Source organism: Brachyistius frenatus, unplaced genomic scaffold (genome assembly GCF_029030835.1).
Source record: "Brachyistius frenatus isolate BFR_SWC_R1_liver_20210118 unplaced genomic scaffold, ASM2903083v1 Contig_13, whole genome shotgun sequence".
Taxonomy (NCBI): Eukaryota; Metazoa; Chordata; class Actinopteri; family Embiotocidae; genus Brachyistius; species Brachyistius frenatus.
The window spans coordinates 5278089-5562500 of NW_027210612.1; the positions used below are offsets into that span (position 1 = coordinate 5278089).

The 284412-nt window shown below is 41.8% G+C and overlaps 9 protein-coding genes across 26 annotated transcripts; 3 read left to right on the forward strand and 6 right to left on the reverse strand.

Moving 5' to 3' along the window:
* Window positions 1-4661: 4661 nt before the first annotated feature.
* Window positions 4662-23900, reverse strand: wapla (WAPL cohesin release factor a). Its single transcript, XM_069692905.1, has 20 exons — window positions 23562-23900; window positions 22478-22894; window positions 21623-22337; window positions 20075-20382; window positions 19769-19896; window positions 17495-17590; window positions 16737-16898; window positions 15895-16031; window positions 15140-15251; window positions 13846-14076; window positions 13011-13122; window positions 12769-12866; window positions 12371-12447; window positions 11638-11813; window positions 11330-11445; window positions 10984-11199; window positions 10142-10346; window positions 9141-9229; window positions 8942-9037; window positions 4662-7889 (listed from the first exon to the last, which is right to left on the reverse strand). Exons 2-20 carry the CDS (start codon window positions 22866-22868, stop codon window positions 7824-7826), a joined length of 3531 nt encoding a protein of 1176 aa, XP_069549006.1. The 5' UTR covers window positions 22869-22894; window positions 23562-23900; the 3' UTR covers window positions 4662-7823.
* A 2921-nt stretch (window positions 23901-26821) lies between these two features.
* On the reverse strand, window positions 26822-51912 carry LOC138617700 (serine protease HTRA1A-like). Its single transcript, XM_069692906.1, has 9 exons — window positions 51237-51912; window positions 43436-43535; window positions 42573-42777; window positions 30465-30659; window positions 30350-30382; window positions 30112-30226; window positions 29568-29625; window positions 29303-29398; window positions 26822-27474 (listed from the first exon to the last, which is right to left on the reverse strand). Exons 1-9 carry the CDS (start codon window positions 51700-51702, stop codon window positions 27306-27308), a joined length of 1437 nt encoding a protein of 478 aa, XP_069549007.1. The 5' UTR covers window positions 51703-51912; the 3' UTR covers window positions 26822-27305.
* A 2704-nt stretch (window positions 51913-54616) lies between these two features.
* Window positions 54617-72911, reverse strand: LOC138617701 (pleckstrin homology domain-containing family A member 1-like). Of its 10 annotated transcripts, none has more exons than XM_069692907.1 (14): window positions 72783-72910; window positions 68477-68731; window positions 67459-67515; window positions 67289-67334; window positions 64507-64604; window positions 63843-63974; window positions 62950-63090; window positions 62396-62464; window positions 61687-61751; window positions 61477-61540; window positions 61250-61339; window positions 59891-59964; window positions 59005-59079; window positions 57488-57819 (listed from the first exon to the last, which is right to left on the reverse strand). In XM_069692907.1, exons 2-14 carry the CDS (start codon window positions 68615-68617, stop codon window positions 57582-57584), a joined length of 1290 nt encoding a protein of 429 aa, XP_069549008.1. In that variant the 5' UTR covers window positions 68618-68731; window positions 72783-72910; the 3' UTR covers window positions 57488-57581. The 10 variants fall into 10 exon arrangements, with proteins under 10 accessions (XP_069549010.1, XP_069549008.1, XP_069549011.1 ...); XM_069692911.1 differs by lacking the exon at window positions 57488-57819 and adding an exon at window positions 58055-58289 and having other exon boundaries at window positions 72783-72911; XM_069692910.1 differs by lacking the exon at window positions 59005-59079 and having other exon boundaries at window positions 72783-72909.
* Window positions 72912-75141: 2230 nt separating this feature from the next.
* Window positions 75142-119396, forward strand: phactr2 (phosphatase and actin regulator 2). 8 transcript variants are annotated; one of them, XR_011310679.1, is made up of 14 exons: window positions 75142-75277; window positions 100638-100823; window positions 103182-103256; window positions 103590-103730; window positions 105416-105661; window positions 107676-108207; window positions 108497-108675; window positions 109318-109474; window positions 109857-109912; window positions 111078-111139; window positions 111535-111672; window positions 113149-113225; window positions 115243-116989; window positions 117028-119396. XR_011310679.1 is itself a non-coding variant. In XM_069692948.1 (13 exons), the coding sequence occupies exons 1-13, from the start codon at window positions 75142-75144 to the stop codon at window positions 115256-115258; spliced, it is 2001 nt and encodes a 666-aa protein (XP_069549049.1). In that variant the 3' UTR covers window positions 115259-119396. The 8 variants fall into 8 exon arrangements, 5 of the variants coding, with proteins under 5 accessions (XP_069549049.1, XP_069549052.1, XP_069549051.1 ...); XR_011310680.1 differs by having other exon boundaries at window positions 115243-116981; XR_011310681.1 differs by having other exon boundaries at window positions 115243-116967.
* Window positions 119397-128094: 8698 nt separating this feature from the next.
* sf3b5 (splicing factor 3b, subunit 5) lies at window positions 128095-130067 on the reverse strand. The gene is made up of 2 exons (XM_069692917.1): window positions 129983-130067; window positions 128095-129527 (listed from the first exon to the last, which is right to left on the reverse strand). The coding sequence occupies exon 2, from the start codon at window positions 129499-129501 to the stop codon at window positions 129241-129243; it is 261 nt and encodes an 86-aa protein (XP_069549018.1). The 5' UTR covers window positions 129502-129527; window positions 129983-130067; the 3' UTR covers window positions 128095-129240.
* An 8380-nt stretch (window positions 130068-138447) lies between these two features.
* oprm1 (opioid receptor, mu 1) lies at window positions 138448-167221 on the reverse strand. The gene is made up of 6 exons (XM_069692918.1): window positions 166435-167221; window positions 145626-145969; window positions 144045-144220; window positions 142961-143139; window positions 142390-142573; window positions 138448-141836 (listed from the first exon to the last, which is right to left on the reverse strand). The coding sequence occupies exons 1-6, from the start codon at window positions 166686-166688 to the stop codon at window positions 141831-141833; spliced, it is 1143 nt and encodes a 380-aa protein (XP_069549019.1). The 5' UTR covers window positions 166689-167221; the 3' UTR covers window positions 138448-141830.
* A 41904-nt stretch (window positions 167222-209125) lies between these two features.
* rgs17 (regulator of G protein signaling 17) lies at window positions 209126-222009 on the forward strand. Its single transcript, XM_069692976.1, has 6 exons — window positions 209126-209285; window positions 212365-212767; window positions 215749-215879; window positions 219457-219531; window positions 219640-219871; window positions 220583-222009. The coding sequence occupies exons 2-6, from the start codon at window positions 212765-212767 to the stop codon at window positions 220769-220771; spliced, it is 630 nt and encodes a 209-aa protein (XP_069549077.1). The 5' UTR covers window positions 209126-209285; window positions 212365-212764; the 3' UTR covers window positions 220772-222009.
* A 9596-nt stretch (window positions 222010-231605) lies between these two features.
* pcnx2 (pecanex 2) lies at window positions 231606-260079 on the reverse strand. Of its 2 annotated transcripts, none has more exons than XM_069692928.1 (40): window positions 259607-260079; window positions 257948-258150; window positions 257082-257199; window positions 256940-256976; window positions 254305-254825; window positions 253995-254189; window positions 252359-252835; window positions 252080-252257; window positions 251480-251630; window positions 251013-251155; window positions 250561-250639; window positions 250083-250218; window positions 248582-248724; window positions 247898-248051; window positions 247572-247604; window positions 246963-247134; window positions 246698-246808; window positions 246359-246450; window positions 245853-245962; window positions 245295-245403; window positions 244706-244798; window positions 244427-244577; window positions 243902-244043; window positions 243628-243805; window positions 242915-243023; window positions 242619-242748; window positions 241733-241791; window positions 241340-241555; window positions 241006-241259; window positions 239471-239704; window positions 238955-239058; window positions 238111-238255; window positions 237638-237868; window positions 236294-236451; window positions 236019-236135; window positions 233751-233929; window positions 233321-233487; window positions 233158-233232; window positions 232809-232985; window positions 231606-232075 (listed from the first exon to the last, which is right to left on the reverse strand). In XM_069692928.1, exons 1-40 carry the CDS (start codon window positions 259757-259759, stop codon window positions 231902-231904), a joined length of 6408 nt encoding a protein of 2135 aa, XP_069549029.1. In that variant the 5' UTR covers window positions 259760-260079; the 3' UTR covers window positions 231606-231901. The 2 variants fall into 2 exon arrangements, with proteins under 2 accessions (XP_069549029.1, XP_069549028.1); XM_069692927.1 differs by having other exon boundaries at window positions 252359-252841; window positions 259607-260078.
* Window positions 260080-261742: 1663 nt separating this feature from the next.
* Window positions 261743-282499, forward strand: map3k21 (mitogen-activated protein kinase kinase kinase 21). The gene is made up of 10 exons (XM_069692919.1): window positions 261743-262644; window positions 273857-274037; window positions 274169-274317; window positions 275549-275724; window positions 277553-277793; window positions 278618-278740; window positions 280487-280637; window positions 280899-280993; window positions 281083-281916; window positions 282007-282499. Exons 1-10 carry the CDS (start codon window positions 261828-261830, stop codon window positions 282381-282383), a joined length of 3144 nt encoding a protein of 1047 aa, XP_069549020.1. The 5' UTR covers window positions 261743-261827; the 3' UTR covers window positions 282384-282499.
* Window positions 282500-284412: the final 1913 nt, after the last annotated feature.

Sequence of the window (284412 nt, forward strand, 5' to 3'; positions counted from 1 at the left end):
TGTCATTTCCACCGGCCAACAGGGGGCGCTATGACTATGAGCTAATATTACCCCGCAGGTGTCTTCAGGGCGGGGCTGTTATCATACCTGTGATGTTTGGAGAAGGTCGGTCCATGTACATCAGATTCAAAGCAACTCGTAGTTTCATGGCGAGACGCTCAAAATGGGCGCCTCTCACGGGCACACACATCGATGAAAACAAATTATTTTGATAACTTTTAATCCCAAACATGTTTTCTATCCATAGAACCTAAATCCAAGTCGGTGCGACAAAATGCCTCGAAGGAGTTCGACAAAGTACAACGTGTCAGAATCGGCCAAAATGGCGACTAAATTCAAAATGGTGGACTTCCTGTCGAGTTGACGTAACGGTGCGATGTAACTTTTTTTTTGTGCGTCTAGGTGTGACACACGTGTCCGCCGGATTTCGTGACATCTCTTTAGGGGGCGCTCTCGAGCCGTTTGGCCACGCCCACTCGCGACTCCACTAGAATACGACATTTTTCGCCGGGACACATATCTGTTCACTTTCATGAGTTTTTGAATATGATAAAGCCTCCGAAAAGGCAAATCGCTTTACGCAAAGAATAAGAACGTCTCGCGTCCGAGAACGACTAAGAACATTTTAACGAAAAACAATAAGGCTTTCGCCCCGATGCTCGGTGCTCGGGCCCCGATGCTCGGTGCTCGGTGCCCCGATAATGCTAAAAAAAATAAAAGTCAAGAGATTGCGCTGCTTTGTGTACGTGCAGTCTGACGGCGTTCGTGAGCGCTGTGGGAGTTTTCTTTACTTTGTGCAGAACGCACAAATATTGTGCACCGATTGTGCGTCATTGAATGAACGTGAAAAGAATCTCTTCGCAGCCGATGGAAGAACATCCATTCGAGATCAACTCCCCCCCCCCCACCCTCACCCCCTGTACACGCACACACAGACGAGAGGGGGGGGGGGGGGCAGGCAATCATAAACGCACAAACAGGCACCCCGCCAACCTCGCACAACAACACTCCTCGGGCTCCACTCTGCCGCCACAGACAAGAAGGAAGGCTCCACTGAGCCTGGAGGTGGAGAATAGCAAAAGGCGCAGGCTGTGTCGGGTAATAACACCACCGCTTTTTGCTCTGCCCCCGCCCGTGGACCAAAGCCCATCCGTTAAGAGTGCAGGTCACGCACACCAAGGAATACAGATGGGCCGGTGAGTCTTTCTGCCCCCCCCCCGCCGCCACTCACTGATTTAAAGGGGCGAGATGGGAGCAGAGCGGGACACGCTTCGGTTTGTTGAAATGCGAGTGTATTTGTATACACGTGTACCTACTCTTGTGCTTTTGTCCGCTGCTTCCATTGTGCGGTGTTTTCCAGGGACTGTGTGTATTTTTTTTTTCACATGCCTGGCTGACTGTGTGTGTACCTGCGGATTTGTTTGTTTGTTTGTGTGTGTGTGTGTGTGTGTGTGTGTGTGTGAGAGTAAACAAGACACCAGTGAAAAGCATCCGTTTAGGCTGCGGAGCACAGGGTGCTGTGGCGGCACAATAAGGCAGCACTGGCGGCAAACTGTTTTGAATAAAAAAATTTGTAGTAAAAGCTTGTACACAAATCACTGACCGAACAGCTCGGCTTTCCGGTCAAGTGCATTTAGTGGAAAGCGCGATGCTCGGGGGTCGGTTCTGGGTTCTCCTGCGGTTTCACGATAACGCGCTCAGTTCAGCGTCGCCGTTTTAGCCTCCGACTTGAACCGTCTTGACGTACAAATCGGGAGCGCTGCGAGTCGGATGGCGCTTTGAACAGCGGCGGCGAAGGGTAACACAGCGCATTTAGTCCAACGCTGTCGTTACGCACAAATCCAAGCGACTTGTACTCGCGTATTTCGACTCAATACTTTATACTTACACGTCACTTCCTCACTACATTTCACACGCGTTTAAGGCGTACTTCAACACGTTGGTACTTTCGTAAGACGGACGGACGGGACGACGGACGGATAGAAAGATGAGACGATGGGTGACTTTACCTTCGACTGTGTAAAAGAGTGGATGGAGCTTCTGGGTCTGGAAAATAAGGCAAACGCAGAACTGCCTTAAAGTGCAACACCACCGATGGCCACTAGGGGTTGGTTCCAAAAAAAAAAAAAAAGGCTCCGGCTCCATCGACTCTCATTCAACTTCTATCATGAAATACAAAGTCAGTACATTTCTTTCCACAAGTCATTATTGGTGCGATTCGTTAAAGTCACTCCTTCTTACGAGTTTGCTGGTGGTCCATCCGAAAATAATCCCGTCACTAATTAGAAATTAGGCCTCAAAAAGCAGCATTTCTGCGGGCTTGTCTCTTTGATCGACAGGCCTGTGATGCAGTCAGGTTTCCGTGATCGATGGGCGGGACGTAGCGCCCCTCGAGCTTCCAAATCGAATTGAGCGAGTTCGACCGCTCACTCCTCCTCAGCTCGTCCAAATATGGTCCCCTCTGGCTGCAAAATAGCAAGGTGGCAAAATACCGAAATCGTGGCTGCAGAATAACAGTTCACAAACAAATGGGAGACGGTTGCCGTTTGGATAGAACGTCCTGTAGTAAATATTAAAAGGTTCTTGGTTTAACATGAAGAATAGTGTCGATAAAACATGAGATTCTCTTGAAAATCAAGCTTTTTTCTTTTTTTATATATATATTGGATAATGGATGAGAATACTTCTTGCAGTAGTTTTCTCTTTGTCCAAATGCTTTAGTTTATATAAGAAGAGAGAGTGGATGTGAAACCTTGGAGAGCTACATCTGAAAAGCAGAAATGCTGTGATACAACTAAAACATCTCTGAAAGGGAAAAGACATTTGCAGGAGTCCTTTATATACATGTATGTATATATATATATATATATATATATATATATATATATATATATATATATATCTTCACCTAAATAACTGCCTTAAAAAGCACTAAGCGCTGCAAAGACTTCAGACTTGAACGAGTCCCATTTGTGTTGCATGTCTTAGCACACGTGAACACATGTTCCCATCGTGTAACACCTTCATATAAGTAAATAAGGGCGTCAATGGTCAGCAGGACAACTGTTGAGCCTCTTCATAAATGGTTCACTTCTCTCCGGGGCATGCACGTTACTGCATCCGTGAGACGAGCGCATTTTGCGACTCCAAAGACAGCCGAGTGCTTAAGGGGAAATCAGTGGGCAGCACTACTGATGAGATACGTGTGTGTGTGTGTGTGTGTGTGTGTGTTACATTTCAGTTGGTCAGAGGCTGAATACTCACGCCACCTAGTGGCACTGAGGCCTGGTGTCATTTTTGCCTTAAAGATCAAACAAGACGACACTTAAAACCTAATCTAAAGGCTAATCAAGCTTTCAATCACTTCAAAACACAACAGAGCTTCAGATAAATCATCAAATGAAATCAAAAAGCTCATTTTCGCTGGAGTAAATCTTGTACTAAAACACCACAGAAACAAGAAGATAATGCTTCCTGAAAAAGTAAAGCCGCGGATGCACGGGTGGAGAGGAAAGGCCGACAAGACAAATGACTCGAGGCTGGGAAAAATTGTGGCCAGAGACGGACGGAGGGTGAAAGGATGAATGCTGGGAAGCTTAAAAAAAATCAGTTGTAGTTCTCCGCCTTAGGCTGTGCAGCTACACCGAGAGGCTTTTGATTGACAGGTGGGAAACGGTAATCCACTGCTCGGCATCCTCTTCTCCTCCACCCTTCCCTCCCCCGCAGTTTTTTTTTTTTTTTAACCAGCAGAGGACAACCTACCAATCTTGTTAAAAGTATTGAAAACGTTTCTCCTCGGTGCGTTTATTCATCCACTTCCGTGCCACATTGATCATTACAGGGAGGTGGGGGGGGGGGGATATTCTCGCTGTCTGTGACTTCCCACAACTGCCATGAATAATGAATAGAAGGTGGATGAAAGGCAGCGGTGTCTACGTTCAACATTCCGGCTCTTCGGAATTTAAATGTGCTCCACAACCCCGAGTCTAATTACCCATTTGCATGTTGGGCAACAGAGACATAAAAGACATAATCACATGTTATGTGTTCCAACGTTTACTAAACGCGTCGCCCCGTTTTCGACAATTCCCGACATTTCCGATTTGAAGGCTGCGTTTGTGCCCGCCCGGTTGCATCACGGTCGACGCAGCCGTCGCCCGCACGGAGCCAAGTGTTGCCGAGATAGCATTTCACTACATTCCCCTCGCTCCCCGAGCTATTTGTAAGTTTGACTCCCGGCTTGCGACCGCAACAAGAATGTTTTGTTTCCATTATGCAGCAGTCAGTCAAGCTGAGGGACCACGTCCACGGGCTGTCACCGCTGAGTGCCGTTAAGTATACCGTCCACGCTCCAGACTCTCACTCCATCCCAGCCAGTTTGTCAGGGACGAGAAAGGGGGAAAAACGGGTGGGGGGGTTGTTACACACGCACACGGGCTCGGCGGGGTTACGGCCGCAGAAACCAGAGCACCAAATTTAAGGCGTTCGGCGGCTGCTGCAAACATAAAACACCGAGAGGAAGCTGAACGTTACTCGCGTTCAGTCAAGTGCTCGCCTCCCCGTAGCTCCGAATGCATAAAAAAAAAAACACACAAAAAAAAACGTTCAACTCAAGAAGTTTGGAAATGACAGAAAACAACTGAAGGAAGAAAACGCATAGGGAGTGTACTGAAAGTAGCAACCTTTTTTTTTCTTTTTTTTTTTCCTTTTGGAGATACAACTATTTACATGTAACCAAAGACAACGTCCTTGAAATGGGTACAAACAGTTTTGTTTTGTTTTTTTTTCTTTTCTCTTCCTGCAATTTTTGTTTTTCCAAACAACTCAGAAATATTGTATAAAATAAAAATATCAGCTTCAGGGAAAAAAAAAAAAAAAAAAAAAGTAGTCTAAGCATTTTAAATGTCCATTACCTGCTATATACAGGAGTATTTACATTCTAAAATTCCATTCAGACAAAAAGAACTTTGCAAAGTAATCGACAGTAAACACAGTTGCGGCGACGCCCACCGCAGCCCTACAAACCAGATAACGCTCATGTTTATACAGGTATGGCTGTCGTTCAGATCAGTGATCGTACATGGGAGCAGTACAAGACGGGAGGCCGTTTCGAAGGTTCAGGTGCTTCATCACAGGTAAAATGACACCACGGTAGAAGAAATTTAAAAAAAAAAAAAAAAAGGGGGGGGGGAGCTGAATGCACGTCGTCCAATACAGAAACATCTTGACATAATGAGTAAAGACACGACGTCGCACGTGGCTGCACATACAGAAACATGATTTCCCCCCCCCCCCTCTCCACCCCCCCGCCATTAACATCAGCATAAAATTACAGATCCCGTTTCAGCGGATGCAGTTAAGAGTTGATGAAATGTCTCGCGAGTTTAAGCCAAAACTGTCAATTTTGCACCGTGTCCCGCCACTGAGCTGGGTCACACGGGGCGGATTAACACCAGTCCCTCCAGGAAAGCGTGATCTTGCGATGGCAATAATAAGACGCAAATTTAATCAAATCTCTGGGAAATTTGCGGGAGCTCGCAAATTCTCCACCACAAAAGTACTCAATAGAAGCGCTACTGAAGGAATAACGGCACAAACTAACAAGCCTTTCCAAAATGTATCCCAAAAAAAAACAAAAAGCCCTCCTCTGTTAAGTCAGCAAGGCTCTTCAACCATCTCTCTTATCTTCAACCCAAATGCCGGGTGACCAGGAAATTTTTTTTTTTTTAAAAATAGGTTTTTTGGGGGGAAATGTGGTCTTGTGAAAATTAGGCCACAAGCCGTCACACTTCCCCTCATCACCCTCATCATACGCCAGGCATTGAATTACATGATTGCACTTCATTTTGGTACACACAGCCTGTGTTGAATTAATTTTTTTTTAAAAAGCATGCAATGCAGTTTCTTTTGCATAAGATGTTGCCAATGTAGTCTACTTTTCTGTCATTTGGTCATAATCTACCCAATGTTTTTTTATTGTTTTGACGTTTTTCTTAACGGGTAAGATAACATTCTCTAAAAACATTTTAAGAATGTTACCACGAAACATGTATTTATTCTTTTAAAAGTTCCCTACTTGAAATAATAAAATTCTGAAAAAAAGTTGGTTTTTTGGGGGGTTTTTTTCTTTTCTTTTTTTAGAGAATGTCATCTTGTCTTTAAGGATAATATTCTGAGAACAAAACCTCTCGCTAAAATCCTCCCATAAAATCCTGTAAGCATTTCTAAAACGTCCATTTCATGACTACAAAAATGTTTGTCTAACTTCGATAAAAAAAATTTATCAAGACAATGAGAAACAAAATATCCAGTTAACTGTGACGTATGGTCGAACAGGAAGTGATTATATATGGCTCCTCCTTAACTGGTTAAAAAAAAAAAAAAAAATCCTGCAACTTTACAGCGAAAAAAAAGAAATCACAAAACTCTGCAAACTGCATTAAAATGTTTGAGAGAAGCTGCTGCAAAATTGAGCACGAAGGAACTCTGCAAAATCCTGGAGGGACGGTACAATAAAACATGTCGTGGAACTTTTGACACAAATGGCATCTCACTAGGTAAAGACTTTGCATTTACACAGGAGGAGAAATTATTAAATTAAATACATTAAAAAATAACTTCATTACAAATTGAAAAGGAAGCACAACCATCATCTTTGAGTAATTCATCACATTGTGTTATACCTGTGAGGTTTAAATGCATACTGTAATTACACGCTGCTGAATTAATTGAAATTTAAATAATCTAAAACGAACTAAAATATGAGCAAACTGACAATGGGTGACGAGGAAGTCCAAATGTCGTGACATCGTGTCGTTTACCAAGACAAATAAAGAACAGCCTACCGAAGTCGGCGTGTCACGCGGTCCTGATTTCGTTAACAGCAATTCGTAACGTGGGGAATAAAAATGCCCTCAAGGAAAACAGAACGATCTAAAAAAAATATATATAATGAGAGAGCGCCTACACAAAAGCTCACAAAATTAACGGGCACAATAAAAAACATTAAAATCAAAGCTGAAAAACTCTCTTTCCCTTAAACATTCAAGCCAACCGCAAACATGTAAGGTAAAATGGATGTAAGCATTCAAAAAAAAAAAAAATCATTCCACACAAGTTTTACATATAGAGACATCATTTCTAACACCCATGAAAATGATTGTTTTTCATGCTGATCAATGATTTCACCCTTGGCTTGGACGTGGATAAGCAGGGATGAAAACGTAATGATCCATAAAATTCGATTCGGAGGTTTCGGCACTCCAGCTAAGCGACCACAAATCAAGAAACCCGACAGCGGACAAGAGACTCCTCCCCGGGGGAGGGTGAGGGTGGGGGTGGGGGTGCTGGGTGGGGGGAAGGCTGTTACTGCCAATCCTTCCGGGGGACGACGCGCGAAGAGGTCTGCGCCATTTCATTTGACATTCCACAGATTGTGGAGAAGCTCGCAGGGTATTTAAGCCAAGTCTGTGCCTGATTCCCACCTGAGGATGAATCCGGAACTGAAGAAATCTGCAGGTCCGTCCGTTAGCGGGGCTTTGGTTCAGGCTGTGCGCTCCACAGTCGGGAGGGGAAACTTTTGTGTTCCGTATCAGTGTGTGCCTTTATCTGTGAGATTTCAGAGTAATCGCAACGTCCGCGTGATCAGGTGAAGTCAAGGGAATGCTGCTGAGACTCCAAGGGCCCCGTGTGGTTCCTGTCGGGCGCGGGGGGAGGGGGGGAGGAGGAGGTGGAGGGGGCGGGGGCTGGGAGAGAAACCGGAGTAGCCTGGGATCCCTTTAATGTGCAGTCAAGAGAATGTGTTTGCTGTAGTTCGCTGTCTGTTAACAGTTCTCCAGGTAGTCGATGACCCGTGAGATGGACTTCTGTCCTGTGGTGCCCATTGCACACTGCGCGGTGGAGAGAGAGAGAGAATAGGAGGGAGGGGGAGGGGGAGGGGGGGAGAGAGACAAAAAAACAAAACAAGCATGAGAGCGCGAACATGGTCCACCGTACTCGTGAGGCGTTGACGCATCCTCGCAAATTTTGCGAGGAGGATGCTGGAGCTTCTGTTCAAAGGCGATATTTCTGAGGCAGATGGTTCCCGCCGTCAGAGCTGCTGCGAAACGCACATCTGTGACTGTGTAACTGTTCAGTTTATATTAATCTTTGAATTATATGTAAATCAAGTTTCCCGAATTCATATCACCACTTGAATTATGCCGTTCGGACAGATAAGATTCATCCACATTTTGCTGACAATTTACTGATCACATTTCGTATTATAATGGCGCATTACTGTCACAGTATTTCATAAAAGCCAAGTACCACTAGAAACTGTTGAAGTGAGTTTAAAGCAGCTATTGAGAGATGTTTCAGATGAGAAACAGTCAAAGAGGCTTTCATATATTAATATTAACAGCCTATTTCAGTCATTTTGCATTTCTCAGTCTCGCCATTAACGGAAATAAAGGGTTTCCTTTTAATCCATTTTCTGCTGGTTGCTCAGAAAGGAGCCGAGTGAAGGTGCAGAAAAAAGAGTGGAAAAATGTTGCAATTATTTGAAACTATTGGGAAATGCAAACAGAATCACTGGCCATTAAAAATGTTTGTTTAAACTGCCCACACCAGAGCACAAAAGGGCCTTTGCTCAATGGGTCCAATTAAGTGGCTTTTTGTATCTTCAATTCAATTCCCCTGGAGCTTAGGATTCCATCAACACTTGTGTTTAAAAAACAAAAATCAAAACAAAAAAAAACCAGTGGAGACCGCAGTCCCAGTATTTTATCACTTGAATATGAAGGTTCATCTTTTTCGGAGGAAAATCAATTCATTTGTCGGCATCGCGTAATTCTGATATTTAGCATGTTCCTCTCCATGTCTGTAGTTCCTTCTAGTATTCTTAGTCTCAACACTGTCGGCATCACAGTGCCCAACTGATACCAGAAGTTGTTATACTCACGGTGAGGTTCATGAAGCTCAAGAACTTCTTCAACATTTCGGTCATGATGGAGAAGTCTCCTTTAGGTAGATGCTCTCTCACAGTAGTCACATTTATCTGAGGGCGGCAGAAAGGGCGGGTGATCAATAACACGGATATCCTGGGGTATAAAAAGAATCTCCAATTACATTGTGTTTATCTGGGTTTCTTGTATTCTCACCTGACTGCCCTGGCAGAGGCAGCCCAGCAACAGAGCGGTGTAGGAGGCAGCGATGCTGTCCTCCATATGCTTGCCTGCATGCTGCAGAGCTATAGCAGACACAAGGGAGAAAATAAATGATTCAATATATATCTATCTACTAGCTATTTCAGTTACACAAGGTTATACAAGCTTCTGCGTGGCATGGACTGCTCAATAGATACACATCTTGAAAATATCGACGAAAAGGACTAACGGTGGACTTTCACAAAAATGATAATAATAATAATTACAAAAAAATAAATAAATAAGATGCGAAAGTGCATATTTTTAATTGGAAAAAGTGACATTTTCTCAGGGGAGGGACTTCCAAGTGCATTTGCCTAAATCTTTCACAGACTTAAGAGACAATGCAGTTCATCGTTACGTTGCTCGTGCGTAGTGACGATGCGTTGCGGCGACAGAATAAACACGCGAGCTGTCGACATCTGGCTGAATCTACGGCCAAGTTGACTTTTACGGTCGATTTCAATTCCCGAAGCGAAAGTCTCTTTATACTTCTGCCTCGTGAGCGTCCATGGAGTTAAATGTGAAACAAGTCATTAACATATTTAAGTGCACTTTGTTCGTCATCAAAAGATCTTCCAGTGCCAGTATTCCGTCAAAGACTGGAGAAATCACAGAAACATAATTTTTCAGCACAGACTTATCAATTACCTTTTTGATCAATTGCTGGTCTGTAAAATGTCAGAAGGTGGAACTCGGTAACGTGGGATAAATTTGGTTTGAAAACTTCTGTCATCAAAATAATTGCTGGCAAGTTTTTTTTGCCCCTTACTAATTAAATGATCATTTCAAGATCTACTTTAGATATTTCATTAACGGGCCAGTGGTTAACTGCAGTTTTATGGGTCCAAAATCTGAACCAGTTTTTTTTTTTTTATGCTCCATCCCGAATCAGCGAAGAAGCAAAAAAAAAAAAAAAAAACACAACACGACTTCAAACACGCACAAACGTCTACCTTTATTTAGGTCCAACTCTTCATCCTCCTCCTCCTCTTTTTTCTCAACCTGGCTGTCGTTGTTTTCGGCTTCCACCCACTGGATCTCTCCCGACGTCTCCTGCCACTCTCCACTTTGGTCCTGTGCCGGCTTGGGAGCCTCACTGATGAGGTCGTCGGTCTTCGCCTCAGCCAGGATGGCAGCGCGCTCCCTCTCAAGGAAGTGCTACGATTCAGAGAGAAATACACAGATATGAACTCCAAACACAAACCAAAACTGGAGCCAGGTAACACTGCGGATTTTTTATAATTTAGAGGGGAGGGGGAGAAAAAAAAAAACAGCAGTTAATGTACGAGAGTAAAGATATTTATTTATGATGAAGTCAGAAGAACCTGGATATACAAAATACTATGAAACAAGCCTTTCAGGTCTTGACCATGAAAAGTAATTGAAAAGTTTATCACAAATTTACACTGAAAGGTTGTTTTCAGACTTTCCAAGAACGGGCAAGGACTTTGGCTGAAGTAATATCAATAATAAAGGAAAACATAAATATGACATTATTATCTTGAAATTCAATTCCACCAACCAGCATGAATTGACTTACACTGTCAAAAAAGTATGTAGCCACACCTTTATGCATTTAAAAAATTTTAAAAAACACTTTGAAGGGAACACTTTACGGTTGCTAACTTGATTTTGTCAGGGAGATGGATCATTTCAAATTCCCGTCCAGTGCAAACATTTGAACTATCATAGCAATACATTTGAACAGTGAAAACACAAACTTTCCCTCACCACTGCGCATCGCTTTGTGGTCAAATTAAATTCAAAAAGTTGTGGAAAAAAAAAAAAGTCCTACCTTCACCAGGGCACCCAAAGCTCCGGAAGGCTTTGCCTTGTCAGCCACGTCTCCCTGATTCTCCGCTGACTGTGCCGATGTGTCCGATTGTGTCGGGTCAGCTGGTTGCATCAGGCTGTCTTCCAGACAGGAGTCGTCGACATAGTACTCCATGTCCACCAGACAGTGGCGGTTTCTGGAGCTGTACTCCACAAGGTTAATTAGTAGACCCAGACCCTGGAATGCACGGCAGAATACACAAATGAGAAGCACAAAAACATACAGGCACAGAGCTAATACAGGTTTGGTAGGATGGCAACACTTTTATTGTTGCAGAGATGGTTTGTTTTGTTGAAGAGAGTCTCACCAGCACTCGCACATCAAAGCGCTGCTCCTGGGGGATGTAGCGTGGGACTCGAAGGACGCAATTGAGAGCAGTCACTATTAACTGTTCCTGCTCACCTGTCTTTGTGCTTCCCCACTCTGCAGACAAAAACAATACCATAATCAACCCCTGCTCATATAAGTCAACATGACTGAAAAATAATGATAGTAATGATAATAATGATGATAATAGTACAAACAACATGCTATGATATTGAATTGTTCCAGATAGGAGCACCAAACCCAGAACAAAGGCAGAGGCAGAAATGATTAAGTTGCAAATGACGATACCATTGTCATGGGTGAGGTTGAGCAGCACTCCAATAATAGCCCTCATGCAGTCCTCCACCGCCTTGCCCACGTTACTGAAGCTGCAGTGGGGAAGCGTTGCACTCGACGATGATAGAGAGCTGTTGTTTAACGCCCTGCTGTACCGCTGGATCATATCCTCGCAGTACCGCAGAGCTCTGATCAAAGTAAGAAAAACATATTGATGAGAGAAAGGCAAAAAACAAAGACGTGACAAATGAAATAAATCAATTATTAAAATGAGAGAGGGGTAGGGGGGGGGGAGATATAAAACATAAACCGATGAAGAGAAAGGAGTTGGAAAAAAAAAAACTGATTAGCTTGATATGACGCAGCAGCTCTCACTGCTATTGTTTGCCCACAAAAACAAACTATTAAAGCCATTTTTAATCAAACAATCTAACAAAGCTTGAAAATCCTAATAGACTCCTATCGTAACAATTTTGGGACAAAACCAAGGACATGGTTATCCACGTCATTTTCTTTTATCTACAATCGGCCTCTGTAATTATTTATTTGCTTTAACAGGGTGAAGAGGTTTTCATTAGCAGGCAAGTTAAAGATCCATAATACCCTTTGAGAACGCTGCCTAATATGACGGGTACAATGACGTTACAAACGGTAACAAAGTACGCTGAATGAACTGTTGTTATAGTAGCCGGCGCCTCAGTCCGTGTCAAGTCAATAATAGCTGCAAGCGGTGGCAGCTTCTCACCTGGCAGAAGAGACGATGAGTTGTGAGTCTTTGTAGGCAATCAAGTAACCCTGGTTTTCTGGGTTCTGCACTGTCACCTGATGGCAAAAGATGAAAGACAAGCAGGATCAATAGAGGGGAAAGCGCACCGAAAAACTCGAATGCGAATCAAGAAGCAGAAAATGAGAAAAGACACTTCTTTTGGCTCAGACGTTTGATCAATGACCCTTTAAGAGATGTAATTGATAAGGAAAATTCGGTGTTTTAGACCAAGCCTTTCATCGGGTAACCCGGAAAAGTCAGCAGTCAATTCACAGCTTGGTGCTCGATTATTCTCGTCTTTGAGTGTCACTTTTCAACGACTTTGGTGAAAGAGAGAACTCAACTTGACCGAACCATACGTACAGAACTGTACTTACACTTTCAAGCACCCTCAGACATCTTTCAGCTCCCCACAAAGACGCCACGAGGTTCTCCTTGTCATCCTCTTGGCTCAGGTTCTGCACACACTCTTTCACTGTGGTGACGGAAAACACACAAAGCACGTGACTACCTTTGCAGCAAAAAGCAGGTCTTTGCACAAACACACAAGAGCAGAAACATGCACGCCGCCTACCTACTGTATGAACTTAAAACATGTTTACACCCCACACACGCCTACCTTTGTCTACAATATGATCCAGGCCTCCCAGCAGGCGAAGTTCTTCTTTGAACCAATCACCAGCTCTCTTGGAGGTCAGCGAGAGCAGCGTCTCCATGGCGAGGTGGCCCGTCTGCCAAGAAAACAAAATAAACACGCACGTCATTTGCATGCAACTCCTTATTTACTATGACGCCAATGGAAAAGCTGGAAATACATCTTGCCAAGTATAACAATGACACGAGTAATTTTTGATAATTGTTGGAAATCATTAGAAACAGATTGTTTCATAATCATGTGTCATAACAATCATCATCATCCAAAATAGAAATGCTCTATTTAGGCTGGCAGATAAGAAATATAAAGCACCAAATGTGAACAGTGCCATTAGTTCAACAAAACGATGACATGAAAAGGAACTAATGGGTTATTGTATCAATCAGTTTGTGATTAAAAAGCCGAGTGCAGCTCAACAGAATAATCTTTATGAGAATCTCTATCATCCTTCACATCAATTTCTACATAATAAAACTGATTCTCCAAAGCACAATCACCAGGATTAGCGTATGTACATTTTGTATATATCTTCCCCAAACAGGGGCTTAGTAAATACTTAAACACAGAATAGAAAAAGTAAAAAGGGTTAAAGCAAGTGAGGTGCATGCAAACCAGATTAGATTGACATGGATTTTTTTTTTCTCTCTTCTTTTTGTAAAAACATTTCCAATGAACCATTCATGCTCGTTAAAAAATGTCTTAAGAATTCGGAGAGAAGTTGGCTACTTGGTACAACTAAGACGCATCAAGACACGAGGCCTATTTGTTATGATTGTTTCATTATTCGTGGACAACTCACCGTGATGTTTTCCAAGTCGAGGTGCTTGTTGTGCACAGTCTCGCACAGCTTCCTAATCTTCTCCTTGACCTTTGCTACCTCCTTTGCCGTGAGCTGATCCTGGTGGCCCGAGTAGTCCTGGTCAAGCTCCAGCAGCTTGATCATTAGCTCCAGACATGCCCTGTCCAAATCCATATTAAGACGATCCCGACTCAGAATGTACATCAGGGCCGCCGTGCACAGAGCGAGGTTCTGTTTGAAAAGTAAGATAGCAGCTTTTACAAAGTGGTACAGATGAAGCGCATGGAGGTGAGACCAGGTGTCCGAAGATTTAAGCAGCCTGGAGCAGTTGGAAAAATCCTAATATTTGTAAACTATCACGACTGAGTTAGACAATCAGTTCTCCCCGTGCAACCAAGGGAGCTTTTCACAAAAGGTTCATACGCCACGGAAATGTTATGCTTTAATGATGACTGCAGTTGGACTTCAAATTTTCAAGGTTTTGACTTGAATATAGCAAATAACAAAGGTTTTGACTTTTGAATAACTGCTGGCATGTAGACGGTGAACTTCCATCTTTATTAGCAAATGCTGCAGGGGTGAGGATTAAGAAATTCAGACAAACATTTCCCTCTTCAGATTGAATGGAGCATTCTAATTTCTAGAAGGCTGTTTGGTCACATACACTCAAGGCCATTTAAAAACACAGATGATTTATTTATAGTACAGACTAAAAATATCAGGTTAATTACCCAATAGAAAAACAGTATCAGGCCACAGTATACACGTGAAATTTAAGTGCACATTTGAAGCAGTGACTGATTCAATTGTAAAACTAAAAAAATATATATTGACAAAAATATTGAGGATTACCAGTATAAATGTACACCTATTGGTCTATACATCTTGAGCCCAGGGGGCCCTTTGAGTCAGTGTGAGGTCTCCCTGCACTACAGGTACATTTGGATTATTTAGTAGCTAAGAACACCTGCGAAAGCTCATGATTGAAGACTTCATCCTAGATCTGTTTTTTTTTTGGTTTTTTTTGTCTTTCTCTATTCTGCTGTGACGAGTAAATTCCCCCACTGTGGGATTAATAAAGTCAAATGTAGTGTGACGTGTAAAGGTTCAGTTATAAAATAAACAATGAAAGCAGCAATTATTCAAAAGTGACAAACATTACCATCTGTTGCAACTTTCTACCATCTGTCACAACGTCAACATCATTTTAAGGAAGATGACAGGAGGAGTCTGGAGAAGCAGGTGAGGAAAGAGGGAAAAAAAAAAAAAAAAAGAATATAGCCTTTTTACTGACCGGATGTTGTGGAGCATCGCTGAGCATTTTGAAGACCTGTGCCACTTTTCCTCTGGCCCGCAGGTGCATTCTAAAACTGGGCATGGCGCAACGGGCGGCCAGGCTGATTATACTAGAGCAGAGAGAGAAACCATCATAGAGACTTTAGAGAAATATCTATCAGTTGTGTGATAAAACTTATATTAATGTGACAGAATGTGTCACAACCTTCAACAAAGTCAGCGCCGCCATTTGTGATTTCCATCTGCAACATGTTCAGTTCTGTATTTCTACTCTGTCTTTTCATCCTTTTCTCTGCGTATCTAAAGCCTGATAAACATCCTATATGAGCCAGGGCTCCCTGCAGCTTCTTTTATGAACTCAAGGCTGTCACTCCTGAGTGGATTTCATTTCCACAACAGAGTGGATGGAAGCACTGTCTCTGCATATTACTCCAACAGGCGTTGGAAAAAAAATACAAAAATAAAAAACGTTAACAGAAATGGACAGATAAGAAGACAAAATATAAAAAAATACACCGTCTTTATATATTTCAAAATAATATTTATAATCTGTGCTCCCTTACCCTATTGCTGTTAAGGATAATAATTATCATTTTTCTGTGAATAAACATTAAGGGACGGGTGCTTGTACCATTCATTCAACTAAATGGGGTTCAGTGCCTTTAAAATCTGCCAGGACAGACTTAGAACATTAAAGTGCTCCTCTGTAATGGCCCACAAAGGAGGAGGCGCCAAGTGTTCTGTTACACCTACCTAAGGCATCTTGTGTTGAGTGGCTGGCTACTCTTCAGCCCCGTCTCAAGGTACTCAAAGTCATCTGTGAACTCTTGATTCTCCCCGAACTCCACCACGTCATTGAAGTGTTTGACATGCTGCACCACCGTGTACAGCTGGCAGAAGGGGAATGGGGTTAATTACAGATAAATGGGAAGCGGTGCATCTGCCCAGCGACACAATCAGCTCACGCAAACAAACAAACAAACACACAACACACAACACACAGGGAGAGAATCGCTCAAATTGGTAAATTCCTCAGATGGGTTCCATTACCCCCAAATAGCTGACTGTGCTAAGACTCCTCATCAATAACAGCTCACCATGTGGAGTTAGGGCCTGATCAGCAGTTGGCTCAGTATGTTTACCAGAATAAACATTATCAGCAGTCATGTTGTGAGTGCACATCATGACACAGGAGAGAAGATGTGGGTTTAAGACAGCATCAGTGTATGGTGACAGCTTAGTTTATTTGAAGCTATTTGTACCTCAGGGGATCTGGCTAACAGCCTGATGTGGGGCTAGAAGGCCCATCTGTAAATGACACCATCTATAGGGGAGTTTAAATTAACAGCAGCAGTCCTCATTTGCTACCCCCAATTCACAATGGAGTTCAAAATAAATAGTGAGCTTGACATGCATTAAATGAATGTTATCCCCTGACTGTATACATCAAATGGGTAAAAGCAGCTTGGTTGAGTATGAAAACCAGATTAATCCATAACAGCATGCAGACAAATGTTGTAAGAATTGGTCACAAAACAAGCAGCTATCAGCAAAGGAGAGTCCCTCCTCACCATCTCGGTGTTCTCTGAACTCACCTCCTTGTCTTCTTTCCTGCATTTGAGTGCCGTGACAATATCCTGGTTGAGGCGTGTGGGAATGGTCTCTGACTTAATAACTTTGGGTGGCGGTGGAGGAGCTTTGAACAAGCCGTCATCTTTATGGGAGTTGCTGTCCTTGCTGCTGCTCGATAAAATGGCCTAAGGAAGAAAAGAAGCGGAGCAATGGGGCTCATGCTAAAGCAACAAAATCTGTTTAATGACATGTCCCCAAGATTTACCACAGCTGAACAGTCTGTTAAGCACACAAGTCTTTAATAAGTACTGTTAACAGATGTCAAATGAGGTAGTGCAAAGTTAACAACAACTTTTAAATCCCAGTTGCCAGACGCTGATTAGCTTGTCTTTAGACACACATTTTATTTATTTATTTTATATGAGTAAGCCTAGGTTCACTTGTCTGGGAAAATAACTACATGTAAACAGCAAGTGACTAATGAGAGCAATTAACAGAACTGTTGAATACAGAGGCCAGTAAACAATATCCTAAATTGTAGACAATAGGAAATTATGTAAACAAATCGTGTCAACTATTAGCATTTGCTTTAGAAAATACACTATAATAGTGTTTGCCTGCTTGGTGCGCAAAATTAATACATATATTCCTAATAAGGAGATCAAATGTGACAAATTCACCATTGTCTCACAGTAACTGACATTTTTTTGTGTGCATTTCTGACAATGTTGCCCACAGTTAGTGCACTAAAAACCCAATAATACCAAACACGCCATCTTACCGGAGCAGTCTGAGATCGAGGCAGTGGAGGCACAGGTATTTCTTCAGGCTCAGGTTGGTTCCAGTGGCGAGCGTTGTATACAGCTTTAGCAGGAGACTGGAACACAGTAAAAATTTAAGAATTAGTTAGTTAGCTGAACCGAATCATAGAATAACACCTGATATCTAATGGTGGATGACCATCATCACTTAAAAGCACCAAAAACATAAAAAAAAAAAAAATTAAAAAAAGACTATATACATAAACCTCCATGTTAATGTCCCAAAAACATTCTAGCATTGCACAGAAGTTGCTAAGTTAATGTTGCGAATTAGTGCAATTGAACCCATGACATGGCACGGTGCAATCATGCTGATAGACTAAGACAACAGCAGCCTCAGTGTGGAGCACAACAGTCCCCAAGGAGCACAAAACATTTCCTGAAAATGACACATTGTGGGACTCAATTATATATTACAAAGACAAGGTACAGACACAATAAGGAATACAGACAACAAATAACCCAAAGCCACTGCAAAACACGATCCAGATAAACAGAGCAAATGTGGGCATTAGACACAACACCGCGAAAATCACAAATCGGAGCTGAGTTATTAGGCCAAGAGGAAATATTCAAATCCCTTTCACATTGGAAATCTACTTCGGGTGCGTGCTACTGAACACACATTTTAACCGATTCTTGTGAGACTGCTGTCAGAAGGTAAATCCTTCAGCATTACTGTTCACAGCCTCAAGTCTTCCACTGTAGTTCCAACCTACATTACTGCTGAATCATACAATTGCATTACATGAAATGGCAACCGATGCTCTCCACTTTTGCATTATCTCAGTCTATTTTTAGACATGCTGAGTACTCGGTTATGTAAATGTCATGTAAACATCAATAAGTGGGGCTCCAGACTAACTTTTTACATTGGCTGCACTGGTGTGTCTAACTTTCTCACTTAGATGCACCAGCACATAATTTAGGTCCATCTAAAATTATCCACTGCGCCTTTTGATGGTTTACCAACACATTATGTAAACTATTATAGATTCAGAAAGTGTCCTGCTTCATTCCCCCCCCCCCCCACAGCTGGTTGAAAATCTCAAGACATCCTTACTGCCCCTTGAAATAAACTTGAGCTCATCAGAGTCAAACCAATTAGAAAAATCCTACAATAAATCTACATAAAATTTAACCATCCATGAGACAGATTCCACAGAGATACAAAAAACACTAGATGACTACTAATGCTCACTTCACAAAATTAATGAGGGCACTGGCAGATTTTGATGCGATCCCGTGAGCCATTATTAGCGGATCAGATTCTGATCATACATGTCTGTGGTCTACAGATTAGTGATAGCCTTGTGCTATTTGAAGTATATAATCATAAATACGGCATTTAATTTCGGCAAAAAGATCACACTATATCCTACATACTGTACCTTTCAGTAAAAAAAATGCATATGTGACTTTCTTTGAGTATGGTTACTGTGAAGAAGTAGTTTGCCTGAAGCCCGCAAATCACGAAATGACCCAGCCCTGATCAAAAACTGAAACTGTCAACTTTTCAGCGTCAATTTCTGAACAATACTTTGCACTTTTCACACTGTATTTATTAACAGATCCATGATAATCAACTTGTTAATGGTTACTTTTAATTATTAACCTATGTTTGAATAATTAATGAACTCTGTGTGGGTTCCAGGCTGCAAGGATATATAACTGGGCCAACAACAAACTACGAGCTAAGCAGGCAAACACTTTGCTCGATGTTTCGACGGATTGCTCTCGTTTACGCTCTTGGATGCAAAAGATTTGTTGCACTTGTGGCAAGGAGCACTGTCGTGGAGTGACGTTCCAATTCAGTCAACTAATGCTGCAACCGGGGAGGTCAGAAATACGCTTAGAATAATTGATTATGGGTAAATATCTGCAGAGCCCGGCCTGCTAATTACAGGGGCACCAGTGTGACCAATGAACTGTGTAGTGGCAGTAGACGGGTTTTTGGTCACACTCTTTAGCCTCGATAAGCCAAACAGTACCGGACTTGGATTAAACCCTGGTCAAGATGAAGGTCATGAAGTAGGTTAGATGCTCAATGTTGACCCACCCGGACTGAGTGCAGACTCCTGGTAAACCCAAGCAGATTTGAACAGACCAAGAGGTTTGTGCCTGCTCAGTTTTGTAGTTTATGTAAAAACATATACTCAAAGAAACCGTATAGTAACAAACAAAACATTACTTTGGAGTGAAACCAGTTTACCATTTCTAACATGCACAGATACCTTTTTGGGTCCACTGAAAATCTTTTTGAATCCACCAATGTCCTTGGATTTGTCACCTGGCTTCCCCGAGCGCCCCCTCTGCCCATCAGTGCCACCAGGACTGGAGTCATCAGAGAAGTCAAAATTATCTGTTGGAGAAAAAACAGATTGTTGATGGCGACAAACAACCATCAGTAAGTAAATGGGTTGAACACCAAAAAGGTTTTAACTTGGAAACTTCGGCACTAAACTGACACCATGTGACAAATGACAAGTTACACGATCACCAAATCTGCGTTTGTCTTTGTAACATCAAGCGCTGCTTACCTGTATTGCTGCTGGCCTGACTGTCCTGAGAGTCACTTGTATGGGGGCTGTCCACACTGGAGCTCAGAGCGGCTAAGGCTGCAGCCGCCTTCTTGGCCTTCTTCTCTTTGGCCTGGGTGCTCTCATCATCGCTGTCACTCTCACTCAGGTCATCGAAGCCAAAGTACTTGATCTTGTAGTTACTCTTGCCTGCCATGGCACCTTCTGAACCCTCCTCGCCCTCCTGGTCCTCTTTGTCCTCAAAGCCAAAGAACTCTAATTTGGTCTCAGTCTTGGTCTTCTTGGTCTTTGTCTGGGTGGGTCTGAACCTACAAGAATACACAAAGAGGATTTGGTATTTCTGTTTTTGTTGTTATTGCTGTGTTGTACTGGGACTGTGGAAAGAAAATGGAAAGTGGAGCAGGAAAAGCAGAACAGAAAAACACTCCTTTAGGGTAAACAAATAAAACAAAGCAGGATTCAGAAGGAGAGGCTTGAAATTTTATCAAGCTCAGTGAACAGAAACGTCAAACAGCAACAACGAGAGAAAACAAAACAATCTTACTGTTTAGAGACCACAGAAACATGGTGTACATGACGGACCTGTAATGGACCACAACCGCTACATACACTAATGACAGATTCTGGAAACAGCTGACCAAAGCAGCTTAAATTGAAAATCCGTCTCTTGTGCTTATCATAATTCAAGTCAATTTAATGTGACATTCCATACAATGATAGATCTTTGGAAATTAGCTGTGTAAAGGACAGGTTTGTATTAGCTTCTGCCACTCACGTTTTTTTTTTTTTTTTTAATCTAGTTATCATAGAGCAGGACTTGACATTGCCCTAACAAACCAAAGGCTCGCCCCCTCCTGGCCTTTATCCAACTGGTAATTCAAATTGATCTGCCTGTCAAAAACGACAACATAAAACAGCAAGAACGTGTACAAATTTTTAACTATTGTCAAAAACTCTGCAGCAGGGGACACCTACAAGCAAAGCATGTGCCTTCACAATAATAGCCAAGCAGTGAAAGCTATACTAACAATATAGTTTGAATTTTACACTTTTATTTTACTCTCAACACTTATATATATTTTATGATGGATTAAAGGGCATTAAAGATTTTCAGCGGCACACTATTATAAAGTGTGTGTGTGTGTGTGTGTCAGCCTATAATGAAGAGCAACAAAAAATGCCATACATTTATATATATTAAATTTAAAAACACCACATGTAACTGGTTTATTATATTGTGCATGCGTGGTACTATACATTTAAATTAAAAAATATTTCATGCAAGCCCAAACCTGAATGACTGATACTTAACACAAAATAATTATAGGCCTATATAAACAAATAATATATCACAAGTATCAGTTTTTTCCAATCTGTAAGAAAACTTTGGGATAATATTGTCGTCTATATTACCCATCCTCACAATTAAGAAAGCCAAAGTCAGTACTATCTTTCAGACAAAGATCTTGAAAACAACAACAATCTTTTAGTGGTTCTATCCACAATTTGGCAATTAGGACAAATAGAATATAAAAGTAAAAGACTTACCTCGTAGTTTTGGGTGGCGGTGCGTCAGACTTCTTCTTCATCTGGCCTGCTTGTCCAAGGTCAGCAGGAGCCGCTGGGGTGACCAGTTCGTCAATGCTCCGCTCTATCGAGTCCTGGATTGTGACATTGCAGACTGACAGACAGGAAGGGTGCAGAACTGTGTAATCCCGTACCCTCCCACCACCCCTGCCTGCAGGCTTGGCTGCTGTTTTAGCGCTGGCAGCAGTACTACTTGCACTAGCAGAAAGGACACTGTTGGGTTTATCTTGGGCACTGGCTGGGTCAGTGGGCCTGTTGCTGTTGTTTTCAGGAGGGTCAGATGAGGTTTTGTAAGGCCGGCCGGGCCGCTGGTATTTCTTGCTGTTTGAGGCCCTTAGGATAAATGGGGAAGTGGGAATGCTGTCCACTGGTTGTGGCGGCGGTTCTGTAGGAGGCTCCAGTTCGGCATCTTTCATCTCTTCAGACAGAAGTCCATCATCAGAGGAAAGGGTTTGGAAGTCTCTGCTACCCCCTGGTGCAACGCTGGACAGTTTGAGAGGGGTGTCTATATTAGGAGAGCTGGAGACGGGCCTCTGGGAGACTGAGAAGTTCTGATCACCGGTGGGGACCGTGTTTGAGGAAGAGGTCACATAAGCAGGTTTTTGGTGGCTATCGGATGTACTTTTGTACCGGAGCAGGTTATTTTTAACAGCCTTCTCATCTGATGTTTGCTTACCTATGAATGGAGAAGAAGAACACACAGTTGCATAAAAAGCGGAGACTGCAACGAAAGAGCAAACAGTAAATGTTGGAACATAAGAAAATCCAGGCGGTACTTTAAGGCCCATGTAGGTCAGTTGTATATTGATTACTTACTTGTGAATGTGGCTGCTGAGCGTGTAGAGCCCTGTGCAGATGACACAGCGGCAGTGGCTGTCCCACTGCCCTGCACTGCAGTCGTCTTCTTGACGTCCCCCTCATTGATTTTCGCCTGGGCCACGCCGTGAGAGGTCACGGTCTTGGACTCGTCGTCGCTGTCGAAACCAAACGGGTCTTCGTCGCTGTCGCTTTCCTCGAGCCTGGGCCTCTTGGAGACCTCGGAAATGTCAGGTTTCAACAGGGGCCTTTTGGCTCCCAGCTGAGCTTTGTAGGTGGTCTCTCCCCATTTGGTGGTCAGAGTGGGCTTTTTATTGGAGAAGACCTCTTCAAACTTTGAATTAGCCTCCCCACCTTTGCGGTTGTACGTTTTGCCGAATCTGGATGTCATGTTGGTTGCTTTATGTTACATATTCCCTGTGAAGAGAAGCAGAAAACCATTGAACAATACCACTCACGTCAGAGGACGTAAAGCAGAACGAATGTGCGTTATATATTACACGTCGAAAAGAAACACGAAACTACGCTTCAGGAAAAAAATAAAATAAAAAAAAAATAAAAAAAGCGAAGTGCGTATTCCTCAACAATCCCTTCCACGAGGTTGCGTGAATTAACGTGGCGAAGTTATCTTGTCAGCTGCTTGATGATGTAGCACACAAAGTTAGCACGGCTAGCTCGCTAGCTCACGTTTCAAAAACATCGAGTACGGGCAACACGAAAGAGAGCTAGAGTAATTTATATTAACTTTAGTAAAACAAAACTAAACTTGGGGGACTTAATTACGTTACCCGACGACGCACACCGACGGGACAGGTAACTTACCTGCGTCTTTTTTTTATTATTTTTTTATTTCTTTTTTTTTTTTTAACTCTCCCACGGCCTGCTCCGGCTTGTAAAGTTAACTACTATAAAGTTAGCCGTTAGCTTCAACGTTGCTAACGATGCTAAGTCTCCTGTTTACATTTCTCCACCGGACTGCATCAAAACGTCGGAAATCTTAAAGAGTGCGATTAAGTACAAATTTAAAATAACGATATTAATGTGTATTAAAAAAAAAAAAAAAAAAAAACAACCCACAGTTTACCTTTCAACTCCTGCGACGAGCTAAGCGTCCGCTTGTTTTTTTTTGTTTTTTTTTTGTAGCCAGCCGGCCGGGCCTGATCTCTCAACTCGCGCACAAACCAGGCGGATAAAGTCCGTTCAGCGCCGAAGAAACGACGCTAGAAACGCATCTCTCGCCCGAATACGTCCCCCACGACAACGCTCTTTCCTAACGACGGGCGTCCTCGGAGCACCCGCGGCTACAACAGTCTAAATATAGTGGATAATCCGGAGTTTTCGCATTTTGTGGTGCCACTGACGGCCATTACGATATTCCCCTCCCTCCTCGATGCTTTTGGCGAAAGACCCCCGTGTAGTGGCGCCTGCGAGAACGCAACCGGCCAATCAGGAGCGGGCTTGGTTTCCGGCGCTTGAGCGCTCCGTCAGTAAGCGCTTCTCTGATTGGTTCAGAATTGAAACCATAATAAACAATAGGGGGCGCTGGAGTACCGCGTTATTCTAGTTCAAACTTGAAGACGTGCGGAAGAGAAACTGTAAATGATCGTTTATATTCAAGGGACCATTTATGCTTGTATGTTGACGTAACTTTAAACAACACACGTGCATTGCCCCAACCGAGTAGTATAGGCTACTTGTATCTCACGAGGTTGATGTTGAGAATTGCAAATCTAATCATTTTAAACCTATATACTCTCAACGTAACACTCATACTGTAACGTGTTTAAAATACTAAAAAAAAAAATACCCATACAATTATTTTAACTACGATCTTCAACGACTTTAATAATAAAACAAATATAGCCTATGTATTTCTTTTTTTTTTTTTTTTTACATAAAAGATCAAATAAAACGATCAGTGTTTAGAGAGTAGGCTGTGTCCATCTGAAATTCAAAGTATGCTATCAGTTTTCACAGGGGCTATTTGTTAAGGGAAAAATGTTCAAATGAAAACTGTTCACATACACTAAAAGTATGTTTTAAATGGGGTTGTGTCCACAAACGTCTACTTTATTGCCTCTACTTAATGGGCTTGATACTAATGTCTCAAAACCAGGGAAAATAAAATCCAAACTGCACATGAGAGTGTACCACAAGACTTAAATGAGACAGTATATATGTTTTGTAAATTTGAGGGAACCAGCCCTTTAAACACAAGGGAATAGTCTTAGTTTTACAACCTCAAATTACCTAAGAAAATAATCACATCATAGAAGGATTCAGAATTATTCACACTATTAATATCTTGACTTCTATATCAGAAAAACATTGGAACATAAAGACAACCCATATTTAAGTGTACTACTTTACTAGTTGTCTCAATAAAAAAAATTAAAAAAAAGAAGATATTTCAGACAATCAATAGAACTGTAATTCTATACAGCTAAATTTGATTGTTGTGTGGATTGAACATTCAAACAGATATATACATCACCATCGCTGGCACTCGTCTGTGGCACAGATGGTGTCAAATGATTGAATAGTGCACTCTAAACAGGCTGGGTCGGCAGTGCAAAGTGGTCCCAACTGTATCAACACTGAAATGACCTTTACTCAGCCCGGGCAGACATCACAACATCTCCCTCAAAGCATGGAAGGCCTTTGCGGAAATGGCTGGCCTCGATTTAAAAACAGAGGAATAATAATTTCCCATGGGAGCTATTCGACATGTTTTTCAGGTCTTTTTAAGTTTATTTCTCATTCAAATAAAATTACACAACAGGACATATCATCTCTACCTCTAATATTCAGGGCTGTGAAGCCCTAATTTGTACAGTAAAGTTGTAACATACTTCTTTGTTTTTCAGATGAGTTGTAGATCACAATTAACGAAACGACCAAAGGTTTTCTTAGTCATCCGGTTTCTATCATCATTAAGAAACGTTTGGACATCGATGACACTATTCAGTCAGTGTTTAACATACAGATTCCTGGCGTTTGTCTGTGTTTGGGCCAGGAGAGAGGCTATCAGTCCACATCAAGGCCCAGAGGCAGTGAGGTAATCCGGCCATGCCCTGTGTGACTGATGGTTTTGAGCTCAGGTCTTGGCAGTCTGACAGTCATGACTTCATTAACAGGCCAACTTCACAACTGAATCCAAGGCTCCGTATGTGTACTGTAATCTCTGGATGTTTTGCAGTCTTGGAATAAATGAGTCAGGAATCTGTGGCATCGCCAAAGGAAATAAAAACATTGAATTTCAACTATGAGTGCAACATCTGGCAAAAAATATTTGCAGCCTAGTACGAAGCGTAAATTAAGATGAATAGACTGCAACACTGACACGGAACCATGAGATGGCAGCAACACTTACTGTCACATCTCTGTCTTACTGTTTTTATTGTTTTTATTTTAACATTTGGCCTTTGGTCGCAAATATATATACCCAGCAACAGGGTGCCCAGTATGTGATCATATTTAATCAAAACGGGTCAAAATATTAGTAAATGTCCAGTAGATTCTTAAAATGAAGTGTGATTGTGACACATTCCTGTGGGCTGCTTAACATCATGGTAAAGCACTTTTCTGTAATACAGCTTCCATGTGGTGTATGTGAATGGAAAAAAAGGATGGGAAGAATAAACATCCAGTGGTTATAAGAGACATGGTCTGCAATTCAAACGTAAAAACAGGGTAGCTTACCACTAAATTACAAAATATGTCTATTCAACATTGTATGGCAGTTTCGATTTCATCTTACTTCACACGGTTCAGCATACCAGACTTTACATTTCAGCAACGGTTGGTTACAATAAAGAAAAACAGAGGCTTCTGTACAGTTTTCTTTCCAAACATTTCACAGACCTTGTATATCCTGAAGCTGTTTTTGTACTTTGTGGTGGTTTCTGTAGGTCTCATGACGTCTACTTCATCATCTTCTTCCAAAATTGATGTGGTAAACAAAAATCTCTACCAAAACATTAAGTGTGTTCATGCGAGGCCCACATCTGTGGCCACGGCATCATGGGTCGGATCTCACTTTGGCTCGCACTCCTGTCTCTGAGGTCAGCCTGCAGAGACCCTGGCCCAACAATCACACCAGACCACTATCAAGCCCATATGAAGGTAATAAAATAAAATTTAAACCAGATCCCAACTGCATTCACGTCCCCTTTCTGTGTGTGCGCATGTGCGCGAACAAAGGTTTAATGAATTCTGCACACATACAAAGAAAATATTGTAATATCAGCCTGGGTGCAGTCCTTCTCAACATCTGTGTGACTGATTATGTGTGTCTAAAACCAAATGAAAGAGAGATGGAAAGAAAATGAGACAGCCAGCATGCCAAGTGTCAAAACAAATGAAGGTGAACCCTTTATTTTATTCTCAGTATACATCACATAATTAACAAAAACATTCTACAGTACTTAAAAACAGGAGTTTAGAAAACAACAATTATACAAATAAAATGTGCTCAATGTGTCTCTAAATTGTTGAAAGGTCCATATAAAAAAAATAAAAATAAAAGAGAAAGCAGGTGAAAACACTACGCCAATAACCAACTTTTTAATGTTTGTGACCAAACAGTAGCAGTGATCAAAGCATTAAAGACTAAAAGTCAAAACACAAAAAACAAAGTACAGCACTGCTTTTAGAGCATCTGTACAGTCGTTCCTTTCAAGGCAAAGCCAGAATTTTCCAGGGTGTGTGGCGCCACCGGCTTTTGGCCACAGGGAGAAGGTGTGTCAGTAGAAGCCCCCTTCAATATAAGGTCCTCTGGTGATAAGTAAAAACTAGCTCCAGCTCCTCTGGTGTGATTTACGGAGGGTCAAGGGTCGATCTCCATGGGAACAACAGTGAGGATGGCGTCCTCGTTGCCACGGCGCACAACTACTCTCAAGGTGTCACCTCTCTTGATGGCGGCGCTGACATCAGTTGCTGATGAAATCCTCTGGCCATTGATGGAGATGATGACATCATGCTCTTTGAGTCCACCACTGGAAGACAAAAGAAGAATAAATGACTGACGGAGGGCTTAATAAATGGCAAGTAGATGTTGAGTTGATATCAGCAGAACTATCTGAGTATTACACTTCTAACAGGCTAAATGCTGTTCTGCATGTCGTCTTAATCCGTATCCAGTTTGTAAAAACTTGAATTTTAAGACAATAGATATGGTACATTTATATTTGGTAAACACTATCACGTGGCCAAGATCAAAACCAGCAATGGACTGATCCTATAACAAGCATTATTTCTGTAAAAAAAAAAAAATAATAATCCTGATATATCTTATTCCTCTGTTCTTATTCTTCCACTGTGGTCAGAAAAACAATTAAAAAAAACACCAGTGACCCACATCATTACACTTGCACTGGAGTTTATTTTCTTTCTGTCCCCAGTAAATGCAGCCTTTACTTCTGCTTGAGTAATGGCTATGGAAAATGACTGAACCTCTGGCATATAAAAATCTATATCTTCAGTAAAAATTAATGCACTGGGTAAGTGCCTCAGACTGGGTAGGGAAGTCAGAAATTATTGAGACAGTCTGACACATTGTTGGTTTTGGTCTTTTGATAAAATGTGTTGATTTTATGGCAATTGCTTCCTACCCTTAAGTAATGATTTCCTCTTTAGGTTTTTGTTAAAAAGTAAAAACGGCAGGTTCATTTAATGGCATGCAGATGTAATGCTTGAGCACTTTATATAAGTATATTTAAGCTGTACTTTGGTCAGGTTTGTTTACACGCCTTTGAACACAGTCTAAATTATGGTAACATCTGTTGTAAGATTTTTAATGATGCAGCGATAATGATTCGATGATAGCGCAGCGAGGTTAAGCAAATAAAACACGTTAGCCAAACACGCATCCGCAAAGAAGAAAACAAACCAGTAAACCTGAAATCATGCACAGGCCATGGCAGAAAGAAAAATATCAAAAGTTGACTCTTAACCCAACTGCTTAATCAAAGCCACATGTAAACACAGACCACCACACCTTCACTTGTAGCAGCACCCATTTACACAACTCGGTATTCCCCCGTTACACTCAGCTGCTCCATCACATCCAGCAGAACGAATAGAAGGCTCGCTACAGCAGGGTCAAGATTTCCAAACGCAACAAACCAACACAACACAGAGCGAGATCAAAGGGGAGTTTAGAAAAGAACACAGAATATAAAAAGAACCACAGAAATCTTATTATAAAAAAAAAAAAAAGAAGCTGGGTGATTTACGCAATGAGTAAACTCTGACAAGGCCTTATAGGGGAGAGACCACTGTGGAGTGGGCTGGGTGAGCAGGCACAGGAAAACCACAGCGCAGCTAGTAACCTCCCTGCATGAGGTTTGAAGGAAATAGCTGACCTCAGCGTCTCCTGCGCCCCACTCAGCTGGAGTTGTGGTGGTGGCTGATTGGAGTGGGTTGAGATTGTGGGAGGAGGGGGATATTTTAGAGAGCCAGGCACTCCAGGCACGCCGGAGTAAGCCATTAATTTACATCCTAGTAGGACAGTTGTGTAGGAGGCTGTGCGTGTGTGCCAGTGCACACACACACTCGACAGTTGAACAAGAGAAATAAAATTAAGAAAGGAAATTAAATATACTGCCTATTTGTACTGCGGGAGGGGAGCAGGGGCTGCAAGGTGAGTGATGACAGTCTGGTGTGTTTTCACTGCACATGTATAGTTTTAGGTGCCAAAGAAAATATCCCATTGCTCAAAAACATGTCAGAGACGACTTCCATTTGCACTTCGCTGAAAACCATAAAGTTACTGTGCAGTTAGCCAATGCTTTTGGAGCCATGTGGGTGTAATATCTTCCTTACGTTGCAGCTGGTGTCTTTGCGATGACCTCCATAACATAAGCTCCCGAGGTGATGTCGGGGAAGTCACGGTGTCGAGCCTTCAGCTCTTTGGCTAGGCTAATGGTAGAAAGAGGGAGAGAAGATTCAGCAGCCAATCAGCATTTTTATCGAGCGCTAAACAAACAAAGTGTAAAAATGGCATTTTCCTATCGTCTACGCAAAATAAAAACGCTCATTCGATACGTTCTGGAGATTACTGGACTGCTAATAAGAGTGTGCAACTTACGCTGGAGTGAGAGTCATCATCCTCACGCCAATATACTTCTTCTTAGCATCTGTCCGCCCTAAAGATAAACAACACAGTTCAATCATTCATCGTTTCACCTCCTGGTCTTTTCTCAGTATGTGACCGATAGAAATATTACTTTAGATCATCGACATAATCCCTCTTTTATGTATTTCATCATTTTTTTTTAGCTGAGTCTTGTTTTGTAGTTTATTCACCATATAGACAAATCAAAGGAGTTGGCAGCCACATATGAAATACTGTTATAAAACAGGGCGAAAAACAGTCAAATAAAAAACAGACCAATAGATTCTGGCATTTTTCTTTTTCATTTACTTGTGATGTTAAAATTCTATTAGGTAATGCTCGGCACGGATTTATAAAGCTGCAAATCTAGTGAATATATCTCGAGAGAGCACACAGAGATGACAAATAACATCCAAGGGGGATCTTTGTCCAGCTCTTTTGCCTTCTACACTTTGTCTTGGTGATTGAGGAGAAGCAGTGAAATGAAATCAAGGAATAATTTGTGAGAGTTCATTACCTCTGGACTGCCTGTCGTAGGACTCGGCCAGGAACTGTCGAATCTTATCGGAGGGAATGGCGAAGGAGATGCCAGCCGTCACTTTCAACGTGTTAATCCCAATCACTTCGCCATCCTAAAACGGCAAACCTCAATTTAGTATCAAGTAACAAACTGTGAATCATTGCATGGATTTTAACAAGTCATGGGAACATACAAATTTGGTTCTGTTTGCCACCAAAAATAAGAAATAACTCACCAGATTTACCAGAGGCCCTCCAGAGTTGCCGTACTGTGAATCAAAAAGATTGATCGCTGATTACCTGAGAATAGCAAAGTCTATGCATAATGATAATACATCTTCATTCACTTACGTTGATGATGGCATCGGTCTGAATGTAGTCCATATCGGAGTTACGCAGGCCCAGCTCTCTGCCCCCTCGCTGAGTGGTGCTGACGATTCCTGTTGTGACTGTATTCTGGAGGGAAAACGGGCTGCCAATAGCGACCACAAACTCCCCCGGCCTCAGGTCTGACGAACGGCCCAGCAACAATACAGGAAGCTTGGTCTGCCCGTGGGAAACACAGAAGGACAACATACTCATATGATTGGGATCGTGCATGAATTGCATGCAGTATTTTTTTAAGCAATGCTAATAGTTTGCCTGGCAATAGCGGATGGTCGACTATGGCCAGACATACATCCATGACTACCTCAGGAAAAGCTATTGCTTTTATCGATCCCCTCTCACTTTTCATACCCAGAAAAACTTTAGTTTATGACCAAAAAAAGTTCCTATCAGCATCACCTTGTGATTTGCACATTCTCACATGCTAAACCAAAATGGTAAACTTGTTTGCATGTTGCATTGTCACAGCTGGTATTTAAGCATACTGGTGTCACCATTTAAATGCGCAGCCTCACAGAGCTGCTAGCTTGGCTGGAATCTCTTCTTTTTGTTACCCAAATTTTGCCTAGCTTTTTTTTGTGATTTGACAAATTGGAAATGGCATAGCCTAAACTTCTTCAAGTCAAGATAACAAGTCATTCTAATTTTCATGTGAGAGAAAGTGAACAAAGGATGTGTTTGACATCTGCATAAACTTTCATATAGTATCAATGTGTTTCATTGTGTTTGATGCTGGTATAGAAAAGAAAATGCATTTTCAACTGTCCTAGCCAGCAGCTACTCTAAAAGAAACATTCAGTGTTGCTTCACTCTAGTGAGCTTTAACGAGTTCTCGTGATCATGTGTTTTACGAGTGGACAGTAGGAAAATAATTACATCTAAACCACAAGTCTTCTAAAGACAACCCACTCAGCGCTGCATAGCTGTACTCCCACACAAAAACAATTACTTCTTTACCGCCGCAGGAAGAAGTGACATTAAGCCAAACAACTCAACTCAAAATACTAATAATCAAGATCAAAAGCTTATTTCTTGGGCTGAAATTGAAGCCCAGCTGACAAATCATTCCTAATGGCAAATGTGTGCCAACAGACCACAGATGCTGGAAAATGGACTTTTATACAGTAAATAATGACTACCTTAAGCTCTGGTTGAGCCTGTTTCACTGAGCAGTGGAAACCAGGCTACTGAGAGCATGCCTCTACAGACAGACACAGAAAGGATATATTTATTCATCTGCTGTGACAGTTTCCTTCTCTGAATGAAATCATCTCTGCTGGGCAGCACGCAGTCAACGCTCATGTACCGCCACATCACATTGAATGTGTGCACAGACTGTACCCAACGACCTGACAGCAGGCGAGGACGGCCTAAGAAATAAACAAAAATTACTGAGTCGTGGTTGTATGCCTCTGCCAACCAGTCGAGTTGCAGTTTACATCCATGTCTGTCCAGACTCATAGAATATACTGTATGTAGTGAAGACTTTTAAGGAATTTGGCCTTTAAATCTGATTCTGATAAAAAAAAAAAAACAAAGTTGCATTTATGACAGTAGACCATGTTTCAAATATGGATGTTGATATAAAGAAGCTACAAATTCTAAAATGTGGATGCTTCACTCACATATTCGACCAAACGGCACGGAAGATCTATACAATCACAGTATCAAGATTAGTGTCACCAATTCATTTGGATAGTGAATTGGAAAGCATTACGATGTCACAGTGAAGTTGACCTTTGAGTCTTTGGATATAAACTGTCATCACTCTATCGCGATTAGACATTTGTGTCAAATTCTGTCAAAATCAGCATGGGGATTCTTAAGTTATGGTGAAAAAACCTGATTTGACCTTTGACCTTTGGCCACCAAATTCTAATCAATTCAGCTTTGAGACCGACAGAACGTTTTGCCAAATTTGAAGGAAGTCCCTCAAGTTGTTTTTCAGATATCGTGTTCATGAGAATAGGCCGCAGCAGACCCATTGGGTGAACCTGTCCCGAACGCTCATCCTGTGTATCAATTTTGTTTACTCAGCGTTATAAATAGGAGCCAGTGGAGGCTGCAAGGTAACCAAGACAGTGACACAAGTTGGCACACACAGACAAAAGGATCTATGTGAAATATGCGTCCCAAGCTGAACAATTAGACGTAACAAGCAAATCCCAAATTTTAATATTCTCAGTCATGAACCATGACACCTCACTGGCCAACATGCTTCTGGTGTCCTCAGACATAGACACAATAAACAGATAGATAAACATATGATTTATAAACTTGTGTAAATACAATTTGGAAAATTAGGCCATGGGAAAGCGTCGAAGACAAACCTTTCGGATTCAGTGTTGCTATGCTAAACCTGGCTGTAAACGATCTTGACCCTTGAGGTGAAGTTATTATTAGAAGATGACAAAGATAGCAATAGCCCGTAACCGTAACTGAGGATAACAACCTTTCAACCTTACCGCACATGCACACACACGCACGCTGGTACACAAATACGAACACATACACAACTAACAAACATGTCCGAGGCCGCGTCCCTGATTCCTGCGGGCTTCTTCGAACAGTACGGGGATGTTATAAAGCAAGCGCACACGCGCACACAAACACATGCCAAAGAGGTGCATACATTAACCAATAAACATGCATCTGGCATGCACAAACACACAAACAGACACCTGACACAGGAGTCGCAGTCTGTGTAATGAACCCTCCCCCCTACTTCCTCTTCTCCTGTCACACTCCATGTGAGATAAGGGAATAACCAGATGGAGGGAGGAAGCCAGGAAAAACGCACACAGCTGAGGGAGAGAGAGAGAGAGGACATCAGGTGGATGTGAGTCTCTGCCAAGACATTAAGGACTCGGCCGGTGCCCCTCACCGTGCTGATGATAGCAGTTAGTGATACCGGTTGTGTCATGGCGACTGTTGCTATCACGTGAAAACCTTGCAGCCTCAACTGCAGTCAATATTAATATGATATGAATAAATGGGGCCTGTTTATAGGGGTCTTTATCTGACCCCGTGCCACTCACGCCTACACAAACTCACACTGCATTCAGAAGAATCATGTACATACAGCGGAGTGCAAAATGTAGGAGTAGGCTGAAAAGCAAACAGCATCTAGGTGAGAAGGCAGAACAAACAGTAACATGCAGACTACCCAACGGTTCGAAAGACCCCGAGCTTACATATCGCTTACTAATTGTTACTAGTCAGCAATCTGGAACGACTCACGGAAAATCCTCCCGCCATGCGAGTCCGCCTCTCTCCTGACCACCCAAGTGACTCACCCGGCTATTTCAGACGAAGGTTACGATGCACTGGCTCTTCACCCAACAGCACTATAGCCACACGTAAAGGAGGGAGGTAAGGTGAAAGAAGGGAACAACAAACACCACAAACCGCAGGAAGAGAGTCGGAGAATGTGAGACGAGGGAGTCAAATGGAGTTTTGTTTGAAATGACGGTGATGCATGCAGCCGGAGTTGGCGGAAACCATCTTATGAGCAAAAGCATATTTTTGGTTTAAGACCTAAAAAAAAAAAAGAGAAAAAAAACATAGAATGTATAAGAAAAATAAACCCGCTGCGACGTTTTTGAAAATGTGGTCTATGAAGACGGCATCTTCTCTCTGAAAATGAAAGGCTCTGGTTTTGTTAGGCCGGAGACGACTCCATCGCCTCACATTGATGATGTCGTAGAATATTCTCTTTCATGTCACAAGGGAAGCCATGTTTTCTACTTTCTCGGAGAGAGAGAGAGAGAGAGAGAGAGAGGGGTATGAGATCGGGGGGGAGGGAGGACTAAACCATTTTGTTTGCTTTGACCAAAGAGGTAGTTGTGAGGGATGTGCTGAGAAAAATTCCAGACATTTTTCCATCTTTTGTCGCCGAGCTGAGCTGAGCTTCGATTCAGTCTCCCGCACACAGACAGATTTTATAACGCCGTGACGGAGGGACAAGCTGGCGGACAAACAAACAGCTTGCTCTGACAAAAGCTGCAGAGCTGCTCTAGAGATTTATCATTGTTTAATGTTACAGCTTCGGCCATTTGGAGCCTCATTTAAAAGCCATTACGCTAACTACCTTTTTATGACTAGACCAGGTGCAAACCTCCAGCTCCAGTCGAGCTGCGATGGACTGTGGCTTAATCGTTTCTGAGACACATGTGGACACGCATACGGACACACAGAGCGAGGGAGGAGGTCGCCTGGGCATGAACCCTCACAAACTGAAGTCTGTAAATGATAAAACCCACACACCTGGCACTGCTCGCATATACAGCCAGACCACTTCAAAATACACACATTCACACACAGAGCCTTTGGTTGACCCGTGAACTGTATATAAGCTCGACTGCAGTCACTTAAGCGTCCCCCTGTTTCTTTCATGCAGGTGACTTCAAAGCAGGAAACATACTTTTATAAGTTCTGCTTTACAAAATTCATAAGTATACTAAGGTATAGGGTTTTACTGCTTGGATCTGAAATTGTTCCCTCGGGATTGTGCGAATGGCGATAAAAAAAATGGGGCAGGATTTAGCATGCTCACGCAGTACATAACATTAAGTCAGAGGATCAGATGATCAGGTGGAGGGGATGGAAAGAGGGGACACTGTGTGTGTGTGTGTAATTTCAGTCTGAGTGCTTGTATGGCATTTAAGAAATGCATTTATGTGTGCTTTGAAGCCTGTTTGTGCATGTTTGGTACTGTTGAATGACAAAAAATGAAATGTAGGTGAATGTTGTAATTATTTTTTCAGAACATAACAGAAGTATGTGTAAATCAAAGTCAACACATAAAGTAGGTCTTTCTCCACTGAGCAGTTCCTCGCTTTGTAGGTAAATTAACATGTTAACATGCGCTGGGTAAAACCATATCCTTGCCAATACCAGTATGGAAACCACTATGGGTTCCATATGTTGTTGAGAAGGTTTTTGGTCGGTATAAGAGCAAACATATGTCTGTGAGTTTTCGTGTGTACGTTCCAATCTGTGTATAGCTTTGCATGAAAGCTCCAGAGGACTCGAGGGCGTCTCAGTTTTGGCGAGACACCACAAAACTTTGAACTGCACAAATCACAATGATGAGAGGAGATGAGGTCCAATGTGTTCATTTGCTTCAGGAAAACTTCCTACTGTATATGTATTATTTTCTCTTCCACCAAAAGGTCATACCCATGAGAGCATACTTTTAATTATATGGAGCTGAACGTGAACTCCATAAGGGCTGGTGACCCAGAACAGCAAGATGCTTAGAAAATGGATCAACAAGTCCTTCAATTCAATTACAAAATACTACGTGTATGTACACTAAAACTGTAGAACAATACCGTTTAGTTTTATAATGTGACAAGGTTTAGTTAGGTTTGGGCTCAGAAATGGCTTGGTTAGGTTTAGGGAAAGTACTTTTTTCAGGGACCTTTGTTGTCATGGTTACTATAATCAAAACTCGATGAAGGTTTGAAAAGCTGATTGTGGTCTTATTCAAAGACGGAAGGGTTTTACATATGGATAACGTTTTAGCCATACTGTGCAAACTTAAACAGCACCATTACTTTGTCTTTTGGTCTCATCATATATTCTACAGCCATTAAAAGTCTTCTTCACTCACCGTTTTAGGACGCTCGCTGAAACCACTCATTTTTCTTAGTAGGACAGTCTCCAACTAGTTTCAAATTGAAAGATGTTTCAGTGGCTGCACCGTGCCTGCAGAGATAATCATGGCCAAACCTAATTACTAATTCCTATAGGTTTTATATGTCTAGGGGCAGTTGTGGTCTAGACTATTTGTTATATGGGTGGAGGAGCTCACCAGAATCTCTTCAACCGAGCAGAAGCTTATAGACCTGCCTGTATATGCCAGACCCAGACAAGTATAAAACTTGCATTATATGAGTTGGTAGATAATAAAGGGCACAACTTGCTAAGTTGTTAAAAGTTATATATATATATATATATATATATATATATATATATATATATAAAAAAAACAAAAAACATTTTCTCATTTACCTCTTGTAGTATTGAGCTGTTTGTTCAAATTTTGAGATATATCTGCCTCTGATAATACAATAAAATAAAAAATAAAATGTCGACCTAAAACAAATCAACATCACTTTATGTATACGGTCTGTTTAGAATATTTTCAATGCTTTACTTTGGTGTCAAGCAGCCTGATCCGATGGGGAACTGAAACCGAACTATGCCTTTAAATCTACTTACTTTGTCTACATTATTCATGGTGACAATTTCATCGACCGAGAGGAGTTCAATCAGCATGAGATTTGTGGACTAGTAAAACGGTTTCTTGTAAGACATGTTGCTTCTGCTGATGGAACAAAACTCCACTCACTGTGAGTGTACTGGGCTTGAGAGGATGGTTAAAATCAGGCCAATTAAAACAAAATGTCTGCATATCTACATGCCAATGACGTAAATGTGTCTTTTTCCACTGATGCAGGTGACCCAAAGGGCCTGATGATATATTATAGGCTCCCAACACCCTTTAAAAGTAGCCAGCAGTTGTCACATAATTACATCGCCAAAAGATGCATCATAGCTGTCTCATTTAGGGCAAGAATAAATGTAATTGATAGTCAGGATTGCGTCAAATACACTGTTAGTTATCAGACTTCTGACTAGCTATGGCTGATTTGAAACTTTGTTTTCATGTCTTATAATTGTCTACAGTGACGTCAATGACTGGTAAGCCCAAACACTTTTAGGCAAGACTGCTGCCTGTCCGGCAGGCCTGGAAAACAATGACGTAGCCAAAAAGTAGGCCAAGATAATGTGTATCAAGGCCCAGCAGGGTGGAACTGTGTGTGTGTGTGTGTGTGTGTGTGTGTGTGTGTGTGTGTGTGTGTGTGTGTGTGTGTGTGTGTGTGTGTGTGTGTGTGTGTGTGTGTGTGTGTGTGTGTGTGTGTGTGTCCATTTTTCTTGGCTCTTTTCCCACCCAACTGCATCCTTAAGCATGGGAACCATTTTGGTTACAGGGGCAAGAAATGAAGGAGAAAAGATGGGTCAGGAAAGGAGGAGAATGTGATTCATTCCCCTTCTGCCTGTCTCCGAAGGACGCCATGCAGTGTCTTTCCACTGGCAATGAAGCGTGTCCTCCACGTCCCCACAGTGAGCTGACTTAAACCCATCCATGTGCACACACACACACACACACACATGCACACTGATTTGAATAATTGATAGCAAATTTCACTAGTGTTCATCGAGGCACCGCAGACGAAATCTAGAAATCTCCTGCGGAAACATTTAGCCAGTGTTACTGATCAACAGATAAATGCAGAAACACATGGCCGCATGGAGGCTCAGTCCTCCTCTTTCTTCACTGCATATAAACACAGACACACACAAATACATACTCCATTAAAAGCCCAGTCCAAACCAGCACCAGGCAAATTTCCACGAGAGGCTCTTAATACCAGGTGATGGGTGATACAAACAGTGCCATTGTTTCAGGGGACCATATGGGAAACATGAGGCCCGGTTTGCCTGCCACAATACAACACTTGTAAAGCTGATTTTAGCATAAGGGTTAAATTAATGACTCATCCAAGAGTTTCAGTAGGCTAAGTCTTTTTTAAGTTACCTCATCTTCTCACTGTTCTCTTTCCATTCTAGTATAGCATATGTAATGTTTACAGTAACAATGATAACAGACTTACCTCTCAACATTTAAAGTAATCTTTGACTTCAGATGGAAGTACAAAAAAGTAGCTTCTAATTTAGTCTGCGAATGTCAGATGTGGATGAAGATATTTAAAATGGAAAAAAAAAAAAACTCTCAAAAGGCCCTTAAATATGACTTTCATGGCTTCATGACACGATATAAAAGCTGCATTAAACACGATTAAAGCTGCATGTCAGGAGAAAACTGCTTGAAGATTCGTGAAGAAGTCAGAAATAAAAGAGCAGTTTGGTCTTGTTAAGCACTTATATTAGGGCAGTAATATACATAAAATACTTTCAAACTGCTTGAACGGTTAAACTTACTTGGACAAAAACAAAACAGGTGAGATTCCTGATTTGCTTTAAATCTTTGACTAAGACTTGTTGAGCTAACGCTTTCTCTGCTAACACGTTTACTGCAGCTACAGTTGCCGGTATGTAAAGAAGACACGAAGCATTCAGATCTTCTTCCAGATTGCATCTGAGGATTGAGCGGGAGTCACACCCTAAAACAACCTGCACACAACAGTTCCCCCTGAGCCACTGCAATTCTTTACTGTCCCTCCGTTCAGTCCGTGTGTTTAAATTACATTCTGTAATTATTACTTAAATTCCTAAGCTCATATGCTACATATTAAGTTGCTACAAATAAACAATGACAAATTAAATCACAAATTAACATAAATGTGGTCACATTTTTGGGTGTGCCCAGAAGTGTGGAAGAACCCTTAAGCTGCATGGTGAACAAAGCAAAGCTGCAGTCAGCTGCATCTGCTTGATTCATATGCACCTAGATCCAGTGTAAATGACTGCACGGGCCACTTGAAATACATGAAAAGGTACAAGGTACTGTGCAGGGAATGTGTTTTGAAGTTGCTTCCAAGTCTGCGGGGGTCAATATCATTCAACACGGTTAAATGAATGTCAGTAGTCTTTCCAGCTAGACTGAATCCTTCCAAGTGAAAGTGAATACGCCCAAACGTGAGGACGACATAACTTTAAAAACCTGAAGCGCGATGATTTCGGTCTTCATTGTGCTGTTGCCACATCACACAATGCCCTCATTAGCCTATTAGCTCACAAAGTCCTCCAGACATACGGGTGCATTTTCCAGGCCTGCCCTGCATCGCCCGCTCTTTCGCTGTCATTCTCGCTTTCTCTCTTCCCCCCATATCGCCTACACAGGAACAAGTGAGTGCAGCACTTTTTTCCCCCTTCCCTTCCTCTCTGAAGTTCCAGCTGCTGTAGACAGACTAATGTGTTCCCCAGAGCTGAGGGGCAGACCACAGCACCGGGAACCGATGGGGCTTTGCTACCAATAAACTCTAATTTCACATGGAGAAGGAAAGAGAAAGAAGAGGGAAGAGAGTCATTACAGTCAAGAAAAAAAAATTAACTTTAAACTTTCTCACTCGTAAACAATTGCACCATTGTACAATTATATTGATTATCTTTGGCTGCTTCTGGAGTGCTGATGTTGACAACACTATGATGATTGGAGGAGCAGAGAGGAACGGCAAATGGGAACGATGGAGGGAGAACAGAAGACGAAAGGGATCAATTCAGTAGCAGAAATGGTAATTTTGCTTCAAAATACTCAAATTCCTGCTTGTGGACACAGAGATTTTCATGAAAAAATAAATAAATGTAAAAGATAAAACACCCACAAAAACCAGACATTTGTGAACTTTTAAAAATCAGATCCAATGGTCTCAGCTTGGCCTGCAACTCAACTATTTTTACAACCAATCGATCTGCCTCATTGATTGTTCGGCTTTTATGACATCAAAAAAACCGCTAAAATGCCCGTTCCTGATCACCAATGCAAAATCTAAAGAAATTTTCAATTTACGATAATGTTAAAATGAGGAAAACGGTGAAACTGTCATATTTAGAATACCTATATGCTAAATTGACAAATCGTTGAAGCTCTAATCTCAGCTATGTACACTTAACACAATTAATGCCGTCTTATTCTGGAGCTTTTGACTGTGTCACACAGTCTTTACCAGCAGATGAGCTCATTAAATGTCCACGAGTCAGTCTTTTGAGGACGTCTCATCCATGATGGTTTAAAGTTGAACTTCACAGTTTTCTTGACCCACAAAACAATCCTCACTTAAGAAGACGGTGTGATCCGGTCAAAAGCTGCAGAACAAGCAAATGAGGGACCTTAAGTGAAGATTGCATTGTCAAGTTGAGCTATTTAACAGCTTTGAAGGGAAAATACTGTCTGATTTTAATGGTCCTGATTTGGAGACTCAATGACAGATTTACAGGCTTCTTATAAAGACGTACAATTGACTTTTTTTGGCCTCCAAAGACTCCAGATTTGACATCACTTGGTTATCTATACCCTTAGTGAACTGTGCTTGAATAAAAGAAGAATATTTTCAAGTTGTAATTCACAGTTTTTACTCCTCAGGTACTGAAACTAAACACCCTGCAACATTACATTTAAATACAAGAGGTTTGGATGACTGTAATTACCAGTTTAAATGTAATCCACAACATCCTCTCATTATAATTCAATCATCCTCTAATCTCCTCAATGTATTAACTCTCACTAGTTCCAAATATCACACATGCTAACTGCACCGCATTAGTAGAAATGCCACTTCCATCTAAATCATGTGGCCTTTCCAAAGTGGCCACAGGTCGTCTGGGGCTTCGTCACTGACTCATGGCCTGAAGAACTTACTCAGACTTCACACTCTTTATCCAAACACGAATACTCATGATGCTGAATGTGTTTCCCACCAGTATGATACATCTGACTGTCATTTAATTGCAACAACCCTGCTTTATTACTCTCACCTGTTGTTTACCAGCCAGTTAAATCCTGGTGTCATGTAGAGAAATGCTTCGTATAAATTCTAGGTGAAAAGCTGGGAAATATTTCAGCACGCAGCGTATAAACAAAGACCTCTGCGATGATGAACTGTATACAATTGTTGGATCGTGACGGTAAGATATTTTTCAAGCTACAATCCCACAAAGTATCATTCATGCCTGAATTGGCACAGGCTGTACACACAGAGCATGTAGTGCAAACAAACAGGGGAAATGAAGACCCCCGAATGAGACCGGCCTGTCATCAACCGACGGAGCAGCTTTTATTATAGGATGAACAAACACAAAGCATCTGTCACTGCTCTTTTCCGCACCCTCTGCTCACAATGTTCGGCCGCACAAAACCCGAACGGTCGGACCTCTTGAGAATTGGAGGTCTTTGTCATACACCTTGTGTTGCAGTCATGAACATCTTTTCAGCTGCGTCACCCAGCCATGAGAGTGAGCGCCATAATGCACTCAGCTCTGCTATGACTCGCAGTCAATAGGCCCCTGGCTCTCCGCCACACATTCCTTCACATGACTGGCTGCGATTAACATAAAACGTGGATCCCACAAGTCCAGAGGACGGAGAAACAAACACACACAGACAGACAGACAGACAGACAGACGGGGACATGCAGGGTGCCGGAGAGAAAATGGAACAAACATATGTCCCGTGGAGCAAAGTGTTTTCCATTCGATATAAACGCAGGCTTTAAACTGACCGCAGGTTTTTACCTGTCAGCGAGAAGCGAGTGTCTCTGTGAGTTTCTCGTGAGAAGACTCGTGTAATATGGCAGTTGTTTTTGCAGCTTGTTGTGTCTGAACATCAACAGGATGTGGACCTACGGCCAGCCAGCTGTCTTTTAAAGACTCATCTGGTTGCACCTTTATTCTCACTTTACTTCACTTGTACTGAATAATCTGCAAGATTTAATTCATGTTAATGCCCGACTTCAATCCTCCAACCTTTGAAATTGACCACAACAGTTACATGATAATTTTAGAAGGTCAATCCCAATCTCACGTCTGTAGGCTGATTGATAAATGAATCCAGTCAGTCAAGTTTAGATTTGCATGGAGACTGGAAGCGGAGGGAAACGGCATGCCTGGCTCTGTCTCATTTGTTTTAATTCATGCTTAAATGTAAGAAATGACAAGCTGTGTTGTGAACAAGGAGTTAAAATCTCTCATTATTTCTTGGGGACCAGAGGCGATGGGACTCCGCTGGTAAATCTTTACACTTAAACCAGGCTAATTGACTTGTGACTCTGGCTCCATGTTTAACTTATGGACAGGAAAGTGGTATTGATCCTATTTTTCTCACTCTTTGCAAGAAAGTGAATGAGCAGATTTTCTAAAATGTCAAACTATTTCTTTAAGGGAGATCTGGCCAAAACAAATATAAAAGCAAGCAGGGTTTTCAGGGTGTTTCACAACATTTTACTCTCGAGATATAAAACTTAAGAGACCTCTAACTTGGTAGTTAGAGCTGTCCGAAGTTTTATTTCTTTGCAGTTCTTCGGACTGTTTCGCTCATCCACTAACCGGTGGATCAATCTTGATGAGGGCGATGTCCGATTTCTCGTCCACGTCTTTGATTTTGGCATCGTAGGAGGCGCCGCTCTTCAGTTCCACTTTCACTCTGTGTTTATTGGCCACGACGTGGGCATTGGTCACAATCTGACCATCTTCTGAGACAACAAAACCAGAACCACTGGCCACTGCCACCTCCCTCTTGGAATAGGTCATCCTGCGGAGAAGACGAAGAGGAGGGTGCGAGGGAGTAAGAAGGGATTAGAGTTTTGCTATTCTTTCTCTTCTCTTTCAGCATGTTTCTTCTAGATAAACAAACAAAACAATGCATGATGGAACAGCGTTGTAAGACTTGAAGGTTGAAAGCAAACAACGTTTAAAGCATGCGAGTGAGGTTTTGCGAATACAAGTTAAATGTATAAACAGTGAGAAGATATTCAGAGGTGAGCTGGAGAGATTAAGGAAACGTAAAACGAGAGACAGATGTGAGTGAGGCAAAGCTGGAAGAGGATGAGGCAGAAAAAGGTGGAAATCACAGAGCTGCAGACATTGAACCACTTTACAAACCACAGTGACAGACAGACCGGAGATGCCGCAGATGAAGAATCGAGGTGCCAAAGAACGACGAAGAGCAGAGATAAAAGAGCATGAAAGCTGGTGAGACGATGAAAAGGAAAGACGTTGAAAGACTGAAGTGGAGATTAAGGGGCTTCATCAGTCGCTGTGCTCTGGTTAAGCACACAGGTGGGCTGTAAATTCAAGTGTGTTTCAGTGTAGCCCCTCAAGACGCACGCGCGCACACGCACACACACACACACACACACACACACACACACACACACACACACACACACACACACACACACGGCTCGTACTTGCGGTAAAGTTCAATGTGAACCACAGCTGGAGCAATTCTCTCCACCACGTCGGCGATGAAGTTGTATTTGTGCCTCAGGCTGTTTGGGTTGTCCTGAGCTGGAAATACATTAAACACACACACAAACACACACACACACACACACACACACACACACACACACACACACACACACACACACACACACACACACACACACACACACACACACACACACACACACAGGATGTCAGACAAGTAAAAAACAAACAAAAGATGCACTGAAATACTGCATGATGTAAGAGCTGTGTGAGAATAGAAAATGCTGCCCTTCGTCATAACACATCGAGGAAAAAGAAAAGATGACAGTTCATCTGCGGTTGAGACTGTCTCGGTCAGGTCTGACACGTTTGCACACACACTCATGAACAAACTCTGGCCAAATCCTTTCCAAGTAAATACTTCATTTTGACCTTTACCTTCATCTTACCCCATGTTTGAGGGTATCCTGGATTCCACAGGTGTTAAACCATCAGGTAGTAACTGTCAGGTATAACAATCACACGTACACACACTGTCTGACGCTGCATGTATGAGGACTGCCAAATACACTGAATCACCCATCCCGCACTGGGCAAGTCAGGAAATGTTGACTGATTTACCTGGTAATTAAATCCCACGCAAATGACAGTGAAAGCAAAGCTATGAATCAACAATCCCGAGACCTTTTCATCCCTCCATTCCTAAGCCCTCATTTTGCCACGTGGCTTGAACTATTTAGTCTGACAAGGACAATTTTCAGCCGTTACTTTCTCCCGCAGGACAGATTTTGTGAGAGTGAAAGGTCCCTATGAGCCCTGGGACATCATTGATTGCAGTGCGAGGTTAAAGAATGAGGGAGAGACTTTCCACTTGAGGTGCCGTTAAGCTAACGCAAGCGTGGAATGAGCACCGACCTGCCACGGCGAATTCCACTAAATTACACGGTATGAAAACATTTGTCGACCCACAGACGGGAAATTGTGGTGATATACGTTCACCTGATCTGTCTCACTGTCAGACACCAGATTTAACGACAACCCAACCATTAGCTGTTGAGACGTTTCACAGAAAGCCACAAGCATTAACCCGAGTGCTGCGCAAGAGGAAAAGTCAAAAGGATCTCCGAAGTCATTAAGACTCATTCTCTAAGAACAACTAAAAACCAAAAACCTGCACAGGGCGCTAAAGAGAAGTAATTGATCACTGAAGTCATTGGTTCTCATTTTCTGAATTTCTGTGCCAAACTTCAGGTCAGTCCATCTAATAGTCATCAAGACATTTTTTGAAAGGTTGGTGCTAGATTTGATCTGCCGGAGAGACGCACGCTTTTATTTCTACGCCGATTGGTTGTTTACTCGTCAAATCAGCCGGTCCCTAGCCCCGTCCTTACACCTATCACAGAGTAACAACCAATCAGAGGCAGAGTGTCCCTTCTGCTGGTCCAATCTCGCCCCAGCCTTCACTATAAGACAGAAATGTCTACCTCATGGTGGCACCAGAGGAAAAAAAAATCAAGCTGCATCCCCCAGGGCAAAAAAAAAGTAGAAGCCAAAGCAGCATGAAAAAAAAAAAAAAACTTCGCTCCTCAAACTGCCATTAGAGGCTGGGTCCAAAAGTAAGTCAATCACCACATGTTAAAATGCCCAACTTAAAATAAGATATAAACATGTTAACAGTCTGGTACAGAAACACATTTTGGTCTCTGTAGCTAATTCCCCTGTTTTAAATTGTATTAAGGCTCAAAGTTATACATAATTTAGGATGGGGCTGCTTTGAGTGACAGATGGATGCTATTAGAGTGGGTAAGCGTCCAGCAGGTTGCAGATCAGGCTTCATTCGGCTTATTCGACCTGTTAGTCCGTTTTTGAATTTGTTTGAGTCAGGCGCCACCAAGATGGTCGCGGCCTGCACCACCTTGAACTGAGCTTCAAACTTCTTTCCAGGAAACCGATGGGTGATGACATGAAGACAAAATCCATTTTTTTTATACAAGTCTATGGGAAAAGTCATGGGATCACCAACGTCAGATGTTTTTCGTCATCTGGGGAGCATGAATGCCTGTACACAATTTCATCCTAATCCATCTAATAGTCGTTGAAATATTTCAGTTGGGGCGAAAATGATGAGGTGACTGCGGTCTTTAGAGCCAATAGCCGAGAGCTAAAAAAAAAAAAAAAGAAGCCGCTCATAAACAAATGGAACTGCTTTCTTCCAAACACCACATACGTTTTTGTTGTTGAACTTTAAAACAAGTATTGCATTTTGATAAATGCCACACAACTTTCTCACCACAGCATGAAAGAGCAGTAATGGAAATGTTTGAGTCATTTTCTCCATGATACAGAAGCTTCACACCCTGGGGGGCCCCGTGGTCAGCTCTGATAGGATTACGGTTAGAGAAAGCAGGCCCGGTGTCCAGAACCTGTGTTGTTTCTGGAGCGTCCATATATCCTCCGAGTCTCTTCCACTTCACCATGTTATGATGAGTGAGGCCTCCTCGCGCACACACACACACACGGGGAAATTTACTACCATGGATGCTCGACTACCGCTGCAAAGATGGGAGGCCCGGTGGTGAGGATATCATGGGTCGGCTGTTGTGCACATCAGTTACATTAAAGAGCACCGCCAAGCCATTGTTGCTTGATTTATGGACGGAGACCGACCATTTCACTGCTTAACTGAGTTTAGGAAGACTTTACTGTGGTAGAGTTCAGTTGACATTGGAGCCAAACTGAAATTCCGCTATCTACTTAAATGCCAAAAAATTACTCATTCATCTTTGACCCCAAGAATCCTGAATATCGCTGACGTGTGGAGAGAAAGTTGGGATTATAAGATTTACGGTCTAATCATCACATTGCTTTTGAAATATCCCTCCATCGGCCAAATTGTTACCATACTGAGACGAAGAAGATCCTTAATTGCACCATCATGCAGTAAACAGCTAGCTATTGCCGTATGTGTAACATTTATACATTTAAAAATGTAGGGCCAAATAAAGGTAAATCCCTCTGACAGAGTACAACAGAACAAAAGAACCTTTATTGTATTTCAAAGTTCTCCCAACTGTGTTTAATCCACAGAGCCCAAGGTTGTTCATTTGGCTTTACAGCTGTGGAGCTGCTACTGACTGAATTGTGGTATGTTTTTTCAGGTGGAAATAAAAAAATAAAAAAATTTAAAAAACGGCAGTGGGTCTTAAGAGGGTTAAGTCAAATTAAACAGAGATGACTTATAGTTGCACAGTAGCTCACTATGGAACTGGAAACTTCTTCCAGTCACATCTGCATGCTACCTGTATGTGAGCTGTAGCGTAGCTCAACTTCACCAGCTCACTTGTGGAAATCAATTGTTGGTCAATGACCGATGACGGATACTAGACGGCAAACGTCTTTATTTGAAATCAAATACAAAAGCTGAATTGGGTAAGAAAAGCCGTTTTGATTTGGATTTTTAGAGGCGTTTGAAACACGATATAATTTTAAGCCCAAAAATCCCCGAGATATTTCATATGTGGGACACAATCAAATAATCAAAAATCAGCAATATCCTGAAGGCCCTGATATTTGTGTGTCAAATAAGAGTGTTTCGATGACGTGCTGACAAACGCTGTGACCTGATGAAGTAAAGATTTCACCCACATGGAAGACACATTGAGGAGTGTGGTGACTCCTAATGAAAGAGTCTAATAAAGTTAAGTATCCGCTAACAATAATCAGATGTCTTGCAAAGATTGTTTCTGGGGGCAGTTCAAGCATTAAATGTGATGAAAACAGTTCAAACACAACATTAAGTAAAACAAATAAAAAATAAAGTTCATATAAAAGCATTATTTATTTTCCCTCTCTCTCTGACACAAACACATACACACCCTCTATCCTCCAATACCCCCATTACCCCTCCCCACAGCCCACTTTTGAGATCTCAACAATTTTCCCATACAAACTGCTCTCTGTTTTATTGGTGCCTGCAGACTGAAGTGTTTTTCTATAAAAAAAAAAATAAATAAATTTTAAAAAGTGAACGATATGAGAAGGTAGAAGTCACCTTCTCCTCTTCACGCACTGTCACTCGGAGTCTTTATTGCTGGACGAACTGAGTCTCTATAAAGCCAGGCTAATGCTGAAGCAAAGATTTTCTATGGTCATTGTCAAAGACGTGGTAATAAAAAAATTTTTTAAAAAAAAGTAAATAAAATGCAGATGTTGCCGTTTCCTTTTTGGTCTTAACCAGCTTTATGGAGGAAATTCAGCAACTGAGGCTTTGAGAATCATGGCAGGCAATGGGAAGTTATTGGTATGTTATTATATAATAATTTCCAGAAGGTCATTGATTTTGGCTCAGTACACAACTTAAATGACTCAACATTGAACATTTGCCGATGTTTATAACACTAAAATGACACAATGGCAACATTTGGAGGTGAACAACAGTGTGAGTAACTCTGTATAACCTCATTTTTCCATCTTTAATTTGATTCCATTTTAATACGGTTTAGTGTGGGACACATAAATTCGTGTCTGTTCATCCAGCCCTTACCAAATGAGTTAACTCTATCTTCTGCAGATAAAACTCTCTGTGTTTTATAGTGTATAAAGTTGTTATCTGGTGTCTGTTGAGACATTCTCATCCTGGCCAAAATAATGTAAACTGACCGTGCTTGATGGGTACGGCCATCAAGCACTGTTTACCAGAGACTACACTCCTTACACTAACTGAATTCGACACTAAACATAACATCAGATAAAAAAAAAAAAAAAAAAACATCATCCACAAGATCAGAAAAGAATGTAGTGCCTCTTTTATGTCCTCAAACCTTCACCCTGCGCTCTCAGCCCACAGAGGGTGAAATGGATCTGCTATGATATTGCTGTGAGCTAAAGTCATGGTGTACTGCTCTGTCATGTAAAGTGATATTGCACATTGGTTCCCCAGTTTATCTCGCCACCAAGTTTAACAACGCTGTTCAGTTTGTTTTTGTGTCTTTACAGACAATGTCCCCCTCACCCCAAACACCGAATACAGAAGGTCAATATACTCTGGTACGTTTTTTTTTGTTGTTTTTTTTTAGCATCAATGCAACACACAGTGCAACGCTTGGTGAGATTTACCGAGGCCCCAACAGTGACAACGCTGGCAGAAACAAGAGCACGGAGAGCAAATAGGAGGTAATGTGGAGGAATTTGGAGGAAGAGGACATACAAATGGGATGTTTTCCTGCTGCAGTGAGAATAACGTGACACACGCACACGACAGCATTAAAGTAAAGAATGTGTCAGAAAGAGGCTGCAGCAACTGTAGTTGAGCAGAAAGAGGAATAAAAGTAGCAAAGAGATTTGCAGGCATCAAGAACAGGAAGGGACATAGATGAGAAAACCAGACAGACAGACATGCAGGAACAGGAGCAGAGACAGGCTGATAGAAACGACATAAAATTTAAAAAAAAAAGTATAACACGCATGCACAAAGATGATGGTTTAATGTTATGAGCGGCTGAGACAAGCTGAGGAAGAATGTGCACATTCAGCAAATATCACCCGCCGGAGTCACAGAGTGAATTGAGCAACATGAGCGAGCAATGAAATAAAAGAGCAGGGGAGTCACTGAGCGGCTACAAACTGAACTAGGATTTCAACTGAAGTAAAGTCCAAACAGATTTTGGAGAAAGCACTGTGAGAATCATCTCCATGCTCACACCTTTATTTACTCCTCTTAACCGTTTAGTTTTGTCTACATGCACTTCTGTGTCCAGATTTGTGGCACCTCTGTAGTTTCTAGTCCAGATATATTAAGCGCAACGCTGTCAGCATCAGTAAAGGCTTTTAAACTCCCTAAAACCTGATGTCTATTAAAAAATTGGGTCACTTTTAACATGTGACCCAAAGGTCACAGCCAAGATTTTGACCTAGTTTTCTTTTCCAAAACAAATTACTTTCATAATTAACATCTTTACCATCCAGACACGAAATGACATCATGCAACTAAACTTGCACATGTTTTCTTAACATGGGGCCAGGTTGCGGGGTAGCTCAAGTCCCTCAGAGGGGGTCGACTTTCTTTTCAGTTATCGCCTCTGGCGGTTCTGAAACTCTTCAGCCTTGATCACAACTTGTGCTAAAGTTCATTTGAAGGAAAGAGATGCCACTGCAGACAGAGTCCCAGCTGATGCAGCAAATGAAACGCGACTCGTTTTATTGCATCTACGGAAATATTCGCCGGGTGCCTCGGAAAAATCAATAGCACTCACCACAGTCTTGCTCTGTTTCAGACATGGTTAGCTGCCTGACTTAACCATTTCGGTTGCTTACATGACTGACAAACAAATGTGGCGATGCAGTCTGCCCTACCAAAGCGCCCACACGGTTTCTGACGTCCATGTAAACCTTTCCCACCGAAAATATGGGTTGCTAATTTTGTATTTTTGCTCAGTGTCTGCTGCCTGTTTTAAACGGTCTTCAACAGAGGAGGAATCGAAGGCTTTGAATCGGAGCCAGGAATTCCTTCATGTGACTGTTAACCGTGATTTACGGGTGACAACAGAAACACGGAGCGAGCGAGCGAGAGACGCCGAGAGAAGAAGAAGAAGAAGAAGAAGAAGAAGAAGAAGAAGAAGAAGAAGAAGAAGAAGAAGAAGAAGAAGCGAGAGGAAGGAGTTGGAGGGTTGTAGCAAAAGAGTTGCGGGAGAGGGAGGGGGGGGGGGGTTTCCAAGCCTTGAGGGAAGTTATAGGTCTTTGAGGCGACAGGTGTTGAAGCCGTTCACCCCGAGGTTTTCAAGTGCAAGCGCACACGTGGTGCCCACTTCAGATGGACACGCGTGAAATACATGCACACCAAAAAGCAGAGGGAGGATTTCGATGTCTTTACCACCTGTGACCTCACAAGTGTGCGTTTCAGTTTGACCATTTTTCATCCCCGAATGTTTCATTGTGTGTTTTAAGATACGGCACTCATGATGACGAATGACTCACTGATGTTGGGCTGGGGAGTTTCACAGAGGAGTGAGAGGAACAATGTCTGTTTATAATAGAGCTTCGCTGATTAGGGGGGGGGGGGTACTTGTCACATGACACTCTGACAAAGCACAGGTCCACTGAAACGCTCACATATTCCAAATATTGCAAACGTCCCTTCAGAACTATTTAATAACAGCGTATATCAAACTTATCAGGCTTTGAAAATTATTTTCTGTGAAGCTTAATGCAGACCACCCTGCCACGAACTACGCTCTATAAAACAATCCAGCGGATTACAGCCATGTGACTGTTGGATATGCCAGAGATTGTCCAAAGTTCTCACATCGGGGGACAACTCATGACTTCATTCAGCCAGGCCAAAGTAAAAGAAACAGTTCTCTGATCGAGTCTAATTGTAATGCAGGAACAAGAGATGGAAACCCACTTGAATAGTGGCTCTTGTTGTCACAGACACATGGGGATTGTGTGCCTCTGAGTGCAGTTTAAAGCTACAACATCTGCCTGAACTTCAAACCACAGATGTCCAGTGAGGATTGAGGGGTCAGGTTCAAGAAGTGACCTGTGAAGGATGAAGATCAAACGGGCCAAAAATAAATAAATAAATAAACGGCTCATGATTGGCATGAGGACTTCTGCTGCAAAAGTACAGAGTTTTTGTTGCACAATGGTTTTATGTCAAAGGAAAGTATCCAAACACAGAATAATGGCTCTTCATGCAACACTCGTCTAACTTCCTAATATTTCATACCAACATCTCTCTGTGTTTTGAACTCTTATTGATCAAAACAACCTGAGCGTTACCTTTCCCGCAGGCTCCCCGCTGAATGAAAAGGACAGGTGGCTGCTGCAGTTTCTGCGCCCGGCGGCTGACCCTCTTCAACTCGCAGATATTACGGTAGGACACCCCGTCGCTTCCGCACACCGGCTCTGTGGTTTTGCAGACGCAAATCCCACTCTTGCTTCTCCTCCTCACGGTGACCGTGTACGCCACCCCGCCGGGGACCGAGCACTCCAGCCCTTCCCCGCAAACGGGGTCTCCGAGCTTTCCGTTGCCGCCGCAGGCTTCACCTTCCCCGGACCCGCACACCGGGCAGCACTGGCAGACGTCGAGGGTTTGTCCCGCCAGGCAGTCCGCTGGTAACCGAGGACACATCGACTTGTCACACCGGGCAGGACATCCGATAACGTACCGGCTGGGGATTTGCGCATCTGCCGGCACGGACGCACGGGCTGCGATTATTACGCTCAACAGCAGTGACAAAAACATGATAAAAACTTTAAAAAAAAATAAAAATAAAATAAGTTGTTTAAAAAAAAGTCAAGGAGAAAAGTTGAAAAGAGTTCCAAAAGTTCGCTCTCTGCTTGCAGTGTTATGGGATGAGGGAGCTCAGTGCTGAGGGGGGGGAAGTCATCGCAGCTGGAGAGGCATTTAACAGAAACTTCACTTGCGCAACCAATTACGCGGCTTTACGTTTTCGCTGGCAGCGCATCATAGAGGCAACTCACTTTCTAGGCAATCACAACACGGCTGGTGATTGGTGCGTTTACGTGACGTGCTTGAACGGAAGAGCCGAGTTATTGTGGCGTCTCCCGAAAGGTTAACAAAACAGACGGAAGAGCAGAACATAGGCATGTAAAGGAAGCGGTGTAAAACATTCGGTTTTTTATTTTTTATTATTTCAGGGAGACACAAAACCTTTACATGTTTTTGGTGTAACAGCACTGCAAAGAAAGTAGTTCTGTGGATCCATTCCTCTCCGTTGCTTCCCTCCATGGGGAGGAGGGGGGGGGGAATGAAGGAGGTCAGGGTCAGCTTTAGAAAAGCACTTGAACCTCTGGAGCTTGAAGACACTCAGAAAAAAAAAAAAAGGACTTGGCAGTGTCTCCTGCTAAGACTCTGATTTGATCCACAAAAAAAAAGAAAAAAAAAGTTAATAATAATAATAGAACATCCAGTGATATAAGGAGCCATGATGTTTTACAGCCCTCCACACACCCTCCAGGACTATTTCCTTATTTATGCTTTTGCTTTACTGCTCCCTCTTGAATTAGTCGCTCCTGGCATCGACACAAGCTTCATGGCTAATTAGAAAAATGAGTGGTGGAAAAAAAAAAATAATAATAAAGCTGGATGGATTGTAGGATTTGTGGAGCGAATGCAGTGCATTCATGTCGCATTTATAAACAGCCAAATTTGCTCTCATTGGAAGACTGCAAGAGAACATAATTTATCCATTCGGTTTGATGCAGGGTCATAACTTCCCATGTCAAAAAAAATAAATAAATAAATAATTGGCTGCCAAGTTAAAGTGTAAATCACTAAAAAATTGTGCCTCTACCTCAAACATTTTTTTCTTCTTAAAAAAATACCATAAATTCACCTTAAACATTGTTTGTTGGACTGACGCATTTCCAGTATTAAAGGAACAAATTTGAGTGCTGCTGAACAACAAGCCTCTGTTAGGTTTAGATGTCTGCGGTGAGCTGTAAGAGTCCAGTCAACTCGGCGGCCATAAATCAGCGTCATAAAACGCCTCGACATAATGTGATCGATTGTGTGTGCAGGGTTCTTTTAATGGCTCTTGGTGGATGAATGCGGGGAGGAGGAAGGCGCTTCTCTGGGCCGCTGCCGCCTGGGAGTGGTGGGACTTGAGCGACGAGGCACCCTGTGGCGCACCGGCGCTCCGGGTTACACAAGCTTCTGTATCGAAAGGGCAATTAGAAAGGGGGCGCAGAGGGATGGAGGGCAGTCGGACTGGTCGGCCTTGTGCAGGACAGGAAACGGTAAGAGGTAGGACTCTAAACCAGAATTCAAGGCTAATTGTTTTGAGTTAAATGAGAGGGCACAGTATGTATGTATATATACACACTTGTATGTAAAGACACTTTATATATATGTAAAACCTCTGGAGCTTGAAGACACTCAGAAAAAAGTGTCTTTACATACGTGTATATATATATATATATGAGAAAAGAAACACACATTGTTGGCTCATGTAAAAATGAACGAAAGTCACACACAGCAGCAGCAGCAGCAGCAGCAGCGAGACCTTCCAGCATCATCATTAGTCCGGTTATGTGGCAGCACGTAGGCGAGAAGTGGTGGGAAAATCTGCAGATGAAAACAACCTCATCTATAAAGGAACACCCACTCTCCGACCGAGGCTCAGCCAAAGATGGACGCCGCCGAGGTCTGTGTGATCTCTCCTCGCCAGTCTGCGTTGAGGTCTGGGGCCGTGAGAGAGGCCCTCGAAAGGACCAAATTGAGGGCCTTATTTCCACGTCACAAGCCACACCAAAGCCTTGCGTCCTCCCCCCGAGGGAGCCGAGAGCTACCGTATATGTACGTTGGAGCCTCAAGGAAAGCAAGCGGGCTGTACCCGTTTCTCCTCTTTCCGCGGGCAGCACCCTCATCATCTCCAGAGTCCTACACGCGCAGCACATCCACAGCAAGCTGTACATCCAAACACCGAAGCCTGGAACGAGCCACGGCTCACAGTTATGCGGCTGATTAAAGAGCCTTTAAATATTCAGAGCTGCTCCTTGACCTCAACTCTTGTTAATCCATCTGCACACAGAGCATGAAGCCGAAGGCCCAATGTGTACGAGGCACCTCATTAAGAGATGATGACACACACGCACACACACCCACACACACACACACACAAATCATCAGCCATACCAGCCGATGAGCAGCAGGGCGGAGTGCGATGCTATACTTCAGCGTATTTGACTTTATCTCCGTTTCATACTGCAAACTGTTTTTTGTTTTTGTTTTGTACAAAAACTGTTTAAAAAAAATATAAAAAAATCAATCCAACTCTCCCGTCTTCTTTGATTGGCTGTTACGCACTCGAGGAACCAGTCGTGCCACGGCAGACTCGGTCAAAAGAAAACGGTAAATTACACATTTCTCCCGACAGCTTTACATATAGAAGATACAAAAGTTGGACAACAACAAAATGATTCAGACTCTTTTATTAGTTCAGAAAAACGGACCGCAGTTCGATGGAAATATTCCTTTTTGTTTACTTTGCGTCACTACACGTGTAACGAGCAAACGGTCGCCTGTATCTCCACCACGGTAACAAATACTTAGAAAGTAATGCATCGGTTATTTAAAAAAAAAAAAAAAGCACGTGATGCTAAAACATTTTCAGGGGCATTCCCGCCCCCCCCCCCCCCCCCATCATTTTTCATAACTAATTGGGACTTTTGAAACTTTTGATATTCTTGTGTTTTATGGGCTTAATCTTGTTTTGGCTTCAAATTTAAAAAGTCTTCGACGGCTGAAATGACCAAATGCTTCCTGATTGTTTTGTGTCTGAAGTTGTGCTGCAATTTGGTCAATTTTTGTTGTATCTAAACGTGCTATATAACTAAAACTGACTTTGAGTACATATTGCGAACACTTTTTTTAATTTTTTTTTTAAAATAAAGTACTATTATCAGTGCGGGGCTTTTATTCATCGTGTCGTTGCTGCTTTTCCTTAAGTATCTAAACAGTTTCCGTTTGATAGATCTAAACTTATAATATGAATAAGTGTGGTTTGTTCTAATGTTGGCTGCTAATTCTGCAAAACACAGATAATTAGGGCATCAAAGTTTGTGTGGCTTTTGGAGCTTCGTACTAAATTGATCGTATGTGGTGTCGTATACATTTGCCAAATCCTGATATACGGAATATGTATCGTGCCTCTGTGTTTATTACAGAAGTAGTAGAAAAAAAAACTTTGCAGCTCCTGTGCAAAAAAAAAAAAATGGGAGACAAAAATGAATCAATGAGTCGGCAGAAACGCTATTTGTTTCGGGGGATTTGGTGGATCTTCTGTTTGTAGCCTGTTTTTTTTTTTTTCATGCTTACGGTGATTATATTTCCTGTCCTTCTCAGTCCCGTGAAGTGTTTCCTGGGACTCTGCGTGTGCTGTTGCCTTCTTGCATTTTCCGTTGATCTTTTACTTTCTTTTCTTTTCATGCGAGGAGCTTTGAACGGCTTAAATTTCCACTTTGGTGTAACAAAACGCTCCCGTCACTGATGAATACATAACGAGTGACTTATTGAGTTTAGTGGCTTGTTAATGGAAGTGGATCAAAGTGAAGGTTTTGTTCTCACCACCAGAGGGCAGAAGAAGCTTTGAGGAGGCACCAAAGACTCGCATCCAGCTGAGAGCGCTGCTGAATTTCTTTTTCTCCAGACTTTGGAAACCTCTCATGTTCCACCGCAGACAGATCCTGTTCTTTGGAGACTGATGAGCACAATACTGAAACCCGAGCACATTTTCAGTGTTTATTTCTTTCAAGTCATCCACATAATAAATAGAGACAATTCAAACCGATTACACCAGACTGAAAAGGGGGGGGGGTGAAGTTGCTTGGCTTTGCTGGGCTAAAATAAAGCAGGCACTTAACAAAAAAAAAACAACAAAAAAAAGATTAGTGTGTATTATTTAGCAGGATTACAGTGGGACATTTTTAAATTACACCATGAGGCAACTGCCTGCTACTGGGCCGGCGACACAGATACAAGAGAAGAGGATCAGGACACATCTTAAAAGCATATAAAAAAATAAATCTGTTTCTAGTCAGCGAACACACGACAACCAGAGCGTCTGTAGATGAACGGAAAGACAATCTGAAGACTCTTTCAAAAATGTTAGCATGCAACGGAAGAGCTTTTCTGTTAAACCATGACCCAAAATGTTTAAGATGGTGTTCGTACAGTATTATCTTCAAACTACGGACTGCAGGTTATAACTCATGAGCCTGACTGTCAGGACATGAAGAAGATCTATAGCTGATCCTGCCTTATAGTTGGTTGTATTTATCAATATGAAATTACAAAATGCATACAAGCCCAGTCCTCGCTTTCTTCTTCCCGTTTACTCAAATGTTGTTGCTCCTTTCCCACGTCATCACGAGTACACAAAGTTTGATGCACTGAAATGTAGTTCAGGGTGTGAAGTGAAGCGCTGTGAAAGCTTTTCTTTGTTTTTTCCCTTTGCGCTTCTGCTCTCATTTGACTACCGGCGGTGGATTAACTGTAAAAACTATTCACTGCAGATTTACATGCAAGTGTAGTTTAGCTTGCGGTCATTAATAGTCAAAAACTCAATGAGGACACCACTATATGAACAAGTGACCCTCCTGTATATCGAAAAACAAAAATAATTCAAGTCGATGTTTTGGCAGCTGTTAAAAACAATCGGGACACAAAGTGGCTGCAAAACATTTGGTCTCGTATAATTATACGCATCAGCTCATACGCGCGTTGTTTTCAGTCGAGTCCGAGCCCAGTCCGGAATCTTTGATTACTAATTTGCATTAAATGAGGATTTGATCTCTGACTAGGCTTGATCCGTAACCATAACACTGGCCGACAACAGCAGACAAATCCAGTGTTAGAATAACGAGTATGAACGGCCAACACAGTTTAGTATTAGTAGATTTGAGAGGTGACAAAATGCCAGTCCTCAGGTTGAACACTCTTTTCAGACATGAGGAAATTAGCTTACACGTTTAAAAGCTCCCTTATTTTCTTGGCACAAAGTGGTTTACAAAAATCCTCTGCCTATAAATACCATTGAATGCATCGTTGTGCCTGCACAGGTTCAAATAAAGCTTCGTCGTTGAATTCTAATCAGCACAACTAAAATAGAATGTGTAGTTTTGTTTTGACGACAACAACAACAACAACAACAACAACTCCGGGGAAGTAACTATGTCGTTGGAACTGCGACAGCGTGGGAGGCAGCGGGGCGTGGGTGGAGACTGGGTCATCTTTGGCACACGAGTGCAGTTCTGGGCTGACCCCGACTTATTTCTCTGGCACACTCATGGAGAAGCTCCAACGTTTGTGAAACGGCTTTGATTTCCTAATCAAAGCCTGCTAAACAGTTGCACCTGGTTCACAGGTTGTTGTTGTTTTTTTCCTCTTTTTCTCTGCGTCCGTCCAGAGAAGCATGTTTTTTTGTGTTTTTTTTTTTTGTTTTGTGTGTTTTTTTTGTTTGTTTTAAACATCCAGTTAAACGGGTCATACCTCGCTCACTGGCAGATCAGCATCCTCTAGGTCCAGGGGTGTTTCTGGCACGTGGGGCTCAAAGCTGCTCCGCCGTCGCCATGGCGACTCCTCGGAGTTCGCGACGGCGGTCACTTCGCCAGGCGCGTCTCCTGCAGGGAGAGGCGTGCTGGCGTGTGGCTGTGGCTGTGACTGGGGCGTGGCAGCAGGCTCATGAAGTGCTCGCTGTCCCACGCCAGGCTGCGAGCATGTGCCGCACGTGACAGCAGCCCCCCACTCGGGGTAGCATGGTGGCATGGCAGATATGGGCGAGCGAGGGACGGGGGGACCCGCGGGGCTGCGGTAGAAAGTGGAACGGCTGCCGTGTTCCTGCAGCAGAAAACAGCAGGAGGACAGAGAGGTGGGGGGGGGGAGAGAGAGAGAGAGAGAGAGAGAGAGAGAGAGAGAGAGAGAGAGAGAGAGGAGAGTCGTTGTTAGGAAGAAAAGTCAACCCCTGATATGTGAAGAGTATTTAAGAAGAGCCAAAGGGAGTTACAGACTTGGAATTAGCACCAGCATGTTGGGCCTGATGCAGCTTCAAGGTTGTGGGTGCTGAAGAATGTAGCATTGCTAGAGAGTGGAGATGGTGGTGGTGGTGGTGGTAGTAGTGGTAGTGGTAGCAGTAGTAGTAGTAGTAGTAGTAGTAGTAGTAGTAGAGGTAGCAGGAAGAGTAGTGTCAGCAGGTTTTAGTTTGGGTAGTCTCAATAGGTTGCAGTGGAAGTTCAAACAGAATGCCATAGGAAGCAGTGGTTGGTTGGTTGCTCATTATTTCACAGCTTTTCATTGTCAGATTTCAATCTCTGAAAAAAACAGAGGAATGAGCAGAAAGAACAAAAACACAACAGAGGTAGTGAAAGCAAAGATGGGTAGCGATCGGTTAGACAAACTTCCCACCATAAAGCACCAAGAGACTCAAAGTATCTGTCATCTTTAAGGTTCCTTATTTTGCTTCTCCCACATGACGCTACTTTGGCAGGGAGACGCCATGTGACTTTACAGGCTTGCGCAACTTCTGATCGCTAAATCCTAATTATCGCTGAAGCATCACAAGATTTAAGAATCAGGCCCACAGCACGAACGTGTCTAAGAACCTGAGTAAAGAGGCACAAAGGTATTAAGAAATGCTTTATGTCGAATCTAAACATCCAACATCAAACTCAGGCAGAATTTTAGGGACGTTAGGCCGACAATCAGATAATCCACCACACCGAAGACTTGGGAGAATTGCCTGCTCTTCATTGCAGTACTGAATAACTGATATGAACACATAACACCAGCATGTCCCATTAGCCCCTTGTACAATATATTAGCTCTTACAAATCTAAATATTATCATCACTAAACATATCACTACAAAGACACATAGTTTGTACTTCTGGATGTGTGGATTCAGCTCCGGTGAGTCCTCATTTCAAAGCTGTTCAACATTTAGCACATAAAGGGTATGTATAGGAAGTCAACATGGAAACAAGTATCTTATTATCGTGTGTATGAGAGAGAAAAAAACAAAACATACAGGCAGCGAACAGGAGGGAAGAGGAGAGACAAGCAGGATGTCACACATCTAAGACAGGTACACAGCTGCAGCAGACTGCAGAGATAACAGGGCACGAAGGGGAGAGAAACAGAAGGTGTGAAAGACACAGTAATAAGGACACAGGTAGAAACAGGCTTAAGCTATTCACAGCTAGGCTGGTCAGATAGTTCATGCAGTCAATGTATGTTTTTGCATGGCTTCGACATGTATATTTAAATTTTGACACTAAAAAAAACCAACAATCACGATAAGTGGTGGAGACAGGCGGAAGCTGTGCAAAGTGAAGCTATAACGGAGGGAGCGGGGAACAGCAGGTCTTTCAGATGGTCATATCCCAGCTTTTTAAAAGTCATTCTGGACCTGGGCAAAAATCAAACTTTATAGCATTTGACTTGTGTGTGTGTGTGTGTTGATTTGAGTTGCCATGCCTGTGGCCACAGCCATCAACATGCAAGAGAATTAAGCACACATTGAGCAGTCAAATCCCCGAAACAAGATTTCTGTTTAGTATCTATCTATCTGAATGCAAAGTACCTACAACTTTAAGCCGACCTTCATGTGACAGTACAGCAAAAAGAAAAGTGGAGGAGGAGGAGGAGGAGGAGAGGTGAATGAGAGAAGCAGCGAGGATGAGGGCGTGAAGGGAGGAGCGCTTGTTGGGTTATCACAGCCATACTTAGGGTGTGGTTGGCTCTTAGCAAAAAAACAAAACAACAACAAAAAAAAAAGAGCATCAGATTTGAAGTCAGATCTGATGTGCTCTCGAAGTGTCTACAACCAAAAGGGCCAGCCAGTGAGTGGGGAAAAAAAGTATTAAAAAGGTGAACTTATAGTTTCAAAGGGGGATTTAGACGAGCCGACATACGTGCTGCTGCACTCCCCGATTCGAGACGTATACCTCTGTATACAGGGGTTCGACAGCCGTCTGGCCTGCCGCATCTGCAACAACACAGTGCAAAGCAGGATTAGACCAGATGGGCCGTCTGCCCACTGGGAGAGGATGTGACAAAGAGAGAAAGGGGGGGGGTAAAAAAAAAAAAAAAAAAGAAGAGGTAGAGGAGAGTGAAAAACAAGCAAGAGAGACAGAAAGACACAGGAGGCATGAGAGGGAAGTGTAGAGAAACAGACGCAGCGCAGAGGACGAATCCAGTCCAGCCAGATGGGACCGACTGTGGCAGAAGCCCATTTTTCCTCTGCAGCCACGACTACAGAAGTGGTTTACTCCTCCTCTCACCTGCGAGGTCTAAGCTGTCCGTCTCTCTGCGCGGAGACTCTTGACAGGACTAACTCGCGTAGTTTCATGTACTGCCGAAGGGTAAAAGCTGGTGATGACTGAACGTGTTATGTTGCATACTGATTACCTACTTTAGATTAAAAAAAAAAAAAAAAAAAAAACAGGCGCCCTGGTGGGTCTGAAGGGGAAGTGTCATCCGTGAACCACAACGTCTCCAGTTTGGGTCCAGATGGGAATTCTTTCACTTCGCATTCTCTCATTTAATGTCATCTATAAACTATTGATTGTCTAATAACATCCAGAAAATGTACTGTAAGAAAATCAGTATATTCTGTTGGTGGGTGGCGATGGGGAGAGAAAATGCAGAACAGGCTGTCCCAAGTTAAAGATAAAAATCTGCAAAAATGGCCAAAAACAGCTGATTAAATTACATGATAATCAGCTTTTTTTTTTGTTTGTTGGGTGAATTAATGATTCTGTTTATGTTTCTTTGCAGCCTGATGGCTCATGTCCCAAAGGCCAAGTACCGGTCCGCAGCTAGGGAGTAGAGAACTACTACTGTAGGCTACACAGAACATAAGTTAGCTTTACCGATATTGATTTTGGACTACACCACCACAGCTTTATATTGTTCATAACTTAATAACGTTGAACTAAACCTGAAAACCTGAAACATAAAGCCAAACTACCCTTTCTTCTATTATGCACCTGTGATACTTATAGCTGCCCATGAGAGGAAAAAGAAACTAAAATCAAAAATCCATAAATGACATGAGTGAAAGAAAACAAATAAGTCTCGTGTATAGTCTCGACTTGACTCTTGCAGCCACCAGATGTCACTCAGTGAGTCTCAAATTGTGCTCATGCAAGACAGAGTTAAGTTTGAAGTTATTTTCTCTGCTGAATTTGTGACTGCAGTCAGAATTAAGTTAATGACTAATTGTAATGACCACAGTGGCCTTGCGGTGTGCTGTAGTGCAGGATACATACTGTGGCAGCTGACCTCCCCGGCCCCCGTTGGGCCACAATGGCCCCAGAGACAGCCTTGATCCAGCTGTGCATCTCCTCTGGACTATCCGCCTGGTGGAAACACAGGAAAGGAGAGAAGGGAATGAGAGAGTGAGACGAGGCAATGGGAAGTAGGCAAGAGATGAAAGGGGAAACATGCAGGTAAAGACGCAAACATTAAGCGAGTAGAGAATTTACAGAAGACGTACCTGTATGTAAAACGTCCTCGATGTGGTCACAACTTCAAACAGATTATCTCTCATCATAATGTCACTACAACAAAGAAGAAGAAAACAAGTTGTCTCACGTTTATCTCAACTAGATCTGTATCTGAATTTATCTTTATCAGAAACACATTCCTGTTGGACAAACAAAAATTTTTTTTGCACAATGAGAAAATGTCAGGACATGTTAAATACCTCTGTTTGCACTCCTGGACTTTGTGAACTTCCTTTAGTGGGATCATTCTCAGAGGCTCTTTCTCCTAAAGACACGAAAAGAACTGGTCATAACACAGGATGGATATCATTATTTGTGTGTACATTGCGGATGCCCTTTCTAATATGCTGCTAAAAGTGAGGCCGACTTGCTGAGTTTGTTTTACGTTTCACTGGAAGGAAAGAAATTGATCTTTCCTAGAAGAAGCAGACTGCAAAGAATCAAATAAAAACCCCGATGGCTGTAACTTTCTTGACCCGGACATTTGAGCCAGCAGACAGGGAGTCTGTGTCCTCGGGGCCTGTTGATAGCCAAATATACAGATACAGTTGTCAAATAAGGGCAGACCGTGACAAGGACGTGGTGTGGGACGTTCAGTATTATCCTGAGAACAGTCTGTCTGTGTGTGTGTGTGTGTGTGTGTGTGTGTGTGTGTGTGTGTGTGTGTGTGTGTGTGTGTGTGTGTGTGTGTGTGCGCGCGCGCGCGCGTGCAAGAAAGGCAGAGGGGGAAGGAGGCATGACAGGACATGCGAAGTAAAGGCAATGAATTCCACAGCCTGCAGATAAAACATGTTGTAACTTAGACTGTGTTGGCTCTTACCTCAGACTGTGGGGGTGAATGAAATCCACATATCGTCAATAAAAAAACATTTCTTAAAAGCTTCATGGAATGTAATCAGAACTAGTTACCAAATCGGACTTGAAGTAGCTCATCGAGTTTTCTTCCAGGAGGAAATATCGTCTCTTCCAGTTCCTCATCTGCGGAGGAAGAGGATAAGATGTTCAGACTTTTTATTTTTGATTCCAAGAACTGTCACATTTGCCAATTTGCTCCCATAATAGAAGCATTTATTCTCGTACCTACGCATTTCACATTCTTTTTTGTTTTTCTTTTTTTAAGTGCAGAACTTAACATTGAAGAAGTAGCATTTCCTTCGATGAATAATAATGGCCTCATTATTTATGATGGAACTGAAACCTCATCATTCCAGAAGTCATGAGACATTTCCTCCCACATGACGGCGCTGATTATTTTTGTTGGTGCCACTTTAGCTGAAATGTTGCCTTTATTTTTGCGGAAGTTGCTTTAACTGCAGCTGTTCCTCGGATCATAACCGCGTTACGTATTCTGCCTGAGCGCAGTCGATTTTTCGGAGACCGTCCCCGATTTGAGATACCGAAGTGACGAACCGAAAGGTCCAGTCAAACCAAAACAGAAAGACGAGACCGCGGCAGTTACTCACCACAGCTCCCTGCTTGACGCAGTAGCCTGACTTGATGACGGTGTGCTCCTGAGCCGGCCTGCCCAAGAAGTACGGCAGCTGGCTGTGGGAGCGATGCATGGCCTCCCGCTCCGCTCGGTCTGCACAGTCACTGCCTTCATGCTGGAGGGAGAAGGACACCACAAGTTTTACAATCTGAGGTTTCCTTTTGATAAACAGCAAACACAGATTTTGTACTTTCCAAAGACTCATTTAGATGTTGTTGTAGATTCTGCGACGAGGAAACCCCATCAGCCGCAGCCCATGTTAGAAATCTTTTTAATGTGTAATTTCACTGCTATCAATAAAAAGTTAATAACACAAACAAAGTTTTTCCCTCAGATGTAGCACAGAATATAGTGAAATATTGCACCGTCTTGGAGCCAGAAGTGATGTCGTAAAATTGTTTATTTGTCCGACCAAAAGTCCAAACTCACTTTAAAGTGATATTTAACAACTTTCTGTTTTTTTATGCAAATAAATCTCACATTTGAAAAGCTGGAAGCAACCCCCCCCTTTGAGCAATAATAGATGACATCCCTTTAATGGCTTTTCGACAAAATAAACGTACTTTTTTTTTTTTTTAAATAATCAACACTTTGCTTTGGGTTTAGGCTGGACATATTGTAAAGGCCCCTGAGGCAAACTGGTGACATTGGGCTGTACAAATAAAAAACAAAAACAACAGAATCCTTACTTTACGTCTGTATATTTGTTCTACCGACATCATTTTCTACTTCACAGCTTTTTGGCATTGGTGAGTTTCCTTGCAGGTGTCTTTGAATCTTTGAATGTAATACTTTAAACCTGATGAACAGAGAGCTCATGTGCATGGAAATCCAGCGTGTGGTGCAGCATTTGTGGGTCACGTTTACCTGCGTCTGGGTGACTATGGGCACTCCTCCAATGATCTCTGTCTTATAGGAAACCTGTTTCTTGGGTCCTACGACATCTGGCAGAGCCTTCTGGTTCTCCGAGTTCTGCTGGCCATCGGGCAACTTTGGCACCTTTGGAAACAACATGCACACACAAGAAGTTGGAGGGCATTTTTGAAGTTAGCGCACGAATGTTACAGAGAAATAGAGGTTCTGCAGAACGGGAAATACACAGTACGGTTTCTCCACAGTTAAAGGAGAGTACGTAACTTTATGTACGCAGTTGACACATTTTATATCCATTTCCTCTCTGCATGGCTGAGGCTTCATGGAGAACAATGGAAATGGTCCTTCATCCCCGAACTCCGTACAATAACGCAGCATCCTGTTAGTCAGGCTGTGACTCACTTCTATCTAGTTTCTTGACAGTCTTCTCATTCGTTTTAACAGAAGAGGAGGAAATAAAAGCATTTCCAAGTGAAAACACATGAGCCAAAAAGAACAGATTAGATCAGCTGTATCAGGGATGGAGTGTGTCTTGTGTTAATCTGTGGACACTGTGTGTGTGTGTGTGTGTGTGTGTGTGTGTGTGTGTGTGTGTGTGTGTGTGTGTGTGTGTGTGTGTGTGTGTGTGTGTGTGTGTGTGTGTGTGTGTGTGTCTCACAGTGATCTTGGTGGCATTATTGAGAGCGTTGACCCAGTCCACAAGGTCCTGCTGATCATTGGCCTGCAGGAAGAACTTCCTCATCCCAGCATTGATGACTAATAGATCATAAAAAAACAGCAGCGGGAACAATAAAAAGTAATTCAAGTAAATAAATTCAGGACTACATGCTCTCCACCACACAATCTGATTCATTCTGTGTATGAGATGAATCACACCCAATAAAAGATTTACTAGGAAGCGATGATTAACAGGTATTATGGCCTTTTTTTTGTATTGGAAATATGATGAGCGTCACAGCGCATCCACTGCCACAGATTTCTCTGGAAGTGAAAAACAACCGAGCCCGAGACTTTCCCACAGCAGTTACTCTCTGTAGATGATGACCCAGCTAGTTTTAGGCGCCTCAGTCGGCAAACCACCTACCCACTTCTAAACGTGACGGGGGGGGGGGGGGGGACAAAATCCCGCCGCTACCAACCATCAAATATCCTCGCACATTTTCACACCCATGTGAACACGAGCGCACCCCATTTTCAATCACAAAGAACATTTTTGGGTCAAATGCTGATTAGCTATGGATCAGGGTTTAAGAGCTGAAAGAACTCAAGTCTCTCGCTCACTCTCTTCACCATAAATCCTTCAGTTCTGCAGCTCAAACCGTTCGTGTGTCTTCCCCATTTCCATTCGACACCATGGCAATAAATTACACTAAAGCTGGACTGGTAAATCTGGCGGGGGCGAGCTGTAAAAGGCAAAAACTCTGTGGCACAATGAGGATCATTCTTCCTTGTTCTGTGGGTTTGGTCCAGCGCTAAGACACATGCAAGACCAAACTCTGTTTTTTTTCCACTTCCCTGTAAATAAATCTGTCTGTCTGGTATCATTCAGCATGAAATAATCCAACGGTATTGACCTACATGCGTGTTCACTGTAGAGCTTCGATGATTAATCGCCAACTATTTTAATTAGCAATTCATTGTTTTGAGTCGTTTCAATAACAAAAAAAAAAGTGTTAAATTCTCTTATTCAAGCTTCTTATATGTTATCGTTTCTGGTTCTTTTAGTCCTCGACAATAAAGTGAATGTGTTTAGGTTGTGGACTGTTGGGCGGGACAAAACCAAAGATTGTGGGCTGCACTTTGAACTTTAGGAAACACTGGTTGACTTTTTTTTTTTCTCAATTCTCTGACGTTGTAAAGCCGAGACAGCTTATTGCTTTATCAAAATAATAAAAAGCACATTTATAGATAATGAAAATAATCATTTCCACGATATGCGGAGGAAGTAAACTGGTCGGCAGTGGGGAAAGTGCAGTGGGATGACAAATTTAGGAGAGGGAGTATCAGATCTGACTCACAGTTACACATTCCGAAACAATGCATGCGGCTGGGAAATGCAGCCGAGCACCAAAGCCCACACAAATGCTCTCTGACCATCACACACAGGACACCGACTACCAGCCATCATCAATCACAGAATCCAACAAGTCTTTCTTACAATGAAGGGATCTCTACGTGTGACCGCCATGACCTCACTTTTCTAAATAACCTCTTCCTGGTACGTCTCTTCGTGAGTTGCTACATGCAGGAAGAGGGGGAGCAGCAGGATTCATAGATACCAGCTAAACATGCGGCTCACAAACTGCAGTTTAAAAATAGCTTCATACATCTCTGAATCAGGTTCCGATTAGGATGCCGGCATCCTGTCAAAACCTCAACAAGGCAACTGGTGTGCGCGCGCACACACACACACACACACACACACACAAAACAGCCACTGTAGTCAAGTTCTTGTCACACACTCGTATTTCCTGCTATTGAATTGCATGGAAGAGGAGGAGAGGGGCTGGTAAACACTAACAGAGATGGATATTTACTTCTAAATAAACAGATGATGGTTATTATTCAGCCAACATTTTTCCATTTCCCTACAGAGTGAGAAGAGTGTGTCTGTGTCAACGTGAGGTGGCAGTAGCAACGCACCAGTAAAACACAGGAAGAAAAAGACCACTGATGTAAACGATGAAGGTTTAAAACTTTGAAAAAGTTTTGGCGGGCGTATCAGACAGGCTTGTGAGGCTTTAAGGATGTGTGCAGTCTGTTTTCAATGAAAGCGCCGCAGGGTTCCTTTAGACTTCTCTGCAGCAGAATATATATAGAGGACTGTTATAAAACAGGGCTTTCAGAAGACATGTCTAATTTATGATAGTCTGGAATCAACAATCTAAAAACGAATCTAAAACGCACAAACAATCCTACAACAGCTTAACCAGGTCGACACGAAACCCAGATCGTGAACGGCTTTAGCCTCCTGCATGTCTGTGTGTTGACTAAAAACACCGTGTTGAACAAGGCTGCCCGGTCAGTGGTGGAGAAAATATATGGAGAGGAGTGCTTGACCAGGTTTAGGGGGCAGACAAGGACAGCAAACATTCTTCCCTTAGGTTATATTAAGTGTACTCAGCTTAGTCAACATGCGATTAAGCACACACACAGCGGCACAGCGCACTTTTGTTAAGTTCTCTTCTTTTAAAAGATTCGGTAACACGTTGAATTCCTGTTGAACGTGATTAATAGTATCAATCATTCCCATTAGCTGCACCACGCCCGCGGAGAAAAACTATTTGTACGACAAGGATTTAGGAAGATCAGTGAACTCTTTGTTGCCGTGTCCATATTTTTCTGTAACCATACCGCTCCAGTAAACTATCGATATGGTAGTATTAATGCGGAGAAATGAATAACAGACAGAAAAATTGTGATGATCTGCGTTTTCTTACCGAAGCAGAATTCCGCTTTAGGCCTGAGCTTAGTGGCATCGCTGACCTAAGGGAGGACAAAGCCCACGACCGTTAGCCTCCCACTTCAACAAAATACTGTAAATTGATTCTATTTATACGTAATCTTATCATGGTGGTGTCAGATAAACCTGGGTGGCAATTCAGTTTACCTTCGAGATGTAGGTGAGCTTGAGGGAGCCAACACAGTCTGCACCGACAGGAAGGTTCTGATGGAGAACGGCAAAAAAGAAAAACATATGCAATAAAAAGGAAGCTAACGCTACAATTACACGGCGCAAATGGTATTAAGGCCTCTTATTATTATGTTATTAAGAGCCTTCGCAGTGGAGAGGCAGTGAAGTGAAGTTCCGCAAAGCGAGTCAATATTATAGAGTAAGTACAGTATACTTTGGATGTACTCCATGAAAGTTCATTTCAGTGCCTCGCTGTGTTTCCGAAACTAGGGGGATCCAAATTTAACGTCATTAAAATTTAACCTTTTTTTCAATCTATAAAAAGAAAGGGACCCACTGAATAATTCAAAATGTCTCCTGCACTACATCATTTATGAATACTTTATGTAACAGCGCACTTACAAATACGGCGAACCAGCACGCTGTACAAACTAAGAGGAGAGTGAAAACTGTTGACACCGGGGGTCACGGAGCAGACGACGATGACCGCCACGGTCAGTGCAAATATAACCGCTGACTTCATGGACTCGTCCGGACGGACAGGAAGACGAGAAGCTCGTCGCAGGTTCAGAGTTAAAACGTGAGTTTCTTCTGTCCTCGTTCAGAATGATTTAGAGCAAAGTCTGCCGACAGCCCGGACCGAGGCACGCTGTTGGCCCTGGGATACTCCTGTGCCTGTAATATGTGCTTCCTAATTCTGTCAACTAGAATTACATAATTACAAGTTCTCCCATCCTTGTAAGGCTTTCTGGCAGCGGAAACGTTTAGAGTGTACTTAATTTTGTGCTCATAATGAATGGAGACAGCTTTAGCCGTAAGTGGCCTGCAGTCAGCATACAGTTGCATGAGGGTTAATCGTCTTTAACTGACGCTAGCTGGCAGGTAGCAGCCTGTAGATTGTCCAGTTTAACATCAACAAATCAAACATCTGTCTGTTTAGTTACCTGGGGGGGGGGGGTGGAGCTAAGAGCTAAGCTAACACAGCTATAATTACCTGCGGGTTGTCCATGAACCACACCAAGCTCCCCTGCTGTGTGTCCAGTATGAAGTAACGGCGCAGGAACTTGCCGCTGCTCTCATTCTCCTCGATGTCCAGAAAGCCACAGAAGCGGTTCTGTCGGTCCACGTAAGGCATCTCGTCGCCGGGACATTCCCTGGCCTGCTGAGGCCGGGAGCGGGGAGAGAGGAGCCTGGGGTGTGGGGGGGTGGGGCGGTGGGGTGGGCGGGTGGGGGGGGGGGGCAAACGGGACTGGTCACAGAGAAAAAGGAGTGGAAACAGAGATGTGTGAGGCACAGGGGAAGGAGGAAATGAGGAATTTCAGTTGTCTTTGTGGTGTGCCTCGCTCCCTCTTTCTCTCTGTATCTACTGTATCTGTGGTCTCTCTGCCACCTGGAGCTCACCAGGCTACAGCCAGTGAGGGGATCATGTGACACAAACCACAACCCCGCCTTTATCCTTTTATATCGGCCTCACCCACGCTCTCTCTCTCTCTGAGTCTCTTTTTTTCTTTTTTTTTTTCTTTCTGTAACACATACTCCACACTGTCACTCTCTCTCGTACCTCCTCCACCCACCCCGGCTCTTTCTTTCTTTATCCCTCTTCCCTTACAGTCCTCTCCTCTCTCAGCGCTATCTCCTCCCAACTGCTCTCTCATCCGATTTGGCAAGCCTCTGGCCAGCCCCTTCTATCCCCTCCCTCCTTCCCTGCCTGCCTTGCCTGCCTCCACAGCTGAGCACCCGCTTGAGCATTGTAAAAAAAAAAAAAAAAAAAAAAAAAAAAAAAAACACCACTGAGCTCAGCCATGTTCGACACAAAGAAATAAAACACAAACACTCACAGGAGCTGCGCAGGAGAGAACGTGCAATAATTAACCTTAACATCCTTAAAAACCTGCTGCTCTCTGTCAATCAACAAACAAAGTAAATGATTAGAGTGCATCTGTTTAGTCCTACGTGTGTGTGTGTGTGTGTGTGTGTGTGTGTGTGTGTGTGTGTGTGTGTGTGTGTGTGTGGTGTGTGTGTGTGTGTGTGCGTGCGTGCGTGCCTGCATCTCAATGTCAAAGCTCGTGTGGGTGGGCGCAGCGTTACTGTAGGCATATTGTCGCAATAGTCTGTTTAAGCGGCTGCCTTTTTGGACCGAGCCGAAAATATGCGAGTGAGATGAGTCTGTGCAAGGCGAAGATAAAGACGCTCTTTCTCCACAACATTATGAGCACTGTGTGGGCGGGGGGGGGGGGGGGGGTAAAGGAGGGACAAAAGGCCCGGTTGTTGTGGATGGACTCTGGGCTGGGAGCATCTCAGTTAGCCCCCTGCATCCACCCCGGTCGTCCCATTTGACACACAGGCATAAGAAAGGAGCAACACTGTCAGAGGCGACTATCTCAGCGCTGCACAAACACTGACTGTCATGTGAGAGACGACTCTGTGGAGTCTAGAGATCCCGTAAAGGAAGTACTGTGCGCAAGCTGGGCTCCAAGCGTGCCGGTACATTTCAGCGATGCAGAAATGTAGATAATGCAAAACAGAATCCTGACACGGTGCAACCGTGAACACTGTTGAGGTTTTTGAGTCAACAGGCAAACTGGTGGCCTGTTTTTGAAGGTCTTAAGAAAAAAAAAACGCTAACTATACAATGACTAACGCTGGACTGTCGTTACCGAAACGGATTATTTTGAAAAACCTGACAGCGATATATTCACCTGCGTTCTTTGTTTACATAAAACATAGAAAGAAACATTTTCTTTACGTGGCTTTTTGTTTGTAAATAATTGTGAGCGAGTTATGTACAGAGCATGACTTTTAAACTGACTATAACAGATGGTTGTTTTTGATAATGAATCATAAATAAAAATTAAAAAAAAGGAGTCGCTGAGTCCTCAGAGAATTATGACCTCTGCAGCTCTCCTCTCCTTTATGAACTTTTATAGTGAGTTTTTAGCTCACTGCTTAGCGTCCAGCCCACAGCTCTACTGTTCCGGTTCGCTCTCACCACTTTCACTGCGTCAGGCAGCTATTTACTGCTCGGCATCGAACAGTGCACAGACACGGTTAGTGACGAGCTGGTGAACATAGTGAAACATTTACCAGGTAAGGAGGCCTCGGGAGGCCCGAAGCAAAGCCGCAAGAAAAAGAATAAGTTCGACAGGTGGACGGAAACACGACTCCCGATGAATAATAATGACGCTGCTGTTACACATGGGTACCAATATAAGTGCAGGCCCACGTATCTGTCTAATTCTAACTTATTTTGATTGATTCGGGCGGTTTACACCCAAATTCCTTCTTAAAAGAACCAGTGAAAAGTCTACGTGCTCACCAGTGCCGATCTTATTCTGGACATGATTATAATGTGGCACATGAGGAAACATCATTTCTCACTTGTATGCACACACAAGTTGAACTTCGTGCACTTTTTGTAATTGACAGCTAATGCAGACAATGTCTCTCTGACAGCTTCACGTCAAAGCAACCTCTATCATCACCGAGTCAACAGGATTGACCTGTAACTCCCCTACTACTACTACTAGAGGTGAAGGGCACTTTAGTTTCTGGCAGTTGAACACGATTACATTTACTACTGTGATAGATTTGTTCTCTTCATTTCGTCGCCAGTAATCAAAGAATTAACCTGGAAATGAACTCTACGCAGCGATGCTAAATATATATATATATGTATACATAAAATATGTGTAAGAACATAAGAAGATCATCATTTACTTTTTTTTTTTTTTAGCAATTACTTCAAGCAATGTGCTGAGAAAAGCCCCGTGCACATGGCAGACAGTGATTAGATCAACATAAGGTGTTTATATGACACACTATCCCAACTTTCTATTTGAGTCCTCCTGGCAGCATATTTGGGTTTCTGTCGGCAGGATATGAGGTTTACATGGTCAAACACATTACCAGGATACTTTAGAGACAGATCATTGCCAGGATACTCGTGCACACATCTAAATGCTCTCTTTCTCTCTGAGCTCACAGAGCAAAGGTGCAACGGCTGTAAAAAAAAAAAAAAAAAAAAAAAAAAAAAAGAGTATGAACAGGAGAAACGAGAGGGACGAAATTAATGTTAAAAAACGCAACGGGAGAACGAGAAGTTTAAAGGTCAAACTCTGAAGATAAGGTTGCATGATAATAGACGACTTCTTTCTAGGTCAGACACACCCCAGGTAAACCTATTCTTTACAGTTGCCGGAGGGCTGCGTCCACCATCACATGGCAGAAAGTTATAAGTCAACAAGCAAGGAGTGAAGGGTCAGTATTTTTGGCCTCCGCGATGTTAGACCACAGCTGGATCATCAAAAGAGACGCAAACATCTGGAGACAGCAACTGTGGAGCAGAAAGTTTGTGATGTTTTTTTTTTTTTGGGGGGGGGGTTTAACCCCCGTATGGACAACAGAGCCATTCACTAATCTGGGTGTCAAGAGAGACTACAGCAGGAGTTATGGTTTTGTTTTCAGATTGAAAGTTGAAGGGGGGGGGGGGAGAAATAAAACACACTGAGGTGCAAATGCTTAGAGAGGAGCAGAGGCTCTCTGCAGGTCAAAAAAGGTGGGAACAGGTCATTCCGGTTCAGCTGAGAGGAGTCACGTCTGGTCAGAGTCCGGCTCTTTGAATGGATCCCATCAGGCCAGCAGGTCCGACAATAGCTCGGGTCGGACATGGGGTTGTGGTGTTTTTGGGATGTCCGGAGTCTAAATGGCTAAAATGAAGATGCTCACTCGACGTGTTTAAAAAAAAAAAAAAAAAAAAAAAACGAACAGCTGACGAGCGTCCTCAATCCAAGCAACAACAACAACAACAACAACAACAATACAGATCGCAATAAATAAAAAATAATAACTTTACCGTCACAGACAGTTTAAGTGAGCTGACGTTAAGCACCGGAGACACCGTCAGTGTTAGCAGCATCAGCAGCTGTGGCCTCAACTTCACCGGGAGGTGGAGGAGGAGGAGGAGGAGGAGGAGGAGGGGGGTGGGGGCGCTCAGGTTAGCTTGCTATTAGCACACGGCAAACTTGTAAAACAATACGTATACGCGTATTTACGTTATTTACCGGCATCCCTGTGTCGTTGGACCTGTTACAAAAAAACCAACAACTGGCTGATATTTAACCGCGCTCGGGGGGAAAAGAAGTTTAGTCATCCGCGTTAACGTGAACTCAGGCTAACGCTCGCGACTCCTGTTAGCCGAGCCTCGTAAAATATTAACGGACAACTTTAACCGGAACGAAACAACAAAGTTAAGAGACTTTCGTCTCTAAATTCATTCAGTCAAACGCTCCGGGTCGTCTTACCCCGAGTTCTTCCCTTCCTGCGAAGTGCTATACGCTCAACGGCGGCCGTGGGTGTCGGTTGCTGGTGGGTCTGTCCTCTGCGCCTCTCAGCCCATCTCCTCTGATCCAGGACACGGCTCACACAGATGGTCTATTAGGAAGAGGATCACTCTGAGGGGAAAACAAAAGATTGATGCGAGAATATTGAGAATATTGAGAATATTGAGAATATTAATATTGAGAATATTAATATTGAGAATATTGAGATAGATAGATTTTTATTTTTTTTTAATTGAAAAATGTAGACTAGTGTTTCCCAAAGCCTATAAAAGGTCTGGTTTTGTCCCTATCAACAGTCCACAACAAAGATAGTCACTCTATTATTGTAGGAGACTATAGGGACCAAAAAAAATAAAAAAAATAGCTGGAATCAATGAATCTGAACTTTTTCCACGTTAAAAAGTAACCCAAACTGATTGATCTATATCATCCCAGTAATAATAATAATTAATTAATCGGCAAATGATTGCAGCTACCACGTGAGTGCAAGTTAAGTGGACGTTCCTGTAAGCTGCACGGCAAGGCGCAAGACTGTCCATGGATGTTAAACCGATTTATTTATGTTGTAGGCCTGTAATGCATAATATACATACTGTGACTGGATATAAAGAGTGAATTTGTAACATTATCAGCAGAGAGGTGTTCAAAAGATGATCAATCCTGTGATCATCATCCTTATATGTTCTGAGAGACTTGCCAGTAAATAGATACAAAACTCACACTGTGAGCAACAGATGGAGCAGCTTGCTCTGCTTGCCAGCCAGTAGGATCCTTCTCCACTGTCGGTGGCACAGATCATTGACTGTAGGAGACCCGCATGGAAAGACAGAGCTGCACTGAGGTCTTCTTCTCTCATAATGTTTCAGGATGCTACCCCAGTGTTATTATTTTCTTTTTATAGTAGCATGAAGTACACTTTTATTTTATTTTTAATCTTTTGCTTGAGGCAGTGCGACGCACAAGGTGGACCATTTTTCAAAAAAAATATCACCAGTTTTATTCTATTTAGGTCCAAACCAGCTGAAACTACCAGCCAGTAAATTCGGTGCTGCAGATGCTGTGTTACAAGCTGAGAAATATCGTTATGTGAGGAGACCACAAGCACAAACCAGTGCACATTGTCGACATGTTTGGTGTGGTGAGAGGCTACACGATGAACAAACTCAATTGTGTTCAGTCTGGATCAGACCTGTGAGCTCTGGATGTCAACATCTGTTTCTTATTATAATCTGCTCCGTTAAAATGTATCAATAACACTGAATCTGCCTGATGTTTTTTTTTTTTTTAATTCTAGTGCCACGGAAAAGGAGCTCAGAGTGAGAGCTCTTTAGTTTTATCACCTCTGAGTGTAACGCGTGAAACAAGCACTGGGAGTCAACATGGGTGGAAAGCAGAATATTCACACACAGTGGTAATTTAGCGACACCTAACGTTTCAAAGCTGCAGCCACTGAGGCCTGTCTATTTTTCCATGATGTTAGATTGATATTTGTAATTGCGTAACATCTATTTGGCAATCCACTTTCTTCATGCACACTTACCTCATTTTGTCTGTCAACAAGATCACATAATATTCAGTTTTCCACTGATTGTAAGAAAATAAGAACTATAGATTGTTTGTAAGTGGTTCTGGTCCTTATGTGCTTTGCAGGGTTTTATGTGTATGCTTTTTTTTTTAAATTCAAGGCCTGGGATTCAAAGTAATTAAAACAGTTGATCTGAAATCCAGCATATTTTTAATGAAGATATGTGGAGCATATATTGTATGAAGATGTAAGATGTATTGAAAAAAAATTCATTTTGCACGCAAACAAGATTAAAATTGCATGTGATGCATGTGAATGCAGTCAATACTACACCTAACATACAAATTAATACCTGCACTATAAAAAAAAATAAGAAATAAAAGTTTATTCTGCAATTTATAATCTTAAAAATGAAAAGAACAGGTTTAGCTGTCAGTCAGATAATGGACTGCCTTTCACATTCACTCTTACTCGGATCCCATTTCAAACAGCCATTAGTCAACCTGTCTTTCAGAGGCGAATGGTTGTTAACAAAGACAGAAACACACACACACACACACACACACACACACACACACACACACACACACACACACACACACACACACACACACACACACACACACACACACACACACACACACACACACACCACACACCACACACTGTCTGCCTACTGCAGAGCTAAAGCTTGAAGAGGAAGAGGAGGAGGGGTTCATGTGAAGTTTCTTGTCCTCTCCTCACTGTGTATCTGAGAACTGTGTCTTGGCGGGGCTGAGAACAGAGAAGGTGACCATGGAAGAGGAGGAGGACACCTATCCAGCGCTGAAGACTTTCCCTCAGCTGTGGCCTCTCCCCAGGTTCCGCTCTCACAGTGACACCTCCGGATTTCGCTCCAGAGTGTTGTTCAGACTCCGGGGAGCCCTCTCAGGTAGGAGAAACCACACTGCTTCACCAAAAACTGGACACACACACAGGCCAGTCTATAGCAGATAGTTGTATAAGCCCCATCAAATGACATTATGGCTGAATAAGAAAAGAAAATCAACCCATCCACTGAATGAATGAATTCCTGCTACATATTGCAATATGGTGTGCCTCTGTCTATCATTACCTGTATAAAATGGTTTTGGTGTTGCATAGTAATACCAACTTCTTGTGACTAGATAGGATCTTCAAATGACTGATAAAGCAAAAGTGGCTTCCTGTCCTCTTACAAAGAAAAAAATGTCCCCCTCTCTTACTTTAACTCCTGAACTCTTAATACTTAAAAAAAAAAAGCAACAACAAAAAAGTTCTTTAATGATTCCTTGCTTTCTTTTTTCCTGTCTTTGTTTCTTCATGCTGTATTTACAGTTCACATTTAGTAGTAAAGTTAAGAGCACAATGGTTAACTGAATTTACTGCTTCATTATGACACACCTCATTCGTCAGTGGTGCACCCAATTGTTTTTATAAATCATACAGTATAATTAGTTGAATGGAGATTACCTGTAATTAAGGTGTGACAAGTAATTTAAGGATAAGCACGCCAGCAACTGACAGATCCAAGTTGTACTCACATTTGTATTATATTATGTGTCAATAATACTATGAATGTGCACCTTTATTGAAAGCGTAAAACAGTAGGGTCCAAGAGGAAGGGTATTAAAATGACAGACCTCAGCCACAGTGTTAACCAACTTTGTGTCCTCAGAATCTTACTTAAATGTCATTGTCGCTGTGTTGTTCGTGGCAGTCGAGCACTGACAAGCTTTTACATTGAGTCAGTGGTTAGAACCACTTCCTATCAGCCGTCTTCAGTGTTTCAGCCTTCAACCCATCCTGCAGCGGTGCTCTCTGCCCGACCCACACACTTACTTTAACATCTACTGCACACATGAAGTTTAGTAACACACTTCTTTTCCACGAGGGCTGTGCTGTTAAGCAGTCTGATTAATCTGTTTTAACATTACAGTCGTGCTAGAAGTTGCAGTTATTTTGTCCGTCTTAAGTTGCCAAAGGAAGTGCTCTGTGCTCATGGTTAAGTTGTAATTACAGGAAATGATTGTAGTTGCAGTTAGCAAATTAGATCTCCACAGTTATGTATGTCTCCTGCCAGCTCAGAATTTAAGCTTCAGGGTTTTGTAATCTCTAAAAGCTTAACTTGAAAATTAAACAGTAGATGTACCTATTTTTTACATATTAGCATCCTCTCCTTAAATCTTCAATTTGCTTTTGCTTTTTTTTTTTACATTAGTTTTACTTTTATATAGTAAAGACAGACATTTTTTTTTATAATCAATTGGAGATTTATTCTTTATATTATAATGTTCAGTACATTGAGCAAATTTGCACATTAAGCAGCAGAGGGTGCTGTTCTACTTTTATTTTATTTTTTTAACATAGATCCTTAAACAGTGTGCAGTTAAATTGCACCTCAGACACATAGTGATTTTCTATATTTCACCAGTCAAACTTTTTGTTGCCGGGTGCATTTTGTCTGAAACGATGTGAAATGATTAGAACTGACGAGACGATCTAAACTGCAAGTAACACAAATGTCTCTCAAATATCGCTAAAATCGTCTCTAAAAATATTCTCTGAGTAACAGCTTTTGTTGTTGTTGTTGTTTTTAACTAGAAGGGATGAGGTTGACCATGTGGTACGGAAAATTGCCACTGTGGGGAATCTTAACCGAATCAATGGTGTCTTTTTCACATACAATAAGGTGTTGTTGATTTTTTTACTCATAGACGGAAAATGCAGCCTACAGCCTCGAGAGTGAAGCATTAAAAAAAACACAAAGAAGACAATTTTAGGTCAAAAAGAAGTCTTTGAATTGCCAGATGAGCATCAACAATCCATCCCAACTCCAACTGTTTATTCTTCATGTCAATGCTTGTCACTGTTGTAGAGGGCTTGATCTCGATTCACAGACACATCTTTGATCTTTTGGAAAGCTGGTAAAGGTCTTTGGTATATTTTAAAAGCAACTCTATAGCTTGTTTGACATTTGTATGCTTCTATTCCTGCCAATTGTAAGGTATAGCAGAAAATAAGAGCAACTGAAGTAAACCCTGTGAGATTTTTTTTTGTCAGCTAAAAGATACTTAAAGTTCTTAGACATCCAAAACAAGAACATTATTGTTTACCTTTTAATGATTTTAATGTGTATAAGAATATCAGAATGTGCATTAATGTGTTTCTGCATGTGGATTTGTGCCCTCACTTGTGCACTTGTGTATGTGTTTGTGAAAAAAAAAAAAAAAAAAAAAATCCCTTTGGGTTAATGTGTAGGTTGAGATGGTCTTTGCTGTCCCTTGTAAATAGCATGCTGTCCTCCAGATGGGCGGTATATCGCTCTTGTAATTAGAGGGGGGATGAAGGGGAGGAAGAGATAAAATAGCAGGAGAGGATGAAAAAGAGAGGAGAGATATGGAAAGGAAGGCCAAGAGGCAAGCAGACAAGATATATTAAGACAAAAGAGAGCAATAATGGACAGAGCAAGGAGAGGGAAGCGAGTCAAAGAGTGGAAAGTAAACGAGACAGTTGGCTGGAGCGAAGGGAAAATTATGAAAACGGTGAAGAGAGGAGAGGAGGGGAGGCATAAGGGAATACAAGGATGAGATGATGAAGGAGAAGGAGAGGACAGAAGAAAAGAGGAGGACAACAGAGGAGTGTCAGCTTGCTGGTTGGCTCTGCTCCCCGAACATTGATTACATACCCTTTCAGTCTGCAGTAACCACTTGTTAAAATGTATTGTAATGCAGAGAGCAGCCCTTCCCCCTTCACTGCCCACACAGTCCTCTCTCAGCCATGCTGTGGCTTCTGCAACTGCTGCTGAAATACCAGGAAGTTATGGTTAAGGTTTGCATCAGTAACAAAAAGACCCTAACTGTAATTGTGTTGCAGTGTTCACATATTATCACCATCTCAAGTTGGAACTTCAGGAGTAAAATCACAAAATCAGTGGTGTAATTACTGCAGCACAGTTATAGATATATTTTGCAGATAAATAAACCTGAACTTGGGTCTGTGTGTCCGTCCCATTCTTGTGAAAGCAATATCGCAAGAACACATTAAGGAAATTGCTTCAAATTTGGTGCAAATGTCCACTTAAAGACTTATTAACTGAGTAGAATTTGATGGCCAAAGATCAAAGGTCACTCTGATCTCACAAAACACATTTGTGGCCGTTACTCAAGAATTTATGTGATAATTAGGACATCATTTCACACAAATGTCTAACAGGATAAAATGGTGAAGTAATGACACTTTATATCCAAAAGTTCAAAGGCTCTGTGATATCAAAATGCCCTGTAAAAGCAATTGTCTGGCTATTATTCAACACCATTACTCAGGAACAGAAGGAGAGATTGTAACCATATTTCACATTTGGTTGGTTACCGAGTTGATGACACTGATCTTTGATAACCACCTTCAAACTATACTGATTGTTTACATCAGGGGTCTCTGACCTTTTTTCCCTCTGAGAGCTACTTTGGTAAAATGAACGTGACACTGTAACATTTATTCATATAGCTGAGCTCCACCAAACCTTCTTTTATGTGAAGAACAACAAACCGATACTTAACAAACACATAGTCAACCAGCGGCGACTGGGTGGAGACCCCTGGTTTAGATGTTCTGTGCTGTCGGGTTAAAGATATGTGTGAAGTGTCCGACGTCAGACATGGATGAAAACGGGAACTTGACAAGCGGAGGGAGGATGTGGTGATTCTAGTTTCACAATGGGTGATTAGAGAAATCCAAAATGTGACATTGCATTGAGTTACAATAGTGGGTGAAACAAAACATACAGGTTAACAGAAGCTCTCTGTAGAGTCACAAATTCTGCAGTAGCAGGAGGTCGAGGTGGATGGACGGGACCATGAAACAGTGAATTTTAACATGGGAAACTGCTTATTTGGTTTCCGGTTTGTAACTGACAGTAAATGCTGGTTACTTCAGTCATTTCCTGATGTTTTAGGGACCTAATTTTGCCCTAAATCTAATTTAAAACCAAACCACTAAGCATCTCTAATCCTAAACAAGTCACATTTGTGTCTAAACCTAACCAAACCTTAGCTACAGTGGAGCCATATCAGCGTATTTACTTTTCAGAGGTGTTGGAGGGCATTGGTTGAGAAAACAATCCTGTTTGTTGTTCTGAAGGGCAGTTGCAAACTTTTTCTGATGCTCAGTTTGGAGAACTCATTGGCCTGCTGTTGCTTCATTTTAAATATGCCTCACCACACGATTACACTGGTAGACAAACAATAGGTAATTGAAATCCAATAATTGCTCTGATTCCACAAAACATGTTTATTCTCATGAACAAACCTACATATTATTGCTTTTGAAAATGGACTTTCCCACTCTTGGCACACTCAGTCCCTGGTTATTTTTGGTCAAACTATACTGTATGTGCTGCTCTCACATTTAATGGTGAGAAAAGAAGTTAAGATTACATGTCGTTTTAAATACCAGTTGACCTTATGAGATACAGGCGTTTTTTTCGCCTTTTAGTTTCCTTTGCAATCGTGTGTGTGCCTGTGTGGGAGGGTGTTGTTGGAGCTGATGAGCCAGTTGTTGTTCTTCTCACTTGTTGTGAGCCGCTTCATTGGACTACATCAAAACTCAAAGTCTCACTATCTCTATGTCTCTCCCCCTCCATCTGTCTATCAGTAACTGTGTGTGGTTACTTACTAAGCCCTTAACTCTATTAACAGTCGTTGAAACGCCTAAGCAGCAAATTAACAGGATGTTAATATTACCTAGCGCAGCCTCTAATAACCCTGTGTACATACAATAAGTGTATGTTTGCACGTAACGGAAATTTAATAATAACTTGGTGGGTCAGTTTGAAAAAAAAAAAAAGCCTGCGGAGGAGAGAGACGTCAGTGCCAAAAATAACAGATTCAAGATTTTATTTGAGGAAAACGTGAACATATATAATACAATAACAACAAGAGCAAAATACTGGAGGGTGTATAGCTGCTCTTATGTTGTCAATAACCTAATGGTTGTGTGGACATTATGTCTGTTCTCAGACCAGTTTACAATGTTTACATTGGCTTACACACACACACACACACACACACACACACACACACACACACACACACACACACACACACACACACACACACACACACACACACACACACACACACACACACACACACACACACACACACACACACACACACACACACACACACACACACGTTACTTTCAGTCCATCAGTGTATTTTATAATGTCTTTCTCCACTTTTTCTTTCTATAGGTTGAACTTTGATATCAAAAAAATTCTGATAAAGAACAGGAAATTAAAAATCAGTTTGATACTCACACAGACACACAAATATACTGTAGCTGTGTGTGTGTGTGTGTGTGTGTGTGTGTGTGTGTGTGTGTGTGTGTGTGTGTGTGTGTGTGTGTGTGTGTGTGTGTGTGTGTGTGTGTGTGTGTGTGTGTGTGTGTGTGTGTGTGTTTGTGTTTGTGTGTATCTAAAAGTCTAAAAGGGACATACAATTCCAGTCATGATTTGTCTGGCGCTATACAGCGAGCTGTGACGTCCAACATCACACCTTCACCAGCATACAGATGACATATTTACCACGTTGTTTGGCTCTTCACAACACTTAAGGGAGAAAATGACCATCTGTCTGCTTCTTTGATTCCTCTCTGTCTCGTGTCTCTTTCAGAGTCTGTGTCTATTGATTTATTTGGTGTTGCGATTATTACTGATGCCATGGAAATAATCTGTGGGTTTAATATCTGTTGTTGTGATCAAGGTGCAGTCACTGCGATGCCATGGTCTTCAGGTGTGTTTTCAATTAGTAAGCAATAATATGTGTTACTTAGCAACAGCCAAGGTTAGAAAAATAGATATTACTTATTAGGAGCTAACACACAACTAATGTGACATTGTGGGTCTGGTCAAAGCAAATGTAATTGACAGTGATTAAACAGCCCACCAGCTATCAGATCCTCTGATTGGTGCTTAATGGTGGTTGCATTGCTTTAAAACTAAACCCCGCCCACTATGATCCATGAGCTCCTCCCTCATGGATGCAAGAGGAAAAAGAAATGCAGAAATTTCTTGTTTGAAATCCTGGCAGAAAAAATCCTGTCCCAGAAAGAAAACATGTATTATGTATTATCACAAAAACTTGAATTTAACTGTTTTCATTTCTGATTAAAAATGATGTCTAAGTCTCCTATATTTATATTTCAGTCATTTGTTCCAATAAAAATGTTAAACATTTTCTGGATCCTTCGTTTCAAATAGACAAGTTTACTGCTTTTTTGCGGTTTTATATGTAAATTCAACACATGTATAATTTCTTTTAAAACATGCCATTCAAATAATTCCCTTTCGTGTCTGAGAAATTGTGATGAGCATCGTGCAACATTTTTGACTAAAGCAATACATGAAAAGATAATCAACAGATTAATCGATAATGGAAATAATTAATGGTTGAATCCCTTGTTAAAATTAAATGAAATAAAGTAAAAAAAAAAAAATGCTTTTCTGGACTGTCACGTGGGGCTGATCACCTTTCGATTAAGAAATCACATTCTCACTGACATAATCGTACTCTAACCTACATGTCTTCTATCTACCATAGCATGTTGTTATGCAGTCAGGTCTGATCATATCAGCCTGGCCCCGAAGGTGACTGACAGCAATATAAATATAGAAGAGAAGTTCACCAAGGAAAAGTTAAAACACTAACCATCTCTTGCTTATTAGATACACTCTCTATTATTTTTCCACTTTTTCTACCCTCATCTCCTCTCTTCTCCTCTCCTTATTTCTTACGTCACTGTGGGACTTCAGCACATGGAGGAGAGAGTAAAAAAAAAAAAAAAAAAAAAAAAAAGGATGAAACTGGAGCCAGACTCAGTAGCCAGAAGAAAGAGGAAAAAAATCTTGACAGGCAGGGAGATGGAGATCGACACAAGACAAGACTCAGATGGGGAGGGAGAACGAGGACCTGAGATGGAAACAAACATTAACTTTTAATGGTCTTTATTGGACAGAGGGAGGGAGAGAGAGAGAGAGAGAGAAAGGTAGAGAGAGAGAGAGAGAGAGAGAGAGAGAAAGAGAGGGTAGAGAGAATAGGAGAAGAAGGGAGGCAGTGAGAAGGGAGGAGGGGAAGTTAATGGGGGGACGGAGGGAGGGAGGTTGTGTGTCGGGAAGAGGCAAGAATCATCGCACACTGCTGATAATATTCCCTGGGTCAAGTCATGGAACATGATGGTGAGTTACCTCCTTATATAATAAGCTGCACTTCCTCCTGTATGTTTGTCTTGGTGAATGTGTCAAGCGTCTCGTTGACATTATGTGACAGAAGCCATGGAAGAAAAGAGATTGTTTCCACTTGTTCTTCTTCCTTTCACATACTGTCTCAGCTCCAGTTGTCACCTGTTAGCCAGTGACTGCTTTACAAAATCCTAAGTCTATGTTGCCTGAGTTGCGAACCAGCCTGCGTGCAGTTCCAGTGTGTAGTTTGAAGACAGCTCTTTTAAGGACCACTCAGCTTACAAATCAGAAAGGGGATCATACTGCATTAAATGTGCACATGACTCCGTGCTGGAGCGTCTGATTGTTTTGCAACATGATCTATGGTGTAAGTGTCGGATCCATTGTTGTCAAAGATCCCTTGACTGGGTGGCAGTCATGCAGCCGGAGCAGGTTTTTCTGGTACTCCTTTGCCTTGTTTCATCATCTCAAATAAATCTGTGACATATCACAATATGTAATTTGTACATGTCCACCAGTTTAGAGATAAAAACAACTGTGTGCAATATTAATAAGATGCTAATGCTGCAAATGGAACATTTAAAACCATTAAGGTATGCTACATCTTCACTTAACCAGGCTTCTGGCGTGCTGCGAGAGCCAGATTTGCTGATGATCCTTTTGTTAAAGGATTCTTTGGCAATGCTTTTGAGGCAATGATGAGTGTGTGCTTAACTTTAAAAGGAGTTATTGGTTTTGTAAGTCTGCCCACAGTTGCATTATAGCATTAGAGTTTTTTATGTGACTAAGATTAAACCGCATCTTATCAATATTTCTACAGAAGATAGAAAACTTATTAAGACGAATAATTCCTGGGTGGTAGCCATCTTTGGTGTGTTAGACTAAATGACAATAGTCCGTCGGTGTATTAGTTGGTGTCACACTCAGCCAGAGGAGGCAGGCAGGCTATATCAGGCTCTTGTTATCTAATATAGTTTAATTACTGTTTGCAGAGGTTGTCATAACATGTCAGTGTTTAATAGGCAAAGCCCCTGCTGCAGTGTGTCAATAAAGAAAGACAGAAATTCAGGGCAGAGATGATCTTTCCACTTTATTATCATCTCAGGTAATCCTTACAGAAAGAAACACCAGTCCTTCTTTGTGTGTGCTTTTGTCTGTTGGGCTGAATGGGCGCACAGCAAATTATTGCTGTTGTAAATTTGTGAAATGCCACTTTGCAAAGCAAAGCAGCACCTGTGAGCGTGCGCACATGCATGTGCATGTGTTGTGTGTGCATTTGCAGCGAACACTGTGGTCGCTCATAAGGCTAGTGTGTATTTTCACTGCCTGTTGTTAAACGTATATGTGTCACAGTGTGTTTTGGAGACAATGTAAATTGACCCTGAATATGCAAATTTCCACGTCTATATGAGTAAAGTAAATGACCACTGCAGTCGGCACTATAAGAAGACATTCCAGTCTGTATATTAAGGACACTTTGTACAAATCAGACTTTAAATTGGTTGACGGACCATCAACCTCTGCACTCAGGGCTACTCAAGTTAAAAGGGAAGTCACTCCTCATCTCTCTTATGCCACAAATCTTGCTTTTCATTTTAATTTGTTTCTATTGCTTATTTCTCTTTAGTATCAAGTCTATTTGACTGTTTTGAATCTGTTTCATTAAGAGCAGCACTTTAAAAAAAAAAAGTGCTATATAAATATATATAACTTGACTTGACAAATGCAGCTGTGTTTGAGAGAGAGATGTATGATTTTCTCTCATACATGAATATTCAATTTGATAGTGACATTTGCTCTGGTAAAACAATATAATTCAAGATTGACAGTTCAATCTACTTGTCTGACGGGGGCTTAACGAACATGCTTGTATTTTGAAAGAGAACTATCCTCATGTTGCTCTGGTGATTCACTGAATGACTCACTATGGGAGAACACATGATATTGTTCTATCTTGGCTGTTAAATCTAAACTACCTTTTTCCATTTGCTGGTTTTATGGCACTTGTATCATAAAAACCTGGAATTAATGTGTCCGGTGAATACACCAAAACCTCATCTCAGACCTTTTGTGCCACACACTGGTAAAACAAACCTCTCCTCAGTCTGTCAGTAGAGCTGGACAGTGTCCAAAGCAACCATCATTAACCGGTGGCCGTCTACTTTAAAACAAACCACGCTGAGCCTAGAAAAGAGTAGTAAAGTCTTGGCTAACAACCACACAACACAACTGAGCAAACACAACTGACATGCTAAGGTTTTTGTAATAGACAGTGGCTCTCGGGTAAATCTGTGCCGATATGACCTCATATACTGTAGTTACAATAGGAAAGTGTAGAAAGATACGATAGCTGCTGTTTGTTTACTCTCTCCATTTGCTGTCCTCTTATGGCCTCATGTCACACACTTCCAAAACACAGTCACGCCTTGCTTTATGTGTTGTTGTTTCTACAGTTTCCTGCAACTGAGGCCTTTTCAGTTTTTTTCGAAGACCCCACCAGGACAGTAGCAGTTTTTCCCTCCAGTTCAGTTTGTCACCACCTCTGCCTCTTTTCCTCTCTCTCTCTCTCTCTCTCTCTCTCTCTCTCTCTCTCTCTCTCTCTCTCTCTCTCTCTCTCTCTCATAAGGTCTCTGACTGCCTGTCTGGCAGGATGTCAATTATTGATTTATACAGGCAACATTTTAGCAGTGATGGCGGCTCATGGGTTGTGCCAAACAGAATACAACAAACAGGGGATCAAGTTTCAGACAAGCTGGCAGGCAGATGGGAAGAGGAAGAGAAATGACAGTAACCATTACTGTGATGTTACATTATAAGACTGTACTGTTATTATTATCAGGTAAAAATGCTTTTAATGGGTGTGTATGGCCAAACAAGAAAAAATAAACTTGTGTTTGTTAGAACTAGCACTGGCTAGATTCAGGTACTAAATACAAGTTTTCATTCCCTGTGTGGAGTGTGGCTCATGTGCAGGAACAGAATTGTCCAATATGAAATTACTTTTTTCATTTATTTATGATTTTTATTATTAGCACAGCCACAAGATTGCAATTTATTCTCAAAGCAATTTCATCCACACACAGGTGAGGAATAAATGTCAGTCTGCGATTTATATTTGGTGGCAACATTGCAAAAACACCAAGAAAGTCAGACTTATTGAAAGCAGAGGTAGCTTTGGGCTAAAATTTCACTTCACTGAAGTCCCTGAAAACCTTAAATTCATACAGTTTTTCTCTGTGACATTAAACTAAATAAACATGACTAAATTCATGACTAAAAAAACAGAGTTAAAATTACAAAACTGAAGTGGAAAATTTGGTGTATTGATAGAAACAAAAAGCATCAAACTGTATTGAAAACAGATGTTATGGATAAACGGTGACATACGAGATGCAAACAAAAAGTTCAGAGACTGTTCCTGTTGCGCACAATTGTAGTGGAGCACAGTAATGCGCATGGAGAAGGGAAAAGCACTAACCTTCAGGAGTAAGTATTACAAGTTACATCACTTGATCAACATCAGCATCTGAGTGTAGATTTGTTTTTGGTACATGCACATTTGTGATATAGCTATCAAATCTAATCTCAAACGCAGGAAATTAACAACAGAGACCCTTGAGATGACTTGGCTATAGAAAGACTACTACTAATTAATTCTAGAGCAAAATTGGCTAATGACCGGGAGTACCTATACATATGAGCGTGGTCAGTAAATTTTACAGGCCATTTTAAATCCCAACAATGGCATGCAATACACTGCAAATTTTGCCATTTATATTTAAAGACACTGCTTTAAAGCAATGAAACGCCGCATAAGGCCAATGAGATCTCACTGGTTCTGTATTGAAACCATGGAGCTACAGTTCCTCTTGGTTCTGCTTGGTTTGCTTGTATAGCAGAGTCTGTTCCCTGTTGAGTCACACTTAACTGTTATAACAGTTTGCAGTCTGAATCACGATCTTAGTACAGAGTTGTCTGGTCCCCGACTCTTGAAAAGGTTAGGTTGTCTGTAACACAGAATGCCACTCGTGTAACTTCACATATACTTAAACCATTCAACCACATACAACTTGCTTTGAATGTGTTCTTTTCTTTTTCAGACAATTACAGTCTGACAGCCATGAAAGCACCAAATCAGCTTTAGTTATGACAACACAATGAGACATGGCAGAAATTGGGTTTAATAAATAAATCAAAGGGAGGGAAGAAATGCCCTGAGAAGTAGCACTTAAACAATTATTATCCATGCTCTGCTGAGGCTACTACTTAATATTTGATGACTCTCTTTCTTCCTTCTAGCCCCTCTCTTCCTTTACCTCTCCTGTCTCTCTTTTTGCAGTTCCGTTCAATGAAAAGGTCAGGCCCTCCTCAGCTGATCTCTGTTATTTAGTGTCAGGACAAACACAACCCATTTCCTGAAAAGTGTTACCTTAACATACAAATTTGCTTACTCAAAAAGGAGCATCCTCTTGACTTTGAACATACAGTACTCCCAAAGATCCCCTCTTTGGATAGTGTATTCTTGCAGATTTACAGTGAAAGCATCAAAGAGATCCGAGCAAAATCCAGAGGGAGCTTTTCCCTACATTTGATCAGTAATTGTCACAAAGGTACAAAGTAATAGGAAATATTTGAAGCAGTGGTAGAAACCCAGATTTGCATGGGGCCAAAAGAAAACTAAAAACCAAAAAAGCAAGAGGAAGTCCAGAATGTTCCTCGGGACGTCAGCGAACATGTTCCCTTGTCAAAAATCCGTTCAACAGTAGAGACTTGGAACAAAGTTCAATGGACCACCTCATCTGTCAAACATGGTGGTGCTTCTGTTGTGGCTTAGGCGTGCATGGCTGCCAATAGAAGTCGCACACTAACATCGCATTCGCTGTTGTGGAAGTATAAATACACTCGAACTGTGTAATCATGATGTCATATTTGTGCTCGGGCTGGGTCAGGTAGGATCAAGGATCTGTGTGTCAATATGTGTAATACACGAGCGGATCTGTGATCACATTACAGGAGAACAGTGTGTTTTATGACGAGAACAACATCACCATCATCACTCCGTTAGACCCGGCTTTTGGTAATCTTCATTCCAAACCCTTTCTATTTGGGTCAAGTTAACTTCACATGATCTTTGGATCCTGTTCAAGTTTTTTTTATTATTTTTTATTTTAATTAGCCTATTAGCCTCGGAATTTTTTTTTTTTTCTCAAAAAGCCTGCAATAGAACATGGTGGGGCAAAGTCTAAAAGAAGTGCAAAGGCAAGCAGGTTATATTATGTAAACTGTATTATCCAGTGACCCTCTGTAACTACTTGTTTAGGCTCTGTGTTGAGTTGTCTTATGCACAAATGCACTGAGCATGAGTGTGCTGGGTAAGTACACCCCGTCACCTGTTACATTCCAGCTTTCTTCTCTGCATCGTAATAGTATTTTAACACGTGTAGCCTCAAAAAAATTCAGTATGCATGCATTGTAGATACTGTAGTAAAATGACATTACCTCCCAGTCAATGCTAACACACTCATGTTCCTCTGTTAACCTCTCTAAGTACTTGCATCTTCCTGTTTTATCCTCCCACCTCACTGACTTCCTTCCTGTTCAATTATCCACTTCCATCTTATTCACTAATGACTGTCCCGTAAGACTGTGGTTGTCTTGGCTGCTGAATGTGTAATGAAGGGCATTATTGCATATGACAAACAGAACTGGATTTGGAGTCTTTGAAACGGATCAGAAATATGAAGGCGAAAGCAAATGTAGCATGTTCAAAATATTTTAAGTTTGATGGCATCCATGTCACCTAAAGAGCCACGTTATGATTAGAAGAGGTAGATCCGCCATACTCAAAGTGCAAATCAAAAAAAAAAAAATGAAACCAATCATATGATATTACTATCTGACTACAGATGAGTCAGGTGACTGTATTAAGAGGTGTTGAGTGAGGCTATACAAAAATTTATAACAACTCCATTCTCCATTTGCTGCTGCAAGATCCAGATACAAAGATTTTCTGCTGGCTGCCCATTCTGCAGCAATTCGTAGCAAGACTGCTCTATTTTGGAATTGCATAAACGCTAGGACTGTTTGTGCCTTCTTACTCTTTAATGACTTTGAGAAGCGAAGGGAGGGGTGGACTGCGTTGACGTGGACAGGCAGACATAAAAGTTTCACATTAAGAATGAACAAGAGTTTCTCATCTTTAATTAACCTGAAGTCTTCTGACTTATGTAGTTGACACTAGATGGCAGTCTTGGCCTTAATGGGATGTCATTTCACTTCCAGGTCAGCCAAGTTTAATTTGCTCATGTTTCACTGTGTGTGTGTGTGTGTGTGTGTGTGTGTGTGTGTGTGTGTGTGTGTGTGTGTGTGTGTGTGTGTGTGTGTGTGTGTGTGTGTGTGTGCGTGTGTCGTGACAATTCATTTCTGTCAAGCCGTATTCTGCAAGGTCTCAACTGACACACAGTGGCAGTGATGATTGCTAAGCGCACACACACACACACACACACACACACACACACACACACACACACACACACACACACACACACACACACACACACACACACACACACACACACACAAACTAGTCGACTCCCGTGTTGACAGTCTGAGGCTAGAGTGTTTGGCTCGGTTTGCCACGGTCGTCAGAGAGCAGTGGTGTGAACTCAAGTATCTAATATGGAGCAGATATTACTTCTCTGTCCCACAATCAAAGGATTTCATGGCCATGCAGACAAACCATCAACAGATTTTGCTCTCTTTTGACCTTTCTCACAGCGGGCTTCAGGGTTCACTGTCATCTCCTTTTTCCATAATAAATTGCCTTCAGGGCAGAGCTGACTGTACTGACCCTCCTCCTGAACCAGAGGCTCTGTCCGGACCGGATAAGCTAATTTAGTCATTATGGACCATTATCTAAATATATATTCGATGATTCCATGATGCTTGGTCCCTTAGTTATCTTTAAATCATTTATTTTCACGCAAAAATGTGATTATTGTTCTGGTGCAATGTCTATAATTCAACATTTAGACTCCTGGTGTGACTGGATTCATGGTTGAGGAATTTGTCAACAAAGCACTGATGTACAGAATCAGTTCAACCCTTTGCAATTCTGTACTTTGTGATACCATACCGTACTAAGGGTACATTTTAGCTTTCTTATGTCCATTTCTAGCAAGACCACGGTGGAAAGAAAACTGCCAAAGAAAGAAACATATATTGCCGCGATTTAGAATGTTTTTCCGTAAGGTTTGTGTCGTCATTCGCTCCACTAAAGTTGCAGAATTGTCCAAACGTCGTCAGTACCGTCCGGTTTGTTTGCGACATAAAACTGCCCCAGTGTAGCAGGCAGCTAGATGTTGAGCTAGTCACATTTACCAGTTGTTCTAACTGGTCTGAAACTGTGTATCAACAAACAGCTGACACTAACAAACTTATTAATGCTGTAACATTGCTTTGGCGAAGTGCACCGAATCCGTTGTGATATTCGCGTATTGGGAGAAACCACGGAATTCTGTAGAGATGCCTCTGAAGCGTTCTGCAGTAGAATGTTCATCTGAGTTTAGAGGAAGAGAATCTGATGATGTCACAGAAGCGAATCCGATGATGTCACAGAAGAGAATCCGATGATGTCGCAGAAGCGAATCCGATGATGTCGCAGAAGAGAATCCGATGATGTCACAGAAGAGAATCCGATGAGGTCACAGAAGAGTAGTGTCACAGCTGAACAGTAGAAGTGCGGCTCCATGAGTGTCAGAAAACATCTACAGCTGGTCTGAACAACCTCTCACAAACAGCGAGGTTTATTGTCAAGTCAGCATGGAAGAGCAACGCAACCAAACACGCCGCAGAAACCTGCATCTAAGAAAAGATACCTGCAGTTTGCGGGCACTGCGCAGAAATAGTGGCTGGGACGCAACTTATAGCTGCGTGGTGAAGACGGTAGGAGGTTTTAGATTTTTCTGCTTTACGTCTCAAATTCACTTTGTAAAGCGACACAGTGCGAGCGAGTCCCGACTATCAATGTGTGTGTCGCAAAAAAGAGATGAAACTGTCGATGTCGATACCCAAAGATGATTCCCAGAAAGATAAGAAACAGTAGCTGAGATAACTCCTGATCACCACACTGTGCAGCATCCCAACCATGCAGGTCAGCAGACTGTGGTGGTAAACTGGCACCGCATAAAAACGTTTACTGTGAAACTTCACACTTCCTTTTATTCTTACCGTACTTACTTCCCGTGGGAGATTGGAAAGTTGCTTTTTTTTTTTTTTTTTTTTATTGTTTAGTCCTTCAGCATGTGACCTAACCTGTGACCTAACTTGAAACCAAAAGTATTGGTAACATGTCGCATTTTCTCCCACACAAACATACTCTTTGCCCCACATTTGGTTTGTTGAGATCTGGTCACCCCAAACAGAGGTGCGGACAAATCCGGGGTTTAAGAACATGTTGTGAATCTGACGTGCACTTTTTCCTAAGAACAAATTGAAGAAAAATCTTCAGAAGATATTGGTGAATGAGGCCCAGTGTTAGTCGCGGTATACTCACCAGTCGACAAGAAATGTTACGAGTTCCACATCAAACTTTATTCTTTTACTTCCTGAGAGCTATCTGCAGTGGTGGAAAGCACCGGCCCGTGCTGGCTACGTGTTGCTTCCTCTTTTTTTCTTTTTAACTTCAGCCGTCGTTTTACTATTTGACTTTACTCATTCTACTCCGACAGGAGATCATAATAGGCCACTCCGTCCTCCTCTTATGTTTGACTGAGAGCGGTCTGGATGATAAAGTGACTCACCATCGCCTTTTGAGGTTGAATGGTTGTATTACAGGATGGGACGGGCCGGGGCTATCTGAAAATACAATGAATACAAAATGTTAAAACTCCTATTTTTTTTTCTCTATCTTTTCTTTTCTTTTTCTGTAGGTAATTTAAGTCACTCTCGTCACTTATGTATTGTCGACCAGTGTTAAAACTAAAGGCTGAAGGCGTCGCACCTCGCCGTCCTTTGACCCCAGCAGCAGCAGCAGCACTAATCTGCACCAAGGAATGAGAAGCATTTTTCAGCTGCTCGCGGGAGGGGGGGAGGAGGAGGAGGAGGAGGGAGGTAGGGAGGGAGGAGGAGGCGGTGGGAGATGGGAGGGGAAGTTACGACGTAGTAGCGACCCAGTCAGTCAGTCAGTGAGTGAGTGAGTGAACCAAGTTTCCAGCGACTCAGCCATCACGGTGTGAAACTTTTTTTTTTTTAGTCTTGAAATGAACTCACTCAGCGGACGCGGACAGGGTTTATGCGGGGATAGAAGGCCGTGATAGCGGGTTCGGGGGACCCCCCCCCCCCCCCCACCCCCGGTCCGGCCCGGTGCTCCAGCAGAATATGGGTCAGACCGCCGTGTCTGCTGTGTCTCAGCCTGCGAGCGGTGAGTGTGTGTGCGTGCGTGCGTGTGCGCGCGTGTGTGTGTAGTAGTCTCCCGCATACACACTCAACCCGCTATCTTTATTCAGGAAGTCTGTTCGTATGTTGCTTTTCTTTCGTTTACATTTCTGTCGGAGAACTTCCGACACCAGTTGAACACAAACAAATGCGCTGAAGCTAAGTGGTTGCTAATGGAGAGCTGGCTAACTAAGGGTTTAAATTAATTCTTGCATCGTTTTACGCAGTGTGTGCGTGTGTGTGTGTGTGTGTGTGTGTGTCTAAATTTATCGCTGGCTGTGCTACCCAGCTGTTGTAAAAGTAGTCACAGCGCCTGGTGTTTCAGGAGACTTAAAAGTGTTGTAAAAGCTGTTTATAAGGCTGCATTGTTGCCGCCGGGTAATGAAGACTTTATGTTTGACACATGTCCAAGATGAGATGAGGGAGAGCCGATTCGTTTTCTTTAACCCAGTTTGTGAACAAACAAAAAAAAACTGCAGCTCGGGAGGACCGTGGACGTTTGCGTTTAATTCACGGACGAGAAGTCATTATGAGCAAGACAACAACCAGTCGTTCAACAAGTAAGCCTGCTCATCTCTACGAAGACATCACGGAAATATCATCACTCATTGTTTTGCGGTTTGACATTTTGCAAATCTCAAGTTTGTACTTTCGTCCAAGTAGAAGAAGTGCAGGCGCTCTCCATATCACGCACATTTATTTTCATTATCGACCAATCCGGTGATTATTTTTCTTGATTTTATTCCAATTTAAAAAGTTCCAGATATTGTTATCATTTTTTTTTTTTTTTGGTTCCTCTAACCAGAAATATAAAGTTTACAATCAATCAATGAATCACTTGACGAGACTTATCAGTGTCAGAAAATAGTGAACAATGAAAATTAAGCTTGATTAGATTGACAAGCCCAAAGCAAATCCTCAAAAATGACACACTTGAACTACAGCGAGTTGTTAATTAATTAATTGATTACTTGATTGACAGAAAATTCATTGCCAGCTATTTTGGTGATAAATTAATAATCTCGAGTCCTTTTTTTTTTTTCAATGAAAAATGCAAAAATCCTTTGATTGCAGCTTTTTATCTGTAAATATTTTCTGGTTCCTTTAATTCTTCATGATTATAAACTGATTATCTTCTAGTTGTGGACTGTTGCCAGGTGGAAACTGGTTGGCGTTGTTTGGCATTTTCAGACATAATCAGTTAATCGAGAAAGAAATTGACTGACTAGTCAATAATGAAAATAATTTGCTTCTCCGACTTGAAACATGAAATCTCTCACAGTCGACAAAGTTCGTGACGGTTTCCTCAGTCAGAGACATTAGAAGTTGTGAACATTCACATCGGTTAACCTGCCGACTATTTTTTGCGTTACTTGATGAATCGCTTTGTCTCGAAACGGACAGAAAACACTGAAACAGTTGAAATCTCCCTCAGCCTCAGGTCATATCTTCCGCTGCATTTTTCTGAATAATTCCCAAACATTCAGTTTACCAGTTTTGTAATATATGAACAAAAAAAATGATCAAATATTCACTTTTTTTTCCCGTGTTGAAATCACGTTTTCTTGCAACTGTAGTCCTTGTGCTGTCTGTGAGCCATAAAAGTAAACGGTTTACCATTAATTTACCATTTTTATGGGAAACGCTTTAAGGCAGTGAGGTACAGGAAGGGACACGACTCCAGGATGAAAACAAAACTGGACCGTTTTTATGACACAGTCAGCATTTTAAGCAAAAACCCTGACTGTTTTGTTGCGCACTGAAGCCAAAATGCATAGGAACCTGTGGCCATAATGATGATCTACTGTTTTTGCCCAGCGTGACTGCATTACGAGTTACATGATGGTGTTGTGGTGTGCTTTAAATGCTGAATCTACAGTACTACGAGCAGGAGGGGAAGTGTGCCTATCACGGTCTCATTGAAAGATCAATAACATAGAACTGATATCCTGTGAGCCCCTGAACCTCCGACTGTACACAAATACACGGTCGAGATGCAGTTTCCTGTTTGATTTCTTTTTGGTCTGTTTGTCTTTACTTAATCCGAGCTGCTCAGTCCTGTGCGTATCATGAGTTAAGCTGTACTTTGCTTCTCCGGCCTTCGCTGGAGAAAGATGTGGAATAAATGACCCGAGTGTTAAAACTGCGGCTAATGCCCAGCGTCGCCCCTCCCTCCGCTCTCGTCCAACACCTCCTGTTTTGCCTTCTTCTTTCCTTTTCTCTGTTCCTGCCCTCCTCGTTCCCACGTTTTGCCCCACCTCAGCGTCCACCTCTCCCCTTCGTTCCCTGATTTTCTTCTCCTCTCTTTTTCTCTTTTGCCCCCCCCCCCCCCCTCCCCATCCCACCCATCCCTCTTCCTCTGTTCGTGACGTCTGCTTCTTTTCCCTCCCCGGTGACTTGCAGCGAAGGAAGGAAGCCTCTCCCTTTCCCCTCCTCCTCAACACATGTTCCTGCTATAATGTCTGAAAAAAAAAAAAAAAAAATCACGCTGGCTTTGTCACAATACATCGCTTTCACCCTTTAACTTTGTACCAGACAATATATCCCATACCATGTAGGAAAACAACCACTCGGTGACTAAAGTCTTAAAGTTCGGGATATTAAAATACTTTAGTTAGTTAATGGATTGTGCAGTTTAAGATGACAGGCATCCTTGGTCGGTCTTGGCTCGATAGTTGTAGTACTGAATATATCCAGTGTGGGATTTCTTGACTGAGATGTCTGTTGCGTCTGAAATTGTGTTTTTGATTATCCCACCCAGTCCCACAGCTGCTATAGATCCAAATCCTGACTCACCCTTCGAGCATGACATCGTAGTTCATCTGTTTCAAAATAAAATGCCTCTGTGTGAAATCCAGCGTGGAATCATGCAGTTGAGTCAGCAGTCATGCAAAACAACATCCCTGAAACAAGCCGAGGTGGATTTGAGCCATATTGTTGTAGTTTAAAAGATTTAGCCAGCATCATCTGCGTTAAACTGACCCATGTTTGCTTAAACATACTTACCATTATAAGCAGATTAACAAACTAAACCACTGAATTGGCCTCATTTCACCTTTTCTGGCAGCCAAATCAATGAGGGTTTAAAGTTTACAGTATGTCTGATGTCATCAGTCGCATTATAAGGTGCAGGTTTGTGTTTCTTGTGCTTTATGAGCTGTAAGTGCTTGTGCTGTCACTTCTTCCTTAATTGTGGGCAGTTGATTTCTGTATTTATATGATGGCGGGGGGCATCAGTGCCAACCAAACCTCTTTCACAGCACAACTGAAAAAGATATTTGTGAAGTCAATAGAGATGGTTGAGAATTTTTCGAATAGTCAAATAGTCTCTAAAATATACAAAGTTGAATAGTATATGCGACTATAGCCTGGTTGTAATGCGAGTCTCCGGTCAGAAGGTGGCTGTACAGGAGGACAGAATTATTGGACTTTCTCTGAAGAAGAAAGGAAAATAACTGTTGTAAAGAAACCCGTATAATAAATTGGCTGCAGATGTAATTTATCAACCCAGAAAAGCTGATGTAGTGTTAAGTTGCTCCTGTGAGGTTTTTGCAGTTGACACACTCATTGTAAATGTATGCATGGCATGCATGTGTCATAGAAATGTAGGATTTAGATTTCCTGTGTTGCTATATGACATGAATCTTCCATTTGTTCTTGCAGCACCCAGATACAGTGCATCCAGAAAGTATTCACAGCGCTTCACTTTTTCTACATTTTGTTGTCACAGCCTTATTCCAAAATGGATTAAATTCATTTTTTTCCCTCAAAATTCTACACACAATACCCCATTATGACAGCGTGAAATACTTTTTTTTTTCTTCTTTTTTTAAATTTTTGCAAATCTATTAAAAATAAAAACCGAAAAAAATCACGTTCCTACAGTGAAGCATGGTGGTGGCAGCATCATGCTGTGGGGATGTTTTTCAGTGGCAGGAACTGGGAGAATAGTCAGGGTGGAGGGAAAGATGAATGCAGCAATGTACAGAGACATCCTTGTGGGATTTCTTCACTGAGACCTTCGACTGAGGTGAAGGTTCATCTTCCAACAGGATAACGACCCGAAGCACACAGCCAAGATAACAAAGGAGTGTCTTCGGGACAACTCTGTGAATGTCTTTGAGAGGCCCAGGCAGAGCCCAGACTTCAACCTGATTGAACATCTCTGGAGAGATCTGAAAATGGCTGTGCACCGACGCTCCCCATCCAACCTGATGGCGCTTGAGAGGTCCTGCAAAGAAGAACGGGAGAAACTGCCCAAGAATAGGTGCCAAGCTTGTAGCATCATACTCAAAAAGACTTGAGGCTGTAACTGCTGCCAAAGGTGCTTCAACAAAGTATTGAGCAAAGGCTGTGAATACTTATGTACGTGTTATATTTTCGTTCTTTATTTTTAATAGATTTGCAAAAATTTTAAACAAACTTTTTCCACTTTGTCATTATGGGGTATTGTGTGTAGAATGTTGAGGAGAAAGTGAATTTAATCCATTTTGGAATAAAGCTGTAACATAACGTGGAAAAAGCGAAGCGCTGTGACTACTTTCCGGATGCACCGTATGATAAGAGATAACATGTCTGTGGCTTCCTCTATTCCAGTTTTCTTTTCTCTCTTCTCTAAACTCAACAACAAGCTTCATTTTGCTCTTCTCCACTGCCTCGTCTTCTTTCTCTTCTCTCGGCTCTCCAAGTAATAAGTCGGTCCATTGTCCCCGTTTGGTTCCCACTGGAGGTTTGATAGTTGGTCTAATGGTGTTGATAATCAGAGTTACTGATTTTCCCATCATTAGTGGCACAAAGCAGCTGCTGAAAATGCATCTACTGTTGTGATGTGATATCAACACAGGAACAGGAAATGAATGAATGAATGAGTGTGTGTATGTGCGTGCTTGAGCGAGAGAGAGAGCTAAATTGGTGTCTAGGGAGATCATGTACGGCGCTCTGCACTGCCCTTTTCCATGTCTTCGCTCTTAATTGTTATGTTGTGTATGCACATGCTGTTTTCTGCTGTAACCGTGAGGTCACAAGGTGTGCAAAATCCAGTTGGGAGCAATAACACTTGACTGGATTTACTGTGATTTCACAATGCATACTTGAACAAAAGGAAAGTGCTTCAGTAATTACATCCTCTGGTCTCATTGCTTTTTACTGTTCGAGGGCCATTTTACAGTTTAGGCTAATGAGGCGTCTGGTTCTTGTCATAATAACCTCAGTTTACCCAGTTTAACTCTTCGAAGTGTTTTAGCACCACTGCTTTAAATCATAACTATTTATTAAGACAAATGAGAGACTCAGTGGGAACGTGGTTTGATCAGATTTGATCAACAGTGATAAAAAAAACAAAAAACGTTTAAGTTTTAAACAGCTAAATCCTCATGCAGGGATATACGGCATCATATTTTCCTATCTTCAAACCAGTGGGGGAAAAAAAAGAAGAAAAAACTTGATTCTCTGTGTAAAATTACCAAAACTGATGGACTGAATGTCCGTATGTCGACTCTCATTACTCTGATTGAGGAAATAAGCACATAAACAATGTATTGATCCATCACCACCAGTAAGCAGCAGTCAGAGGTAATTCATGCTCATCAGCGTCAGCTCAGTTTCCATCAGCGTATTGAGCAGCAGATGGCCACCAACATGGAGTATTGGCAACAACAATCTGTCGGCGCTGGTGACGTCTAACCAATCAGCTGGGTATCGATTGTTTTCAATTGAACCAAAGGCTAAGATATGGATTTTCTCCACCTGGTGCTCATTGAGAAAATATCACAGATGAGTTTAAAATGTGAATTTTGTTTTATCTTCCAAACAATGGTTGTGGGGATATTGGACAAATAGTTACGAAACAAATAACTCCTTCATGCTAAAATGTGCTGAACATCTGGCTCATCTGCTTAGCTGAGTGTTTTTTCAGCTTTGGTCTGAGTGAAACCTGGCAATGTTTTTTTTTTTTGCTGACTGTGTTTGCGGCACAAGCATCTTAAATAGAACGAAGAAAACTCTGGACTGGAGCCTTTTCAACCAAACTCTATTGTCTTTCCGTCAGTATGGATTGAGAGTGACATGAGCTGAGGTTGCGAGTATTCAATTTTGTTCATAACTGATGGTAATAGCAGCCACAGTCTTGATAGTCTGCATGTGCAGATTGCATTTGTGACTGCATGACTGGTCTGTTTTTCTGCTTTAACAAGACTGTTTCACACACAGCATCCTTGTTAAGACAATGTTTTAATTATTTGAAAGAACAACTATTGGAATCAGATTTTCCATCATGTTCTAATTAAATCTCGAATACTTTGTCAAACATTAACTGACATGCAGCCAGTCAGTTCAGGATGTTAGGGAGTGTTCTGATAGATTGATCAGTAGAGGGGTTTTTTTTTGTTTGTTTTTTTACAAACCTTGAAAATATTGTGCAAGTTAGGACATGCCATTCTTAAATCCAGCGTTTTGAAGGTTTGATGAATGCTGATGTTGCTGACAAATATTGTATGCGGAAAAAAAAAAATCAACGCACAGTTGGTCTTCTCAACAAAGTGTTTAGTTTCAGCGATCAACACTACATGCAAGTATCTTGTTTAAAGTATCTAATAATCAGAGATTTGCACATATGAGTGAATAGGTTGTCTGTGTCAAAGGTGGCACATGCATCTCGGTCTGAAAAACAGAAAGGCATCGAACACTTTGCGTCGGCCTGATCTGAAGTTTTGTAATAAGACAGAAGTGCAAATAAATAGAGCGGAGCGGATCAGCCATGTTGGATTTTGATGAGGTTTTTCCAATTTTGTGAGTTGTAAATCTGACTTCGGGGGGCGTTCCAGTTGGAAATAGGAAATTCCAACTTCCCACTTCAAATGGAGCACACCATCGCTCCTCATCTCAGCTTAAAGCTACATTGGCTCGTAATACCATAACACACCCCACTTTCCAACTTAACTTTCAGCGATGCATTGTGGGTAATGTAGGCACCAGGCTTTGACAAGGAAGAAGGATACATGGGGGGGGGGGGGGGGGCAGCTTTGTCACCAGTGGTGTGAGTGTGTGAGGCAAATTGTAAAGCGATTTGAGACCGCTATGTTGAAAAGGCATGAAAGCAGTTTAAGAACAAAAAACTATCTGAAAAAAAAAAAAAAACTTCCATAAAGAATTCCTTAAAGTTCGTCCACAGAAATGATAAAGATTTGATCCCCACTAGTCTTGATTCAGTCAGGAGTGATTCAGTAGTGTTATGTAGCTGAAAAAAAGAAGAAAAAAAAACTTCCTCTGCTTGAATGTTTGGAATCACACACCACTTCTCTTTCCTCTGGACGCTTCCCGCACACACGCACATAAACACGAGCACACGTTCACACACTGTGTGCAGTATTCCAGAAAGTTCACAGCACTTCTAATCTTTCAGCAGGAAGAGGAAGAGGAGGAGTTGAGGAAGGACAGGGATCTCACCAAAACACACACACACACACACACACACACACACACACACACACACACACACACACACAAGCACACACACCGCAAATACTCTGGAGTCAGAAATATTCCCACTCTGCTGTTGAAAGCTGAGGGCGACTGATATATGACAAGAATATAGTTCATGACAGTATTTCCTAGCTTTTTTTTTTTTTTTTAAACCTGCTGCTTACCTTATGTTTTTACAGCCACAAATGTGGATTCATTTTCAACTGCAGCATCATTATTTTATCTTGAAGAATATTTAGTTCGCGGGCAGGCGTCGACACTGGGGTCACAGGAATGCCCGGTTGACAATGAACACCAACAATCGATACTCAAAGACCTGTATGTATAGTATAATAATACATAACAACTGGAATAATTAAGAAAATATCAAATAAAAAGAATATACCCGCAAAAAAAAATGCCAAACCAAGTGCAGGTGTGAAGGTTTCTATAACTTTAAGAGAAACGGTGTTTAAGGGGCTTCAGCCACAGACTTAAGTGCTGCGTCTCTATTTTGAGCGTCGTGTAGCAGCGACCTGAAAGAAAGAGGTCAGACGACTGTGTGTGTCTGAGTGCGTCGACCACTTCAAGCAAAGAGGGGTCGTCACCCCCTCAGTGGAGTGATTTCCAGCATCGCGAGGAAATGAATCTCTGCAGTATTTCACAAGAAAACTAAAGCAACAATTATTTTTGAAAAAGTCCGAGAAACATGTGGAAAATGTTGTTTTTTTTGTTGGTTTTTTTTCGAATTTAACCGATCATGTTCCACATCCTGACTCCCCTGCTCATTATATTATATGTGCACTAGGATTTAAATTGCAATCTGCTCTCGTGACCTGTTAACGTATGCAAGATACTGGGATCCGAGTGCATTGGGAGTTACCCTGTGATTTGAGCCACATTATTTGCCTAATGGAAAACGGTGCGGTGCAGAATGAACGAATGTCCTTACTTACAGATTTAAGTGTTTGCAATTACCTGACTGCATGATGTTGTTTACTAATACAATACATTTTATAAATGGGTATGATTCATCAACCTTCATCTGGTGCATATACAGAGCTGTAGAGCACGTGCATGTTTTAGTCCGAGTCATGATGCTGATGTTGATTTTTCCTGTTTATATTTGTGTGTCCCCTAGTTGATGGGCTGGAGAAATCTTCGTCTCTGGCCAGCTGTGAAGTGGCAGTGGACAGCGCTACCAATACCCAGAATGCCCCTGCGTCACGGCAGCAGCGAGGCAAGCTGTCGTCGTTTGGAAAACTGTTTAAACCCTGGAAGTGGAGGAAGAAGAAGACCAGCGACAAGTTCCAGGACCTTTCCAAAGGTAAGCTGAATCTCCCGTGTGTGCGCGTCTGCGTTCATGACACGGTAGGAACAAGTTGATCAATAGCTTCTGATTTGCTCTCCTCAATCAAGTGTCTGGACAACATCAGGTCTTGGATTTCGTTGGAACATCCGTTGCGAACATCAGCAGTGTTGCTCCCAGAAGAGCTTTAAAAGGAAAAAAGTGAACGCTTGTTTGTCGCTCTGACTGATTAGCTCATGACGTGTTGGCTAGGAAATCACAAGGGACAGAAGTAAATACAAAAACCAGACACTCTGTTTCTGCATGGCTGGCAGGCGTTATCTTTTGCTTATTGCGTATCTGATATTTACGTTTTGTAGCTCCGTGTCGCTGTAGTTGGTATCAGGCTCGTGTCTCGGACCATTTAGAGATAGAGATGGAGAGAGATCTTGCAGCATTTGCGTTCAGTTAGCTTTTAGTTTCGCAACTATTGTACCAAGAAGGCAATTTTCTGGATGTAAGAGTTTAGAGTCAGCCAGCGAGGGAGTTAGTAGAAATTCAGTGGCTGATATTCTGAACCCTAAGAGTGTTTCATGTTTCCTCCTTTCTATTAACTCACTGTCGATATGTTAACACCCTGTTTTGTCAGGCCTCTTTAATTCGATATACATATCAGTGTCTTCTCCACTTGATTATCTTTCTCTGATGCAATCTGCTCAGGTGTTATCTAGCTGCGCTCTGTTGATTCTGATTCTCTGGTTTAGTGTAAAAAGGGCCTATAAAGTAGCATTAAATGTTGGATATTACGTTGCCTTGTGGTGATTATGCTGATGGCATTACTTTATAAAAATGTTTAAACCATGTATTTGAAACTAAAATCAAATCTGGACATCACATTTATTTTTAACATTGTTTGGAACCTTTTGCATCAGCTGGCCGTTGTTTTATTGGTATTTACGGAGTGTACCGATCTAGAAACATAATCTAAAGGCCAGTTCAGACCAGCGATGCACAATAACAACAAACTTGCAGCTACAGAGGTCAGAACTCCAAAAACACGTGTGGTATATAGAAGAACTGGACTCCCACAAAGGCCATAAGCCGAAACATGTTGGTCTGACATTAAAGTTCTTCTATAAACTACCTGTGTTGCTGGAGTTTGGACCTATGCAGATTCTCTTTCACTCTTGGTGCAGCTCGGCCGTAGCTGAAGTTGTGCCAGAAACTCCTATCTTGCTTCTATAGCTACTCCCAGCGGTCCAGTCTGCAACCCGCCAGTTTACACCGAAGCAACATGACGAGACGGTGTAACATTTCCACGGCAACGACTCTCTGTACTTCTGTTTTAATTGCCTGCTTTTTAGGCTTTTATTTGTAGCTGGATATAATTTGTCGCGTCTTAAGGCACCAGTGATTAATAAGTGATTACTTGCACTTTTAGTAGGGATGCAATGGTGAAAACACTCAGCCGTTGTGCAACGTGACAAAGGGCAGTTTGTTTTGAGTCTTGTGTAATTCAAAACAAGAGGTGATCCTCTTTTTCTTCTGTTTCAAACCAGCCATTTCAATCAGCTTACGGTTTGTACACATTGTTTGCAGTTTGCTTACACTGAGCCGCTGAGTTTGCTACAAGCTGATTGGCTGTGGAAAGAGGCGACGTCCCTCGCGTTTAAAAACTGCCCGCTGGCAATTTGACCAGCTGAGTCTCAGGCGACATCGGCAGCTGGTTTAAGTGGAGCTGAGAGTGAACAGTTTAACCTGCTGCTACTTTTCCCTGCAACGTTCCAGCTTGTCGCCAATTCTTGGTCTGAACTGAGCTTAAGGTTTATTAGTGGCGTTGCATTTTTTTTTGGCAATCGAGTAAATATCCAAAGAATAAAGAAAAAAGGCCGTAATTCTTTCGCCAAGCTTAAATCGGTGTCCTCAGATTCACTATGTTATCCAACCATCTATCCAAAACACAAACATATTCACTTTACTCTGATACAATGAAAAGACAAGGAGTCAGTCCTTATATTTGAGAAAATATGTTGTATTTTGCTGGAGAAACAATACGTTTTTAACTTATTGACTAATCTCTATTGCTCTAATTGTGGGATCAGCTCTCAGCATGCTCTCCTATATGAGCAAGGCAGATTGGTTTCTCATGATTTTTCTTTTCGAGAGAGGTTTCAGAGAAAATTCGGCTGCAGTGACATGGCAGAATTAGTTCAGTTCCTCATCTGTGACAGCGCCGGGCGAGGATTGCGATGACGTTTCCGCAACGCAGCTGTTGAGCAATGCTTTTGTTGACCCTCGTGTAAATCAATGGCGGCAGCTAGAGGACTGAATAAAGGAAGACCAAATTAAATTCGCACATTAAATCTTACTGTAAAATGTATCCTGTTCATCATTTAGTTCTAGAGAGGAAAATCTCCACCAGACAAACGAGGGAGGAACTCATCAGGAAAGGGGTTCTCATCCCTGAGCAAGGTTTGTCCGATGATTCATTCGCATGTTTCTTCTTTCATTTATCATTATTTTAGTCATTAATACCATGATTTGGGAAGAGAAGAAATCAATGCATTGTCCAGCAACAGCTCAAAACTTTTCATTTATAAATCCCGTTGGAGTCTTTGTTATTTGTGAGATGTGACATCTGAACTGGTTCCCTAATGATTTATATTTTTCTAATACTAAGCACTTTCAGTGTCCGTTTACATTTTAAAGCCTGTTCACCGTCATCAAATTCGATTACTTTTGACCGTTGTAATACCAGAAAAAGCAGAACATTATTAAGGGAAACATGAACTTCTTCTCTCCTAGATGAACCAATCAGCAGTGAAAATCAGAACGGCCATGCGACATCCAGTTTGACGTCAGAGGAGGTCAAAGTCGACATCGAGTCTCCGGAGGCACTGCTGGAGGAACAGGCCAGCGGGCCGGTCAGCACTGACGACAAAACCGGTAACTTTTGGATCAGCTGCTGTGTAACCTTTTGTCTTGCTGTGACCTGTAATCTGTGGCTAATAGGAGTCCTTAACGTTTGGAGTTCTGCACTAAAAATCTTCCACCGGCATATAGTGAGGATTCATTTTACTCGGAGGTTTTATTTTGTTCTTGAATGTGATTGACACAATGTTTGTGGAAATAAGAATTTGCCCGACCTACAGAGAAAGGGAAAAGTAAGGGGTTCCCAGATTTGAGGGCAAAGTAAAAATGTTTAGGGAAAACCTTGTTAGAATTAAGCTTTTTTTTTTTCTCCATTTTTATTATGAAGTTGTGGTTCAAGTTTATACATCTTTTCCTAAACGTGGAGATTTCTGAATCACCAGTGATATTTATATGCACAGTACACGACAAAGGTCATCCTTAAATCTATTAGGTTGAACAAAATTTCTACTGTACTTCTTGAACAGGAAACTATTGGACTATTGTTAGAACAGTCACGCTCCTGTACACAAAGGGAGAGAGACAGAGTCACTCGCGCTGTTTGCGCTGCAAATACCATCAAACTGTGAAAACTCTCAGGAAGCATGTGTTTAGTTCTTTGCTCTGCACGTTGAACGTCTAACTTTCTTCTTCTGGCCTTCGACTATCGATCTGTGGGTGGACAGTCTGCTCGTTGCTTCGCTCTCAAATGACACTGCATTTCTGTGGTAGATTTATGATACGCTAGCTTTACCAAACATAAACTAAAGATCATGACCATCCCTAGTCACTTCATAGAAATAATAATCATCAAAATAGTGTGATTCTAGATTGTGGAGACAAAAAAGGATGGTTTTCTTCTTTACCCCAAAAGAGACAGACAAACTGCGTTGTGGCTAGCTGTGGAATTATTTGCAGGCTAATGAGCGTGAACTGGAAATAATGTCGTCTGCTCAGCAGCTAATGAATGTTGCATTGTGTGATTGTCAATCGATAGGGCTTCACTCCTCCAAACGAAGTGCTGAAACATGTCATGTTTCTCAGGAATGTGGGACTTTTACAGTCCTTTAGCAGTTCCATATTTATACCCTCAAACTAAATGTTGCAGCTTTTTTTAGATGCTTTGAAGTATTTTCCTCTCGGCCGTGGAATGCATTTGTATCTCCAGCCGTTTTCTGGTCGACACTGAATCCTCTGGGATCTGTGAGCGGGTCTAATGTGCTCAAATAGATATTCCCATTATATCAGCCCACAGTATGCCTTTACAGTCTGAGCAGAGCAGTATCGCCTTCTGCTAATGCCTCCCTCTCCCTCAGGAGACCGGCCGCTGTTCTGGTGTCTGATGCTGCTTAAGTGTTGTGCTGTTTTCATCTCAATCGTGTTAGCATTGAACTTGTAGCCATTTGTTTGTTTCGTTTGTCAATAATCAGAAAGGCACAGGCAACATAGGCTGCTAATACAGCAACAGAACACCTATACCGTCATACTGAAGGTTGGGAAGGTTAATGGGTGCATTCTATCTATCCGTCTAATGGAAAATCTGCACAAGACTCTTTTATCATCATCAGCTCTGTCCACCTCTTTATCTGTCAGTGTCTCCTCTGTCTCCGTTTGCTTGTCTGCACGACATGAGCACCTTTTTTTTTATCTTGCTTTCAATCTCTGTCTTGGCCTGTAAACACTGCACTTCTTTTCCTTCCCGCTTCCTCTCATCTGCTCAGAGAGGTGTGATACTAAACCCGTCACCCGGGCAAACCAGGTGCGACTGCGGGACGCTCAAGCCAAAAAACAGCAAAGTGCCACCCCGCCCGCCTCTTCCAAAACTGCCGGTGGCACCACAGCCACAGCAAGGCACAAAGATGGTGCGTCTGGGACTAAAAAGACGGCTAAAGCCACAGTCAAGACAGGCTCCTCCACACAAGCTAAAGCTAACCCACGGAGCACTAACAACACTAGTCGCGGGACTGGTAAGTTGGGACTGTAGCCAGTTGGCCCGTCGATGTTCTTGCCTGCCCCCCTGCATGGAGCGTGCACTTGTATCATTGTTTGAAGAGAAAGGGGACTCGCCATAAAGTCATCTGCACCTGTAAACCATGACTTCCTGTACACAGCCCTAATGTACTTAAAGTGTCAGTCAAGTTTCTGTCAAGTTGCAACAAAATAGTATGTCCCTGTTTCTTCCTTTTGATGGTGTCCTTTCTTAATTTGAAGGGACTTCCAGTGAAGTGAGTAACTGTCAAAGTGTTGGATTTAAGATCTCTGTTTGTTCTGGGAAAGCAGAAGTGAAGATTTATTGTTTCTCTGGAAAGTACGTATCTATCTGTGTGTGTGTGTGTGTGTGTGTGTGTGTGTGTGTGTGTGTGTGTGTGTGTGTGTGTGTGTGTGTGTGTGTGTGTGTGTGTGTGTGTGTGTGTGTGTGTGTGTTAGAGAGAAAGAAAGCACAGGGGTTTGAGTATGGTCAGTATGGCTTTACTCATAAAATGAGCTAAGATGAGTTTGTGTGGTTATTGATGGCATGATCATCCCCCTTTGTCCAGTGTGTGTGTGTGTGTGTGTGTGTGTGTGTGTGTGTGTGTGTGTTTAATGTACAGCATGGTTAAACAAAGCAACACACAAAACCCAGAATGGTGCATGTGATGTTCATGCAGTGTTTTCTGAGGACGTCTGCGTATTATATGCTGAGTTATTGGGGATGTGGTACAAAAGTTGTTTCATTAGTGTATGAATAGCACTGTAAGTTCATCCCTTTCCTCGGGCTGCTTTCAGCAGAACACAAAGACACTTCACAGACGCTTAAAAAGCTGCTTCAGTCAGAATTACCTCAGGTGTTCTGTATCTGCCGCAAATTGGAGATGTGTTTAGAAACGGTTATTCTGATACAACTATATTATGGCTGCGGGCATGTTCGAACAAAGCAGTTACTATTTTAACCTAGATACATTGTAGAATGCATTTTTAACTGTACTCAATTGCTAGTGTGAATATGTTTTAGAAAATTTGGGCATTTAACAGCCTTAACAAAAATAATCAGTCGCGATGGTTAAACTAATGAAAACAATCAGTAGGTGCACTGTGCATACTATTTTAAGTACAACTGAAACTAGCCAGCATTTGTTTTTGAGCTCCAGCATGCACGTCTGCACTGTAAATCACATGTCCTGTGTTCCTCTTTGAGTACAGCTGAAACCACAAAGGGGTACATTTTGTATGCTTTGTTTTCCCTTTTTGGCGCCCTCTAGTTTTGCATAATTTGTTTTCTATACAGCCAATCAAAATGCTTTTCTTCAGTTAGAGTAGTAAACTCGCTCAGTCAGGCAGATGGAAACGCTGGCTGACATGTGGACAACAGCTACGCCAAATCCAACGTCTTAGAACAATAACAAGAAGTTGTATCAAATGAAGCCTCTCTCTCTGACTTATCAGACCATAGTCTTATCCTTCCCTTACTTACTGAACAAGGGACCAAACAAACATTAAACATAGAAAAGTGTACTAGTATCATAAGGTAGCTAAATAGGACAGCTGCAGTGCTATAAGAAGCATGGAAACATAACTGCTAATACCCCTTGAATTTTATTCAATAGTAGTGTTAAGAACATATCTTCTGCTCAGTTTGTCAGCTAAAGCACAAGTTAGTTCATTTCCCCCCTTTGTTCCCCTGCTGAGGTGCAAACTGCAGGCTGCTGTAAATCGAATACAGTCATGGCTCTCCAGCCAGCTGAGACATAAAGGAACTGAGGTCCTCAATAACTGTCATTTTTCTTCCTTTTAATAATACAGAAATAATAACAGTACATTTTAAAAACACATTGAAAGTATTTTTTTTTACTCCAAAAAGAGATACCCAAATGTAACTTCATTTGAATTTGTATAAAACATAAAATGTGTGCAGTTTTAACCACATTCACGAACCTAGAGGAAAGACAAATCTAAATTTGTATCTTTCCCTTTACACGTTTGCTTGTCCCCTCTTCTCCACAGCCAAATCCTTTCATCCAAAGAAGACAGGATGCACAACAAAAACCACCTCCACACCTCGTTCTCGTGCGTCTAAGGACGCCAGCGCTGCAGCACAGACTCGTGGAATAGATGCAAAGACCAACCGGAAATCAGACACTCCCACCTCTTCATCTGTACCTCCAAAACCCTCCACAGAGACTCCTAGCCAGCCTGGGGAGTTAAAGCCCTCTCCCCGCACCTCAGACACCAAGCCTCTCTCGTGTAACGCCTCAGGCAGTGAGACAGAGGGAACTCGGGCTACTTCTCAGCCTGGTCCAGAGCCTAAATCGGTCCCCAATGGCTCGGCAACAGGTGAGGAGACCCACAGCGGTCTGGCTCCTGAAACCACAGCCCAGTCTTCCCATGTCAACACTGCTACAGAGGACACATCCTTCACAGAGGGAGAGACCGACTGCAGCTCTGGGGGAGAAAGACAGGGGAGGACAGAAGGGGAGGCACCCGAAGACAGAAAGAAGAAAGGAGAAACGGACTGTGCTGTAGAGAACAGCCTGAGGTAAAAATCTAGTTGGTACAGGCAATATTGTGATTCCTTACATTCCATATTTTCTCCTTCTCTGTATTTTGGTTTTATATAGTACATTACAGTAGTCTAGTTGGAGTTGTATAACAAAATCCCAAAATGATTAGGAAGGAAGGAATGAGTTGATTGACAAAATATAGTTTAAATAGTGTCCAACTTCACGTATATATTAATACTTGGTTGCTAAAGCTTTTCAGTCTCACTGTATGTTTCGTTTCCACATATTTGTGCACTCATAATTTATTGTTATTGTGTCCTGCAGGTCAGCAGAGAACCAAACAGAAAAACCGCACAGCCTCAGTGTGAAAACGGAGCAGGCCGAGGTGACCGTGATCCCTGATCGACCGAGAGACAGCCAGACTAGTGACTCTGACTCTGATGGACCAATCCTGTACCGGGACGAGGACGAAGAAGAGGAGGAGGACGACGAGTACACAAACAGTATGGCGCTAGTAATGTTTGTTTGTAATATATAATACAACCGTGGAGATGCTACAACAGTGGAAATTATAAAGTTTTGCAACAAATGTTTGGGAGTCCTCAAATCCCCCAAACAGCCTTTCAGGAGCACTGGAATCTGGAAACAGCCGTTCAGAAGTTCTGGGACCTTGCAACACTTGTTTAGGGGTTTTTAGTGTCCCCCAACATCCCTCTAGTAGTTTGAGAATCTTAAAACAATTGTTCGGGAGTTCTAGAATCCCCTAACTCCTTAGTTATAGAATACTGAAAAAGTAGTTTGGGCATTCTAGAATATTGCAACTGTCATTTGTGAGTTCTGGAATCTTGCAACAGTTGTTTGGGCGTTTTAGAAGCTCGCAGATTGGCGGCGGGGGGGGAGGGGGTAGTAGAGGAAGGGATGTGGTTGGCAGGGGTAGTAGCGGGGCGGGGGGGGATGGGGGGGGAGTGAGGGCGGCTGGGGAAAGGTAGGGTTTCGTAGAGGGTTGGGGTGGGGAGGTGTGGGGGTGATTGAGAAAAGGTAGGAGTAGTAGAGGAAGGCTGGGGTCGGGGGGGGGTCGTCAATCATCTTCACCCTTCCTCTACTACTCCTCAATACTGGTTGTCCCTGTTGAATATCTGCTGCAGGCTCTCTGGCCAGCAAGATCCGCCGACGAGACACCCTGAACATTAAGCTGCGGAACCGACCCAGCAAGACAGAGCTGGAGGAGAAAAACATTCTGCCACGGAGCTCCGAGACAGAGAGGCTTGAGCTGCGCCAGCAGATAGGCAGCAAACTAGTCAGGTACACACTCACAGACACACATACACACACCATGCTGTGAAAGTGTAGGTAGGTGTTGCTTTTCATCATAGTTGTGGGATAATTACAGAGATTGTTCATTATTTGTTTTAGTGTAGTTGTGGGTGGTGTACTGATACACATGATGGCCAGTAAAAATCTGTGAAGAAGTTTGGCCTTTTCTACCAGCTGAGACAGAAAGGCTTTTGGCAAACAGTATTTGGATTATCTACAACTAAAGGTGTAAAGGAGGAAAAAAACACACACACACACACTGATGTTGTTGTGATAATTCATGTTGTTTGTAGAAATCGGCGAAATGTTTAAACCCTTTCTTATCTGCTCCTTGTAGAAAAGTGTGTGAACATAGCTTTTCTCTTTTCAGGCGCCTGAGCCAAAGACCCACCACAGACGAGCTGGAGCAGAGAAACATCCTCAAACGTGAGTTTCTGAAGTACACTCTCAAACTGATGGGTGATACAGTGCAGTATATTTATAATTATCATAATGTAATGAGCTGGTTTAATCAGATGGACGAGACAGAACTTTCAGCAACAATTGCCTTAGATTACTTTTTCTTTCTTTGATCACAATATACCACAGTGGTAAAAGTTAGCTCAGGTTATTTAAGTAACATTTGTCAGTCATTTGGAAGCTTGTAGTATCAACTTGTTATTCCACATGGACTTTTAGAGGCTTTTAAAAACTGGGTATTTCTTATTTCTTACCGCTGTTTTGCCGGCTGAGTAACTGAGTGTTTCTGTGCATAATCACCAGCTTGCATTCAGTGGATAAAGCACAGGAAATTAAAATCAAAAATTAAACTTAGAAATCACCCAACACATAGAGACACAGTAACAATGGCACAATTCAAGTGGAATTGTAATATAACCAAATTACCGCAACAAAAAACATGACTACAAAAGAACCGAACATAGTTTCTGATCAATTTGATCCCTTTTTGGCAACAATTATTTCATCAATAGATGCTTGTGGTGATGATCAACTGAAATAAAAAAAAATGTCAAAATGTCCTGCTAAAAAAAAAACTTTGCATGTGAAGTTAGGATTTGTGATAAGTTTGTTTGCAGCTTCAGCGGGCTATGTCCATCTGGAGATGTTGATACTTTGCAGTGTCATGGTTTACAGACCAAACATACAGCTTCAGTCAGGAAAACAGCTGGACGAGTCACGTTTATTGCACGTGAAGAAGCACAGAGAGGGAAAAAATGTGTCTCTCCTAAGTTCTGGTTGTGGGAAAAGAAGAGGTAGGCAACTGGTTTCTGTCCCATGAATACGACATGGCTTGTATTTCAATCTCTGATGGGACCACTGGGGGGGTCGAGGGGTTCACGAGCGCAGCAGGCCAAGAGTCGCTCACAAGTTGTTTACACACATTTATATACTACACATCCACGAAGACACCGCCAGGATATGTGCAATGCCGATTTGAGCTCAGATGATTGATATACTTCCTCTTGATGACACTACGACGACACTGACGTACTTTGATATCACAAATCACATCTCCGGGTTAGTAATAGAAGAAGGAACTTGTTGCAGACATAGGAGGTGTGAAATGACACTGCTGGTTCTCTGTGTGCAGAAAAGAATGATGCTGAGCAGCAAGAGGCCAAGCGAGAGATTAAAAGGAGGCTCTCCAGAAAGGTACTGTAAACACTGAGCGCACACACACACGCACGCACGCACGCACGCACGCACGCACGCACACACACACACACACACACACACACACACACACACACACACACACACACACACACACACACACATAAAGGAGAAGTGAGAGGACACAGCGATTCTATATTTAGCTGCTAATATGTTTTGCTCCACCTTATGAGTCATGGTACGAGGCAGAGAAGATGCTTTACACAGAGATCAGTCCATCTAGTGGACGCAGCTGGAACTGAGACTTTACTTTGAGCTGAGAAAACTTTTCACTTAAAACTCAAGAAAAACAGTGGAAAGAGCATTTTTGAATGTTGATGTTTACAGAGTTTCTCTCCCTGTGTGTGTGTGTGTGTGTGTGTGTGTGTGTGTAGCTGAGTGTGAGGCCTACAGTGGCAGAGCTGGTCGCTCGGAGGATCCTGTGCTTTAATGAGTATGTGGAGGTAACAGACGCCAAGGACTATGACCGGCGGGCAGACAAACCCTGGACACGGCTCACTCCTGCGGACAAGGTACTGCTGTTAATACAATGCAATATAAAATGTTTCCTTTTAATTTGATCACACGACCTGCTTCTCCACTAGTCAGTAGTGCATATTCTGTGAATCGCTGACACTGAGCATATTACAACATATGGATGCCTGAACAGTATGTCCACATGTGATTGTTGAATACGTCACTCTAAAACAATGGACAGTAATAACGGCCTCTACTTTTCTGGGAAGGCGTTGCGTAAGATTTTGGCACCTGGCTGCAAGAATTTGAGCTCGTTCAGCCGCAAGAGCATTACCCAAAGTCGGACGCCGATGTTGCCTGGCTCACGGTCGGTGTTCCAGCTCATCCCAAAGGTGTTGGATGGGATTGAGGTCAGAGCTCCGTGCAGGCTCTTAAAATTCTTCCACACCTTGTTGTTGTTGTGGTCATGTGGAAACAGTCCTGCCACCAAGCTGTGCCATACACTGTTGTCTAACATATGTTTGTATGCGGTAGCATGAAGGTTTCTCCAAATTCCACCTCAATGTAAACTAAACCATGAAAACCAAACCCAGACTGATGCACTGTGTGTGTGTGTGTGGGTGGGGGTTGGGGGGGAGCTCTACTGTTCAAATGTCTTCTATGACTTAGTAAAACGACCTTGTAGAGGAAGAAAGACCCTCAAGGTGTGCTGGAGCACAATTTCTGCGTCAAAGCTGCCCCCTGCTGTTCATGGTCAGAACTACACAACACACAGAAATCACACCCTCTGCCTTTCACACTTTTAACCCTCGTGTTGTCCTCGGGTCAAAATGACCCACAGCTGTGTTCAACCAAGTTCTATTTTATTTCAATATTTTCATATTTTGGGGGATTTTTTTTTTGGTTTAAAGAAACCCTCACAGCATCCTTGTCACCAATGATCCCCAAAAAATATGAAAATATAGAAATAAAATAGAACTTGGTTGAACACAGATGCGGGTCATTTTGACCCAGGGACAACAGGAGGGTTAAAAACGTAGAAGACAACAGACATAACGAGATTTAACCAAGTTTTGCTCTCTTGTAAGAACAAATTATTTGTAAAGAGCTTGGTACTGACATCACAATTATTTAAATGATTAATTATTGTTGTTTAATAATAACAGACTAAAACTAAATTAGTATGACCCTGCCCTCGGGGAATAAGACACATTTGTGTCGCTTGTAATTTTTTGAATTGTGAATAGTTCCCTGAAGCAAAGTCTGCCAGAGTGGAGGTTTATGGCAATTGTACATAAGTCAAAAGTCCAAATGAGAGCCAGGAAATCAGGAGCCCTTATAGACCTATTGATGAGTCAGCAAGGTGGACTCTGTCAATGAGCCTCTGACTGGAGAAGAAAACACAGGGGAGTTTTAACCCTGGTGTGTGTGTGTGTGTGTGTGTGTGTGTGTGTGTGTGTGTGTGTGTGTGTGTGTGTGTGTGTGTGTGTGTGTGTGTGTGTGTGTGTGTGTGTGTGTATTTTGCCCCGCAGGCTGCTATCCGTAAAGAGCTGAATGAGTTTAAGACCCGAGAGATGGAGGTTCACGAAGACAGCAAACAGTTCACCAGGTACTCAAGCGGTCGATGGCCTCCACCATTTAACTCTGAAGCTTCATTAGTAATTTATCAACATAAATTATGTTGTTTATTAGCTCACATTGATCAATATTTTTACTATTCTGGTCCCCTAAAGCCATTTCCACTCTCCACATTAAAGTCATGATGTACACCTGACTGGACTGCAGTTCATTAGCCTCAGGCTCTGCCAGTAAAGTTCAGGCCGCTGTCTCAGATGTTATTAGATCCGTGTTATAGGTTTATATCCGTACAGAGATGAGTCCACCAGTAAGAACTAATATATTTATAATGACAGTATATTGCTAAAACTATAGAACTATATAATGCTTTACTGATATCATTTCTGTGTGTGTTCACTACCATTGTGTGGAGTTAAATGCTAAATTACACTGTGTTGATTTTTGAAGTGAGACAAAGTTTTATTCAAACCCTTGCAGCAATTGGAGCATAAAACAATTAGCATTTCTTTATTACTTTTTATTTCATTGACTTATAAAATAGTAAAAAAAAAAAAAATCAATCGTAATTGTTGCATCGGGTTCAAAAGTTTCCCACCTTTCTACTCAGAAAGTCTCAGAACTTCTTAGGATTTGTGGGCGTCAAGAATTGCCATCAGATATGATCCGCTGATGACAATTTTAAAACTCGATGCTGTGAAATATGAGACTTCTCAAACCTTAACAACTATGAGCTCCTCTGAGCACCTGACTAAGGATCTGACAATGAGGTTAATGGATACGTACAAAGCAGGGGAAGGCTATAAAAAGATATCAAAGTGCTTCCAGCTTGTAATTTCCACTGTCTGCCGTAGAAGTCAAGATCAGGTCTAAGAGAAATAAAGCCTTTATGTATAACTGCACGTCTCCTGGGCAGCGCCGATGCACAAACAGGGTCCACATGGAAAAGTTGGCAAAAAGAAGCCGTACGTTCAGGAAAAAAATTAAAAATAAAAACGATATCCTGATAAGAATGGTGGTTTTGGAAACTGTGGACAGATGAAGTTCAAATTTAGCTATTTGGCCACAATCAGCAAAAGGTATGTTTGGGGGAAAATAACATTTTCAACTGTTAAGTATGGGGTTGGAAGTGTTTGTTCTTTAGTGTTAGTTTGCTGCAGGGCTTTTATTTATTTCTTTTCACTTCGACAATCGACAAAACATGTAATTTTCACACGGTGCCCAAATACTTAGTTTATGTGGGTAAATTTTAGACCAAATTACAATGTGTTTCGTACTCCATAAAAACGTATGAAACGTATAGGACCTTTATCCTGTCAGTTGTAAACGCACACACACACAAAAAAAGGACACAATCATAACACCAGCTGTATTTTCGTTTTCTAAAGTCAGTGGCTGTAGCTCAAGATTGAAGACTGTTTCCAGGTTAAGCAGTTCAAACAGTGTTCAGATTGTTAGTTTTGCCTTGTGTAGTTCTTCTTTTATTCAAACACCTGAATGGAACCCCTGTAGTCTAACACTAAACGATGTTGTCAAATGCATTTATTTATTCACAACACATCGACGGCCTCAATCAGGTGAAAAGATAATAATGCTATAAGGCATTTTATTTTTAAAAAGTCAGCAAATAACCACGCCTATGTTTTCAAGTGTTCTTGTATCTGAAAGGCTTCTTTCCCATCGCTTCTCTGATTGTCATTTATATGTCGAGCAGCTCAGTAGTTTACAACATTTTGTGTTTTCAAAGACAATAAAAAAAAAAAAAAAGCCTGCAGATTTTTTAATTTTTTTTTAATTGTCTTTGATAATACGGGGCAGGTTGTAAATTCTCCAAATAAAAGCTGGCAGCCCCACTGAGTGTATATCTTTGGTCTGCAGTGACAGCAACTTTAACATATTTAGTTAGATACTGTACATAAATTCCACTCAAGAAGTTTTTCAAGCTCTAAAAAGAGATTCGTAGTAATTGATTCATACATTTCTATTATGTTGCGTGTGTATGTGCATGCTTTGTTTTCACGGACTATGAGTCCGTGTGTTTGTGCTTTCAGATTCCATCGGCCCTGACAGCCCTCAGTGCCACCTGGATGTCAGCAGTGCAAAGCTCCTCTGTGAGCTCTCCCGGCTGTCCCCCGACCCTCCAGACCCTCGGTCCACCTCGCTTTGGGATCCAGTTGACCTTTTTCACAGCAGACGTTTTTGTCCTGCCTTAGCAGGAAAAGCACGGGTGCAGTGGTTGCTGGCTTAGTGGGACACTGGATGGATCTGAGCCGCTGTTACAGCGACAGTACGCCAAAAAGTCTTCAGTGAAAAAGGTCCATTGCTCCTTATATGTATTTATGTCTATAATGACGGCTACAGGTGTGTCTTAAGGCCTCGGCCATGCGAAGGCACCGGTGAAACATTTGCACATATAGTCAGACCAGTGGTGTGTACAGCGCTCTGATTACAACCATTTATTTATACCATGTTTTTTGGGGGGAAAAATTTGCCTTGTAATAGTGAATGTGGCTCAAGTGCACTCGAGAGTTTGTGTACTTGCCAAGGGTTGCCTCGTCATAAACTGACAAATGGCCATATATGGGCATCCTCCCAGAGCAGGAAATTGGGGGGATTGGACGGTTTCATGCTGATGTCAGTGCCTATGTCACAGATCACAGGGGAGGAGAGGCAGTTTGTTCTGCTCTGATGTGTCTCTCGGATTCGTGTCGGAGATAATGCATCATTTTTAGACATACTTAAAAGTATATTGCCACTAGGGGGCATTATATCACAGGAGTCACAGAGGGGGATGATGATGTGTATGTAGGTAAAGAAGAACCTGCAAGTGTTATATTTATACCCGCTGAAGCCGAGGGAGCGATGGGCCCCCCGAGGCTTTGATAGTGAAGTGCAATGGAAATCACCCCCTTCAGGCCAATTCTAACCCCCTTAAGCTCATTTCCCAGTAATACGTGATCATATGTCATCATATGTCCTGTGTTGAGTCTCCCAAGTGCAAACCTCTGATCACCAAGTGCTGGACTTGCTGTTTAGAGGAGCTATTTTTTTAGTTTTTTTTTTTTAAACTTTCATTTCAGGCTTTTGGCCGGGGCTCGTCACACTGAGCGACTCGGTGCCAAAGAAAAGGCAGAAATTTGATTGTACGTGGGTCTTCTTTCTGGTTCGATTTCGTCGGGTGGACTTTAATTAAAGGTTTAATGAATGCTGAATAGACACTGAGCATTTAAACCACTGACCCAATCAACTGGCCTCTCAAAGAAGCAGGGAAATACTTTAATTTCCATTTCCTTGAACATGCTTTTGCAATTTAGGCAAGTCAGTTTATTTATAGAGCGCATTTATAAACCAACAAATGTTAACCAAAGTGCTTTAATCTGTCCTCCTGTGATGGTTAGGTGAAGACAGGTGCACTCTTTACACCTCGCCTCAACATGCATCTTGAATCCAGCGATGCAGGTCAGATTCTTTTGCAAATTTTAACATCAACCTGAAAATTTGAAGGAAAAGTTCCACTTTGACAGAAAATTCATCTGCAACTATACTGATAATCAATTATTTAAATAATGTCAGCCCATTTTATAGTTTTTTGCCCTTAGGGATCAAGGATGTGTTTTATTCACTTGGAAAGATGTTTAGACCTTAAGTCTGAACCGATTTTAATTTTTTGGCATTCAATACAGTCAAGAAGATTTTCTTAGTTTAAATCAGCAGATAAACTGAAGCTTTGGTGTGTGTGTGTGTGTGTGTGTGTGTGTGTGTGTGTGTGTGTGTGTGTGTGTGTGTGTGTGTGTGTGTGTGCGCGCGTGTGTGTGTGTGTGTGTGTGTGTGTGAAGATTTATGTGGCTGAGGTTTGGTCATTATTCATCTTTGGTCATTATTCATCTTTGGTAGATTTTCTGCCTCGAAGCGATCTGTTGAGATAAGATCCAAGAAGTCGAGATGCGTTTTAATGCAGAGTGTAAAGAGGAGCCATTCAAAAAAAAAAAAAAAAAAAAAAACTCTTCCTGTGCAAATGCCAGAATATTCGGCCGAGCTTTTATTCACATTTTATCCCCGGCTGCACTTGATCAGGCGAGGAACAAGTTGGCTGACGAGTGATTGACAGATTGAGCCTGCTGACCTCCAAAAGTCTGCGTTCTCACAATGGAGCCCCAACCTCCACAAAACGCGTCATTCTCACACACGCAGTCGCTGAAAAGGACCGATTTATTCTTCCTGCTTCTGAATGTGCGGGGGTTGTAAATTGAAATTATCTACAGCGGTGGAACAGAACCAACAGTATTCATTGACGTCCATGTCTATGTTGTTATATGTTGATTATTTTGTACAGAATGTATATCAAGCATGTGCATACATTGAAATCAGTTTTACTACCAATATGATACAATACAACTTTGATGTGAATGTTTTAAGCGCTAACTATAGTTGTCTTTTTTTTTTTTTGCTTGTTTTTTTAAATCGTCCCCTGAACACTGTTAAAGAAATGAGCCTATCAAGCACAGTCTTTACCAAACCTTCGACATCATGGAGGTAGCGACAACTCTCTCCGATCACTTCGCATGCAGATGCATCCAGTTCACTCTGCACCAACTAGAACGACGAGGAACGTTGACGTGACCGTTCCTAGTTCAATTTTATCCACATTTGTTTTGATATCAAATCCAGTTACGTCAGTAAATAAGTAGACGTGAGTGTGGTGCCTTCCTGTACAGGTCAACATGGTCCATACCAACAACAAATACTCTAATAAAAGACTAGAAAGGGATTTTATTTTTAGATATAAAAATTCAAAGTCTGACCTGGTGGTGCAGCTTTTATCCCGCCGTGTCAGAGTAAACATGAACATTGCTGCTTGCGTCACACGTAAAAACACAAATTAATCTGGTGATATTTTATCTTTGTGTATTTACCGTTTATAAGCAGGATACAGTCAATTGATAAATGTATTTAGCAGAGCAGATATAAAGACATTGTGGTTTTTTTTTGTTTTTTTATATGTTTGTTTACATCTTGACCTCTATTATGAAGCATCCAAAAGTGCTCTATTTAGTGCTCAGTCACATAATTCAGCATGTTTTTTTAATAATACAATGATCTCGCTTCATGAGTTTTAAACCCACTTATAAACTATTAAAAACCTGCGTATGATTAAAGGCCTTATAACGCACTGTAATGTCATGATAAAACTTGTGTTATTCGGTTTTATCAATCATTCATTATCTACTAGTTATGGATGTTTTAAATAGAAAGTTCAAATCGGAGACAAAGTCAATTACTGAACACTTGAAATGACCTTAAATTTCCTTATAACTACATTATAGTATCTTATAACCATCTCTGCTTATCGGTGCTAAATAGAGAGGTTGAAATCACCTAATAGGAATCTTACATTAGACCTCGTTGTCTCTTTTAACACACAGGGGACTTTCTAATACTGAAACTACTTACAGTGGTGTCCTCGTCTGGACTATCACCACATTTATGTTGAAGGCACTTGACGCACAAGTTCACATTTTAGTCCAAATGTAGACATGTCGGTGTTTCGTGACACCCAGTTAGTATTCATCACGAAGAGCGAGCCCTGTAAAACTGTTTATGGCTGCGCTCTGTTTCATCTCAACTGAAGGGTGAATGTAAAATAAGCATGATAAATCCAAAGAAACCTTTAGCCCACAATTTCAAAATGTATTTCTCTTAAGATTCCAGTTGGGTCTCTGTAAAACATTCACATCCACTTTGACACTTAAAAAAAAATAAAAATAAAAATGCTGGCTGTTGCTATCGATCTGTAATGTCGTCGACTTCCACCAGTTTACATTAGAGAATGTGTGATGGTGCTTCTTTGGTCACCTGCGGAAACTGAACCCCCGACCTTCAGACTGTAGCCATAATCAGACTGCTGCTGTCGATCGAAAGCCTTTCACCATGAATGTGTCATCTTTTCCTGATCGTGTGACGTTCACAGTCATTTTCTGCAGATTGACAAGTGTCACACTGTAAATCCTCCAGCTTTAAATGTAGAAACGGTCAAAGCAGCAAAGACCCCGGGACTGGATATTTAAAATGGACTCCTATACTGTATTTTTGCCATCAATAATTCCTCCAATAATACAATGATGTTAAACAGTGTATCCCCAGAACAGCTTCTGCTACATCCAAACTGTGTATAGTGTTTTTGTATATAAAGAGTCATGAAAAACCATCTGTTTTGTTGTTCTGTTTTTTCTCGTCAGGTTATCTGTATTTTTTTTTTTTTTTTTTTTTTTTTTAGGAATTGAGCCTGTTAAAGAAGAATTCCTGAATAAAAATGAGTGGATGCTAAGAGGCAGGATTATTATGAAGAATGTGGACTTTTACAAAATGTCAGTATTCTTCAACAAGAGGGAACATCATTAAAAAAACAAACTGGTATTCTCTTCACTATATTACAGTTGACTTGAATAGGAAATCTGCATATGTCCAACCAGCATAAAAGTTCAAATTAATTGATGTAATTTTCTATTTCCAACTGAACTGTGGTTTGAGGAAGCAGATTTCAGAGTCTTAATGGCCACTATTCAGAGACGTGGACCGGGAAGCGCATAACACTCAGTAGAGTTTCATTTTGAAATGCATTACCTCATTCCTCGCAGATTTGCTGAAGTAATTAAAAACTCTGCCAATTTTTTTTTTTTTTTTTTTTTTAAATTTCCCTTGAGATTACAAGGACAGGCTGTGGGAGAAATTTACAGCCCATCTAAAGATTCAAAAGAACAGCAAGTATTGCCAATTGAGCCTTCCTTGGTTTTAAACCAAAGTCTTTCACTCAGCTTCTCTCGTGACCTTCCATCGGCTTTTATTTTAGCAGTGTCGAGGATGACTGCATAATTCCTCTTGACAAACCTGCACTGGACCTCTTAAATTGCCTTTTGGCTTTGTCTTTCACTAAAAGGACAAATGATTCTGCAAAAACGAGGATGACGCGTGGATTTTTTTTTAGTAGCCACATTAGAGGTGTGGCTCAAGGCAACGTGGGTCTGTCGGTCGTTCTCTCGATGAGCGCGCCACTTTGGTTTGGGGTGACCAGATCTCAACAAAAGTTTTGATATGTTTACCCAACTTAAAATACACAATTAATAGACTTTTGGTTTCAGGATAGGCTGTTAGCATGTGAAGGTCTAAACCAAATGTTTTTTCATTTGAGAGCAACTTTCCAATCTCCCACGGGAAGTAAGTACGGTAAGAATAAAAGGAAGTGTGAAGTTTCACAGTAAATGGCCAGTTTACCACCACAGTCTGCTGACCTGCATGGTTGGGATGCTGCACAGTGTGGTGATCAGGAGTTATCTCAGCTACTGTTTCTTATCTTTCTGGGAATCATCTTTGGGTATCGACATCGACAGTTTCATCTCTTTTTTGCGACACACACATTGATAGTCGGGACTCGCTCGCACTGTGTCGCTTTACAAAGTGAATTTGAGACGTAAAGCAGAAAAATCTAAAACCTCCTACCGTCTTCACCACGCAGCTATAAGTTGCGTCCCAGCCACTATTTCTGCGCAGTGCCCGCAAACTGCAGGTATCTTTTCTTAGATGCAGGTTTCTGCGGCGTGTTTGGTTGCGTTGCTCTTCCATGCTGACTTGACAATAAACCTCGCTGTTTGTGAGAGGTTGTTCAGACCAGCTGTAGATGTTTTCTGACACTCATGGAGCCGCACTTCTACTGTTCAGCTGTGACACTACTCTTCTGTGACCTCATCAGATTCTCTTCTGCGACATCATCGGATTCTCTTCTGCGACATCATCGGATTCTCTTCTGTGACATCATCGGATTCTCTTCTGTGACATCATCGGATTCTCTTCCTCTAAACTCAGATGAACATTCTACTGCAGAACGCTTCAGAGGCATCTCTACAGAATTCTGTGGTTTCTCCCAATACGCGAATATCACAACGGATTCTGTGCACTTCGCCGTGGATTACTTTGTGTTCACACCGTGGTAAACACCGAGAGACGTAGAAACGTCATGCTCACGTTCACCTCCAGGCAATTTAGAGTCTCCAGTTAATTTAGAGCCCTACGTGGTAGCTATAGAAATCGATGTCTGAGTGTGTGTGAAAGAGAAATTGGATTAAAAAAAACAAAAACAGGTGGAACACATTCACTCTTAATGAAGTCTTTATTTCCCGATGAACCTAATTCTGGTAAATCTTTGATAAAATTATAAATATAGTTAGATTTCTGTTGGTTTTTTGGTTTTTTTTTTTTGCTTCATTCCTATGTATCTATAGGTTCCCAGTGCGTGCGTGCGCTTTTAGTTACGTGATGTGTAAAAGATAAGCAATCAGTTTCCAATCGAAATGTGGGACATCTTTAAGATATACCACCTTCAAGGGTTGCCATGAGAACAAACATTAATGGTGGCCAACAGATGAACTCTTAGGATTTTAGTGATCCTCTGAATGTTTCCTCTCACGCCACCCTCAGGTCATTTGGGATTTTGAGTGAAATGACTACAGCTTTTAGATGAAACTCATGTCACCTTCTTGAATTGAAACGACCTTAAATTTGGAATTCAATGACCTTAAATTTGGACCTTGCGCCACCATGAGGTCAGATTTTTAATTACTTAATTTGGTTTGTGGCATAAACAGTATGCACAAAGTGATGTAGTCCCCAGGTCAGAAAAGTGAAGCCAAGTAAGTGTCTTAAAGTTCAATACCACTGAGGGCCACTAGGGTCTGGCTCCAAAAAAATGTTAGGGCTCCAATAGACTTCCATTCAAAGAAGTTGAATTTCTTTCATGAAATACATTTATTTCCACAAATCAATATGGTGTCATTAGATAAATTCACCCCTTCTGATCAGTGCTCTGGTGGTCCTTATAAAAATAATTCCACTAGTAATTAGATATTAGACCTCAAAGAGAGCCTAGTTTTATTGACATGCCTGGGGTGCAGTCACGTTACCGGTATAGGTGGGTCTAGTGTCCTCAGGTTCTCGGTCAGATTCACTCCTTGCTCGGTCTCACCTCGCCCAAACGTGGTCACATCTGACTCCAAAAAAACCCAGATGGCGACCACAAAAATGAGTGTGAGCGAGTGTGTACTTGGGAGGTTTCAATGTGACCATTAAAGTCATATTCCAGCCCATTTACCTCAACCGGAGTACGAGCTTTCAAGATTTTAGAGGGGACGTGGGTGTAAAGGAGTCGGTTCTGAAGAAGAGGGGAAAATGAGAACTAGAAATGGAAGTAAATGAGGGGAGGAGAGAGACTGCAGAAAACAGACGGTAGGAAATGAGAGACGGCGGAAGATGTGACTCACCAATCAACACTGTGATGACATGCTAGCTTTGGGACTGACTTGGCAATACTAATGTGGTACAGCTTGACCTCGGTGACAGGAAGAGTACAAATGAATATGGATGGCTGGATAGAGATATATGACGGTAATCAATTTTAAAGTGCAAAGGAGGACAACAAGATAACTGTGTAGCAGCTGGTGCTCATATTTGAAAGATGGCTGTCTGGAACACAGTGATCATAAACCTTCTGCTCTCTGTCTCGCTTCCACTCGCACACACACTTTTTTTTCCGCCAGTGAGGACCAACGCTCATCCTCACCTTTATCTTCAACTTCACCGCAGCCGTATATTTCCCACCTGAACTTTAAAACAAAAACCTTAAATCTGAACGGAGCCCTTTTCTCAAAGTGTTGGAAAAACCGATCAGCCCCAAAAAGTGTAAAACACACACACACACACACACACACACACACGCACGCACACGCAATGCAACGCACATAAACTCCCTGCTTTAATGAAGTTTCGCAGGATGAGAAGGCGGTTTTGTCCCTGGCACACTGCCTGGAGGTCTCGGCTGCGATGCAGACCCACTACAATTGGAAAGGGGTGGATATTGCTCATCGGCCTAATACGTTCTGTCCAAGGTTATAAAAAGTGTGATTATTAGAGGGTTTTTCTGCCCTGTCATACCGTTCATAGTGCAGTCATTGAACCTCTTAAATTACTAACGTTTTTTTACACACACACACAAAAAAAGATATTAACAATGCAAGAAAGAAGAAAAGTTCTAAAACCAAGTCAGCCTCATTTAATATGCTCAGAAATGTTCTAAAAACGTAATTGTTTGGTAAGGTGATGACCTTCATTTCAGTTCAAACCAAAGAATTGTTTCGATATTTTTGCTTTGGTGGTCCAGCATCCGCTCACTTTCTCCCTCCGAGTGCCGTTAATCCGCAGGATTTCTATCACAAAAGCAAGACACGCGCAAAATATTGATGTGTTTTTTTTCACCGCTGCAGCCTCATAACATGCTGTTTCTCATCTTGGATATTTCCACTCCGCCGGTACCCGAGCAGCAGAGATAGAGAGCGAAAGAAGAAGCAGAAAGGGGGAAGTGACGGGGTTCACAGGAGCGGGTGTGAGCAGCGAAGGAGACGTGGGCGAGGAGTTTAACAGAGGAGAACAATGGAGAAGAAGAGTTAAGAGTTATGCATTAAACAGGACGGGCGGCATCGGGCAAAGATAATTGAATTTGGGGAGCTTTTATATTTAATGAGGTCGATTGTGCTTCCTGGACCTTTGCGCCGTTTGGCCGGGCTCCTGTGTAATCAGAGAAGAGAGCAGATGTGGACGAGCAGCCAAACGAGGAGCTCACATCAGCATGAACACAGAAAGGCCAAGTGGATATTAGTAGGTGCCATTTATTGTGTCAAGCACCGTTTATGAATCCAAACACACGCCGCTGCCAACGCAGTTTCCAGTCCAGTTATCATTTCAAAGGGCCGTGTGCCAGAATAGAAACGACGGCCTCGGCCATCTGGACAACGATGCGTCCTGAGTGGTCACAGAGGTCAGGTGAAAATGAGATTTGATGGATTCGTTAGGTGTTAAGGCCGTGAGATTATTTTTGACTGATATTTTTACTGACTGGTGCGACGGGGGCCTCACCATCGAAGGAGAGCTACTGCTGCCGAACTTCTTTAAGTGGAGCCGAACCCGAGCTATTTAACGTGGTATGCACGATAATGTGAGACTGCGGAAAAATGCGAGGACTCTTCGTTGATTAGACGTCAACGTACCAGCGGGTTTCAGACGCCGGCGGCGGCGGCGGAGCAGGGGTGACGACAGACGGGGGAGTCGGTGATGGATGTGATGTGGAGCAGGACTACTGATGAACTCCGTGGCTCTGATAAAAAAAAATAATAATAAACTGGAGGTTAATGGGGTGGAGGAGAGTCGCATCGGCTGACACCGAAATGACAGGCAACAGCGGCAGAGAGGGGGACTGTTTTAAGATTTGACAGCAGTGAAACGTCGGGCTCGCGGAGGACGATTTCGAAATATGAACGCTTCAAGCGAGGAGAGAGCGCACTCAGTTGACGTGATGAGTTCAGAGCAGGAATGAAGAATGAAATGGTTTTCCTGACTGAACTTTATGCTGTGTTTCTCTACAAGTTTCAGCTCGAGCCTGCAGGTATTTAAAACTTTCGATTTCCCCCTTGTATCTGCGTTCAAATGGGGTTAACCGTGTACGCCAGAATAATCCATATGAACGATCCCCTCATTGTTCGCGATGATGGAGCTCAAGATTTTCTATAAGCCCGAGTTCACGTGTTGTGACATGTTTGCTGACGGAAATGGCGAAGGCCATGGAATTTAATTTTTTTTTATTGGATGTTAAGCTAATATATTGTAATTTCAGCCACGTTAAATAATCGCCTACATCTGAGGAAAATGTTGATCTTCCCAATGGCCTCATCGTTTCCCTCTGCCTGCGCAGTTCCTGCATTATGTTAGCCCTGTTAGCTTGCTAAATTGTTAGCCTCTGTGGCTTCTAGACGGCGTCCATGTTGCTGTTGCCTAGCAACGGTGTTTTCAGGACTTAACCACTCGAACGCCGGGCATACGATGCACACGACTTCCTACGTTGTAACCACGAGCTCACGAGTTCCATTTGAACACAGCATTTGTCTCCGTTGTACACTGCTTTGTGTCTTTATTCTGCTTTTTTTCCCCTCGGTATTGTGTTCACCTGCCGGCTTTTGTATGTTCAACAAATCGCTGTGAGTGGAGTTTTCCATTTGCTTCACACCTGCCTCAGCGTCGTGCATTAGGGTCAGCCTTTCCTCTGTTGAATCCAGACCAAAAAAAACACAAATCTCAACATTGTGATGGCTTGAGAGGAAGGATTCATCCTCTCGGGGAAAATAAAAGCCTGTATATGATTTCATGTCTATCCCTCCTGGAGTTCTTCAGACATGTCAGTCTTAGGTGATGTCATTCCTCAAGCTACGCTGATAGTGCAGCAACGTGTCCATGCCACCAGGTAAAGAAAAGGGTTGTGACACAAAAGTTTGAACCATCTGATCGAAACCTTCAGGGATCAAATAGACCAATCAGAATACAAGCCTCACAGAAAGGCGATGGAGCTGGAAACTGAGGAGCAGATGTCTATTTATGGGATCGTGTCTCAGAGAGAAGAAGTCAAGCAGTTTATGCGAGTGTTTTTGTGTGTGTGTGTGTGTGTGTGTGTGTGTGTGTGTGTGTGTGTGTGTGTGTGTGTGACGGCACACCGACAGGCCTCATGCTGCTATCACCATTGACTTGGCAACGCCGTCTCCCCGACTCTCACAGTGAGGACAGATGGCAAGGACTTACCCCACAAAGAAAACCTCCAACACAAACACACACATACACATCGCCATCGTGCACAAAGCAAGAACTTCCCTGGCACCCACTGGCGAGTCTCTCTCAATCCAACAATGACTCATGTGCAGCATCCTCTCCCACCAACAGCCTGTATTTGCGGGTGAAATTTGTGTGGCAGCATGCTTTGATAAATCGCCTTCAGTCAGCAAGTCAGACTACCTGCAGCTGCTGCTCTTTTCTAGTCGCACATCTCACAGCGCCCGCTTCCCCCTTCAGTCCTGACAAAAGCCTCGTATCGACCTGCACTTCAAACATCGAATCGACCCTAACCAGCCCGAAGCAATTTGCATCGTAGAAACATTTTCTCAGCTAGCAGCATATTAAACCCACTGATTAAAGGCACTGTTTAAAATTCAACTCTGCTATTATGTTCTTCATGTCTACTTTGAGCTGAGTTACACTGCAGGCTTTAAATCAGAGCCACTGATTGAGAACCTAATTTGCATTCTACACATGATTTGTGTACACCTGAAAGATGTAAATCAGAAAACGGCAGTTTTTAGCTCTGTCAATCATGAACGTCATGTATGACGGTCGGACATCTTTTTAAAATAAGACGCGGCATGTCGAGGCTGATCTCTGCGTATTCAAATGTTCAAAAGTGTGGGTGGACAATTAGGTACAAAATATGTTTGTGTGTGTGTGTGTGTGTGTGTGTGTGTGAGAGAGAGAGAGAGAGAGAGAGAGACCGTGTAGGTGGACAACAGTTTGTTGAATCTGCAAGACCAAACAAATGCTGAAATATACCGCTGTGCACTATACAACACGCAGGACGAGCATCACGCCTGTGCTGTTACGTGTTTTAGCGCGCAGTTTATTTTCTGACCTCCTTATCAGTTCATTGTAGAAAACAAATGTCAGAGAATTGGCAGAAATTGCAATTGTTGTACGACTGTTTATCGAAACAAATTTGCTCTGCTCTTAAGCTTTAAATACAGTCCAGACCGTAAGTATTTGGACAGTTACAATTTTGTTATTTGGGCTTGTTTTTCCACTCATTCTTTTAAATAAATATTTTAAATACAATAATGGAGACTGCACTCAAGTAAAAAGTCTTAACTTCACCCTCAGTATTCAACATGGAAAGAATCATGTGGGCAATAATAGTCCTGTGGACACCTAGTGGCCAAAGTTTAAAGGTTTAAAAGTAATTGAAGAGATACACGTGAAGTAGAAAAAAAACCCCCCAAAAAACCATATTTATTATTCTATGGAAAAATCCTTTGCACTCGACGACTGCCTGAAGTCTTCATCAGCAGATGCTGCCACTCTGGTGCCTCCTCTCGTCAACCGACAAATCTCTGCGGTTGCTTTGGTCGTATGTTTGGGGGATTGTTGACCTGCCGAACGAAAAATTCAGCAAATTTCGGCCAATGACTTTGGTCCATTTGGCTGAATGTAAGCGCACAGAATGCTCCTGTAAATCCCTTTCAATTCACCTTCTTGCTTCTATCAGCAGTGAAAACGATAACCGCCAGCTGTACACGCACCATGTTTGATAGATGAGGCGCTTTGATTCATGAAATGTTCTTCTCTCAAGCATTCTGACAAGGGTTTGATTTCATGGTGTTTGCATCTTGTCCTCTTGAGATTCTGGTCATTAAAACCTGCTCTTGATTGTTCACGTACATCCTGGAGAGTATCCCCGACTTGCGATGCATAAATAAACAGTTTTGTTTTTTTCTCCAAATCTAAATGACTTATTTTTCCCCTCACTTTTTTCACAAGACTTTGTGCTGCTCGGTCCGCCAACTTGTTTGACTTTTTCTTCTTTTACAGTTTTATTGTGCACACTTGGTTTTTAAGAATTTGCTAAGCTGCTTTTGGTAAACAACTACCTTTAAATTTCACCCTCCTGCTGACACATTTGTGCTTTTTTCAGCCCCACAGTTCATCTTTACACAGTTCATTCAGATTTGCAAACATTTCCAAAAGAAATGTTTTTCACATTATCATTATGGGGTATTGTGTGTAGAATTTAAGATATTTTTTTTTATTTAATCCATTTTGGAATAAGGCTCTAACATAACAACATGTGGAAAAAGTGAAGCGCTGGGAATACTTTCCAGATGCGCTGTATTATTAGCTTTTTCACTTGCTGTCACCTCTTGCTCTCCCTATTCTTCTTACTTTACATATATTTATGTACACAGAAAGATGCCCAAGAAACATGCAGCAGCCAAATGTCCAATTACTTTTAAATCTTTGTATTTGGGGTACTTTGTGTAAAAACTGCAATATTTCCAACACAGTTCTTTCAACACTGATGTAAACCAACTCCAATTAAAAGCTGAGACGTGGCACTTCATCATTAATATTTCAAATCGAATGTGCTTAAGGCCCTGAGAAACAAGATTTCCATGCTGTTTTCCCCCCTCACACTTGATTATCTACTGTATTCTGGCCCTATAAAAGGTATTTTCAATTTTACAGTCTGTCATTTCCATTCCTCATTCATTCTTGTTTATTGCTTTTGTCTCAAATTTAGACCGAAGCACAAAATGTCCTGGCTTTGAAAATTGTATTACGTCCCTATAATAAATCAAATATTTCCATGCCCAGTTTAGTGAACTGTCATCTACTGTTTATAGACTTTTTCTCGTATTCTTCCTGGTCACATGGGTGTCAAATTAAAAATGAATAAACCTGCATCGGGGGAAAAACATTTAAAAATGAAAATGCCTCCTTGCGGTCGTTGACTAATTTGATGGGTATTAATATGAAATGGCCTTTTCAGTGACCAACTTTAAACCCAGCTGAACACCAATGGGGCATCAAGGGCCGACTCAGACTTTCCACCAAATAAGGGAAGATCTAAATTGTATTTGTTGCCCACCTGCATGTAAGCCTGGGCACAAACTAGGATTTGATGAATTATTTTTGTTTTAACACCTGAATGGCTGAGGAGGTATTAGCAGGTAATATTTTTTTTTTTTTATTATTAAACCAAAAGAGAATTTTAAATCCAGAATACATCTCCATGAGTAAATACAAACACTCGACAGATTACAGTGCATCACTTTCTACACGTACTGTCCAGTTACTTCTCTCCACGTTGGTCTTGAAGAGCTTCTTTCTCGGTAAATTCTCTGAAAGGTGTCCTGGCAAGAACATGTTTTCACTGGTAGTATATGCAAACAACATTCGAATCTGTTCTGGGTATCTTTCTTTTGCATTAAGAGCACAATGCAGTCCGGGATCATACGAGGGATTTTGAAGCAGTTCTGATTTCATGGCGACAAATTTGTAGCAGAAAAATATGTGGAAAGTCTGACCGAAGGTTAAAAAAAAAAAAAACAAAAAAAAACCCCCACAGCTCACTCCGGCGTCATCTAGGCGTCGTCGGGTTTGTCTGCCGGCGGTCCGCATGGCTGAAGCATCTTCTCCATCAGGTTGAAGCGGACTCGGGCTTTGCTCTCGTTTTCAGAGACGGAGAAGTAGTTGAGCAGGTCAAAGTGTCCCATGTAGGAGCAGTAAGAGTCACGGTGCTGGTTCACCAACCATTCCCACTTGCTGGTGTCGGCGTGTCCCGTGCCGATGTACTTGGACTGGAGATGCTCCAGCTGGCTGTGGATGTTGTATCGGTCTGTCATTGTCACCGAGATGTGTCCTGGCAGCTCTACACAGAGGAGGAGGGGGAAAAAAAAAAGAAAAAAAAAAGGTGAGATCATAAATATAAAGGTTGACACAGAATTCATACGCAGGCAGACAGACAGGGCGAAATGAGAGAAGATGGCAAAACAGGAGACCTTTTCGTTGTTTTCCCAAAGTAATGTACAGCATTAACAATATATGAATTAGCACGTGAACAATGAACCAGTTTGTCTGTGCATTACTCGTTTTTTCCTCATTATAAACTTAAAAGTAAAAAAAAAAAAGAAGCTCCCCCGCTCTGCTTGTTGTTTGTACGCTGACGTTGCTTTCAAAGGCTTTTAACGTGAGGTCAGCTCACCGTTGTTCGCTCATTGTAAGTCTTGAGCCTGAGCTGCTCTTTCAGCTAAATGCTCGTTTCCAAGTAATTATATATATATATATATATATATATATTTTTTTTTAAAAGCAAAAAATACTTACGTCAACGATAAAGAGTTCAATAGCGACGGCAGAAAATGTTAGAACGGATACAGTAACACGATGGAACAACGAGTTCCGTTGTCGGTCCCCTTCGCAAAATGAACCGGAGAGGAACAAACGGTTTTCTTTTCTGTTCCCCCCTCCCCACACACACACACACACGCCATCACAGTACGCGTGAACAGCGGCGGAAGAAGCACTCCGGTCTTTTACATTAGAAAAATAAAGAACAAGTGGTAAAGACACGAAAAGACATGTTAAAGTAAACAACAACAACAACAACAACAATTTCCTGTATTTAAATCTCACTTCAGTAAAAGTACACACCTTTTGTAAAACAAAAATATTTTATTCAAAATATGTATGTTTATATCTCTAAAAGTACTCTTTTAGAGACGTAATATTTCGTGGTAAAATGTGTTTCTCTGCCGTTAAAACGAAATTCGGAAATTCAATTGAACTGTTTTACAGCGTTCAACCGATAGGTGGCGCCGGAGGGATTTAGCGCAGGTCAAAGTGGAGGAAACGAAAAGATGGCGCGATGAAGACGGGAAGGTAAACAACGGAGTGCCGCGTATGAAAGCTGAATATGTTTTAACAGCTTCAAAGTGTATTTGAAACGTTGAAACGTGCTTTGTTGTTTTACGGCGGACCAGAACTTGACGTGCTTTGATGGTAAATCTAAAGTGAGTGTATTTAAGTTTATTTTCATAGCCGTGAATACAAAATTCAAAAAAAAATACACAACCGGAGAAACTAAACAAATGACCGTGTTTAAAAGATTTTAAAGAGCTGTTTTATTGCTGTAGACGTGTTTGTTCTGGATTTGAGAACCTTTAAATTAGTAATGGGGGTGATTTATAAAAAAATAAATAAATACATAATAAAAAAAAAAAGTGACAGATTGATAACTGCAAACTATCAGCATATTTGAAAATCCTGCGTAATTAATTTAAATGTAAACTGTACTGTACACATTTTGTTGTTGTTGTTGTTGTCTAGTTGATTTCTGAGAGAGGACAAGAGGATCTGCAGTGGTTCGTGTGGAGGAGCTGCTCCATGGGTTTGGACACACCTGATTCTTCAGGTACGTTTTAACAGATGTATAAGGGACCTTTAAGTAAACTGAAACTATGTTGTTGACAGTAGAAACAAAATAAATTAAAAAAAAAATAGACTGAATCAAACCAAACTTTTGATTTAGCTTTTTTTTTGATTTTTAACCTTTCATCGAAACTTTCTATTCTGTTTTCACACGGCGGTTTAGTGTCTGATTTACCATCGTCCCTACTGGGCCTAGTAGACCCAGACTTAAGCTACTTGTGTGTGTCTATTTGATTGTCTTTTAACCCATTTTAAGACAACAAGTAGCATCATTTGCATCACGCCTTAAAAGCAACAGAAATCGTCGTCGGCATCAAAACGCAATAGTTTACAGAATCTCCAGAGACGTTATGTAGTAAATTAGATTAGATGGAATAGATTTCTATCCTTCACCTATATGATCTCATGTACGTTATGTGCATGACTTACACAGCAACAAGCACGACTGAAAACGGTTGAATATTGAACACTTATTTGTATTGCAATTTTTGAAATTGCTGATAAAAATAGTTACGGTATTTTTGTCAAATCATTGACAATGTTATTATTGCAAATATTATTTTAGGGCCGTATCACTCAACTATGGTGTCAAACTCTTGGTCGTTGTGCTTTTAATTAGGTAAATAACCCGTTTAAACAGGAACGACTAATCTGTCTCTTGTGCACTGCCGACGTCGCCGGTTTTCTTTTTAATATTCGTTTTCTGTTCATTGCCGGGGTTGTCTTGCGTGTCCACCAACGCTTCGGTCTCTCAGTATGTAATTCGCGCCTTTCTCGCAGCGCTCAGATAATCTGCCACGTTGCCGAGTTTCGGAGCAGGCATTCTGCGGTCCGTATTTTTTTTTTTTTTTGTGGCACCGGTGTGTGAGAGTGCTTTGGTGAGGCTGCGGGCCATTACAGGAGCACAGACTCATTACTCCTCTACCTGCAGTTGGTTACGGTTGAAAGCTCTGTTGCCAGCGGCAACCACGACCGACCGGCACCGCTCTGCAGCAGGTGATGGTTTAACTGGCAACTTCAGTCGTTTTTTTTTTTTTTTTTGTGTGTGTTTTTTTCCCCCAGATATGTGAACAAGAATATAGTTTGCCAGCCGTCCGAATGGGCTCGTCGCACCGTCTTCTTTCGGTAATCCAATTTGTGGCTGTTGTTTGAAATTTGAGATGCTAAATTCGGGTTAGTTTATTGCGAGCCATTAGCTTTTGAGGCTGATGTGTTGCTAGGTAACGTTCTAAGTAGACCCATTTGTGACCTCGGTGCCCCAGAGGTCATCCCAGGATTTAATCATCGAGCGTTGCCAATAAAAGCTTCGGGAACAGGAAGGAATATTCAAATCTCCTCGGAAAAGCAAGTGTTCCTCTGTGTGTTAGTTGGGTTGGTCGGCGTAATATTTACCAGTGGTACTCTTGGGCTTTGTTTCAATTGTCCACTTCCAAACTACGTATTTCGCCATTTGGTGCATCGGACATTTTGTAGTGCTGTTTGAAATCTCATCTGTAAATTTAATTCACTATGTAGTGCACTACCAAATTGTTGTGAGCCACATCAAGATATAGTATACGGAAGGTGTACCCTACGTCTATCTCCCTAGACCATCATGCATTGCAGCCTGTCTCCTGAGTGTTGTTGTTGAAGAAGAAGAGCCATCAAAAGTGTACAACAGGGAGCGCATGCTGTACTCCTGGGTTTTCTTTATTGTCTGAACTCTGTAATTACACACTTTTTTTGTGTGTCTACACACTTTTGAAGGAACATAATTATATTTCTCGGCCGTCTCCACCGTGTAGTGACTCGTCTCTTCCTCTGCCTGAGCAGCAGGATTTCAGAAAATATTAGTAAAACAGCTCTCTGAACCATATTTAAGGAATGTTAGTTGCTCAGTCCAAACTCAACACATTTTTTTTTTATTAAGGAAAGAAGCTAAAAAAATGCTTTCACAGGAGGTAAAACAACAGTGGCAGGGCTACCACAGCCTTACAAAATATTGGATTGCTCTGCATGCATAATGTTGCTTCACCATTAATAGGCTATATTGAAGATTTGTATATTAAAACGTATTTACAACTGCAGTCCCCGTCACAGGCAGGTGGATACAACACAACCAAAGCAAGTTTTAAAAAGAGTTACGAGTGCATAGATTTGTGTTTTATGTAATTATTTGCAGCAGAACATTCAAATTGTGTCTGAAATGTATGAACAGCTGTGTGCCATTATCCCCTAGTGAGTGTTCAATGTAGCAAACACTCGAGTGAGTGAGTGAGTGAGTGAGTGAGTGAGGGAGTGAGTGAGTGAGTGAGTGAGTGAGTGAGTGAGTGGACAAGTCAAACACAGCACTGGTGATGCTGTACCATTAATTAAAAGTGCCACCTCAGCTAAAGTGTCAATGTCGTTGACATCAGCTCATCACATTTCAGTGACTCAAGCTGTAACAAACCTGGCAGCTGCAGTTATATTTTTTATATTATATGTTATATCTATATTATTTAAAATCTTTTTACATGAATATATTTTCACAGTAATTTTGCTTGCAGTGCTACAATTTTTGAGCAGCTATGTATTCCAAGTTCACCCTAAGCACACTAACATTTTCTAATTAACACTAAACATAATATACAGCTGAGGCTGGAATGTTTTTATTTGGTCATAAAGCAGAGTACTGGACCTGACCTGATGATGACAGTGCATAAAATGTCATTCATTTATCCTGAGGGGCAACGTGACTGTCTGTACCCCATTAAGGACACAAGTAAAAGTCATTAACGCCGTAGGATTGAAATCCTCCTCTGGGAGCCATGTCTTGTACCAACTTTCATTGAAATCCATCTAGTAGTTATGTTTTACTGTCCTGCTGAGTGCTATAAAATGTTTGTTTCGGGAAAACTGATGTTTTCTTCTCTGAGGATGATCGTTCATCCCTAAGGCTCTGTAAGGAGAGGAAAGGTGTGACTGTTTTATTCAGGTTATCTGAAGGTAAATTAGAACTATTGCGGTAGTTTGTTTTTAATTGGCAAACTTATTTCCAACTGCAGTCCTTTTATGGGAACACTTTTGTCTTTGGATAATTACCAGAATTTTAGCACCAGTTCTTTTTGTTTTCAATTTGTTAGTTATGAAGCTGAACCAATTCCTTATGTTGTTGTTTCCCATTACGCTAAATAAACCTCTCATGCATTAAACTTTTTGCGGGCTGTACCCAGGAATGTTACTGCTTTTCCTCCCACCAGAGCAACGGTGAGAAATTTCCAGCTATTTTTCCAGAGCTTGTTCTGGCAATTTGTAAGTAGAAAATGATCTTCAGCTGTTCCCACAAGACACACAAGGAGGAAATGAAATCGACGGAGCACTTACAAGTCAAGGTGCATGTGGGACAGAGGCTGAGTTTGTCCATAGATGTGGATGAGGCGGAGAATCAACAAAGTTTTCCATGATAAGGGAACAAAAGTGTGAAAGTGTGTAGAGTGAAGTTAGTTTACTGTACTGACAGCAAAGCAGTCAAATCATTGTTAGTTTTAGGTGACTTCATTGAGGTTTTACTTTCACGTGCGATTAAGCTTGAGTGAACAACATACCCGATTCAGTTGGGCCCCGTGAGGGCTGCTGTTCATGACTAATGATTGTTCTGTAGGACTCACTATGTCTGTAGGAAAATACCTGATGAAAATAACTTGATATGAAGAATAACAATAATAAAACAAGAAGGTCCATTTATCCAGCCGCACCGTAGATATCTACGCCGATAGCGATTACATTCTTATATATATATCCCAGAAACCGCTGGGAGAGAGAGAGGTCAAAGCCGTGTGACTCCTGGAGATGCGATGTTGTTTTTATTTTAATTAAGAGGAAAAAAAGCAGCAGTGCCCCGAGGAATGTGTGAGTCTTGATTAGTTTCCACGACATCTGCCCGACTGCAGAGTTTTTCTGTGTAAATCAGAAAGCAGAAGGATTTCAGTGTAGTTTAAAGGATAAAACTGGATGGTGTATCAAGTCTCTCAGCAGAAAATGAGCTGAATGCACAATTGGGGTAGCATATAGTTGAGAAGGCATTTGCATCTGAATGGGAATAAAGATATAATTATTCCCATGTCATTAGTTCTCTGATGTCCACTTTTGGAGGGGAAATGAGATCGAAGAGAGGATAGAATAATAAGTACGGCCTCTTTGCATTATGCTACTGCTTTCCATCAACATGGCCATTATTACCAGAATTGAATTTCCATTACATCTCAGTCTGCAACACTCCCCAGGCCTAAGTATTCACCAGTTTGCATAGCAAGATATGCTTTTTAAGTAGTGGACACTGGAGATATTACTGGAACAAAAATCATGAAATGAAGAGAGCAATCGTTGAATGTGCGCTCATTAGATAGAGAGTGTGTTTGCAATTCAAATATTACAGAAATATTTTACGGGGCCCATAGTGTCCTATATTTTGCTAGTAAGGAATTGATATTAACTCTAAATTGTCTGGAAGGTTCCCGTAAATAATTTAATTTGGTGCTAATTACTGGGACGGTGTTTGGTACAATTCATTCCATTATTACGTTTTCATTCACCTGAAACTGAGAATTGCTGTTCCACCTTAAAATGAGTTCTTCATATCTACATTGAGAGCAGGTCCTCTTCCAGGGCCTGGAGGATCGATTCAGAGTTCATGGTTTTCCTCTCGGGGTTTGTTTTTCCGCTCCATTAGAAGTGAAAGAGGTGCCGTTTTATCTCATTTTTGCAGAGGTACACCGATGGTAAAATGAAAGTCACAGAGGCATGGTAATCAAACTTTGGTAGCCAATCTTTTAGTGTGCAGACCGGGGAGCTGCAAAACAAAGTGCTAGCAGGAGGACAGGGTAATGAAATCAGGAGGGATGGATGGGAATATTACCTGACTGGATGGCTCCTGTGGCCCCACAGTCCTGCTGAATGATTGCCCTGTGAAAAATAGAGTCAGCAATATTTCCAGTGATTTAAACGAACTGCCTGAAACGGGGCCCATTCCCAACCACCAGGCGTCGGAGGAAGACGGAGAGAAGAAGTCAAAACAAACCAGACCCTGTTGGGTTGTCGTAGCGACAGCTGGTTAGCCAACTGACGAACCGAGGCAGCTTATTGGTCAGCTGTCCAACTCCCTCCCTTTGCTGCATGCCTCGTTTATTGGCAATCGGGCCGATGAGATGGATGGCAGTTTTGTAGGCCTCTGCGATCCGGTCCAGTCATTTGCTTTCTGGTTCATAAGCTCGACGAGCTGAAAGGGGTTTCCTTCCGTCGGCACAGTCCATGCAAGCATGTCCCCTCACCACACCTGAGATTCTGTCTGGAGCGTCCGCCTCTCATTCTCTTGATGTGCTGTGAATCACACCACCAAAAAAAACAAACAATGCTCTTCCCGGTTAGGTGATGAGAGCCGGGCAGCCATTAATTTCGAGTGTGAAATAGCCGAAGGAAACCACTGCTCTGTGACAGCGCTGAGCTGGTATCAAGGCACGGAGGAGTTCAATTTGGGTTCGGCACGGCTCTGAACACACTCCTCCTTGTCCCTCCCGTTCGGGGTTTCGTGTAGGATTTTTTTTTTTTCTGTAATCAGATTATAGCCTGTGTAAGTGAGGCTCCGGTTATGACCACAGCAAGGCCACGTGTCGCAGGGGCTTTTTCCCTTCAGTCCTCAGAGCAGAACAGCAATACACAGTATGAGGCAGATAGGATCCAAATGACTCTCTTAAATAAGTTGGAGTCACATTTCCTGCTTAATCTGATTATTTAAACCATGACAGCTGCAGGTTTGACAATATCCCACTGTTTATATGACACTCAAACTTTTTTTAAATATGATTCAGGGATGTACACAATGCGCACCTTATTAATCCGTTCATAATTACACTCCGTGGTGTACACCTGTGAAAAGTGATTGTAAATATGTTTACTTGCATTGTTAGAATCCAATCAAATATGTCCAATTTAGAGAAAAGGTTTACATTTGCAGACGTAAGTTACCACCTCTTCCCTGCAAGCAAAACAGCATTTTACAGTTCCACACAGAAGAAAGAGATCGGCCACGGTAGGGCATATCCGTCTGGTTGGATAAGTGTTTTTCAATCTTCACATGCAGGCTCTCATTTCTGTCCTCAAGACTAAGCATTGACCTTTTTTTTTTTTTTTTTTTTTTACACGAGGTCATTAAACCTAGATTTGGTGAATTAGCTTTGATTAGCAGTTTTACAGCATCGGGTCTGACCGGGAGCTCCGTCTCTGCAGGGTTGAGGGCACCGTCAACGTCACTTGGTGATAATCGCTCTGACGGGACTAATCATGCTGCCAGCTCCAATAATCCAATACGTGGCTTCTCGGCATTCCCACACATGACAGCACAGAGTTGTAGACAAATACGTAGAGACGCATGCCGTGAAACTACCTGTGCAGTTCAGAGACCACACCGAGGATGTTTTCCTGCACAGACACCAGCGAAAGAACCTCACGCTCACTACACCGGCATGCATACGTATTCTTGGATATTATGTGCAAACACGCTGAACGGAATTTAGGTTGATAATGTTCACACATTACTTTTTGAATGCATTTGTATTTTAGATTAAATCTGAAGTGACATTCATTCGCATCTTTCCTCAGTGTTTGGAAGCAGCCTTGGTAAATCAGTTCACTTTTTGTAATAGAGGGATCGAAGCTGACGAGGCTATCACAATCCCTGTGTAAAAAAAAAATAACAGAACATGTTTCATTCAGTCTGCTTCAGTTAATACCCTCTTTCACTTCCCCTCGACGTCCATCCATCCATCCATCCATCCATCCATCCATCCATCCATCTATCCATCTATCTATCTCACAAGCAAACAAACCTCAATTACTAGAGCTGAAAAAAAAAAAAAAAAAAATCAACAAAGGCTTGTTTAGTCACTGCTTAAATATGCAGGTGAGGTTGGGTTCAAATTTCCTCACAGACCACCTCTAAACCAGTTCCCGGGTCCTGATATTGGGCATGCTTGCTCATTGTGGCCTAATGAAGACGGTTGGATTTAAAGTCATTTGCGCTGAGATAACTCGATCCAGAGCCAAACTCGCATGCAGTCACTGAGCTGATGCAGAATTTTGTAGCTGAATAATGGAGCTCACCAAATGTCACAGCAAAACTGTAAGTTTTCATCATTCGGGAATAAATAATAAACATGATTGATGGGGGGAAATGCTGCAACCTCACACTGTGGCTTGCTCAATATGAGTTAATTCTTTTTTTTTTTTTTTTTTTTTTAATAATTTCTTGTTTATCCTCCTCATCTGTGTTTTTACAGAAAAGAAAACCTTTATTGTGTTTTAGACTGAGAATGAAAAACGTGCACGTATTTGACAAAAGAACAGACCACAATGCAAATGACACTTTATTCAGATGCAAGAAAAAAGGCATTCAGTGAGATTCAGAATTGCATTTTATTCCATAGACGATGCACTGGTTAGTTGTACTATTATATGTTCAGTGTTACAGAGTGTCGGCCATAAATCATAAATTATTGTTTACACATTAGATTATAAGAAATGACATTTCAAGACTACAGTACATGGTATAATAAGTCATAATTGAGTCATATGTCATGTAAAGCAGATGATAGAAAAGACAGAGTTAAATGGCATAGCCTGTACAGATTATGAACAGTATTAAATTAATTTTAAGTAGTATATTCTGTACATGTTGCACATTGGATGCCAAATGCCCCTTTTATGCAACAGAATGTATGTATGTATATTCACTTTAATCATCTCATTATAAACTAATACAATTAAAATATTGTTATAATAATGATCTGCTATGCTCCGTCCCGTTAGTTACTGTTGCTATGCCTGTCAATCTCTCTGTTGTTGCAGTTTTCAGTGGTAAAGGTGGCAGATTTACGGCTCAGCTGTCATTCAAACAGTCATTCGTAGCGACCCTGTTTTTTAGACCAAAGTCACAGCTGTGTCTGGCAGACTTTATCAGCTGCCTAGCAAACTAAGATATTCTAATGTAAACAAATGTTGTCATCGTTTTTTGAAGAGAGAACTTTAATGCACATTCTTACCAGCTAACTATCCGTGGGAAATATGGAGAAAAATGCATTTTATCATTTAGACTACGTAGGCCGTCGTATTTTTTTGCAAGCTATGGTCAGACTGTAATTTATTTCTAACATAACCCTGTTTACTTGTTTAACTTTGTGGACTTTTTTGTTGGTCCAAACAATATGATCCCGATTTCAACGTTAAAAGAGAAAAAAGGCTTTTAAGATTAGAACTAACAGATGTAATGCTATCCTGGGTTGGCCGTAGTTGCTACAGTTTAAAGTTCCCCATAATCAATCGAAAATACTACTGCTGCTACTGTAGCAAGCTCGGTAGGTGGACCGGGCCTTTTGCAAAGGCTCGAGATACCTCTCTCCACGTTCTTAAAATACAGACTAACACAGGCTCAGCACATAGAGGACTATTAAGAGAAGGTCCGACTGGGTCGGGGACTCACTTTTGTGAACAATGAAAATGTTGGTATACAATGTGAAGAGTCTAACAGTTAGGATACACCCTGAGGAGTTCACCAATGTATGACACGACTAACGTGGACAGACAACACATTCATACTCGCAGCTATGAGCATTACAGAGTTCCCAGTGCTCTGTACCATCATTTCTCAGATTGAAACACCTTCTTGTTGTGAGCTGACGTTGTTTACGACGACAACATTTTCTTCCCAGTCCAAATTATCCGCCTGAAATACATTCTATAGCGTGAAACGTGACATTTGGCTCCTCGACGTTTTGTCGCACGGAAAAACACGTGCATGAAATACAACATGTGACAGCTCATGGCCCCCACACGGCAAACTCTGCTGCTATTTTTGAAGCTATTTATTTTGAAGCCTGCAGCCTGAAAGACTGAAAAGAACATTAATCTTCTATATTCCTTCAAAATTGACTGAACTTCAACTTCAACTTCTTCAAAATCAATCCACCATGTGCCATACAGACATGCAGATGGATCGAAAAACCGTTTCTCACAGTCCCACTTTGTCCAAACAAAGCAGTGATACCAGAAAATGTACCAATCACAGATCAGTTTTCCATCGCAAAACAAAACAAATGACAGTTAAACTCTGTATATTTTCAAGTTTTACACACATTGTTTTCTGATTCATACGCGGCTCTTAATACAGCAAGGCAGATTCAATATGACAAAATGTAAATTTAGGAACACCGACTTTTTCTTTTAGTTCACATTTATAAAAAAAAACAACAACAACAACAACAACGGAATACTTACAGTATTTTACATTGAAGATTAATACAATCATGTTCAGCTTTACAGATCTTTAGAAAAAAATACTGGTACACAGAATATCGCTACTCAAAAAAGGCATCTGGCAAGTGTAGCATACTGCACAACACGTAAAAGCACAAGCATTTCAAAAGGTTACAACAGATGTACAATCCTGCTTGGCTCACTTGTCTTCAGAGGAGAATTGACTGCTTTTAAACCCATTCCTGTTGTAATGGCTGTCGGGTCGGTGGTTAACCATACACCGGTCAATTCACGTGTTTGCACTACGGCTGCAGCTCGCTCTGTGCACTGTGCAAACAGGCTGACGCATCTTCTTTGCTGGTTTAGAGCCTCCTCAGTTAAGCGCAAGGATCCACTGTGATAAACACAGATGGTTTTCCCTTCTGCACATTCAGAAGTTTGATAGATTTTGTAGAGAGATGCTCTGCTATGTGTCTGCTCGACGATTAAATATTTACTGAGGAAAAGGAAACGGACTTGTACGTGGAGAAGAGAGGGAGTGTAGTTGTACAACGACGCAGTCCACAATCCTGACGTGGTCAGAGAGCCGGCGTGGTCCCTGCTGGATTCACGAGAAACAGGATGACGAGCACAGTTGGTGCAGAAGATGACTTTGAATAACGCCTCCTGTCCAGTGATGTTTTCATGTGGTGGGAGAGCCGCAGAGTCTTTGAGCAAGAGCCTTTATCACGCAGTGACCCCCGTAAATCCACATCTCACTTCGCGCTGTCCTCACACGTGACAATAATTCGATTAAAGGACACCCAGAGGAAAATCACTGACCCGTATGAGCTCTGCAAATACAATTATTTGATCTGTTTTACAACTTCAATAATTAGAGATAAGCGGAGGGTTGGACCAACGAGGCAGCTCTGCACTAATCAGAAATAAACCATATATCAGTGGCTTGTAAAAGTGGATTTTGTAGATCTGTCGGATTACTGCGCAAATTCAGTCTGTGGTGTAATAATGATTATCATAATAATACTATTAAAACTCGATTAAACATTTTAGGTACGATTTAGTGCAACAACTTCTTCAGCCAGGAGGCCACGGTGTTGTAATGGTGCTAGTTTTTCTGTTTGGTCGAATGCCTCCCCGCTCCGTATCTGTTTCAGGGGGCGCCGTGCTCTTACTTCCCCCGGCTGGCAGGTTAACGGCCCGACTCGCAGCACTTCAATTAAGCTTTCAATACATCGTTACAACGGTTTGTGCTCTGGAGTATCAGTCGTGCCCCGGATTTTTGTTTTGTGTGTGTGTGTGTGTGTGTGTGTGTGTGTGTGTGTGTGTGTGTGTGTGTGTGTGTGTGTGCGCGCGCGCGCGCGCGCGCGCATGTGTGTGATCAGAGCCCGGTGGTGATTTGCGTGACCTCCGAGTTGAGGTCGTCGTTGGCAACGCCACCACAACAGCGAGAGTCCACCGACGACCCCTCCAAGGCTAGTCATACCTGCAGAGAGAGGAGGGGCAGTATGTTTCTGTCGTGTTGTAGACTTCATTGTAAGCCAGCATGAGCGTTTGCCCAGCGCCCCGCAACCATACCCACAAATGTAATAAATTCAAAGTTGAATATTTGGGGAAATATGCTTACTTGCTTTCTTGCTCAGAGTTAGATGAGAAGATCGATATCACACAGACACGCAGGTCTGTAAAGTAAATATGACACTACAACCAGCAGCTAGTGAGCTTAGCTTAGCATTTACCCGGGAACAGGGAGAAGCGAGTAGTTTAGTCCTGTGCAAAGCAAAAAAAAAAAAAAAAAAAAAAAGTATCTATATATTTTGTGGTTTTATGGGAGTTTTAAGTGGCACACTTTTTCGAGACTGGGGGCAGTCCATGCAGTCTGCTGGCTACCTGGCAACTTATGCTAAGCTAACCAGCTGCAAATTATTCAAATTCACTATTCAGGTAATGATCTTCTCATTTAACTGCTGAAAGAGAGTGAATGACTCCTAAAATGCCCGACGGTCCCTTTAAACAGATAGACGTACTGGTACTACTACCTGTTGATTGGACCTTTCCCCGGTGTTTGCACTGATGTGTTCGCGCTGCGGCTGCTTGCGGCTGGTGGCTCCGGTCCTGGATGAGTTCTGCATCTCCAACACCGAAGGACTCGGGGTGCAGAATTCACGGAAACAACGCTTGAAGTTCTCATCCAGGTACCCGTAAAGAACCGGGTTCAGACTACTACAAGGAGCAGAATCAAGGTCCACGTTTAACACCAGAAAAGCCAAGAATCAACTCGCCAACATCATTTTCACTTTTATATTCAGTATAATGTAGAGAGTAAAACTACAGACCACCTAATTCATTGTAAAAAAAAAAAAAAAAAATGTCTTTCATCAAATTTTAAAAAGTCAAATTCACCTTTTCTTATAACTAAATCACTAAGAATATCAAGTTACGTAAGCCTAATCAGGCCTTTCTCTCCTAAATAATAACACGAAAAAAAAATCAAATCAGTTAGAAAACTCAAGCAAACTCTCATATTATTACTTTAAAAAAAAGACTTGAATTATTAACATTAATATTTTCAAACGTTTGAAAGTTTCTTTGTTCCTGCGGGGTGCGTACCTGTTTGTGTAGCCCAGTGCGATGCAGAAATGCCAGGTGATAGTTTGCAGCGTGGAGCTGGGGATGTTGATAAGAGCTGTGATGATGACAAAGATGTGGATTGGGGTCCAGCAGACGATGAAGACGGCAACCACCACCAGGACCATGCGGGTGATCCGACGCAGGTTCCTGTCCTTCTCCTGTGTGTGTGTGTGTGTGTGTGTGTGTGTGTGTGTGTGTGTGTGTGTGTGTGTGTGTGTGTGTGTGTGTGTGTGTGTGTGTGTGTGTGTGTGTGTGTGTAAAAGAGGTCGGTAGTTAAGTATTGGAGATAAGAGGCAACACAAGATGGGAAAAATAGGAGAAGGCGGAGTAGGGGAGATAATAACAACGGAAGAAGGAGAGTGGACGATAAAAGAAGAAAGAGAAGGTGGAGGGGGAAGATATGGACAGAGAAATAAGAGGATGTATGAGGGAGGATGTGAGCGTATCAGAGGGTAATTGGACAGAACTGAGAGATCTTTTTTTTTTTTTTTTCAAAAAGACTAAAAGCTTGAAAGCAGTTTGTTTGTTCGACTATTATGGTGAAAATAGTGAGCAGCACATAGTGATTCAACCGTATTTGCCCCTGGAGATGACAAAAAAACATTCTAGAAATGTTCTATTGCTGCTTCATGTTATTTTAAAAACAGTTTGAGTGGCGAAGCTCAGTGCCAGGTAATATTTGTTAAATTCATGATGGGCCAATGCCATTTAAAACAACTGCAGAATTTCTATGCTGCCAGGGTTCAGGCCTGTGAGTGCTCAGGTTAATCAAAACTCAGCCTCAACCGCAGGCTTTAGTTGATTTTTCGCTAATTGCTTGGTCTTGAGGGAAGTGAGCACACCGTATTTGAAAGCATGCTCTGGGCATTCTTGGATTTTGCTTCATTAGTTTGAAAAATAAAATCAATTAGCTGTTGGGTAAATAGCAAAGGTCATGTAGATGGTAGACCAAAGCTTTTAAAATTCCACAAACTGATCTCTTTGGCACAACGTGTAGCAAAATACCTGAATACACGCACTAACTGCGACTCACATTTGTGAAGGAACACAATTTTTTCTTTACCTGGGAGCCCGATAACATGCGCACGCTCTTGAGCCGCAGGATCATGAGGCCGTAGCAGACAGTGATGATGAGGACGGGCATGATGAAGGCAAAGATGAACACGCAGATCTTCAGCAGGGTGTCCCAGTACCAGGAGGGGTGAGGGAAAATCAGCTTGCAGTCAACAATGCTGGAGGCTGTGCAGAGTGAGGAGACAGACGTGCATATATATATATATATGTACACACATTTATTACATACGTGCTCACAAGCTTTTTTTTTTATTCATTTCCTTTTCACTTGATAACCTACAACAGTCCCTCCAGGAAATTGCCATCCTACGATCACAATATTTATATCAAATTCAAACAGTCTCTGCATATTTGCAGGAACTTTCAATTTTGCAATATTTCTGTGATTTTTCTATTTACTCAAGCATTTAATGCCCTTATTTTAACTGCGGACGTAGCCTATGTATTATATGTTAACTTTGAGCCAATGGTTCTCTAAGTTGAAGTAACATTTTTCTTTGAGGTGCAGCATGCTGAGAGGAAGTGAATATGTATTACTGTTTATCTGGGAGTTAAAAAAAACAAAAAAACAACAAAAAACAACCTCACTAATAACTGGCAGAAAAGCCACTGCAAAATCAAGCATTTTTGATCACAGCAATCATAAAAACATCTCTGAAATGTTTAATCTGTTTTCAACCAAACAGTGAACTGATTAGTAAGTGTAATATTAGTATTTAAGCGCTGCAACTTGTCAAAGTTAACTTTTTAATAGAAACAGAATTATTACATCCATTAATCATCAAGCAACACAGTTGAGGTCAACACAGGTCAATGTGTTGCTTCTGCAGCCTCACAAAAATAGTTTTTTAATAAATGTGCTGCGATGAACTGAACTCTTCACTGAAAACGATGTTCGTGTGGAGCCGAAATAAAAATATCTTAAAGCAACTTGCCTTGCTTACGGCTTCACACATCTCATATTACTTTCTTTTCACCAGCATGGAATCGCATCTCCATAATTTCAGTGGCAATTCTCTCTTCATTACCACTGCAGTTACACGGAGACATCTTGTCAGAGAGGCCAGTCCTTGCAGGCAGGACAGTTCTACTACTCAAAGCATTTAGCATGAAATAGTTGTGCTAGATGCCAAATTGCTCTTTAAAGCTGGAATGAAAAGACTGAACTGAACTGTTTCTTACTGTTTTGTGCTTTCTGCACTTTCGGTGAACTCTACAAGGACAGAGACGAAAAGAAACCTTTTTGCGACAATTTCCTATGCATGGCTGCATTAATACTACTTTGTATTGTTTTAGTTTTCTCTATTCGTTTCTTTAAAAAGAAAGATGATGAATGAAATGCGCAGAATTTACCAGAAAAATGTTACTTGCCTTTAACATATTTCAAGAAGAGCTAATTTGATCTGTTCATTGTAGTTTTCTGAAAGGATAGATAGTGTATCTAATTGTACTTAACATCCTAAATGGTTAGAGATATTTTGTGTAAGTTCTATTCCTTGTAAAATTATTATTCAACAGTTTTACTCAGAAGCGTAGGATTAATGGTGCGCGCCTGCGCGCTCGTGCTTACGAGTGGTAGAAGCCATGAACATGACGGGCAACCCGATGGCCGAGGAGAGAATCCAGTTGCAGACGTTGACAATCTTGGCGTTGCGTGGGGTCCTGAAGTCCAGCGCCTTGACGGGGTGGCACACGGCCACGTAGCGGTCAATGCTCATGGTGGTGAGTGTGAAGATGGAGGTGAACATGTTGTAGTAGTCGATGGACATCACCATCTTGCAGAGCATGTCCCCGAACGGCCAGGTCCCCATCAGGTAGTTGACGCTCTGGAACGGTAGCGTGCTGGTGACCAAGGCGTCGGCCAGAGCGAGGTTGAAGATGTAGATGTTGGTGGCTGTCTTCATTTTAGTGTACCTGCACGGAGAGTGTGGATTCATTATAAGATAATGGGCCCCTGGGTACGGACATGTGAAAGGTCCACCCCCACACCCCCGCGCTCCACCATGGCAGCAGGGCATTGTGGGTCTGTTTGTAGTTGTTTCTAAACATGATCAGGGTGCTCGTACGTTTTTACTCAGCTTTGTGACTTTCCAGCATCACCAGTCAGGACCCCGGATCCCCTGACCTTTTGGATCTGGTAGGCTCATTCAGTAATTCAAGCTTGACATTTCAAATTCAATGTAAAACCTTCGGGCTCATTTCAGAGCTCTGTGCCTCTCTGATTCCACAAGATACTGTACACACCAACTCCAGCAAAATGTACACTTAAATGAAATGGCCTTTTGAAACATTATAAAAGTTGCCTTTTTGCATCTGTGAAGGACTACTGGCTGTACAATATGCAAATCATCCAAACAGCAGCAACATAAACGGATCTTAAAAATAACAAAGAAGACGGCACCACCAGGACATGCGTAAAGGTCTTTTAAATACCATTTGCAGAATCAGAATAAGCAGTTGACAGTTTCCTTGCAACTCAAAGCTGGTTGCAATACTAGCAGTAGGAACTGTATGATCTGGGCTGAGATTGTTTTCGTAGTTGTTACCAATATCACCTGAAATGACTCTCCATACCAGTTTTAGTATCACGGCAAAAAACGTAACCAATGAAATGAGTGAGTTTCAACGTGAACTCTTTAGTTTGAAAGAACATTCCAGGCACATAAGTATGAAGGAGCCTTCAAGTAATAGTTAAGTTAAAGAAAAAAATTATTGTATTTATTGGCGGAGAATTCTACAGTACTGCAAAGTCCAGCTGCCTGAAATAGGAAAAAAGAATGGAAATAAAAAAATAGCTTTATAAAAAGAGTGGCATGTAGCCTTCAAGCATTTAAAACAAACAATACCATGTAATACAAGTCTGTGAACTTGTGGCAGCATTTGGACTGTGGTACCAGTCAGGACAAACAGGTTGATTAAATAAGAAGACTCCTTCGAGTGTCAACCTTAAGTTGAGCAGTGGCACCTAACGTTTACATAGAAATGCACCACACCCAGGCACAAACAAAGAACTGAACGGTAATGCCGGTACGGTAGCTGCTCCTAATATCAAACAAACCTGAGCAAGCTAACGTTGCATAAACAGCTGTCACAGTTTACGAACAGTAAAGGCAACATTCAGGCTTCGAACGTTGTGACATGTTCTTAACTTAAATTTAACATCTAAAACGCTCAGCTTGATTTCCTTGTACAGCTCTGCATGCCTGTTTGTGAGGTGCTTAGATAGATTTGAATTGTATCCTCCGTTTGTTTGAAACTTTTGGTCATCTGCAACTTTTCCACGATCATGGCCTCAAACACAAACAACCTGTTACCACAGCTGCACCAAAGTATCGCTTCTTGTGACGTCCTAAATGTGGACAGTGTACCCTGGAATGTTTTGTAAAAAGGTTTAGGTGTACCAGCCTATTTTAAGATAACAGACTTCTTGTTGAATCGGTTCGAGTGGCTCAAGTTAAGGAGCTGCGCACAAGAGTAAAACCCCAAGAATCCCTCAGACCGTTCAGAGGATTGTGCGCTGAATGTTTGATGAAATGGAAATCATCACAAATTCTGTAAATAGTTTCTTACAGAAAAAAAATGTATTAAGTGCTTGTATTTTTATTAAATATCTTGTGTTCATATGATGGAACAAAAGTAACCACTAGGGCATAGACATATTGACATTTTTGGAGCGTTACATAAAAGACATGCCGTCCCCTAAAAGTCCCCAAATTGAAAACCCCAAATAGCCTAATTTCCACCAAATTGACTGAAAAAAAAAAAAGGAAGATTACGGTTAAGTAAACCGGCTCCTTTGTAGGTTTGTCATTGATCAAAGCATTTTTAAAGACAGTCTCTTTCATAGTATTTCAAATGTCCCTTCAATCAATATGGTGGGAAACTGAGCAAAGAGGAGAGGAAGTTCAAAGAGAATGGAGGATTATGGAGTGTTTATAGAAAACAAGATGAAATCGTTTGGATCCGTGAGCAGCGAGAGGAGAGGACAGAACGCAGACGACTGAAGCTGCTCGACTGTTTAGAGCTCTTGTCAGTAAAGAAATATTGGATGTCCTCCCAATGAGGCAAGGGTGACGCTATATCCCGTCAAAAACAAATCTGAAATGATTTACGTGGTATCTCATAACCCACATGCCCACGATGGCATCCAGTGTTTATTGGAAACGTTTAACATGTAGCGATAATGATGGGAAAAGCTCAGCCACACCAGTTTAAGACCACGTTGTAACATTTTATAAGAGAAGTCTGGCATTTACTGGAGCTGTTTTTGTCTTCTGTAATGTTCCATATAAGAAGGGTTCCTACGGTTGTGTTCCCCAACGAGGCCTGTTTACCTGCTAGCTATTACAGAGCTCCTCAGAGTGGCATCATAGAGGAAAGAGATAATCAGCCCATATAATGAAGCTATCGAGTAGGGATGTGCCATATCACATTGCTTACAATAAAACCGGTGTATTTTTCAATAAGACAGAAACAAATCACATTGTGATAATGGCAATAATCTGACTTACTGAAGTAATGACGTCATACAGATGGGCAGCGCACCCGCCAGACATACGTCTACAGTTTATCCAGCAACTAGCGCGGCTGGAAGCGTCTGTATTCTACAGTGAGGTTCACTGAAGGTCGTGTTCTCTGACCTCTGTTTGTCCTCTACGTGTTTCGCACAGGGAGTCGCCACCCCTGCAGTTCCCATGAAGCTCCGCAGACGCGGAGCGAAGCACAGGCTCAGGCCAACAACTCCACTTGTTATGACAGAAAAGATCAATAATTGCCCAAAAAGAATTAATTAATGGTCATTAAATAATTTACGTCAACCCTAGACTTCAGAAAACCAGGCCTAAAGTTTTAGCTTGGCTTAACTTGGCATAAAAATAACAATTAAGGAACATTACGCTTTTTCATTTCAAAAATGCTAAAAGGTAACGAGCATCAAATTTGTTGGGCTGTTTCTCAGCTCTGAAGAGTTGCGCTAGATCTGTTGCTGCCTGCAACAGACGGACAATGAGAGTCATGAAACGTCCCCGCCTAACTTTCCTTTCACAAAGTGAACAAACACGTTTCCCCAAAACGTCCAACTGCTCTTTAACTTCAGCTCCAAAGCACAACTAGGATTGTATCGTCGCTACACTGTTCCACGTAAAGATGCACATCCCTGCTGTGATCTTATTGAATTAAGTTGAATACACAAAGTGACAATGAAGACATTACACCCTCTGGCCTTCACTTTATTAAACCCCGGCCGTCAGTCCACCATCGAGGTAATTTACGTCTGTTTTGTTCTCGCACTCTCCGCAATAATCCCAAATCCTCTTAGCAACTAGACCTGACAGTTAGTTCATTAAATTCTGATTACCTTTAACACTGACAGCTCGGTGTGTTTGTTATTTCAGACTTTATTTGCACGGGGACCGATGAGACGCTGTACGCCGCAGTAAAAGCTGTCACTCTGCAGTGCACTCTGAGTGGTGTGCTGGAGCTTCAGGTAATTTCCAACATCCCGTTATTGTGACCCCTACGAGCCCACTTGCGGATGATAGCTCGGGCTTCTCCTGTGTGCTGTATGTGTCTGAGGCGTAGCCATGTGCATTATATGCCGGTGAAAGGCCTCATCTCATCTAAATGAACCGAATGTTTTTTTTTTTTTATTTTTTATTTTTTTTAATAATGAGGTTTCAGTTTTAATTCATGCGTTGTCCTCGAGGTTCGTCACACTGATCACCCGTTTATAGTCAATATACTTTTTATTACATAAAGTGACTAGATTGCTTTGAGTATTTGTAATTTGGATCTCAAAAACAAAACAGCTTTTGCTACCCAGATGTTTGTATTAATCCCCGTGGAGTAGAAAGCTTGAGCTGATCTGCTTGTGTTGCACATGTAAACATCTTATTCTGGTTTCGGAGACCTTGATAGGGTCTCATTCTGGTTTTGAGAAATTTGATAATATAAATATAAATATAAAACCAGGATACTGTGACATGTAAACACCTGATCCAGGTTTGGGACTATTCTCTCCTGGTTAGGATCACAGTGGCTGAGATGGTGAGAAATCAGACGCACAACTGTTCACACATGACCATGTATACTGGGATATGAATAACTACATATTCCATGTAAACACGTATCCCAAACGATCAAAACCAGGACAAGACTTAGAAATGCGAGGCTAACGCTGACAAAATAGCGGAGAGGGACTGTACTTTGTTCAGTGAAGTGGAACTCTAATCTGCTCTTTTCCACTGAGAGTGTAATAACAGCCATCAGCTCATAACAAAACAATGGCCTCCAAAAGTGGAGTGATGTTTTAGCTACTTCAGGGATCAAAACACGATAATGACTCAAAAACAGGGACCGGCTTTAGCTTTTAACTCGCATGTTCCTGTAGGTGTGATTGACTATCAATCTGTCTCTTTGTCACATACTGCGCTGCCAAGCCGCTGCACAGCTGACGGTCACCTTTTTCAAAGAACTGGTTGATTGGCAGAAATCAGGGGTGTACCTAACCATTAATTCAACCTTTCATTCTAAAGTCTTCTTTTCCTCGTTATTTGACAGATAAACAAGCATGCCTGTATTTTGATGGTTTTGCTGCTGACTTCCCCAATTTCTCTTCCATTTAAAACACAAAACACTCTTTTGTCAATCCTTTCTATTTACCTTTATGTAGGACTAATTTATTTTTGCCAGGTACATTTAAAGGGGTACATGCAGTTAATTTCTGCCTGTATTTTGTTTAGTAAAAGTAAAACTCAGTTGCTATAACCATAAAAACTGTTAATTATGTTTAAATTGCTGTGATCAGATATCGGTAAAAAGTGTTTTGAAATTTGTTGTGTTGGAAGATATGTTTGTTAAAATGTTTCCTCATCGTGTGGATTTAAAAAATTCATTCAATTGGCATTACATTTCAATGAATACATACTTTTGCAGAATATACAGGGAGACACACTCGCAGAGATTTCATCAAATTTAATACACTTTTAGCAGATGTGCTTGAATGACTTGTTATATTAATTAGCAACACGGAGTTACAAAATTATATTTGCTGCGGAAATTACACAATATCACTGGATAAAGTTTAAAATTAATAATTTTCGTACCAGCAGCAATAATAGATAAGTATCATTGATAAAGAGGAGACAGATCTCCCACAGAGGGTTTCTCATTTTCCAAGATAACTTTGACAACTCGCATAAACAGAAGATAAGGTTAATGTTCATTACTCTTCATTATATTTCAGTAAACAGAAGTAAAAATGTTTACAGAAAATATTCAGCATCTTGTTGACAGGAAGTGACAGTGATAAGGAAGCCACAGAGAAACCGGACAGAAGTAATTATCTGACAAGTGTAAACCTTCATTATGCAGCTTCTGTGAATAAACAACCTTCATCAACAGAAACTTACTGGACCTCTAAATCACAGAGGCAGCGGACAGATGTGCATAATTGAGCTTAAAATCATATAAAGCAGTCCTTTCAGTGAGAATGAATAATTCATAGCCTTCCATCAAGTCCAGACACCCTCTCATCCCTCCTGTTTCTTTAATATCCTTATTCCTTTTTAAATGAGAAAAACACATTTGATAATGAATGGAAATTTGCGAGACAATTCTCATAAAATGCAAACTCATCACACCTGCTCACACTTGACAGAGAAACAAGGCGTCTTCTAGGATTCATTATTCAAACATTTGAATCATTTCAAGGTGGTCAAACTGTATTAATTTCCTCATTTTCATAATTTTCCATAAAGTGCTCTATAACAGCTGGCAGTTAAAAATTGGTTATTTTGATACACACAAATTGAGCAGAGCTTCATGTGGCCCTTTAATAAAAAATGTTTTAATGATTAATGACAGCATGACAAATTGATAAAAAGAAAATTAGAATAACCTCCAGCCTGCCTTACTAATGAGCCTCATTTGTTCCTGAAACTGTAATTTAGAAACACGAAATACCTATTTAATGGATCTATTCTTCTGAATAAGAAGTGTTTCCTGTTTTGGGCCCTTGTAATGTTAAAATGTCACCGGCAGTTTGAGCTGGCTACTGAACTTCAAGAATAACCTAACCCAAATTTTGATAACTGAATTCACATTTTAATTTTAAAAAGCATAACTTTTGCTACATTTACAGAGGAGTATATCTCATCAGTGTTAATGCGTGACTGAATTGACCATAAATGGCCTTTACTTGGGCCCACGTAGATCAAATCATTTAGGGGACATCGGTAAATTGTATGATCTACCAATAGTCTGCATGTGAGGTGTTTAGGGGACATCTGTTAATTGTAGCTACAGAAAACAACCAGACTTACACTTTCCCCCTCTAAACTGCATGAAAACCAAAGATCTGTACTTGAAAGTGACACGTCATGTTCTTTTTCTTAAAATGGATTTAATTAAATTAGTAATCGAAAAGAGTAAAAGTCAGGAACTGGTATGAAAGTCAAGCTATCGGCACTGATATCAAAACTTTTTGAACGATACCCTTCATGCTATACATTTAGATTTTGTCCGTAATGTCTGTACAAATTTCACGGAAAAGTCATCCCACCGTGGCTGCTATCTCTTTAGAGCTATACTGCTATAATGTGGCTAAAAACAAGGAAAAGAAGGGAACCAACAATGTAAACGTGCAAAGCATGAATTTGTGTAAATACTCTGACTCTCCATTGGTGGCAGTAATTGTTGCAGGTGTTGTCTGCATAATTGTGCTGAATCAGGCTAACCCCCGGTGTTCAACAACAAAGGATGAACACCGGCTCAATTATACCTCGCTACCGATCATGTCTGAGTCTCGTTTCCTTCTGCTTTCATTAAAGAAACACTGAGTGTGTCTTTTGACATGGACTGTAACTGACGTTAACGCTTGAAAATGCATTCTGCCCTCACAGCATGTTCCCTGTTCATGAAAATGGTGCACAGCGTGGAGCCGTTCACATGGTCCTGAATGTAAATTAGTTGTTAACTGTGTTGCCACATGCGTGTGTGTCGTGTTTCACTGTGGCAACAACTGTGACCAGGCCAGCGAGAATCATAAAGCAGGCGCGATTAACATAACATGACAAAATAAGAACATTAAACTTGCTGTTTGTTGTATTCATTCTTAGGCTTTGATGTTCCTGTGTCAATTAAAGAAATCTCAATTTTAATGCAGCAGCGACGAGAAACCTTTTATTTCTTTGTTGGCGAAAACCCGCGTCATCTACAAACTAGGACAGACACCTGGCATTTATGTTTGGAAGTTTTGGTTGAACATTTGGTGTTTTTCAAGCTGATGCTGTTCAATGTTTTCAACATCAGACAGTCAATATCACCTCCACTCTTGTATAATTCGCAGAAGGGTTACATCTTGATAGATCAAAAAATAAACCTCAACTCACCCCAACCTTTGAAAATGTGTTAAATCTATGAGGAAAAAATTATAAGAAAATAATTATTTATTGTATTATAATATTTACAAGTGAAAAAAGATTCATTATGGTTATATGCCCTGTTCTTTGCTCTAAAGTAAACATTTCCTCAGAATTTTGGTTGCCCGCTTTGGTGATTGATGTGTCAAATTGATCATCTTGGAATGATAACGGATATTAAGAGACTAATAACTTGGCAGACATTTAAGGCTGCACTCTAAGAACCGGTATTAGCTTTGATTTTGAGCAAGCCAGCCGTGAATTGACAGTCTTGTCCCCATATTTCGACAAATGTCAAAATCAAACCCACACACTTGTGGTCAACAGTTTGGAACAGAAACTGATTACATTTGATGGCTTTTAACCAAAACATAATTCATCATTAGTCGCAGAAGCAGGCCAGTGTGTTTGCAGCCTCGTGTTTGATTGATGAGCTGCTGCTGGCTTCAGATAAACCATTAAGTCCCGGCTGCAGAAACAGAGGCTGCTCATGTGAACACACAGCTGTATGCCTCTGGCTCCGACCAGTAACACTGTCGATGCACACTGTGAGGAGCGTGATGGATGGGGATGCTCAGGGTGTAACTGTGTGCATGGCTCACTGCTGGGCATGTGTTTCTGTGGCGAGCAGTGATGGGATGTTGAGAATTGTCCATGCTTTTAGCATGTGTCTTGTGTCAGGAGAAATTCTGTTTACCAAGAAATCCATTGAGTATATCCAGTGTCATGATATAGTTCATTGGAAAATCTGGAAAGTAACCAGACGGAATTTGTGGGACTGAATCAGTTAATTAAACATGTTCATTTCAACATGCTGTATTTTGTATGTTTCGGGGTCGACCCGACAAGGCCCACTGCTAGAGCCGCTTATTTCGCTAGCTTCCATCTGCCGTCTTAAATAATGTTGTGTGAGGCGTCTTTTTTCCGCCACGTCCTCGAGTTAACACATGACGGCACAAAATAAATTTGTTCTGTTTTTGTTTTGCGTGTATTTAATGGGGTCGTCATTAGTATCTGATGTGAGTCACAGCTGTGGTCCTTTGTGAAACTGCAAAGTCTCTGGAGCTAACATTACTTCAGGGATTGAGAGTTTCAGTATTCCATAAAGTTTGCCTCCACAAAGGATTATTCAAGTTTAATTTAATTCTGCTATAAAAAGGTGGCAATGACTTGTAAGGTATTTTATTAAAGATGAAGTAAATTATGCTCTATGTAGCACGTGAAGTAATAGAACGCTTTAAAAAAAAGAAAACTTGCAACTCTTGATTGCAAAACCTATACTGTGTTTTATCATTGAATTATTCATCTTAACAACCACAAGGCATGTGTAGATGTTAAAAATCCCCTCACTCTTAAGTGAGCGGTATGGAAGAGCCTGAGAGTGATACACTAGATATGGAATTGAAAAGGAGAGAAAATGTAAATAATACAGTATAAATATATTTGTTCCATGTCGCAGCCTTGTGTCGGAAAACACTGAAATATATATCAGGCTTTAACTGGTAGAGGCAATTTATCTATTGCCTTTCTGTTTACGTGGCAGTGGATAATTAATGCTCTATTAGCGTTAACCCTGTTTGCAAACCATATTTCCCTTGTGGTTGAAGCTGAATTGCAGTAAACTGAAATTATTATTATTATTTTTTTTTTTATACTCTCTTGGAAATCATTTCAGTAAATGGAAATCATTAGACAGGCAGAGCAGGAACCTCGCTACAGTAGAGACAGATCCCAATACACACTTAAAGTAATAATCTAGAAAATCTTCATTTAAATAATGTCTTGTTGTCCTGTTAAGTCACAATCGATCATTGAATGACGTAACACAATAGTGATTGAGCCTATGGCTCACTGGTGAAAGCTCTTGTCTTTGCAGTATTACTGAATTACACGGCTCATGTGTCTGGTGACATTCCAGGGAAAAATCACAAGCGGCGCACAGTGACGGACACATTTCTTCTCACCCGGCAGTGGTTGTTCTACCAGAGAGGGTAGGCGGAGCTAACGCAACACCGTATTCAAATTACTTGTGTGTAAAGCGGCAAAACTGACTGTGAAGCAACAATGTTTGGCTCACTGGGAAATAAAGTCCATAAACACATCTGAAATTACTGTTGGTCGCCACAAGTGCATAGTTTTATTTTTATTTTTTATTTTTTTAAAGTTTTTTTGCAGCCAGCACCTAGTGGCCATCAGTAGTATTGCACTTCAAGCTCCTTCTGCATTGGCTTAACTTCTCTGACCAGGATTGATGTGAATGGCTAGCAAGTACTGAAAGCCAGAAAAAAAGCTTTCAGTTTATTAACTAGGAACTGACAAACCAAAATAATCCTGGCATGTATAAATCTTAGGATATATTGACACCAGTATGGATAAATGGTTCAAAAGACCTTTAACTTCAACACAGATTTAGTTATATTTAAAGACACTACAGTTGTCATTTGAATCCAAAACACGTTGTTTCTATAACTTTAACGTATTTTAACCCAACCCATGATCTTTCCCTTGTCAAGCCATGTTACACCTAATCCAAACAATTTTTCAACAGAGATTTGTGTGTTTCAGCCTAGTTGTATTATTGTCTAGTTGAATTATTGTCTACTTGAACATGTCCACAAGCCAACAACATTGATTTTAACTATTATGTACAAGACAGGTCGTCTCTCATACCAATATTGATGCTACTGGCACCCTGTAATGCTATTTAAGAAAAACCTCAAAAGCAAGACTTGAATGGGTAAAAGTCAAAGCGGCTCTTTACTTGACTAAAACAGCTTTCAGGGACGGGTGGTCAATCGACAGCTACAGACAAAACGGAAAAGGAGAACAAAAGTCAAGGGGCAAAAATCAGGTTCAAGAAAGGTCAGAAAAAAGATAGAGCGCTAGAACTATCAGTACCAAGACGGTCTGGCATCTGACAGGCATGAAAAGGTTGGTACATGTATACTAGAGCAGTAATGAGGGAATGAGCAGCAGTTGTGCAGGAGGTCAGATGATGCAGGTGGCAGGAACACACTGATGTTACTGACAGGGAAGATAGATATGATCAAAGTAAGAAAAAGTATTAGAAAAATCATCCGAAGAACTTTTACATTTCTTCTGCAGGATAATTCTTCTGGTTTCCTTTCCATCTGTACAACCAGTGTGTATACGGCTTAATATTTAACTTCTAGCAGAAGCTTAGGCGGGTCAAGAGGATGCTTTTATTCTTTTTTTTAATTAACTGCTGTGCAACAATTGGACAGTCGTCAATAGTCTTGAATGAAACAAAAATCCAAGAAAGGAATAAAAGCACGCAGTAATTGGGAACAGGCAGGAAGCGTTCTCGAGGCACAATGTTGAGTAGCTGATAATGGGCTCTCATCACAGTCTGGAATCCAGTTTTAGAAACGTGGGATTCAACACAGTCATGCAGAGAAAGATTCATGGGTTTTCCATGCCGCACCATGTCTGATCTGACCACTTCATTAAACTCATGCACCTTTTTATCCTTAAAAACTGTGTTGTCATAGAAACTCTCGATGGGTGAGGAAATTTGTAGTGCGTCACAATGAGAAAAAGGCGTCATTTAAAGATTGATAACTTCATCACAGTCTGTTTCTGCAGAGCAATCAAAAAGGAGAGCACAAAGCAGCGGGCCATGTGTGCAAACAGTGACAGTGATGTCAAGCACCAGCCATATGTGGATTAGGGCTGGGTGGAGTGGAGCCAAAATAGGAGGGTGTGGAGCTTATGCATCATTCTCTCAGCCTAAAATACTAAGGTAACATGTAAAGTGTGTTTTAGGAGCAAAAAGTGACAACATGATGCACCGGTTGCTTTAATCTTACATTAGTATGGAAACTTCACTCCTCTTTATTAAGCAAGACACAACAAGCACACATTTTAAGTAATAGATATGATCATTAAACTTCCTCAACTCATTACTTGTATTAAGACAATTATTCAAGGCAGTGCAAGTTTTCTGAAATGTTAGATTTGAATGTGTAATATATTTATTGTCTTATGAAATATTTGCTAATTTGCATACATTTCCAAAGTAGAAATCTGAACCCTGGATGAAGCCAGGTTCAAAATCCTTGTTGACACATTAAAGTCAATGGTTTTCACAGAGGGGATTATGAATATGCCTCTTTATCAATCCATAAATCTGAAAATACTTTAAAAAGCCATAGAAAAGATTTTGCCATGTTTTTACGAATAAAATGAAATCCGGCAAAGATGATATATAGACAAACCCCTCGGAAAAACGTTCAAGGTATAAATGTGCATAAAACGAGAAAGTTTGCAAGTGCCACTGCAATTAAGATTTAAAGCTTGGAGCCTCCGGAAAAACGACCTGTAAAGATGTGTATTGTAAAATGAACTTTGGTGAATTTAGAAGAAATCTAGAGAACCAATTGCACAACATGTACTACAAAAAAGACCTAACTGTATACTTTAAATGTTTTATTTCCACCAGTCTGAAAGAGATCTTGTCAAAACAAAGTAACCCAATATCTCAAATTGACCAGCAGTGTCTCGACCTAAATCCTTTATTTAAGCTAACTTACTTGCGTTATTACATTAACGCAGAGAGCAGACAGACAAACCCGCTGAATAAACTCATAAACCTAACTGATCAAAAGTACAGAGGATTGTGTGTTTGCATAGACGCTTTCTGTGCATGTGTGTCTCGGTATACCGTAGCAGTCGTCTCTGAAATTGACGGAAGGAGCCTGTATTCGTCTTGACAACACACATTTCCCGAGCTGTCACAGAGCATCTGCTGTGACTCACATACACACTGAGAAACAGATGTGTAAACACACATGCACACACACAAAACTGCCAGAGAAACAGAAGGGATTGTAAATCCATAAGACTACCGCTCAGTGAGACAGATGGACAGTGTTGTGACAGATGTGCTCCTCAGGTTAAAGGTCGAGGTGATGCAAACACACAAGACCCCACTCAAGTAAAAACCCTGTTTATACTCTTTGCAGAGGCTCGGTATGATTTTTCAAGGACAAAAACAACCCAATTAAGGCATTTCTGTCTATTTCCCACTGTATTGAATTCTATCTGATTCAATTGAATATTGCTGTCTATGAGCTAAAACCTTCCTTTAAAGGTATTTACAGGCGTCCAAATATTTTTTCGAACCGTTTTTGTTGTCACGAGTACTTTCACAAAGAGCGCGGATATTACCTGTCGAAAAAGTTAGCAGTTTATGTACTTTACTTTTGGAGGTAGTAGAGTTGGTCGTGAGTGGGAAACAGTGTCACAGCAGGTTTGGTTAACAAACCAAATGAGGAGGAGCAGGACAAAATCTTCAAACTGGATGATGTTGAAACCATCATTTTTGGAAACGAGAAGCTGATGAGAATCTATTCAAACCTTTTTTTGAACATCTGACATGATTTCGCTTTGCTTCCGGTATGAATAGTTTTGATGGAAAATATTTGCAGGTGAGTGTTTTGCATTTTGGGGTTTATTCCTCCTGGCCCGCGGTGTGTAATGGCCTAAAGGTTTGTCTGCGTTTTTTTTTTAAAACATTTCTCTCAATGTGTTAAAATGCTGCCCAGCCCAGTTAACATTTAAATCAGTAATTCAAATGCATTCCCAGCTTAGTTAATAAACTCGTACCTCGTCTTAGTCCCACACAGCTGGTGTTTCTGGCTACATCTAACATACCTCCCTTGCCAGTGTAGGCAGTGGGAAACCAGTAGAGGGACGGCGAGAACGAGCAATGAGGTTGCTTTTAATCTTTCGGAAGGTTTAATTCTGCCTTTCCCTTTTTTATGATGTATAGCGCATAAATTGTTGCCTTACCAAAGCAAACACACACCAAGTTGATGAGAATATTTCCTCCTCTCTCCCGCCTCTGCATGACCAATCATGTGCTCGGTGATGGAAAAATGTGATAAAAGCTTCCATCAGCGGCGAGAGGTGACATTCTGCATTGGAATGTTCCTGGTAGGCCGGACTGAGAGCGATGGAAGGAGATCAATATCCATGAACACACAAAGATGGACCCTAGTGGGGATAGAAACTCAGCAGTGTGTTTTAGTAGCACACGTATTTTCATCCGACTTTGAGGGCAGAAGCTTCATGTCCCTGAGAGCTGATTGTCACATTCATTTCAACCACGGATGAAAGAATCTGTAGGAAGTGACAGCAGTCACGAGAGATTTGGATGTAACTGTCAAAATCATGGAATATAGACAATTAAGAAAGCTGAAATTGTGGTTGATATGCAAATTGCTATGGGATGTTAATATTTTGACAACTATTCGTAGGATTTACGTTAAAAAATAAAAACTTTCAAAGAATGTGCACCTATAAATGAGTATTTTATTACTCAATTGTCCATCTTGCAATGAAAACTACTTCAATTGAAAGTTGGCCCAGTTGAAGAGAAGCTCAAATTTAGTTTGCAAAACATTTCGAAAAACCTCTAAATTGCAATGACAAATCGAACACATTGCATGTATTCAACAAACCACTGCAATGTGTTCTGTATGTGGGTTAGACCATCTCTGTCCACTTCACTGATTTATTCCCCTAATGGTTTTCCATCTCCGCAAATATGACGAATGGAAATAGAGAACCAACCAAGGTTCAAATCCAGATCTGCAGTTTGTTGCTTAGGAACACTGTTTTTAATGTGCAAAAGACATTTTTCGAAAGGATCTCTTTGTGCCCCCGAACCATGTCAGGAAGTGCAACTGTTGCGCACAGCAATGGAAAGGTTTGGCGGCTGTCAAACTGTAATGAATTTCTCTATGCATGAGGTTATCGGTTGACCTTTTTCGTATGTTGTGTTTGCTCATCTTTGGGACTTTACGACAATAAAGTATTCTTGTGAAAAAAATCACGCTTTTGATAATTAAGAACAAAAACACCTACAGAAGAACAAAAGCTGCTGATACTTGAAATGTCAGCTTTGATGAAGAAAAGACAGAAAGACACTGCACCACAATCTGGGTGAGTGAGTGAGTCACTTTGGAAATGACAGATGGATAAAAGAGCCAAGAGCTCCCATCAATCAGCGATTAAAAAAAAAAAAAAAAAAAAAAGGATTTAATCTGTCTTGTGTTTAATTGATCATCATTTCTTTGCTCTCCTTCTAAAGCCCAGTTCAGACCAGAGACCCGTGGGGAGATAAAACGTTGCAGGGTAAAGTTGCAGCAGTGGCCAGACTAAGGCTGGCTGATGTTGTCACTTGTCGTCCATTCGCAGTTTTAAAAATGTAAGGCATGATAGTTTGTGTTTTTTCTGCTCATTGGAAAAGAGACACCACCTTCTCGAAATGACGAAACGGCTCCAGAAAAAGATGAGAGAAATGGACAAAACGGTATGGATTTGCATTAGCTACCTCCGCTTAGACACCCGTGAATGGCTTCAAATTTTCTACCCTCTCCTTTATTTTATTAAAAAAAAATTATGTTTTCACTGTTTCGTCACAAAAAACAACAACAAAGCAAACTGTTGTAACTCACTGTCACTATATTCATCAATGTTTTTAAAATTATATCCAGCTACTGGAAAGCCTGAAAAGCTTGGCCGTTGAAACGAAAGTACTCATCTCGGATGCGTTGGTGTAAACCGCTGGTTTCAGAATGTTGCAGAAGTTGTTGCAAGTTTCAAACCATCTCGTCGTTAATCGTTGGTCTGTACTGGTGCTCCCTTTTTTCAGTTCGTACAGCAACAATGACAGCAACAGTCCTCCAAAAATTACCTTTTTATTTATTTATTTTTTTCCCCCTGAGGTCCCTTTTGTCGGCACATCCTAGTTAAACTTTCCCTTAATGTCTTTGTCTGTCTGTCTTTGTTGTCTTCCTGTCTTTTCAAACCAGACTGACAAGCACTTTAATTCCCCAGCAGTGTCCAGTGGTGTTACGGGGCTCATTACTCACAGACACACACATGTAAGAAGGGCAAGTCTAATTAGCTCTCTGCACTCGTTACACATAATTGTCTCCTTAGTAAGACATTACACTCCGTACCACCCCGTTGTGAGCAGATACGCAAATTTGGTAAGAGCAGCATGCAGAGTTCCCTTTTCTCCGAGTCTCACAGTGTGCTGTCAAACTACCAAACTGATAATAATTACGATCGCTGAAACTCAGGCAGCTTCGGGTAAACGCACCAGTCAAATAATGAATCTTCATTAGCAGCTGATGGTTTTTATTGTTGCCGAGGTCTGACTTTAGTCCCTGATTACATTTGTCGCATTTTATTCCAGGTGGGCTTGTCAGTACTTTAAAGCAAACACGGTAATTGGCGTATAAAATTGACGTGCGAGCGGTAATTATCAAGCTGTCCGCTGGTGATCGAGTCCAGGGTACACAATGGCTGAATGTCTCGTGCTGCGCAGCTGTTACAAAAGTGAGGTCAGAGCATCGTGTCTCAGATGTCGGCTGTGAGGAAGTAAGAGTTGTACGTGCCCCCAGTAAGGTGTGCTGCATGCAACTCGGAGAGGAGTTGATACGCAAACGTCTGCTCTTGTTTCAGTCGGTCTACCTTCTTTTGCGTACGCCTGAAAAAAGACTGCATATTCTGAACTCTCCTCCTGGATGCCTCCATCACTGTCTACGTGTGAACGCCCACATAAGCAGAACTCACATTTATAATGCATGAGGATGTTCATGAATTCACATGAAAGCTATATGGGCAGCCAAAGACCTACACACACAGAGAGGGGAGTTCAAGAGAGGAAAGTCAGTGATGCTGGGGGACACTTCTTTTTTTGTTTTGTTTTTTTTTTGCATTGTGAACCCAGTGACTAATTTGTGTTAATGAGGGAGAAGTCATTCTCTTTTATCCCACACAACCGAGCTCCTGTTAATTGCAGTTGTTTACTGTCATCTGTAAAACAATTTTAAGCATTTAATTGCAGTACTTCCTAGTTTTGGGTCCTAAACTCTGATACTTTTATGGCACTGACTGAAATAGATTTTTGGCCATATGTCTGTGCTGCAGTGACTTAAGGCGTCTCTGTGTGCATCCTGACAGTTCGCTTCTACAAATAGCATGAGATGTTTAGGGAACATTGTTAAATTGTAGCATCTAGCGAGAACTTGAACACATGACATCTGTAAATTGTTGTGTTTTGCTGTAACTTGCATGTAAAGAGTTTAGGGAACGTGTAAATTGTAGCCACAGAAAACAACCCGGCTTACACTCACAAAATAGGTATTGATCAGGAACTGGCATCAAAGTCAAGGCAACAACACCAGTGTGGAAAATTACAGAGCACGACTAACTCCAAAAATGCAAAATTTTTGTTCTGCATAAGGTTTTAAAGGAGAGGCTCACATTTTCCAGGTCTATCTTAAAACGGACTGGCCCATGTCACAGTAAAAGCTGATTGTTTGCTTTAATTATTCCACCTGTTCATTTAAGAAATCATCCCAATGTACTAATGTGCCATCATGCATTGCGAAGTTTAATATGAGGCTTCTGCAGTCTGTCTGAAATAAACCAATCAGGTGTTAATCTTCAAAAGTTACAGTCGTTTTAGTGTGCGTCTCCCCTGCAGTGTTTGCCTCCTGGGGGATGATAACACATAAAGAGGAAATTTGCTACTAAAAAGACACCCACTTGATTGTCTAACCCACTGAAAAGTCACATTAACTTTAAAGGACCTTTACAAGTAAGTTATACATGAAATGAGGATTTTTCTAGCCCTGTCGCTTGCACTGAAAAAACGAAAAAAAACATTCATTGGAAATTGTTTTAAGAAATGCTTTGAGCTGTCGAGGTCGTTGCTGAGCATTAACCTGGCTGCCAGGTGACTAAAAGTTATTTATGTGCATTAGCGTGGATCTAAACTATTAGTCTTTTGAACCAGATTGTCGTCGTAACTTCGAATTTCATGTGACTGGGTTCAAACTCTCATATGAACAACGGGGATGGTTAGAAGTTACTTTGACTTTCAGAGAGCAGAGTCATAAACAATTTAAGCTGCAGAATTATACAACACGCGTGTTGCACAGGTACATGTAGTACAAAGGAGGGGTAAGAGTAGGATGGGAAATAGGATGGGAAAGGCAGGGGTTTGGGGAGGTGGTGGAGTCCCTTCGCAGTCATCAAGCTCCAAACACCTCCCAGTGTTTCCATGGTAACAGGAAGTACTCTGAACTGATGGCGATTCGCTCGTGGAGCCCTGCGGTTTCTGTTCAACTGGGATTGATTTTTCCAATTGAACGTGCAGTTCTCTGGTCATGTTTGTTTGCTCACAAGAAGTTTGCGGATGTTTGCAGAGTTTTGCGGAGGGGCACAAAGAGAGGTATCAAAAGGGCAGAGAGAGAGAGAGAGAAATGTTTTATGGCTTTGAGGTCATCATTACCCGACTGTAAGGGAGATAAACCATCTCTCATCCAACTGCTGTCGCTATTTAATCGAGCCACACCGCGTTCAAGGCCATGACTATAAAACGGAGGAGAGAGGCTTCAAGACTGCATCTCCATTAACCAGTAAATATCCACGGTGTGTCATTGGCTAAATGACAGTTCACTCTCAGTCAGCAAACGGAGAGGAAAGACCAAGAGACAGGTAGGAGACAGAGAGAAAGACAAAGAGACGGATGACCCTGATGGATTTTGCTTTTCAGAGGAATGAGACAAATCCTTAACTTTCCTCGCAAATCTCTTGAAGTCTCTAGCTGAAAAATTCACAGACAAAATTCTGACAAAACGTTTCTTGGTTACAAAAACAGCTGCACCGACTCCCGGTTCTATGTCAGGATCAGTGCTGATACCCCTTTCATTACGGTTGGCAGAAGGCAAAGGAATGGGAGGGTCATCCTAAATGTGTTCAAACATAAATGATGACAAGGGTAAAAGTTCAAGTAATGCCCTTCACCATCTATCATGTCCTTTGCTGACAAACCACTTAAAAATACACAATGCGAGCCAGTTCATCAACTCGTACATCTTAAACACAGACAGGTGCAGGCATATATCTCCTCATTAAAACAATACTGGTGCATCACTTATTTTTGGAAAGATGCTGTCTCTTTGTTCATTTTGTTGCTATGGAGTCACCAGGGAGCAGATCTGCCGCAAGTAATTTGGGTTAGAAAGCATTCAGCATGCAGTAGATTCTTTACCGAAACAGATGCATTTCAGGATGCACTCAGATTGACATGAAAGTGGATTGATGTGTGCAGTCTGGCAAGTAAGCATTCATCTGCACTAAAACTGTGGACAAGTGAGGAGAGGCGAAGGTGTAACAAACTAATCACGCTATAATAGACACCCACACTGAAACTCTCCTATAAAGGGGTGGGATTGCAATTTCCAAGCTATTGAAGCACCTGTCACCTGACGAGTTCAGCCCAGCAGAGCCACCGCTCCGCCACTACTTACTGACTATCGGAGCAATAAAGTGGTTAATCACCTGGTGGAAAGAATGAAGGCTGACCGACCTCACCTTTATCGCTGTGCTCCTCACACACAAGCTTTCTCCATCAATCTTCCTCTCCTCAGCACTTCCACTCATGCCCAGCTCTTTTTCAAGTGCACTTGTTTTGCCCCTTATTTTCCTGCTCCACCTTTCAATCCTCTCCACAAAAATAGTGGCTTTTATAATCTCAAGGACCTTCATCTGGACTGACGTAGCATCAGCTAGGGGGCATTTAATTACAAATGTCAGGTATTCATGTTTAATTAAAGACCAGCAAAACCCTGCTTTTCACAATCTAATCCACCTCACTGAGCAGATATACTGCAATTAACACAGTGGATGATTTAAAAAAAAAAAATTTTACATTTTTTTTTATGTAAATGTACTGCAGCTTGCCATGAAAGTGGATTCTGCTCGATTCCCTCAATGATTATCAATTTGATTTGTTTATTGCATTAGTGTGTGAAAACAGGAAATGTCCAGCTTGTGTGAGACTCAGTAGACATTTAATACTGAGTTATTTCTGCCTGCTAGAAGCCTCACCCAAATAAGTTGACATAAGCTTATTTACAGTGTGAACGGACAAAGAAATCAGAAGTCTCACCTCGTCTGTACAAAGAGGAAGTGGCCTTGACATTTTCTCATTTTGGCCTATCTACCACTCATCATGTATTATTACCCTTTACTCCTTGTGACAGGTGATTAAAGAGGATAAAAGCTTCCTGTGTGATGGGGATCTTGAAAGTGTGACATTTGTTTGAAAAAGTTTCAAATTCTAATTAATGAGATGTGAACTAAGTGGCGTTTATTTGGCCTAGATTTAGTAGGAGGAAGCCATGGAGGACATGTTGGAAGAGTTTGTCCCTTTTAAAAAAAAATTGTTTTTTGTTTTACAGCCCGAAGAGTCACAAATCGTCTCATCTGAGAGCAACTTCCAGCACTTATCGGCTGTCTGCCAGTTGTTTGTTTTAACAGCATTTTAGAACATTTATGGACTCATCTAATTTGCATGACAACACTGAACCCACTGTGCAAATGAAGACAGCTGCATCTAACGCGCTTCGTGGTGCATATTGTTTTTGTTCAGCACTCACATGGGAGGAAAATGGCTGCATCAGCGTGATTTTTCACTTTTGGTACAGGATGGTGTGGGGGAAAACAGGCAGATGGAAGAGATATTGGCTGTTTTTGTTTGACAGTGAAAAGAGGTATTTTTGTGCAGCAGCTTTTCTTCCCTGCGCCCCATCGCTCTGCATGCGTTCTGCGCACTGGAGCAATTTGTCCCCCGTCCCCCCTCCCCCCGGGTTGGAGTTATTTTACGCACGAACGGCAGCTGTGCTGGAAGCGCTGTCAACAGTGCATTCACATGGGCACACAAAACACACACGCTTAAACACACACCTCTACGTCCAACATGTCCAATACAGCAACAGGTTAGAAGTCGAGAGAAAAGAACACTAGTTTGTTTATAAAGTGTAAACGGCCTAATTTACGTGTCAGGCTGAGAACACCACTCATGTCAGTGTTTTGGCGAGGTTTTTTTTTTTTTTTTTTTCTCTGTCTTACCTGACGATGATATACATGACCAGCACGTTTCCAACCAGCCCCACCACGCACACTATGGAGTAGAGAGCGGTGATAACAATCGCTATGATAACCGGGTTGGTGTCGTCGTCCGGGCTGCCGGTCCGGACGCGGTCCTCTTCGCACGGCGCCAGTGGGAAGCTCGTGCTGTCGGTGAAGTTTCGACAGAAGCTGTTGTTAAACAAGGGGAGCTCGCTCCGGTACTCCGGGTCCGAGCCGTTGATGGCGCTCTCCATGGTCCTCTCTTGGTATCAGCGGTCGGTGCTGCGCGCGTTTTGTCACCTCTCAGGTGTCTGTTGGCGGACTCGGTGTCTGCGTCGCCCCGCTGGGTGCTTGTCTCTCGATTGGCTCGGAGAAGCGCTGCGTTTTACAGGCGCGGGACGGACCGCCGGTCACGTTGAACCTCAGTGTGTTGAAGAATGCGGCGTGGTGTATATGTGGTGTATATGTGGTGAGGGTGGACGGCAGCCTGCGCGACTTTACTGACGACCCTCGCGCGGCACAGCGAGCCTGCACGGGACAGAAGCGACGGCGTGAAAATGAATCAGTTTGCTTCCTTTCTTCCTTCCACCCTTCAGTCCTTTCTTTCTTCTCTCCTTCCTTCCCTCGTTTTGCTCACATGTGTTTACTCCTTTATTCTTTCCTTCCCTATCCGTGCTACTCTACCTCCTCCCTTGCTTCCATCCTTGCTTCCTTCCTCCCACTTCCATTCTCTGTTTTCCTTCATCTTTGTTCATTCCATTCATTCTTTCTTCCTCTTTGCTTCATCTTTCTTTTCTTCCATCCCGTCTTCTTTTCTTTCTTTTACTTACTTTCTTCTTCTTATCTTTCCGTACTTTCTATCCTTCTTTGCATCTCTTTTCATCCTTTCTTGCTTCTTTCCTTTCTTCATTGCTTCTTTTCTGTTCTTTCACCTCCCTTTTTTTCTCTTCTATCTCCATTCCTTCATTCTTTCCTTCTTTTTCTCTTCTCCACTTCTTTCCTATCATCCATTCCTTGCTTGCTCTCCTCCTCATTGCTTTTGTTCACCCTTCTTCCTTTCTTTTGTCCCTTATTTGCTTCCTTTCATGTTTTTTTCCCACCTTTTCTTCCTTTTTCTCCTCTCTTGTACTTTTCTCTTTTTGCTCATCTTTGCCCATCCTCTTCTTTCCTTCATTCCTTCTTTCCTCCTACCACCTTCATTCCCTTTTTTTCTTGTTCCTCTCCTTCCTTCTTTTCTTGGTACTTTTTTTTTTTCCCATTCTTAATTAAGATTGATGTTTTTTGTTGTTTCGTTTCTCATTCAGACCCAAGGAAAGTGAAAATGATTTTAAAATACCTTCATCTCAGTGTGTCGTTAATATACTGCACTATTCAGTGAAACAACCAACAATACAGTAATAGTCACGCAAAACCTGTAAAAACGCCATGACAGAAACACGTTGTCTGAGTGAGATTTAATGACAGTAAAGGCGGAGTCCAGGGATTATCTGTCAAGTGGCCTCTGCATGCACATGTACCACTTTGATGAGACTTCTCACTTCTGATTTCTGTTTTCTATGCTGCACTCTAATGAGTGGAGCCAAGCGAGGGACTGTAGCACACGGTGTAATCCAATAGGGATTGATTTTAATCAAGATAATGTCCCTGCTTCTCTCATTACTGTTTCAGAGAGGCACAAAATGGGCAAAGATCATTTACTGAACGTGCTGGAGGCCGGTTTGGAGTAAAACTTCGCAACACTAGCATTACTAGTACTCAAAGTCATTGTTGTAATTTTGTTTTTAACAGTTGCTTTAATCCATAATGTCCACATAATAAAACACATCAGCTAATTGCATCAGTGATTTAGCTGTTAAATTGGAGAGGGCTTTGTGGCTGCTTTACAGGAGGAAGAATTTAAATCTCACTCAGCAGTGATTTGACAAACTCAATCCAGTCACTAAATTGTTTTCCTCATTATGTTGTAATGAAAATTTTAATTTCTGGTTGGATTATGTTCTAAAGCAGAGTGGGTATTTTTGGCTAACTTCATCTGAAGTGCACAGAAGGAGAAAAAGCCTTGATAAAATGAGTGTTGCTGCAGTTTTGACCTCTTCATGATTGAAGTGCTGCATTAATGTGTCACACTGTCGTTGTTGGCACCAGGGTTCAGATCCTGAATCCTGTTTGTTATTAAATTCAACAAAAACCTTGTGTTTTGTAATACCTTGTCATTTGTAATAACTTGCGTTGGCACAGTGACTTCTCTTCTTCCAATGGACAAGAAGTCAGAAGCATGGGCTCCATGTTTGCATGTTTGTGCGTACGCGCATGTGTGCTCGTGTTTGGGGCGAGATAACAGGCCCAAGAAAAAATATTTACACCGGTGCCAGCCAGATAGAAGATCAGATATTTAGGCAGCAAACAAATAATTCCTGGTTCATTCAGTATCAACATTTTAGCAATTTCAGACACGTCAATCAGCAGCATTTCCTCATTATGTCAACAGAATATGTATTTGGATCTGCTGCTGCTGATTAGTTGTTGATATAAACATCATTTCCAGGAGATGGTGTTGCATCACTTTGCTCCTGCTGCCCCACTGATTGGTTTCAGATAAGAAATGCTGCCTTTCACTTCTGACTTTGATCGTGAATATTTACTTCTGTGGCCAAAAGGCTTTTTTAAAAAGCTTAAAGCTGAGCACCTTTTTATTTTAATAAGGTCAACTTCCTTCCTGGGTGTGTTTTGTGCTAATAGGTACATCATGATTCTGTGGTGGCAGACTGACTAGTGTTGCACTAAGAGGTGCTACGGTTCCTGTTAACATAAACATGTCAAAGATGGTAGCTAGACTTTACAGATATGTACAAATTGGTCATGTCAATCTTAATAGAAGAAAGAAAAAGACTGCAACACTGAAAGTTCTGTCAATAATATTGGAGTCATTTTAGGATCTAGTAGAGCTGCGATTACTTTTGAGGAAACATGAGGTCATGTCTTCAGTATTGTCTCGGGGAATTTGGGGGTTTTCGCAACCTGGGGGGAGTTAACGTCTCAGTTATGAATTCACATTTTTCACGTTTTAGGATAAGTATTTTCCACCAGGATGCAGTGGACCTTTATGTTGAGGGATAATCCGTATGAAAATTTTGTCATTTCCCATTCAATTTTGTGAAAAAATACCTGAAAGTAGTGTGTATTGAAGTCTTTTTTATGGAGTGGCATAATCAAGAGAATGTCTTAAAAGGCATATTTAATAACAACAAGCAGGAATAAGGTTTAGAACCAATGAATAAAAGGCATAGTATTTAAAAAAAAGTTAAAAAAAAAAAAGACTTATTATTCAATATTGAAATGCTTAAGTGCATATTTTCAGTGTATTTTGGTCAGGGTATACTTGTGCTGATTTTACAAGTGTGTTGTGTACATTTTTGAAATTCACACATAACCACTTCATTTAAAGGAGCAGTCTGTAGGACTTTAGTGACGTAGCTGTGAACTGAAGACCCCTCTCCTCTGCCTCCCTTTCCAAGTCTGTAAGAAAAGCAACTGTGACCCTGAAACTCTGCAAAAGTGCAAAAGAGCCTCTCTAGATTCAGTTATTAGTTTATCCCTTCTGGGCTAATGTGAAAAATTGGCAGTGAAACACTGTGGGCTTTGTGGAAGAGGACAAACTACCTATATAGATATGAAGAGCTCATTCTAAAGTAAAAGAAGAAAACAACAACAACAATAATTCTTAGTTTCAGGTGATGATAAACTGATGAAAACATTTTAATATATATATTATCCCATTGCCAAAAAAAAAAAAAAAAAAAAAAGATGTATTCATTTTCTGCCTGTTAAAAGTGAGAATAAGATCAACTTTTGAATCTTTGCTCCTCTTCTGCTGTTTAGCATCACACATTACCGGTTATTTAGGTTGTTGTTGAGTTGTGACTTCATATACGTGACTCCAGTAAATGCACCAAAGAGAGAAGCTGTTGGCGTTGGATGGGTTTGTAAAATCTTCACTGTGTAATTCCACCAAAGCATTGCCGCCTCATTTGTGTATCTCGAGGGAAGTGGTTGGAGGTCGGGGCTTCACCCTGTTGCCATGGTGAAGGATGAACATTAGAGCTCCCAGAGAAAACACTTCTGCAGCTCTGCGGGTGGATGTTAGTTCTGTAGAATGCAAAATGTTCCTTTCAGTAACTGTACATGTTAAATTCACTGCACTTCACCTGCCTGCACAGGTGACCTATTCATTGTTTTGTTTTGTTAAATCTTTACAACTACAACCAACTGCAAGCTTCCAGCTTCTTTTTCATTTATTTATTTCACTTATGTAATATATGCCTGCTTTTCTTAAGGGGTGGTAATGCTGAATCAAAGCAGCGATGTATTCTAAGAAACCAGAAACACACAAACAGGAGCACTTTGCAGGCAATTTGAGGCAATTTGAATTGCAGCTCTTTGTCAGTTATAAGGTAGGTAGGTAGGTATATACTTTATTAATCCCCGAGGGGAAATTAAAAAAAAAATAATAATAATTCCCCTCGGGGATTAATAAAGTATATACCTACCTATCTACCTTATAACTGACAAAGAGCTGCAATTCAATCAAATTTTTCCAGTGTTTGACATGCAGTTCTCTGTGAGCATGCTAACTTAATGTTGTTTTAAACCAATCTTTACTTGTTTGAATGCCATCTCTTCTGCCTCAACTAATGATGTTACACAATGTGAGCAGGGGACAAACTTACACGAAGGTAGGTAGGTAGGTATATACTTTATTAATCCCCGAGGGGAATTATTATTTTTTTTTTTTTAATTTCCCCTCGGGGATTAATAAAGTATATACCTACCTACCTTATAACTGACAAAGAGCTGCAATTCAAATTGCCTCAAATTGCCTGCAAAGTGCTCCTGTTTGTGTGTTTCTGGTTTCTTAGAATACATCGCTGCTTTGATTCAGCATTACCACCCCTTAAGAAAAGCAGGCATATATTACATAAGTGAAATAAATAAATGAAAAAGAAGCTGGAAGCTTGCAGTTGGTTGTAGTTGTAAAGATTTAACAAAACAAAACAATGAATAGGTCACCTGTGCAGGCAGGTGAAGTGCAGTGAATTTAACATGTACAGTTACTGAAAGGAACATTTTGCATTCTACAGAATTAAACAAGTACATAATAAAATAAGTAAATAAGTGAACAAGAACAGACTAAAGGGGTCTTCACATGTCAAAAATTTTAGACCCATCCTGAAAAGGACACATGAAACTGCAACTACAATCTGCATTAAAACATTTTTTTTAAATATAAGAAAAAAAGACCAAATTCAAAAGAAGCCTGAAGTACACCTGAGGATGAATAAACACCAAATCCAACACCATCACCAGAAGTCTTTCCATCCACCAGCTTTTATCCATATTTTCAATTTGTGCTAATCTAAAGGTAAATTCCAGGAGTCAAAAACCACATAAAACTCAAAGACATTCTTAAAATTGTACACCTTTTACAACCTACATTTTGCTGAGATGGAAAAGTTTGTCCCGAAAAAAACAAATGTGACGAAGTACAATGGAGACCGACTTACTGAATAGATCGTAAAAAACTTGAAGAATGTGACTTCAATATCAGATCTGTGAGGCGCAACAATGAGACGGCAGCGTTCCTCAGATTGATGCATTAAACAAACATAAATATTGTGGTTCTCTTTATTTGAAGTTAGACTGGTGCTCTTTGAACTTATCTCATCATGCAATCCTTTTCTGCAGTGGGTTATTGGCATTTCACTGGAGAGTTACCACCACCACCAGCTATTTATCTCAGTCAACCAGATCCTAATATTTGCAGTACTGTAATGGATTTTTAAGTTTTTTTGAATATTTTTTTGGTAAATTTGGTTTAATTTTTGTGCCAAATCTAAAATTTAGCTGCACTTCATTGAGCAAGCACAGTGAGGAAGTAGTAGTCATATCTTTTTCCTGCACTTCACAGTTGACACCACAAAAATCACATTTTCTGCCACAATGATTTTTTTACACGATGATCCACTTGGATGTCACACTTTCAACCATAGACCAGGGCCATAGTTGATCATTCAAAGGGCCTACCCGCGCTTTCCAACTTGGCTTCGCAGTGGGTCATGACAGCTTAGGATAATAGTCATTTTCAATAGGAATGTTATTACGTGGGGCTACCATCTTTTCCGCCCTCTCTCCAAGGGTGTCATGATCCCTGATCTAACCCTGGTGATTGGTTTGAAAAGAGGTTTGAAAGAGGTATTAGACTCTTGCAAAGCAGGCTCTGGTTCGGGCCGATGGCGAAAGCACTTTTAAACCTTTAGTAAGGTTGTGTAAATCCAGCCAGTGAACCCCGGGACATCTCTTCTGTCTGATGGCATTTCCTTATGAAAACACTAAGCATGTGGTGTGACTTTTAAAGTTGTTCAAATAAAGGATATAGTCAATGTACAAAATAGATTTAATACACATTCAGTAGGAAATACTTCCAGAGCTGTCAGAAAACCTTTACACTTTTCCAAGTTCTTAATTGCCCTGTAGAATCAAATTATCTTTTTATATGTAGATAATTACAGAACATTTCAATGTCAGATATAAAATATATTTAAGCAGTTTTACAACTAGCCCCAAATACCTTAAAGTAGCAAAAAAAAAAAAAGTCTTTGTCACAAAGCAGCTGACCTCTAACTGGTGTCTGTTACTTAATACAAACACAGACACATGCATCACCAGTATGCCAGAAGTATTATTCTACCAGCCTCCACTGTTTTGTCAGACATCTCCTTATAATACTCAGACTCATGTATTTATACAAGCTAAATATTTATTCATTGTAGCTAGCTACATGTATTTGTCACACTGAATTTGATGAAATAGGCTTCATCTAGGGATGTTTATGTAACCAACTTCAGGCATTGGGCATGTGAGTCTTCAGACTGCATGCATGATTATCCTGATGTTATCTCAAGTGAGTGGCATTTAGTATTCAGAACAAAGGCTCAAATTAAAGCATGTTTGTTCTGAGAAACTATAAAGCATCACAGTGGTTGTTTATACTGTGGAAGATGTTCCTTTTATGTCAGGAACAAGAAAGACGACAGCAGCAGGCAGAAAGAAGCAGTTTAGAAGAAAAAAATAATAATGTTTCATAAAAAAGGAATTCAACCCTAAATATGATCTTTCAGCTATTTAAAAAGGTCTGGAATTAGACATAAAAACAACAACAACAGAGCTCTGATTTGTACCCAAACTGGGGGGTCAACAACCACTCATTGATTTAGTGGGTCAAGAGGAAAATCATGATTTCATCTGACCGACAAAGAGCACTGACAAAGAAGAACTATTGTCATAATTTAAGTAATAAACACAACTGATCTAAAATCTAGGAACGCATGTGAATGCATTTATAAGACTACACATTAGTATAACTAAATAAATGTTTGTTATATGATAACTCCGTTTGAAATCATATTTGGTTCAATAGACAGTGATGAAGCCAGATTCTTTGATGCACAACAATATAACAAGTGGTGTTACATGTGAAAGCAATCTTTACTGCCTTATCATTATCATTTTAATGACTTAAGAATGAAAAGGAGGAAAGAGGAAACACTAACAAGACAAAAACATAAAATTTTTCACAATCCTCGTGCATGACCCTGCATTAATGCCAGCATTTTCACATTTCTCACTTTCTCTGGTATCTGGTAACTGGAATTATAGGCACAGATCATGTTAATGGTAAATACAATAACTGGGCTGCCAGAGGAGATGACATTCATTGGGTTTTTTTAAACACTGAGTAGTGTCTGCATATTTTCCTCAGTCAGCTCCACCAAATAGTCGGCTTTGTATGAAAAAAAAACAAGGTCAAGGAAAGACAGAAAGCGCGGGCAGCTGTGAGTGTACAGCAACAACCGAAGGCAATCAGTTTCAGCATTTTTTTTTTTATTTTTTTTAATCAGGTCCTCTTTTCTTCAATGAAAGCTGGTCAATTAGACAACACCTCAGCTTTTTGCCTTTGAGCCACTCAAACTGTGAAAGTTTGACAAAATAAGGGAGACTTGTACCCCTGCACTGCAGTGAACGCTATCTAACTGCGTACAAGATGTTGGACCAATATGCACAACTGCAAATTATAAACCATCTTTGTAGTTTTGTCTGCAAATTTTTAATGAAGTGTCTTTTTTTTGGGGGGGGGGATAAAATTTCACACAGAAGATGAAAATGAATTAAAGTGAAGAAAAGTAATAAGGGAAAGAAAAGAAAGGAAAGCAAAACATAAATATAGCTCCAAGCGGCAATGATCGGGGTCCAAGGAAATTGCAGGCAGTAGAAGACAAGAAGCACATGATAGTAAATCGCATGCACACATTGCAACACAGTGGGTAGTGGATTTTAACCGTGGATCTTTGGGTCTCCGGAGAAGGTGACTTACAGACTGCTCCACTGGGGAGATATGTTGGCTTTAATAATCATTTAGTTCACGTTAATTAGGGTATCAATTCATGCCTTACTTAATAGTTATTAAGGGTGATATTGGCAGATGCAGATACATTCAGAGATTACAAAAGTGAACGAATTTTTTATTTTGTCCAAGCAGGTTTCGAGATAATCACAAAACCGTAAAGTTGATTCTGGCAGCGCCACCTTGAGGTCAATGTGTGTCATTTCAATATATACAGTTCCACCCGTCATTCAAACGTCGCAGTTCACAGAAAATCTAACTCTACTGAGCCTAAACAGTCACAGACAATCTTTTGGCTGCATCTTACATGAGATATTTCTAAATCATTTTCCAAAGAGGGTTGAACTAAACCAACAGCTGTTGACTCACCTTGAACAGCATCTATAGACACGTTCAACACTTCTCAAAGTAAAGATTGTGAAAAGAGGAGGCTCGCTGTTTTAAATATAAACTATTTATGTGCTCATCATCAGGTAATTTCTTAGTTCCAGTGACGCTGTCTTGATAGTTTAAAAAGTTCATTGTTCTCATAAAGAGTTATTTTCTATTTTCCCTGAAAAGTATATTTTCTACAAATGGTTGATTTCAGCTGATTCCATTGTTGTAAGTAATAGCGAGCAGTGCAGTATTGTTGACCTTCTATACTCTAATAAAGTATGTCTGTCGTGACGATGAGGACATTTGTTAAACTGTGTGATTCTCCTGCACTTAAAGTCGTTTTTGGAAGGTCCCTCTGTCTCTTTGCTTCACGCAGCTCTTACCCTCCATACTTCCACAGATTTACAGATTGTCACTTTGATGGAATATATTACACTCTTTAAAGTGAGGGCGACAAAACATTTTGACATTGATAGTCGCTGATGACGGCACATTTGGCAAGCACAATGAATAATGCTTTGATAAAAGAATGTGAATGTTGGAGGAAGGAATGTCGGCTGCTAAAATTAAATTACAAATTACAGGAAGTTACATTTCATCTGAATGGCTTCTGGAAATAAAAGCCATAGAACTTACTGAAATGCAGTGATAAGATTAAAGGTTTTAATCAGCAATGTCTGTCTGTGCCTCTATATGAGATGACTTTCCAAGGTTACTAAGATTAATCCTGCGGGGAACTTGAATGTCTCAAAAACAGTTTGTACCAATCAATTGAGTTGATGTTGAGACATGTTTCTGGCCTGCTGCTGGAGGGAAACCCATGAGCCTTACAGCAATAGTGTTTGAGATATTTCAGTCCAGATCAAAGTGGATCGACTTACCGAGCAGCTGATTTTGCCATCATGCCTCTAGCATGGATAATAAGTGCACGCAAATACGCATATTAATGCTAATAATTGTAATCGTTTACATGTAACACCATCAGTTTCTGCATCACCTCTGTCATCAGCATAATTTTTATTTTAAACATAAAACTAAGCATTGTCATAATACTACTTTTTCTGGTTTCCTGTGATAACATTTGATTAATTTACCACCCCTAAAATCATTCTAACAAGTGTAAACAAATGACATGCAGGTACTTATTTGTACTGCAGAGGAAGCCGCCTACATCAGCCTGTGTACAGTTTGTCTTTCTGTAGTGTAAATATTGTCAAACAAAGCGAGGATTGCCGGAGGGACAACCGGGTTAGGGGGGGGTAACACCTTCCTCTTCCTCCTCTTTACATCAGCGTACTTCTTTCAGTAAAATGAAAGCAAGACAGACTTATTTTTTCTTCTTTCCTGTTCACTGCTTTCATGCTTTGTTCAAAAGAGTGTAACTGCATTTACCTAAACTCACTTTAATACAATCCCATTAATTTGCCATTCAATTCAGTTCATTTCAGTTCTCCTCATTTGAATGCGGTATTGTTCACTCGACCAGAGTTTAATTCTCTTCCGTTCAACTTCACGATTTCTTTCCTCATTTAAATCCGAGTTCTGAGGGCAGAGGGTGTATCCTCAGGACTGTAAAAGCCTTTAAGGAGAATTTATGACTTGTGATGTTGGGCTATATAATTAAAATTGAGTTGGCTTAAATTCAGCTCACTTTAAGGCAACTGTTGGCTTACACACTGACAAACCACATGTTGTGTTTGCAGCTTTTTCTACTAAACCAAACTGGCCAAATCTATGACATAATAACAATATAGCGGGCTAATTAATTTCATTAAAAATAACTTGTTTAACTGTTGAAGAGATGAGCCACAAAACTTCTATTTTCATTCTGTTTCCCCATAATAGGGATACTTTGTTTAAATATGACTCACAGATTGCTCCTTTAAAGGTGTCTGACAGAGGTGTTGACCACTGGAGGCGCTATGGAGCACTGTTTTAGTGAGTGTCTGGTTTGTTTGAATCTTGCGCAATCGTGCACTACAAGCAAACTCACTGACACACTTACAGAAACTTTGAAGGTGGTAATGCAAATGTGCAGTGAATGAAAGGCACAGTATTTTAGCTATAGGCAGCAACCTGCCAGCCTCATTTTTCCAGACCCACATTCCCTGTGTAAATATATTGGTCTGGATACACTCAGTTGAGGAGTGTTTCCAGTCGTTTCATCCTAATGGGTGAAGACCGCGCGGAGCAGCCCTGAATCAGTCGGCATTGACCACCATGTGACATATGTTGTGCGCTTAATCTCACAAAACGGTAAACAGTAAAAAAAAAAAAAAAAAGTATTTCCAGGATTGTTTTTGCCCTGGCTTCAGTTCCTCGATATTTGCTTGCGTTACCACAACTATTCATATCGGTTGATTTACTGTAGCTCTACCATCACTGCCATTGTTGGAACTATATTTTGAAAGGAAGGTCAACATAATCCCTCTTAGCCATCCTTATTGGTTGCTGATTGATCCCCCTTCAGAGTGGCTGAGCAAACTTTTATGCGAACAAGGTTTCCAGACTACAGTAACAGCAAAAACTTACGTTAGACGGGTGAAAACGAGGCTTATGACGAGCCAGGGGGCACAGCAGTTATTGAGACCGGCTGTCTTGTGCTCAGAGGAGTGAGGGTGGGTCAAACGAAGAGGACAGGATGGGTTGTCTGAACTGTAGCCTTGCTTTGCACTCCTATTGGTCAATGTCTCCACAAGATTGCCAGCTCCAAAAAAAACCTCTGGCTACAGTAGACTCCCATTCAAATAACATCAACTTCTCTCATTAAATACAAAGTCAACAATTTTTTTCCTCAGATGTCATATTACCTAAAGTCACTTCTTCTGATCATTGCTCTGGTGGTCTTTCCGAAAATAATTCAATAGCTAATTAGATATTAGGCCTCAAAAATAGGTATGGTTTGTGGGCGTTTCTGTTTTGATTGACATGCCTGGGATGCAGTCAGGTTTCTGGTGTTGGTGGGCGGGGCGTAGTGTCCTCAGGCTCTCAGTCAGATCAAGTCAAATTCATTGCTCACGCCAAAGGGACTCATTGGGTGAATCCCTTTGCTGCTGTAATTACTTTGTGACCTTCTGTCATTTTTACAGCAACATGTTATTCTTTCAAAACTGTCAGTCTGTTTTTGGAGACGGAGACAGACGGAGTCATTTTTTTTTAATAAAGTTTGACAGCGGCTGCTGGGGATTGTTCAGTTTTAATTATTTCAGATATCAAAGTAGCCTTCAACACTATCTGTGACTTGAGTTAGAAGCACTGAGCGAGCAACAGAAGCCCTGCTGTTGGCTGGTGGCCCACATCTGTCAGTCTTTCCAATTAATAGTCTGCATAACAATGAACAATCTAGCAATCAATTCTTGGCATCATCTCATTTCTTACTGCACTCCAGAAGCAAAAACAGAAGAGTGCCCCTACCAGCAACATAGCAGTGGGAGTCTTGATTTAATATGCAGATTGTAGGTTAAGATGAGGACTCACTGTTGTTATTTATAATAATTTATAATAGACACGTTTGTGGATTGCAGACAAAAAATGACAAAGACCCAAACACATCTCCTTAAATGTTTACATACAACCAATTTGCATTCGTGAACACTGAACTTAACTTCAAAGTGTTTACTGTTGGCATTTATTTTACTGATCCAGGCAGCTAAAGCATGTTTTATTCACCAAACATTTGTGCCTGTTTGTAGACTCCTATTGGTTTTATTTTGTTCAGTAACAGCAGGAATTTCTTTGTTTCATTAACCCTTTGGAGGTTTTGTGAAAGGATGGATGTTTTAAGGTCAGCTGCAGAGCGACTTTGACATTAGTTTGGGCTATTAATACGTAGTGAGAGATCGAGGATATTTGAATATCCTGTCCTTTTAAAAACTAGGTTGAAAAAAATAGAAGAACACTTCTTCCTCTTCTATGTTTTGTATTTATGGTCATTTATATTTCCATTTAAAATCCTTGAAAAAAAAAACACAATACAGCCTCACAGGTTCAGCAACTCAAAGTATTGGGTTGCATTTATGTTGGTGCAGTTTAAATTACATTTCTTCAAAATGCATGCAAATCCAAGAAAGTAACCAGTACATTTGTAATAGTTCGGGCTTTTCTGTCTCTGTTAGTGTTTGTTTAATTCAAGTTTTAAGCGTTTTAGGAGCATTGTCTTATTTGCTTCCTTCCTCATTTTTCAGTCCCTGAATGACACTTATGTTTTAGAAGAAAAACACAAATCACAGCAAGGATTGCAGATCACGTTTGTAAGTGGATATCCTTAACGACCTAATGTCTATTTAGGAAAACAAGTGAGCCAGACTGATGGATGGATGGCGGGAGCCAGAAATCGATAGAAGGGAGAAGTACTATCCGTTGATGAGAGAAAACGAGCGAGACTTTTTCTCTCAACACTGTTGCACATTGTTACACCATCTCTCTGGCCCTCAGTCCATTCATCTTCACGTCACCAGCATCGTCAAGGATTGTCTCTTGAACCTCATTTATCCTTCTTTGTATTCAACCCTTCACTGTGTGAAGGCACTTTTGTGCCGTTCAGTATTCTCTGCGTCACCTCAGCCGTGCACCACATACTATTTTATGCCCCGACTCTTGAGTGATGCCAAACAGGCAAAGGGAAAGGATGAGTAATAGCTCCATGTACAGTAAAAGGGAACACCGAGAGGCAAGTGTGAGCGGACGTCACTCACTGTTCCCTATTAGAGGACACCCTGTCTGACTCAACATTTGTTAGGCAGCGTGACAAGCATTGTTCCATTCTGCTTCTTTCAGTCAAACAGGATTGAAGCCATCGTTGAACTTCTCTAATGACAAGTAAAGCTGCTGAAGGAAAATTCACACTTCAAAATAAAGTTTTGCAAAATTGAGAAACTGATCTTCATCTGTTTTTAAACTTTTTCCTGCCCACACGAAAAGCTCCAAAATAGAAATCAACACAGTGCTCCAAGATGGTGCTGTGTTGTTTTCGTTTAGAATTGAGTCGTTCCGCTCCTCACACACAAACAAATTAAACTAAATATATTTCACTTCCAGAAAGCACCTTTTTTTGTAAATTTTGTTTGAACCAACATATTGATTAATTCAAGTTTTAAGCGTTTTATAGGTATCTTCCACTTGATCTCATTTACTTAATATAAAAATACGTTGTTGCCCCAAATGACTGCTTGAATGGTAAATGATTCCTGACATGAACCAAGCAGTCAACCATGGAGCTTATTTTGCCAGTTTGATTCCTGCATAGATAAGTTAAGCAATGCAAATCCCCACATTCCCTCATTCATATTCAGTGGCGATACTTTTTCCTTATAAACTTTACATAAAAAATAACAATATATATTTAATATATGGAGGTCTGTGGTTGCTATAGTGTAATCTCAGTCATTTTTCTCCTCTTGATTTTAACACAGTTTTTCAACCCAGTCTCCTAGAGATTACATTCTTATAAACTGCAACTGTAAATACATCACAAACGGCAGGTAATTAATTATATGTTGTTGTTACAGAATGATTTTTAATTCGATTTTGATAAAACTGTCATATTTTGCACATATATTCTTTAAAGGGTCTATTGCTGATATGGTTTGCTCAAATGTATATTTTGCTCATAAGAGGTGTAAATTTGACATAAATCAATATAAAACCTAATATTACCCTAACTTATCCAGCATCAACAAAAGCATTAACTTTGTGTGAACTGGGAGTCAAAGCTCTAAAATTAGAGAAAACGTTTGGATTAATTAGAAATGTCATGGTTCGTTCTTTACTGTGGCCTCTGTTAGGCCCGTCGTCCTGCCTGTTTCCGTTTTTTTCTTGGATTTGTTTAGTTTAGGTAAAACCTTTTTATTTACTTTCACCTCTTGTTTGTTGTGTATTTGGGTCCTCATTTCCCTCTTTCTTCAACTCGACTTTAATATTGATTCACTTGGACTTTTTTTAATTGGAATGACTTGACCCAAAACCAAAGATTGAAATTATTATTTTAAAAACGTAGAGAAAATCGGCCTTTCATTTTCCTGACAACCTGAATCAATAATAGTGCATAAGTAGGGTCGAAGGCGCATTCTGCTCTGCAGACTAGCATACTGACTATTCATGATTATCATGTTTGGATGTAAATACTAAATAGAAACATTCAAATCAGAAATTACAAACACAAGATGATTGTAATTGTGTCAACATAATCGAGACACACCAGATCAGTTTGCTTATAAATGTTTATTTTTAAATTTAAATGGAATTTGTATGACTGTTTAGCAATTTAAACTGCCATTAAATTTTGTAAGGAGCGCACAGTGATGTGTTTAGGACCCACCAACAGTTTATTGTTTGGCATCTCTATGCTGCCTTTTTCTCTCTTCCTCTCCTCAACCTGTCGAGGCAGAAGGCTGTCCACCTCTCCCGGTTCTGTCGGAGAGTTTTCTTTCTGCTAAAGAGGATTTTTTTTTTTTACCTTCTGGCTATTGCTCATGTGGGAATTGTTGGGTTCCTCTCTATATTGTTGAAAGGTTCTTTTATAAGGACTTTAATATGTCAGGTGCCTTGAATAATCTTTGGCACCATATATATAAAATTTAATTCAAATTGAAAAAAACTTAGGACATGGGATTTGTTTTTCTTCCAGGCTTCAAATTCAACTTCACCTCCTCTGAGGCGTTCGTCATCTCCAGTCTGACCTTCATCCCGTCATATTCTCCCCTCATTCTTTCAGTTTCTCTCGTTATTCACAACCGCTTTGTCTTTGATTTCAGTTTGTAATTCGCTTACAGCGGTGAACTTGATGATAGAGTTTCAAACAGCATCTCCAGCAAGTACCTACTTACCTTCCCTCCTACAAACACACACACACACACACACACACACACACACACACACACACACACACACACACACACACACACACACACACACACACACACACACACACACACACACACATCCAGTCCTCTGAATGTATTCTATTATCCTCCATACTGACGCACTGTTCTTGTCGTCTCATTGCTATTATCATGATAAATTTCAGTTTTCTTTGAAATGGAAAATCTCTGGTTAGAATCAGAATAACTGAGACATGGTGTCCATGTTCATTTTATCACACTTATAACTTGTCAGTTCTTAGTATCCCAAACAAATTTTCCTTAACTCCAGACACACCCACAGACTCTCATGCAAACTTTGCTCCACGTGCATCCGGTAACTCATCAGTTTTTACTGTTTAATGCCACCGGAATGAGTTTTAATGAATAACCTTTAGGAGAGTTTGCTTCTTCCTACCCGATGAGACACTCGCTGTCCGCAGAGCAGGAAAAGCGCTGTTAATTTTAACATCAGCTTATTGTGAACTCATCATTTCATTAGGTCAGTTTAAGGTTGGGTTGTCATCAGGCATTGGTGGACAGTGACTGCACAACACACAGCTCACAGAGGGTTTTTATGATATAACAGCAGGGTCAGGTGGGGACAAACAGGCGTATCGTTAGGAGATGCTTTTTAAAATGGTTTTAGTCGAGATCTGGTCCGATCAGTTAATTTATAATTACAATTACAACAGCTTTCCAAAAGTCCTTCCAAAGTTATTTTCTTCCTCTTTAAAAAATTGGTTCACATTTGAACAACAACAAAAAAAATAACATGACAGATGACGAGATGGCACAAAGGGGAAAATACCGGAAGGCATTTTTAGCTCATTTATAATCAGCCAGCTGTTACACATCTGGACCAATAAAATAATGAAGCTGAGTAGCAGCTTAACAGCCATTTCCACACAGACAGAAATCCGATTATTTTCTACAACAACAGACAAGTGTGGGTTTTTTTTAACGAAGGCCATCTCAACCAGCAGATGTCATGGTTTTAAAAATATTTATTGTATAAATTGCAGTGTTTTTTTCAGTTTTGTTAAACAATCTAAACCAGAGTTTTTAACATTCTTGTTCTCTATCTTTGCATGGCAGCTACAGTCTGGTTAAGTTAGAGAAATAAATGTGGTTTAGAAAAGTAAAGACATGGTGATTGTAACATCAGGGTTTGGCCACTAAAACACTCACTGGTGTGATAAAACGTTTGTGGGCTAAACTGTGAGGGTTAATTGCGCTTCTGTTATGAGACGTTGTCACCGGAGTGAGGTGCATTTTTGTTACCTTTGGACAGTCCTTGCTGTTTTCTATTTCTTTATGCTATGAGTTAAAGTATTAAGTGCGTTAATCTTTCTGCACAGTACTACACAGAGTGTATTCTTTCCTTTAGTCACTGCAGAGATTACTAGAGAGTGGACTGACATGTATTCTAGATCATTTCGGTTCAGTACATCAAGGTTCCATTTGTACTATAATTGCCACTTTACTCCCACCAAGCCTATTTGATAGAAAGCAGCAGGTAAACACTGAATTCCATTTTCAGTAAATTGAATATTCATTTGATTCATTCTTAATGCAGGCAAATAAAAACATCCTGTAAACATCTTTTCCTGAATTAATGCTCTGTCAACTGTTTATGTTTTTTGCATTGCCGCTCTTTTAACTTTCACGGTTACTAATGTCCTTTTGTAAGACCTTTTTTTTTCCACTCCTCCGCATCTGCAAATTCAATTTCCTTGTGAATCACACCGGTGTCTCCTTTCTTTTACCAAGGTTAACAAAGGATAATCAGTTATCCTTTCCTTTTAAGATGGTGTTTATGAGTGTGTCCCCAAGAGGCACTCTGGCACACCCATTTTGATTAATTTGTGTTCAATTACAATCACATCTACTTTGCTTTCAGAGATTAAAAAGCACCTTTGTTGAACAGCAAAACAGTAGCATTTACTGGTGAGTGGAGGAGATAAGAAGAAATCTATTGTCAGGTGGTATAAACAATTAGCCCAGATGATGTGGATAAAAGGTCTGAAATTCTGCTCTCGGCCACAGAATGGCGAGATAATGTTAATTTAAACCACTATGTGATCCAAGAACGTACCATTTATTAACATTTAACTGCAGTGCAACTTCTCAGAAGCTGCACAGATAGTATTATCAAAACCTTGAAGAGCAATCCACTTTGGCTTCAATCAGAGAAGAAGACGCTAGAAATAGACAACAATAAAACACCTGCACAATAAAGCACTTGTTAATATACCTTTAATATTTTAGCTGTTTAAAAATAACATTATTTGGATAGATACAGTTTAAAGTGTGCACTTGTTGTCGTATGTTGCATTGACCAAAGACAGCTTGTCATTGAAACAATGGGTCATGTTGTGTGAGGCACCTGTGAGTAGGGCTGTTGATTTTTAGTTAATGATTCATTATCATACAAATTACTGCGATTAACGAATTAATTAATTGTTTTATGTCATTATTATAGTATAAGCCCAATCACAGTTTAACATTACACATGTACCTAATAAGGAATAAAAACCCATTTATAGGCATTAAACATTGGAACAAGTGAATGAAATATTATTATATTTCTGTTTGACTTTTAGTTTTTGTAAACAAACATTTTGCAGCACAGATATGGCATGAATAATAGCTTACAAATTCAAAGCCTATCACTGGAATATACAAAGAAATCACAGACAATGAGAGGTACCAATAATCAAATCATGTACTTGGATGTAACTAAGTCTTGTGACATATTAAGCAAGATGACATCATTAAAGGAGTGCCACTTAAACAAAGAAAGATTTTGAAAATTAGTTTCCCGCAGCTATTTTTAGACAGACGAATGGATAGGACAATTATCTAACGATTATGCCAAGTGATTGCGGTCGACACAAATAATTAATCAGGCGACTGTGTAATAATTGTGACAGGCCTACTAGTGAGAGAGCATTTAAAGGTCTAACAGAATACAGTACAGTTATTTGTAATACTGACAATCAGGATTACAACTCTGGAAATTTACCAGCAACTATATCTTTTGTATAGGCAATCAAAAGGTAAACAGAAATGACAGTCAGTGTCCTCTAACATTTATTTGGTCGACCCAGATTCATCCTAATGATGTTTCTTTGTGTCAGAGCAAACTTTTCTTCCCCAATATTGGCAACTGCAAAGCTTAAATGGACCGACACCATTCAATTATATAAGAATGTTTCCATTTTCCCACAGAGCTTTTGCATTAAGCTATAGACAAATTAATGCACTTACCTTTGCATTATGCAAGCTAATTTTCACCAGGATGGCAGTTTTCTCTTTTAGTCGTTGGTCTCCGGTGTGTCTTACACTTAATTTGCAGTCGTCTTGAGACGTTTTAGGAGGACCTCTGCTTCGGCCTTCACTTCATAAACAATTACGCTGGAATAACCCAGACAGAAACGACTCCCATGTGAATTTCACTTCTCACACCGGAGCAGGCCGGCTGTACACAGTGCTCGTCCTGCACTCTGTACATTTAAGTCATGGACAAAGACAAATGTCAGGCACTGACGGCAGCATTACAACTGCTTCCTGCGATGTGAATGAAATGCAAACAGACAATGAAGAAAAATAAATTCTTCAATCAAACCTCAAGTTGAATATTAATGAAACCCAAAGTTTACAGTGTATGTAAGGATGAAAAGCCAGTCACCATAAGGTTAACCATTAAATTTCATTTTCAGTTATTTTGCCTGATTAAACTCCTTCTAAACTCAAGTTGGGTGGTCATTTTCATCAGCTGTGTCACAAGAGGCCTCTGTCACAGAAGACATGTTGACATGTGACAGCAGGAAAATTACACCTATAAATCATCAAAATAATTTAGGTGCTACAGTTTCCGTCCCTAGTTGTTGTTCATGATGGCTCATTGTCACACTGGAACACAGAGTCACTATTATGCTGCGTTGAAGTGAAACCTTTGAGCTCATTGGTTACAACATAGGAAGTTGTGCTCACTGTATGATTGTCGTGCAAGAGTCATGAGAACACATGGACAGCGTCTAGAAGCCACAGCTAACAGTTTAGCAAACTAGAAGGCGGGTATGCAGGAAATGCAAAGACATAAAGACAAAGGGGGAAAATGAGGTTGTTTGAACGTCAACATTTTTTATAGACTTATAATTATTATTATGACTAAAATTAGCTTAACATTCAATAGATATTAAACATTGCACAGGTTAAGAGCACAGAAGCTCTGATAACATAATTAGATGAATACAACTTCTGGCAGCGTGGTTTTCATCAGCTAGTAGTTACTCTGGTTTGTTTACCCTCCACCTGCGTGTGTGTCACATAATGACATAACCTGGGAACCGATACCGGTGTGTCTCCACCAACAACAAAGCTGACAGAAGAGTGAGTAGAGCTGGTAAATTACAGTCTGCACATGCCCACACAGTCCTCATCCAGTGAAACCACCTGTGTAGGTGTAATGGTTATACAGAGCCTGCAACGTATAAGTGAGTCTCTGGTAAAAAAAAAAAAAAAATGCCAGTGAATATGCTGCATTAGTGTGAAAAACAAATGGGTTCAAACGCTCTGTGTGTTTTGTGTAAATTTGTGTATGCAGCGAATTCCTCCTTGTTTGAAGAGTAGCCTGTGTGGGTGTGTTTCTGACAATGTGATATCCTGGTGATGATGTTTAAACTAAAAGAAACATTCAAATATCTTTAGCTCGAAACACAAATGTTTTTCGAGCAATTTTCGCTGGTCAATAACTAAAACAGACTGGTTATATTTATAAAATCAGGTGGAATACCGAGAGCACCCAAACAGAAAAAAAAGATCGCATTCTGTCTTCCTCAATGATGTTGTTTTAATGAGCCATCTTTTACACTTGAACACTGAATCCAGCCCCCTCTGATGGTATTATATGTAAATAAAATGCCTTCATCTGTCATCCTTACCTGCTGTATTCTGTGCAGGGTCACGGGGACGTTGGAGTCTATCCCAGCTGATTTTGGATAAAAGAGAAGGAAACCCTGGAAAGGTCATCGGTATGTAAGTAAAATGTGTAAAGAAATGAATAATGTGCTTGAAGGTAAACACCAAGGCTGCTAATCTCCGCAAATTTCTTCAGTGTGATATTACAGTCATTTGTCACACTTTGTTGGCTGTGCTACAATGTGAAATACTACGTGTGAATATTTTGGTCTTGAAAACTACAATGGAATAAAAGCTGAGGTAAAAGCCTTGAGCAAGTTTCAATAGAACAAGTTTGTAATATGCATAAAGAAAAATATAAACGCAGTCCTATAAATAGTCTGTACTTGTATAGCGCTTTATCACCTTTCAGTCTTAAAGCGCTTTAACATGGTTTTCCCATTCACACTAATGAGACAGATCACCATGCAAGGTGCTGCCATCAGGAGCACATTCACACACCGATGGTACACCGTCGGGAGCAACTTAGGGTTCAGTGTCTTGCTCAAGGACACTTAGGCATGTGGACAGGAGGAGCGAACCACCAACCTTCTGATTAGTATGCAACCCACTCTACCGTCTGAGCCACAGCCTCCCATAACATGTGGGATGTATAGAAATCATAGATAAACTCAGATCAAAGGTTGTTTTGTCACATATTTGAGTTTGACTCTTTGTCTCTTCTGCTTAAGGACAGAAACATATTTCTTCTGCGACAATAAACAAGGGAGGAAGATTTAACTGTGCATATCATTTATTTATTTAGCAGCACAGTTCACTGGTAAACACCTTATTGTCTAATTTATGATGCCATTAAATCGTAAATTGAACATTATATCTCTGTTCATTTCATAAAAGCAGAGGGAAGTGGAATGGACAGCGTTTTCCTTCTCCAAAAAGAATAATGTTTTTTTTTTTAAGGTGCCTTTAAGCAAGGTCACAATAAACCATTCAGCTGTGCCAAAATGTGTATTTCCTTAAACTAATTGAACTTGAAGTGCTTTTTTCTGTTGCACCGCAATAAACATTTGTGGATAATGAGCCTCCCCAGGAAAAGACAGATCAATACTGCAGCAGAGGGCAGGAAAGAAAGAGTACAAACTCATAATTTTTTACATATTTTGCACATATTATTTTCTGTTTTGCAGTGTATTAGCCTGACATTATCAGACCTACATTCACTTAGGGAATCAGTAGGGTCTTTCCACAGTCCATTAATGTTTGTTTTCAGGTGTCGCATCCTGATGGGCGTCAACCTCGGGTTCATTTTTAAAACTATTCAAACAGCCTTTAGCCAATGCGTATTGACCACCATATGATGAATGTTGTTACCAAAACTCACTAAGCTGTAAACAACAGAGAGCATCCCCCAATGTGAGCAGAGTGTACATTAAAGACAATAAATAAATAAAAATAATTTGGCATTGCTCTTGCTCACGCTTCAATTCCTTGATATTTATTACAGCTGTTTGCGTCGCTTCTGATTGGGAACTTGACACATCCCCAAAAATACAGCTTTTCTGGGCCTAATATCAAATTAATGATTATTTTCATACGGACCACCAGAAACTAACGTACTGGACCCAGAAGTTTCTCCTATATTACAGTCTATGGTCTCTGTCTACCTGATGAATTCAGGTCCAGTATTTCGCCCCTTTCAGCTGTTTTGGTCTCCTGTAACTACATTCACTAACTTGTTTGATGCTGAGCAGTAAAACGGTTGTCTCTTGTGGCCGAACACATGGTCACATCTGACCACATACATGACAGCAGCCCTTTGAATGTTATGTTTGCGTATCCATGGCAACAACATTCCACCATTTCCCAAGCTCTTTTCGTCTGCTGCAGGGACAGCGGAGCACTTTTTCCCAATAGACTCCTCCAGCTGCGCTGCCACAAGGACAGATACAGCAGATCATTCCTGCCCACTGCAATAAGACTGTACAATAAATCACCTCTGGTTAAATCCATCACCTAACGATAATACCGTTGGTTGCATGTTTGCTGCTTAAATCTTTGCACTATTGTTTAGTTAGTTTAACTTAATATTATTCTATTTTATTGTATATATTGTGCATTTTCATATTTAATATTTTTTTACTCTGTTATTTTTATTTCTTGACCTGTGACTATAATGCTGCTGTAGCGGAAAAAAAATGGCCCTTGTGGGATTAATAAAGTAACTATCTATCTATCTATCTATCTATCTATCTATCTATCTATCTATCTATCTATCTATCTATCTATCTATCTATCTATCTATCTGTCTGTCTGTCTGTCTGTCTGTCTGTCTGTCTGTCTGTCTGTCTGTCTGTCTGTCTGTCTGTCTATCTGTCTATCTTTCACTTCGATATACCGATTTTTTTTTTCCCCCCAGCCTTGTCCACGTGTATGTCATGCACTGTGGTTTGATAAACATGTGTCAGATGTGACACACAAGCACACGTTCCCTGACAGTATTTTGCTCCAGCGTTGAAAGGAAGCGCTGCCATCACCTCATCTCGTTTTGACAGATGTGTCAACACGTCATTGTGTGCCGTGGCTGATTAGAGCTGATGTTGAGAAGAGATTGAAACCCCGGTAGAAAGCCTGGTTTATGGACATTTTGATCACCTCCGGTGCACTGACTGGCACAAAGGCCTTTATATTTGATGCTCAATCATCCAATCTTGACTCTTAATCTTTCCTCTCTTTTACGTTCTGGTGACAAAAACCACTCTTGGTTGGGGAGAAGATAATGGTTTGGGTTAAAATAACTTCAAACCTGTTTTAGTTTAAAGTTACTTCCTCCCTAAAGCAATGCAACCTTCATTGTCATGGCAACAGTAAAAATGTTTTTAAAACCCTGAAGCCTCCGCCTAACAAGGAAAAACTCACATTATAAAGACGTTGTCCGAACTGTGGCACTTCTACAAGACACCAGATTGTCGTTACATATATGACTTCTAGAGTTCGCTTAATTTTAAAACGTAGCTGCGTGTCGTAATTAAACTGCATGCGCAAAAGACCAATGTTTTTTTTTGGAGGACTGTCTCAAACATAAACATAAAATTTTTTTACGACTTAATAGTTCATTATTTAACAGGTCAATATTCATAATGTCAATAGTAATCAACTGTACTTAAATACTTCTTTCACTTTGATATGTTGCTTTTTACTTTGAGTCAAAAATGCCAGCAAAACTGCTGAGTTATGTTTTACATTTTCAAAATTAACATAATTACACACACATTTTCAGATAATTGGTTTTACATTAGTGACCTAAAAGTCAACATGCAAATCGCTGTGATTCATTTTAGGAGGAAATCTGTGTAAGGCACAGGACAAATGGGGTTTTATCTGCAGTCACGAGAGCATATTAACTCATATTTATGTGGACATAAGATTTATGGTTGTAGCTGTTTTTATTTTTACTATATATTAACTTTGAGTTCAACTGGATTTAAATCCAGTCGTTTCCATACATTAATAAAGATGTTCAAGTATTTGTGCTTGGTTGATTTATCTTTATTTCTAACATTTGGTAGAAGATTAAAAAAAAGATATGCAAGATGAAGAAATATACATATAGACAGATACAGATATATGCAGCGTTTCACATTATTCTCTGTGATCCTTTCACCATTCAGTCCTGCTGTTGCTGCAGCTGACTCCGTTACAAAATGTGTCGCTTGTATAGATGATGCAGGAGAGCCTTTTCACCACTTTGGCTCAGATTACAGGCTGACGCTATCAGCTGCAGTTGTCAGGTGAGCAGTCGTTTAGTGCAAAACATCCAATACATGGTGTCTGAGAGACAAGAGTGGAAAGGAACAAAGGAGCAAAGAGCGATAAAAGGGTTTTCCTTCACAACAACCCTTCACATGTGGACACACATACAAACAAACACATGCAGACTCACCGTGTTCCAGGAAAAGCATCAGGGAGTCTCTTCTCATCGCCTACACAGTCAAGCCGAAGTGATGAGGGTAATAAACCCCAAAGATGCTGACTCATTTTATTGATGAGCACACGCACACGCACACACACACACACACACACACACACACACACACACACACACACACACACACACACACACACACACACACACACACACACACACACACACACACACACACACACACACACACACACACACACACACACACACACACACACTGTTCTTGCTTCTGCAGTTGTTTTTGCCTGCTCAGCCGAAGCGGTTCAGTTTAAGGTCTGTTGGGGATTTGCATTGATGCCCCTACACAGTTATTGGTGAATACACACTTACACTTTCTGCATTGAATCACCATCTTCCTTGAAACCAACTGCAGCAATAACGTCCTGACAGTCCTGACAGTAACCTGCTTAACGCCAGGCAGGATTTAAAAACAGTCAAGCCCCACTTTTTCCTTAAAACTTTCATGGTTATTTCAGTGAAATAAATAGTGACCAAATGGACAATCCTGTCAATATTGGAGACTCTGTATCATAATTTTGCTGCAACATAAGTGTTAGAATATATTTGAAACTTCAGAGCACAAAGAAGATAAAAAGAAGGTAATATTCTCCGTTACAGAAAAGAGTGTGGCAGAAAAATCCACCTCTGATAAGTAAAGCGATAAATATGATATCAATAAAAAACAAGTGTGCAGGTGATATGAAACTATCGTGTTATATACTGTGCGAAAGCTTTGGGCACTAAAATCAAAGTGAGGATGCTTTCAAAAATATTACCAATATCAGTTGCATTTATCACTTAACTTAAAAGTGCAGTCAAAAAAAATAAAAAATAAATCAAACCAACTTTGGTTTGACCTCTTTTTGTCTAAAATGGCAGCCATCCTCCTGGGTGCCCGCAGCTGTAATCTGCACCATGCGTACATTTAAAAGAAACAATTTAACATCCTTTGTTGAAATTAAAATTATAACATCGGTAGATTTTTTTTTTTTTTTTTTTACTGCATCCACTCACTTATGTTATGATCGTTAACATCTCCCAGCATGCCTCCTTCCTTCTGAACTTTTGACACCAAAGCAACAATTTAAATAGGTGAGTTATGAGTAAAAATATGACTCAAAGCCATAAGTATGGGCAGGCAGGACATTTAACCTGTTACGCTTTGGAAAATCTTTTACCTGTGAATCTAAATAGATATTTAGTACTTTTGACATTAGGGGTCAGATACGGTCCAAGAGATCCCGCTTGATCATTAGTTCACATGCCGCTATCGTGCGCACTCGAAATCATACCTCTGTAGGGGCAAACTGCTCTCAGTTTTTCTAGTGACTTGATAACTTGCCACAGTCCCTCCGTGTCTTCATGTAATCCTGGAGCGACCCCGTGACTCATCAGCTGAGTTCAGCGGGGCCACACCATCTGTCGCTGGACTGCTTGTTGTCCTTGTCGCTGAAGATGGTTCTGGCTGCCTGATGGCATGATGGATCAGAATCCAACATCCAAAGTGGCTACAAGAACAATTTGCCTCTTTTGAAGTGGGTGTGCATTTAGTGTTGATGGTAAATGTAGCAAAACGTCTTCCAACGCACATATAGGTTGTTTGTTCTTCCTCTAAAATACGACCCACGTGAGTGTTTCTTAAATTAGCGAATTAATGAAAATTGGACATTTTAGAAAGCTCTCTACAACAATGGAGATGCAGAACACGTACAGTGAGATCGTGAATTGCAGATTGGCTGATCTCATCTCTGAAACTGAATTTATTTAAAGGGATTATCATAGTAAAAGTTGTTTATACGTGTCAATCGCTTATAAAAAAAATGGATTAAAGAAATTATGTGCACAAGCATAAACGTGTGGGTAGTGGCAGGGTATCACTGTTTACATCTTCACAAGTCTAATCTTTCATTTTGGAGTTCACAGCTTTACTTCACGCTTAAATAATTTAGAAATAGGCTAAATATTTCCCAGCCTTGTGTGTGTTTGAGTTCACATAATGTCTCTTAGACTGAACTGAATCAGAAGATCTGCTCGTCCAGATGGCAGATGCTTGATTATTGGACAGTGACAAGACTGAATTCTTTCCCCCTTATTTCGTCTGCATTGTGCTCTGCGTCTGCCATTATGTGCCGCTCCAATAATTTCTTCTTGGTTTCATATTGTAGGTCTGTCTTTCAGATCTGCTGCTTCACATGGTGTTTATAAAGGTCCTTTATCCTCTTATCTTTATTTTGAAGATTACAGAGAAAAGAGACTGATAATTTTCACGGTAATATGTGTGATGATGTCATTTCTGAGCCACATGGACGGTGTGGTAATGCCAAACGGTCGGTTGGTCAGAAATCATCTGAAACATGTGAACATATGAGGGACAAATACAGAGGCTCAGGTTCAGGAGAGTGAACAGTCTGATGTGCAATCCTGGTTTTGACCGATTGGGCCTGTGGGGGTTGCTGTGCCGAGGGGCCACAGCCGGCTCACGGGCTTGATTTTGCAGGAGCCACATGAAGTATGTTAGAATTTAAAGAGGCTGTTACGGTGAATAGAGAAGCAGTCGAGATGATGACTATCAACTCGGCCCCGCCCCGGCTCAGACTCCCGGCAGATTGTTAGTCCGTGACGCTGCCGACAGCCTCGCCAGGAGAGGTTTCTCACGGCTGCGTCTCCCTGCCTCTCTCTGCTCTGAGGGTGCACACGGGACTTAGACAAAGATCATCCCTCTGGTTTTAATTAGGCTTTTTTTAATTATAGAGTGAAGATGCTTTTCACAGACACTTTTGCTTATGTAACGCTTGAGCAGAGGCAGTAGCAAAGGATGGGTAAGCGTGTCACTGCCAAAGATTTCAAAATTTGCCAAGCTGAATTCCCACTAAATAATAGATAGCTCATTATTAATATTATCAAAATAATTCAAGTTTAAGTAAAAGTCCTGTCTCAGGGAACCATCTCTTTCCTGCTGGTACAAGCAGTGTCAAGGGCCTTGAGTCAAGTATGAGTCATACTTGTACATACAGCTTGGTCCAGTCATAATTCGTACTTTGTGCCTGTAAGGGGTACAGTAATTGCATCTCAATAATTGCGGTAATTATATAAATTTAATTTCAGAAATGGAGTACTGCCATTTTCACAAATTGCTCCATGACGAGGCAAAAAGGAATTCCTCGTATTCACTTACGGTAGATATAGAGTCAATATTTAATTTGTGATGATTCACTTCCATTGATCATAATTCTGGGGAACAATAATTAGTCAGAACGTCCTGCTTTAAAATACGGCCATATATATCGTCTGTCAATGAATCTATTGCGAACTCTCGTAGCCAAAATAATGATGATCGAGAGGGACAAATGGACATGTAACCATGACAATCAGTGTTAAGTGTTAAAATGATGTGAAAATGGCACAAATGAGACTAAAGCATGACGTTGTTGACTAAAGTTTTTTTTTTTAAATCTAATAATTAACATGTGACTAAAACATTTTTTTTTTTTGTCAAAACACTCAAACTTGAATTGAATCAATATGGGGTGTCAAAATATACTTTGGAACAAAAAGTGATAAAGCTGGCATAGTGAGGACTGTGTTGAGTGTTGGATGGATCAAACACAGGACTTTAACCCAGAAGACAGCTGACAGTGTCCCCTATGAAAACGAAAGTCAGTATTGATTTATTTGAACTTGCATACGTAAGTTAACTCAACATTTTACGTATTTAATGTAACTTGCATAAAAAAACATACTTAACTTAAACCATTATCTTTTCCTAAATCTAGCCAAGTAATTTTGTTGCCTACACCTAACCAAATTGCGACTGTTTGTTATTGTCACCATGACAACAGAGATCTGGTACAACTGTTGCTCATGGTGTCCAACGATCATACAGGCATCATTAATAATGACCTCCTGAGCTTACTGGTAGGTATAGTAAGCCCTTATTAACCCGTATATTTGGGACAGATGTGTGATGATAACTCGATGGTGTGAAAACAGTCAAACCAGGTGCGTAAGCAGTGGCTGATGCAGATCTCAGGTTCAGTGTTGATAAGATGGAGCTCGTGTAGAGGAGTGAAAAGGAGATGAGAGCCTGAATATCTAGATGTTGAGAAAGACAAGAGGCTGTAAAAGCTAGTTTGATGGATGGATGTATTGTAATAATAGAGCCAGAGGAGAACAGGGCAAAAGGGACTTAATAAGATGTCAAAGATTAGCAAAGTGAAGCTGGAGGGGTCTTTTTAAATTATACCACGAACAAGTGCAAACTGGCCAAAAAACAAACACAATGTTGCAAATGAATACACATCAGAGAGACTTTGCATACTCTCTACACAGCACTCATAATGGCTTAAAAGAAATATTAACACAGGCATAAATGCTGGACTCATTAACAACAAGGGCTGCAGTGAAGAGAATACACAACAGCAAAGACATCTTACATTTAAGACCTGATGAAAAATGCGTTTTACTAATTTTTACAACATGCAGCATACGTGTGTTGTGAAAACCAAAAGCCTCAGTGCACATACACTACAGTGAGAATAGAACTCTCATTAAAGTAGGAAATATCTTGTGTTAAGCCGTTTTTAACCATGAAAAACGGAAAGTTTTGTTTTGTTTACGACCGCCTGCCTTCGATGTCGTGCATTTGGGTCTTCTCTTTTTTATTTGAAAACACACAACACTGTGGAGTCAAAGGTGTGCAACCTCTCACTTCCCACCTCCAGCATGGTGCACAAACAATTAAAACTACCTTACTGTAGTTACTCAGAGTAAATACAGTGAACGGTATGAATAGTACCAATAATTAGGTTAGAAGAATATATCAGTAACTTTAAGGTATCTTCAACATTAAACTATTCAGTCGACCATCAGGTTATGTGACTGAATACACAGAGGGAGAGGGGATCCTGCATAATTTCATCTGCAGGATATGAATCCGACGCAGCTTTCAGCTGTTTTTCTATTTGACCTTTTGCCTATAGCTGAAAGTAATTTCCAGTGCAGGTCATTTATGTCAGAGTTGTGATGTGAAGACGTGAGAGGAGGTGAAAAGGTCATAGGTAGAGAGAGAGGACGGAGATAAGGAGGAGGATACAATTGTGATTTATTGATGTGTTGTCCCCACGGTAAAATAGACATGAGAATAACCATGGAAACCAACAAGCATATGAGTCAGGAGGAGCAACATTTGGATGGGGACTGGGCAAAGATTGGATGAGGTTTCAAATGTTATCAAAGGCTATAAAGCAAGCAAGAGGGAAATTATTGTTGTTTGAATCACCAGCGCAGGATTTATTTTCAAAATCGGAAGTTGGAAACCATGGTTCGATTATCATATTTCTTGTTATTTGCCAGATAAATATGTTTTAGTCAGAAGTGGGACTGAGGGAATTCAATTCTGATCTGCTCCTCTTTTTCATTTTTATTCCTGCTGAGTCAATTTCAATAAATAAACTAGTCCATGCTGACAAGTTGCAGGGAGATTGGATTTATTTTTATATTTTCTTAGTTTGAAGAATCAGTTTGTCTGAAAGGACAACCTCTGGAGAGATTTTGACAAAATGCATGCTGGGAAATCTTGCTACTACTGAGTCTCAGTGTGAATGTACTATTCAGTCTTCTTCAAGCCAAAAGACACATTTATATAATTATGTTAGATTAGTTGAGTCAACAAACATCCTGTCCTGCTTGATCTTTCACAGAGTTCAGTTGTTTTTTTTTAAAACCCTACCATTGTTTAATGTTTAATGTAACGCTGAACGCACGTTTGACTGCCGTATTGTCAGCAGTCAATGTTGGAAGAAGCCTCTCGTGCAGCATGCACGTCTGGCATTTGACAGTGATGATGTCACTCTGGCATCACTTTATGACATGTGTAGTTCGAACTCAGAAAAGAGGAATGTTGTTGATATTTTCTTTGTCTGTTACAGCTGCCATTCACGACTAGATGACACGCTGAAGCATGCAATACATCATTTTTTGCTTTTGCTTAAATATATCCCAAACAATGAAATATGCACATAGATTGAAATAGTAATATACTGTGGAATATATATGTCAAACATACATTTATAAGGCAGCACTTTTAGAGATTAGACTGTATTTTAGAGATATTAAATTGTGCACTTTACTTCTTTTCACAAAAGTGGACGTAAAATGTTGATATAAAATCTATAAATACACACCTGACAGCTGAAGTATGAAGCTAAGCACGGTGAGCAATAAAACCACTCTTCTTTCATTATTATGAAGGAGTCTTAGAACAGGATGTGACACACACCTGCTTAATCAGTTGATATTTACGTAATATAACAAGCCTCTAAGAAATGTCACATAAATAATAAATCAACTGCATCTTTAAAACACTTTGTGCACAGATAATCATATCCTTAATCAATTCCTTAAGGCACCATCCAGAAAAAAAAGACTTTCTCGTTTGCAGAAACTTAATCATCTTAATGAGAAACTTGCCAAGGATTTTTTTTTTTGGGTGGCAGAAAAGCTCTGCCGTAAACACTTGACCGAAACATTGTCCAATTTAAACCATCATAAACCAACACTTCAAGGAGACTGTAAATCCCGTCACCAAAACTACACAGAGGAAATGTTGAGTTTCATTGACACAACAGCTCAGTGTACATGCTGAGTCGGATGGACAATACCGGAAGATGTATCTGAAATACAACACAAATACTCACTGGCACACCAGTATTTCCTCCACTGTCATGTTCTTCTTTAGTGTATCTGGTTTCCTCTTGGAGAATATTTCCATCACTAAAATATATGGTACCAATAATCCAGGCAGGAGTGCTGCTGGAGGGCAAAAGATGAATGGCCCGATCCATATTTACAATGTGACAAAAAAGAATTCCTTGCAAAAACTTAAAGAGGTGTCAGTTTTTAGTATGTGACATTAAGTGAGGGATTGCAGTAGATAAAGCAATGTTATATTCCAATGGACTGGAGTCTAGCATCAATGCCATTTATTATAACCTGTATCTCTAAACTATTAATTCAAATGAAAAAAAAAATACCTCTACTCCTAAATTGAGAAACTGTTTCACTGTGAAGAGTTTCAGATAAATTGTAAAAGTTTGGGATGTTTGTAACACAAGTTTTTGGAGGATGCAGTTTTCAAACTCATGTCGAGCGCAATGGAAATAAGTTTGTCAAAATTGACCTTTGGTGCTAACTGTAGCTGGCTATTATGTTTTCAGGTCCCATTCTCACGTTATCTGAAGGACACCCTGATGGAATTCCTTCAAATTTGGCACAGACGTTCACTTGGTACTGAGGATGAACGGAATAGATTTCGGGGGTCAAAGGTCAATGTTACTGTGTCTCACATCCATCCCATCCCCCTGCTTCATATCCGTCCCATTCTGACAATCAAAATATACAACATAAAATATAACGTGAAACAAAACAAAAAAAATCCACAGTAAAGCGGTTAATTAAACACTTTAGCCTCCCAAGAAAGACAACTACGTCTCATTCGCCACATTCTTTATGATACACTTCAAATTTTTCATTGGATATAAATGAATCTAATTTCAGATCTTTCTCCACATTATTCTAAAAGTAACCAGGAGCGTAACTTGTAATTACTCCAGCCAATGCAGAACAGTGTATAGTTTCAGGCTGGGGGTTTGTCTTATATCACTTGATAGATAAAAAATAACTTAATATAAGCAGAATACCAATAACAGACTATTACATTAAATTGTTGTTTAAGAAAAGTTTCAAAGTTTCTGTCTTGCAGAGAGATATGCAGGAAAAGATGCTGAAAGACTCTAAATATGATATGATGATATGATAAAAAATAATATAAGACTTTAGAAAGTCCTTTTCTAAATGTGAATTTTCCAGAAATGACCATATCTGACATTTTGCATCAGGAAAGAAAATTCTGACGTTTATCTCAAATGATCATCTTCTAAATTTGGTAATTAGCCACAAGCAGATTGGAAGCATCATTAATCTGGAAAACTGCTGTGGATTTTCAAGTGTCTCTCGTAGACTCAAAGAATGATGAATTTCATGCACAGCTTCGCAGCAATGAAAATAAATGATTTTATGCTGTTTTAAGGAGGAGACCCTAAGAGAGAGCTGGGAAAACAGAGGTAGTGTGAAAATGTTTGTGTGTGTGTGTGTGTGTGTGTGTGTGTGTGTGTGTGTGTGTGTGTGTGTGTGTGTGTGTGTGTGTGTGTGTGTGTGTGTGTGTGTGTGTGTGTGTGTGTGTGTGTGTGTGTGTGTGTGTGTGTCTCTGCTGATATTGATGCTGCTGCAGCACCCAAACAAGTGTTGACATTTCAATAATAAATGATGAGATGACAACTGAAAAGCACTGACCCGTCAAACTTTACTGCAAAACGTAGCTGTATATCACTGATGTCAAATGAAAAAATTTCCATCTTCAAAATGTCAAGTAAAAAAAAAAAAAAAAAAAAGAAGCGACGTATACCTTTAGGACCAAAACAAAAAACCCACACATCACTGAAGAGTTTGCATAAATGTCAACAACAACATTGTCAGGAAATAGAATTTGATGTATGTCTTTACAATGTTGGACTTTCCCTCCAGGCATAGCGTTCACCTGCCTGTTTTTTGTTATTGCACCAGTTGTTTGGAAGTAAAGTTGCTTCACAATCTGCCTTTGTGTTGTTTCACCGTTGTGACAGCAGCCACTTTTATCTTTTGTTATTTGTGGGGTCTCTCTGCCCTCAGTCAGGTCTTCAGCCAGTGAAATGCAGTCTGAATAATATCCACTGACACGGCCAGTCTAAGATATTCCACCTGAATGTCAACAATCATTGTCCTGCTGTCTTATAAAACGTCATCCAAAGAGATTTGATGCGTTTGCACAAACTCTGAGCACCCAGAATCCTCCTGTATACGTCTAGATGAATTCATTTGCTTCTGTTAGCAGTAAAATCATCAACAGATAACCGTGTCTCAGTTGTATCGGCAGCCATACATGCCCATAACAGAAGCAGCATATTTGACAGACGAGCTGCTTTGGGTTTTTCCCTTTTTTTTTTTCCCTCCACATCACGTCTCTCCATCATTTTGATAGAGGTTGATTTTTGTTTCGTCAGTTGGTAGAACTCTGTCAGTCATGAAGTCTTTTTGATCTTCGACAGGGGAACATGTATCCTGGAGAGAACTTTTGATTTGCTCTGCAGTCATTAAAAGGTTTTTCTTCATGGTGGACATGATTTTTCAATCGTCCACAAGACCGTCAGTTTCTCTGTTCAAACCTGCTTTTTTTTTTATTTTAGCCCTATGGCTTTCACAACCAACTAACTTTACCTCGTTGATTTTTGCTCTTTTGAGCCTCATTAGTATCTTTTTTACTTGCACGGTCATGTCCTTAGTCTTCATATTGACAGTCAACTCCACAACATTCAAACTCTTAATCAACTCTGAGCCTCGTGTATGCTCTTTTGTCCATCAACACGCAGCGTTTAGCAACCTTAGTGTCCGATTAATTTTGAACCCTTGCAGGTTAGACACTGTTTGGTAAAAGAGCTCCATCTCACATATTGAAATAAACCCATTCAAATTCATGCTGAGACTCCCCCTCCACTCAAAAATGTGTTTTTCATTTTTGTTTCCATACTTTGATGTTTAAGATTCTCTCTGCAGAATTATGTGCAGAGTTTAAAAGAGCTGAGTTGAAACACATTCATCTGCTGAGGGAGAAAGTTTCTCTGCGCTCACGGAAAATCCGATTTTAAGGGGCGGGCCTACAGTCATGATTTGTGACATCACAAATTGTTCGAAAGCCGATCCTGGTCCAATTTTCAATTTAAACAAGTATTATGTGGAAACCTGAAAGTTCCAGTGCACACACACACTGACAATGGATTTACATTGAAATACGAGTCTTCCAGTATCCAGCAGTTAAACTTTAATAATGGAATATATTTGCATAAATATACTCAGGAAATTTTAATAAGTGAAAAGGACGAGCCTTTAACAACAGGATCTGTATAGTAGTTCTGTACTGTTCTGACAGTGATGCTGTTTTCACACAATGTGATGTGTGTCTTTCAGTTGATAATAGCTCTATATAAGTAAATGCTTAAATTCAATTAAATTTAGTTGATAATAAGACGTATTGAACCTTCTGCTGAAGCTGTTCCAGGAGTCCTTTGTGTGCATCTCTGAATGTTTTATCTACAGGTCACGTACCTGGTTGTTAATAAAGTTATATGTGCCGAGAGAAACACTTAATTTCAGGGCACGACTACCGGTCTGTTTTAATGGCTGTGGTGACTGAGAGCACGAGCCTTCAGAGAAATATGTCCAATTAAATGTGAAACACGGCGCACACAGTGGATTTATTTTCAAAAAAATCTGAACTTGAACTGTACCGGCCGAGGTCCATTTCCACAGAAACTCATTTCAAATTCTGACAGTGCTTTTTTTTCCCTCTTCCTTCCACTTCAGAGGCGAGTTGGGTGAAATATGCTGTATTCATCCTCAACACCTCTCAGAGTAAATCCAGTTCTCATGTGGGCTTACACTCTGACCGAGCACCTAATGTTTGGAGACTCACTTATCTTCCTGTGTGTTTCAGCCTGAAAAACAATTAACTTTTTATCGTATTACTGGAAATGCTGAGAAGGTCTTTGTTAATTCTATCAATTAGCCATATGTTCCAGTGAGATTTTGAAACACCATTAAAATAATAAGCCTTAGTTTTAGCATCGTAAAAACGTATTAATGACTTGTGTTTCGGTGGCACAGTGGTCAAGTGGTCAGCACTGTTGCCTCGCAGCGAGAAAGTTGAGGGTTCAATCATGGGTAAAATGGGTATAGATAATGGATATATTCTGTATCTGCTCGCTGCTGCTTTATATTTTAAACCTCGAAATTTAACAATGCAGAAGCCTTTCGTGGACAAATACTCACTGATATAGGACCCGTCAGATGCTTTTCCTATTTGAAAAATGCTTCAGGGTTGGAGATTATTTTTCTTTTGCACTAGATTCTCCTTCTTATCTCCCTCTGACTATCAGTCTCTCAGAAACATGCTGCACCTTTACTGTATCATTCGTAATACAATATTCATCATAGCTGCCTGCTCGAAGCAGAGAAAGAATAGGAAAACAAAGTATAATAAAAGAAGTTTGCGCTTATTTTCTAGCATCAATGATTCTTTAATAATCTCTTTGTTGCAAAGATCATCTACAGCAGATGTGCAGGCCATTCCCATGACTCTCACATACTGAAATGATACGCTCCTTATAATTAATAATACATTGATAATGTAAAGAAGACATAAAACAGCTGTATTAATGCACCTGTAACCAGGCATGTTTTGATGAATCCGCTTTGACAGTCAGGCCTCAGGAAAGCAGTGGAGTGACAACAAAGTGATAAAAGAAGCCTTGTTTAAAACAAATTTTTAAAAAAGGGAATTTTTTTTTTTGTTAGTGACATATAGAGATTGCTGGATTTTATACTATTTGCTCCGAGCTAATCAACAAGGTCATATGTTATCGTGATGTTGCGAATTGTGTAGATTGTCACAAAAGTTTCACTTCTAAGATGATTTAAACCTTTGTGATGTTTTATAGTAGTTATTTTAACTATTTTGGTGCCTACATCTGAGGCAGCGTTCTCCGTATCCAAGTCAAATTTGAAAAATAACCGGCCTTTATTAAGTGAATGCTGATTCAGCATTTTCACTATTGAGATCTCGTTTCTGACTTTTTCCACACGTTTTTTCTTTGGTCGCTAACTGCTTGTGCATACTCACTGATTTCAACCATTCAAATTTTTTTAAGTGTTCAACTCTTTCAGGACATTTATGCTAACACTCAACTTTTTCAAACATTTAGCATTTTCAAAATATTTAGCATTTCTTAACATATTTGTAACATTTGAGTGAATAAGGAGATTCTCCTCTAAAACTTTCTGTCATTGTCACAACAGCAGCACAGACATCATCTCGCTCAGATTCCTCATGTTTCCCGTTTCCGGTGTTTCTTTGTCTGACTCTGATTATTTGTCCAACGTGGGCCGGGCCGTCCTCTCCTGAGTCGCAGCTCCGCCTCACCGGCTCCTGATCACAAGTGACAAAACTGCAATCAGTGTACTCATCAGCTTCTCCTGCTGAAATTATCTGGTCCTTCAGCAACTCTATGCCAAATGAAGTCATGCTAGGTGGTAGTTTCAGTCTTTGTGTACCTTGCTTAACTTGTTTTTTGTTGTTGCATCCTGGATTGCAGCCTGTTCAGTCATCAACTCCTGTCTGCCTCACCTCATATGCGTCTTTTGTTAAGTTTGATTATAAAAATGCATTTCTTTTTGTTAAATCCCTGGTGTGCTTCGTCTTTGCTGTGGCCAAGAACCGGGCCATAACACAAAATATACAAAATTATATAAAATACTCGTCAAAACATTTCAACATTTTAGGTTTTGACATAAACAGCAACAGAATTCCTCATAATGCTTGTAGGTAAGATTGGAGGGATTTAATTTTAGAGCAAAACTTCTTTGTCATTTAAACTATCAGTAGTTGTAATGCTAATCCTTTCCTTCCAGTGTCCTTTTTACCATTAGTCACAGGTTGGTGTTGAAGTGACCTTTCACCACACTTTGCAGAACGCTTGCCCAAATCAGCTTCTGTGGACACGATCTTAACTCTCCTGTTTCCCAGCGAGTGATTTATCCCACCGCTATCTCACAAGGCCTTGAGTGAAGGGCTGAACCACAATCTTTGATTGGATTGTTTGGTGTTCTTGCTATCGTTTCATTAGATTAGAAGGAAAGTTTTTTTGTTGTTGTTGTCATTTTTACGTTTTCTAATACATTTTTACACTTTGTTGATTTTACTCAAATCCCACAAAACACCAGAAAGGACTTAATGTCGCAGAGCAGGTTCCTGCTTTCAAGATGTTTACACCAGGAAATGAGGGCGTTGTTTTGGTCATCTGCATCATGTTGGCTGAGGTTGAATGATGTGACTGACAGCTGTTCTCCAAGATTTGGTATCAGTGTCATCAAAGCATGTATTTAACCGATTGGTATCGGCTATACTAAACTGTACTCTGCTCTTTTGTTTTACGTCAAGTCTCATGAACAGAGAGCACAATTTGTGGCAGCATGCAGAAGTGTACTCTGCATTGTGACATGTTCAGCTAACGTGTGCAATGAAGGAAACTGGTGTCTTAATGTCACTCTCATGCTTGTGGTGACTTAAGGTGGATCACTTACAGTTTACGGTTACAAAAGGCCATAATACAAAACGACATACGGTATATCCATTACTGTCCATTTAAAGTATAAGCACAACTGTGCAGAAGTGAACATTATAAACCTAATAACTGTTGAAATGTTTGCTGTTTCAGGTGTAAATCTCTGTGGTAAGGGTTTCAAGGTAAGATAAGAAAAGTGAGAGACAGAAGACTTGTGGGGAGTCCAGTGAAGCTGAACTGAAAAAAAAAAAGCTGGAAAATGTAATAGCTCTGTAGTTGCTAGCTCTATATGTTCCAGTTGTGCTTTGACTGCTGTCATTAACTTGGTGACTTACAAAGATCTGTGTGCTCTGTGGTTGAAGGCTGACCTTCTTGACACAATACCCTATATGTTTGCTAAACAGTGATTGCATGGACATTGTTTGATTCTGGGCCATTGCAGTATATATGCGGAGACTTGGTTCTTTGCAGACGAAACAGTCGTTTGATCATGGAGGCCTATTATCTTACGAACTGATATGAGATAAGACTGATATACTGATAAGAGGCGGGACAAAGGACACTTCCTGTGACCAATGGGGCCACCTGATTGATCGAAATCAGAAAAGGGGCAGGGCTTAGGATCATAAATCAATCAATGAAGTCATCGATCATCAATCTGACAGGTTGTAGGGCATACCTCTCTGTCTGCGCTGAAGCGAGCAGAAGCATAATGGAAACCTTCTTTATAAGAGAGCTAAAATTATATTTCCATTTCCCCGTGGAAATGAACGTATTGTATCTCTGAAAGACATGAATAGAACAAACTGTGCCTGTGATTCTAACATGATTCAGGATGCTATTTGAAGCGCAGCAGTTTGGAGATGGTCAGTAATGTAGAAGATTTTTCTGGAGGACGTTGAGACTGACTCAGATTTACTGAGACGTTCGTGCCTGTCCTTCAGGTGCAGATATGACACACTGTTTTTGTCAAACAGACACCAAAAGTTGTAGTTTGCATTACATTTGTTTGAGTGTCTGAAAAGTACGTCTCTCTCCTTATTTTATACGCATATAAGGGAATCCAGGAAATAAGGAGGAGGTTGTCAGCGGGGAAAACATATTGTATTCTGCTGAAAGGTCCTGCAATTTTGAATGCATTACATACCACAGAACCTTTGGCAAAGTACCCACAGATCTAATGGTACAATCATGTATTACACGGTGTTCTGCAGCAGAAAATCTTTGGAAGTAAGAAATATCCTTTTTACCACTCGCAGTTCAGAAGCAGAATGCAAAATGATCTGCTGTCCTTGTAAATCAGGAGCTAAATACACATAGATTGCAGTTATACATCCATTGAGAACCGCCATTTTCCCAAACACCATTTTCTTAGTAAATTTGGCCCTGCGTGTCTTAACAAACTGGATGTGTTTAACAGCTTGTCAAAATCTACTGTAAATGTCTGCTGGGTACGACGTGTGCATGCTGATGTCCAGCAGGTAATGTTTACCCCGTTCACCATCTTAGTTGAGCTTGTTAACATTTGCTGATTTCCTGATGTTGATGCTAAGTTATTAAAACAGCACAAAATTTAATGGCAATTTATCTTATAGTTGTTGAGATAGTTCAGAACCAAAGTGGACTGACTGACACTTCAGTCCCCAGAAGCACACTGCTGGTTCCGCTAAGAAGAATCATTCACTTTTTGTAAAAATCTAGGTTTTGAGAGGTAAAAGAAGTCGAACTGAATAGGATGAGAAAATAAGTGTCGAAGAAGACGTTCAGCTACTGCAAGTCGCCATGTTAAGGTGCTTGAAAGAGAGTCCAACTTTTGAAGCAGCATTGAAGTACATGTTATTGAAGATAAATAAAGTGCTGTGAATGCTGTTTGAAAAATATATAGCAGGTGTTATCATATATATTACATCTCTTAGCTCTTAATCTAGACCGAAATCAAATCTCCTTTGATCTTGTTTATGAACTCAACCAGGTAAAGTTGTTTTCCCCAGAGTGACCTGAGTGCGCACACACACACACACACACACACAGGAGAAGCCAGACGCTCTTCTCCTGTTCTGAGCTATTGGTTTTACCAGGCCTGTTATGTTTGTGTAAATGTGCATTCAGCCCTCATTCTTTCTCTGTGAGACTCTCAGACTCTCAGACAGGTACCATAACTATGACTGCCGGCTCCGGCATCTGCCCCGCCACGAACGTCCATCTGTCATTCAGCTCCTCTCTTCCTCTCTTCGTCTCCCCGCTGACCCTCACACACACACACACACACACACACACACAAACACACTCAGGATACATGCAGCAGTCAAACAAATTATCTCCAGAAGAGTCCCAGGTGGCTGTCTGGGCTCAGCTCGATAAATCACACAAAGCACACGATGACTACAGGGTGACAGATAAACTGCAGGTGCGTCCTGGAGTGGAGATGCTACTGGGGTCTGCAGGTTACAGTCTGGTTGAAAGTAAACAAATTGTCTTTTTTTTTTTTTTTTTAGCCTTGCTGGCTGAATGAGTCCGTAGAAGGCAAAGTTGGCCTGCGGCTTCATCCAACACGGACTGAAATTAGACGAGGTTAGATTCACCTTCGTGGTCATCGCACAAGTGCTGAGACAAACAAACGAAACTCGGTATCTAGCAAGAGGTGCAAATCGAAGCAAACGTTACCGCCTTGTTGTTTTCCCTCTGCCAACCAGTGAAGTTGCACGGGAGCAGCTTTGTGCCTTAGCTTAACTTCACAGTGCTGCAGACATTGCTACGCATGCTGCTGGAAGGCGGGGTGAAAAGCGGGTCATCACAGAGAGAGGCAGACTTGACAATTGTTTAAATACGGGTGATACTGATGTTCATTTTCACACCTGGAAAATGTGCTTCTTTGTTCATGTTCACAGGCCCGGACAGTCGCCACATTATGTAGGTGTGAATGTCAAACTGCCCGCCTTGGAAAGTTGCTGAAATTTTTGCACACAGCCGTGCCCTGAAGGCAGTCTGACAGGCAGCTCTGTTGAAGCGCAGCGGGCTCCTTGATATCCCTCCACAGATAACTTGCACACTCACGTTTCGTCTCATTACAATCCATTACACATAGAGCATATGACATTAAGATTCACAGACGCGTTTGTACATGCAGGTTCGTCTTAAACACACACTTGTCTGGGTTATTTTTTTTTTTTATTTCACTTTATTAATCCCCGAGGGGAAATTTCTTTATTTGACGCTGCTAGCTTTCTTCACTGCTGGAGAATTTATACGCCTGTTTGAGAGCCATGATGACGCAGAGTGGCGCTTTGGTAGCTCATCTTGACCTTTTCGCATGCAAATCAGGGCAGTCGTCCCCAGCATGAGAAGAAAACAGGAGTTGATCGAGGGCACTTTGGATCCTCATTAATGATCCGACAATGTCAAGGAACACACACATGTTCCATCTCGGCCTCCCTGACATGCTCTTTTCATTATTCTCCCTCTAGAGAGTCCCAGTTCCTCATATCTAAATACTGATGCATGAAGATGGGTGACTGCCAGACAGTAAATCGATAAATCAAATGCATCCATTCCAGTCACATTTCCACGCAGCGCTCACGTCAGTATACTTCTTCTTTATGCGCTCTTGTGTTTTATTGTGGGAACATAAAGGGTGAGCTATGAGCCTCTAATTGTTAGTGTTGTCATTTTTGTTCACAGGGTGTTAACAAGTAGACACACAGCTGCATCAAAAAAAAAGGCGTGTGTGTGTGTGTGTGTGTGTGTGTGTGTGTGAGAGAGAGAGAGAGAGAGAGAGAGAGAGAGAGAGAGAGAGCAGAGTTTTGGTGCCCCCCTGTGTTAACATCAGGAAAATATATTTACTGAGTCTCACTGGATTATGTGCTTCATGCTGCGGGGATGGACATTTATTGACTGAAACATCCAATAAAAAAAATAAAGTAAATCACCGAGAGACACCAAGAAGAATGCTTTGAGCAACGACTATTAAAAAGATGACAGAAGCTATAGAATAACTTGACTTAAGTCGTCTGGGTCTCTGGTCCTATACAGCCGAGATAAATGAGTCAATGGGTCAGCGGAAACTGCACTCAGCTGTTTGTGATTTTCAAATTATAAGTGTAATTATCACCCTTCATCTGTCCCTGTTTCTCGTCGAGTTCGACATCAACTTCCCGCAAGCTGTGAAAAATAAGTTAGAGTCATTGCTGTTTGACCTCAAATAAAATGATTCCCTGTTTAAAATGCCTGAAGGAAAATGTGCTTTCATCTGTGGAGTGTCAATATGACATTATAACATTTTCGATTAAACACAGGTACAGTCTCAAACTGACTGGAGTTATTCGCAGTCCTCTGCAAGCTATTCTGTTGTATAGGTGGAGAAACCATGCAATTATTAAGAAGCCCTGAGGCTGTATACATCTGCTCATAAACGTCCACTAATCATAGACTGGCGATATGTGGTAAGAATACCAGATATATATGCATCACAAAGTCTAAAATCACTGTATTGCATTAACAATAGCCATCAGTAATAGTAAGCTGCACTGCATATTAAAACACCGATTTTTTTTTGTTGTTGTATTGATTCTATTAATTGATTTGATATGACATTTAAAAAAAAAAAATAAAGTTTTTGTAACATGACTGAAGTAACGATTTCAGACAGAAATTGCTGATAGGAAAGTTTAATTCTTTACAGGTTTGTAACCTGAGGATACATCTGGAAGAATGGTGACCCTCCCAACAAACTTACTGTGAGCGCCTTTCTTTAGGTGCACTCACTCACTTCACTCCTTACGATGTGCGCGCGTGTGTGTGCGCGCGCGCGCGTGGCAGTGCATCTTCTCACTAACTGCAGCCACAGAGCAACGGTGGCAGCGCGCCTGCGCAGTGCATCCAGGGGCTCGGCGGCGTTCGGTGCTGAAGTGGGGCGGATGGCAGAAAAACAGCGGCGATGGACGTTACACCGCGGGATCCCCGCGTACGATGTCGTTAAATGAGCATCGGGACATCGCGTTTTCACACCCGTCACCCTCGGACGCTGACAGCCCGACACAAAAGGGGTAAGACGCCGATTCTTTCTGGCGCTAGTGCGCTTAGCCGACGTTAGCACGGCGCTAGCTGTTGCTCGGCTGCCGCCGCCGCCGCCGCCTCCTCTCGCAGCGGCAGATAGCGGGTCTCCGGTTGTCGGCTAACGCTAGCGAGAAGAAAGTGGGTGGTGGTGTTTGATTTGTGGGGAGAGAGAGGAAAAAAACCAAACCAAAAAAAAATGTCTGCGCGACAGTTAGCACTGCGCAGCCCTCTTGTCTAATTGCGTTATCATCCCTCGGTGGTGTCAGCTGGGAGGGGATCCCCCCCCCCTCTCTCTCTCTCTCCCCCCTCTCTCTCTCTCTCCCGGCTGGACGGACCTGCAGCGGCGGGCTCGGATGGTTCGGCCAGCTGCAGCAGAAACCATGCAACAACAACAAATAATAATAATTAAAAAAAATTAAAATTAAAAAAAAAAAAACCACAAGTCCAGCCGAGCAGTTAGCCAGCAGAGGCTAGTGTCTTTACTTCTTATCTGGAGATACGCACGGGCCTTCGGGCAGATGCAACAGATCCGGCGTTTGCGGCAGTGCATCCACCATCTGACGACTTCCTCACTTTGAAGAGCACCCTGCATCTGCCGAGACTTTTTTTTTTTTTTGGGGGGGGGGGAGCACCCTCACACTGCAGTCTCCCATGGGTGTGTTGAGTCAGAGGAGGGTCCAGGTTGTGTTGCAGCTACATCCTGGGAGACTTCCTGATTAATCGCATTAAAGCTGCTTCATACAAGGTGGTGGTGGTGGTGGTGGTGGTGGGGTTAACACGATAACAGCTGGTCTTATCAACATGGTGTGGATGGATGTTATCTGCTGGTTGGATGGAGGATGTTCAGTACACTTCAAGCAGCACCGGTTTGTACGTTTGAAGCAACATTTGAAAGACCCCTGTGAGCATTGAGTGATGTATTGTGGGCTCCCAGCTGCTTTTACATTTTTAAATAAACAATAACACCATTTGATTATCTACTTTTTAGTAAAAAAAAAAAAAATAATTCTCTGGTTCAATCTAAGCCTGCAAATAAAAATGACTTCCGTTACTGATTACCAGCCAACTATTGTCTCGATTAATTGATCAGCATTTTAGCCAATTCATTGTTAGACATTTGTAAAAAAAAAAAAAAAAATCCAGCTTTAAGTCTTCAAATATCTTGTATTGTGTGTTCAACCGTTACAAACCCAAATAAATAACATTTTCATTGATTTAAAGCTGATAAAGACTCGATAACTTGCTTAAAATTAACTTGACAGATATATTCCTTTTCAATATAGTTAAAGATTAGTTTGCCTCCAGTTGACCAATCGATTAATCAGCATGACAGGCGTCTGGCCACTTTCATGTAAACGTTTCCCAATCCTGTAATCATTTCCTTCTTTTTTTAATTTTAGGAAGGACTTTATTAAAGTTACTGCGTGGCCGTCTCAGTCCTGGGAAGAGGCAGCGGAAAATCTCCCAAGTACAATGCAAAAGCCTTATCTTTGCACACAGCTACGCAAAATCATTTTTCATAGCATTTTGATATACAAGGGAAACTTTTGTTTTCAGACCAGTTTAAACTGGCACGATCCGATGCTGGTGCTCTCCCTCACCGAGTGACTAGCTTTACAGCAGTGCAGCGCTGAGCCGAGCCAGTGTGTTGGGTCATATGGGGAGGGATGGTCACGACATGTGAACTCTCGGTTTTGCTTCGCGCTGCGGTTTGTCTCGTTCGACGGCAACAGGGTGGAAATGAGCTGCAGCGTGTTGAGACAGAAATGAAGGATAATTCAAACAGGGCATTACACAAACATAAGTGGCTGCAAATCGACTATCTACAAGGATGTTTGAGGCAGCTGTAATAGATTTGAATAGTTGATTTAGAGAATATCTGTTGTTCTTCTGTGTTTTTAACTTGCTAATTTGAGTGTCTTAAGCTGCAACAGACTAGTGATGGCTCGCAACATAAAGAGTCTCCAGGGTTGAGGTCAGCATGTGAACACTTCTAAGCTCGCTGTTATGAGTAAGCACTTTGTTGGAACAGTAATTCCTGTATGAAAAACAGGCAGCGTGAGGGCAACCAGGGAGGCTCTGCAGCCATGAAGCTTCCTTCAGGGACACAATCCAGCGCATACGGCATCTGACTGTAAAAGAGTGTTTCCGTAAGCAGCTCCAATGATGAGCCGGATACTTTCCAGGATGAATGTTTAAACTAAATGTATTGATGATCCGTTGTTTTCTGCATTCTGTTCATTTCCTGATTTTTGTTTTTTGTTTTCTCGTCTTATTTTGACCACATCCCTTTGCTTATCACAGTTCAATATCCGTGTGGATTTTGGCTGCTGAAGTGTCGAAAATATGTTTGAGGTACTCGGATGATTTAAAAAAAATATATTATTATTATTATTGATTAATACTGTGTCAGTTTTCAAATACATTCACTATTGATTTAGTTTGGAGATAGTTTTCCAAAGCGTATGGAAATGTCTTAAATTAACTTAAATGTATCCAATTTCCAAAGATATGAAACTACCAAATCTTCAAATTTTTACCAGAAATAAATGGAGAAATAACTTTAATATTTAACTGATGACGACTTTGTCCACAATAATGTTTTTGTCAATCAACTACTCGATTAATCAGCAATTTATTTTAGCCCTTAAACAGTGTGCCTTCTGCACAGTTAGTCCACTAGAGAGCATTTTGTTTGAAAAGTCGGTACATACAGTATCTCTATCACAATTCTGGTGAAAGAAAAGATATTATGGGATTCTCATCCAAAATGTTTTTAATATGTGATATTTGGCTGTTACATTATTATTAGTTTGTTTTAAACTGTTGAATATTTAAATAATATAATTTTTTTTTTAAACACTGTTGTTGGAGCTATAAATCTCACTTTATAAATCTGGTCAGATGACATTACGTTTTTCGAAACTCACTGTAGCATTTGCCACTGTGCGCTTGTGTTATGTAAAATGTATTTCTCACCAAAGATAATAATCTTTGTTACTTTGCGTATAAATTGATTCTGTTCTCTGACCGGGAAGCCTGTTTTTCTTCGCCCTGTGTGTTTTTCAGATGCTGTACTTTCACTGCACCCTGTACACTGAAGTCCATAAATGACCCTTTCCCCGAGACCCGAGAAAGCCTAGGAGGCCACAGCGAGAGAAGCAACAGGAGCGAGTGAATTAAGGAAACGAGGGAAGGAAGTAATTTCATTTCACCTCAGCTCTCTGGTCTCTTTCTGTGCCAGTCGGTCAGGGATGGTGACAGCAGTAACCTCTCTTCCCTGTGGTGAAAACAACCTCCTCGCCTTGTCCTGCTTCTCCAGCACGCCAACAGTCAGTCCGTCAGCCAAACAGACACTCGGACAGTCCACCAGTCAGTCACCTCGTCAACCAGCCTGCACTCATCCAGCAACCTATTACCTCACACCATGACTGCTTTGTCTGACCTGTGTTTAGGAACTCACTAATTCATGGTAAGTTTGACGTCCATCCAGTATGATTGTTGTCAATACCCGTGTGCCTTAAGGTGCAATACCACTGATGGTCACTAGGGGCTGTCATTCACTAAGTGTTCTGGTGGTCCGTCGGAAAATAATTCCACAATTACATATTAGGCCTCAAAGAGAGGTATGTTTGAGGGCGTGTGTGGTCTGACTGACATGCTTGGGATGCAGTCAGGTTTCGGGTACATTCAATTCAATTTATTTGTATTAATATAGCCCCAAAGCACAACATGAGTCATTTCAGGGCACTTAACACAGTAAGGTCCTTTACAACAAATTCTTACATGAGCAACAGCCGTAAGGAAAAACTTCCTTTAATCAGCAAGAAACCTCAGACCGAACCAGATTCAGAGGGAGGGTTGGGTTGAGGGGAGAGCAGAGAGAGAAAAGAACAGCATAGAGAGACAACAAACTGTGTCGTGGCCGTAGGGTTCTCTGTCAGATTTAGTCTGACAGATCCAGCGGTTCAAGTCGCAGCTTGCATGTTGCAAAGCTCATAAAACGAACCCCTACTGGCCGGGGGCGGTTTTGCACTATGAGGCACTTCTGCATTGGTTTAACTTTTCAGACCCGAAAACTACATCCACTTTTATATACAGTCTATGGATCGTATGCAAACTTGAGAGAGGCTGTTGAACTTGCAAACGTGTCTACAACTTGCTATTTTTGAAATGAAACATTTGATGGTGAGGCAAAGTGAAGTCTTCAACGTAGAGCCAGTGATTGGATGACATCCTTTATTTTGGTAGCTTAAATCTTACGTTACCCTCCACATGAAACATGAAGGAGGTCATCTGAATACTTTACAAAACCACTGGATGTATGGCAGATGTTGTCGCTCTCTTTTTCCTTATGTCTTTTTGTTCCCTGTCATCTCATTGTGTTTGTATTTCCACTCCATATTTGCATGTCCTGTCAATGCGGCCTCCTTCTCTGGGTTTGGAACAAAGCCGTACCCTCGCTGTCGTTTTGCATCTAGCTGCCCTTTTTTTTTTTTTTCCCCCACCGGTACGACCTATTTGCTGAATAACTGACGTGCCGATCCGCTGGTCACGCGTCAACATTTGCATATCATGTACGTCCTTACCCTGCCATGTGTCATCATTGTAGAAAATAACTACATGTGTGACAGAGTAGGACATAAAAGAACGAGCGCTCCTCTGATGGTACTGAAGCGCAGTTATTTTCATTTTACATTTTTTTGTTCTTAAATGAGACTTTTAATTTGAACCATGACTGTACAGGTAAGAGTTCTGTTTCATTAATTCTATTTAGTTATACCAAGACTGCAATTAATCAGGGCATTTTTCATGCTACAACCCTCGGTGAAATAAAAGCTGAAATGCCCCAAACTGTGGAGTGCAGTCTGTGGTAACAAAAGAAGAATTTGTTCTGATACGGCGTCCTCATCTCAGCTGATCTTTGAAGTGTTTCCTGGTGTAGATTTTGGCTGTTGAAGGAGCTGGTATAGTTTCAGCCTATACTGCACTGTGGGATGCAGGTTTTCCCGGCCTGTTAAGCTCATGAGAAGCGTGATTAGAGGAAGATGATAAAGGGCACTGCTAGACTCTATGTTACTGTTTCAGGCATCAGAATGAGTTCTTAGAGAGTGGTGTTTTTATTTAGACTAGCCTAAATGGTTTTAAAGCACTATGAAAGACTGGTGTGTTGGTAAAGTGTTTCTTCTCACCGCTTCTACCTACAAGGGCGACGCTACTTGTACGTTCACCGTCAAACTGTCTCTAAAGGCTTAGATGACCAGCTCAGGATTGTCCATGATGACTTTAAGGCAGAAAAAGATGGTACTGTGTAGTTCTTGGTGCACAGTTCTGCTACCCGAGGTTGAGAAGTACAACTGCAATGGCAGAGAAAGAAGTCTTGCATGGTTTGTACCCAGGTTTGTTGAAACTTAGTAGCCGAGTGATATTTTATGAAATCATAACAAATAGTTTTTCCCTGCTCACATTTTAGAACAATATTGGTCCTCTCTTTTTATTCAGTAACATTATTGATCTTTTAGGTAGAAAAGTGTCCTAATGAAATATGGTGAGAGTGAGGTTTAAAGTTGAGATGAGTCGTCAACCAACTGAAAATGCTTACGATGACTTGCTGTTGACTAAAGTGTTTTTTTTTTAATTATTATTTTATCTATGTTTCACTCTATAAAGAGAAAATTTAAGATACAAACATCAAAGTGTTAGCAGAAAACGACACGATGCTTTGGTGTCACTTAAAACAAGTCCGTCAGACTTCAGCATTAAATTCAACGTGACGACCGGGTCGCTGTTAAAAAGATGCAGCACATTATTTAAATTTGTATGATCTATCCCTGTTTAAATCTTTATCTCCTGCTTGTGGATGCTGGTTGTTCCACATTCTGAGGCAGCAACCAACCAGACAGAAGATACATGTAGAAAGAGCTGAAAAGCTTAATATGTATGTATGCGTGCATGAATGTGTATTTATTGTGCATGTGTGACTGTTTGTGTATGTGATCTGTGGATCCTGTTTTTCTCTCTTGTGTGTGCACCCATTGAAATGCATGTGTACAGTCTGTCAAAGATGAGTGAAAGACTTGACTTCATGCCAGAAACCCTCGTACCGTACAAGGAAGGGAATCCTCTCTGTCCTGCCTGAGTGCTCCCTCTCAATCACTCTCACACTCTCTCTCACACACACACACACACACACACACACACACACACACACACACACACACACACACACACACACACACACACACACATGCGCACTCGCACACTCACTCATCACACAAGTTTCTTTGATTTTTTTTTTTTTTTTTTTTTTTTTTCCCCCCTCCCTCTAGTATAATGTACTGCTGGTAGGTAAAAATGTAAAACACAGAGCCCAAATTTCCAACCGTGTTCTCCGTTCTGGTGTTGTTCGTAGTATTTAGCTGTGTTTATTCTCTTTGTGTATCCACCGTGAAGCCCCGCAGTGTGAGTGGAGTGGAGATGAGAAAAAGGCAGGCGGCTCATATCGAGGCCCCACCCCAGGCCCCCGGACAACCCCGGCCCAACACCTGCTGCCTCTGCTGGTGCGGCTGCTGCAAGTGTCTCTGGTAAGAAAGCGCTATACTTTAGCATACTACACAGTGGTACTACTACGGGCGGTTCCGAGACGGCTCCTGTTGCATGCGAACGGTGCGCAGCATCGTGACGTGCACGCAGCAGGGGGGGGAAGCTCTGACCTTTGTCTCATCACTTCATTGAAAACAGCACCCGAGTCGCACGTTGTTGTTTTTTTTGGTGACCGTCGGTCCGTGCGTATCTGCGATTTCTCCATGCATCTGAAACTTCAGCAGAGAGCCGCATCAAATTTTGTGTCGAAGTTTTGGGGAACCGAGAGAAGTTGCAGGGAGTCTCCTGTTCAGTGAGTAGGGGTGGTGGAGAGGGACGTTTATGTTGTTGCTGGTAAGAAACTCGTGCGTTTGTCACGTTTGTAAATCCAAGTGCCGTCGCACCATTTAGGTTGTTTGCACCCAATGGTTTCCCTCAGACGCCTCAGAATGTCACAGTGGAACTCGGTGTTGACGGTCTGACCCCGGGGGGACGGGGGCGGGACGAATTAACGGTGAATACCAAAGAAAACTCACCTGGTAGCGCTTCTGACTGCATGCCGTTGTTTCGGCCTTGGACAGTAACGTTCTTCCCATCTGAAACGCGAAGGTCACTCAAAATACCTCGCCCGGCTCATTGATTCGTCCCCCGTAGACTTTATGAAGCATTTCAAGGGTCTCTGTTGCTAAGAGTCAAAATAGTGCACGTCAAAATCTGATTTGGTCAAAGAGACATCTAATAGGTAATTATGATGAGCGGGTGTTTTTGTGTAATAGTTGGTTGTTTATTTTTTTTTACCACAGCCACAAAAGCGACATGCACACGGACTTTCATTTAAAGCAGCAGTCTTTTGGGCTTTTGTGGAGGAATGAAAAGAAACTGTAAAAAATGTGTTTGTTAAGAGATGGGATTCAACCCCAGTGTCTTAAGTTCAGCGATGGCCAGTCCCCTTCCCACAGCACCATGCGGCCACAGACACACACACACACACACACACACACACACACACACACACACACACACACACACACACACACACACACACACACACACACAGCAGATGAGATGAGATGGTATCAAAGGCAAGGCCGTGGCAGCTCGACTACAATTAATACCAGAACTGAAAGAACCAACTAGTAGGTTGACAAAAAAAAATAAATGGACAGTTTTGGTAATTATTCTTTCAACAAAAAGATCAAAAATTCTCAAAATAGGAATATTTGCTGCTTTTTGTTTTGTCCCGTATTAATGTGAACTGAACGAGCCCTTTAAAAATGTCAACTTTGGTAAATAATTCAGTGGCGCCCGGATCATTTTTGAAACATTCAACAAGCAAAAATGAATTAGTGAAGAAAATGATGGAAATATGAGTTGATATTGAAATGAGAATTTGCTGCGGCTTTAATTTCTACCTTCTTCTGAAGCGCATTTAAACGGCCTCAAATTAAAGAGCGCGCGCCGGCATCCCAACGCGTAGAGACTGCAGGTCAGAGACTCGCGCAAAGACCTCGCCGCACCACATCGCCCCTGAGCAAGGCACCAAAACCAGGAGCCGGTATGTAACTCCCACAGCTGCCTCTGCTGTGGCTCCACTGTGGCCGGGAGAGAGGAGTGAATGAAACATTGTTTACAGGCAGTGAATGGTGAATGCGCTGCTTCTTTCACACCACTTCATCTGAAGTGGTGGCAGCTTGTGGACTGTGACTCCGCTGTGTGTTTCTCAGTCAGATGCTGGTGTCGGATCTCCAGAAAGAGCCTGGAAAATTGTCCTCGGTGCCCTAGATGTTTATTTATTTTAGTGTTTAAGGCTGGAAAGGATACTTTGTCCGGCTTATGTGACACAGTTAAGACTTTTGTACGAGCTACATGTAAATCGCTGAATGCCGTCTTTGTCAGTTTTCTTCTTTTTTTTTTTTTTTTTTTTTTTTTACTATCATGCCAAGTCAAGTTGAAGAGATGTGGTGTGTGTATCGGAGATCTCCATGTCTGACGCTGCGGTGAAGTCTTAGGACTTGGGAGTGAGCGTGTGCAAAAGTACCAACGGGTCACAGCCCATTTTACATTTTGTTCCCCGCCCCTCCCAAGGCCCTTATCTGGTTGGGGTTCCTTCTATTTCCATCCACACATCACATGCAAAACAGCTGTGAAGAACAGCCTGTATATTTAGCTGTATTGTGAGTGCGCTGGGGGGGCTGTGGCTAGCTTAGCCCATTACTGCCGCACAATGGGGACTTTGACAAGAGACAGCAAGAGGAAGGAAAGATCTTCCATGGTGGGACAAAAATAGACAGCTCAGTGTGTGTTGCATTGTGGACTCGGGCGAGTGTGACTGAGCTACGATAGACAGAGAGGCTGCCGTGTGTGTTTGGAGTGTTTGCATAAAGACTTTAACTGAAGCCTTATTGTTTCACCCCACTGCGATTAACAGCTGAAAGACTTGAACGGAGTAAAACTTAACACTAACGGCGGCTTTTATTATTGATTTATCTGCCCGCTATTTTCTTGAGCAATAATTTCCTACAACAGATTAATGAGAAGCTGTTATTAAATATATTGATCACATAATCAATGAAGGTAATCGGGTGGCAATTTTAGCTATTGAAAGACATAATTATGCAACAAATTTTCACAGTATTAGTCTTCGTAACAAGCCGACTAAACTTCACCTGTAAAGTCAGTAAATCTAATCAAAGAAGAATCAGTAGTCTCAAGGCTCTAACATGGAAAAGTAGAACTTATACCTGTACAAACATTTTGAAGATGAAATAAGTTTGAGAGCAAGATCTTCAGCTTTACTAGTATACGCGTCGTACGTCATAGTCTAAAATATGAAGGGGTTATATGCTCGTGTACTTCTTGCTGTAACCTCTCCAAGGATATCTGTGAATGCATTTCTCTGCGCGGCGTTTCTGATCGTCAGGATTGTGGGGCCTTTCTTTATCTGCTGATGCTCAGTCCCGGCCCTATATTTAAACCACATATCTCCCTCATCTATTCGCTTCCACACGAAGCGGCTGCACAGCACAAATTTAGCTTAATGCGGGCCTGCATGAAAGACCAATCTACTGCTGAACAGCAGTGCACAAAGCGAACTGCATCACAGGTTTCGTTTAATGGTTTCGGGTGGCGTCTTGTGTTTCGCCCTGTAGTGTTTTGAATTATATCTGTGGAGAGTGAAGTTACGAAATCTTCATGGAGGAAGGTTGAGACCGTTTCAGATGCTGGGAAACTGAAATGTAGAAAGTGTTTATTGACCCAGAGGTGCTATGCTCACTGACAGTTGCTGGTGCATGCTGTCAGTTTAGATAGAATTGATTTGAAACGCCCGGCTGCCGTCTATGCGCCCGTTCAGCTGCATGATTCACCTGCTCATGACGCTGCACATTATAAAGGTTTAACAGAGTTCAATGGGGTATTTTGGCAGCTGGTAAAGTGGACCGAAACGTATTCAGATGTAACTTGAACCCTCTTATCTACACGTTGATCTTATAGTAACTCAAATCAGATCCGTTTTAACTGACGGAAACATGACCGGGCTTTTGTTTTGGCAAGCGTAATCATTTCCAGTCTCTCCTCCAGGAATGACGACAGGATTGAGAGGAGCGAACGACAGACCTGCACCAAGATGGACAGTATTGAAGCTGCTGAAGAACAGTAAGTACAGCCGTCGTCCCTCCAGCGTTGCCTGTCGGCGTGATTGTGCTGGTGTGCCTCTGTTAATCTCACGCCACGGTGTGTGTGTGTGTGTGTGTTCACTTGTAGACACCCCAGTCTCGAAGAGTTGCTATCGTGGGCGCGGAGCTTTGAGATGATGCTGTGCTCGTTGGAGGGCCGGGAGGTCTTCCGGGAGTTCCTGCGCTCCGAGTACAGCGAGGACAACCTGCTGTTCTGGCTGGCCTGTGAAGAGTTGAAAAAGGAGACGAATCCCTCGGTGGTGGATGAGAAGGCCAGGATCATATACGAAGATTACGTGTCCATATTATCGCCCAAAGAGGTGAGCCGCACAGAAATGGATCTTGAAAGTTGAAACGTGAAATCAAGAACCTTTCGCAGTAGCATGCGAGCAGCGGGGCTGTCGAGTCGGTCTTTGGTCCAGACTGACGTATCTCAGCAACTCCTTGATGAATTGCTGCGAAATTTGGTGCGGATGTTTATTGTCCCCAGCGGATTAATTCTACAGACACTCTTCTGACTTTTCTTCTATAGCTGTAGATTCTTGGTCTTGTTCAGAATGACGATGTTGTTTTTTGTTTTTTGTTTTTTTTGTTTTTTAAACAAAGTGCCAATCAGAGACTTGTCCAGCTGCCTGGTTCACCCTTATACGTCATTGAAACTATTCAAATTCATCCATTGTATGTGGTTGATCGCAGCTCTGTTACTACCGTCTTGCCAAATGCTCGTATTGCAGACAGGAGGCTGTTGTGCTGTTTCTGCATGCATTTTTATCTCAGAATTTACATCCCGCCACAAATTGTACTCTCGGTTTATGACACCTGCACGACAGCTGACGAACAACAATGAATTGGGTTAAATGTAGGTCAGCGATACCGATCAGTTAAAAATGCCTCCGTTGACCCTGATACTGATTCTCTTGGGACATCCCTAAATCAAATGTTCTGCACATCTTCCTGTGGACTCTTGTGTCATGTCTCGATAAAGCCACGAACACACCAGTTACTAAATGACTTTTGTTCACTTCGTCTAGGTGAGTCTAGACTCGCGGGTAAGAGAAGGAATAAACCTGAGCCTGGCGGAGCCCAGCAACGTGATGTACGAGGAGGCCCAGCTCCAGATCTACACCCTGATGCACCGCGACTCCTTCCCCCGTTTCCTCAACTCCTCCGTTTACAGAGACCTCCTGGCCAACAGGAGGCGCACCTGCCTCGACCCCTAGGCCCCGCCACCCTCCGTCATTGCCATCGTACGCCAACAAGACTACTACTTAAACTTCAAATACTACTATGGTGCCAGAAGTCGGGTTTGAAAAATCTCTCCCTCTTTTTTGATTGAAAAGACTGAATGACATCCGAGATAGCTGGTTGGTTTTTTTATTTATATTTTTTAAGCAATTTGTATCCAGTTCTCCACTGGAGCCAGGTCGGCCTTTGCTGGTTGGTTATTGGTCAGTTTGAGACCATTAATGCTGGCCAGTGATTGTTTTAATAGCAATTTGTGCTGTTTGTTTCGGGTGACTGGCCGACCCACGTGTCAGCTGTCGGTTGAAAACGGCCGACCTAATGGCCGGATGTTGGTTAACTGTGGACAAGGACTCCTCAGGCGGTGGGGACAGAAAGAGAGAGAGAGAGAGACACAAAGGACAAGCCCACTGTTCCTGTACTGTAATATTTAGACCTCATGATTTTTACCCTCACTTTAATATTCTCTGTCTTTACTCATTCTCGTTCACATTTTATTTCTTGTTTTTCTACGTCTGCCCAAATTCCTCAGATGTGCTGAATTCTGTTCTGCTTTTAATTTCTTCACTGTCCAAACATGACGCCCAGTTGTTTGGTGGGAGTTGGGGGCGTCTCTGCCCATTTTAACCAGTAATGGCTCCGCATGCAACTCTCTCTCGACAGTAGCTTGACGATTTAAGCCGCGGACTGCAACCGTTTTTGGTTTTTTTTGAATATCGGGAGTTATTAAGGCGGGGAGGTCGTCTCTCTGTCGGGCTGTCTGTGTTCAGTGAAGGGAAAGAAAGAAAGAAAAAAAAAAAAAAAGTACACTTTTTCACGATTTTGAGCTTACCGCAGTTTTTTATTGAGGAGATTTGAAGGCGTCTGCAGCACAGGCAGCAGCGCCCGTCCGTCCGTCCGTCCGTCCAAGCACTTTCCTTCTTTAGGATTCTTTAACTGGGAGAAGTAAGGGCTAGAATTGTGGTTGGGCAGCTACATCTATTATTATTACTCATGAACTTGTAAACAAACAAAAAAAAATCTCCTACTGAGAAAATCACAATGCCTTTACACGTAAGGAAAGGCAGCACAAGCGCTGCTGGAGTTCTTCTGGAAAGCAACCACAGTTTGTCCAATGATCCCTGCCTCCCATCTTTTTTCCCCCTCCCTCCCTCCCTCCCCCTCCGACCATCACAGCCTGACAAGCACAGGTGCACAGTGTGTGTGTGTGGGGGGGGGGACACAGCTGGAGAAAATATAGAGACCCAAACTGACTCCAGATAGTCATCTACGTTGTAAATTCTTGAGCAGAAAATGAGGATTTTACTTTTTAGTGTTTTCCAACGAATTAAGCATTACGGAAAGCTTGGCAGAAACGGTAGCAGACGCCGCGGGCGCCGATGTAATGCCGAGGTTTACCGCGCCCTGGCCTCTGTCTGTAAGGCTTCAGCTTCAGATGCTGTAGATAAACACGATAGTTCTTTGTTCCCGGGCGTCCAGTGCGAGCGGATGTGTTAGTCGGGTGCCAAACATGATGTCAAAGATGCTGTGAAAAGATATTCGATGTGACTTGTCGCCAAGCTGTAGTCTCGGTCATTTCGGCGCGTGGTAGTCCTTCAGTCAGCTACTGCCTGTTCAAGACACACGGTTTTTTTTTTTTTTGTTGTTGTTTTTTCTACCAGAGCTAGTGAAGAGGGTTGGTATTATAATGCTAACGTGCTACCGTGCCAGGCGGGCAAAAAAAAAAAAAAAAAAAGAAAAGTAGTCCTGCTACACACTAGCCTTTTTTTTTTTTTTTTTTTTTTTTACAAAGCCAACTAGGTTTCAGCATGCTGTAGGCAAGCCGTTAGCATGGTTGTGCTAGCCATGCTAATCCTCCACCCCACTGCCAGCCCTCACGCACTCTGCTTTGTTTTTCTAATCTGACTTTGACAGCATGCATTGATGGTGTGTGCGTGTGCGTGCGTGCGCGCGGTACAGTTACACACTTAACAGAAAACAGTTTCAAAGGGGGTTCTTGCCAAATGTCCCGTTAACATTTTTAGTATATAAAAGGACTTTTTTTTTTTTTTTTTTTTTTTTAACGATGTGAACATTTGAACTTCGTTCCTGGCCTGTTGATGTGCAGTAGAAAGTGCATGAGTGCAGTATATGCTTCTTTTTTTTTTTTTTTTTAATTAACTGAGCCTCCAAGTACGTTCATCTTGTCATTTGATGCACAGCTTGACCTCCCGGTTTGGTTGGTCGTTCGTGCAGTCTTAAAAGTGTCAACGTCAACGGTGCCATTCCTCACCGGTAAACGTAGGCGGCCCGTGTTGCCGCCTCATTTGACTACCTGAAGTTCACGTGCCAAGCTCGGTCGAAATCAAATTTTAAGATCGGATGGCGCAGGGTGTTTTGGCAGGCTACTGAAGTGCGATTGGATGCGGTCGGTGATGACAGCTCGGAGTCGATTTGAGACCGCGTCTCACCGTGCTGGATTGGTTTTGAATTGTCAGAAAGTTAGACATTTCTATCCGCGAGACCTTCGGGATATGAAAATGCCGACGTAGGGTTGTTTGAGAAATTGGCTATCTCCAGTTGGCGCTCGCAAGTTTTCCTCGAGGAAATAAACAAGGAAACGGATAATTCAGTTTGATCTTTTTCAAAACAGAAGTCCGGGTCCTTTCCTCCAGATTTATTTTTCACTTGCGATGTTCAAAATGCTAACTCACTGCAGATGAAACCGCCAGCTCAGCCGTCACATCGCCGCACGAGCTGTCGATTTGTGCTTTTATTTAGTTGTAAATCAATAACGATCAACAATTATTCATATTTACTCCAGCTAACCTTTTGGCAATACAGTACTCACACGCAGACTGCATTATTATCCACAAAGGGCTCGATTGACGATGCTCGACCGCTTCAACGACGAGCTGCGCGTTGCGCGCGCCCAGCTGATCAGAAGCGGAGGGATGCGGAGTAATCGAACCGGTTCTGGAGAGCTTTCCGCTCGTTTCTTTCCCAGGAAACGCAAAGAATTTTCCACGTCGCGTCCGGACCAACTCCGGAGCTCTTCGACTCGGCGGAGAACGCCCGTCACTCGCGGAGCCCCCTCGCAGACAAAAAAAAAAAAAAAAAAAAAAAAAATCCCCCCCCCCTCCCCCTCCGTCCCTCTGCGCAGTACAGCTGTGTTTTCCTTGTCGCTGAAGTCCACACGGTACGCAAATTAACGCCAGAATGTTTTCACCGAGAACCGGATAATTAAATCAAGGTGCAATCAAACCAAGTTTACATTTATAAATTGTGAGATGTGTGTACCTTTTTATTAAATACTCGCAAAACAGCGGGGAGCTTGACAGCCGGCAGGTTTTGGAGAGCTGGCGTGCGTGTCTGCCCAGTGCTAACAGACAAGTCTTTGAGTTTAAAACTGGGGAGTGTTTTACAGGGAGGACAGACACTTTCGTCCTTTCCTCTTAATTTATTGTGACTTTCACGCAGTGTGGCGGGCGGGAGGAGGGAGGGAGGGAGGGAGGGGGGAGGGGAGGGGGGGGGTTAAGTACAGAGTTGTTTGTTTTTTAATAATTTTCACAAGCAATGACGATGATGTGAAGTGATGTAGTGTCATCGCAGAGTTTCGATTTTTGTCTTTTAAATCTCCGCGGGTTCCAAGTGAGTGAGCGGGTCTTTTTGAAACGCGGCTGTAGTTTTATTGACTGAAACAAAGGTTGAGAGCTGAAGTGTCCTGACGGGATGGAGGAGGTTTGCGAAGCTTTAGCCTTACTGACACGTTTTTTTTTTTCCTTTGTATTAAAAAAAAAAAAAGAAGTAAATAAAAAAAAAAAAAAAAGAGAGAAAACGACAAACGTCTCTGTAGGCTTTTCACTACCTCTCATGTTGGTTAATTTATTTCACATCTAGTTGTCAATGTACAAGTTGTTTTTAGATCTACTTGAAGCCTAACACTGTAAACAAAAATGTGCACAGAAAATGACTATGTATATGACCAGAGGGGGTTAAAGAGAGCTTGGCCTAATCAACATTTTTTTTTTTTTTTTTGTTTTGGTTTGTTTGTATGTATGTTTATTTTTAATTGTATTGAGCTGAAGTAGATTTTGCATCTCTATAAAGAATTCAGGAATCCACTGTCTAAGGGCTAAACCCATTTTTGCCTATGCAAATCTGTTACTGTGGGTGAGTTGGGAAAGGGCGAGCTATCGCACCTTTCACCTGTTTTAGATGGACCATGGTTTACATTGCCCTCTGCTGATATTCTTCAATCTTATTCAGCAAAAATGTACGCTTATTTTTGTTTCTATAGAAATATTATATATATATATAATATATATATATATATATATATATTATATATATATATATATATATATATATATATATCTCTAAACAAGTAATATACAGAGAAAATAGTATATGCCTTCGTGATGATAAAAAAAAAAAAAACCTTGCTGAAAACAAATAAATGTGTTGTCTGACATTATGTGGCTGTGTGCTGGAGTCTTGCTAAGATAGATGACTGGAAGTCTACTGACAGTTGAATAACTGTCAGGAAAACTCTCATTACTCAGCCTACAACAGTAGCAGCTGACCCCGTGCAGTATTTCCTATCTGAGGGGGAAGAAAATCTTCTGTGTTTATTGAAGGAGCAACCACATCACAAGTTTCTGTGACTAACAGTGTTACCCAGCCCCAACCTGTGAGGTGGAAGAAAAAAAAAAAAAGGTATTCGGGCCACCCAGGGCTTCACTGTATTTCATCAATTTAAAGCAAGACTATGTAACTTTTCGCTGAAGAAAGATCGCTGTCGCCACACGTAAAACGACGAGAAACGTCACGCAGAAGTAGCACAGGCAGAGTCAAAGGATTGGTGCGTAGGATTTAAGGGATCTACTGGCAGAAATGGAATATAGTTATCCTGATTTAAGTTTTCAGGGCAATCAAAAAGTTCAGAGACCGCTCCTGTCGTGCACCAACGGAGGAGCTGTAACCTTTTGTGAGTAGGTACTCCAAGTCCCGTCGCTCGATCAAAATCGGCACCCGAGGTGCGCACGGTTTTGCAACCGCTGGTCCGAGCGCATCTGTTATTTCACCGCGGACCTCGGCAGAGAGCGAACGTCCGGCGTTGGGTCAAACCCTGGAAATGAGCAAAAGCGCCGGAGACGGGAGGTTTATCCGAAGGGGGCGGAACTTGACTTTCTAAAACCGCTCGTTTCTCAGTACGGAGTACCGCTGGGGATCGGGCAAGTTTGATAACCCCCAGGTTGGTCGTGCACCGTGAATTCGTCCCGCGTGGTCAGACCGTCGACACCGAGTTCATCAAAAGCAAATCTAAGGCTCAAACCGCCTGAACTGTGGCGCGACGGCACTCGAAGTTATCCGAGACGCCATCGCCCTCGCTCTTACGCTTGTCGCCCGCGACAACGCCGCCGTCGCCAATTCGCCGCTACTCGCCGGATTTGACTCTCTTCCCCCCCCCCCCCTCTGTGAAATCCTTTTGGTCGACGAACAATTTAGATAAAAAAAATCTGATGAAGTTTCAGGTCCGTGGCGAAATCGCAAATGTGCACGTACCCGCGCTCACTTATGACGAAGTAGCTGATTTTAATAAAGTGAGGAAACTTGGGGAGTACTTTCCGACGAAGGTTATTGCTTCTCTGTGCCTAATGCTCGTCACAGCGCTGCGCATCTGTTTGTACACGGTCAGGAACACTTTTTGATTGCCCCCCCACCCCTCTTGTATCACCTGAAACAATGAATTGTGTTTGTTTGTTTGTTTGTTTGTTTGTTTTTTTCCACAGCTGTTTCTGTTGTAGCCCAGAGCAGACAAGCCAAACAGAAACTCTAGAGAAGGCCCTCTGCGTTTTTCGTGAGTTTTCGCAACCACCGTCTTGCACACTTGGAAAAGGGAGGGTGGTGCAATCTTAAACTTCACCAGTAGAGGCCACTAAACCCTACACGCTGCTCCCTCTAGTCACAAACGCAGCAAACAAGACACACACCCCCCCCCCCGTCCCAAAAACAAAAACAAAAAAAGCCTGTGCTGAACTGAGCAGAGGGTTTTCCTTGCTGCATATTTTATTTGTAAAAGCGGGACTGGTATTTCTTCACTCCAAAGTTACATCGTCTCACTTTGAAGGGTTGAGTTGGAGCAAACCTGGAAACGAGCTAGCCAAGTCATAAATGGTACCTGCCTTTTGAGATGTGCACTGTCCATACATACTTCACATTCACTCATGAATAAAAGAAAAATTCCACTCCTCATGAAACAATTAACATTTTGACTGCGATTTATGTTTTTGTTGTCGGTGGACACGGCACAACTGTTGTGAATTTGTGATTTTAAACGAGTGCAGCGCCGCGTTGTCGGGGAAAACAACGGCAACTTATTTTTCTATTTCGCAACTATCTCGGTTCTTTTTGTAGCCTCATCCAGTCAGACTATCACTGTGTTAATACAGTAGCGTTGATGTGCAGCAGAAGTGGGTTCAATGCTCCACCGACGCAGGGTGTAAAACAAGTCGGAAATAAGTTACTCAGCTCTCACGGGTCACTTTTAGCTTTGAGTTTAGGTCTCATAATTTATTTTTAAACTTTCTTTTTGTACAAAAAAAAATGTAAAACAAAAAAAGTACCCTCTGATGGTAAGGAATAGAGAACGACCGTTGATGTTGTATAGATATATATATATATATTTTTTTTTTTTTTTTTCCCACAGTGCAACATGGCTAAAGAAAGACGGTTTTTATTGACCGATGTTGGTTTGTCTGTTCCCTCGGTTGGACTCGGTGCCTCTTTAAGCTTCACAACAGACCTCAAGATCTCTTTCTCTGTCTGTCTCCCTCTCCCTCTCTCGGGCTCTCACTTCCTCTCTCTTGTAACATCACACTTACGACGGTCATTAGCAGTCGGAGCGGACACGGCCCCCGTTTTACAGCAAAACTCACACCGGTGGGGTTTTTTTTTTTATTATTCCTCCTACGTGACGCCCTCATATCGTCTCTTTCGTACCTCCTCCGGAGGCGTTTGTGCTACTTTGGGAAAGAGATCATGTTTGTGCAGGTTACTGTGTGAAGTTGGTACTCAACAGTTTTAGGCAATCACTTTTCTCTTCATTGATTTAGATGCCTAATCCTCTTGGTTGTTTTTTTTGTTGTTTTTTTTGTCATGCCTTTGTAGATAGATCACAGTTGTTGAGAAATTATCTGCAGGTGAAAATAAAAAATACTTTTACTGTCACTTTGGGCGATTTAAAAAAAAAAAAAGGAAAAAAAAAAGTGACATTTTTTTCTATTCAGCATGCTTTGTGCTAAATAAATGAAATAATTCAGTTATTTGCTATAAACGATACTGTATGAGTATGTATTCAAGTACTGCAGTATGCAGACAATTAAAAATATGAGAAACTCTTTTGAGAGATTCATATTTTTCTTCTAGTATGTTTGACTAATATTGACGGTTATGGGTACTTAATTCTTGTTTTGAGTGTCTCATGAATTGCCAGAGTTACTAAATGACCCTCTTTGTATAAACAATTATAGACTATGGTTGGTCATTTCCACATGCATGACTTGCAGTGAAATTTTACCTGGACAGAGCTTTTAAATCAAGAGTTTGGTCAACTTTTCACTATTTTCCACTGGTTGCCAGACAACTTTTGACGATGACCGATATCTTGATTGTTTCATTCGCATCGAGACAGGAGAAATGTTATCTAAATGGTCAACAAGGAGGTGTAGAGTGAAATGTAATTTCCCTTGCGAAGCCTCATCTCGCCACACAAAGCAGATGCGACCTCCATTTTAAAGATCTAAAGTGCAGAGATGAGGAAAAACGACCGTTGAGCTTTAAACAGTAGCTGGATTAAGGGTGAACTCATGAGTCCAATAGAAAACAGAGCACCGTGTCCCTATCCTTCCTTCAGGGTCGTGGTGCCCAAGAATATGATTGCTTTTCATCAAGATATTGAAATTTAGCAGACGAAATCCATATCCGTAGCAGTGAAAATACCTTCTTCGTTGATGAAAAACCACAGTAGCACAGGAGGGTCTCATCTCATTCAGCCTCATTTTACAGCAATGTTAATCTGAACATTAGTGAATTTGTACTTTGGGGAAAAACCTCAAATTATTGCCAAGAATTGCCGATTCTCTGCACGATAGTACAATACAGACAGGAAAGTAGGCTCGGTCGTGTTAAAGAAATACCTGCACCCGATTCTGATTTGACAACGTCGACGCGAGTGGATTTCTTGCATTTGCATAAATGTGTGAAATTGCTGCGAAAGGTGTGATGGGTTTTAAACGTAAGGAAACACCGAGTCCCTTTTTGCAGGGTTAGAAAGATCATGTGAACTATGAAGCTCCAGCCAAAAGCCAGTTAACTTAGCTTGCTAAGGCGTGAACGTGTTCGCTTGGCTATAAGCTATTTAATTTATATAATAGATACAAAAAAAAACAACACATGAAACAAATATAAAAACAAATATTTGTGCTTTTATGGCCGATAAAGTGTCAAAATATGAAATGACGGGTCGAGACGTGGGCTGGCTAAGCTAACCAGCTGCTGGCTCTGGCTTCGCGCTTATAGTCTTGCGTGTCATCGAGAAAATCTAATATTTGCCAAACATCCGTCATTTAAAACGATTAATAAAAAAAAAAAAAGAAGAAGAAAAACACTTGGAAACATTTTGAAACAAAAGTGGGGAAAATCAAGGTTGAATTTTCTGACACAGTGCAGCTGTCCAAATACTGTAAGTACAACCACGTCTCTTTGTTGGATAAAATGTGCCAAAACTATAATCTATATTTATTTTTGTTTAAATGTAAAGAGGTCAAAGCAGTTTTTTTGGAATATAAAAATCACATGTTCTGTTGGATGCAAAATGTTCCCGGTGAAACACATTTTGTGACCCGTCTTTTCATCTTGCCGTCGTGGGTTTGAATCATCTTCACTTAATCTGCTTACGAAACATGTAACCAACAAACCTTTTGTAAACGGGCACTGGACATTTTGGCGACGTGACCGATGTCGATCTCGAGCAACCGCGTCAGATCTCATCCCGCTGAAATTGTAACCCCGTCAACAAAAGAAGCCGATCACCTTATTTTCTATTTGTTTTGTACCGTTTATTGCAGCCGGAGGTTTATATTTCCGTCACTGTTTTTTGTTTGTTTGTTTGTTTGTTTTATCTCAAAAGACGCAAAAAAAAACTGTTGTTCATCAGCCTTTGACTTCATGAGTCAGCGTCACGTTAACAAAGTGCTGTGGTACATTTTTAATCTACGGTTCTGTTTACACGATGACATCTTGCATTAAAAGAAAACTCCAACCTATGTTAACTGCCCTTGAATATCTGTAATTTAAATAGTGCTGCTAGAGAAAGAAATCTAAATGTAACAACTTACAATAAATACTTAATAGATTTTTGCCAAATGTGTTGTGTCTTTCTTTGACAGAGTGTGTGGGAGATGACCAGCAGCTACAACCTGCAGATTTTGTTGCAAACACTAATTGTGAGTGTTTTATTTATTATTATTATTATTATTATTTGGATTTTTGAAAAGCATTTTAGGCAATCAAAAGATAGTGATGTTTCTGTATGGGATGGCAATATTTGTCCCTTCATCGGTCCACCAATTTGGTCCAGATTGTTAACCCAATTGCCTGGTAATGTAATTTTCTGTACGTTCACCTGGATCACCTAACGGCTAAGTTGAAGGCGGAGCTTAACCGTCCAAGTGAAGCTCACGCTTTGGGCTCCGGACACTCGCCGAGAAGGGTCTGGGTACAACCGTGTATTATTTTGGCACAAGGGAAACAAAAACCGTCCGGCTTGTGTGTACTTCTTTAGACCAGTCACCATCGTCTCGGGCAGTATTAAACCCAGATTGCAGGGACCGTAAAATGGTGTCATTTTGCTGAAAAGGAGACAATAAGTGGGGGGAAAACTTGAGTTAAATAAGTATGGTGAACATGAGTGAAGTAACTAAGGTAAACTTGAGTTAAGTGAGTATGGTCGACTTGATTTGAAAAAGGTCAGGTAATCGTCGGGGCGGGCTTGACCATATTTTTTTTAAATTGAGTGGATTTACTTCAGTCGTCACGTCTTACTTTGTTGTTTAGTGCTAATTACCCATTCTAGATGGCTGACAGATTAAAGTAATATGCTGAATATGAACAATACACCCTCTTACCGTCACCGTAAGCACGGTCATTATGAACTAACAGCCCTTTTCATAGCGGGTACTAAGTGGCTGTCATGACCTATATTTAGAGTTGTTCAGTTGTACTTTATGTACTTTAATTCTAAGAAGAAGGTCTGAGTGCCATTTCAAAGTTGCCTCCACACTATACATTTCTGGAGAAAAATGCTGAAACGTTTATTCGTTTGTTTGCCTAAGAGTAGACAAATTTACACAAACTGAATTAAAAAAAAAATCGGAAAGCTCATAAAATATGGCCCATGCAGTCAGCCAACACCCCTGGCTTAATACCACAGGCCTGTCGGAGCCATTCTAGGAATCAGAATCCTCCACCATGTATATATTATTTTCAGTTTCAGTCCGCTATAGCGTAAAACTATTCATCACAAGTATGCACAGTGAAGTCCTCAGTACTGTTTCCTTTGCCCCGCGGAAGGTCAGGAATCACATGCTGGCTTCAAACAATATGCCCTTGCCTTCGTATCTTTGGAGACAATACAAGACGGTTTCAAGTGAAATGTTTAAATACAAAAAAGGTTAATAAAATGAGTACGTTTACCATTTAAAACCACAAAATGTCCCTTTCCAAACACAGATGTAAAGGAAAACTGTTCAACTGTACAGAAAGGCCGCCTCATTTAAAAACGTCTTTTATTTCGTCAACCGGATCCGAGATCTTGTTTTCAGACTTTACATTCAAACAAACAGGGTGAGACCACATGCTGAGGACAACGAGAGGAGGCAGGTTTGTGTGCATGGGTGCTCTCATACAATCCTCTGTATGTACGTGTGTATGTATAACTTTTCATACAGTCCTCTCTGTGTATGGGCAGAAGTGTGGGCTCTCTCGTGTGTGTGTGTGTGTGTGTGTGCGTGTGTGTGTGTGTGTGTGTGTGTGTGTGAGTGTGTGTGTCTGTCTGTCTCCCTTTCTCAGACAGTCTTTTGATCAGTCGGCTCTGGAGCCGTTGAGGCAGATACCGAGTCGTCCTGGGTCTTGTCTAATCCCTGGCTGCAGACTCGGTCACTTGACTGCGTGCCGTCTTTCACCGTGACGGCGGCGTTGGAATCGGTCGCGTCTATACTCTCATATGGCTCTGATGTCCACTGAGGAAGAACGCAAGAGAGAGGAGGTGAGAATCAGACGCAGCGGGGGGTGGAGGGGGGGGAACATTAGAGCAATATTCTTTGTTTACCGGACACAATAAGCACTTTTTTAATTTACCACAGAACTTAAATATCCTTATTATCTGTGACGGTTTGAGAAGATTTCTGATCAACACTTTTGCCGTACTGTTTTTTTTTTTTTTCCCAGCAAATTTTGAAATGAATACAATGTACATGTGATTAACACACAGGTCCTGTGATGTCTAATTGACAAGACTAAGCCCCACCGGCGACCCTCAAAGGCTGCAACGCTCACTGCACCTCAAAATTCAAAGAACAAACGATGTACTATTTCTGTGTCTTTTGCGTGGATCCAATTGCTTATAGTGACACGTGAGCGCTTATTCACTTTCTGGGTGAGATGATCGAAACCGCTCTCACTCTCCCTCTACGTGCTCATTATAAAGCTACAGCCGGGAGACGGTTATCTTAGCTCGGTGAAAAGAATGGAAACCGAGTGATAAAACATCCAGCTCCCTTGAACCGAATTAATTAACGCGTCAAATGTTGTTTGTTTAAAACGCGTTTTACGAAGGCCGTGGGCCAGAGCGTTTCTTGGTAGACGGCGGATATGAGAGTGATGTTGATCTTTGTAAACCTCACCAAGAAAGAAAATTCCCGTAACACTGAGTAGAAAGCACTTTGCGTGTCTGCCTGTTAATCTGTTCCCTACCTGTGTGGCTCTGCTGCTGGACCTGTGTGAGGGCCCGATAGCAATGTTGACGCTGGACGAGGATTGCGTGTCGGTGGTGTTTCCCCCTTCGGCAGCGGACAGCCCGGAGATGACCAGGCCGCTGGAGAAGCTCCGCTTCCCAAACAGCAGGCTGAGCGTGGATGAAGAGGAGGAGACCTGGAACCGCAAAGGAAATAACGCACTTCGGGTATTGTACAGGAAACACCGAGATGGTCTGTGAGTGCACGAAAACGCAAATTTGTTTGTCATGGACCTCCATTTTTCAGACCTCCCACCTGACCGCCGTGTGTCGCTGTGTGCTGTCCCGCACGTACAGAGGAGTACCAACCTGACTGGAGCGCTGCTGATGCTGCGCCGCCTGGAGCTGCGAGCTGATCCCACCTGCTCCGGAGAGACGAGGGACCTGAACACAGAAACACGTCCTCTTTACTGTATTAGTAAGGACTCTGAAGACTTTACGAGGTAGGTCATTTAACAAGGTGTGTGTTTACCTGGGAGAATATCGAGGCTATGGAAGTGTTAAAGGACAGCTGACTGTTGGACAGACGCTGGACGAACCCGTGGGTGGAGCCCGAGTCCAGGATCGGCCCTGATTGGCTGGTGACGGGGGGACGTTGACTCTGAGGCTGCACTGACCGACTGCGGTACTCTCTCCTCGCTGAAGAAACAACCAGACATGAACAGTCAACCAGAGAAATACATACTTCTATAACCGAATATACAAATAAGAGAAATTTAAAAAAAAACATACTTTAAGGAGGAAAAAAAAACTGCGTAAACTCGCTTTTAAAAATAAATAAAACCTGTTCAACCCATCAAAACGAATAAAAACACCAGTTGTATGTGGTTCTGATTAGGGTTAGTCCACAGAGATTTCCCTCAAAAACACAGACGCACGTGTGAGAGTGTGTTGATTTGCACCTGCGTTGTGATGTCTGTGGCTGTGTGTCGTCCGGGCTCGGTGCTGGTAGAGACTCAGGCTGTTGGACGTGACGGAGGACGGACGGTTGTGGCTCAGCGAGGACGAACCACCGGCACCGCAGTCCACGTCCTCCATGTTCACGCCGCTGTTACAGCTGGTCAGGTTGTCCTTACGCACTCTGCAGAGTACACACACGCACACGCGCACGCACACGCGCGCACACACACACACACACACACACACACACACACACACACACACACACACACACACACACACACACACACACACACACAGCTCTGATTTATTTATCTATGTCCACATCAGTGCCATCAAAAATTCAGTAAGCCCCGACTCTCCCAGATGGTAAACCACACACACACACACACACACACACACACACACACACACACACACACACACACACACACACACACACACACACACACACACACACACACACACACACACACACACACACACACTCTCACACTCAGAGAGAGGGAGATGTTTTATAACTGCTAGCATATGTGACACACAATTTCTCTTAAATTAGTTAAATGTGTTTCGGCTGCCGAGGCACAATCCACCTCCTCAGCTCCTTTACTACTTAGTGAAATCAAGACAACGCCTTTTAACTCAAAGCCAAGGAAACAGGATTAACAATCTAATCTAATCTGAAAGGGAAACTCGGCTCCTAAGGAGCTTAAGAGAGCCGCACAGTCAGACACACACACACACACACACACACATTCCCGCACGAACCATGAGCTGACCTGCAGAGGGTAAAGCAGAGCCTCTACGATAAATTATGCTGAAGGTAAATGTGTAAAAGAGGGATTGAGAAACAAAAGGAAGGTTATAGAGAGGGAAGCAACGTTGCAGCAACGGCAGAAAGTCTGAGCTGTTGGCCGCCCTCCCACTCTCTCATCCAGCCGTCTCTTTCTTTCAAGCCTCCCTGTATTTAAAACTATATTAGGTTGGCAGAGAAGTCTCTCCCCGGCACTGACTTCCACCAAGTCAATATCTGTAAATCCACAGAGAAGCACTCACTCAGCTGGCAGCCGCAGCATTACACTGCAGGTTGCATCTTATCCACAGTGATTTATACCAAATTCAAGCAGCCGAACGACTGATCGTTAGAAAGTTAACGTAATCTCGCCTCTTGAGACCCGAAGCCTTCTTTAAGGGCTCGGAAACACATTTACCAGAGTGATACTTCACGACTTTGACTTACTTACAAACACAGCTTTTAAATGATAATATGTTTCATGAATCTGCTGCAGGAAAACGGGAGATGTTGGCTCTTTTGGAGTACTGGCAATGCTTTATGCAAATTACTGTATTCAGACACCATTAAATGTGCAGTTTGTGGCAAAGAGAATTACCATTTTAATGCTTTTCTACATTTTGGGTTTTATTAAACTCAGTGGAAAAGAAAATATGATGACAAATTCTTGATTCTTTTTGAATAAATACAGCTTCTTACCTGAAACAATGTGGAATAAATCCAGTGCCGACAAAACAGGAGTGAAACAAGAGCGGAAGAGACAGAAACGTCCCAAAGAACCTGAAAAATGACTTCACGCATAAATTCTGCGACAAAGCTGAGTCACATCAGGTTCGGTGACAGTTCGAGGCATTTGTCAGTGAACTAAAACTATGTTTTTAGTTGTTGTTTTTTCATGAATCAAAACTTAATATGTGGAGGGGAATATTCTCAAAAATGGTAACATCTGCCAGTGATGCACATGAAGAGACTGAAAACAGCAGCCACAAACTGAAACTATCCGCTCAGCCTAAGAGGAGGTGAGGGACACGGTCAAATTTACACTGTGTGCTCCAAATACAACTTTCTTTGCAGCAGTGTTTGTAAGTTATTTAGCCATTTCAAAATCAAAATCTTCTCTCTTGATGTGATATTTTGTCCACAGAGTGAGGCTGAGACCAGATGATTGAGAGAAGCATGAAAGTATTTACTGTATGCGTGTCCTCCAAATAATGGCAAATAAATTAAACGGAGCCTCTTATCGAAAGTGTCTTATTCAAGACTGAACCCACGACCTTTCAGTTACAGCATCATCTTCTTACCCACCGGACTGAACTCGATGGAGTCTGTTTTCTGTTTATTTTTAGCCCGTGAAGATTCCTAACCATGGAGCTCAGTCACAGGGAGAGTTTATAGGAAGGTTGAGCCTGAGGAAGTGCGGGACGAAAAGATTCACAGACCGCGTTGGAGACCAAAAAAAAAAAAAAAAAGTACTGACCGTAACCATTTAGAGCAGAGCCAGGAACGAATGGCATCCAGGCTTAAAGCTCCGCCTCCAATGCTGCGGAGAGTACGGTGTGTTCCTGCGTATGATGTCGTCAGCGGTGACACATACCTTAAAAAAAAAAAAAAAAAAAGGAAACAAATATCTTATGAAAGGGAGTAAAAATACCTGAATAGGATTTTTCAAAACCATACCAGCTGCATGGTTGAAGCGAGCGCAGGTTTCCCTTCAGTGTAAACTATTAATTCAGGGTTGTGAAGGACACATACATGGGGTAGCCCAACGGCTGGTCGCAGGACGAGTTGACCATGTTCCTCAGCGCCTGCTTTGAGTTCTGGATGCTGCCACGCTCCGGGTTTCGGTTCCGTAAAAACACCAGTTCTTGCTGCTGTCCCGCCCACAGGCCTCGCACACACTCCTTATTGATCTGCAGAGAGAGATGAGGGAAGACAGGAAATCATATGGGAGGGAAGAGGAAAGACCTGGAGAACATTAATTTACACAGAACATCTTGCTCTGTATAGAAAGTGATGTGATAATCAGTGACCTTCAGAGGTGCTTACGGGAGGATTTTGTTTTATTTAGTTGGCTACTCTCAGGAGCTTTTCTGTGTTGTACAAATTTAACTGGACTTGTTTGAGGCTCTCGAAGATGTTTCACCTCTTTCACCTCATTTCAGAGGCTTCCAGGATCTGGGTTTTTAAACTTTTTGTTGTTAACACTTTGAGAAACACCTCAACAACTCTCAAGTTGCTAACGACTCCACGAGAGGCTAAAAACCTGAATCTACCCACCAGTCAGAGGGAACTGTATTTGTGTCTTTAAGGCGATGATATGAATGAGCCTCTCTTCTGATTGGCTGACTCTTTTCTAAATGACACACGCCCCGGCCAACTACGGGGTTGCTTCGGTGTTTTAGAGTGAAATTCAGTGTTTTCTTTCACATTGAGGGTGAACGGTGGGCCGTGTTGCAGCGGACTTATTACATTAGTTTAAGTTTGTGACATCACAAACTTAAGGAAGTCTGCTCTGTCAAACAGCTCAGTTGCTGAATACAGAGTTCAGTCTTCATGGACTAAACATTTTGACACTTTCACAGCATTTATGTAGCAATTAGACCTGCTTTATAATCCAAAAACAAATCTGAAGTTATACAATATGGGATCTTTAAGGCATCTTTAATGTTAAGAAATTCTACTTTTCAAGCCGGTGTTTTTCTGGCGTGGGTCTCTGTTGACCATTTGTGATCTTATTTTTATGTTCCGATTTGATTTGTTAAAAATGAAACTGCAGCTGCTTTTAAACAGATATTCACGTTTGTGTTCAGTCATACAGCTAGAAAATCATCTGTTGTGGTTGTTTGGTGCCCGACGAGCAGGGGGAACCTGTCCCAGGTGGCAGGTTTGTCATGCTGTGTACATACTACAAAGCTGACTAAACAAACCGCACAGGCAGTCCGACACATCTGAATTCAAACCGCACGCATGCGATCTCTGGCATTTGTCGCGTCCTCACATTACTCGGGCACCCAACACATTCTAACTCCGAGCCGTAGCTGGAGTCTGAAAGTTGAAAAACTCTTCGCTTATACGAATCACCTCATCTCCCTTTACCTTGATGACCTTGAAGCTGAGGTGGCGTTTGTACAGCATGATGATCTTATACTCATCCGTGCCGTCATCGATCATGTGCCTCAGGGTGAGCAGCGTGTCGCGGCTGGAAAGCACCGCCTTGCGCCAGGCGGGGTCGCTCTCGTGGCAGATCACCAGGCTGCTGCGGTAGTTTGTGATGGCTTCGTACAAGATAGATGCCTCCTCGGTCTCCTCCAGACAAGTAAAGTGATCCTGAAAGGGCAGAGAGGTCGTCGTGAAGCACTTCACCAGACTTTAGGACAACGGGATGGTGAAAATATTATTAGGAACTCTAAATGATGCACAAATGTCGACAATAGAGTTACGGAGACATATAGAGGACTCTGAGCAAGAGAACAAAAATCGAGATAAAAACACACGAGCGGAGAGAGACAGGGTCCTGTGTTACAGCATGAGTGCACAGCAGCAGCCATTTAAAGCGCAGGCCTCTTTACCTGATGCAGCTTGAGGCTCATTCTGACCGCAGGAGCCACCACCTTCTGCAGGAGGTCCAGATCAGTGAAAACCCACTCGTCTTTCGTGGCGATGCGGAAGTCCCCTTTAAACAGGGTGTTGAAACCGTACAGAAAAGATTCCAGGCTTTATAAGGTGGGAGGCAGGGGATTGTGGGGAAGAGAGAAATAAAGGGAGGATTATTCTGAAACTGTGCAGTATTTTTAGAATATAAACCACATAAAACTTACAAGTCATTTGACTGCAGACACACAAAAAAAAAAAAATCTGTTTCAAAAAATGTGGATGTTTAAAGATTAAGTTGCTGGCGCCCCCTTCTGGTGTATCTGTCTAGCTGCAGGTAAATATCGACTGCTACTGGAATCTAATGCAACCTATTCTTCAACACAATTTATAAAAAAATAACATGAAACAGACAATCTAAACTATTTCTGCATGAAAACCTTAATCCATAAAAAAAACATTTTTTTTCTGAATTTTGGAGTACTTGCTTTTCAGCGGCATGTTGTCATTTTCCTGGCGTTAAATAAACACAAAATACAGTTAAAAAGTAGTGTACATCTTCCTGGAAACAACACACCTGAACAAATCACAAGCACTAATCTCTCTTTACGCATCTACAACTAAGCACCCAGCAGGAATTGTCCTTCAGTCATCTCACTGCAGCCCTTCACTTTGGTCTGTTCGTAGTTTTATCTGATAAAAGATCAACTTCATATGGTCTTCCACACTAAACACATAATATTCTAATATTCTAATTTTTCCCACAACACTCTTCAGAGAGTGATGCCCGTTGGCTCATAAATGTGTTTGAAGCTGGTTTACCTGTTGGACATGTTGTGTGACGCCGTGCCGAGGGACCTCCTCCCCAGGACCGAGAGAGCGTAAGACAGGGTCACCAGAGAAGAATCTTCATCACTGTCCAAGGGCTGGACACACATACAGAAACAAAGATGAAGATATTAGTTTACAGGTCAAACATAAAAGTAAGGACAGATTCAGAATTTTCCAATGTGCATTTATGGTGAAAAAAAATGTTGCGTCGCTCTTTGTATGAGTTTATAAGACTAGCGTGACAATTTGCAACTGGGAATTGTGGTTTAATTTTTACTGTAATGCAACTGTTGCAAAATTATTTTATTTTTTTTACAGAAGAAAAACATAAATTCACAGTTTCCAGCTTCGCAAATGCGAATTATTTGCTATTTTTCCACCTCTATCAGTGTTTTACACTTTTGTCCTGTTTGTGTGGTTGATCATCTAATTAAATCTAAGTTGCATCCACGATAAACAGCAGTAGAAAATCACACTTATAGTCAACATATCTACAAAGTGCTGTACCGTCTCCATCTTCCCAGCACAGTGCTGGATCCACTCCAGGTAGACGTTGCAGAAGCTGGCGCGCGTCACCCCCTGCAGGCAGTGCACGTAGTCTTCATCGATCTTCACGCTGAAGACCTGAGGGTCCCGCTCGATGTGGTGCCACTTGGTGTAGGACTGGAGCGCCTCCTGAATGGTGGCATCCTTGAGCCAGGTGGACAGTTTGGGCGAGTGGACCAGGTAGTAGATGATACTCTGAGAGGAGACACGGAGGGACGGGGGGGGGGGATCAGACAAATACTAAATGCAAAGAAAACAAAAGAGTAAGATGGTGCACTTTATATTTAATATTTTTTTCTGTTATTTTATTTCTTTCCTGTATCTATAAATGCTGCTGTAGCGAAATAATTTCCCCTTGGGGATTAATAAAGTAACTATCTATCTATCTATCTATCTATCTATCTATCTATCTATCTATCTATCTATCTATCTATCTATCTATCTATCTATCTATCTATCTATCTATCTATCTATCTATCTATCTATCTATCTATCTATCTATCTATCTATCTATCTTATACATGCTGATGTGTTGTAGCTGCTGGCCACATCTGGACTCACTATAGGCAAGCTGCCGTTTGTAATTATGATTAATGCATAAGATCCCAGTTTATTTGCCAATTAAACTACTTAACCTTTAGGCAGGCAAATCTTTAAGAGCCTGTCGAGACAAGTTGAATATTCAATTTTCAGTTTGCCACTGAAGAGAGGCTGATTGAATGAATCGGGACTGAATGACTTATTAAATAGCAACGGCTCGCTTGAATTTATCTTAAGATAACAAAACCTGTTTCATGATGATCCGTCCAGTAGTTATTGTGATATTTCTGTCAGGGTCTGAAAGTGGTGGAGTTCAACATCCCAACACCAAACATATTTCTGGTAGCTCTTGATGTGTTTGTTTTTGTTTAGGCTGAAGAAAGCGGCGTACTTCACTTGCACAAAGCTCTAATTTTTGTTTCACTGCATTTAGACAAGTGTGTTTGCTTTTCTGCCCACGACCAGCATCCAACTTCCAAGTCCTTACCGAAAAAAAACCAAATGATTTTCCATTGTTTTCCACACATATGTTGCAACATGTGATAACTTGGGGGGGGGGAATATGTGGAAAAGTTTTTACATGAGAATCTAAACGGGCTCTAAACATCACATGTTCCAAAGCCACGTTTCCCGTGGGCATTTGATCACGTGAGTTTTTGCACATGTGAAATTCATGTGTTTTTTTTCTCTAAAGAAATGCAGCAGGGTTCAGCAATATGTCAAAGATGCATTAAAAAAAAATTCAAGTAGTATACAAATATGAATGTAGTAAATGCATTACATTTTGAGAGAGAGTGAATTTGCTCATCACAATAAAGGAAAGTCAAACATGAGCATTTGTTTTCTATTCTTTCTTCTTCAAAAATATACACATGATGAATATCCATGTGTTGCCAAGACACAGTAAGCTGGAAATACACTCTAACAACCGGCTGGTGTTTGAGATGGGAGCGTACCTTCAGGTAGTAGGTGATGAGCAGCTTTCGAAGGTCGTACACTTGCAGCATGGTGGCGGCGTTGTTCTCACTGATGCTGTAGCCCTCCAGCAGGTACTTGGTGGCCATCACCTCCCAGGCCAGCCAGCGCAGGTTGAAGGCAGCGTTGCACGACAGCATGTGAGGCAGGTGGCCCGGCTCGCAGCAGCAGCAGGCGTCGTCCTCCTCCACGCCCTCCGTGATGGCCTCCACCTCCCGCTGCTGGCAGTACGTACCTGGGACGGAGGAGACACGGAGGTGATCAGCGAGACGGCCTGTTATGTTGTCGGGGACGGGATGAGCGGTGAAGCTGTACCTCGGAACTCCAGACCCCTCAGCTGAAACGTGACCAACCCGTTGCCGATCTCGATGAGGTGGACCAGGGCGTTGAGGTAGTCAGAGGCCAGAATGAAACAGTCCCCGGCGCTGTAGTTGCCCCATCGGCCCAGCATGAGGTCGCCGCAAAGGGAGTTCTGCAGCGAGCGCGTCAGGTACTCGTAAAAGATGGAGTTCAGGTTGTTGTCGTCGCAACCTGCGAGAGGAAGGAGGGACAGCTTACGGTCAGATCGATGGACGTGTGTCGGGAAAGAACAGAAATGGTGCCAAAACACAAAATAAATGTGTCTGCTGATTCTAAACTACAAGATTTAGAGCTTCACAAGCAATCTTTCAGATGTGTGACAGCATGTAAATGATGTAACGGACTCACCTGTCTCCTTGTCCACCTGAGACACCAGTCTGCTGTTGGAGTTGTCAATACGTTTTGTGCTGCAAAGGATAAAGAGACAGAAACAAGTTGGTACAATATATCCTCTTGATATCCTTCGAGGACAGAATTACTGGATTGCATCTCATTTGGTGCAGCTTGAGAGGCAAAACAGATCAATCTGCAGCCTCCACAGCCAGCCGACACACTTGAAACTGAATATTTCAGGGCTGACCCGTTCTGTTGAGTCAGTTTGTTGAACTTTTTGTTGTCATGTTGTCTTGGTGTTTGGCTGGTTTTCACAACAACTGCTGCCTAAAGATGTGACTCCAGCTGAGATGATGCTGTCAGTGATTTCAAAGTCATGAGTTTTACTTCCAATACTGACAACGACGTCTCTAAATATAATCACATGCCGAGTTTGCACGACGGAGCAGTGGGAGTATTTCTGGAGTGCTTTCAGGGAGTTGAAGTGCCCACAGTCTCTCACATCAATAAGTCAGAGGGAGCAAAGAGGTGAGGTTGTGTAAGTGAGTGAAACAGGGGGGGGCTCAGCTCAGAGGGATGGGAATAATTCCTCCCTCAGTAAATAAAACTTTGAAAAAGTTCATAAATTACATGAAAAAAAAAGTCCTAATGCAATATTTTCTAACAATGGAGCTGTAGGGAACAGAGAAATAAGTTATGTGAGGCGAGCGAACAACACCTGATCATATGATGAACTAATTCATGTTTTGTTTTGTTTTTTTTATGGGATTTGTTGACAATTCAACCTGTTCTTTAAATAGGAGCTTTTCCAGACTGGACTCTGGACTCACATGTTCACACACCTATATGCTGTTTAATAAACTGACTCCACACGGTCTCTCTCTCTTTGTCAGGGCCTTACTTGTAGTTTCGCTCCCAGAACTTGATGGGCCGCGGATAAGAGGAGATGAATATGGCACTGCCCAGGAAGGGCGCCAGCGGGGTGTAGAAGACGGTGGTGAGCAGAGTCTGGAGCAGCAGCATGGCTGAATCTAAACACACACACACACACACCAGTGAAGGAACAAAAAAGCAAGTAGTGATGCACTCTCACACACACACACACACACACACACACACACACACACACACACACACACACACACACACACACACACACACACACACACACACACAGAGGCCTCAGAGAAAGGATACGAGGCACGGCAAACGGCTGAGCGAAGGCATGGAAAGCGCTGCCCCAGGCGATCTGCCAGGGAGCGATGTAAACCAGGATGAAATGGAGTTTCAGCAACAACTCGCGCATCTGGACAGAAACAGATTCAAACAGTCAGTCCGCTGTAAACACAGCTCAAAAGAACAGTGCTTGTATTAAAGGGAGGCTGAAACCTTTGACGTTAGTCATTTAACTCACTGAACCCTCTGTGATCAACTGAAATTCATTTATTCAGCCGGGTTTGTGAGAAAATGTGAAATTTCAGCAACATATCAGTCCAGATCTTTAATGTCTGTCACAAAAAAAAAACTGAAAAATTGAACCAATCTAATTGCTTTCATTAACGATCATTTTTTAAAGGGCATGTTCACGTATTTAGTGACTGCACTTATATAAAGTTGAGGTCAATAATGAAGTCACAGAGGTCGAGACATTCTGGCTTTTCATCAGCGATATTTTCTTAGATTTAATGAAGCTCCTTCAGAGCAACAGAAACAACAAAGAACTGCTTCTACAAAGTAAAACTCCCTGTGATGTAACGTGAACTTTACTGTTTCCACTCATCACTGTGTGTGAGATAACTGTCTTCTGTATCTCTGAATGAACTCTCATACGCAGCATGTCATTTTAGAGACAAAAACACACACAGATGTCGTCAAATTGAACTAACTAATGAACTAAACTTTTCTTTTACCTTGTGGAAAACGATAGACATGATGAAGAAGTCCAGCAGGAAGCTCTCGGAGGCGTGAGGACAGTCGAAGTGGAAAAAAACGAGCGTGAACAGCAGAGTGAGGAACTGAAAGCTCGGGTCGCAGAAGGACGAACGCAGGAGTTTCAGTCCGGCAACCGTCGTCAGGAGGACGTCACAGCTGGAGGCAACACAAGCACGGGGTTAAACAGGTAGTTCACACTGCCCGACACTCTGGAGGTGATGTGTGGTGCTGTGTTTTTATGTGTCCACTCACTGCATTCCCAGCTTCTTGCGGTGACTGAGGGCAAAGCCGTCATTGGTGAGCGCGCTCAGCACGATGGCGGGGTACACCACGTACTTCTCAAAGCACAGGAGCCCCACGTACAGACGCTCAAACCACATGAGCACAGCGTCCTCTGTAACACAAGCAGGAATAACAAAAGTTACAAAAGCAGATCAGACTTTTCTTGCTCAGTAAGTAACTGATACTTCATATTTTTGATGAAAAGACTGCAGAGTGTCCAGGATTCATCATCCGGGGACTGTGAAGGTCAATAATACATTTTTACCGATGCATCCTGTAGATGTCCAGATATTTTTCTTGATAACTGAAAACTTTGACTTGCTGGAGTTACAGAACAAAAAAATCACGAGGTCACCAGAATTACAGATATTTACAGCAAATTTCATGGCCAACCAACAGACTCTGACATCCCCTGAGCCCCTTCGCAAACAAAACCATATCTGTCAATCACCATGCAGACTGCAGAAGATTAATTATAAAGTCTGGACTACTGACCTCTGGGTTCAAATTGGTGGTACTCCTTGGTCTTGAGGACCGGATGGGAGATCCACAACCACGGGTGATGCTTCCTCAGCTGGGGGATCAGGTAATGGGTTACAAACCCCACCGTTCCCGCCAGAGCGTACAGCACGATGGTCACAAAGGGCTGCATACGAGTAGGTGTATAAAACAAGAAGATGAATAATTAGATAAACCTCCTGTATTCCTGGAAATTTGACAGAAACCAAAAGTAAAAGACGGTGTGCGAATATAAGCAACAAGGTAGACTCTCACCTTGAGAGACAGAAACACGGTGCTGGCTGTGATGGCGAAGGTTAGGATGTAAGCAACAGAGCACACGATGACATCCGACAGCAGAATCTCCTTCTGCGGAGCACGAAAGAGAGCGAGAGCGTCAATCACTCATAATCCATGTGAAAAAGTGTACATTTGTCAGGCTCATTTAGGTGCGTGATTATTTCTGTGTAATCGTTCTGAGCCCTCCGTTTTTGGAGATCAAAGACACTGGCAGCTTCAGGAGAGTTAAGAGCTTCACAATCCCCATTAATACTGTAAAAGGCGGTGGGAGGCTTGTGTTCTCTGATGCATAATTCCCTGTAATCACACAATGATCGACGGCGAGCGTTGTTTCATTATCTCGCTCGCAACACCGCGTTTAGTGCAGTCTGCTTCCTCACATCCAGCATGTATGGAGTCGCAGGTGCACTGTTAATGAGCAGTGATTGTCTGATGGTCATTATTATGAGCTCTGGGCTGGATTGTTTTTATTAACGCTCACGGGAGACACTGGAAAGAGCTGCAATCCAGTAATAACCTGAACCTAGTCTTCCTCCACTCACATAACTGATTAATGCTTAGTTACCATGGAGTTCTGCAGCTTCTCAGGCAGCGGGTCTTTACTCTCCGTATCTTCCTCCTCCTCTTCGTCACTCTCCACCAGCACAGGCATTATCTTTGACTTGATCAGAGATCTGTAAAACAAAAATGTGTTGGGATGGGACATTATAAACGACATGCTTTTATATGTCGAACAGCGTGAGCAGATTTTTGTTACAAAACGTAAAGCGATTGAGAGCAGAAAAACAATTTAAAACTCAATATTTACAAATGTTTGAATATTCGCTTGTAAAATATTTACATTTTACATGGTATGTGTACCAAATTCAAATGTACCTTTTTTTTATTTCTGATATAATCTTCGTTTGGCTTTTAACAGCTTGAAATAAAATGACTGAGAATCATGTTTGTATTCACACTTAACTGCCAGTGGGAGTGAAAAATACTCAACAAATGTATCAACATTTTTCATCAGATTTTTGTCGATACATAAACCGTCCGCTTTAATTTCTCAGTGCTATTGATTTCATGCTTATTTCCCAACGTGTGCATGCAAACCTCACACACACACAGTGTTACTTACAGCAGTACGCAGGGATCACTGCTTTGTCGACTGAGGTGGTAGGAGAACACCACCAGAAGGCCACAGAAACCAGAGAACAGGGCCGGCGTGTGCTGCTCATCCCATGGCTCCTGTAATCCCACACAAACACACTTAACAAACACACTTACACTGCTGTGAATCATACCATCTTGTTTTTTTTTTTGTTTTTTTTTTTTAAAGCTGCTGCTTTTAGATCTTTCACTGTGTAAAAGCTTTTTCACCCAGCTTCAGTCTTGCAGTCACTTGTGAAGGATGATTAGCGGCACTTTGTATTTCACTGCAGCTCCTCTTCATCACTGAAACTCCTTCTCGCTGCAGGTTATTAATAACTGAGCTACGCACCTTTATCTATTTCTTTAAACCAGGAGAATGACCGTGAACACAAATTCAATTCAACACCGAAGACTATAGGAGGAGAGGAGATGAAGAGTGAATGTATTTACATCCTCTACCTCCTCTTCCGCTGTTTGTGTTTTGTTTCCTACCTTGAGAGCGCCGAAGCAGAAACCGTAGAGCAGAGACAGAGCGATCAGACTGCGTAGGATGCTGTAGATCGCAGAGATGAGACTCGTAGCAGCTGAGAGACGCAGAATAGAATGAGGATGAAAATGCCTGTCGCCATCTTGAACACTTAAAACTCAGCAGATTCACATTTACTTAAAGAAGCTGAGAACTCATCACGCACCAATCAGGATTTAGACACATAAGCATAATCTGATGACAACATGTAGGTTGTTTGGTCACTGTCAATCAAATCTGATTAAGCCACGCCCACACGGTATTGATAAAGCAGGTTAGCTGAGATCAGGAACACTTTCATTTACCTGTTCCTCCAAAAAAGTGCATGTCAATCTGCTCCAGCAGGTAGATGGTGAAGGTGTTGACCTGAGGGAAAAAGCCCACCAGGAAGGTGATGGGGAAGCAGTAGGTAAAACCTGTTCAATGCATAAAACATAAGATAAATCTCAGTATATGTCAAGGACAGATCATTGTTTTGAACAGGAAATAAAATGAATAATTAACACATAAACAGGTGCTGTGTGAAAACAGCTGTTTCATTGCACGTCTCTCCTTTATATTTGTCCGTACCCACTAGCATGTCTCGTAAGAAGTGCAGTACATCGTAGCAGACGATGGTGACTCCGTAAAGGGTGGAAACAGGGAGGTCCTTAATCCTCAGAAGCTGCTCCAGCAGCCAGATCAGAGCACAGAAAATGCAGAAGTAGGCCGCGCGGCTGTAGGCCACCATCTGGTTGTGACCCTGGAGACAAACACACATGAACGCTCACAGATAAGATACACGGGTTCACCCTGATTTCCATGACAACGAGATAATACCGTTCACGTTAACAAGCTCTGAGACAAAATTCTGGCAGGCACTCTAGGTTCATGTCCATATTCCTTTCACTTTAGCGTGTTTTCACAATAACATTACACAACTAACGAGGTCAGATCCTCTGCAAACACATTGCTGGTGCATCTGTCAAAAAACAGCAAAATTATTCATATGGGAAAAGGAACTGTGTTGAAATCTATGACAGTAACAGTAACGGTAACAACATGCATCAGTAAAGAGGAAGACCCGTCACACGCAGGGACATATTGAATGTACATGTGTTTGAAAAAAATCTATAATCATCATGCAACCTAATGTGATCTTATAAAAAACAGTTTGTTTAGAGAAAGACACAAACTCACGTGTGTTGGGGAAGCTGCATCTGGTTGAACACTCTGGAAAACAAACCCACAGAAGTCGGCACTGAACCGCCATTCATTTAACCCCAAAACAACTGAAAACTGTGATGAAAGCAGGTTTATCAGAGAGGAAGTGAGTGGCAGCAAACAGGAGCTGGCAGGTATAAATAAGGTCACCATTACTTTTAGTCTTCATTAGATCACCATGGCACACATTTTGAGCTCACACCTTTGAGCTCCTCAAACGCAAAATGAACTGCGAGATGGTTACGTGTTCACTCAGCCTATAGTAAACAAACAATCATCCACTGCCTTCCATAGACGTTTACCTTCAGTAATGAATACTGGCAGCTGGCGATGACCAGGCAGAACTGGAAGATCCAAAAGTCTTTAAAACAGCCGTGGTTGAGCAGCACAAAACCCAGAAAGGAAACCAGGAAGGCCATAAAGACTGCAACTAGATTCTCCAGAACATCTTGGTTTCTATACAAAAACAGCACAAAGGACGAGACGGGTTACAGGAGTGCATCCGGTAGCTTATTCGGCATATAACGCTGGTCATGAAGAACATCATGCACAAAATATGACTCACTGGACAGCGGAGAATAACAATAAAGGGCTGAATTGCTGCTGAACTGATGTTTACGTTAGGAAAACATTTAAATCATTAGCTAAATTAGCCAAAGCAGAGTGATATTAACGGAAAGGACAACGCTGCAAGACCCATGAAAGGCCCAACAGTGTTTTAGATTTAAAGACACAAGACAACAAACATCCAGTGAGCGACATCCTAATGGGTGAAATCAGATGGTTAATCAGTTACTGAACGCTACAGGAGAGAATCACGCTAACAGCATACACATAAAGTGGCGAGTGACGCAAAACAATGCAGCATTTTTACGTACAAACATCTGTCAAAACTGTATTTAAATTAGATTTTGTTTTTAGAGTATGTAGTTCAACAGTAGAAAGAGTTTGCAGGCAGCTTTCTTTTTTTTTTTTTTTAGGGTTACCTGTCCAAAAGGGCGAGCAGGGTGAGCCGGTCGTATAAAATGTCGATCCACTTCCCAGGGAACAGTTTGAGTTTATAATATATTTTCCTGGTCGGCTTCTCCTGAGTGGAAGTCTCTGATGACTCGTCCAAGGAGTCTTCTTCCTGACACACACACATGCAAACAAACACAAACAATTTACACCAGCATGAATTCAACAGCAATAACACAGGAAATCAAAAACAATCTGCTTTTGGAAACCTACAGGATTCCCCAAACACGGTGAGTTCATCGCAGATACACAGAGCAACATCTTTTTCACCATGTAAAACACACACACAGAAAGTGGTGCAGTAATAATTCAGCGGAGAGTCTGTGTTGTTTCCAACAACTGATCCAAACAGCTTATGTCACCCCTGCTGGTCTGCATCCAGCAGGGATGCAGGCTGATTCAGGACTGATCTTGTGGCCAGTGATTCAAACAGCAGCAGCAACTATTGATGTCAACACAGTTGATCACAGTTTGACAAAGAAAACACTAATTACATTTTGTAGAAATGCAGACTAAAAAAAGGAATCACTTTCGGGACTCTAATTAAATTTTTTCTTGACCTAATTTGGAATTATTTTAAGTGTTCATTTCTGAATGTTTTTTTTTTCATATAACCTATTTATTGATGAATTCATGAATTAATTTGGTGATTCTTTTAATTATTTATTTAAAGGTACACTGTTAAGTTTTTTTTTGTTGTTGTTGTTTTTTTTTTAAAGAAACAGATGTGGTTTCATTCTTCCATCATGTTTAAAGGTCCAAAATTCTATAAATTCAGATTTAAATATTTTTTTAATTAAAAAGTAAGCATAGGTGCCATATAGATAATGTTACTGTGTTGAAACCCTCAATCCACATATATATGCACACAGCTCGTATTTAACTGTGACGTTTAGACTTCTGGAAGTTCGTGATGTCATATGCCCACCGTCAGCACGGCCCACTGTCCAACCTGTTATGCTAAAGAAAACAATCAGTGGTCATTCTATTGCGAAGTTGTACCCTAAAAGACCTGTGATTGGCCCGGACGTGCATAGCTGAAAAAAGAGTCAGCCAATCAGAGGTTATCACTGATATCAACACGTCTTAAAGACACAGACACAGAACATGCTGTTCTTGGTCAAGCTCCGGAGAGAAGCTTAAGAATTGAGATGGAAAACTATAGGAAGACGGTTTTTGGTACTTAATGGTACTCTTATGGGTACCAATACTGCAAATAAAACCACAGAAAAGTGTAAAATACGGGACCTTTAAACCGGTATGTCCGGTATGCAGTCTTCTGGTTGACTCCCTTTACTACATTTGTTGCCACTTGTCAGTGAAGGAGCATACCGCCATGCACATTCTGTAAAGCTTTAAAAGCATGCATACAGTTTATTTATCATCCTGTCTTTAGTCTTAACATATCTAGTTTAGTAGATAACATTGATACTGTTGTCTTGCAGAATAAAAACAAAAAGTGACGGGCACCTGGAAGATCTCGGGGTGCGTCCTTCGTGGCCGAAGCCTGTGTGCGGGGATGATGCGTCGCTGGAAAGGGCAGTCAGTGTGACCGCCCGCTGGACCGTCCTGACACTCCGAGTTGGAGGAAGTTGACAGCAGGTCACTGAATACACACACACACACACACACACACACACACACACACACACACACACACACACACACACACACACACACACACACACACACACACACACACACACACACACACAGAGCAGGCTGATGTTAATATGTGGAATAACCTTGATTAAACACAGACAGAGATTATAGTTTAGAAAAAGATGGAAAAAGGCATGTAGAGATAAGCACGTCGAAGCAGGTGAGGAGAACATACAGGAAAAATAACAGGATTATTTTTTTTTTAAATGGTAACTTCTTGCAGGTAAAAGAGGAGATGATGAAGAGGGGAAGAAAAAAAGGTGAAATGAAGGTTTGACAGCAGTACCACATGTTGCCTGTAATGAGCTCTGCTCCGAGGGGCAGGTTGAGAGCTCTCTCTGCATACAGCTTACGAGGTCTGTCTCCTGGTGAGGCAATCAGATACATGAAACTCGTCAGACATTTTCTGTTTGGATAAGGAGCATGCAATAACTGATATGCGTGATTTGTTTAGCATTACAGACAGACTGAACAGCTGAAACATCTTGGAGCCATTCCAGAAAAATGTCATTTAATCTGAGCTGTTTCAAAAAGTCAAGCTGTCAGCTTCTGGCAGTGCCTCCCAAATACACTGTGTAACTGTGCAAAAGATGAAAATATTAAACTATCCCAGCACACTGATTGAGAGTATCAACAGCACACTTTTGTTATCTTTGACTATATATGACTCTCAGTTTGTCTCTTGCACAAAAAACATCACATTTCTAAGAACTAATAGAAGAATGAGGAGCTGCTTACTGTGTACAGTGTGGAAGGTGTAGGCATCTTCTTTGTTGGTGGCCTCTGGTCTGCAGATGACCTGCAGCATGGAGCTCTCAGACTGAGACGTTTGTGAGGGCAGGGAATCATAGTCTGGATCCTTTTCTCTGTCTGTCTGTGGACTGGAGACAGGAAACAAAATCAACAGGAGATCATGGGTGCTAGAGGCTTAAATCTATTAGAGTGTGTAAGAGCTATAAATGTGTGTGTGTGTGTGTGTGTGTGTGTGTGTGTGTGTGTGTGTGTGTGTGTGTGTGTGTGTGTGTGTGTGTGTGTGTGTGTGTGTGTGTGTGTGTGTGTGTGTGTGTGTGCGCGCGCGCGTGTGTGTGTGCATGAGTGAGTGTGTGTGTGTGTGAGTGAGTGAGTGAGTGAGTGAGTGAGTGAGTGAGTGAGGGAATTCAGCTAGATATTTTTACTGAAACCTGTAATTCTACAGGCATGCGTACCTGTCAGGAGAGACTATTGGGATGTGTGTGGGTAGTATGGCCCGTAGTGTGTTGGTAGGCAGACTGGTGGGTGGTTTGGGTCTCTCCAGTTTGTTGTCAGTGTTGGTCTCTGTTATCGTTTCATCTGGTCTGGACGTTGCGCTCTGATTCTCTGTGCACAGACAAAACGGAAATGCTTTTTTATCAAATTAACTCGCTTATATAAAATGTCAAAAACACAAATCCCCATTATGTTGAGGCAATTCATATTTAGTTTCTCCAATGTAAAGACTGGAATATTCAATCATTTCAACAATCCTTAAATTTTTTAAGGAGCAAATGGACAAACCCAAGAAACATGACTTCTAAACAAATTATAATGCTGCTCAGTGGCTTCGGTTGCTACCAAATGGTCAGAAAATATGTTAAGTCATGTTTAAATAACACAAAAACAATCACCATTTTAACTTGATTCAAAGCCTCTACAAGCTAGGCTGTTTGCTCAGTGTCTGACTGTCCAACATGATTATCCTCAGAGTCTAGTGGGTCTCAAAAGCACCACATTCATATAAACAGCTGAAACTCACACTTTAAACATGTAAATAAATAAAGTGGAGTCACCTTCCTCTGCAGCTTCCCGTTCCTCCTTGCGCTCTGGCCCCTCCTCTTCCTGTGTGATGGCACCTACCCCTCTCGTACTGAGGGACCCCAACAAGGAAACAAACTCCAGGAAGTTGGATTCATTGGGAATCTGTCCCTCCTTCGCCTCCAGGTCTGACTTGGAACTGGTCATGGTGGTCTGATAGGCAAACAGGCATTTGTATGTGTGTATCGTCAGACGGATGGAGATTACCAGAACACACAGACAGAAATAGAAACGGAGTAAAACTGCCAACATACTGTGTTATGTGAGCAGTCTGAAAGCAGAACGGCATCTTTCCCACTGTCCATGCTCAGCCCTCGGATGTGAGTCCTTCCACCAGGCCCGCAGCGGTTCAGAGTCTGAGGCAGACGCAGGAAGCCTTGCGAATCCACATTAGGATCCAGAGGGTCCGTGTCATCATGGTGGGAGTGGACGTCGATACCTGACGAGCTGTTATCGTTTGTCACCTGTGGGCTCGGCGTGCTGTCAGAAGTGATTTGCAGACCGAGATGTTCCTGGTCGGGATTTGGACAGTCCAGTGTGGTGGACTCAGAACTGGTTGTCTCTCGACATAAGTGAAACTCTTCACTTTGGCTTGTGATCTTTTGCTGTTTGGGTGTGGGGTCGTCCTCGGAGCAGGTCGCCTCTTCTCCCTCCTCCGACTCAAGCTTCTCCTCCTCCGGGGAGTCGAAGGTGATGACGGGGATCTTGATGTGACATTCTCCTGCGTCCTTCTGAGCCTTGCAGGACAAACACGGACATGTCACAAACTCTATCCCTTAAATGTTACAGCACCTCAGACATACATCTGTGTATTATTTGACAGCAGTGTTGCCATCAGTAGCAGCACAGAGACAAAAGTTATAGTATAAAACTAATATGTTAAGCTGTTTTAACATTTAATAGCAAAATCTGGCCGCCCAGAATTAACTACGGATATCAACAATGCCATTTTGACTCTTTGTAATTACATCGTGACAAGCCAGAACTTGTATTCAAGATATTCTGACTAGTTAAAATGTAATTTAAACATGTGAAAAGGACAAAGTAGATATGTTGAACTGAGGAGGATTAACGATATCTTGAAGAAGAATTCAGATTTATCTAAATGTAATAACAGATATCTTTAATTACAGTTTTGAGCAGGCAAAATGATGATGCAGATATCGGTAATGAGAATTCACATGAATGGCAAAAGTGACGCCATTTGTCCTCGGAAGAATTACAGATATCTGCAAAACATATTAAGTCTAGCTATCAAATGTTAAAACAGCCAAACCATGACACAGGCAGAAACCAGAACCTGCACGTCCACATACATTTGGTGCCTTTACAGAGATGTTCGATTGTCTAGTGCTGCTTCTGCTATTCTGTTATTTTCCGAGTCTAATGAAGACTTGTTGCAGTCTGTTTCGCATTTGTTCTTAGACTAAGTGTAACACCACAGATATGTATGTATGGGAAAAGTCAAGATTTGTAAGTAGATTCTAATCAATAGTTCTACTGTAGGAGCTTTAATCTCATACATATATTCATAAATAGAGAAGAAAAAGTGAACTATCATTGAATCAGTTATTGGAAAGTTGTTCCACCACCAGAAATCTATATTCAGCCTAAGTGGAGATCACAATGTTTCTTTGCATAGAAAATATGTCTGGTGTTGATTTTAGAATGCTTCGATTTGATGGGAAAATGCAGTCATAAAAACATGGACTCTTGGATTTGAATACTTCAAAAATGATGTAGATTCAATGTTACACAGTTTACTGTTGGGCAGTGGAATGAGATCATTTTAAGAGGTTGAAAGCTATTTAAAGGGGAGCCACATGGGCTAACAGTAGATATTAGGAGGTTAAAAGTATTTCATAGAGAAGATTTAAACTGACGTCTGACCTGTGCATTCTCCAAAAGGCTCTGCTTGACGCTCTCCTCCAACTGAGCTGCCATCTGAGGGTCACAGCTCATGGTGATGATGATCTTAACCGTGTCGCTGTCGTCCAGGTGAACCGACGCAGGACCGGGCCCAGAGTTATCCACCAGAACCACCTCTATCTCATCAGAGCAGTACGTCTCCTCCACCGGCTCTGCCTGAGAGACATAACACGAAACGAGACATAAAACACTCACAAATCAGTGATCATTTATTTGATTTCTCTCAAACACAACAACCTTCTCCTCTGTCCATGTCTGCAGATAGGCCTACCTGCGCAGGAGGTTCTGGGATGTCGATGAAATCATCCTGGTCGTCCTGGGGAGTCTCCAGCGAGTTATTGTTGGCATCTGACGGCTCTTTTTGCCCCTCACTCTCCTCACTCTCGTCTTCACTTCCCTTGGAAGGAGGTAAGCCTTCATCCACCGTTTCCCTGTCGGCACTGTCTATATCCTCGCAGTCTTTTTCCTCTGCTCTGACCTGCTCCGGGTCTTTCTCCGTAGTCCTGTCCCGCTCTGTCTGGTCTCTGTCTGCCGCTGTCAAAGAGCTCTGAATATCCATTCCTTCTCTCACGGCCTCAGTTTCAATTATTTCTGTATCCATTTTCGCCGTCCCACCAGCAGATCCAGGCCGCGTCTCTTCTCTCTCAGCTCGGGATGGGGGCCTCTGCTGGGCCTGCAGCAGGGGGGCGGCCTGGTCTGGATTGGGGCTGGAGAGATCATCCGGGGAGGGCTCTGGGCTCGGGTGCAGGCCTCTCCCCAAAGGCTTGTCCTCTGTAGTCGTCTCACCCTGTCCTAGAATGAAATCAAAATGCAAATTCAAATGGTAACTTTTAAGTGTAATATTAGTAAAAGGGCTCTAATCCTAAAATATAGAATTATTGTCGTCTTTTATTTTGCAGATGTAACACACAGATAGAAATCTTCCCCCTGCAATAAAAGGAACTACAGACGGATGATCGATCCATCTACTTTTAAAATGGAATTTAAAAAAATACCAACATATTGTAAAATTGTGCAATCATCTGATGTAATGCACCACAGTGTTTATATCTTTTTTTTTTTTTTTTTTTTCGATTAGCTGACTTTGCTCTGACTAATCACCAGCGCATTAGGTCATAAATTTACTGGAAGCAGTCAGCTGGTCTTGTTGGCCGGCTAACTGCATGGCCGGCTGCTAGTTCTGTGCTTGTCTGAGCATATTTACAACAGTGATGTGTTTGCAGAAAAGGAAGTTGTTGGTCTGGATTGTCTAAGGAACCATCCAGTGCATTAGGGAAGAGGAACAGAGCTCGCTTCCAGCACACACTAATTCGGATAATACGTGTAAGAGGACGCTTGTTCCTCCGAAGCACGTGTACCTCATTTCCTATCAATTGATGATAAAGATTAAATGTTAGACTGCAGTTCCTGCTTTTCTTGTCTTTTCTTTTCTACATCCTGTCCTCATTATGTAAGTGCATACTTATGACTTAGTCATTTTTAACATCCCACAGAATCAGTAGGAAGTCATCCTTCAAAAAATGTAACAACTAATTTGTGTGCTATTCACGCTGCGGATTATCGGGAATGTCAGCTGCCAAACTGGGTCCACAGTTTGAAACACAAATGGAAAAAACAACCCGGTGCCCCCATTTCTGTTGACTCCACTATTCCAAAATAAAACTGCGCAAAATCAAGCGAGATGTTTTTTCCTGCCAGTCAGAAGTTACTTTAAACCTCAGATGTGTTCGTGTGTTTCTAAAATTCAAATCCCTTTGTTTTTTTGTTGTTTTTGTTTTTAGTTCTGAGATCATTGCCTCTGATCTACAACATGCTACTGATCAACATTCGATCATTTGAATTAATAGTAAATTTGACTACAGCTCAGAAACATCCTTTCCTGTTTGCTCATTACAGCAAAAAAAAAAAAAAAACATGAATACACACATATCACAAGAAAACTACTGTATCAATTAAGATCCTACATGTGTAATGCTTTAAAACCAAATTCTTTCAATCTGATGGAATTTGGCAAAACCGAATTAAGTTGCTAAAAGCTTGAAACTGAAGGAGATATTCAGAGTGTAATATTTCGGAGCTTTAACAGTTAAATATATACAGCTCTCAAAAACCTCCCACTATCTTTGTAGGATGTTTCTACTTTGATGTGTGTTCAGGTGCATTTTCACACTCTGAGAACTGAGAAGTGTCCCACTTCCCAGTTGCTCATGAACGCACCATAAGACCAGCATTTCCATGGTAACACTCGGTGACACCTGCAGACCAAAGGCTCCGAAGCACAAAAGAGAGGAAAATGTGGCTCATAATTAAGGTTTAAATAAAAGTTATAGAATTACTAATGAGAAGATAAAGAGACGACAGAAACCTCTTTGAAATATACATCAATGTCGATCAGATTCCTTTTCCCAGGGAAACTGTCCTCCGCCTCAATGGTGAATTAGCAGAAGTACCCTGCTGCATAAAGAGACCACAGCATCTCAGCTCTACTGTACATCTGCACTGTGTCAGCATTAAGGTGTTTTTTTTTTTAATGAATTTTCACGGTAAAATGCCCACATAACTGTAACTGACCGATATACTGTAATGTCTCCTGCTCGGTCAGCCATGATTTTTATTTTAAATAAAATCTTATTTTACCCAAAATTCACTGAAAATGTATCAGTCCTGCTTAAGATAGTTAAGAACAAAGAACGGCTTTGTGAATTTAGACGTATATCTGAAGTGTGACTGGTAGTTATCTTTGTGAAATTGACCAAACTCAGAGGTCAAAGCATATCATTGAAAGCCTTTGACTCCTCCTTACACATATGGAAGCATCTGCATTTATGTTTCTAATTTATCCAGATTTTTCCTTTAGTAGTTGATCACTTGTATCCTAGTCAGAGCTACAGAAAGATCGGCCTCACCTTCCACAGTCTTCACCTCATCTGACTTTGAGCAGTCCTGCATGGAAGAGAAACCCCAAACACAGGATTAAAATGTGGACACACTGAAGGTCAACGCAGTGTTTTCATACTGACAGGTGTTCATCTGTTAACCTTCACTCACCACTCCAATCAGTCCCGGGTCTGTTTCAGTCTGTTTCACCGTCACCTGGATCACCGGGCTCGGACGCTTCCGAGCCAACATCGTCATGGCAACACTGTCAGGGACTGTGCTGCTCTTCCTATTGGACAAAAGACGAGAGACGGAGGAGAAATTAAATGATGAAGACACATGGATGGAGACATTTGGGAGTCTCTGGAAGTCCACACATCAATACATCGCTTTCACATTAAATCATCTCAACTTCATAGCGGCCTCTCGTGTTTTGAATACTTATATACACTGATGTATAGAGCTGAGAGAGAAGGAAAGTGCACGTGTCTGGACTTTCTGTTTCATCTCATCTCAATTAAAAGAAATGCAGCTGCACAGAGAGCAGGAAGTGACGGATTTTCTTTTATCAGTCTCAGCGCAGATCGAGTGTGTCGTGGCGGCTGGGCCGACTGAAGATCACTGACCTCCCTCATTAGCTCGCTCATTCACCAAAGCTGCACTGAGTCTTTCAAATGAAGTAGAGTCTGTTTCCCACTCTGAGACACTTGATCACGAAACCAATGTGATCTCAAAGAAAGAGCGGACTGAGAAAAATAGACCCATTCAGAGGGAGAAAGTGAAGACTAAAAATGGAAGCTCATACTTACTTATACTTCGCTTTAATGGCATTGTTCTAAAAGGAGGTCTCAGGCCTAAATGTACAATTTAATGTTATTAATTAAGTTGTATCATTGGGGATTTAGTCCTCTGGCCTAGATTTTGTGACAACTAACCTGGCAGAGAAGAAACTCGAGGTGCAAGGAGCAAAAATATTTTGTCAGCTACTTTGAATTGATGTCCTTGACTGGATTTTCAGCATTACAAGTGTGTTTCACCTGATGTTGGCGGGCAGGCAGGAGTCCGAGGCGTTACTTTTTTTCTCCGGAGCCTTGCTGAGGTCAGAGAGGCTGCTGCGGACCACCGCCTCGCCCTCGTCGAACATCAGGTGCAGCCGGTAGTTGGCCATCTTGATGAGGATGAAGAAGACGGTGATGGAGGTACAGTAGATGCTCAGAGCCATGGTGGTCGGAGGCAGGGCCTGCGGAGAAGAGAGGAGGAGAGCTGCATCATATTCAAATCAACATCTCCAGGGTCTCCTGACTCCACCGGGACCGTGTTTGAGTTAATGCTTCAGGCTCCAGCACCACCTATCTGCCCTCATGCGGTTGGTCACACGGCCACTCGGACGTATTACAGGTTCAGTGAACCACAAGGTCTGGTTTGATATACTGGTGGACTGATGAAGTTTAGTGATCCCCAAGGGAGGAATGGCCCATCGCAAAGAACGGGAAGATTACAGACGAAGCAACATCATCATGCTGATACATGAGTCACGCTGTTCTGGAGAGAGCTCTTCCTCACTGTATGTCGGAAGGTGAAGATTTACAGCCTAAATTTACAGCTTTGTAGCATTTGTGCTCATACTTGATTGGGCTTTCTTTCATCGTTTATCCTGTGCTGTGTGCCCCCTTCAGAGAAAATGTCAGTGGACTTGAAATTTGAAACATCTGTGTCAGGAAGCCTGTGTTGTTTTTGCAGGGGAAGCAGTGGATGTTTTAACACAAACTGCAATGGAGTTTAGGGGAGATTTAGTGTCAAAGCGCTTAAACATCTGAGGTGTCACTCATGTGTTACTTTGCCTTATTGGATGGCATAGTTTAGGGTTATCTGCACCTACAACGTAGTCACATAATCTGCACTATCTCATCTGGGTACGACTGGAAAAAATGCACAGGATACGGAAGTTATTTCACATACAATAACAGAAAGCTGCCATTGTACAGCGTGCACTGTCAGATCACATTCATCCTTACAGTACATGTCAACGGCTGCCATTATATCTTTATTTTAAGAAGTATAAGACTCCTTTATACATCATCACAGCTAAGGTCAAGGTGTTCCACCTACTCAGGAAGTCTACTGTATCCGTGCAGCCCTCCTTACTGTGTGAAAGAAGGGCAAAGGTCACTGAGAATATCTGGACTCTTATCCTTCAGTTGAGGTTGGGTAGTAAGAAAAAAAAAAAGCCAGGAATACTTCTATCATTTAGAAACATGGGTTTTCTTACTCCGTGTATCTCCAACAGCCCACTTGACAAATGGTCCCGTGCATTGTTTTATCATGTGGAGTAATGCAGCCTGTTTTTCACCTACTACGAAGGCCACAGCATGAAAATATCAGTGAACCACAGTTTCACGCTTCCTGGCACCATCACATCCAGGAGCAGCCATGCGTTCCGTCACTGCGTGCGGGGAAAAAAAAAAAATACTGCGACAGTGCCCCCTTTTTTTTTTTTTTTTTTTTTTTTTTCCAGCCTATGTATTTCTCACAGCGGTAACAACCGGGCAGGAATAATGTGATTCTCGCTGAGCTGCTCGTTGTTTATCCAAGGAAAGGTAAACGGGCGGCACGAATAAAAACGTTACCTCGGTACCGTGGCCACCTCACACCCCCTTCGCGGCCTTGAACGTCACGTTCCCCAAGAAAAAACTCACCAGATGGAGAGATAGGGGAAACATCAGGAGAAATATCCACAGATAGAGGTGGCACGAGTTGTTGAATTTGTTCTGGTCCGGGTCGTGGTACCAGCCCCCGGTCAGAGATGCCCACACTCCCTGACGCAGGGTCTGCACGACCTGGGAGCCCATCTCTCCTCCTCTCTCCTCCTCTCCGCTCAGGTTGGATGGACAGATGATGATGGTGATGATGATGATGATGCTGCTGCTAGGCTACAATGAAATGATCTCCTCTAAAGCATGCTACTATCGCTACGCCTCCATGTTGGAGCGGTGCAGCGCGTCTCGCGAGCCTTCTCCTTCATGCCTCATCGGTCTTCTCCGGTGTTGTCCTCTCGTCTACCTTCTCCCATCCCAATGTCGCTTCGTGCATTTCTGCTGCCGCGGTCCTCATCTTGTCCTGTTCGTCTCTCTCCTTCCTCCCCTCCCTCTCTCTCTCTCCTCTCTATAGCTGCCTTGTACAGATGCGCAGCTCTGACCGCCCCTCCCTTCCCACTCCGCCTCATCCATCCTTTCCTATTATGCGAGTCCCACCTTCAGCATTCAGGATTTGTGCGCACAGCCGAGCGGTGAGCAGGGGACAATCAAGACATGCAATCAAGCCACATTGTTCATTACATGCAGGCTGTGCGTTGACGACATGCGTACACAGTATTTAGAGGTAGCTTATGTGTACAAGAGTAAAGCAGGCTGCACCAAGTCTGCATACATGGTTGGAATGAGAGTTATATTATATAAATAAAAAAAATTTAATTAAAAAAAAAGAAGATCAAAATCTACAATACATTTTTGGAACTGTTACTCTTCACATGTTCTCTCCACCCTCAGTATATTATATTATACCATATTATATTATGTAGCTATATATAGCCCTCATATTGGTAGAAGCGTGTGTGTGCGTGTGCGTGCGTGTGCGCGCGTGTGCGCGTCAGTGTCATTATATGGTCCACTATTCCCATAATTTCCCTGAAGGCGCGCGGGCTCTCCTCACACATTCCTACGGTAGCTCCTCCCCCTCCCCCTTTTTTTTTTTTTTTTTTTTTTACTGCTGCGGCGGTCACGTGTCACGCAGTCCCTCCAATCAGAGCGCATCCCAGTCGGCAGCGAGAGCAGCAAGCGGCGTCCCGAGCTCCTCGTCCGGCCACTGCGAGGTCCGACTCCGTCTGGCGACGACGACGGCAGCGGGGGGCTTGTTTTGATTAAAGTATTCCATGTTTGGTTTTTTTTTTTTTTTTTTTTTTTGTCTTTTCCACCCCCACCAACCAACCAACCAACCAACCCTCTCTCTTGCGTCGAAATCCGGGATGTTCGTCCCTCGAAGGAGACATAAAACTTTGGGAGTAAACTATCTTAAAGCGGAGAGGAGCAACTTTTTTTTTTTTTTTTTTTTTTCTCCCCCAACTGCCGTACTTAGTCAAAACGGGCTGACCTATGCTAAGCTAACCCGCTAGCACCTCCTCCTCCTCCTCCTCTACACACACACACACACAAAAAGTCTGGAATTACAGTTGAAACTCCGATTAAAAAGTCCACAAACGAGCAGGCGGACTTTGCGTTTCGCGTTTTTTTTTTTTTTTCGGGTACCGTATGAGTGTTTACCGGCTTCCACCTTTCGAAGCGAAAGCGAGTCCCGCGGAGCTTCTCCTCCCCGTGTCCGGTCGGAGGGGGGACGGTGCAGGTGCACTTCTTCTGGCACCTGCGGGGGAAACTTGTTCATCGGCAGAGAGCTAACTTTAGCCTGTTCAGGTTAGCTTTTTTTTTTATTTTTTTTTTTTTTATTTAATCATAGTTTTAATTGTTTAGGATAATATTTGTTTATTTCTAGTTTTATATTTAACACGTAAAAGCGGTGGTATTAGCTGAACCTTATTTCGGCTAACCTTAGACCTCGCTAGCTTGTTATTGACCCTCACTTTTACCGGAGTGGCGACGTGGATGAAGGGTTGTAGACTGTGTCTCTGTGTCTCTGTCTGTCTCTGTGTCTCTCTCTGTCTCCCACAGGACGTTACTCTGCCGCAGGGAAATCCGCTTCTACTCGTATCGGATAGTCTTAGTAGATGTGACAGTATGAGGATTTCAAAAAGTTACATTTCACCGTTTTAAAGTTTTTTTTTTTATTTATTTTTTTTCCATTTTGATCTTAAAAAAAAAAAAAAAAAAAAAGCTCCGCACCCTATGGTGCCGCTACGGCCACCGAGAAATGGATGTCTCGCAGGCCGCTTTCCCAAACGGTGAAGGGCGGCCGGGCGGCGGCGGTGGTGGTGGTGGTGATGGTGGGGGGACCGGGGAGCACGCATGGACGGAGTCCCCCGCTGTTCGGGCGTGGGCTCACTCTGCCCCGCTGTGCTCGACGCGATCCCTGTGGACAGCCGCGTATGACTACGAGGCAAGCGGCGAGGACGAGCTCAGTCTCAGACGAGGGGACGTGGTAGAGGTCCTGTCCAAGGACGCTGCGATCTCCGGGGATGAGGGGTGGTGGACAGGCAAAATCAACCACCGGGTCGGGATTTTCCCCTCCAATTATGTCACCTACCAGCCCGCTATTTACCGTCTCCCAGCTACGAGTGGGTCGGTGGGGGAACGAGAGACAGTCCCGGGCTCCCCCGTCCAGATTCCCTTCAGTGAACTGGTATTAGAGGAGATCATAGGCGTGGGTGGATTTGGCAAAGTTTACCGGGGCACATGGAAAGATCAGGAGGTCGCCGTGAAGGCTGCTCGGCAAGACCCAGATGAAGACATAACAGCCACCGCCGGCAGTGTTAAACAAGAAGCGAAGCTTTTCTCCATGCTGCAGCACCCCAACATTATTAAACTGGAAGGGCATTGTTTGGAGGAGCCCAACCTGTGCCTGGTCATGGAATATGCCCGTGGCGGGACACTGAACCGGGTGTTGACCGGAAGGCGCATCCCTCCGCACATCCTGGTCAACTGGGCCGTGCAGATCGCACGCGGGATGCACTATCTGCACGAGGAGGCCGTGGTACCCATCATCCATCGTGACCTGAAGTCCAGCAACAGTAAGTAAAGATTAAAGTCTACGTATTTAAAAAAAAAAAAAAGAGAGAAACTGAGATAACTTTCGAAAGTCCTGGTGGGGACCGAGGAGGGCCACGCACCTGTTGCACATGCAGCTCACCACCTCCTGTTAGTTATAGTAATGTTTTATGTCTGCTGTAACTATGATAGTGTTAACTAACTTCCCAGCCTCTTTTAAAGCAATTGTTATGTTATGTCTACTTCTCCAAATCTCTCAATTCTGTTCAGCAAATCCACAGCATGTATCAGCAAGTCCCACAAACAGTGATTCACTAATAACATTGGGAAATGTTTACCTTATGCTTATAAGTTATTCGGAAAACAATCTGTCATTACAGAATAAAGCGGGTTTGATGAAAATTTATAATCCACTTATAGCTCCCCCACAACCTGGTGCAGTACTGGACCACACTCAGGATAGATTTAAAACAGTGTACTGTGTGTGTGAGAGAGAGAGAGAGAGAGAGTGTGTGTTTGTGTGTGGGGGTGGGAGGGTGCGCCATTGAGAGGATGTGAAATAGAGTCAGAGTTTGCTCAGCTGGCCCCCCATGCACTCACTCTCCCTCACCCTTTAACACACACACACACACACACACACACACACACACACACACACACCTCCCCAGCCCCCTCTCCACCAAAAGCTGAAATGTTGTTCAAATAAAGTCAGTGATTTACCAAACACATAAGGAGTCACACTCGGTACACACTGTCAGGCCATGTGCTCAACCAACCACAGCTCATACCACAGTTCAGAGAGGAAAAACAAGTCAGTCAGAGTACCTGCCTGGATATATTAATACAGAGATTAGGATTTGCTTATGGACTTAATGCAGTGCAAGAATGATGACTTATTCAGCAGGCAATGTCTGCATAGTTTTACAATTGCCAAGTCTGAAGAAATAACTCCGATTAAGAGTCTTCAGTACTTTTAAATCTCAAGATTTGAGAGTCTCTGTAACATAGCAGGCTCATGTAGCTGAACTTGGTTCTGTGCTGTCGACCAACTGTGCTCCTCCGTGGACCGGTAGTTGACAACAGGCCAGCAAACTTTAGTTTCCCAGGACTGAATAATGAATGGAAAAGGACTCGATGAGAAAAGGGCTCCGAGTCATATACCCATCGACACAGGCTACTCGGCTCAACTCTGCTATATTTATGTCTGTAATAAAGACTCCAAACACTATTTCTCCCTTTTGTGACCAGAGACTGTTATCAACCTGGGGCCATGTGGGGAGCACCTCTGGCATACTGATGTCTGGTTATCTCCAGCTGAGAGTGTCAACGTGTGAATGTTGGGCCAAAACATGTGAAATGTACACGGACCAGATCCTCCATGATCACCAGGTTCATACATTTTCATCGGATTGTAAAAGATACTGTTGTACAGATGTGGAAGGTCCATTGACTACAAAATCTGTGCATGCAGCTCAAATATACATATAGTCATAAGTTCCTAAACATCCATCCAGGTCTTGTTTGTAGGTGATGGTTTCATATAGTCCAAACATGACAAAAAGTCCACATTGTATCTTTATATTCAGAAGAAAATAGTAAAAATATATTGTGGTAACTGAAAAAAACAACACCCAAAACTAATACCAGTATTTTAGAATATATATATATATATATATAATACAGTATATCTTTTAGAAATAATGTAAAGTTCATAGGTTAGTTTTTCCAACAGAATAATGAAACTAATTCACTCTATGAAATGTAAACATAACTTTATTTTGAAATGTGTCAGGGCTTTTCAAACAGTTGTGTTTTTGTGCCCTCGATGAAACGTCAGCGCAACGTTGTCTTATTTAAGATGAAGATTTGTGTTAATTACAGGGCAGATGGAGAGAAAGGATTTAACTGCTGTTTAGGCTGCTTCAGCTAATCGGATGTTTGGTGAACATACAACAAACAGACTCCCCCGAACAGGCACAGTGCTGCTAACACAAGTCGGTGTGTTTGTCCTGCCACTTCACTGTGACCTAGAGGGGGAATTTAAAGCCAGAATTAGGAGAGCTCCTTCACAGTGAGCTTATTGCAGTACTGAGCTGGGATAAAAAAAATAAATTAAAAAAAACGGGAACACAAAATTCCCAACCAAACATGTTTTTCTGAATTCGCTCAAAATCTAGAGCTCAATGCTAAACTTTTCCCACAAATTGAGACAAACCAGACTCAGTTTTACCAACGGTGCTGCTACTAGTTGCGTGCAGTGGATCGTCCCAGGGTCAGAAGTCTGAACATCTGTAGTCGATATACAGCATTATCTAAATAAAGAGCGAATGAAAGAAGCTGTACGTGTTTGCTTAGAACCAGGGCAGTGAGTTCACAAAAGACTTTCTCCTGCACACAAACACACAAACGGCACCCTGTGGCGTTTTGGGTTGTTTTCCCAGTAAAAAAAAAAAAAAAAAAAAAAAAAAAAACTAGAATAATGCAGCTTAGAGAAGTTGTTGCATCTGCTAGTGTGGGCCTGTTGTCTGTTTGTCTTGGCATTATGTTTGCGTTGGTCAGTCTAAAAGGATGAAAGGAGGGAGAATTATCTACACAGGGGGTAAAAGGAAAATTGATACACTGCAATAAGGGGTTGTTAATCAGCAATCTGTCATTATTTTCAATATTTAATGAGGCAACATTGTTAGTGTGGCTTTTTCTCGTCTCTATTTCTGTCAAGTTGTGTCACCGGAGTATGTTTCCTCTCGGTGTAAACCAGGACATACACAGAGGAAGAACAACAAAACTTGTCCAACTTCACTCAACTACTCTGCCTGTCATTTATCAACTTCCAGTGTACACATATCCTCCACGCAGACAAACATGCAGCTATTTGATCAATGATTAGCCTGTAAAGTAATATGTTGGAAGTCAGCAAGATTTGTCCAATCTCTTTTGTGTTTTTCAACCTAATCTGTAAAATCCCAGCCTGCAGGGAGGAATGTTGCTAATGAGGGATAAAAGCTTAACATACGTTTACACAATGGACTGGTCAAGCAGCGGTTGCTAGGCTACTGTGGCCAGAAGAATGGCTAGGACTCGGAGGGTCTCAAAGCCCTCGTTTTGTTTTGTTCTGTTCATATTTAATCTCCCAGAGAGCAGCGGTACTCTTTTATTGCCACAAACTGAGGGGGTTTCCCTTCTTACTTTGTTATTTTTCTCCTTCCTTCCCTTGTTCCAACCTGCTCCCACTTGCTTATTATTTTTCATGTCTACTTTTCGGCCTGTGCAATTTTCAGACTTTAAAGGATAATGATTTTAACGTCAAGTTCTTGAAAGAAATCCAAACTAACAAAGGAATTATCCTGCTAACCAGTATTGTCTGGCTGAATGTAGCCTGATGTAGCGTACGTTTTTGTGCATCAGAGCTCCACTGTCAACCAAAACTACTGTTTACTAATACTGCTGTAATGGCATTTACTCAGTGAAATAAATATGTATATAATATACTTTGTTCTGAAACAACTCTGCAACTGCTTTTGTAATTTCTGAAGAGTTGCTCGATGTTAGGCAGATGTCGATTAGCGTGCTCAGAGATTGTAAATGTAAGGGTAAAGAAAATATACAGTATGTCCCCTAAATACAATAACATATTTCTTACGTTTTTAATTGGTTTAAATTTCTGCGGAAGACAGATCGCATAAGTTATATCAACTCCAGCGATGTCAGCAGCATGTGTTACATAGATTAATTTATTGCTAATGTGGATTTGATCATCTTCCTTTGCTTATTTCTCCTGGTGTTATTCTTTACCTCCTTTCATTGCCCTTCCCTTCTTCCCCAGCGCATGACTTTGATTGAAATGTTTTTACACCAGGACCGGTTGAATTCATAGAGCGCCAGTTAAGGGCGAGAAATCACTGAAACCTGGCTCTGAGCCAGCACGCATAACCCACATTAACGCTGTAGTTTCACATCTTGGTGCGAGCGATAGTATGTCAGGAATGTGTGCTCGAATGCCACTGAAAGCTGATGGAGTTCCCCTTGGAGCGTGTGCAACAGCATTCTCCCATCAATCTTATGCTATTGTTGGACTTCATCACGCCGTCCCTGCGTCCTCCCCCCCCCCTCCCTCCCCGTTTCTATCTCCGTGCACCATTACTCTGCAGACCTGATAAAAGTTGTGGAAGTACAGGACGGATTTCCCATCGTGCTGGACAAACTGAAAACAGTGCAGATGCAGTAATAAGTGCAGATAAGGTTTTGAAATCAGATTTTACAGCGATAACTGTGACACCACCGAAGGACCCTATCGTGACAGGAACCAGGGCAAAGTGTTAAGACTCGTTCAGATGAAAAGTGTTATTTCCATTTCTGTACGTGTAGCACACGAAGCCAAAGTAAGCTCCAAAATGATTAGCAGAGTTGTGATAAATCATAGTGTCATCAAGCAGTTGTCTGTTCCAATGATAAACAAAAATGGCTCAACAAATGATTACGATATTCCAGATTGTAGTCTTAAAGTAAAAAAAACTAATATTGTTGAGGCAAGCGACAAATTTACTATTATTTTGGGCAAAAATGTCTGCCTAAGAAATTCATGTAATAAATATAATCCCAATCCCAATCAGGTTTATTTGATGGCACACAAAGGATCAGCCCACCGCACTGCTAGGTGTGAAACAAATAGGCTTTATCTTCCTTGTGAACCATCCTACTTCTGCAGGAAAAGCTCTGCAACTTCTCTCCAACCCCGTTTTTCATTACTAGGTCATAACGAGCCACACCACAGGAGAGAAAACAGTTCGGTCTGAAGTAGCTCAGATGAAGTGCCCCTCAAGAGAATCCCTTTTCCCTCCACTGATTTTTCTCTTGTCTTACTCTACTTCTGGAATAAGTAGAATCTAAGAGGAAAAGTTACCAAAGCTTGACTAGGTGTTGCAGGGCAACTTTTCTCTGGCTTCCCACAATTACCCCTGGTGACACACAGACAGTTACTGCCTGTCCTTTCTCTGACGAGAGAATGGGCAGAGGGGAGAGAGGAGGAGTTGAGATGCTTTCACTGTGTTTTTTATGACCTCTCCCTGACTGCACCTATTGTTGCAGGGCTGGGTGAAAAGGAAAAGGGCCCACAGCTGAGAAGAGCTGCCTTCCAAATCAACCAATCCCCTCCGCCGCTCGCCAAGCACATCGATAGATGCGAATACAGAAAAAGCCACTTGTTGTACACCTTTAACATTCGATATGTTTTAATTAGCCTCGCTCGGGGTTAATTCAAGCTTTTACAGACCCTGACTCGGAGAGGAAGGGGACAGACAAAGAGCAAGTGGCCCAGAGAGATGTGACCATGATAGATGGATTTAGCCAGCCATTAGCCCCGATCCTTTTCCCATCCACCAGAATGCCTGGGGGCACTCTCATTTCAAGCAGGAGAGACAGACCCGTCACTGAATGTTTAGCAGCCTTGTTTCTGCTTACTACAGGAAGCCCTCTTACACTCATGCTTAGTCAGTTGGCACAGTTAAGAAAATACTGCCTCGTCAAGTTAGGAGGCTGCGCTCTGAATCTTCACTGCAACCATCGATGGCTTTTAATTATAAATCTCTTTAGCAGCACATCCACACACTGATTCAGATTTTAAGTTTTATAAGTGGTTTGTATCATAAGAAGCACCGTTTCACACAGCAAAAATAAAATGCTTGTTTCTCTACTCTGTACTGTTGTTGCTCTTCCCGGCTTCATGTATTAAATGTATTGCATCATATGCATGAAATACTGTAAGAATGGATATAGCCAGGTTGTACTGAACACATTAAGGCTTGTAATGTCAATGGAGTATTACTGAAAATGAACAAAAAATTGGCAACAGTGGTGTATCTTCCAAAACTTTTTATTTTCTTCGCTCACTGGTTTGTTGAATTTCAGCTGCTGCAGAGTTACTGAGTGTAACTGAAGCATTTTTAGTTTATGAATGAAAGATGAAATGGTGTTTGCCCAATAATTCTATTTTCTTCCTTTTACCTCGAGGGGGAGAAGGCAATGGGAAGAAGCGTGGGACCTGCTTTGAAGGCAGCAGCTCCGCTTCTGATCTTCCCACTGTCCCACCATGAAAGATGGGTCTGCCTCAAGATCCACTGTCGGAAAGGGGAATTAAATGGGGGGTTGGACTGAGGGGTGGGGTCTGCCTTGGAGGCATATCCATCTCCAATTGCGCTGAGCTGTTGTCCGCTTCAAAACAATTACTTTTCAAAAGGGTAAGAAAATATAGACTGTTTTGAGGACTGTGACTGCAAACTATCACAGGACATTTGTGATGTTGATAAGAAATTCACGTTGGAAAAAACAGATTATATGTCCATCTTAAAGTAAACAAAATTGAGTTTATGTGCTCTATTTACCTATTTTTATTACATCGAACAATTTTCACACATCACCTGTAGCTTATGAAACTGGCAAACCTACAACCCTGACTGCAAGATAGACAAAACTGCATTTACAAATGTGAATTATAGTTTATTATGAAAAGGATATGTTGACACAAGCACTGGCTCATTTTACAGTAGGAGCTTCATCTAACTATATTTCCATTTAGTATCCTCTCCAAATCTTTATGGGCTTGGATCGATTACTACCGGTGAAAAGCTTTTGCTGCTGTCAAATTTAGGAATTTATATACCAACTAATGATACATTTTCCATACATTTGCTCTAACCCGCAACCTTATTTAGACCAGAGTGAACTTATTACCAGAGAAATACTATGCGCACTAAATGCACAGTTACCTCCTCTCTTTAAAAATATGGTCTGAAGGCTAAAACAATACTCAAAATTGACACCCAGTCACAGCCTGATTTCACACGTTGGCTCAGGTGTAAAGGCTTTACATGTGCTAACTTTACACTTAGTCAGTTCACTGGCAGTAGATTTATCTTTGCAGTACAGGGTGGCGTTTGACCTGGGCCTCGACGTTAAGGATGGACCTAAAAACAGGTCAACCAGAGCATCTCTTCTCTTTTTTTTTAATGTAATTTCCCTTATTTCTTCCACCTAATTCCTCAAAAGCATATGAGCCAATATGCTTTTCAGATTTGCACGTTTGCCATGAACAGATACCGTTTTTGTGTTTCCTCATAACTTCTCGATGACGAAAGTAAAATAAAAGAAATGTCTGCAACCAGTGAGATGTCTTAAATAATAACTTGAGGCTTTTTCCCATCAGTCAGGCTTATGTTTCAAGGCTGGACAAAATATCTTTGAGTTTCTTTGAACCTACTGAGAATAACCTTAGAAATTACAATAGGATGAAGGCGTTGTAGGAGGTGGACTTCAAAGAAGGGCTGGTAGCATCTGTTGGAGGTCAGTCAGTGAAGAGGCCACCATGATGAGTAACTATGATTTAGCTTCTTTTCTTCCACATATACCTTGTTTGATGGAGTAATCTTCCCTTTACAAACTTTGCTATTAAAAAAAATATATATATCATAATATATTAAATGAGGCTAGTCCAATATTATAACAGCGCCTTTCATAAATAACTTTTTTATATATATATATTTTCACTGCTTACTTAAGCTATTCAGGTTTACATGGCATATTTAGAACTTCACCATATGTTTAAGATTTGAGTGATTTTGGGGTGTAGACAGGAGAGTTAGTATCACGTGAGTTTTGTGACAGCAAATGTGAGCATAAATTTAGATCATAGGAGTCACGCAAAAACTTAACAATAAAGTTAATTTCTGTAGCACATTTCATTTATAAAAAAAAAAAGCTGGTCCAAACAATAAATCTAGAAAATAATGAATAGTTGCTGCCCCAATTGATATTTTTTTCTCCTATTTATTAGGTAATATTTTTTATAATTTAATTTAATATTCATTTCTTGACAGTTAATCCTTCCATAAATGGCTAAACCCAAACAATACAATAAAAATAATAATAATAATATTGCACAGTATGTTTGGACAGATTTATACATTGGATGATGACGTGCAAGACTTTATCAATCATAGAATATCAGGTTAACCAGCCGTGGCTATGAAGTGTTTTCTTATTATGAGCTTCCAGGATCCCAAAACAAAATGGCTGGCTGGTTTTAAAGGTGCTTTCTGTAGCATAACGTCAGCATGGAGTCATGTAGGCAAGAGCTAGGTCTTTTATCAGAAATTTCTAGAGGGCTGACACTGAAGTATCATGGGGCTACAAAGAAGGTATTTGGCACGATACCCTATAGGCCAATCAGCGCAGACGGGCTTATCCCAAAACCACTGTTCTGCTCGGCTGTGTAACTAACCCACCATAAGTCATTATGGCTACAGAGCCTGCTGGGAGGAATCTATGGAATCACTGAGAGCAGACATGACAACAGGAAATAGAAGTATATCATTGGTCTAGTGAAACCTGTTTGTAATGGTATTCCTATTGTTACCGCCCGGGTAGAGGATCCCCTCATTGCCCGGGGCTAGTAACGGCACCAATACCCCTGTTATTAGTGGAGACCCATAGGAGCCTCACTACGGTTAAATGATGCTTGATTTCATTTTAGGCCCTTTGAAAATGCTTGCAGACACCTGAAAAAAAATGTTAATTATCATCTTCTGTAACTTTGTCTGCAATTAGGGTAAAGATGATTTTTTTTTTTGATAAGAGCTAGTTTAAAAAGCAGGAATTGTCCTTTTTCGTGTTTCCCATCTTAACTGCGTGACAGATGAAGTTAAATGTTTACTTTTCTGTGTGTTTTAAATAAATAAATAAATACCTTTTAAATGATGCATCATTTAAAGAGTATACAAACTCCTGAGTGATAGCATCTTATTTTGGCAAGCATGGATTTTACTTTAATGCTAGTAAACATGTTTATACATCTTTGAGACGATTGACCAGCCTGTCATAGTTCGCATCCATCAAGTCAATGTGCTGCACAGAATAATGAGGCAACATACAGTATCAGATGTGTGCAATAATCCCGCATGTTATGTTTTAAGGTGCAAGTTGACTTTTTTTTTTCTTTTTGGTCAATTAGATGACAGATAATCAAAGCAGCATAAAACAAACAGTAAATCCTCATAGTTTACAAACTTGTGCCAGCAAATGCATTTTTTTGCATGAAAAGGACTTTAGCAGTTATTGAAATCAATACTGATTATTATACTGCGTGTTGAGCATTCATTTAACCAATTTAATAAAACCTTAACATTAGTCTAAATAGAACATGTGTATGAATATTAAGCCAAAACAACACGCAAGGATATTCATGACCAGTAAATAATATTGGAAAAAAAAAAGATTCAAATGAAATTGACTCTAATCTGAACGTGCTGGAGAAATAAATGTTTTTAATCGAGATTTGAATACTGGTAGTGAAGCTGATGACCTGATCTGGACACACAGTGAGGTATAAAGAGTTATATATAATATAAAATCTGTTAGATACCAAATCAATTTGGTAGTAGCCAATTCTGAGCACACGATGGGTAAAAAAAAAAAAAAAAAAAGTGTGAAAGGTACCGCTAAACTGTAAGTTATTGCTAGATATGGGATTTGTGTTTTTTATGCACTACCTTAAAAGAAATTCTGCATATATTTGTTTCAGTTTTGTGCATACACTGATATTTTATGCATTTGGTCGAGGTCTCAAAGCCAATTTCTGTCCATGTGTTCGTGTCAGCAGCGGCCCTCCTCTGCTCCCCTCCTACGTCTTTCAGCAGATCTGGTCCAAAGTTTGACACATTTGCTGCAGAAATGGTACCAAAGCCTTCCTAACTAGAATTCATAATCAGTGCGCTTTCTGTAGGTAAACCATGTCAGATGAGTCCCATGGGGTTATAAAACGAATTTGAATGTGCAACACAGGTGCACGTTTGTGCGTGACTGTGTTTTAGAAATGCAGAAAGAGTTTGTGTGTGTCTTTTGGCACGTCTTCGTTCCGTGCCGATGTGGAGGAGTAGGTCCAAGGTCAGCGAGTGATAGATAATACAGTCCGTCAAGAAACTCAAGTGGCATGATGTGCTTTTCAACACTTCCACTATGTATATTTATCACGACGTCCCTTGTTCCCATGGGAACCACAGCGTGTACACAGAAGTGTTTTCTTTTCATGTTTTCTGTTTTATTTTGAATTATTAACTCAACACCTCACTCGCATTGTCAAACCACATACAGGCTCATTTAGAGTCACATGTGAGCTTCTCTGCTGTGTGTCCACACAGCTGATAGGATGTGTTCAAACTGACCTGAAGTGTCCGTGTGCAAGTAATGAAATGGGAAAGTTTGTAATGTGAGAGGATCTTGGCAGTGGCAAAAACAAATGTGGAAAATAATACCCAAAGGATCAAAGGGTCTTTTTTGGCTGTTGATACACCACTTCGTGGAAAAAGCTGCTTCGTGCTATCGGAGGGATAAAATTAATATTTGGATATTGTTGTATCTGCACAGTTATTGCTGTTGAAAGGAAACATTGGGCGTTAGAAAGATGTTGCTACTCCCCAGTCACACCTGGCTGTCGGTGGCAAAGGTTCATTCAAACAGCTGAAATGCTCTCAAAGTGGCTGATTTCTGTGTTTACTAATGATACATGGACGAGTTTTCTCTTACCTGTAGCTTGTTTTTACTCTTTTTTTGTTTTGCTTGTTACTGTGCATATTTGTTTGGTTTTTAAAATACTATTGGTCTTTCTCAAACTGATTCTCGTGATGTTCTCACGCGTCGACTCTTTTGTCCTCAACCAGGACCAGCCAGAAAAACAAAAACCCACATGTTTGTGCAAGTCTGTCATTTTTTAACACTTGATTGGCACCGAGGGTCTTGACTTAACACGTCAGCGAGCTGTTGCTTGACGGTGGCAGAGGTCTCGGGCCGGGTGTAGTGTTACCGGCAGGTTCGGAGGGTTCCGGCTGTTCTTTAATGTGTTAAACAGTTCTAGGACCCGAGGACAGGTGCTTTGTGGCGCTGTCAGCCTTCTGTTTCTACAGTAATAAATGACCTGCATACCGCTGTTGGCCCTCCTGAATATCGACTATCATCTCCTCACCTGTATGGTTGTCCTTTTCTCTGTCCCCCCAACTCTTTGTGTCTCCCTTTCTTTCATTCTTCTTTCTCTTCCACTCCCCTCACATCTGTCACTTTCATCCCGATCCTGTATTTCCACTTTTCCTTTTCTCTCAATCACACATCGCTTGCTGTGCCCTTTCTCTCATGTGTATTTATGTTCATTTTTGCCTCTCTGATATTATGCTTTCCTGCCCTCTCCTTTTTCAGTTTTATTACTTGAAACAATTGAGAATGACGACATCGGGAGAAAGACCTTGAAGATCACGGATTTCGGCCTGGCCAGGGAGTGGCACAAAACCACAAAAATGTCAGCAGCAGGCACCTACTCCTGGATGGCCCCCGAGGTCATCAAATCATCTCTCTTCTCCAAAGGCAGTGACGTCTGGAGGTATGATAAGTGGCACACTACACGCAGGTGCCAGATAAAAATAAAATCTACTTTCTCTCGTCTGCCTGACATTATTCCTCTTTCCTTTGTTTAGTAATCATTTATCTTTCTTTTTTATCGCCACCCACCAGTTATGGCGTCTTGCTGTGGGAGCTGTTAACGGGGGAGGTGCCGTACCGTGGGATAGACGGTCTGGCTGTTGCGTACGGCGTGGCAGTCAACAAGTTAACTCTGCCGATCCCCTCCACCTGCCCTGAACCCTTCGCTAAGCTCATGGAAGGTAAAAGTGGTGTCAAATTAGGTTATTTTTTTAGCTTTATTTGTTCAGGATATCTCGGACATCTGTTTCGCATGAGAGACCTTAGAACAGATTATGCTGTCGACACACAAAATCCCATCAATGACACTAATGTAAAACAGTTATCACACACAGACAACCACGCTGTCAGAAATATTAGCCAGTAAAGCTTTAAAGTCTCAGAGAAATGACAGGTTTTTTAACTAATTGATGACATTTCTAAAGGGGAATCATTTCTTAAAGCTACAGACATACAGTAGAAATGCAAACAAAAGGATTGTAGAGACTGCATATGCTCGTTGAGAATATTTCAGATGTCTATTTGTGGTTATTTATGTTGTGTTTTGTTTTTGCAAAACAACGATCGGTCGAAATGTTTGTTTTTTTGGTTGCCAGACAAAAGATCACCAGAGGAGGACCCCTTTCCTTCTTGCTTGTAAAATGATGTGGCAAACTTGTCAATAAAATCTGACACAAACAGGGTTGTCATGGTCACAACATTTTTGTTGACAAATGATTGTCATACAAATAGCTGCAATTAACGATTCATTGGCTGTTTTATGGTGCTATTATAGCATAGGCCAATCATATTTTGATAATACATACACATCTTCTGAAGAACAACAACCACCAAGTGGCATTGAACATTTGAAGATAAATATAAATTATATTTCCGTTAACCTTTTAGGTTTTGTAAAAAGCACCACAAAAAAAATCACAGGACAGATCTGACATATATGACAACTCAAATAGCGTCTTACTGAAATAGACGAAGAAATCGCAGATAATGAAAGGTACCAATAATCTAACGATTATGCTAAACTTTTGTGGTCGGCTCAAGTAATCATGATCAGGCAATCAGACAAGACTCTTAGTTGAATTCTGCTTTAATGTGAGGATTTTCACTCGGTAGTTGTTTTGCACTGGATAATATTTGTATGGTAACAGATTTTGAGAAGAATCACAATTTGGCCAAAGTCTGCCTCCAGGATTTCCGTCAACAATATTGTTTGGGAATATGTGAAGCCATCTTTCAGTATCAGAGTGTTTCTTGTTCACAGTGGGCACATTTAGTTAATATCATTTTACACATCTTAATTTTCCCACAACAGGACAGAAGTAATTCCACGAACTGCAGTAGTTTTGTGTTTTTAATGCACAGATGAAACGGTACACAGACACCCCAGTGACAAGTGTTTGTGAATGTGTGCAGAGTGCTGGGACCAGGACCCCCATGTGCGTCCCTCCTTCTCCTGCATCCTGGAGCAGCTGTCGGCCATCGAGGAGGCGGTGATGGCCACCATGCCCCAGGACTCCTTCCACAGCATGCAGGACGACTGGCGTGTGGAGATCCAGGAGATGTTTGATGAGCTCAGGACCAAAGAGAAGGTGGGCCGGAGTGACGAGACCCGCACTGAAAAACATCCGAGTTTCGTAGCGCCTGACGTTATACCACACACGCGGTTCGAGGATAGATATTGTACATAAGATATATCCTGGAGTTCCTTCTCTGTCTGCTCTGTATCACACCGTCGGGGGAAGTTAGACCTGAAGCTCGCTGTTCTCTGCTGGTTTGGTTTTTAGTGACAGTACATGTCTAACCGTGATGTATCACTCTGGACAGCTTTTACAGACTTAAATGTTTAATTGGTTACTTTCAGTGGATTAGCTAATCTCACATTTAACAAAACGATTCATTAATGCAGAGGTGCTTTAGCGTACTTCCCCTCGTTAAGACCTTAATCTGCTTCCTGTACAAGTCTACCGTTGTTGGTTGAAAGTGGGAGGTTAATTAGTGTTTAGAGAAACAGCAGAATCAGCACACAGAGCTGGGTCAACGAATGATGAACTGAACAATGTGGATATTAATAACTCCACAGGTGGTGTTGTTTTAGGGGAATTTTCTACTACAGATTTATGTATTTTGCTTTGTACTAGTTCACCGGTTTTACTAAAGACTCTTTTGAAACCTTTGTGTTGTGTAATTTAAGAGTCACCCAGACTAAGCGAATCATGCTCAGTTGATTTTCTTTGTTGCCTCACTAATACAGTATGTAAAGATTTCATAAATCCAGAGGGGAAAAAAAATAGCTTTCAGTATTAGCTAACATTTTCCCATCGCACATTTTCTGACTCGTATAATTAGCCTTTGTGTCAGCAGATTTTCTGTAAACATCTCAGTAATCTGTGTCGAGGTGGGTGGCTGAAGGGGTTTGACTGGAAAGCCGCTTGATGGAAGTCATCCAGTAAGGATTATTATTACTCAGCTGAGAGCAATTAAAGAGAAAATAGAGGGAATGAAGAAAGGGTAAACCATGGGAGGAGACAAGACTGTGTAACTGTGTAACACAGCCTGAAACAGCAGGCAGTAATCTCCTGAAGACGGCTTGTTATGGATGGTGTTATCTAATACGCTCACTCCTTCCTGTTTTATAGATTTCTGTTTGTTTGTTTTTCACTGTCTTCAAACAGAAAAGAGTGTAAATCCTAATATATACGAGACATGACTGTAAAAGCGGCGCTGAATAATAATCCATAGAAGGCTTTGTAGATTAATAAGGCATTTTCCGGCTAAACAAGGCCAGTATTAGAGCTGACACCTCAAATGTGACGAATCAAATCATCTGTCTGAGACTGGGACTCCTCGAGTTCGGCAGAGTTTGGTAACCGGAGGCTCATGTAGAAATGGGAAGGTTGTGACGGGTGGGCTAAGACCGGGTGTCACTGGATGAGGACCCCGTCCCTGGCCAAGGTCAAGTCTGTCGGTCTTCAGAGCAGGCCGCTGGGACTGCGGTGGAGGTCGTGGGGAGCACAGGGTCGTCCGGTCGGGGGCAAGGCCAGGAACAGTTGAGAGTTTTCAACTGCAATGTCTCGCCGCAGCTGAAGGTCCACGGGCACGACGGACGGGGCGACAAGAAGCCCCGGTGGCAGCGTCTGCTTCAGGAGACCCGCTCGGATGCCACGGGGAAAGCAACAGATTTCAAATTTCTGTCCCAACCCCATTTTGACTGTGTTTTAACGGAGCGGCTCCGCAAAACCTGTAAACAGACTTTTAACGTGCAAAATTGGTGGATTCTCCTTTAAGAGAGAAGGTTTCAGTGCACAGAAGGTTTCTCAAGGGTGTCAGTTTCTTGCCCCGTGTTTTAATGGTGCTGCCATCATCTGAAATCTGTCTGCCAGTTTGGACTACACGCATCTTAACACGTGGTTCTTCCAGGAGCTGCGTTCCAGGGAAGAGGAGCTGACGCGAGCCGCCCTGCAGCAGAAGTCTCAGGAGGAGCTGCTGAAGCGTCGGGAGCAGCAGCTGGCCGAGCGGGAGATCAACGTGTTGGAGAGAGAGCTCAACATCCTCATTTTCCAGCTCAACAAAGACAAGCCCAACGTGAAGAAGAGGAAGGGCAAATTCAAACGCTCCCGCCTCAAACTGAAGGATGGGAACCGCATCAGCCTGCCCTCGGGTGAGCAAAACAACTGAGCGGATGTGTCGACCTGACGAGAAGTCAATCCCTGGAAATGAATGGGAGGTGTTGACTGATAACTGCAGTCCAGGCGGCAACTAGTGTGTCAACCTGTGTTACACTAGAGCCACCTGAAGTACCCGCACCGCACAGTACCTTCAAAAAAAAAAAAAAGTACTAACAAATACAAATTACCTTGAATAATTAATCAAACAGGGAATCATGACTCTCGTCAAAACATTTAGCCAAATGTCAGCAAAAGAAATAATTAAGGGTTGGAGGCTGCCGCTCAGACGGTAGAGTGGGTTGCACACCAATCGGAAGGTCGGCTGTTCAATCCCCAGCTCCTCCTGTCCACATCAAGCGAGACACTGAACCCTAAAAAAAAAAGAAAAGAGATTTGCTCCTGATGGTGTACCATCGGCGTGTTGTAAGTCGCTTTGGATAAAAGCATCAGCTAAATGAAATGTAATGTGTTAAATTACTACACAGTAAATATCCCCGACACTGCACATTTTAGAGTGTCTTTTTATTGCGATCAGTCTATACCGATGCTGCCGAATCAGCATCCCGACGTGCCACGCAGGTCGGGTGGAGGAAGAAAAAAAAATGAAGTTTTAAATCTTTTACTTCAACATGTGGAGAAATGGGGGTCGTGTTCGTATTGTTGTTGCGTTCGCAGCGGCGTGTGGCGCTTGCGCGTCCGCGCCTGTCGCTTGCGACGGCGGTGAACCTCGCTCGCCGCGCTCGGCATGCAAGCGCGCGCGTACTAAAGTGCTCTCTCCGCACTGTAATGACGGTATTGTACGTTGCACACGTTGCAGACTTCCAACACAAGATCACCGTGCAGGCGTCGCCTTCTACGGACAAGAGGCGGAGCCTTCACAGCACCAGCTCCTCTCCTCCCAGCAGTCCCACGCTCATCCCCCGGCTACGAGCCATCCAGCGTAAGTTCACGTTGTTGTTGTTGTTGTTGTTGTTGTTGTTGTTTTTGCACCTTCACGCGAATTCCGATTTTCTCAGGTTGTGACCGGTATGTTTCTCCGCCTGTTACGGAGTGAAGAAATCACATCAACTCACTGAGAGCTTCATGGGAACAGCGTCACTCAGTGTTTAGAGCCACGTCAACAAAAGCTTCCCGAGCCGCAAGCAGGCAGCCAGTTGTTTGAACAGCTTGATAAAGATGTTAGTCACGCACCGACACCCTTGTAATAACTGAAGCAAATTCCTCTTGTGCATTTGCGGTAGACGGTGATTTTCCGACTGATTGTTGCTCAGAGCTGTAATGGTCCTCACAGACGTGTTTGATATGGATCAAAATTCTGAAAAAGAACATTTAAGCCATAAAAATAATACATTTGTAAATAAGACATAAATAATAACAATAGATAATCAAGCAAACAACACAAAAGCGTAGAAATGATAATACAAATAATGAATGATAAAATCAGAATGCAATTCAAATTGAAATTGGGCCCGATCAGGAAATGCCAGTGAGAAGAAGTACGATTTAAATCGAGATTTAAAAACCGTTACCGGAGTTTGCTAAGATTGCTCGATAAGGTTATTTTATTTGTGGCCGCTGCGGCCAAAGAACTCAAAAACAGGCCGAGGCGGCGCTGCTTCGCGTCTGAGGTTCAGCATTTGAAGCTTTGTTTCGCAGCATTCACAAACGACTGCAGGAGCTGAGTCGGCGGCGGCGTGTGACGCTCGTGTTGGCCGGCGGTAACGTGTATGTTTCCCTCCCCAGTGACGTCCCACACGCGGCGGGACAGTTTGTATGTTTACCAACAGGATGTCGATCTGACCGGCGAGCTCGCGGCCTACTCCGGGTTCAGGAGGAAAGGCAAGCTATTGGCTGCTCGCAGGGCAGCGTGGGCGTGTCTGATGGCACCGGGCGCCGCGTGCGGTGAGAGGCCTCGGTGCCTAACGGCGTCGGCGGGGGGTGTGCGGATTGACGAGGTTTTTCCTGACGGGGTGGATGTGTTTTTTGGTTGTTTTTTTTTGAGGGGGGTGTTTGCTGCTTCTTCAAATTGTCTCACGGGGTCCTAACCTGGAAATCAAACGAGCGGGTGACAGTGACGAGGTGAAGCCGCCGATGTCTGACGTTCAGATTTATTTGAATCGTCTTTTGTTGTGTCTGGTGAACTAGTTCATTGGCACTTTAAAAAAACAAAACAAAAAAAACAACCCGTTGTTATCAGAGCTGGTCATTAACACGTCTTCTCGGCCCTCGTCTGTCGCTGCGACATATCTGGTGGATCCCGACTTCACTCGCACCTTCTCAGAACTTCACGACGACTAACCAACTCCCGTGAGGAACTTTTGTAACGGTGTTTTGGTTTTTTTTTTTACTTTCGGCTTGTTGGCTTTTTGAATTTTGCCGAAATTAACAGACATTGTCCGACAATATTTTCTAGTATGAAAAGGTGAAAAAGTCACTCTGAGTTATTGAAATAATTCATTTTGTATTTATTCGGTGTAAAATAGTATTAGACTGGATGTTATTTAGACTCTATTTAGGCTTTAAGAGAGAGAGAACATAATCATTCTAGAGAGAGAGATCACTGTTGGGGTTTTCACAGACGGCACAATACCGACTAACAAGTCTTCTCCAGACTCCCCCGTCAGGGGCGTCTGCTGCGAGATAGTTTTGGCTCTGCGGTCAAACTTCACTGTCGCTGTGTTAACAGTCACTCAAGACGAGAGCAACCGTACGTGGGGCCGCAGCTCCCTCTTCAGGCCGGAGGAGTTTGATGACGTGAAAAAGGGAATCAAGAAGAAAGGAAGGACCTGGGGCCCCAGTTCAGTGCAGAGCAAAGAGAGGCCTGCTGCTGCTGAGAGGTACGCTGTGTTTACGCACGCACGCACACACACACACACACACACACACACACACACACACACACACACACACACACACACACACACACACACACACACACACACACACGCACGCACCCGGCTGCTCATTTTTCAGTCGTCTTCAGACGTGGAATGACTTCTGATTGGTGCACAGTTAATTGGAGAATCCCCTTAACACACAGACACGCAGTCGTTGACTCAGTCCACTTTATGTTTCCCGTCTGCGCGTGTTGTTCCCAGAGTGCGTCCTCTGTCGGACGGCAGCAACCCCTGGTCCACCAGCCTGGTGAAGTCCCAGAAATCGGTCCCCCTCGCTGCCCTGTTCGCTGAACAAGGTGAGCTGAATGTTCCACCCGAGTGACGCCGATCGATTCGAGAGTTGAATTTGTTCATGATGTGCGACGTCCACGTCTCGTGTTTTCAGCGGGTGCCGGTAAAGATGAGGCGTTCTCCCAGGAATGTCCAGACAGCAGCTCCAAACCAAAGCAGCTCAAGTTCCCCAACCAGGTGTACATCGATCTACCTCTGTGGAGGGACGAGCAGCAGCCCCAGAGCCCCGGTGGAAACTGCGGGCCGGGAGACGCCGGGGTCGGGGCGGCGGGCCAGGGGGGCCCGCCGGAGTCCCCGGACGACCCCTACACCACCACGTCCACCTCGTCCACCTCCACCACCCCGCAGCTCACACCCACCAACAGCCTGAAAAGGACATCAGCTCGCCGCAAGACCGACTCGGTGCTGTACGGCTGCGGCTCGCTGCTGGCTTCGGTCGCGCTCGGTTATGACATCCGGGAGGCTCTCAAAAACTCCGCCCCCGGAGACGACTGCGAGCCCCCGCGGGAGGAGAAAGAGAAGAAGAAGAAGGAGGGCCTGTTTCAGCGCGCGACCCGCTTCCGCCGCAGCACCTCGCCGCCGAGCGGCCGCTCCCGCAAAGACGAGGCGTCGTCAAACCACACCTCCGCGCAACCCGTCAATCTCATCTCCATGTCGGCCATCATGGAATGCAACTCCACCAAGTGTCTCCTGCAGTCCGAGGCGGAGGTGTCGGAGTCCAACCCCGGGCGGGCGGAGCACGTGGCCGTCGATCACCCCGCAGAGCCACCCGGACCCCCCGGTGCGGCGGCATCCGCAGAAGGCCAGAGTGTCAAGGCTGCGGCTAAAACGCAGACGCCGGTGCAAACCCAAAGCCAGCCGCTCGAGCAGAGCAACCACAGCACGGGGTCGCGTCTCCGCCGAAAGAAATACACCACCAACCACAACAGTGAGTACCACGAAGCGGTGGAGTGAGCACGTGTCGACAGATTCTTCCAAATATTTGCACTCAATGAAAATGTATCTCGTCCGTTCACAGCCAACGGCCCGCCCACGCTGCCTCCTCCGGCCGCACAGAAGAAGCAGGAGAAGGAGAAGGACGCAGCGTCGGAGAAGCCCTCCGGCGGAGAGGCCTTCTCCAGACCCCGGCCGGTGTCGTTCCGGGCCAAACCCCACACCTGGGCCCTGCTGCGGGGGCGCAACAAGAGCTACTCGCTGGGCCACTACTCCGGAGGGAAGACGGCGCAGAACCTGAACATGGTGCTGTCCTCGGACGTGGGGGTGGGGGTGGGCTGCTCCCTGCTGGACATGGACACGGAGGGCCAGAAGCGGGACTGCACGGTGCCGCTGTGCCGCATTCAGAGCTCCCCGGGACGGCCCTCCGTCTTCGAGCTGGAGAAGGAGTTCCTCTCTTAGGGGCCTCGAGAAGCGATCCGCTGCGGTTGTAGTTCGTCCCGTACAAGAACATACAGGCGAGAGTTTTTGGCCCGGAGCTCCTGGAGGGTTTACAAAAACAAAACCAGGCTGCCTTTGTTCCCGTTTGGAATTTTTTTTTTTTTTTTTTTTTTTTTAAAGAGTTCTTTACGGAACTATAGAACCCGGCGTTGTCGTAGTTCTAGAACATAGTGACGTTGGTGTTCTGGAGTTCTGGAACACGCCTGCGTCACAGGAGTTCTAGAATGTGTCTCTCCAGCCTTACGCACACACGCACACACACGCACGCACACACACACACACACACACACGCACACACACACACACACACACACACACACACACACACACACACACACACACACACAGCCTTGTCTCATTCTAGAACCCACTCGCAGTTCTGAAACTTGAGCAGAACATTCCAGAGCCGGATCAGCAGCTCGTCGTCTGACCCCTCGGTGCTCGACTGCCACCTCCGTTCGCCCATCTCTCTCTCTCTCTCTCCCTTCGTCCCCCCGTCCCGTCCCCCCCCGTGTCCCGTCCCCCCCCAGCCCCCTCCTCCCGTTCACCTTTTCTGTTCTGTCAGTGCAGCTAAACGTTGACCGCTGCTGCAGCTTTCGCAACACAATACCCTCACCTTTTTATTTATATATATATTTTTATAGGTAATTTAATATGAAGAGACTTGACCTTACCTTAGCAAACCAGCAGGACAAACATTCCATGTCAGTTTCAAAGCTGTGTGATCACGCTTTTAGATTTTTTTTTTTTTTGGACTTGAGAATCATGCATGCGAGTACCCTGAAAATGTTGAACAAAAAAAAAACACAAAAAAAAAAAGCATTATTCCTCGTTTGTAAATATTTCTTTTTATCCATGATCAGCCTAATGCTGGCAGTTGTTTTGTATTGCATATATGCTGTTTTATGACCGTTTAAAAGTCAGCGACGCTGCAGTACAGTTTGGGTTCTCGGGGAAAGGCGACACGCCGCATCGTAGTCGGGACGCGCGTTTGTTTCCACCCGGAACGCCCCGAAGATTTTTTTTTTTTTTTTTTTTTTTTTAGAGAACGAGGGTAGAAAAACACTGGAAGTCCCGACAAAGCAGACGCGGAATCTTTTCATTTAAAAGTTGTGGTCGCGCGTTGCTAAAAATGGGATTTTTCTAAAGAGTATTTATAGAGGAGGTCTTTTTTTGTTTTGATTTCCTACACTGAGCGCAGCGCAGCAGAGTGAGGCGACGCTTCACCAATGAATGTTCAACGTCAGGAAAAAAAACTCACCCCAAATTTTTGTTGTTGTTGTTTTTTTTTTGGTCTTAATTCCCCCGACGACAGCAGATTATTTCAAACTGTGAGGACAGTTTAATTTCCTCGTAAACAGCTGAGGAGTAAAAAGAACTGCACAAAAGTCTTGTTTGTTTTTTTTTTTTTTTTTTTTAAAGCTCAATTGACCGTCGGCTCAGATTTCAACCCCGGTTTAATTGAAGATGCGTAATTATGCTGTTACGTGAAACTGATTTGACTTTTTTTTGAGTTTGTTTGCTTTGGTTTGTTGACGTCTTCTGCAACGGTTTCCCCATTCAGCCAAATATCCACGTCGAGCTCAGGAAAGTCGAGAGATGTTTTGAGGACAGAATTTGACAAAGAGGACGCGGTTTTACCGTCATTGTACCGCAAACTTACAGCCGGTGAAACGGTTTCCTGAGGATCCGCCGAGGCCTCAGCGTCCTCGTTTGTTCAATCGGGTTGTTTTTTTTTGTTTTTGTTTTTTTTCTCCAGACTTTCTGTGAACCCGACTGACAATCTCATATTTCTGCGAGGAACGACATTCCGCTCCGACGCAGTTTAATGTGTCAGCGTTCGCTTTCAGATATTGAGTAAAAAAAAAAAAAACAACACAAAAACAAAAGTGATCTCATTCAGATTCTGTTCCTCAAATTGCACACTTGCACTCCCTATTTTTAAATGCTGCACTATAAAAAAAAAATAAAAAAAAAATCAAAATTGTAA

What these genes read in the sequence shown, in the direction of transcription:
- wapla (XM_069692905.1), bottom strand. Translation starts at nt 22,868, where the DNA reads ATGACATCCAGATTCGGCAAAACGTACAACCGCAAAGGTGGGGAGGCT. An exon ending in CCGCCACCCAAAACTACGAG is followed by an intron (nt 20,383 to 21,622) that starts GTAAGTCTTTTA and finishes GTATTCTTGTAG; the next exon opens with GTTCAGACCCACCCAGACAA. An exon ending in CTTTGGGTGCCCTGGTGAAG is followed by an intron (nt 10,347 to 10,983) that starts GTAGGACTTTTT and finishes TCTGAATCGTAG; the next exon opens with CACTTCCTTGAGAGGGAGCG.
- LOC138617700 (XM_069692906.1), bottom strand. Translation starts at nt 51,702, where the DNA reads ATGTTTTTGTCACTGCTGTTGAGCGTAATAATCGCAGCCCGTGCGTCC. An exon ending in CTACGACAGGCAGTCCAGAG is followed by an intron (nt 29,626 to 30,111) that starts GTAATGAACTCT and finishes GTTTATCTTTAG; the next exon opens with GGCGGACAGATGCTAAGAAG. An exon ending in ATGATGACTCTCACTCCAGC is followed by an intron (nt 29,399 to 29,567) that starts GTAAGTTGCACA and finishes TTCTACCATTAG; the next exon opens with CCTAGCCAAAGAGCTGAAGG.
- LOC138617701 (XM_069692907.1), bottom strand. Translation starts at nt 68,617, where the DNA reads ATGCCTTACGTGGACCGACAGAACCGCTTCTGTGGCTTTCTGGACATC. An exon ending in GTCCAGGAGTGCAAACAGAG is followed by an intron (nt 61,541 to 61,686) that starts GTATTTAACATG and finishes TCTTTGTTGTAG; the next exon opens with TGACATTATGATGAGAGATA. An exon ending in ATCGGGGAGTGCAGCAGCAC is followed by an intron (nt 59,080 to 59,890) that starts GTATGTCGGCTC and finishes TTATCTCTGCAG; the next exon opens with TCTGCTGCAGCTGTGTACCT.
- phactr2 (XM_069692948.1), top strand. Translation starts at nt 75,142, where the DNA reads ATGGAAGAGGAGGAGGACACCTATCCAGCGCTGAAGACTTTCCCTCAG. An exon ending in CAACACTAGTCGCGGGACTG is followed by an intron (nt 105,662 to 107,675) that starts GTAAGTTGGGAC and finishes TCTTCTCCACAG; the next exon opens with CCAAATCCTTTCATCCAAAG. An exon ending in GGCTCACTCCTGCGGACAAG is followed by an intron (nt 111,673 to 113,148) that starts GTACTGCTGTTA and finishes TTTGCCCCGCAG; the next exon opens with GCTGCTATCCGTAAAGAGCT.
- sf3b5 (XM_069692917.1), bottom strand. Translation starts at nt 129,501, where the DNA reads ATGACAGACCGATACAACATCCACAGCCAGCTGGAGCATCTCCAGTCC.
- oprm1 (XM_069692918.1), bottom strand. Translation starts at nt 166,688, where the DNA reads ATGGAGAGCGCCATCAACGGCTCGGACCCGGAGTACCGGAGCGAGCTC. An exon ending in GTTCATGGCTTCTACCACTC is followed by an intron (nt 144,221 to 145,625) that starts GTAAGCACGAGC and finishes CACTCTGCACAG; the next exon opens with CCTCCAGCATTGTTGACTGC. An exon ending in GCATGTTATCGGGCTCCCAG is followed by an intron (nt 143,140 to 144,044) that starts GTAAAGAAAAAA and finishes ACACACACACAG; the next exon opens with GAGAAGGACAGGAACCTGCG.
- rgs17 (XM_069692976.1), top strand. An exon ending in GGCTGCTGCAAGTGTCTCTG is followed by an intron (nt 215,880 to 219,456) that starts GTAAGAAAGCGC and finishes TCTCTCCTCCAG; the next exon opens with GAATGACGACAGGATTGAGA. An exon ending in CCATATTATCGCCCAAAGAG is followed by an intron (nt 219,872 to 220,582) that starts GTGAGCCGCACA and finishes CACTTCGTCTAG; the next exon opens with GTGAGTCTAGACTCGCGGGT.
- pcnx2 (XM_069692927.1), bottom strand. Translation starts at nt 259,759, where the DNA reads ATGGGCTCCCAGGTCGTGCAGACCCTGCGTCAGGGAGTGTGGGCATCT. An exon ending in TGCCTGCCCGCCAACATCAG is followed by an intron (nt 257,200 to 257,947) that starts GTGAAACACACT and finishes TTTGTCCAATAG; the next exon opens with GAAGAGCAGCACAGTCCCTG. An exon ending in TCACACAACATGTCCAACAG is followed by an intron (nt 238,256 to 238,954) that starts GTAAACCAGCTT and finishes CACCTTATAAAG; the next exon opens with CCTGGAATCTTTTCTGTACG.
- map3k21 (XM_069692919.1), top strand. Translation starts at nt 261,828, where the DNA reads ATGGATGTCTCGCAGGCCGCTTTCCCAAACGGTGAAGGGCGGCCGGGC. An exon ending in AAAGGCAGTGACGTCTGGAG is followed by an intron (nt 274,038 to 274,168) that starts GTATGATAAGTG and finishes GCCACCCACCAG; the next exon opens with TTATGGCGTCTTGCTGTGGG. An exon ending in AGGCCTGCTGCTGCTGAGAG is followed by an intron (nt 280,638 to 280,898) that starts GTACGCTGTGTT and finishes TGTTGTTCCCAG; the next exon opens with AGTGCGTCCTCTGTCGGACG.